This window comes from Girardinichthys multiradiatus, chromosome 23 (assembly GCF_021462225.1).
Source record: "Girardinichthys multiradiatus isolate DD_20200921_A chromosome 23, DD_fGirMul_XY1, whole genome shotgun sequence".
In the NCBI taxonomy this organism is placed as follows: Eukaryota; Metazoa; Chordata; class Actinopteri; order Cyprinodontiformes; family Goodeidae; genus Girardinichthys; species Girardinichthys multiradiatus.
In genome coordinates, this window is record NC_061815.1 from 27,471,737 (window position 1) to 27,739,422 (window position 267,686).

At 40.2% G+C, this 267,686-nt stretch overlaps 18 protein-coding genes and 3 long non-coding RNA genes across 46 annotated transcripts; 6 read left to right on the plus strand and 15 right to left on the minus strand.

Moving 5' to 3' along the window:
- The first annotated feature begins 5,756 nt into the window (after nt 1–5,756).
- On the plus strand, nt 5,757–19,994 carry wfs1b (Wolfram syndrome 1b (wolframin)). 2 transcript variants are annotated; one of them, XM_047354422.1, is made up of 10 exons: nt 5,757–5,906; nt 8,907–9,287; nt 12,438–12,514; nt 12,683–12,827; nt 12,949–13,122; nt 13,212–13,292; nt 13,420–13,577; nt 13,843–14,079; nt 14,228–14,346; nt 15,516–19,994. In XM_047354422.1, exons 2-10 carry the CDS (start codon nt 8,909–8,911, stop codon nt 17,059–17,061), a joined length of 2,916 nt encoding a protein of 971 aa, XP_047210378.1. In that variant the 5' UTR covers nt 5,757–5,906; nt 8,907–8,908; the 3' UTR covers nt 17,062–19,994. The 2 variants fall into 2 exon arrangements, with proteins under 2 accessions (XP_047210378.1, XP_047210379.1); XM_047354423.1 differs by lacking the exon at nt 5,757–5,906 and adding an exon at nt 8,762–8,821.
- A 2,177-nt stretch (nt 19,995–22,171) lies between these two features.
- Nucleotides 22,172–54,597, minus strand: LOC124860724 (serine/threonine-protein phosphatase 2A 55 kDa regulatory subunit B gamma isoform). Of its 10 annotated transcripts, none has more exons than XM_047354258.1 (11): nt 54,425–54,597; nt 53,747–54,076; nt 44,741–44,897; nt 37,759–37,856; nt 37,433–37,598; nt 34,577–34,689; nt 33,894–34,071; nt 33,067–33,231; nt 30,278–30,381; nt 25,157–25,248; nt 22,172–24,030 (listed from the first exon to the last, which is right to left on the minus strand). In XM_047354258.1, exons 3-11 carry the CDS (start codon nt 44,820–44,822, stop codon nt 23,736–23,738), a joined length of 1,293 nt encoding a protein of 430 aa, XP_047210214.1. In that variant the 5' UTR covers nt 44,823–44,897; nt 53,747–54,076; nt 54,425–54,597; the 3' UTR covers nt 22,172–23,735. The 10 variants fall into 10 exon arrangements, with proteins under 10 accessions (XP_047210214.1, XP_047210209.1, XP_047210207.1 ...); XM_047354253.1 differs by having other exon boundaries at nt 30,278–30,447; nt 53,747–54,013; nt 54,429–54,596; XM_047354251.1 differs by having other exon boundaries at nt 30,278–30,447; nt 54,429–54,596.
- Nucleotides 54,598–69,037: 14,440 nt separating this feature from the next.
- LOC124860673 (zinc finger protein with KRAB and SCAN domains 1-like) lies at nt 69,038–72,133 on the minus strand. 4 transcript variants are annotated; one of them, XM_047354171.1, is made up of 5 exons: nt 72,001–72,133; nt 71,409–71,719; nt 70,691–70,786; nt 70,301–70,404; nt 69,038–70,148 (listed from the first exon to the last, which is right to left on the minus strand). In XM_047354171.1, exons 2-5 carry the CDS (start codon nt 71,662–71,664, stop codon nt 69,213–69,215), a joined length of 1,392 nt encoding a protein of 463 aa, XP_047210127.1. In that variant the 5' UTR covers nt 71,665–71,719; nt 72,001–72,133; the 3' UTR covers nt 69,038–69,212. The 4 variants fall into 4 exon arrangements, with proteins under 4 accessions (XP_047210127.1, XP_047210128.1, XP_047210130.1 ...); XM_047354172.1 differs by having other exon boundaries at nt 70,301–70,401; nt 71,409–72,133; XM_047354174.1 differs by lacking the exon at nt 70,691–70,786 and having other exon boundaries at nt 70,301–70,401; nt 71,409–72,133.
- Nucleotides 72,134–72,246: 113 nt separating this feature from the next.
- Nucleotides 72,247–81,239, minus strand: LOC124860674 (zinc finger protein 37-like). Of its 3 annotated transcripts, none has more exons than XM_047354176.1 (5): nt 81,083–81,239; nt 78,997–79,363; nt 78,693–78,820; nt 74,676–74,733; nt 72,247–74,383 (listed from the first exon to the last, which is right to left on the minus strand). In XM_047354176.1, exons 2-5 carry the CDS (start codon nt 79,304–79,306, stop codon nt 73,545–73,547), a joined length of 1,335 nt encoding a protein of 444 aa, XP_047210132.1. In that variant the 5' UTR covers nt 79,307–79,363; nt 81,083–81,239; the 3' UTR covers nt 72,247–73,544. The 3 variants fall into 3 exon arrangements, with proteins under 3 accessions (XP_047210132.1, XP_047210133.1, XP_047210131.1); XM_047354177.1 differs by having other exon boundaries at nt 78,750–78,820; nt 78,997–79,367; XM_047354175.1 differs by having other exon boundaries at nt 78,997–79,367.
- Nucleotides 81,240–87,245: 6,006 nt separating this feature from the next.
- On the minus strand, nt 87,246–89,534 carry mif (macrophage migration inhibitory factor). Its single transcript, XM_047354189.1, has 3 exons — nt 89,360–89,534; nt 87,609–87,781; nt 87,246–87,524 (listed from the first exon to the last, which is right to left on the minus strand). Exons 1-3 carry the CDS (start codon nt 89,465–89,467, stop codon nt 87,458–87,460), a joined length of 348 nt encoding a protein of 115 aa, XP_047210145.1. The 5' UTR covers nt 89,468–89,534; the 3' UTR covers nt 87,246–87,457.
- A 1,176-nt stretch (nt 89,535–90,710) lies between these two features.
- Nucleotides 90,711–97,997, plus strand: si:dkeyp-121d2.7 (zinc finger protein 467). 2 transcript variants are annotated; one of them, XM_047354168.1, is made up of 5 exons: nt 90,711–91,020; nt 91,443–91,757; nt 92,680–92,948; nt 96,366–96,477; nt 96,603–97,997. In XM_047354168.1, exons 2-5 carry the CDS (start codon nt 91,457–91,459, stop codon nt 97,628–97,630), a joined length of 1,710 nt encoding a protein of 569 aa, XP_047210124.1. In that variant the 5' UTR covers nt 90,711–91,020; nt 91,443–91,456; the 3' UTR covers nt 97,631–97,997. The 2 variants fall into 2 exon arrangements, with proteins under 2 accessions (XP_047210124.1, XP_047210123.1); XM_047354167.1 differs by having other exon boundaries at nt 90,716–91,020; nt 91,435–91,757.
- Nucleotides 97,998–113,467: 15,470 nt separating this feature from the next.
- On the minus strand, nt 113,468–116,555 carry LOC124860679. The gene is made up of 7 exons (XM_047354181.1): nt 115,445–116,555; nt 115,108–115,338; nt 114,883–115,024; nt 114,640–114,786; nt 114,325–114,551; nt 114,100–114,227; nt 113,468–114,000 (listed from the first exon to the last, which is right to left on the minus strand). The coding sequence occupies exons 4-7, from the start codon at nt 114,691–114,693 to the stop codon at nt 113,576–113,578; spliced, it is 834 nt and encodes a 277-aa protein (XP_047210137.1). The 5' UTR covers nt 114,694–114,786; nt 114,883–115,024; nt 115,108–115,338; nt 115,445–116,555; the 3' UTR covers nt 113,468–113,575.
- A 4,278-nt stretch (nt 116,556–120,833) lies between these two features.
- Nucleotides 120,834–122,468, minus strand: LOC124860677 (endonuclease domain-containing 1 protein-like). The gene is made up of 2 exons (XM_047354179.1): nt 122,006–122,468; nt 120,834–121,462 (listed from the first exon to the last, which is right to left on the minus strand). Exons 1-2 carry the CDS (start codon nt 122,306–122,308, stop codon nt 120,854–120,856), a joined length of 912 nt encoding a protein of 303 aa, XP_047210135.1. The 5' UTR covers nt 122,309–122,468; the 3' UTR covers nt 120,834–120,853.
- Nucleotides 122,469–137,335: 14,867 nt separating this feature from the next.
- On the minus strand, nt 137,336–139,126 carry LOC124860678 (endonuclease domain-containing 1 protein-like). The gene is made up of 2 exons (XM_047354180.1): nt 138,599–139,126; nt 137,336–138,055 (listed from the first exon to the last, which is right to left on the minus strand). Exons 1-2 carry the CDS (start codon nt 138,899–138,901, stop codon nt 137,447–137,449), a joined length of 912 nt encoding a protein of 303 aa, XP_047210136.1. The 5' UTR covers nt 138,902–139,126; the 3' UTR covers nt 137,336–137,446.
- Nucleotides 139,127–141,768: 2,642 nt separating this feature from the next.
- Nucleotides 141,769–142,966, minus strand: LOC124860683 (endonuclease domain-containing 1 protein-like). Its single transcript, XM_047354188.1, has 2 exons — nt 142,908–142,966; nt 141,769–142,488 (listed from the first exon to the last, which is right to left on the minus strand). Exon 2 carries the CDS (start codon nt 142,459–142,461, stop codon nt 141,880–141,882), a length of 582 nt encoding a protein of 193 aa, XP_047210144.1. The 5' UTR covers nt 142,462–142,488; nt 142,908–142,966; the 3' UTR covers nt 141,769–141,879.
- Nucleotides 142,967–147,352: 4,386 nt separating this feature from the next.
- LOC124860672 (zinc-binding protein A33-like) lies at nt 147,353–156,502 on the plus strand. Its single transcript, XM_047354170.1, has 6 exons — nt 147,353–148,286; nt 148,712–148,807; nt 152,778–153,011; nt 153,164–153,186; nt 153,602–153,717; nt 154,452–156,502. The coding sequence occupies exons 1-6, from the start codon at nt 147,768–147,770 to the stop codon at nt 155,015–155,017; spliced, it is 1,554 nt and encodes a 517-aa protein (XP_047210126.1). The 5' UTR covers nt 147,353–147,767; the 3' UTR covers nt 155,018–156,502.
- Nucleotides 156,503–159,686: 3,184 nt separating this feature from the next.
- Nucleotides 159,687–163,952, plus strand: LOC124860687. The gene is made up of 2 exons (XR_007036414.1): nt 159,687–161,488; nt 162,519–163,952. It is a non-coding gene; the product is annotated as an uncharacterized LOC124860687 (long non-coding RNA).
- Nucleotides 163,953–165,435: 1,483 nt separating this feature from the next.
- Nucleotides 165,436–180,596, plus strand: cabp2b (calcium binding protein 2b). 3 transcript variants are annotated; one of them, XM_047354184.1, is made up of 8 exons: nt 165,436–165,965; nt 166,080–166,297; nt 167,024–167,305; nt 174,652–174,682; nt 174,771–174,905; nt 175,372–175,481; nt 180,044–180,191; nt 180,271–180,596. In XM_047354184.1, exons 2-8 carry the CDS (start codon nt 166,214–166,216, stop codon nt 180,294–180,296), a joined length of 816 nt encoding a protein of 271 aa, XP_047210140.1. In that variant the 5' UTR covers nt 165,436–165,965; nt 166,080–166,213; the 3' UTR covers nt 180,297–180,596. The 3 variants fall into 3 exon arrangements, with proteins under 3 accessions (XP_047210140.1, XP_047210139.1, XP_047210141.1); XM_047354183.1 differs by having other exon boundaries at nt 165,436–166,297; XM_047354185.1 differs by lacking the exons at nt 165,436–165,965; nt 166,080–166,297; nt 167,024–167,305 and adding an exon at nt 171,631–171,777.
- Nucleotides 180,597–183,795: 3,199 nt separating this feature from the next.
- Nucleotides 183,796–185,466, minus strand: crybb1l1 (crystallin, beta B1, like 1). The gene is made up of 6 exons (XM_047354186.1): nt 185,405–185,466; nt 185,209–185,306; nt 185,001–185,119; nt 184,781–184,913; nt 184,545–184,687; nt 183,796–184,457 (listed from the first exon to the last, which is right to left on the minus strand). Exons 2-6 carry the CDS (start codon nt 185,299–185,301, stop codon nt 184,286–184,288), a joined length of 660 nt encoding a protein of 219 aa, XP_047210142.1. The 5' UTR covers nt 185,302–185,306; nt 185,405–185,466; the 3' UTR covers nt 183,796–184,285.
- Nucleotides 185,467–196,976: 11,510 nt separating this feature from the next.
- On the plus strand, nt 196,977–199,178 carry cryba1l1 (crystallin, beta A1, like 1). Its single transcript, XM_047354187.1, has 6 exons — nt 196,977–197,054; nt 197,257–197,339; nt 197,469–197,587; nt 198,069–198,210; nt 198,306–198,448; nt 198,554–199,178. The coding sequence occupies exons 2-6, from the start codon at nt 197,265–197,267 to the stop codon at nt 198,699–198,701; spliced, it is 627 nt and encodes a 208-aa protein (XP_047210143.1). The 5' UTR covers nt 196,977–197,054; nt 197,257–197,264; the 3' UTR covers nt 198,702–199,178.
- A 373-nt stretch (nt 199,179–199,551) lies between these two features.
- Nucleotides 199,552–209,531, minus strand: LOC124860668. 2 transcript variants are annotated; one of them, XM_047354159.1, is made up of 7 exons: nt 209,350–209,531; nt 209,064–209,106; nt 208,446–208,559; nt 206,406–207,670; nt 204,283–205,119; nt 201,894–202,007; nt 199,552–200,989 (listed from the first exon to the last, which is right to left on the minus strand). In XM_047354159.1, exons 3-7 carry the CDS (start codon nt 208,546–208,548, stop codon nt 200,108–200,110), a joined length of 3,201 nt encoding a protein of 1,066 aa, XP_047210115.1. In that variant the 5' UTR covers nt 208,549–208,559; nt 209,064–209,106; nt 209,350–209,531; the 3' UTR covers nt 199,552–200,107. The 2 variants fall into 2 exon arrangements, with proteins under 2 accessions (XP_047210115.1, XP_047210114.1); XM_047354158.1 differs by lacking the exon at nt 209,064–209,106.
- A 1,441-nt stretch (nt 209,532–210,972) lies between these two features.
- On the minus strand, nt 210,973–214,717 carry LOC124860685. Its single transcript, XR_007036413.1, has 2 exons — nt 214,494–214,717; nt 210,973–214,391 (listed from the first exon to the last, which is right to left on the minus strand). It is a non-coding gene; the product is annotated as an uncharacterized LOC124860685 (long non-coding RNA).
- Nucleotides 214,718–220,214: 5,497 nt separating this feature from the next.
- Nucleotides 220,215–241,622, minus strand: LOC124860669 (catenin delta-1-like). 7 transcript variants are annotated; one of them, XM_047354162.1, is made up of 22 exons: nt 241,347–241,621; nt 235,651–235,799; nt 233,360–233,523; nt 231,077–231,145; nt 230,872–230,991; nt 230,538–230,785; nt 229,445–229,726; nt 229,104–229,344; nt 228,773–228,995; nt 228,118–228,310; nt 227,920–228,037; nt 227,649–227,802; nt 227,445–227,462; nt 227,077–227,145; nt 225,736–225,863; nt 225,470–225,620; nt 225,183–225,375; nt 223,839–224,041; nt 223,679–223,720; nt 223,515–223,582; nt 223,336–223,390; nt 220,215–221,711 (listed from the first exon to the last, which is right to left on the minus strand). In XM_047354162.1, exons 3-22 carry the CDS (start codon nt 233,516–233,518, stop codon nt 221,653–221,655), a joined length of 2,793 nt encoding a protein of 930 aa, XP_047210118.1. In that variant the 5' UTR covers nt 233,519–233,523; nt 235,651–235,799; nt 241,347–241,621; the 3' UTR covers nt 220,215–221,652. The 7 variants fall into 7 exon arrangements, with proteins under 7 accessions (XP_047210118.1, XP_047210119.1, XP_047210120.1 ...); XM_047354163.1 differs by having other exon boundaries at nt 223,287–223,390; XM_047354160.1 differs by lacking the exon at nt 220,215–221,711 and adding an exon at nt 221,745–223,219 and having other exon boundaries at nt 241,347–241,622.
- Nucleotides 241,623–243,339: 1,717 nt separating this feature from the next.
- LOC124860675 (oocyte zinc finger protein XlCOF8.4-like) lies at nt 243,340–248,687 on the minus strand. Its single transcript, XM_047354178.1, has 4 exons — nt 247,857–248,687; nt 246,062–246,162; nt 245,909–245,984; nt 243,340–245,292 (listed from the first exon to the last, which is right to left on the minus strand). The coding sequence occupies exons 1-4, from the start codon at nt 248,155–248,157 to the stop codon at nt 244,532–244,534; spliced, it is 1,239 nt and encodes a 412-aa protein (XP_047210134.1). The 5' UTR covers nt 248,158–248,687; the 3' UTR covers nt 243,340–244,531.
- Nucleotides 248,688–253,785: 5,098 nt separating this feature from the next.
- Nucleotides 253,786–257,311, minus strand: smtnl1 (smoothelin-like 1). Its single transcript, XM_047353903.1, has 5 exons — nt 257,090–257,311; nt 254,968–255,560; nt 254,764–254,878; nt 254,501–254,652; nt 253,786–254,350 (listed from the first exon to the last, which is right to left on the minus strand). The coding sequence occupies exons 1-5, from the start codon at nt 257,150–257,152 to the stop codon at nt 254,017–254,019; spliced, it is 1,257 nt and encodes a 418-aa protein (XP_047209859.1). The 5' UTR covers nt 257,153–257,311; the 3' UTR covers nt 253,786–254,016.
- Nucleotides 257,312–258,338: 1,027 nt separating this feature from the next.
- On the minus strand, nt 258,339–259,598 carry LOC124859766. Its single transcript, XR_007036179.1, has 4 exons — nt 259,542–259,598; nt 259,030–259,353; nt 258,463–258,958; nt 258,339–258,396 (listed from the first exon to the last, which is right to left on the minus strand). It is a non-coding gene; the product is annotated as an uncharacterized LOC124859766 (long non-coding RNA).
- Between the last annotated feature and the right edge of the window lie 8,088 nt (nt 259,599–267,686).

Genomic DNA, 267,686 nt, shown 5'->3' on the forward strand with positions numbered 1-267,686 from the left:
AATGTGTGGCCACACTTAAATATTGATGTGCACAGACACACTTCATCGTATCAGTCTTAGCTTAAGGATTTTAGCAAAGAGCAATTCAATTCAATTCAAAAATACTTTATTAATCCCAAAGGGAAATTAAATGTTGTTATAGCTCATATTATGTAGGTTTCTTCAAAGAGCCATTGTAGATGCTGATGGCTGTGGGCAGGAAGGATCTCCTGTAGCGCTCCGTCTTACAGCAGATCTGAAGAAGCCTCTGACTGAAGACACTCTGTTGTTGTAGGACAGTCTCATGAAGAGGATGCTCAGAGTTCTCCATAATGTTCTTCATTTTATGAAGAATCCGTCTTTCCACAATGATCTCCAGAGGTTCCAGAGGAGTCCCCAGAACAGAGCCAGCCTTCTTTATCAGCTTGTTGAGCTTTTTTAAGTCCCTGGCTCTGATGCTGCTTCCCCAGCAGATGATGGCAGAAGAGATCACACTTTCCACAACAGACTTATAGAAGATATGCAGCATCTTGCTGCAAACACCAAAGGACCTAAGCTTCCTCAATAAGTACAGTCTGCTCTGTCCCTTCTTGTAGATGGCTTCACAGTTGCATCTCCACTCTAGTCTGTTGTCCAGGTGAACACCGAGGTATTTATACTCCTCCACCACCTCCACTTCTTCTCCCATGATAGAAATAGTGTTTGACTTATTCCTGTTTCTCTTAAAATCTGCAATCATCTCCTTTGTTTAGTCACATTCAACATGAGATGATTGTTTCCACACCATGCCACAAAGCGGTCCACCACCATCCTGTACTCAGCTTCTTGTCCATCTCTGATCCACCCCACGACTGCAGAATCATCCGAGTATTTCTGCAGATGACAGGAGTCTGTCTTGTACTGGAAGTCTGAGGTGTACAGAGTGAAAAGGAATGGTGAGAGTACAGTCCCCTGTGGTGCTCCTGTGCTGCTGACTACCTGGTTAGACTCTCACTTTTTGAGACACACAGGTGGAAGGGGGAAGCAAAGGAAGCATCAGCATCTTCTGATATGGTTGATGGCAAACATGTAGAAGGGCTAGGTGGAAGATAAAAAATGTGAGGTGTTACTGGACAGCTGTGGGTCCTGTGGGTCAAAGGAGGGTGGGATGTCTGTTTGGCTGTGAGCTGGAGAGGAGGATGCTGAGCTTCTTTCTGAACTGAACCTATTGAAGAATACGTTCAGTTCATTGGCTCTGTCCAGACGTCCATCGGTCTGATCATCCTTCTGCTTGAAGCCTGTGATCTTCTTCATCCCTGTCCACACATCTCTGATATTGTTTTGCTGGAGCTTCCTCTCCAGCTTCTTCTTGTACACCTCCTTGCTGTCTCTTACCTTGACTTTAAGTTGCTTCTGTATAATCCTCAATAATTCTCTGTCTCCCTCTCTGAAGGCTCTTTTTTTCTTGTTAAGCAGGTCCTTCAGGTCACTGGTGATCCAAGGTTTGTTATTTGGGAAGCATCTCACAGTTCTGGTGGGGATGATATTATCCACACAGAAGTTTATATAGTCGGTTACACACTCAGTCATGGCATTGATGTCCTCTCCATGTGGCTGGCACAATGCGTCCCAGTCTGTAGCCTCAAAGCAACCTTGCAGAGCTTCTTCAGCTTCCTGTGACCATTTTCTCACAGTCCTCTTTTTAACAGGTTGCCTCTGAACAAGGGGCTTATATTTCGAGCAGAGAAAAACAAGATTGTGATCTGATTTGCCTAGCGGAGGTCTTGCTGTAGAGATATATGAGTCCTTGACATTTGCATAAAACAAATCCAATGTTTTGTTTTCTCTGGTAGAGCAGCTGACAAACTGTTGAAACGTTGGAAGTGTAGCAGAGAGTGAAGCATGGTTAAAATCACCAGAAATTGCCACAAAAGCATTGGGGTTTTGAGGAATGGACAAAAATACTGAGTCTCTAGATGTGCAGTGCTGCTTTAAATATATCCCAAAACACTTGTAGAGGCAACTGTGGTGGAAAATGAAGGCTCCTGAACAGCTATGCACATCACATTTTTCACATTTTCTTTCTTCTTTACCATAATGTGCTACTTTCTGTTGGTATATCACAAAAGGTTCCAATAAAATATGTTGAAGCTTGTGGCAGGAACATGACAAAATGTGAAAAACATTAAGAAATATCAAAATTTTTGCAAGGTACTGCAAATGTCAGCTCAGAGACCTCAAAAGTGCTACTAAAATTCACCCATACCACAAAACTCTTTATTATAATTTTTTTTTTCTTTATTGGCGCCACTAAGGCCCAGTAATAGCTATGGATCAATAAATGGAAATGTTGAAAGCTGTGAAAGAGAAATTGATCTCGAGATGGATGTGAAATTTCCCTTATGATAAATGTGTTGTAATTTGTATATAGTATAGTACAACAGAACTTTATACAACATATTTATTTACAAACAAAAGGCGCATTCTCTTAAGAGTTTGAGCCGGTAGGGATTACAACAATTGTACTTTATGAGTTGTACAATTGCTCTTTGTCAGACTTTGTTAAAACGTCTAATTTGGGTAACTAAAATTGCGGGCCAAATGACAACAAACTACGTCTTGAAATTTGATAATTTGATAAGAATAATTTCCTACAAGAGACAAATTCTGGACATAACCTCAGCATTCTGGATGAACTGTGTATGGTCTGCACCATTCATACAGAGGCCTGTTCAGTTCAAATCACTATCACTGGCTTTTATTGCATGATCCACGAATGGTTTAGTAAGAACTTGAAGTAATGACTATTTGGTAAAAACTGGCCATGGCTGTGTCAAACAGAAACTCTTTGGGGCTGACAAACCACCAAAGGGATTTGCATATTCAAAATATCGGGACCCATGATAAGCTCATTATAAATAATATGTGCTTGAGCTGTGAGTGTGTGCGTGTCAAAAGACTCATTGCCTAATTTATTTAAAGACTAAAAGTAGGCTGCTGCTTATCCTCTAAACTGGATTGTATTAATCTACTAATCACACTGTTTTTGTTAAACTGCTTCTCTGCAGCTGCACTGAGGCAACAAAGGCCCTAATTTCCTTTTATTTTGCCACAGCCAGATTTCTACTCTTGTTCTCATAGTTGAACTTTAATCTTAGTCCTTTCCCATGGGTCTTGTTGCCTTTAATGTCCTTTAATTGTTAATGATCTTTCCTGTTTTACCTCTTCTGGACACATGGTTAATCTCAATCTTTTCCTTCCTTCCCCGTTTTCTCATCCCATCTGGTCTCAGTATACAAAACTTCTACTGCAGACGTGACAGGAAGCCGTTCATGCCTCAAAACATCTCCTCCACATCCCATCCAGGAACAAATTTGACCCGTAAAACAACCAACCCCCTACCTTCAGATCCTCTGCCTGCACTAAAGATCTCCGAGGAAGATGTAAACAGGCTCTTTCAGCGCATGAAAACAAAGAAAGCTGGAGGACCTGATAACGTCTCTCCATCATGCCTGAAAGCCTGTAATAATCAACTCGCCCCGATCTTCACCTGGATCTTCAACAAGTCACTGGAGACGTGTGAGGTCCCCTCCTGCCTCAAACGATCCACCATCATCCCGGTGCCAAGAAACCCACCATCCTAGGATTAAATGACTACAGGCCTGTAGCCCTGATGTCTGTGGTCATGAAATCCTTTGAGCGGCTGGTGTTGAAGCACCTGAAAGACATCACAGGCTGGACCCCTTGCAGTTTCCTTACCAAGCAAACAGGTCGGCAGATGATGCTGTCAACTTAGGTCTACACTTCATCCTGCAACACCTCGACCACCCAGGGACGTACGCCAGGATCCTGTTTGTAGACTTCAGCTCGGCCTTCAACACCATCATACCAGACATCCTCCACCAGAAGCTCACCCAGCTCAACGTCCCAGCCTCCACCTGTCAGTGGATCAACAGCTTCCTGACGGACCGACAGCTGCAGGTGAGACTGGGGAGCATCTTCTCCCGATCCAGATCAATAAGTACTGGTGCCCCCCAGGGGTGTGTTCTATCCCCACTCCTCTTCTCTCTGTACACAAATGACCGCACCTCATCGGACTCGTCCGTGAAACTCCTTAAGTTTGTAGACGACACCACTGTCATTGAACTGATCCAGGACAGTGATGAGTCTGCTTACAGACAGCAGGTGGATCGGCTGGTACACTGGTGTAGTCAGAACTACCTTGAACTCAACCCACTCAAGACTGTGGAAATGGTGGTGGACTTTCGGAGAACACCACCCATATACACCCCCCTCACCATCCTCAACAACACCGTGTCGGCTGTGGACCACTTCAGGTTCATAGGAACCACCATCTCTGAGGACCTGAGATGGTCTTCACACATAGACACTGTTTGAAAGAAGGCCCAGCAGAGACTGTACTTCCTGAGGCAACTCAAGAAGTTCAACCTTCCACAGGAGCTGCTGGTCATCTTCTACACTGCCATCATTCAGTCTGTCCTGTCTTCATCCATCTCAGTGTGGTTTGGCTCATCCACAAAACAGGACAGGTCCAGACTGCAACGAATAATCAGGACTGCAGAGAGAATAATCAGGGCTGACCTTCCCTCCATCCAGGACTTATACAGGTCTAGGGTCAAGAAAAGAGCTGCAAAAATCTCTGCAGACCCCACACACCCTGCACATAAACTGTTTAGAGTTTTACCTTCAGGCCGCTGCTACACTAAAACCAGCCGCCACAGAGACAGTTTCTTCCCCCAGGTTGTTTCTCTGTTCAACATTTAATAGAATACCAAACAACAGCATACAGATGTTGCAAATGCACCATTTTATTTACATATGTGTATATTTCTATATTGTATATATGTATACTCTTTAATGCAAAAAACAAAAACCAGAGAGCAAAGTGTACCGGAGTCAAATTCCTTGTTGGTATGTACGAAATTGGCAATAAAGCTGATTCTAATTTTTTACCGTCTTAAACACTGAATCTTATTGTTGTTAGGTGTAAATCCCTTATACCTAATTACCCCTTTTGCCAGCTGTTACATAGGCTATTTCCCTCAAATATCAGCAAAATACATTCTCCTAAACACCTCCCAAAAGGTTGCTGAATGAAAGACAAACAATTCATTTATTAAAAAAGAACTTGTTTCCTTATAAAGAAGCTTCTTTAGTTTTATGGTATATGTTCGCTCAAAAGGGAAAACAGCAAAAATGATTTGGTATTGGTTTAAAAATTGTGTTTTCTTGTTTTTAATTTGCTGTTTATAAACAAGACAATGGAGTGTTGGGTGGATTTTAAAAGACAAAAACGTATTACCTAAAACAAGATGTAATGTGCTGCCATCTGCTGGTGTTAAACGGGTATAACTGGCAAATGAAAAGGAAATGAATATCGATGGAAAAACGAAGAAAGCAGCAACAAGCTAAATGTATATGTTTTTTGTTTGCTACAGCTGGGGCTCTGTGTTTTATGTCATTTGATTTAAAATGCAAAACTATGTTTTTCGAGGGTAGATAAGGCTCAGGTTGATGCATCTACTCCTTTACCAATCAGCCGATGAATGTTGTGGCTATTCACCAACAACTGTCTCTCTATAGACTGCTCGTAACATTGGAAACTCCGCGTTTCCGACCAGGTTCACCGCTCCTCTCGCCGGCTGCTAAATGAGGCGTGTTCCGGAAATTAATTTGCGTTTCCTCTCTATGTACCCAATCATCTTGCATTTAGTCATGCGAGTGCATTGTTTTACCCAATCAGAACCTGCGAAATAAAGTGTGGGCGTGAGCGCTAACTGTAGCTACTGACTGACTTTCCTGCGCAGTGTTGGTGTTTGGAGTTTGACCATTGTCAGAGAAAAGGACATGTCTGTTTCCCAGAATCTAATGACTTGAAACAACCAGTAACAAGAAAATAACCGGAAACATTTCAATAAGGCTGAGAGGTGAGCGGACAGCAGGAATTATTGTTAGCATTATTAGCCACGAAGGGCTAGGCTATCTTGCTCAACTGATCTGTTAAATGGAACATGAGTCTGTGTTATTGTTATATAACAATGGCGGTCCCCACAGCTGCAAACTCAGAAGCTTTCGAGTAGGTTCAAGAAGGTCACCTTCTCAGATTAGCCTCTCAGATCAGGGTGTCTGAAATAGACGGTTAGACCACATGACGAGGATCAAATACTGATAAAAGTATTTGCAAAGACAGCCTAAAATACCCATGCATCCATCCCAGACTTCTAGTTGAATGAATCTGTGCTTTGTGCTACAGAGCACAGGTTGTGTATGAAAAACTCTGCTGTAGCATATGATCAACTTTCTTCCTAAGGGTTAAATTAAAACACTTCAAAATCCTCCAGAATGCTAGATCTACAGCTGTCTGACGTGTTGTTACATAGATCGTTTTGTTAGCGGGTAACAGTGGCGTTAATGGATGTTTGTTTGCAAAGTAAAAGTGCTTTTGGAAAGGTGTCACTTTGTTTACATGACGTTTGGTTCTGTAAGAAGTCTGCACAAAACTGCATGTTTAGAGGCTTAAAACCTATACGGCGGCTGGACAAAGTAGGCACACTCTTTGACTCACTTGTTCACTTTTTCAGACTTCAATGTATTTTGGTGAAAGACCAACACAAAGTTGTAATTGTGAAGCAGAATGAAAAACATGATACGGCTGCAGTTCTTTTGGTTTATGTCTTTACCAGCTTAAACCATTTCAACGTGTCTCTGGCTGTATGTTTTTCAGCATTCTGTCTGCATGAAGGTGACGCTCTTCTCTAAGTTTGAACTTTTCTTCCAGGAATGTCCTGTGTTTAGAAGGATCCCCACAGCATCGTGCTGCTGCTATCGTGATGATGAGTTCAGGGTCATGTGCCGTATTAGTTTTCCCTCACATATAGCTTTATGCAAGTTGTTTAGCATTTGAAGAGATTCATCCACCTGAGTTGTCAATCACTGCTGCACATCTAGAGTAACGTCAGGCCTCTTGACCTCTTTGTTTAATGCTGCTTTTGCCCAGTAAAAGAGAAAAACTGCATAGGTACACATACTTTTGAACATGGTTGGTTGCACTGGATTTCATTTAGGGCTGCCAGGGTAAAGGGGGTTGGATAAACAAAATATAATTCAATTCAGTTTTATTTATATTGTGGCAATTCACAGCACGTGTCATCTCAAGGCATTTCACAAAGGGTTTGGAATGGTGTAGGGTTGTTGGGGAGGTTAGATTAAACTACTGAGAGTTAGTTTGGTCATTTTAGAATGGGTTATGTGTAGGGGTACTAAGTAAAAATAATAAACTGATAAAGTTTGTCCATGTAGAGTCCACTGGTGGCCATTGTTATACTAAAAACCACAAGGATATAGTTTATCATGGTCCACTGAGGTGAGGAATAGCTTTGCAGTGTAATCTTAAGACAGATCAGGCAAAGCCCCTGCATCACTCTAAAGGTAAATGACTAATTACTAATACATTTTGTGATATAATCAGAATCAGAAAAGCTTTATTGCCAAGTACGTTTTTGGACATACAAGGAATTTGTTTTGGCGTAGTCGGTGCAATACAGTACAAATTAAACAGTATAAACATATCTACAATATAATATAAATATATGTGCACAGTTTTAAGTGAGTGAGAGTAAATATAGAGCAGTATAAGATGCAAGAGCAATACAACAGTGCAGGTGATCATTGTGCAAGTATGGCAGTGCAAGTAAAGCAGGAGTCCAAGCTGAGCGTTAATGTAACGCATAGAGTTGCAGGTTACAGGTGTCCTGTCAGCAAAAAAAGGGGGGGTGTGGGGGGAAGGGAGAGTGTCAAGTGTGGTTTCCGGGCTTTGTTAACAAGGCTGGTGGCAGATGGGAAAAAACTGTTCTTGTGGCGTGAGGTTTTGGTCCGGATGGACCGCAGCCTCCTGCCAGAGGGGAGAGTTTCAAAGAGTCTGTGACCGGGGTGGGAGGGATCAGCCAGAATCTTCCCTGCCCGCTTCAGGGTCCTGGAGGTGTACAGTTCCTGGAGCGACAGTAGACTGCAGCCAATCACCTTCTCAGCAGACCGAATGACACGCTGCAGCCTGCCCTTATCCTTGGCTGTAGCAGCGGCGTACAAGATGGTGATGGAGGAGGTGAGGATGGACTCAATGATGGCTGTGTAGAAGTGCACCATCATAGTCTTTGGCAGGTTGAATTTCTTCAGCTGCCGCAGGAAGAACATCCTCTGCTGGGCTTTCTTAATGAGGGAGCTGATGTTTGGCTCCCACTTGAGATCCTGGGAGATGATGGTTCCCAGGAAGCCGAAAGATTCCACAGTGTCAATTGTGGAGTCACAGTGGGTGATGGGGGCAGGTGGTGCTGGGTTCTGCCTGAAGTCCACAACCATCTCCTCTGTCTTTAGAGCGTTGAGCTCAAGGTTGTTCTGGCTGCACCAGTCCAACAGATGGTCCACCTCCCATCTGTACGCGGACTCGTCACCATCAGAGATGAGTCCGATCAGGGTGGTGTCGTCCGCAAACTTCAGAAGCTTGACAGACTGGTGACTGGAGGTGCAGCTGTTGGTGTACAGGGAGAAGAGCAGAGGAGAGAGAACACAGCCTTGGGGGGAACCGGTGCTGATGGTCAGGGAGTCAGAGACGTGCTTCCCCAGCCTCACGCGCTGCTTCCTGTCAGACAGGAAGTCAGTGATCCACCTGCAGGTGGAGTCGGGCACACTCAGCTGGGAGAGCTTCTCCTGGAGCAGAGCTGGGATGATGGTGTTGAAGGCAGAGCTGAAATCCACAAACAGGATCCTGGCGTAGGTTCCTGTGGAGTCCAGGTGCCGGAGGATGAAGTGAAGGTCTAGGTTGACTGCATCATCTTGGATCATCTCTGTCAGTCACCTTGGTCTTCTTCTCATAGATATCACAATAAACTCTTCAAAATACAAAAATCTTAGCTTGTTTGTTCTTTTTTCAGCCATGGATCCTTTATCGAGAGGCAACCTTCCTACACCAAAGCTCAACCCGCCATCTCCAACCTCCATGAGGGCTGGAACTTCCTCCCTCGACTCATCTGCTAGCTCATCAACCTCTGAGTCGAAGGGGCAAAAGGTCACATTGCCGACTCCTCCGACCACTCCATCATCTCCTCCCTACACTGCCTCACCTCAGATACCTCCTAGTCTTCATTCTCGCTCTTCCTCCCTCTCTACACCGACAACGTCATCTCCCCGCCAACCCACCAGAAGTTTTTCGCAGCCCGGCAGATCACAGCTCAATGCAGCAGCATCAACAGGGTGTCTTCTTAATGGATCATCAGCTGCTACTGTGCCTCCATCACCCGCTTCTCCTGGACCAGGTAACATAGGCCTTTGGTGCTTGAGCACAAGTCTTCTAGCTTAGGTTTACTTTGCAGTACAGACATGCAAAGCAGCTGCTCCCTTTCTGCTGACCTACAAAGAAACACCAGAGTCTCACTGTAGATTGTTCCTGCTGTCTCTGTGTGTCATGTAACCATATAATGGGTGGAAATGTCCTATTTATGTTGCTAGTAGCCTATTTTATTAAGTCCTTGCAATGATAGCAACATATGTAACTTTGAAGTATTACTACAAAGTGTGAAAAGTTAGCTTTTATTTCCATGAACAAAATCATCTTACAATCATTGCAAGCTTGTCAAATTGATAGGAACAAGCCTTATAATGTAACTGAAGTCAGTACAAACTCACATTTTGAAATGCCATTTTAGTGTAATTTATGACCATATATTTCAACAACTGTTCATTTCAGTGGCATGAATTTACTTTTTAAAATATTGTATCAATGTTTCCTTTCCATAAATGTAATTGGATTTATCTTGAAAATTCGGTGTAACAGGCACTTTAAAGTGCCTCAAATTCATGCCACCGGAATGAACGGTTGTTCAGATATATGGTCATAAATTACACTAAAAAGACATTTCCAGACTACTCCTTTGCGATTTTATGATGTCAGAGGGGAACACCCGCATTTAAACTGACTGCTGGTACAATGACCAGCAACACAGACAGCAGCAAATAATCTGAAGTTTCTTTAGATATATTTCAGTCATTATCAGAGAGAGACGCAGCAGTCAGGAGAAGACAGTCAGCTTTCATCAGATGGAGGAGCACAAGTGCTGCGGCCTGCAGACGTCAGCCAGGGTCTATGTTTGCTGGATGCCAGAGCACGGCCAGAATCCACATGCATGAATCATAGCACCACCAGGAAACAGAACCAGCACAACATCCGGATTTTCAAAATAATTCACTAAAGACGGACTAGATCTCGCTATATTAATAAATACACACATAAATTAATATTTTCCCCTTCTGATAAATCCTGCAGGTTGTGGTTATTAGCAGTTGTTAACATTAGATCAATTAGATCAGTTACTGGGTTAACAAAGGTATTATAAACCGAGCAATTAAACATTAAATGCAACAAATTAAGCAACAAATGAACTCGGTGTACTCACCCATTGTAGAACAAAACGCATGAAAATATCTGGATGCATAAACTGAAACATGAAGCAGTTTAACTGGTATAACTTTCACAGGATGAGTTATTTTAGACTTGCTACCGCATTTATCACTGGCTTTTATTGCATGATGTGTGAATGGTTCTTGGAGCTCCTCTGGGCTACGCAGTGGACCGGACTGGACCAGAGCAGATACAGTGTAAACCCAGCAGCATGGAGCAGCAGCAGCAGACACAAGGGATGATTCAACATCTGAAGACACTGCCCGGTGTCATTTTTTTTAACTTTATGTTAAAGTCTTCTAAGAAACATTTATTTAAATATATCGTATGCGCCTATAATTTATCTTCTTTTAATAATAATTTAAAAAAAAATCTGATTATTAATAATAAAAATAATAATTTTGGATTTTTAATTATTAACAATAGCTGCCGATATCTAAATGTACTTTTGTGACAGGGAACTGTTCTTACCTGTTGAGCCTTGATCCATTTAGCAACAGCAGCAACGACCTTTTCTTTGGTGATCTTTTCCCATCAGATGTTCTGAACAGTGTGGCTATAGACCCTCCTTCAACATTCCCCTTCGACTGTCAGATATCCTGACCTCTGACATCATTTCTCTTGTGAATTCAGAGGTTGGGAGCAGTTTGCTGAGAAGTCCTCCGATCACAACTGGCTGAGCATGGTCTGACCAGCCCATCTGTCCCTCGTCAGTTTTCCAGCTCTGATCCAGGCAGCTCTGATCCTCTTCACTTCAGGAAACACAGCAGACTAACAGCTGCTGTTGTAGTATTGCTGCAACCACCAGCAATGCACCGTTTCACCATATTAACATTGTTTTTAACACAACTTGGCTTCTACCTGAACAGTGTATCATTGACCTCACAGAGTGAATGACCAAAGAATTCACCTCTGATGTCACTTCCTGGCGACTTTGGACGTGCAAAATTTATTTTGTCACACAGCTGTCTTTAATCACGTCTTTAATGCAAATATGATGTCAATTGCTGCCCAATTTCATAAATATTAAGATATTTCCTTTCAATATCTGCATTTGAGTAAAAAGCTTGTCACAGAGAGTTTGTATATTATGTCCACACTGATCCAACTTCCTTCAGCTTTTTTAACTTTTGTGACTTTAGAACCGCAGACTTCAGGGTATTTTTTTGGCATCAAGTGTGATTAAGCAACACAAAGTAGTATGTACTGTACTGTAAAACGATACATGGTCTTCAAACGTTTTTTAAAAATGATGCCGCTTCTCTGAGTAATTGTAGGACAGTCACAGCTGTAGGTCATACATCTCTCCCAGCTTTGCACATTTAAATTAGCTCATTCCTATGTGCAGCATAGCCCAAGCTCAGACTGGATGGAGATTCTAAGCTAGGTTTAGATCAGTTCACCGCTTTTAATCCTAACAAATGAATATGTTTCTGCAGCCAGGTTTAGATGGAGGGCCATGTCTTTGTGGATTTTCAGTTTTGCCATGTGCTTTCCATTTTCGAATAATGGATTGAACAGTGCTGTTTAAGATGCTCAAACCTTAAGATATTGTTTTATGCTGTAGCTCTGGTTGTGTGTTTGTGGTCACTGCCTTGATGTATGTGGATCTATTCACCTCTCCCTAAACTCTGACCGGCTTTGCAGTCCCTGCTGAAGAAAAGCATCACCATCATGTGATGCTTCCACCATCATCTTTCTCCGTAGGGATGGTGTTTTTAGGGTGATGTGGAGGGTTGGGTTTCCATAACACATGCTGTTTTGCATGTAAGCCAACAAGTTTGATTTTGGTGTCATCCAACCTGCTTCCACATGCTTGCTGTGTCTCCTACATGTCTTTTAGCAACCTTTAAACTACCTTTAAAGGTCTCTTGTTTTTCAGCTGCAATTATACCGAGGTTAAATTAGGTACAGAGAGGCCAATGGTGGACCAAATTCATGTTAAGAGCCATAAAACCTAAATGAAAACCTAAATTAATCAGGTTGCTTTTGTTGTTTGTTTTTCTAGAAGAGCCTGAGGAGGAGGTCCGTTTTGAGGATTTGGAGGAGAGGGCAAAGTCAGGTGATGCAAAAGCACAAACCAAGGTCAGTGAACATACTGCAGATATTGTCGACCATATGTTGAAAATGGAGCAGATCAGCTTAGTCATGATAAATGTTTAATTTAGCCCCGCTATGGATGGGTCGGTACGTCTCAGTGGTGCTTGTTTGGCAAATCTGAACGTGTGTTTGTTTGTCTGTATGTGTGTCCAGATGGGCCGTTACTTTTTGGCCTTGGCAGAAGAAAGCGATGAAGAGCTGAACAATTGCACAGCGGTCTCTTGGCTGGTCCAGGCTGCTAAACAGGGGCGCAAAGATGCTGTCAAACTGCTGCAGCAGTGCTTAAAGTCCAGGAAAGGTGACCAAAAATTCACATCTGTTCCCTCAAATGACTACTGTTTTCAGTGTGATGGCAGAACTTCTACTTTTTATTAATCCTAGCTTTATTCAGGCTGTGATTGCTCTCTTATGTTCCTCAGGAATCACTCTGGAGAACTTTGAGGAGGTAAAGAAGTTGTGCACAGAGACACGTTTCGAGAGGGGAGTCAGGAAAGCAGCTCTGCTCATGTACTTTAAGCTGAACCCAGAGAAGAAGAGGTCTGTGGCAGTTTCGGAGCTGCTAGAGAACGTGGAGCATGTTCACGCAGAACCAGGTGCAAAAAGAAAAGCTGTCATACTGGTTAAGCCATTTTCTCTGCCGTATTGTTGTTTTTCCATTTTTTACTTCTATCTTCTGTTTTAGGCAAACCCATCTGCTCAGGCCCACTCAACAGCTCTGCTAAGAAACAAAGGCGAGTCCTGGAGACTATGGTCTCCAGAGAAGGTATGTTTATTCTGATTTTTAATATTTTCCATTACAATTATTTACATGAAAGAAACATTTTTAAGTCTAAAGAAAGCTACGGTGAAGTTCAAAGTTGAGGTTTTCCTTTTTTTGCTTTGCTTTGCAGGCAGTTCTCATGTGGGTCTTGATGATTTCGTGGAGATGACAAAGAAATATGCTCAGGGTATTGCACCGTCACCCTTCATGGCTGCTGCGACAGATGATGATGATGACGATGATTATGTGGTAGTGAAAAATCCAGATGAACTGCCGCTCCATCAGAAGGTTAGACACTTGTATTTTTTTTTTTTAAAGCCAACAGTTTTAGCTTTATTCTTTGCGATTTACTATTTAGGTTCACACCTTTGTATGAGAGTTGTTGATGACTGGCTGCATATGCATCATACTCTTTATGGACTGACCAATTTGGGAATTTAAATATTTAGTTTGTTTTATGTAAAACACCATATTGGTCAGTTAGAGCACTTTATAAACTGAGAACATCTCTACTTCCTGCTGACTTCCTCTGTTTTTCCTGTGTTTCCCTCAGCTGCTGAAGTTCCCACTGTACGCTCTGCTGGAAATAAAAGAGCATCTCATCGACTGGGCGTCCCGGGCTGGCATGCAGTGGCTCAGCGCCCTCATCCCCACTCACCACGTTAACGCCCTCATCTTTTTCTTCATCATCTCCAACCTCACCATTGAGTTTTTCATCTTCCTCATTCCTCTCCTGGTCTTCTACCTTTCCTTCTTCTCCATGGTCATCTGCACACTGCGGGTATTTCAGGTTAGTTATGACTCGCTGACTTCTTTCTTTGTGTTAGTAAATTTGAAAACACTGAGTCTGGGTTTTATATTTGTCAAATATTAGTGGTAGCCGAGGAAGGAGATAGACTGATAAATTATTATTTAAGAAACGTGTTTATCTTTTCTAGAACTCAAAAGCGTGGGAAAATTTCCGAGCTCTCACAGACCTGCTCGCTCAGTTTGAGCCCGGTCTGGATCTGGAGCAGGCTGAGACCAACTTTGGATGGACACATTTAGAACCCTACCTGTAAGGACACCTCTGTTTACTCATTTGTTTTATCTTTTATTTGCTCTTCTTTGTATTTAGGCCGAGCTTCAAGTTTTAAGGTCCAATTCTTTTTCTTAATACACTCATCAAGGCCATTAATGTTGTATTATTTTGGGTCATTTAATAATTTTTCTAGATGTTCTTTTTATGGAGGGGACTGATAATACAACTTTGATTTCTAAAAATAATTTGGTGGACAAGTTTGATTGTAATTAATTAAGTTTCTTTAGCGACACAGGGATAATTTCACCCTGGGAACACCTTGGGCTTCCCACAGAGGAGTTGGAGGAAGTGTCTGGGCATCACTATGTAGACTGCTGTCCCAGTCCCAGAGAGAGAGAGAGAGAGAGAGATGGATGGATGGATGGATAGATTAATGAAGAAGAATTTGGAGGTGGTCCTACCTCTTCATTGATCCATTCAGTTTGTGCAAAGCGTCAGTAACACTGTCAGCTTAACACACCCCAGGGCTGCTTTTTTTATTTTTAACCTCTCAGTCCAGGTGGTGACAGTGGTGTTCCAGCAATTTCTGGATTGTTCCTCATCATGCTAACCGATATCCTGAAATCTGAGGGTGACAGCTTAGGTCAGGTGGTTGAAACTTAGACACAGTTGGGTTTTCCAGCCGAACATTCATCATAAAAGAAAATCAAAGGAAGGGTTTTGGAATACATCAAGCTTCCATAATGGCCTTCCCATTGCCCTAACCTTACTTTGTTGAACATTTGTAGTCTATGATTAAAAGCTGGGTCCTTCCCGAGGCACCAACAAGCTTATTGAATGATCTCTGCTAAATCTGCATGGAGAAGTTGTCAAATACGTAGTCTGAATTATGAGAGAAGCTCGTTGATGACTACAAGCAGTTTGTGGTCCAGATGCAACATGCCGAGGCACATTTAAGCAAATATAAGTTGGGGTGTATTTATATATTTGGGCCTTTATGTCTAATTTGACCCTGTTTGGATCAGTTCAGACTTGTGTTCCCAATTTATGTTTAAAGAATTGACTGAAGTTGTGTGATAGATTTTCACCCTGGAAAAATAACACTATAATGTGTCTTTAAAGGATTAAAAAAGGCATGCATTCCCTCAATGAGTGTAAAATTTTCATCAGAACAGTTTGAAAACCTTGTTTCTGTTTTCTTGCAGGTACTTCCTTCTCTCGGTTGTCTTTGTTGTGTTCTCCTTCCCTGTTGCCGATAAATCCTGGATCCCCTGCTCTGAGCTAGCCGCTGTGGCTCTCTTCTTCACCATCACGGCCTTCCTCAGCCTCCACGCCTCTGCTCAGCTCTTTGCTCGTAAAGCCCTTCTCACAGAGGTCCTCTCCGGAGCATGCTCCCTCACACAGCTCCTACCTGATTCCCTCTGGTTCCTCCGGATCTTTGGGATGACGTTCATCACAGTGCCTCTCGGAGATGCTGTGGCCATAAATGTGGGCATGCCGTGCCTTTTGTACGGACACCTCGTCTATCTTCTCTTTCGCATGGCCCAGCTGAGAGGCTTCAAGGGTACCTACCTGTGTCTGGTGCCCTACTTGGTTTGCTTCACCTGGTGTGAGCTTTGCTTGGTGTTCCTCAACAACGCCTCAGCCATAGGACTCATTCGGACTTGCGTGGGCTATTTCCTCTTTCTGTTTGCCCTCCCTATACTCTGTCTGGGTCTGGCTGCCATGATTATGATCCAGTTAGTGCAGTGGTTTCTCACCCTGGAGGTAACTAAGATGGTGGTCACTCTGATTGTCTGCTCTGTGCCCGTGGTGTTGAGGCTTTGGACCCGTTTCAGCCTCAACCCCATCGTGGTTTTGAGGTCTTTGTCGCGGAGCAGCATCGTCAAGCTCATCCTGGTGTGGCTGAGTGCAGTGGTGCTCTTCTGCTGGATGTACGTCTACAGGTCTGAAGGAATGAAGGTGTATAACTCGACCCTGACGTGGCCTGAATACAGCAACCTTTGCGGGCCATTGGCTTGGAAGGAGTCCAACATGGCCCAAACTCAGATTCTCTGCTCTCACCTGGAAGGACACAGAGTCACTTGGACGGGACGCTTCAAATATGTCCGTGTGACTGACATCGAGAACGGGCCGCATTCGGTTATCAACCTACTGCCTGTTTTTCTAGGAAACTGGATGCGTTGTCTGTACGGAGAACCCTATCCGGTCTGTGATGAGGGGAAAAAGAACGACGCCGCTGAGCCCCAACCGCTACCGGCTCCAGCTCCTCCTCCAGAAAATCCGCTCTGCAAACTGAAAATCCTGGCCAAGCATGAGTGCCACATCAAGCGCTTTGATCGCTACAAGTTTGAGGTTACCCTGGGCATGCCACTCGAGAGGAAGACGAAGGACGGGACAATCATAGAGGATGAAGATGCAACTAAGGACATAGTCTTACGGGCGAGTAATGAGTTCAAATCTGTGCTTTTACACTTGAACGCCGGTAGCCTGGTGGAGTTCAGCACCATCCTGGAGGGACGTTTGGGCTCCAAATGGCCCGTTTTTGAAATGAAGGCGATCCACTGCATGTCCTGTGGGGATGCCTGCGTTCTTAGCCGCAAACAGTACAAGATCGAGCATGACTGGAGGCGCACAGCTCAGAACGCCCTCCAGTTTGGATTTGACTTCTTCTTCAATCCCTTCCTGACCGCTCGGCTAGAGGAGCACACAGAAACTGAAACAGAGAGCGTGGCACTGGAGGACGGATAGAGGGAGGGCAACCTTTAAAGAGAAGATGCCTCATAATAATTAAACTATCAAAGAACGTTAATGATTGTACAATACTGTTCTTAACTGCATCATTGGTGATGAGAGAGACTGAACAGATCCTCAGGCATTTATTGTGTCTTCTAAAAGCTTCTGCACTCCTTGGACCTCTTCACATTGGTCACATTACAACCACAATATTCAGCGTATCTCACTGGGTGTCATTAGCTGAAGATCTGTCTGACTAACACAAACACTAGCTCTTATCTAAACCCTTCCATGTTTATGGTTGTTGAAAGGTAAACCTCTGCCACAGCCTCAAGTCTTTTAAAGACTCTAAAATGTTTTGTGATTGCTCTGTCTTTAGCTCCATTCATCTTCCTATTGACTAGTCCCCGCAGCATGATCCTGTTGTCTCCGTGTTTAACCATGGGGATGGTGCGTTCAGGGTGATGAGCTGCCTGAGTTTTTTTTTTTCACACATTTTTTGCACGGAGGTCAGGAAGTTCAGTTTTGGTCTCGTATGACTGGAGCACTTTTTTCCACGCATTTGCCGTGTCCCCTACATGCAATGTTGCAAAACGTCAGACACAACTCCTAAGAGCTTTCTTTCGCCCTCATATAGTTGATGGATTTTTCCATCTGAGGTGTGAATCACAGCAGCTCCTCCAGTGCCAGCACAGGTCTCTTTGTTGCTTCTCTGATTATGTCTCAGTAGGTTTGCCATTATGCCATAAACTTGGGGACATTGATGCTTAGATTGAATTAGACACATTTCTGAACGAAATTGGTTTCTCTGTATCAGAGTAAGAGAGGATGAACACCAACGTATTCAACACAAGTTAATCAAGAACCATGCACGATTTCTTTTCTTCCACTTCGTAATTAGGCCTTATTTTTTTGTTGGCCTATTGCATAAAATCCTATGGAAACAGATTGATGTTATAATGTGACAGACTGTGAAAGGTTTATCAGGGTGTGAGTACTTTTAGAAGACCACATCTACGAATATATGTTTGAGTTCTTAAAGCTTTTGAGCCAAAACAAACGCGACAAAAGACAGAGTAGAAATACAAAGTGGTCAGGATTTATTGCCTACTGCTACAATTTTGCTGTGAGTTATTTAGAAACATTTCATCCACTTTAAGTTGTGTGTGTGCTGATCTTAGAGTTAATTAAATAAAACAGTTTTTTGTTGCCTTTTAAACACAAGTTTCCCACAAAATCCCACACTTGGTGGCTAAAATCTTCAGTATTAACATTTTCCGGCTTCCACTGTGGACAACTCTATCTTTCTTGTTTATCTCAATTATTGTAGAGTAAATTGCTCGAAGGATATAGGTTTTTTTTTTTTCTTTAAATCAACACTAAATTATTTAACAGTGCTCGGTATACAGTGATTTCTGTTTTTAGTGAATAAATCTCAGATTGTGTACTTGAAATACAATTACAGCAGAGCTACAGTGGTGGGAAAAAGTGTTTGCCTCTTTAGAGATTTCTCCTGTTACTCCTTGCACAATTTAATATTTTAGATCATCAAACAAATTTTAATGTTGGATTATGATAATCTTAGAAAGTGCAAAAAGCAGTTTTCAAATGAAGATTGCAGTCATTAAGGATTAAAAAGCTCTCCAAACCAACTATTGCCCCCTTAACCTAATAACTAGATGTGCCACGTATCTTAGCAACAACAACTGACATCAAGAGTTTGTAATAACTGACAATGAGTCTTTAACATCACCACTGAGGAATTTTGCTCCACCTCCCACAAATGTATTTATTCAGCCACTTTGGAGGGTGTGTTTAAGGTCATACTAAAGTATCAGAAGTCCAGACTTTGGCTAGGCCACTCCAAAACTTCATTTTGGTATTTTAGAGGTGACCTTGCTACAGTGCTTTGAACCATGTTTGACTGTCAATATTTTTGATCTCTTTCTGAAATGCTGGGTTAGGTCAGATGTAACATGACCCACACCTTCCACAAAGGTCCACTTTTGTCTCATCAGTCCACAAACTATTTTTCCAGAAGTCTTTGGGATCATCAAGAAGTTTTTGGTAAATGTGAGACGGGTCTTTATGTTATTTGTTTCAGCAGTGGTGTTGACCTTGTTTTTCTCCCATGGAGGCTATTTTTGCTCAGTCTCTCTTTCTTTTGGTTAAATCTTGAGCTCTGATCTTAACTGAGGCCTGCAGAGTTTCAGATGTTGTTCTGGGTGGTTTTGTGACCTGCTGGCTGAATGATTGGAGTAATTCAGGTTGACTGGCCTCTCTTGGTTAATGTTCATCACTGCTGCATGTTTTATCCAGTTTTGGATTGTGGCTTTAACCTTGGTTCTCTGGATTCCTATAGTCTTATAAATAGCTAGGTAACCCTTTCCAGGCTGATTATTTAAATTTTTTTTCCAATGATGTGTTGCTTTTTGAAGTGTTTCAGCCATCAGAGAGGTTTTATTTAAATTATGTATTATATCTGCAGGTCAGGTAATAATCAGGTCTGCACTTGGCTTGTGAAATTGAGCTCAGCTGTCTAAAAAATGTTTAATCCCAGTTAATTCATAATTTATTAAGGAACAAATTACTTTTTCACATAGGGCCAGTTTGGTTTGGATAGCTTTTTTCCTTCTAATGAATGAACTCTTTATTTGGAAACTGTTTTTTGTATCCACTCAGGTTATCTTTATCCCATATTAAACATTGTTTGATGATCTGAAATATTTAAGTGTGACAAAAAAGCAAAAACTGAAGAAATCTGTAAGGGGTTACCACTGACGGTTGCCTCCTTCTCTGTTTATTATTTCATCTTTGTTTCCAGCAGTGTATCTCAGTCTCTGCTGTGCAGGGATTTAATATACTGAACATTTAGTCCCTGATTGCGGGTCTTTTTGGATGTCACTACTGTTTTCTGTACTGTGACCAATAAATATATTAAAATATTAGCTTTTGGTTGTTTTTATTAAAAACTGTTTCAGCCACCATTTCAGCGTACCTTATAGGTAATTTGCGTAAAACCTTTCGTTTTTACAGTTGTGTAGGTGAATTTAGAGGTTTTAGGTTCATTTTATTAATCATAATGGCTCACGGCCACACTTTATTTTTAATTTCATCACTGTCTGGATTTCTTGCCTTTAGCAGATAATTAATCCTGGAGCGACAGTAGACTGCAGCCAATCACCTTCTCAGCAGACCGAATGACACGCTGCAGCCTGCCCTTATCCTTGGCTGTAGCAGCGGCGTACCAGATGGTGATGGAGGAGGTGAGGATGGACTCAATGATGGCTGTGTAGAAGTGCACCATCATAGTCTTTGGCAGGTTGAATTTCTTCAGCTGCCGCAGGAAGAACATCCTCTGCTGGGGTTTCTTGATGAGGGAGCTGATGTTTGGCTCCCACTTGAGATCCTGGGAGATGATGGTTCCCAGGAAGCGCAAAGATTCCACAGTGTCAATTGTGGAGTCACAGAGGGTGATGGGGGCAGGTGGGGCTGGGTTCTGCCTGAAGTCCACAACCATCTCCACTGTCTTTAGAGCGTTGAGCTCAAGGTTGTTCTGGCTGCACCAGTCCAACAGATGGTCCACTTCCCATCTGTACGCGGACTCGTCACCATCAGAGATGAGTCCGATCAGGGTGGTGTCGTCCGCAAACTTCAGAAGCTTGACATTATTAACATAATGATTGTTTAGATGGATAATGTCAATTCTCAGGAAAATTCAGTTAGATTTACGTGTTATTTTGAGCTCAAACTTCACAGAACCCCATGGACTTAAGAGGTTAAAGCACCTCTTGATTTACTTTCAGCAATTAGTCTTTAGTAGTCTTTATTATATCTCGACTTGGCAATAGTTGCCCTCTCTTCTTTTGCAAAGCTTCCTCAAATCTATTAGATCAGGGGGCCGTCTTTTGTTCCTGGATATTCATTTCTAAATCTTTCATTTCCTCTGGTGAAGCCATTCTTTTGGTAGTTTAGATGTATGCTTGGAGTCTCGGTGATGCTGAAAAATTTGGAATGTGGCCAAAACTACTGGTATTTGGATGTATTTGTAGTTTTATTCACCTTGACTGAAAACCCAGTCCTCACTGAGGAAAGCTAACCCCACACAATGATTCTTTCACCACTGTGTTTCACTGTATTCATAGTGTTTTTAATGATATTTGAGGTTTGGGTTTTTTGTGCCAAGCATGCTGTATTAAAGGTAATACTTTATGTGCTGAAGGGCTTTTCTGTTAACTGCAGAGCAGCTGAGAAACCATGTGTGGATGCCGTATGTTAAAATGTTCTCAATAGAGCAGTGGTAGAAAGTTATCAGCATCTCCTGGGTCAGTCCGGTGCCACAGGCTCCCAAAAGTTGTGACCCAAACATTTGAGTAATGTTTCATCAGATTTTAGGTAGGCGCAAAGCAGAAGCTTCTCTGTTGCATCATTAGGCCTTACACAAGACATCTGGTGAAGGCAACAGATCGGAGTCACATGAAGAAGATAATCACTACTTGCCTGGATTGTTTACATCTTTGTGCTGACTGATACTTTTCTATATTTACATTACATTAACGTTTCTGCAAACTACAACTGTAGTTCATAACTGATGGCAGGTATGAACTCGAATGCTGAAACTGAATCAAAAAACTTTCAGGGTGTGGACACTTTTGCAGCCAGGTTATTGCACATTCTTTCAAGCTTATTTCACTTTTTCAGTTGATATTATAAAGAACAAATGTAAAATGTGAAAAATGTTTTTTTAAATAATCTTTGTCTAATTTTGTTTACATCACACAATTCTGCATTCAGCAGTGATGTGTTCACTTTTGAGATCGACTTCACAAATATGTTGTGTATACAAATAAATACATATAATATATATACATATACAATATATAAACAAACGATGTATCAGTAAGTTCGTATTATGTGAATTGTTTCAGTGATATCGATAAATCTCCCAGTAATGTTACAAGTTGTTTGCGGATTTGTGATTTCAATGACGCACGATTTCACATCCACATGTAATAACGATGTTCAACCACTAGGTGGCGCTGTAGTCTACATAAATGAACACAGGGTGCAACATTTCCAGCCCCGTTTATCTGAAAACAAAAATCACACATGTATCCTCGTTGGGTGCAATTTTGTTGAATCCTTTATTGAAAAAAAAAGGGAAAGAAACATATTAACATTATTTATAACTGTCCATTTGACAATTATGTCAACATGTATTTAGACAAAAATATGTGAATCAACTGTATTTGATAAAGACATGGAGTATGACCAACACATGTTCCGAATAAAGAAATGTCTGTCTTTTAAAAAATAAAAGCTTCTGCACATCCAAAAAGTAATCAGTGAGGAAGGCCGAAGAGATTAAAGTACCATCACTCCGCTGTAGCTTTAGAGGCAAGTCCGCGGTTGGTTGAGACAAAACAAATCCTCATACATGTCAGAAACAACTGTTATATACAGACACCACTGAGGCCGCTTTAAGTCTTTGTTATTATTTTAAGGTACAACAATCTGAAACATTTCCTATTTTTCTTGGTTCTCAGTTTTCACTGATTTGTGGACGGCTTCATTCAGAATGGATGTGTACAAACCGAACACCAGTAAACATGCTTCAGCATCCGAGGACACAAAGTCAGGAGGTCATCGGTCATCTATGGCGGCTCGTGCTGCTGCGAGGGGCCTCCTCCTGAGGCCCCCTGAAGCCTTTCTACAGCTAGGTCTAAACATTTTAAAGAAGGCAGCCAAGTCAGTCAGACAGATAATTTATAAAGTAAATCTGTTGGACATGCAGCATCTTTTTGCTTGATTGTTGCAAATGTTTATTCACTTTTTTTTTTTTTTACTTTTTTGCTTATCTGAGTGTAATGTAATCAGTGTTGAAGCAGCAGCACACACGACAGCCCTGGATCAGAAGCAGAAAACACAAACGGATACGTTTGGATGTGTTTCGGCAAAAAAGGAAAACAGTCATTGCTTAAACACACTCTTGGTTGTTACGGATTTTGTCTGTTAATGTCTGGTTTTACCTGCAGGACTGTGAATGTTTCACCCCTCTGAGGGTGGCATCCAGTGCAGTTGGGTAGAGGGGAGAGTCACGGGGTTCATCCTAGCATTTCGCACACATCGCTTCATTTTGATAAACCAGATCTACCTTTGTCATCAACATTTAACAAGAAGTTACAAAAACAGAGCGTCTTATCTGGAATGAAAAACACAGTTATATAAATGCCCCATTTTTACACAAAACAGTGGGCAAAGGGGATAAGAATAGGCTTTGCTTGAGCACACGTTTACAGAGAGGAGATGAAGAAAGCAAAAGTGCCTGAAGAGTTTTAAAAAAAAAGACAAAGAAATTGAAACGTCCTTCCACTCTGAGAGGAAATCTGATCCCACTCACAGGCTGATCTGTGATTACCCACAATCCACAGGATAACAATAAAAATAAACACAGTTTGGACAATTTTCAATTAATAACCCATTGCGTCATCCAGCCAGTTCCCTTTTTTAACCCCGACTGGACCCCATTCAGTTGTGGGAGGCTGAGGAGGTGTGTATGCATTCTGACTGTGTGCGTTAGGCATCTTCCTGGGTTCTGTGGGCCACTGTTTGAGTCTGTTAATGTACATTCTAGCATAGTTGCATGTTAGCTTGTAAACTTGTTTGGACCCGCTGCCGACACCCCTTCATCAGTGCATCTCGGAGTTGAGTTTGTCCTGGAAGATGTACAGGTTGTTGGTGGCGGCGATGGCGATGATGTTCTCGTTGGGGTGCCAAGCTGTGTGCAGGATCTTCTTGGTGAAATCCAGGCTGTCCACACTGATGTCATCTTTCCGTCGTTTCCCGCCGGCGGCACAGACCCTCCGCGGCTTCAGGACGGCCCTGGGTTTGCTGCTCTCCCTAGATGCCTCCAGGGTTACGTCGCGCTTGGTGTTGCGGTCGAACATTCGGAAGAAGTTGTTGTAGGCACCAGTCATGATCACACTGGACAAAAAAGGAAAACAGAAGACTTATTATTCTCTTTCCTGTTAAACTACTCTGCCACCCCTAAATAAAGGACTTTAGTGAACAAACAGCATCACTAAGACCAAGAAGCACCGCAGGTTAGGTTAGGTTAACAAAAACAATATCCTGGACTTTGAACATCTGATGGAGCTCCGTTACATTCCTCAACCAGAAAAAGGAAAGACTGTGTCTCAACAAAAAACCTCTGAAGACATGGCTGTCTACCTAAACCACAGGTGTCAAACTCTGGTCCTCGGGGGTCAGTGTCCTTCAACTATTAGATGTGTCCCTGTTCTAACGAATCTGAATCGAACAACTGAATTACCTCCTCAGCATGTTAATAAGTTCTACAGAGAGCTGCTAATGACCGAGTTATTTGATTTAGGTGTGTTGAAGAACACCTGGATTAAATAATTGATTCAGGTGTTCTTCAAAAATTGCAGGAAGCCAGCCCTCAAAGACTGGAGTTCGACACCCCTGAGCTAAACTGACAGAACAAGAAGGGCATTAATCAGAGACGCAGCCAAGAGGCTAATGGTAACTCTGGAGGAGCTGCAGAGATCCAAGCTCAGGTGATACAATCAGCTGACAAAACAACTATTAGTTGTGCTCTCTGCAAATGCACAAACCCACCAGGAAGGATGGTGGTGGCACCATCATGGTGTAGAGATGCTTTTCTTTAGTAGGGACAGTGAGCTACTTCAGGGCTCACTGTAATTGGAATGCCTCAGATGTAAGTATATTAATGTGTTACAATGGTCTAGTCAAAGTCAAGACCTATATCTACTAGAGTGGCTGTAACGTGACACTATATCTGCTTCCTGGAGCAAGACTGTCTCGTAATCCTTTCAACTAAAGAGTGTCTGGTTTCAAGAACATACATCTTACATATTTAAAATAACCTAGCAAAACAGGTTTCCAGACTTGGCTGTAATAAGTGATTTTACCTCCAACATTGTAGCCTTGTGTGTAGATAGGTAAGATATTCAATAAACCTATAACGTTTTTATATGAACATTTACAGTGAGTGAATATGAAAACCACCGGCATTGAACATCTAGAAACAACTTTTTGTTTTCGTTCTACAACACATTGCGTGAGTTACCTGTCCGAGCCGTTCCAGGCACACTCAAACTTATCGAAGATGCAGTCGTTCTCGTAAAGGGAGCACAACTTGCTGCGCAGGTAATCGTGTACCTGGAGGAAAACACAAACATACAATTAAATATTAGACTAGGACAAAGCTGCGTCACTCGGGGGCACTGATTCAGAGGAGACACAGACGGGAAAATCAGTCTGGTCAAGTTGTAACATAAACTCCCACACAACTCAAGTCATTAACATCCAAAGCTTTTTTCACAACTTCAGTCACACACACACACACACACACACACACACACACACATACACACACACACAAACACACACACACACACACACACTTGTTTTGCTATATGTAGTGAGGACCATGTGTTGACTCCCATTGACTTCCATTGATTTTCAGTCATTTTCAACCCTTTCTATGACCTAACCCTGACAACAACCCTAAACCTAACCATTACCAGTGCATGCCTAACCCTAACCTTAACCTAAACTCAATTCACATCTTAGTCCTAAACCTAACCGTTAGCAAAATAGGTCGTGAGGACCAGCAAAATGTCCTCACTTTGGTACAAACGGTCCTCAATTTGATGGTGAAATTGGGAAAATGGTTCTCACTGTGATGCCAAGACAGGAACACACACACACACACACACACACACACACACACACACACACACACACACACACACACACACACACACACAAGCTGTTTTCCCTCCATTTGACCTGTCCGGTCCAGTACTCTGTCTGTTGGTGATGCAAGTGTTTGAAATCTGTAGCCGCCGCGCTGTGCATCCCATCCACACCCTTTGCAATCTGCATAAAGTCAGCAGCCAGTCACCTTGCAATCAATAAACGGTCAAGCCGAGGTCGCTTTGTGCTTGTATATCACTTCCTGGGACATTTTGTTTCTCCCAATAGGCCTTTCTACAAAGGGCCAAAAGGGACAATGTCAGCTGGAGCTGGAGACTTTTTTCTTCCTTTTCTTCTTCCAGCTCTGAAATACTTTTGTATATATTTTTTGGCAATTTTTTGTTCTGTTTCATTATATTGACGTATGAGAGTCATGTAGAATGACTTGTTTATTTGTTTTCTCCTCTTATAAAATCTGACATAATGGCAGAAAAGTGCAAGCATTTTGTGCTTATAGCAAACATAAAATGCTTGCTATAAGCAAAAAATAAACATGTAAAGCTTCCTACTGGTGCTTTTCTTAGGTTATTGTGCTTCTTTTTCAGCTTAGGGTTTGGGTAATCAGACATTTACTTTGGATAATATGGTTTCTGTCCTAATCTTCAGCTGCTGATTTACCTCCTTGTCCTTGCTTATTATTCCACTGCCAACTTCTACTTGACTTTATCCATTTACAGTGAAAGCACCGTTTGCGATGTGTCTGCTTATGTGGGGAGAAAGGTTTTGAAGTCAGATGCGACAAAATAATTTTTGTGAAAAAACTGCTGACAAAATGTATTTTTTCAAATGTCAAAGGCTTAATCCTATACGTTATGTTTCTATGAGCATATTGCCAATAAAGATTTTAATAGACATGGCACTAATTTTCTAAGGAAGTTTTACAGTGCTTCTTAAAAGAGTAAGTCAAGGTCTCCTGATGACTTTGGTAAATAACTTAGATGTCTTCTTGATAGTAATGTCCTACGTTTTCCTGCTAAGCAAGCCTGTGTTTTTTTATAACCAGATCAGTTGTAGATTTGCATTTACCGATGTTTTCATCCCATGGGCCTCTATGCTGCAGCATCCCCAATGCACACATAATATTTCAGCTTTTACTAATACATACAGTGTTCCTACACATTTTTCACAGCAAATCTCCATAGTTTTACAGATTCTTGTTTTGCAGAGTTTTCATTCATTTTTAAACTATATTATAGATGTGTATGTATAAATTAAAAGGTTCAGTATGAATTTACTTTATATATTTTACAGTGGTCATGATTTAAATAAGGAAGCTGCAGCCACCACAGAATGTAAAGAGGAATAATAGAAAGACAGAAAGGCCAGTGGATGGATGCAACTTTTATATTTAGACCTGGGAAAGACATAAAACCAATTCCACCCTTTTCCAGACTGCATAGGAGCTCTGCAGAGCTTTTGTATAATCCATGGTAGATCAGATTTAAAACATGACTGCTGATTGCAGCTGTGCCTTTTTAATCCTCATACACTGAGGAAGATGAAATCAAAATGTTATTCTTTCAACATTACAACATAAAATATCCCAAATCAAGTTTCGGCTACAAGTGCTTGTCATATAAAGACAAATGTCTAATTTAGCAACATGGTAATCGGCAACATTCATCCTGTAATAAATTAACAAACGAGCTGAAACAAAAGTTATTACATTCCTCACATAGAGTACCTAACAAAAGTATTTTACACTAGAATTTTTCACAGCTCCTGTCTGTCATGGAACATGCTGAAAATGTTGGTAGCTTTTGGAAAACCCTTGGTAAAGATCTCTAAGAATATACAGGGAGAGTGTTTCAGTATCGCTATCCGTGCTTATCACAAACAAAAGATGCTACAACCATGTGAAAACATCAACTCAGATCTTTTAAAATAATAGTAAAACCCTGTTTACACTGGCTCCTTTGTCTCACAAAGAGCGTGACATCAATTCAACTTAATTAATGATCGTTGTTGTTATGAAGACTAGAAAAACATACTGTGAAATCTGTTCTTATGTCTTCTTACATCGTAGTTCTAATAGGAAATCAGAATCGGCTCAAATTAGCAGGTCACAGCTTTGCAAAAAGTGGAGATTCAAAATAAAACACAAAATTCTGATTGGTGCGTCTCTAGATATTTGTGATTTGTTGCTTCCCTGTAAATCCTGTAAATAAAGTAACTCTAACCCACATGCTGTTTGTTCCCGAGTTTGTCCATTATTGCACCTCCCAGCTATGTTTATAAGTAATTACAACAATACAGCTATCACTACACAATTTTCCCATCTTCTTGCTCCATCATCCTTTTCTTTACACTACCCGTTCTTCTCTTCACTCCATTACACCGTCCCCGGTCTGCCTCCCATCCCACACCCTGGTTCTCCCCCCTGTTCTCCCCCACTTCCCCCCTCTCTGTGCTGCATTGCAGATCTAGGTGTCAGCCACTGTGTAAGGTATCCCTCCTTCCCACTTTACTTTATGAGTGGAGGCTCTGCAGCCTATAAATAGCTATAGCGCGTCGTTGCCTCCCACTCGAGGCTGCTTCAGGGGCCCTCACACGTCAGGCCTACATGCAGACAGACATGTCCAGCTAAACACCTGCCACAGGAATACTAGGACACTCATCGGATGCTCATTATAGATAGACAAAAACTTGTGTGACCCTGTTTGTCAAGCAAACAGAAATGACACATACTGTATTTGTACTTTACTCTTGAAAGAAGAGATTATTTTCTCAACCTAGTATTTCAAAAGCAAGCAAAGCTGTTTTAATCATTGTCCCACATCCAGTGCTCTGCATTTGTCAAACGAGCTGACAACAGCAAGAAGCTTACTCCAGCCGGAATTCCGTTAATATTTCCCAGAAAGGAAAGATGTTATCATTAGCTAGGACTGTGGAAATGTGAGGAGAATTTTCTGCCTTATGATTGATTTCTCAAACTCTGCATATTATCTTGCATGGCAGCAACACAACATTAGTCAGCCAGCAGCAGAGCAAACAAGTTAGGGTGCATAAATCTTAGGAATAAACTTCTAAGGAAAACCTTATCATGAAGTTTAATCTTGGAGATGAGGTTTTGCAGCCTTTTTTCAGCTGTTTTAAAACACAATCAGACAACCTAAAAGTTTGCAGATATTTCTAAATAAGATGGTGAACATGAACCAGACTTTTTGGAGGCTTTCTATCAGTACAGCTTGTTTTTCAATACAGAATTTCTGTCCTTAGGGTTTAAGCCTTAAACCTTAAACTTTACAGGGACTGAGTGTGCACACTGCTGACATTTACTGCTTTGTAAAAGAATCTGGTTGCAAAATTAAATACTTATCCAGTAAACATAACTCTGTTTTATATTATATGTCCTGTCTCCCCTGAATTTCCCCTTTGTGCCAGTGTGAAATATTTCTAGTAACAAGACCAAATCTCGTATGAAGAATGCTCCTGCTGTCTATGATGATCAGACAGCAAGAGCAAATCACTTAGTATTTAGAAAGAAATCCTGCCACCAATCAATGTAAACTGATACCGGCTGGTCTAATGTCTAGTCTACTGACGGCGTATATTACAGGCTGTTTAAAACGCTAAACTCCACTGATGAAGAAAAACCATGTTGTGGCTTGTTTAAGGTTTGCAGGAGAACATTTAGACAAGCCAGTGAATTACAGGGAGGATATGTTCTGGTTAGATGAGATCAAAAAAAACTCTTTGAATGCCAATCAACACACCAAGTCTGGAGGAGGTCTGGTACTATACATCACCCCCAAGAAAACAATACCAAAGCTTGGAGACATTTTTTACCATATGATGCTGGAAAACTTTGTGTAATAATCCGCAAGATGAAAGAAGACGTTTACTGAGACTTTCTTCATATGATTCTGAAGATGAAACTAGGGTAAATTTTCAGCAAAACTGTAGACCCAAACACACAGCCAAGAAAACTCTCAATTAATTTTAGAGAAAAAATCAAGCTGCTAGAATGGCTCTGCCAATCAAGCAATTTGAAATGATTGAAGATCTTTTAAAAAACAACCCTGAAGGTCAAAGAGCAATGAGGAGGACCCAAAAACCTTCAGGATTTAAAGACAAGTTTCTTTGGCAGATATGACCAAAACTACATTTGAGCAATGCATGCAGCTAGTTTCTCCATGCAGGAGACATCTTATCAAAAAAAGGCTAAGTATTGAATACATGATATACATTGTATGCATGTTCATTCTGTTAATTCAATTTATGGATTACTTTGTTCTGATTTCTTTGTAATTGTGGATTACTTGGATTGTTACAGACACATGGTGTCACCTACATGTCGACAGTTCTTTTTGGAAATAACATTAAACAATTCAAGAAAACAAGTTGGCATGTTCAATCCTTATTTTCCCTGCTATGTATATACTGTATACTATCTCCCTGCCTGTCACACATCGTTGGTCACACACACCTGGTATGTCTCCAGGGGCTTGCTCTCCATGTTGAGGTCCCAAACTTTTGCAGTCAGGTAGTCTCTAGTGAGCAGGTAGCGACCGCTGTGGCTGAACTTCACATCTGACACAGAAGAGATAATCTCAGAGAAAAATGAGCGAGTGCTAGGATCCTCAGGCTCCTCAAACACTGCAGAAGGTGGGAGAGATACAGGAGTAAAAGTTGAATACTACAAGTATTTTACTTTAGTCTAGAGATAAAAGGGTTCCTCTCATGAGTTATGGTGAAAGGAATGCTTTCAAGGACATAATTTTGCCAATTAAAATAAAAGCTCTAGCTTCAAAATAAGCACGGTTTGTGCAGGAACTCTGCAGCACTGACTCATGGTCAGAGCTGTAAATCAAATGGCAAACATTTCAGCAGAAAGAAAAGGGGCAATAAAAATACAGCTTGGGTACCTTGGGGCCCTAAAAACTAAATCTACCATCAACTGATTTGTGTCCCTTTGTGGAGGCAGATTTATGAAATACTGTTTCATGTTACAAATAACCAACCTGCTATGTCAGATAAAGTACAGAGCACTTCCACACTGTCGGTAACATATTGGCAGATTTCCTATACTTTAAACTTAAATACATAGATCAACTAAATAGGCTTTCTTGCAGTCTATGCAATATGTACTACTGTAAACTGTAAAACTCCAGTAAAACTTCGATTTAAATAGGATCTGCTGCATTAGTTATTTTTATTTGCAGTTACTTAAGGGTAAAATACGTAAGACTACTGAGCTAAAAGCTAATATACCCATGTTTTGAAAGCTTAAGTGATTTCCGTCTTTCTTAGCAGTCTAGCATTAAGCAAAAAACTAAACACAAAGTAAACAAGGGATTGGAAAGAATAGTTACGTTACTCAAGGAAACTAATTTAATTCGATGTGGTTGCTGTATAGATTCCTTAAAAAATAATAGATGGATTTGCATCAAAGCGTTTATTGGTGTCACCTGGACACTTGTGTCAAATCATTTCTTATTTTACCACTCATTTTAAAAACACATTTTACCTGCATCTAAAGCGGAAGAAATTAGGTATTTTTTGTGAAACACCAAACCTGTTTTATCTATGACGCTTGTCTGTTGCTTTTGATGCATCCCTGTTTTGTATGCTTGGTGTGTACTGGGAAAAAGGGTGTAAAATTTACACTCTGCCATTACCACAAGACATGCACCACATAATTTTCGCCTTTAAGTCACCATCAAAAAAATTTTCCCGTGCCTAATAATCCCTTGTACATCTGGGGATAACATATCAATGCGGTATACTCTATGACCGTCCCCAGGTGGTTAAATAATTATTAGTTGAATTAATCAGAAAGTAGATCAGACTGCTGTCGTTTGGAGCCACTTCAAGTATTCAAAATGCTGAGGTGAGTGAGTCTTAATCACTGCACAGAGAGTATCTGCACAGCATAGCATGAGATTATGTGAGATTACTATTGAGTCATTACTGAGATATTTGTCTGACATTTATGTATATTTTGTAGCAGTGGGGTCTAAGTGCAATATATACGATAACTAAGTTGCAAAGCTCATGCACTGTCTTAGCAGCCTGGCTTAGTTAGAGAGCAAATAACATATGGCATGGTTGAAAGGCAATGCTGAAACTATTTACTCTTAGTTTGCTACCGGAACACAAGACCAATATGAAATAGTAGGACCAAAGTATAAGTGATTATAATGTTTATCTGTGGATCCAGGCCATTTTGATTTAGCCATTGTTAAAGTATTTTGCAATAAATAAAACGTAATTTTTAACCAACTGTAATTTAAACCTGTCGGTGGTGCTAGTTTTGATTAGATTGTTGTTTTGAGATGTTAAATCATGTTCATTTCTCTGCTCCAACAGTAATTGTTAATTTCACTGCCATTTATTCTAGTTTAGCCAAAAAAAGACATTAAAATAAAGTGTAGCTTTATTTGAAATGTTTTAAAACACTATACGTGAAATTGTTGACGTTGCCAATATGTCAAAATAAACTAAATTCATCCACAAAAACATCTAATGAAAAATCTGAATTGTAGACATCATCTCACGTGAAGTATTTTGAGCTTTATTGTTGTCAATTGTACAAAATCAAAATGTACCCACAGCTTAAAATTAAAAAACAACAATCAATTACATTAAATTCTGTCAGGCATCCCTCTATATAAACATTTGGACCTGTTAAAGTGCAAACCCAGTGATTATAGATATATTTTTGCACTGTTTTCTTGTTCATTGCCAACTATTATAAAGGAAACTGGTCTAAATATGGTACGTCCAATCTATGGTACGTCCAATCTAACAATCTAACAATGATTCATGAGTTTCTGTTAGGATTGCTCCTCCTTTTTAGAAAGCCTCTAAAAGTACCTAAGACTGGAACAGCCAGCGTTTTATGTGTTGTTTTCTACACTACTAAGCAATCCCAAAGGTTTTTCAGCAAGAAGGTCACTAGAACATTATGAGAATAATATTGATGCACCTTGAACAGTCAGAGAGATTATCAGTAGGTCCAAACCTTGGTCAGAGAACACGTTTGGACCGATAAAACATAAAGAGAGTGGTATTAATATATATATAAATATAAAAACTTCTTTTAGTTTTCTAGAAGTCTCAAGAAATCAACCACTGTAGAAATGTTGTCACTCAAAATCAAACTGAAACAAACACACTAAGAGCAAAAAAATGTAGCTTTAAAAACCATCGTGGTAAAGGAAAAGATGAATAACACATAGTAACATCTCAATGTGTCTCAGCAGGAATACTCACATTTGGAGTGCTTGTCGCACAGCGCTGCTTCTCTCATGTCACAGAGGCGTAAGGTTCCTTTGCTGCTGCTGTAAACAAACAGGTTACAGTGGTGGGGGTGAAACTCTGCAGCTGTGATCACCTCTGTCAGATCCTCCATGTTTACTGGTTTGATGTCCACAATGTCTGATAGAAAGAGGCGTTGCTCAGGGAAAAAGCAGAAAATCACTTTCATAAGATATGCGATTCATTTCCAAGACAACTTTATGCTTTATTTGGCAGAATTTACTTATTTTAAATATCCATTAATCTTCTTAGAAACTAGATTAAGTTATTTTATAATCCACAAGAAGGTCTAGCAAAACCTTAATGTAAACATAGCCAACACACGTCATATACTATAAAGCAGAATGTAGCAAGCTAATAAAAATATATCTTGAGGGGAGTTGCTGTTGTGGGAAATGTAATTCCATATTCAGATAAACTAATAATAAATCCTGTCTGGGTCTGGGATGTGACTATTCTGTGTTTTGACCTGGATTAGAACCCAGAAAGGGACTGGAATATTTATGCAGCTTCTAAATTATTCATTAGGATATAGTTTCACTCCTCAACAATAATACTCCCTTCCCCCCAAGTGTGTGGGTCTTTATGCAATAATCTATTAAACAAAGTGGGATTTGCACAGTGGAAGTTTTTATGTGTCTGTGTGTGGGGGTGGGGTTCATTATTAGAAATTTGTAAGCATGCAAGTATGAGTATATGCTTTATAATCTGTGTCTATGTGTGTGCCTGCGGGAGTCTGTATTGCCTTGATGCCTACAGTGTGTGAGTGCACTGAAGGATACTGAAGCTGCGGTCAGTGATGTCCAGATGCCAGAGGTTGATCCTCAGGTCGTCCGCGGACATGTAGGTCTCGTAGTCCGAATTGACCGATATTGAATTGATGTGGTACGTGTGGGCGTTGGCAAACACTCGCCGGGGGCTCACCTCCACCATCAGGTCCATGGGCTTCAAGACCGGCACCTGGAATCAGAAGGCGGAGCAGCGTTACGTCCCTTCTCTCTGCTTAAAAGCAGAAAAATTGCCAAGATATAGCAGATTCGTTTAATTGAAGAAAAAAAAAATACTATTACATATTAATATTTAATGTTTCAGTCAATTTAAATAAAACAATTATAGAATAAAAGCTTGCAGTCTGTACTAAAAATTGAAAATGCAATAATTTGTCTTTTTAGGCTGAATTTGTTTAACTTCTCTGCAAGTTTGCAGCTAATCTAAATCCTGATATGAAATCTAATGCTTTGAATAGTTTAGATTAAGAGCAAATGTTCAACTGAAGCAGCTGCTCATATTAAGGGATTCCACCTCCCCCATAAAGTCACTCTTACTCATGTACCTTGTGCTACTGACCCACTTTTGCACGTGCAAGCACAGCTAAATCTACTGACCTAGTTTCATTGCCCAACTATCCAACCAACAAGATAAGATAAGATAACATGAGATGAGATGAGATGAGATTAACTGATACCTGCAGAGAGGTGACTGTGGAGAGATCCTTTATGCGACCTTCCTCATCCTTCAGGTTGTAGCCTTCTGGTCGTTTATCTCTTTCACTCACCTTCCACAACTTAATGGTCTTATCTGGAAAACAGACCAGTTTGAATGGACAAATTATGCTGGGAATCTATAAAAAAAAAAGCCACATAAAATCTAATTTTTCTCACAATGATGTGTACAGACCCATACAGGTATGTTGGAGGTATTTTCTTAGTTTTCCTCCTATTATTTTGCATGGATCTTCTTGAGCTATGGAAATTTTTGCAGCATCATATCAGAGTAGAATTTTTTTTAAAGCCAATCGTTTTGTCAACATAAAAATCATTCTTGTGGAAATGTAATAATTGCATATGAAGCTTTTCATCGACAGCACATAAAAAATGGAGTGAGCACTTTTACCTTTCCCTAAGACCACGCATAGCAAAACAGTAAGAATGTGCACTGCACACCCACCTTAAACAGTGCTCTCTATCTGAATCACGTTTTACCACAGGATTATCAAACAAGTCTTGTGCAAAATATTTGCTTTAATGAAAGAAACAATACAAGATAAAATTATCTAGTAAAAGGCACCCTACAGTTTGTATCACGGTAGCGACATATAACTTTAGGGAAGAAAGCAACCTGACCTGAGGCAACAATGGGTGTCGGTTAAGAGCAAGTAGGAAGTATCTGAGGTAAGAAAATGTTTTTTAGTGTTTATGTGTTTATGTTCAAAGTATCTGATGACATCCGCAAATCGCTCACCAAACTCACCAAATGTCTTGCATTGTTTACCCAATGATTTGCTGCAGCAATAAAATTAAGAGTGTTTGACCTGTACTATAAGCTTAAGGTGAATTTTAACCACCAAACATTGTAAGATGTTTTTGTTCCATTGCACATGGTGTCTTCATAAGAGTGTTTTGATAACTACATAGCTATAAACCATCATAATGAAAAGTACTGACGGCATCTACATGTTGATATCTGCTAATTCAAAACTAAATATAATATAATAGTTTATAAATATTTTGATAAGCCCTGAAAAAACAAAAGACTCCACAGAAATAGAAAAGATGGTCATGTTTTTCAAATGCACTTGATACTAGTACACTGGAAAATATGACAGCAGGTTCAGCACTAATCTGCTGAAGCAGCTCCTACATTTTTCATATCCTCCATCATAAATAACACAGTACTAGAAGAAATCAATAATGTGGCTCTCAGGGTAAACCTATAGATCTTACCCTATAGCCGTAAACATGGCATATAGAATATAAATCCAGACCCCTCTGCCAAGCATCACAAGCTTTGGATGCTAATGCAATTTTAGATTTCTGAAGTCACTCATCATTTTTAGGGTAAAGAAAAATCTCCCTCTGACAGAAAAAACCTAAATAGAATATGTAAATAAATCCAACCTTTAACCTCAAACAAATACAAATACTGAAATTCAGCCAGTACAAACTCGCAGCTCTAAGAGAAAATAAACCACATTTATATATAATAAACTGGATAATTGAAAAACAAAATCTGTTTTTATTAGTTTTTCAAAATTAAAACCTCAGAGGTGTTGATCAAACAGAATCAAATGAGCCTCATCAGCTTTATTTGCCAGAGCTGTTAATGACCTTTTCGTTTAGCAATTACTTGACTTCTGTGAAACCAAGTGTGTTACATTTTTTCAAATGCTCATTCATGTTTAAAAGTGGGCGATGTGGCAAAAGCATCATGACACAATTATTTGTTTAGGTAAAATTATAATAATATTTTTAGCAGTATTTCCATAAAAACACGGCCCTTAAAGAGTATCACATAACAAAGCCTTTAATCCAAAGACAATGGCCTTTATTTTATAAGTAGTCCGACAGGCAATGGAGTGGAGACAGAGAGGGGCAGACATGCAGCAAAGGTCAACAGGCCGGGAATCAAACCGGCTGCATCGAGAACTTTAGCCTCCATACATGGGTCGCATACTCTACCCCTGCACCACTTAAGAAATTTTTGAACAGATTTTAAACAGATACGACAATTTTCCCTAACTTGTAGTTTAAAACATAAGATGTCCTTAAACTGTTTAGTCAGACTCAAAACCGAGATTATAATTAAAAAATGGAAACCACACTCAGGTATAACGCAACATTGCTCTGTAAAAGTAATTTAAAGAAGCTAAGGGAAAAGAAGAAAAAGAAAAGGCATTATTTGTATAAGCACATTGAACAACTATAAGATTTTCCTGACACAGGGCCCTATTAAATCCAATTCGCTTTTTTCCAAATTATTATCTTTTTATTTTCACAAATGTATTTTTCTCAATTCCATGTTTTAACAAGTAAAAACATCTTTTAACCTAAAACCACCAAATTACATGGTTAATGTACAAACTTTGAACAAATGACCTACACTTTTTTTAGATTAATTTAATTACTGTTTTTGTAGAGAAAACTAATTACCACTTATTATGAAAGTAACAACATAACCCCCTCAGATATTAAATTGAAATTATGTTGTAAAAAGCTTCCCTGAGCTTCCCCTAAAATACTTTCCTGAGTAAATAACTGAGCTGCAGCGGCCAACACACTCTCCCCTTTAGTGCTCACTTTGAGCATCGTCCAAAAGTGAAATCATAATGCTCTACCTATAGATGATGTCAGGATCTCTCCACTTTGGCAGAAGGTTGTTCTCCATTATAACCTAATATTAACATATTACATATAACATATTAAAGTTTTTAACCTAATATTGTTGCATCGCCCACCTCTAGTTAAAAATGAGCCCTGGCTTCTTTAATATGTGTCTGTTGTTTTGGGGGTGGGATGTGGAGTGGGTTGTTCTTTGTTCTCACCATTGGTGGAGAGGAGAAAGTGGGCGGCATTCTGCTGAGGCAGCCATCGGATCTTGTTGATCTTCTCCTCAATCTCCAGACTCTTAAGGTAGTCGAATTCGGGCTCATGGCTCTGAAAGGTGCTGTATACGTTGTATTCTCCCTGGGAAAATGGCTCACTCTTACTCTATGAAAAATAAAATGCAAAAAAATGACGGGGAAAAGACATGACTGAGGTGATCGCTGATTGTATCCTTGATATGAAGATACAGCAGCTGGAATAAAAGACGGTTACTGCTGTACCAAAGTCTTTTCTATCTGTTCAGACCATTAGTGCGTGCTCCTACCTCTGGTTCCCTCTGAAAGATGACCACACGGCCTCCTTTGTCCCCTGTGGCCAGGAGCTCTCCTGTGTGGTTGAACTCTACGGTGGAGATTATATCCGCTGGAACAAACAAAACAAGGAAACAAAGAAGAGATATAGTTTGAAAGAAAAATGGAAGAGAAAGAGACAGAGATGATAGGCATCAGATAACTGACTGACCACACACCATCACTCATCTGTGTAATGTTTATCGAAATCTAAACAATATGAGATTAATAAAAAAAAAAAGATTGCTTATACAATCAACACAAAACCAGCATGCAAACAAAGGTGTTCACAGTATGCAAAGGTGTTAGCTGCCATCCAGTGTGACACAGAGGCAGTGGCACACAGTACTGCCATGTCATATGGGTTCATCTTGTGCTCTAAATTGCCTCCGATGTTTAATCTTTGGACAGCAGTGTCACCAAGTGGCTCCTTGTAAGATTTCAGAGGATTGAGGAAAGAGGACTCTAAAGAAAGATTGAAAGAGTTGTTCAAGAGCCTAGGTGCACTCATAGAGAGCTTCAGAAAGACCTGGAAATAGGTGGTTCAGGTTTTCCCATGAAAACAATAAATAAAGCATTCAACCGCAGTGTTTTCTATGCAAACTCACTGCGCAAGACTCCACTGCTGAAGAAATAGCATGTTAAATTTTGTCAAACGTTTGCTGCGGAAAATCTGGACAAACTAGTGAAATACTGGGGGAATGTAATCTGGTCAGATGAAAGGATAGATAGAAAGGACCTCCAGAACAGTTTGTATGGAAGACTGGGTCACAATCACACCTAAACAATACATGTGACTAGTTTCTCTATATGGGAAAAGTCTTGAAGTTGTTATCATCATAAAGTATTTAATACATTACTGTCTGTTCAATACTCCCCATTTTCTGTCCATTCAGTATCCCCCTTTGTGGACTGATTTGCTTTGCATATTTGAATTACTTGGGACCTTGCTGGTGTCTGGTATGAATTTCATGCCTATAGTCCCATTAGAGATATTTAAACTGAGGAAAATGTTAACATGTTCATCACTTATTTTACCAGCTGGATCTTGGTGCACCTTCTAAAACAGTTCTTCAATATAGGGTAAACACATTAATAACCACTATTGTATTAACTCCATGTTTTACATGATCAATCTTGTCTAACATGACATGATAAGCAGAAAAAGAAAGATCTCAGTTTTTCCATTACATTTATTTAAAGTCAAATCTACTCTGAAAGAAAACAATGTCAATGGTTAAAGCTTTTCTAACAGGTAGAGGGAGAGATTATATATTTATGATTATAGACTCTTCAACAGAGCATCAACTTAGAAAAGACAATCAACATGATTCTAATCAGTTTATTCCTGTAGTTTTGCTTGTTTTTTCTTCCCACGATAATCTTACTGTGTAATCTTCAACCTAATTCTTTTTGCAAATCACAGATGAACAGATAATCACTCCTTTTACTAATGTCAGCTGAGCGATTAAGTGTGAAATTTGTCATCTGCGCACTTGCAAATACAAAATAATGTCAAGAATCACCAGGGTGATGACTGTTTACTCTCCATCATCATTGCAATCAAAAAAAAATGCACAGATGCCCTGCATTTTCATGGATTGTCTTTCCTTATGTCAATGCATTCACAGGATTCACTCCATATTAAAACTTAAATTTGCATTATTATTTGCTTATCTATGGTGGAGCAGTGACAAAACATTTTGGAAATGTCTAAAGCTGTACAGTTTTAAAGACATTACAATGCCTTCAATTATTATATATATCTGGTAATGTTTAATTGTTTTATTTTGTTTTTTATAGAGGATATAAGCTCATGATCAAATAGGTTTGGGGTTACTATTAAGCAAATTTTTTTTACTAGCAACATTATTCTCCCTACTTTCTGTCCCTTTGGTATTCCCCTGTGTGTAGTCAGATGTTTAGTAATTTATTTATTTTTTATCCAGCTCTTTTAAACTCATTTAATGGATCAAGACACACGCTCTGTTGTTGTAGTAAATACTGAAGGCATGAAAAACATTGTCATTAAAATGTACACTATTTTGTTAGTGGCGCAGCATTACAGTTCTATGTTGCTGGTCATAATTATTTATAACCCAATACGCAAACTGAACTCAAACCAAACTTACCCCCCGCTTTAATATTTGACAACAGCATCTTTACTGCCAATTAATATCTGTTAATGTAGCTTCTTGTATCTGTTTGCCACCAATATAGATGTTTGTCATGGAAAATGTTGGATTGCACCATTTTAAAGTTTTTACGACACACATTTAGTTCAAAACAGTCGCTCATTTTCTTAACAACATGCCTAATGTGCTTTTGGTTGCATGTTTCTTATCTTCCATACCCAAAAAACACCCCTAATATAAACTTTGCACAGAGAGTGCAGAAATGTGTGTTTGGTTGATTATTTCTTTGTTGTGATAGCTCTTTTTGGCAAATAATCTTGAACCATTGACAATCCTGTTTATTTCACTTTAACTTATTCTGCCATTGACTCTTTTTGAGTGTCATTTATTAGATTGGATGACTGAAGGTTGAAGACACAAGCCATGCTGCTCATTTAAATGTTTATTCATTTAACAAACAGGGTTCTCAGTGCTTTTTGGGACAACTGTACGCAGCCACAACAGCCTTGCACCTCCTCATGCTGGTCGTCAGGTTGGTCACATACTGCTTTAGGGTTGCATATAAGCATTGTATTGGTCACTTTGGAATGAACAACGGGCTAATGTTAATTGCACTTGTGATCAAGGGGATTGAGGCCGGGACAGCAGGCAGGCCATTCCTCCTTCTCCAAACATCGCTCTGTAGCAGTGAGCGTTAACATCTTGCAGGATGGAGCTCGGTCCCTAAGAGTGGAGATATGGGATTGCCCCTGCTTGCTGGATGTCATCTCAATATCTCTCCACATTAAGATTACCTCCAGTGATGACAAGGCGTGGTTTTTTCTACCCCATACCATCACTCTGCCTCCATTAAAAGCTGTTTGGCATTGACAAAGTTTTACAAAGGGATAACCAAACTAACTCAACTCTGCGGCTCAATCCACAAATACATTATTTTTAACAATTGTTGCAAAATTTCATGTCAAACAAACAGGCTTTCTAAGAGTTTAAGATTTATTATGAAAAATAATTGTCACAATGAATAATTAAACGACCAAACACAAATGTCCTTATGTTTTGTGAAAAATGTTGTGTGGTAATGAGTGTGCTTTTTTGTCAAATCTAATTTGAAGTTTTCAACAAGATGCCTAGAAATGTGTCTAGTGTACATTTGATGTCTTTGTTTTCTATGTCATTAGTTATTCTAAACTGTAAAAGTGAAAAAAAAAAAGTTATTGTTGTTGACCTGCTGCAACTCGCTTTGGAAATCCACAAAGGTTGGTTTTGATAGATAAGGACATGTCCTCACTGGCTTTGTCTACAATAAAAATAGAGTGTGGATAGTGTATTCATTCAGAGCCATAGCTGAAGCCTGTTTCGTCACGGCTTTGAGAGAGGAGAGGTGAGAGAGAGAGATTTTATGATGAGTGGAGGCAGGGACTCATCTTCCCTCTCTATGCCAACACAATATTACTCACGTTCATCTTAACACAGTGACCCTATAACTGGTTGCCTTTTTTGCTATGTTTTACAGTACTGTGTTACAATATTTCTGGATCTCATATTCCACACATTCTTTAGCAATCTCCAATTTTATACCCCCCAGATTTCACTTTTTGCCTCAAAAATCTCTCTCACTCTCTTCTTCTGTCTTCTCTCAACACCCCACCCCCCCACCCCCCCCACCCCCCCACAAGTAACCGGCAGCCTGAATGTACCGAAAGGGGGTACATGTTGGTGGTGATGCTGCGGGTGGAAGAATGGGACAGGTGGGAATGGCGGGTAGAAGTTAAAAAGGCATTAGGATGGAGGTGGTAGGAAAAAAAAAAAAAAAAACGGGGAAGAGGAGTCCTCCACTGGTAAGTATGGGTTGCCACGGTAACGAGCTGAGCAAACCAGTGGCTGCAGTACTCATAACGGTTTGCCGTATTTAGAAGTGTGGTGAAGGAGGAAGTGAGATTCATCACTCTAATTCTCGCAGGAGGACACAGCACGGTGACATAATTACACTGTTGCAGTGTTTGTCCACTATCCAAAATGCTGCTAAATTACCACCAAGGGATGGAGCATACACACAACAGTACGCATGCATGGACTGAATCTCACTGATAAGTGCAAGCCTGGTTACCTGAGTCCACTCTTGCAGGCAAAAAAGTGTGTTCTCGACGCTCTTTGTGCGAGAAAGATAACTAAGGGCTCAACTAAGCAAAACCACAGGAGGAGCAATGCAGCTAAATAAAATATGGAGCAGACACTGTGTCTGTTCTCAAACTCCACCCTCTTCATCTTTGTGATCCTCTGTTTACCTCTTCCGCACACACAAACCTCACACCCGTCTGTCTCTTTTGATCTCATCATTTGAAGAGAACCACAGAACAATTACGAATTAAAAACAATCATGCTGGTACTTGGTACACCATATTTGAACGTGCAAGGGGCCTGAGAGTGGGAATCATTTTTGTGCTGTAAGGTACAGAAGGTCAGCTATATTTGTATGCGAAAAAACAGTGTTTCAGCATTAGCAAGCTTGGCTGAAAAACTGTCAATCTGCAGAAGCTGACGGAACGCACCGTGACTGCAAGTGCATTAGCCCACACACTGCATATCAATACACACGACCCAGTCACACAGAAAAACACACAGATGCTCAAAAGAAAAGGAACGTGTTAAAGGGACAGCAGCTCAGTTATTTTATTATCTGTGTAAACACATGCATGTGGACATGTAGAAATTCTAAAGACATGTGTCAAGCTATTGGAAACAAAATGTTTCAATTTACAATTATTGTAACAATGGAATTGACAATAAACTCCCTAAAACTATTGTGTATTTTTTTTTTCTTTACATTTTCCTACAATCAAAGCTTGGTAAACTAACAGGAAAGCTTGGCTTAGATGGCTGCTGTCTGGATCAAAAGCCTTAAAACAGTCGCTGCTGCTGCTCAAAGGTAGCTACCGGTTCCAGTATGGCTCATTAAGAGTAAACCACAGTGCCTTGCAATCCTATTCATTCCTGTTTTGAGATAAACCAATGCGAAGAAGTGCATGGTTGTGAAGAGTGCTCATCCCCCTTTACTCTACTACTCCTGAATAAGTTAGATACTCAGACGAGACAAAAATGTAAGTTTTGGCTTACAGGCCAAACACTGTGTCACACATGTGGCAGAAAAGCAGCCAAACCTCCTCCATGATAAAACATAGTGGTGGCAGCATTATGCAGTGGGGGTTCTTTTTTGCCAGGGAAAGGGAAGCTGGTCACATGGAAAGATGAATGGAGCTAGTCAGTTGCATTGGATTTTATTTAAGGGTATCAGAGTAAAGAGGGGTGAATACAAATGCAAGCCACATTGTAACATTTTTATTGAGGTACATGAAAAAACGTGAAATTAGATATGTACAGAACAATCTTTAAAGCCACAATTTAAAAGTGATCACTTATTACCTACAGATCAATTGTTTTTTTTAAAACAGGAAACAAATAGAATTTAGGCAACAAGAAGGTAGACGTCTTTTGTTTCCTTTCCCTCTTTGGTTTTATACTGGGAGAGTAGAAGAGTACAAGAAGTCTGTGAGAGATGCTGGTGGTGGTGAAATGCCAAAGAGGGAAAATCCTTTCTTCTGAGCTTTCTAAGGTAGGGAGGGGGGACAGATATTCCAATTATAGAAATCTCAGCTCTGGGTAAACACGGACCATTAAAGCTGAGCCAAAAACACACACTTCTTAAAAGCGATGACAAGCCACAGCTCAGCAGGAGAGGTACGTGCATATGTGTTGGAAACGATGTTGGTGCATGCCATAGCTCAAGGACTCCACATTTTATGTGCATGCGCACAATTACCCAGCAGAGAAATAAACAGGATGGAGGGAGAGGAGGGGGAGAAAGAAGCACCGGAGGGAGATGTTAAATTGATCCCTGTCCTGCAGTTTGGCAGTTATCAAAAAAAAGGATTGAGCTTGTGTTTGTGTTAGAGGTGCACATGTGTGCAGAGGAGAGATTTAAACACCAGCACAGCAGGGATTCTGCTATTTCTCCAAACATGCATCAGCACAATGGAGCAGGGCTGGTGTGAGACTAATGGTTATAGACTCAAACAATTAGAATCATAAAACCAGGCCTGCTTCAGCCTCAGTATGTGTGGCATACACTTGTGATCCTGCTTTGACTTAGCTGCAAAAATATCTTTTAAACACAAGAATTTTAAGTTGTAAAGTGGGTCATTTACTTGCAAAAAAACTGCAGGTGCAGAAAAGCCAAAGTAGTTATTTAACAGATCATTTGATCGTGTCATAGTCCATCTATATATCAGTTCTTAAGCTGAAAATGTGGAAATATTGCATATGATACCATCTTATCTGAGTGGATTTCTAAATTTACTTTAAATGTGTCTCTGTGTTTTAAGCTCCTCCTCATTAGCATGTACATACATAAACAAATCTGTTTTTATTTTTAGCTGATATGAAAAAGAAGTCAAGGTAAGACATCTATGCTTTGAAGAAGGCAGCATGTCATCTGAGGTTAAACTATTTAAAGATATAAAAAAAGCATAGACGTAATTCACACAGAAGCAGCCCGACTGAGACAAAAATAAAGCTGCAGTTACAAGAATAAACACACCTATAAAGGATGAGGCAGACAGATGGAGACAAAGGGATGTTTGAGATATTTATAACAATCCGACTTGCATGAGAATCCACCTATCTCCTACACACGCTCTTAATGGTGCATTCTCACACACAAATGTACACACATACACAGAATCTATCATATGCCATTCTGGGGTCATGTGGCGCAAATGTGTGACACAGATAGGACCTTTGGGATAGAAGAGGATAGAGAACACACCTTCAGTGTAAGAGGCAAACGGCTCAGGCTCCAGAGAAAGGGTAGTGATGTCGGAGCACAGCACCTGGATAGGGCTCAACATCCTGGGGGAGGACTCCAGGGTGGAGAGGGGTGGACAGGATGGGCGGAGCTCTTCAGGCTATAGCCAGGAGCAGCCCTGTAAGAGGAGTAACGGTGGACGGCAGGGGAGGGAAGAGAGGGAGGCAGAGGGTGAGGAAGGGAGAAGGGCCGGGCAGGGTTAAGGGTAGGGACTGAGTTACTACATCACCACATTCGGGCATGAGTACTCGCTAAAAAAGAAAATCTACAGGGAGTGTTTTCATGATGACATTATGCCTATGCAACATGAAATACAGGCGGGGTTCGGCAGGAAGGTTACAAAGACATGGAGATGAACAGAAATAGATGCTACAGAGAGCCCTTCTTTGTCTTGTTTGGTATTATTAATGAGATTTAGCAGGTCTTAATTGTGTTTGGAGAAGGAGAGCAAACCAATTTCCTCCGTGACTAATAATCAGATTTTATTTTGATTTTCTACAGTAAACGTGTTATCAGAAGTAACAAAAAGATTTCAAGAGACACTTGGTCATTTTTTCCACATTTATGTTTAGGATGATACAAAATGTCATGTTTACTGTACAACAATCGACCATGGAAATGTGTCCACACAGCTAATGCTGGTCTCCCCTTTTGTTGCCCTAACCTGTTAAGACACAAGCTTCTTTCACAAAGCAGTTCAGTCATACAGTCACAAACAAAACACCCGTTTTTTAAATGTCTCTGGTCATCATGACTCGAGTCACCATTTGCCACATAGCCGTGAGTTTTCATAAACTAAGCTGGTTTTGTTGCATCAAAGAAAATGTGGAATGGGACTCAATATGGTCAATATTGAGCACTATGCAGAGATGCAAGATGTGTACCAGACTTTTCCCATTCCAAGTTGGTGAAACACTGTGAAATATACGGTACTGTACAAATGTTTTAAACAGGCGTGAATAAAATACTGTAAACAAAGAATGCTTTCAGAAATATAAATGATGATTGTTTATTTTTATCAATTTACAAAATGCTAAGTGAGTGAACCCAAACATACAGCCAAAGACATTAAGAACTATCTTCAGCGTAAAGAAGCCCAAGACATACTGGAAGTGATGGTATGACCCCCACAGAGCCCTGATCTCAACATCATGGAGTGTGTCTGGGATTACATGAAGAGACAGAAGGATGTGAGAAAGCCTACATCCACAGAAGATCTGTGGTTAGTTCTCCAAGATGTTTGGAACAACCTACCAGCTGAAAAACTGTGTGGAAGTGTATCTAGAAGAATTGATGCTGTTTTGAAAGTAAAGGGTGGTCACACCAAATGTTGATTTGATTTAGATTTCTCTTTTGTTCATTCACTGCATTTTGTTGCTTGATGAAAATAAATGATTACCGCTTCCATTTGTGAAAGCATTCTTTGTTTACTGCCTAAAATATTTGCACAGTACTGTATCTTGTTATTTATCACAACCCACACCAGAGTCATGTGGCCTGATGTACTTTACTAACTACTACTGAAGTCCAGGCAGCTGTTCTGTCTGAGCACACTTTAGGATTCCTGGTCCAATGCGTGTTAATAATGAGAAACAAACATCAAAAGACACACTGCTGTGTCTTGGTGTGTTTTTTCAAGACAGAATAGTGCAATATTTAGCTTTTAAAGTCACTTTACAGTTATAACAGAGAGTTTATTAGACCACAAATGCTTTACATGTTGCTTTATAAGTATGAGTTGCACACAGAAAGATCTTTGTTGGTTCACTGCCTCCTACTTCCATTCCCTGCATAAATAACCTTTAGCATCTCTGTGAATAAAACTTAAATACAAAAGTGACAAGACAATAGTTTAAAAGTTCAACTATTATGTATTTAAGATTGGAGTTGTTTTAGGATGATCTTGGTCCTACTATCCTTTACCTGCAGCCTCCAGGACAAACTAATCTGGATTTATACTGGATTGAAGACGCCAAAAAACAGTCTACCGTAGGCAGGATATTGACTCCAACATTTTAAGAAACCCTACTATAAAAACTGTTTTTAATATATCTGGTCCAATAGACAGTCTGTCATCGCTACATCCCATCCTCGAGCCACCATACCGGCTTGTCCTCGCATATCCTTACAGCAACTAAACATTTATGGGCCTGTCATTACCTTGCTTGGCTTCCTGCCTCGCTGGCGCCCTGGTCCATTCAAACATCACACAGAGACAGACAGAAGGTCCCCTGCTTAGGTTTTTTTGTGAACATGGTTATATTCTCCACAGAAACAGATTTCAGATCCTGTTATTCTAAGCTCTATGTATTTGAAATACGTTGACAAACACTGAATAAATCCAAATTTATTTGTCCCTAAAAACAGAACAAACAAGTAGATTGGTACTGTTTCAGTCAGTCATTTTCTACCACTTATTCCATAATGGGTCACGGGGGAGCTGGTGCCTATCTCCAGCAGTCTATGGGCAGGAGGCAGGGTACACCCTGGACAGGTTGCCAGTCCATCGCAGGGCAACACACAAACAACCATGCACACACTCATTCATTCATACACCTAAGGGCAATTCAGTTTAGAGTGATCAATTAACCTAACAGGCATGTCTTTGGACTGTGCTAGGAAGCCAGAGTACCCAGTGAGAACCCACGCATGTACAAGGAGAACATGTAAACTCCATGCAGAAAGAATTGGGAATTGAACCCAGGACCTTCTTGCTGGAAGGCAACAGTGCTACCAACTGCGCCACCATACAGCCCTGGTACTGTTTCATCTTTACATTTTAAGTCATACATTAAGACTGGCACAAAAAACTGATGTAATTTTAGGGCATCCGGTTCTGTAGGGGGAATATTTTAATCACTTCTCCTGGCACAGAACCTAGTTAGAATCGACTGTGTAAGGTTAACCCTCAGACATGGGATTCCCCTAAAGTGCTGGTTCACACCTGCTCCTATCAAATAGTGTTCCTGAGTGGATCCTCTGGTTCTTAAACCACTTTTTCATTTCATGTAGAGGGGCAAGCTGTTCTTCTAAATATAGACATCCAGGAATAAAATCCCCCTGCAGGGATACACTTGTTTAGCAACCATCCTTTGGTACGTGCTACACCAATGGCAGGACCTAGCGTTTCCCAGCAGAACATTGCTCAAAACATAGATTTTTTTCCCCTGTTGAAAGTCAATCCCTCTGCAAACAATGTACAATGACCAAACCAAAGAAGTATAGAGCCTGCATTAAGAAGTGGTTGCAAGCACTTTCAAAGGCTCAGAATCTGACTAAGAATGACAGATTCTCACTAGGGGTGTAACTTCTCCCTTGCCACAAGTTATTCAGGCCGGAGAGATTTTAAGGTGTATGCTTTAAGCTTGATGTTGTTTCTATGTCTGAGACTTTTATTTTGACATACAAAAGGAAGTAGTTCTTCAGTTGTCCTGTTGTGTAGACACAGTACATAACCTACATGGATGAAGCCCCCAGAACATTTAAAGCGCTTACGTGGCAGTATTTTGTGGCAGAAAAAAAGAGATTGTCACAGACAAGATTTAAATGAGGCACTGTGAGAACGCTGTGACAAGCTAACTGTTAGCTTCTGATGTTAAAATTACTATCTGCTTCAGAGCTTCCTGATAAACTAAAGGGTTATTTAAAAGTTTTTAAGCAACTTGGTCCACATCTCAACATCTCTAGATTAGAATCTAAAATACCTTGACTGGTCACACCTGAAGTGGATCATTCCAAACTGTATAGGGACTATTTAAAATACTGCTTTAGATTCATGAAACCTTAATTCTGAAAACACACAAAAAAGAAAAATGTTCAATGCTTTTTAGGCATCAGGACAACCATTAGACAACCACTGACGACCACAATAAATAAACTGGACAGACCTAGACTGAAATCTTCTATACAAGGTACAAATGCTTTAAAACACAGTTTATTTGTAAAAAGACAGCTAACATGGGGATTTTCAGTTTTCCCAAAAATACATATCAAGATCTCATTTTCCTCAACCCCGTCTCATATTTTGAGCTAAATGTACAATCACACTTTTGCTAAACCACATCAGCTTTTTCAGTAATCTAAGCAACCCTGGTTCATCTGTTATTTGACACAAAATAAGACAACTTTTGCGTCCTATGTGCGTCCTATTAGTAACCCTTGACCACCTTGTCGTCACCAGACCGATTTTTCTTCCTTCTTTGTTGCAAAGATTCTGTGTTGCTGCTGTCCTTGCATCTTAATTTTGGACTTTTGTCAAAGTTATTCCAAACCTTGCAGGTAATAACCATCCAACACCCTGGCACCAGTGCCATCAGCGGTCATATCAGCAAGGATGAGTTATGTATGAATTTAAGAACAGAAGCCCTTATGAGAAAAAACTAATGAAAGGCACCTTCTTGTCCAGAAAATGTACATTCAAATGAAAGTATCATCACTGAAAGTTCTAAGCAATAACCTCCAGCTGTTCTCAGCCCCAATAAAGACATATGTACTATTTCGTATTTCTTAAAGCAAGGGATGCAAAGAGGAATTGGCTGGAGACCAGTAAATTAATCTCATTCTTAATCAGCTGTGACCACTAACCAACTTCTCATTAATCCAAACGTTCAGTGAATCCACCATACCTAAGCATTATCAGGTAAGAATTATTCTGTTCAATTTAGATGCTAGCAATGAAGGATTATGACTCAAAATTGGATATTTTCAGTATCAGTGAGGTGTTTAAAATAAAGTCAGAGCAGCAGGTTTAAGAAGCTTTGTAAAAGGAAACAATGTTCTACAACAAGTCAGGACATGTTGGATTCAGCCAGGTTAGCAGGAAGGAGGCTGAACATATTACAGCAAAATGTGTTCAAACCATGTCTTGAAGATCGATGCTGGATTTGGAAATGTTGGTACCCCTAAAGTAAGGAGTTTCTCTCTGAGGAATACACATAGACACAACACTGTATTTTAGGTAATGCTAGCTGTGCCCCTGTGTTAATTGCTGATATAAGGTGGTAAAACCAGTTTAAAATGTCAACTTTATAATAATAGTAAAATAATAATAAAATAGTAAAATCCTGTTTTGCCTTTGGCCCCACTAACTGCAAACCGTTCACGATGATTAGAAAATAAATATTTCATATTGTAATTATTGAAGAGAAATCACAACTGGCTGGAAATTGGCCCAAGTTTTGTGATCGGTGCATCTCTGTTTCAAACAGCACAGACAAAGACCAACAAAAGGAAGCTGTTGTGGTTTGAATTCACTCTCAAAAGCTGTTGTGGGCTAACTGTAAAAAAAGCTGCGCAGTTATTTTAAATGCTAATGTGCATTTGATTTTTATCAAATGTAATCTGTTTGCACTGAAAAATTCTCATGCCACATACAAATCTGTCAATCATCAATCCCTCTTTAAATAAAATAATTAGCTTCTTTACTCAAGAGTATTAATGCTAGATACGTATGTATTTAAAAGAACTGTTATCAGAATGTGTGTCTTTTTCAACTAATTTCATCATTATTTTAACTTTTAGCAATCAGAAGCCTTTAAAAATAAGCATCTAAATGTGGATCTTTTGTTATTTCCTCCTTCGTTTTTGGGACACAATGCTTCTCCAACTGGAGGGGGAGGATGCAACTGAGAGATTTATTTTGGAAGCAGAAAAACATGCGAGGGGAGTAAATTAAGAGATGGCTGGAAGGGAAGAGCATAGGCAGAGTGAAGAAGAGGGATGCTAAACATCCGTCCCAGTAGGAGATAAAGGGGCGGTTGGAATACGTGTGTGTACGCATAAAGACACAATTGCAGACGCACAAACATCCATATAAACAAACCTGAGCAAACAAAAAGGTGCACATTTTCTGCTCAAATAATACATGAATGGATAATTCTATGGAAGCCAGGACTTATATTGACCAGCTACCCCCAAGCATAAAATCCCATCTTACTTTCTGAATTTACCACCCCGTTTTTCTCACTCACATCCGGAAGGACGTTGTGTGTTCCAGCAGCCTTCAGAGAGAGTACTGTTGGGTAATTATTTGGCAGACACACCACTTCAGTGCCGGACAATGCTGCTGGTTGCACTGGGGGAGTGATGGGGCAGAGGGGGTGGAAATAAGGAGGAGGACAGAGGTGAACCTGGATGAAAGGTGAAGGGGGATGGATCATTATGTAAGAAATTGGCAGCCTTTTTTCTCTTTAATTGGAAATAATTTGTCTTATAAGAGGACTATGAATGTGATTTATTTTTAGCGTACAATTTGTGCCACATAGTACATTATCTGCCACAACAACCCCTGGCGGTGTGTCTACCTTGGAGCGAGCTCATCAGCAATTCACCCTGAATAATGTCTGTGACTGTGCCTGAGATGTGTGGAATAATTAATACTGCCATTATTGGTGGGTGGAGATGGCCTGTCAGTCACATTGGTCAAGCATGAAAAGCAGCATGTTTATCACCGCTGACTGTTTCTATAGCGATCATAAATGGGTTGTGGGTAATAGGACTCACTTTTACTACAGAAATACCACAAATGTGCAGACATTGGAAACAAGAAGCTCATTCACACTCGCAGACAAACAAAGATACCTCCTTAATTCAGAGAGCACACACAACCCTTCACAACAATCAACAGGCAGACCTTCAGTATCTTAACTACATGTGGTAAATATGAGTGGACAGATCTTGGGCCTGATCAAGATATGCACACCTCTTGAATTTGTTGTAAATATTTTCATGTTACAACCAAAAAACTTTCACATATTTTATTTTGATTTTATGTGATAGACCAATACAAAATAGCGACTAATTGTGGAAGGAAAAATGTGAGTGGCTATTATATATAAAAAGCTAAAAAGTAATGTGCATATATGATTAGTGTCTCGAGTCAATACTGTGTAGAGCCACATTTCACTGCAATCACAGTTACAACCTTGGCACATCTAGAAAAACTTAAATATATACTCATTCTCCTTTGCAAAACAGTCCAAGCTCATTGATCTATTAGATGAAGCGCATGAAACAGCAGTTTTCAAGTTTTCCCACAGATTTAATCTGATTTAGGCCTGGACTGGGCCATTCTAGCACATGAATATAGTTTGATCTACACCATTGTATTTTAGCTCTGGCTGTATGTTCAGGTTCATTGTTGGCCCACGCCCCATTTTCAAGCCTTTTGACTCTAACCAGTTTTCTTCCAGGATTGCTCTGCATTCTCTTCCATACATAATCAATCTGACCTGTTTCCCTGTCCCTGCTGAAAAACATATTGCAAAAACAATATAGAAATGATGTGTTGAGGGTGGGGTGCAGTATTTTTCCTTGCTGTGTCCTTTAAACTGGACTTCATATTACTGTCATTCAACATTGGTTTCTTCAGAGCCACTCCTCCATAAAGGCCAGATTTGTCGACTGCACAACTATCAACCGATTCTCCTTCCTCCAGAGTTGGGCTGCTTCCCTGATTAATGCACTCCCTGCCTGGCCAGTCAGTTTAGCTTGATTGCCATGTCTTGATAGGTTTAGAGGTGAGTCATTCTCTGCATTTTCAGATAAGGGACTGAACAACTTCAAGAGATATTCAAAGCTTGAAATATTGTTTTATAACCAAATTCTTCTTTAAATATCTCCACAACTCTATCTCTAACCTGTCTGCTGGGATCCTTGGTCTTCATGATGCAGAGTTCTTCACTAATGTTCTCTAATAAAGCACTGAGGTCTTCACAGAACAGTTGTATTTATACTGAAATTAAATTACACATAGGTGCACTTCATATAGTAATTAGCTAACATCTAAATGCAATTAGTTAAACCAGATTTTGTTTAGGGGAAATTCAGTACAAGAGGCTGAATGCAAATGCACTGCACACCTTTCTGATTTTGATTTGTCATTTTTCTTCTATTTTACATTTATGCACCTCTTTTTTAGTTGATAAAATCCCAATGAAATACACTGACGTTTGTGGTTGTAATGTGACAACATGTAAAACGTTTTAAGGGATGTGTATACTTTTACCTAAATCACTTTCTACAGTGACAAGAAGAGGACAAATGAGCCTCTAACACTGCCATGACCCTTAAGTAATAATCTGGTCTGAGATGGGCAGTGAACAATGAGTAGTAAGAAGCAGACCAGCGAGGAAGGACATACAGGGGATCCAGTGTGATGGCAAGAAAGAGGGTTGTAAGGAACTTCAATGGGTGGTAAATGCCTCTGAATTTTTTAATAGTCCCTCGACACAGATCTGATATGGATTCAGTTTTGACACATGCACCTGTTTTAAATTCGAGCGGGGCAGCAACAGACTGTAAGAGGTGACATGGAGCTTAATGAATATTCAAAAATGTAGTCAAAGTTTCTGGCATGTTTTTCTGGGAAATTAAGATTCCCTCCTCTCTCTTCCCCTCTCCTTCGCTCTCGCTGTCTCTCTCAGACACATTATGAGTCAAACACACTTAGATTTAGTCCAGATCAATTGTTTTCTGTGATGTAACTAAAAGCTGTGTTGCACACAGTAGGTCAGCAGGCATGAAAGAACAAACAAAGCATGCAGGGTTCCTACACAACTCTCTGGTCCAGATCCTGTATTTGTCACATTTCCACAGTTCTCAGTCCATTTCAGACACATTTTAAAGTTTAAATACAAATGCTCACTGTGAGACCATATAGATACTTCGACAGCTGTCAGGACTAAAATATGGAACCACCAAAAACAAACGAAAGAAAGAAAGAAAGAAAGAAAAGGAAGGAAGGCACTTTAATCAAATTCCAGACTTTTCTAGAGTGTGTAGGAACCCTGAACCTTACTAATAAAACAGTGGATGAGTGAAGGGGGAGAAGAAAACATGGCTAACACTGTTTATGTTTTCAGCTCTGTCTGAACACAGCTTAACGAAGATTAGGAGTCCACCCTAATCTTGTTGTGTCCGACAGTGAAACAGAGTAAACACACCCAACCTCTTCTGTCTTCCTCTTACCTTCAGTCACATAGTTGTGGTCGGGGAGGAAGCCGTGGTGGTTGAGCGTCAGGGTGGCGTCAGTGTCTTCGCCCATCAGAGGGGATGGGGGGAGCGCCCGGTTTGGTTGGGCAGCGTGGTGGTGGTAGCAGTTTGGTGGTGGTGAAGGGGATGGTGGGGATGTCAGCCAGCACAGCGTCCATACTGCTGCCCGCCGACGCCTCCTCAGCACAGGGGCGCACAGCGGAGCATCTTAACCTGAAGAGATGATGGGTAGCTGGAAGGTCCCTTGAAAGAGATTGGGAAGCTTTAAAAAGTCCTCACAACTGCTTCTGACAGCCAGGTGTGAACCTGCAGAAGGAGGTTATTTGAAAACATCAGCAACACTCAGGCAGTGAGGAAAATCAACACATGTCCACCCTGCAGTGGCTGAGTCCAGGTGTGGCTGTTTCAAATATTCTCCGACAAACCCATTCACACATCACAGTCCTGACAGAAATGGGTAAAGTCAGTGCTTGCTGCTGGATTTTTCAAAAACAGAAGAGAGGATGAGGAAGAGGAAGAGGAGGAGAGAGGGGGATGGGACGGAGGGATGAGCAGAGCAGAGCACTTGGTCAAAGTATCTGCAGTGCTGCTGCTTCTGCAGTGAACCCACTCACATGGAGACACACAGATACAATGAAATAAAGACACTATTACCTACGCACTCAGCAGCTTGTCAGGTTCTCCTCCTCAGTCAATCCTCCCTGCAAGACTGCCGCAGCAGGTAAATGTCTCTGCCTTTCCAAAAATAAAAGGGAAAATCCTTGCTGGCTCTGCGCTCTGCTGCAGTCTGAGCTCTGGCGTATGTGTGAGAAGAAGACTGAGAGGTAAAGAGAGAGGGTGGAGGGAGAGGCGGAGAGGATGCGTCCTGCTGCGCTGGTACGTTTGGATGATGCATTGCTGGAGGCTCCACCTTCCATCAGGAGGAACCAATCATCACAGAAATGAGGATCTGCCCAACCACTGACTGTAGGTGATTAACTATGATGAAGAAGCAGAGAGGATTTAGAAGTGGGAGGTCGGAGGTGGTGACAGAGGATCTTATAAAGTTGTGATCAATGAGGGAACAGACAGAAAGGGGCATCAGACTGTTTCACTTGGTGCTGAAAACGAACCAGAGCACAGAAATTTGATTGTAGTCTCATCTAGATGATAACTGATTTAGATTTTACAAATAGAACTCTACTAAAGCCAACAAGGACAAGTACAAATCATGAGACAACCGCATTTGCATTCTACCTACATTTATTGTCTTCAAACAGCTTCTGAGAGTTGGAACCACAATGGTGTTGGAAACAGATTGATAACTACTACATGATCATAAAGCCCAATAAATAACAAAACAGGTTGTATTTTTTGTGACAGAGTGCATTACAGGAAGGAAAAAGGTTAACCATCAGAACGTTGAGCACAGAGAAACACATTTCCTCCATAAAACTCCTTGTTCAGTGTTTGTTAAGATCAAATAAACAACATATGATGTTTTAACAAGCTCTGGGTTCATCCATGTACACGAGAGACCCACAGCCCAAGCTTTTATAGGGGCCCTAAGTAGAATTTGATGAGTTAAGCCCATCAACCTCCAACACCACAGCACCAGTAATAAAGCATTGGAAATAAACATTGAACACACCTAAGCCTTTCCCAGTAGATATATTTATGATGGGCCTATTGACACCAAATTCACACCATATGTCTGTAATAACCCGAGTGAGCCACTCAAATAGTATCGAGAGGGCAATCCTTTCTCCCCATCACTGCAAATTAACATAATCTGGTCTGGTCCTAATTCATGACCTATGAAAAGGTTTCACATTACCAAGGTATCACCCCATAACCATCTCTTGATGGGTAAAAAAAACCCAAAGAGCTCTCTTAAGTCATGCAACTTTTAGTTGCAAAACGTACTGATGTATTAGCTAGAGAGGTATTTCTAAATGTCTGAGAACCATAATCCAGAAGTAGAAAGAGCATCATTTCATCATTCTCTCTGCTGAATTTCTAAAAGAAGAGACTTCATATAAAAGATGGCAGGATAAATGGAGAAATACAGGGGTAGGACAATGAAACTGAAACACCTGGTTTTAGACCACATTAATTTATTAGTATGGTGTAGAGCCTCCTTTTGCGGGCATGCAACAGTCTGGGTGGTACTCTTCTTTGGGGCTTCTCCACACCGTAACTCTCCCGGATGTAGGGAAAACAGTAAAGGTGGACTCATCAGAGAACAATACATGTTTCACATTGTCCACAGCCCAAGATTTGCGCTCCTTGCACCATTGAAACCAACGTTTGGCATTGGCATGAGTGACCAAAGTTTGGCCATAGCAGCCCGGCCGTGTATATTGACCCTGTGGAGCTCCCTACGGACAGTTCTGGTGGAAACAGGAGAGTTGAGGTGCACATTTAATTCTGCCGTGATTTGGGCAGCCGTGGTTTTATGTTTTTTGGATACAATCCAGAACATCCCTTTCAGACAGCTTCCTCTTGCGTCCACAGTTAATCCTGTTGGATGTGGTTCGTCCTTCTTGGTGGTATGCTGACATTACCCTGGATACCGTGGCTCTTGATACATCACAAAGACTTGCTGTCTTGGTCACAGATGCGCCAGCAAGACGTGCACCAACAATTTGTCCTCTTTTGAACTCTGGTATGTCACCCATAATGTTGTGTGCATTTCAATGTTTTGAGCAAAACTGTGCTCTTCAGAATCAGAATCAGAATCAGAAAAGCTTTATTGCCAAGTACGTTTTTGGACATACAAGGAATTTGTTTAGGCAATTGTGACCTCTTACCCTGCTAATTGAACCTTCACACTCTGCTCTTACTGGTGCAATGTGCAATCAATGAAGACTGGCTACCAGGCTGGTCCAATTTAGCCATGAAACCTCCCACACTAAAATGACAGGTGTTTCAGTTTCATTGTCCAACCCCTGTATATCGGTACATTCTTTAAGAATATGAAGATAAAACAGCAGTGGGGTTTTCAGCAAGACATTAATTACAGTTGTCTCTGTTGGTTTCAGAAAAAGAAAATACAACCACTTGAATTATTCAGTCAGTAACCGTCATATTATTTACTCATTTACATACATGGGTAGCTGTAAATGAATTGCGGTAGTGAGGATGTTTCTCTGACATACTCGTGTGGTCTGGCAATCATGTCTGGAGTACAAGATTTCAATGTAGACTCAGTCGTCTTACGTAGAGGAAGGGTTATGGCTGATAAGGAAAACTGCAGTTGATATTTGTTTGAATTTTACCACAGACACAAGATGCTGAAATAATTAAATCAGCAAAATTTAATTAACTGTTAATATGGCTGACAATCTCTGTATATATAACAAATAACAAATAGAGTAGGCAGTTCTTTTAAAGTCTACAAAGACTTAACCCTTCTAAAAGCCAAATCCATATTGATAAATTATAAATTTAAAGTTCTGACATCTGTTGTCTGTGTGAGAAGTCAAGCACTCTTGTGGGCCCTATGCTGGTCAGGGGGCCCTATGCTGGTCGGAGGGCCCTATGCTGGTCAGGGGGCCCTATGCTGGTCGGAGGGCCCTATGCTGGTCAGGGGGCCCTATGCTGGTCAGGGGGCCCTATGCTGGTCAGGGGGCCCTATGCTGGTCAGGGGGCCCTATGCTGAGTTTGCTTTGTCTTGAGCCGACTCTGAAGAGACCAGTTTAAAAGTAGCTTGATCTCAATATCTAACATTACGATATTCTAAAGTAAAGAGCAAAAATGAAATTATAATAAATTAAGAGATATACTTTCTTCTAATCTTCTAAAAATGTTAATACTAAATTACCCACTGATTAATAAGAAATAACAATGCTTTCTTTTCTTTCTTTTTTTTTTTGCTTGCACCATTGCAAATAGCTTCAGCTTCTGCCAAGTTATTTACACTTTCCACCTCATATTTATTATACTTTATCTATTTGTAAGCAGCAACAGACCTAAGGCCAAAACTCAGGTTTTAAATGTATGTCTGTGATAAATCATTCATTAATCTAGGAAATCACTTTTGATCCATACCAAGACCTATTTTCTCCATACTGCCCAGCTCTCTTTCATGGGATCATTATTAACCACTTACTGAAGGAAACACACACACTGGTGTGGCAGCAGAAAGTGTGGGCTGCCAGTGACAGTTGGTGCCATCATTGCTGCTGGCTGTCTGCCGCTAGGCTTTAACCCTCTTTCCTAGGGAACAGGCAGTGCTGTTTATCAGACCTACTCCAAGACTGTCAGCCTTAATCTCCCCCAGTGACTGCTTACCAATCATGAGCGACGTCCCACATGCTACAGCCCCACATCCAACTTTACAGCGCCGATCCACTAGCTGCAGGGTCCTCACAAAAATTAAAGCTCATTTGTTGCTATGTAGAGGTATATAAGGATCTCTATATTTTTTAAGACATTCTTGTTAAACTGTGTATTTGAAATACTGAGGGACAATGTTATGTCTTTTATTAGAAAATCTCAAGCTGATCTTGAGTTGACATTAAGATTCAGATAGCTGCAAAGAGGCTGAGGCAAAGAGATAGTATGATTTTGTTTAAGTTGTTTTGAAAAGCATAATTAATTAGGATATGAACATTAGCATTTCAGTTCTAAAACAAACAAGGCATCATGGACAACAACTGTTATAAAGCAATACATCTTATGTAAATTAAAATGCACTACTATTCTCATTTTAGATTGAAAGCCAGACTTTTTTGTAAAATATATTCCTAACTGTATTAGATGTAGTTTTTTTAACTTGTACAACATAATTTGATATCTTCCATTGTAAATTTGATGTTTATTTACAACAAAAAATTGTATCTTTCTGTTCACTTGTTTCTGAATGGTAAACCAAGTGCACATGGCTCTGGTGAGGTCAATCCAATTATTGTGTCCATTTGTCTGTATTTTTTTCCTTTTTATCTGATTTTTTTTTTTTTATTAAATTCACCCATATTTGGCATTTAATTCTATTCTGCAAAATTGCAGCAAAACATCTACAGGGTACATTAGAGCACTGCATGAAATTCTGGATAAGGTAGTCACAAATACAAGAAAAGTAGTTAGTGAAGAGCACCAGGGCAAACTATAAAGACCAGATTACATCATCAATAATCTGCAGTGATCATTGTTAAACAAAAGAAAAATCATCAATCAGTTCAAATCAATATTAATTTCAGTCAGCGAACAGAGATTAGCACCTAATCCAAACCTGCATGCATGCACTGCCACTGTACTAGCTTAATATGGTATTTATGAGTGGTAAACACACGGAACCAAATGAAATGGAAAAATTCAAAAAGGAATGTAAATAGAATTGAAGTTTGGAAGATATTCAGTATTTTTATCGCCGCTTGTCTTAGCTTTGCAATCCACAGCAGCATCCACTATGCGGTGGGGATCTTCAACAAGTCATACTGAATCCCCAGCCAATCAAACTCCTGCTCAGTCTTATTCTATTAATCTCAATTGTAATCCTCAGGTAGAAATTTTCTCAGACTCCAGTTTACATTTGAGCTGATTGACTCAATTCTTGCTGTTTAGTTTAATGACACCGACTCAAATCCCCATTATGAGAATTAGTAACTCTTTTGCATGTTTTAAAAGTTTTTTTTTTTCCAAATGCTTTTTCAAAATCCTTACTTCATTACACAGATGGGTTTTAAGAATCCTTATAGAGATGTTATTGAAAAGAAAATTTACCAATGGGAACCCCTGTTGCAATATAGCTTATTAGCTGGGACTCCTTTCGGTTTGTCATTCATGCATGCTTTACGTTAGCACACTAGCAAAACCTTAACTTTATGTCATTATGAAGGTATTTGTCTTAGCATTCAAGTATTATATTTTTACTGACCTTTTAACTCTGGTGTGTCATTAAGAAACTGCTGAGTGGGTAAAAAGCCGTTTTCTCATGTTAGTAAGAGAAATTAGTCCTAGTTCATTGATTTGAGACAGACCACAAGCTACTTCTCTTGCATTGAGGATTTAATGGAGGTTAGGATTTGGTTGTACAAGGACCCCCTCTCTGCTCAAGCCACTAACATGCTAAAGCATCTCAAAAAGAAAGCCATGGGCATAGAGTATATGTTTTATATAACGTGTGACAAAATGACAATGACTGGATTGAGAAAGGAGAGGTGGGCTCCCAGGAAGATGGGGAGTAATAAAGTGGAGCCCGTGGGTCAGATCTTAGACCCTCCTACATAGAGATGAAACATTGTTGCCCCAGGCTAATCTTGATCTCAGCTGGTTAGTCCGTGCTGTACTTTAGATAAATGTTGACATCAACAACCTTCTCATATGAGGCTCAGAACCTGATTGAACGCAAGCACCTATCAATTTGGGTCAACTTATGCCATGCACAAAAGAAGTTACAAAACCAACATTCATCTAACTGCAAGTCTTCACACCAAGTCTCCCCTTACAAGACAAATCTTTTTCTTCACCTTAACGGCCCGCATTGAGTACGGGGCCAGAGTGCATTCACTTTAACCAAAAACAATTACTATGCAACCAGAGAAGACAACACAATACAAAACGGCCAACAAAAAAGGCCAAACAAAGTGCTTCACAGCAGAGCCTTGAGTTTTAAAATTAGGTTACGTTGTTTTTTCATAGTTTTAACAAAAATTCCTCTTCTTCTTAAAAAGGAGCTACTATGGTTTTGAGGTTATCTCACTGAATAATTGTAGACTGACTTTCCTTCCTTCTTGACTAGCTAATAATTCCTATAAGGCTATAATCTCTATAATCGTCCATTCGTGTGGCAGCTTTGCTGTACAGTATATCCTTGTCAGCTTGCCCTTGTTAACCTGTCATGACCCTGACGGGCCTTCCTGTGTGGTTACAGTCTGTCACCTGCTGAGACCGAACCGTTCGGGCGTAAAGACTTGGCCACAGAGCATCCTGTTACCATGGTGACAGCGAGCGTGACCACCCACCACCCTATCCCCGACTTGGACCCTCAGCACTGCATCGCATCTGGCCTGTTTTTGTGTCCTCACACCTGCTTCTTCAGGACAGATGGTGGAAGGCTGTGGTGAAATTTAACAAGAATGCACAACACAAATCTGCATTTGAAGAGACAGACATGATTGTTTGTGTCATACTCTGATCATTCGTAGGAAACATACAACCTGGACTGACCAGACACCATTCATTTGCATCTTACATCAGAAAAACAAGCTCATAATAAAAATAAAATGGCTTGTTATATCTGCTGAAGCACAATGTAGCTATGGTGAATTCATAACGTACCTTTAAGTATCATACAGCTTAGTTCCACAGTCTTTATAGGTGTTATTGTTTTTTCTTTTATTATGCTTTAGACTAATGTTGAAGGTTTTATCAAAACAAAAAAACAACAACTAAAGTCCTCAGAAAACAGTCTAAACTGAAATTAAATGTGATTGTAAAGCTACTATTATTAGATGTCCAATACTTTCAGCAGACGTTAAAAAGTAGCAGTCTCTTAGAAATTAAACTTTAGAGGTAACTTTCACAGTGAAAATATTAGGTGGAAACATAGCTGTTCAAAATCATTTTTTTTTACCATTTAGGCAAAGAAACGAGCAAACCTTTTGCTAAAAAAATTAATTCTTGAAATTTATTAACGAAGGACAAGCAAGTATTAAAGTATTAAATATTATATTTAATGGGTTATATAATTCTATTGTATTTGATTTTATTAAGGTCTCTATGGATCGGAGTTTTAAATTTAGATGTAGTCGTTAATATTATTCTTTTGATTTTTTTTTTGTCAGTTTCTGTGATTTAGAAACTGACTTGTTCCAAAACCTCCGCATATAAACAAGTTAGTTAGTTGGTTAGTTAGTTCGTTAGTTTCTAACATCATATTTTGTTGTATTTAAACTTCTTTGTGGCTGAGTATTTTACATTTAATCCTTTATTTGTATTAGATTTTTTTTTACAACACTTCCATAGATGTGGTTACAAAATTATTCAACTATTTTAAGCAATTGTCTCTCACAAACCTTTACTTAAGCATGTTTTTACAGGTTTTAGTTAGTTAGTTAGTTAGTTAGTTAGTTAGTTAGTTAGTTAGTTAGTTAGTTCGTTCGTTGGTTCGTTCGTTCGTTCGTTCGTTCGTTCGTTCGTTCGTTCGTTCGTTCGTTCGTTCGTTCGTTCGTTCGTTCGTTCGTTCGTTAGTTAGTTACAGGTCCTTCTCAAAATATTAGCATATTGTGATGAAGTTCATTATTTTCCATAATGTAATGATGAAAATGTAACATTCATATATTTTAGATTCATTGCACACCAACTGAAATATTTCAGGTCTTTTATTGTCTTAATACGGATGATTTTGGCATACAGCTCATGAAAACCCAAAATTCCTATCTCACAAAATTAGCATATTTCATCCAACCAATAAAAGAAAAGTGTTTTTAATACAAAAAACGTCAACCTTCAAATAATCATGTACAGTTATGCACTCAATACTTGGTCGGGAATCCTTTTGCAGAAATGACTGCTTCAATGCGGCGTGGCATGGAGGCAATCAGCCTGTGGCACTGCTGAGGTCTTATGGAGGCCCAGGATGCTTCAATAGCGGCCTTTAGCTCATCCAGAGTGTTGGGTCTTGAGTCTCTCAACGTTCTCTTCACAATATCCCTCAGATTCTCTATGGGGTTCAGGTCAGGAGAGTTGGCAGGCCAATTGAGCACAGTGATACCATGGTCAGTAAACCATTTACCAGTGGTTTTGGTACTGTGAGCAGGTGCCAGGTCGTGCTGAAAAATGAAATCTTCATCTCCATAAAGCTTTTCAGCAGATGGAAGCATGAAGTGCTCCAAAATCTCCTGATAGCTAGCTGCATTGACCCTGCCCTTGATAAAACACAGTGGACCAACACCAGCAGCTGACACGGCACCCCAGACCATCACTGACTGTGGGTACTTGACACTGGACTTCTGGCATTTTGGCATTTCCTTCTCCCCAGTCTTCCTCCAGACTCTGGCACCTTGATTTCTGAATGACATGCAGAATTTGGTTTCATCCGAAAAAAGTCTTTGGACCACTGAGCAACAGTCCAGTGATGCTTCTCTGTAGCCCAAGTCAGGCGCTTCTGATGCTGTTTCTGATTCAATAGGGGCTTGACCTGGGGAATGCGGCACCTGTAGCCCATTTCCTGCACACGCCTGTGCATGGTGGCTCTGGATGTTTCTACTCCAGACTCAGTCCACTGCTTCCGCAGGTCCCCCAAGGTCTGGAATCGGCCCTTCTCCACAATCTTCCTCAGGGTCCGGTCACCTCTTCTCGTTGTGCAGCGTTTTCTGCCACACTTTTTCCTTCCCACAGACTTCCCACTGAGGTGCCTTGATACAGCACTCTGGGAACAGCCTATTTGTTCAGAAATGTCTTTCTGTGTCTTACCCTCTTGCTTGAGGGTGTCAATAGTGGCCTTCTGGACAGCAGTCAGGTCGGCAGTCTTACCCATGATTGGGGTTTTGAGTGATGAACCAGGCTGGGAGTTTTAAAGGCCCCAGGAATCTTTTGCAGGTGTTTAGAGTTAACTCGTTGATTCAGATGATTAGGTTCATAGCTTGTTTAGAGACCCTTTTAATAATATGCTAATTTTGTGAGATAGGAATTTTGGGTTTTCATGAGCTGTATGCCAAAATCATCCGTATTAAGACAATAAAAGACCTGAAATATTTCAGTTAGTGTGCAATGAATCTAAAATATATGAATGTTAAATTTTCATCATTACATTATGGAAAATAATGAACTTTATCACAATATGCTAATATTTTGAGAAGGACCTGTATATGAAACAAACTCCACATGACAAAGCGTCCTGTGATTTCAGGCACATAGCCCGAGTTGAAATGGCTTTCTCTGTGCCAAGTTTATATAGCTTGATTTCCAAATAGTTTTTCAAATATTTTTGTATAACCATGGAATGAAATTTGAGCAGCCTCACTTATAACCTTATGTATGGCGAGGTCAGTATTTATGGATCCCGTGGATTCAGCCATGTTTTATCAGTTCCCTTTTCTTCATCTTCACTATGTGTAACACAGACAGAATACCAGGCAGTCCCTGAACCATTTAAATTGACTTAACGCTCCATAAAGGGCGAAATGGCAGAACCCATCATGATTCAGGCCTACACCTCGTCAACATGATAATGATCACCCACATTTATCACAGGCAATAAGCTGCGTCCAATCAGACGCTTGTGTCTGCCTCTGTTGACCTGCTGCTTCTCTCCCATCCCACCCCCCACTTCACCGTGCAGACGCATGGTTTCTTAGCAACCCACAAGCAGCCTATGGAGAACACCAACTCCAACGTGCCATATCTCATGCACACACACATTTGAAAATCTGAGGGAGGAGGATAACATGTTTCCACTCTGCCCTCTGCCCCAGCCTGTTGGCCAATAAATTACACAACCAGTAGACGCAACTGAATCTACCTGCACACATAAAGGCAAGAGTCCCTGCTATCAGCTGTACATCCGCTCAACATAAGCTGCATAAATGAACCTCTATTATCACACTTAATCATTCATAGTTTTTGACTGATCACCACTATTTAAAGCTGTGCGACCATAAAATCTGCATTTTCCAAAAGGCTGAAAGCATTATGAGATGAAAGTTAAAAGCTCTGCAGCCTCCATGCTGTTTTACACTATTAGCACATTAAGGGATAGCTTAAATACAGTCAGCAGACGATGGATCAACCAGTGCCCTGAGCAGGAGACAGGACCATAATTCCCCTAAGGGGGTGGGGTGTGGGGGGGAGTCTTCAGTACTTTAATGGCAACTTGCATGAAACCACAGCCCCTGGAGAGTGGTGGGACTGGGTGGATAATGAACAACCTTCAGGCAGCTCTAAATGCCATACAGCTTTAACACACATACACATATGTCTGCAAACACTATACATTTTATGCAGTGTCTCTAGTGTCAAGGAAAAAAATCAACAACTATGTTACATGTACATTAAATGTTTAGAGAGGGTTCACCGGGTGTCGGGGGGATCGTTTTAGTCAGATTATGATAGGGTGATTGACTGAGTACTTTGACTGAAAAGAGGGAAATGGAAGAAGGTTTAATGTGTTATTCTCTTCAAGAAAGTTACAGTAAAACTGCAGCCTGCAGAACATCATTCAGGCATACAGCATCTTGTAAATTATTCATTCCCCAATTAAAACCACAATCTTTAGTGTATTTGATTAACATTTTTAAATGACAAGCACACCAAGTAGTGCATAATTGTGATGTGGAAGGAGAAATGGTCCCTTTATTGTTTTGCATATAAAAGCTGAAAAGTGTGGTGTGCTTTTGTATAAAACAGCGCAACCAACTGCCTTCTGTCAGCTAATTCACAAATAGTCCAGATGTGTGTAATTTAATCTCACGGTTCCAGTTGTCCTGTGAAGAACACATTAAGGTTTGTGGTTCTAAAGTGACAAAATGTGAAATTGTTCAAAGGGTATACTTTTTCAAGGCATTGCAGATCACTTGCATTACTGGTAGAATATCCTGAAGAGCCTCTTCATTTTTATATGGTTTCACAAAGCAAAAAAAGGTGCAAACGTAAAACACCTCACATTGTGCCTTTTTTGCAAAGCTTTTAAAGCAAAGCAATCCATCGGCTGTCACTCCAGCTTGGCCCACGATTATTTGTTGCTCTTTTCCTCTTTAGCTAAAGCTGCTTTGAATAGATTCTAAGATTACACACAACTAAGTATATCAACAAAATAAATACAGCATGGAACGGGTGCTGCCTGAATAAAAACACAAACCATACTGAGACTCAAATCCGTGTACAGATTAATGACCCTATCTGACTTCAAGCTTTTAATAGCACATAAATACAGTATTGAAAGTGTGTGCACTTTAAAGATCTGTAAGAACCTCCAGCTTTACCCAGCGAGGATTCAGCTTAACGGCAGACAGTAAACCTTTATCCGAGTTAGATTTATAAATGTATAAACTCTTTTAAGTGAAGAACGCATCGCTTTGTCATGTTGCACAGCTTCTTCTGGCTTTGCATTCTTAATAAATGTCCAGATTTATAACCAAGGCAGGGAGAGACACAAACACAGGTGACCTTTAAGGGGGAGGGGAGGTCACTGCATGTTGTGTGTGAGCTGTCCATGGACTCAGCAGCTTGAGGAGTATCAGTCTATCAGGAAAAAAATACATATGAATGTTTATTGGTCAGTTTTAGAAAATGTTAGGTTTATAACAGAGTACATAAGTGGAGTGATAGCAACAAGGAGCTAAAAGTACATAAAAGGTAGGTTCCAACATACCCTAGCCAACATAACTAAATCCCTTTTCTTTTCCCATTTTTGCACAAAACTGTATTTTTTATGCAACTACAACCAAGATAAAAATAAATTTTTATGGAAATTCTAAAATGAGGAGACACTTAAACACTTTTTAAAACAAAATGTTTATTGGATTTCTCTTGTGTGCGAAGGGTTTAAAATAAAAAAAATAAAAAAATACAGAGCACCCTTACGAATGAATACAAGAAAGAGAATGGAATTTAGTAATTTTACATATTTTTATATAAAATTAAACAATGGCAAAAAAATGCTAAAATGTATTAGGTTTTGTGCAGGTAAATAAAAAAAAACTCCCATTTTGATTTTGCCAAACACAGATTCAGATGAAGTCTTGCAGGACAGACACCTTGATGACACAAGTGCATGCATCAGGGAAAAAAGATGCGACAAATGTAGGACACAACAAGGTAAAACATGCTGAGAGCAACACTTGTATCAAAAATCTGTCTGCAGACATTTCTGTAAGCATCTCTTGTATTAGCAACGCCCCCTGGTGTCCGGCAAAACACAGTGCAACAAAACATATTTATTATTTCTTTGCAATGAAACCCCAGGATGGAAAATTAAATTTAAACAAGGAAAGAAACAGTCCTCTTTAATTATGTCTGCAACAATAAAGCATTTCTCAGTGGAGTCAAAATATAAATAAACTTGACAAGACGTGCATACACTTAGCTTCAAAGAGACAGTGCAAATGTTTGGTACAGCATTTCTATATAAAACAATGTCAAATTTAAATCTGAATAAAAATATTTTTCTTAAGCAGCTAAACAATCTGTTTGGGAAAACCTGGCTCTAAAAATAAAAACAACAATAAAAACATTTAACATCCTGCACAATTCTGACTATGCTAATAAGCCTGCTGACAAAAAACGAGTGCGGTCTAAATGTTGATGCAAATAGAAGAAAACAGGCAAGAACTAAAGTAATAGACCTGGAAAGTAAAGATGCAGTTACTGAAACATAAAAAACAGGAGTCAAATTTTCTGACCATAAACTGAAGGCAAAATACATTTTTATGGAGAAAAAATGTTAGATTTTAGACAGTATTAACCACTAAACAGAAGAAAAGCAAGTCTGCCATCGATCCAAGGTGACAAAGAGCAATTACAATTACAGAGCCACTGGTTGTTGAAGGTGCCCTGTGACATATAACTGGAGCAAACGTGGGATAAGAAAACATTTTTTTTCACTTTTAAAGTCTAATAGTTTAAATATTAAGTTATCGGCTGTGGCTCAGGTTGTAGGACTTCTTCTGTAATCAGTGGGTTGCTGGTTCGAACCCTGCTCTGTCCGTTTCAGTCATTGTGTCCTTGGGCAAGACGCTTCACCCAACTTGCCTGCTGATGGTGGTCAGAGGGTTCGGTGGCACCTGTGTATGGCAGCCTTCCTTCTGTCAGTCTGCCCCAGGGTAGCTGTGGCTACATAGCAGCTAACCACTGTCGGTGGATGAATGATTGTGGTGTAAAGCGCTCTGGTGACTTGATAAAGATCTATACAAGTTCAGGTAAGTTACCAAATAAAATAGTCATTAAAGACAGCGATCAGTTGTATTGGTCATACTGGTTCAACTACTTGAAATATAAAAAAAAAATCATAATTTGATCCCTTTTTGTCAGTTATTAGTTTAAGAGGACGTTCACCTGCCAAAAAGCGTTGTGCTGTATCTGTTTTAACTATAAAACTTTAATCTGGCAGTTATTTTCTACCGCTCATTCCATAGTGGGTCACGGGGGAGTTGGTGCCTATCTCCAGCAGTCTATAAGCGAGAGGCAGGGTACACCCTGGACAGGTCGCCAATCCATTGCAGGGCAACACACATACAACCACACTCATTCATACACCTAAGGGCAATTTAGAGTGACCAATTAACCTAACAGACATGTCTTTGGACTGTGGGAGGAAGCCGGAGTACCCGGTGAGAACCCACGCATGCACGGGGAGAACATGCAAACTCCATGCAGAAAGACCCCAGGCTGGGACTCAAACCCAGGACCTTCTTGCTGGAAGGCAACAGTGCTACCAACTGCGCCACTGTGCAGCCCATGGTGGTGCAGTTTAATCTGCTGAACAAATAACCTTTACTACACCGCACAGGCACATCTGAATAAATTAAAATGTCAAAGCTATTTTTACTTCCATAACTAAATATTCAAGTTTTCACTCAGGCCCATTTGCAGGCCAATCAAGCCCAGTAATACCATGGTCAATAGAGCAGGTATTTATAATCTTAGCAGTGGAGGCATTGGCCAGGTCCTGCTACAAAAGGAAATCAGCATCTCCTAAGCGGAGCCAAGCATGAAGTGCTCTAAAATGTCCCAATAGACAGCTACTCTGACTTTGGTGTTGATAAAATTTAAAGGACCAACACCAGCAGAAGACATGGCTCCTCAAATCATCACTGACTGTGGAAACAGTTGTAGCCCGTTTCCTGGATAAGGCTTTACTTCACAGTCACCTCAAAGATGTGGTTATTCCTGTAGCTTGTGCACATTTGTCCTTCCACCAATGTGCTTGGACGTTACTGGGTTTTATTGATCTCCTATAATAATTTAATTTTCTGAGGAACTGAATTTTTCATAAGCTGTAAACCCCAATCATCTATGCTAACAGAAATACATGCTTGAAATACATATCTCTTTCTGTAATGACTCTATATAACATTTGAATTTCTCTTTTTCAACAGAATTTGTGAAATTAATTATTTTTCAAGGATATTCAGATTTTTCCATGCAACTGTACTACCGGTCAGATTATTCAAAAACATTAACTTATAGTTTCGTCACTTCAAATAATTAAGAATTTGTTCAGGTGTTGAGTAACTTTAAAAAGGAAGAAAAATCCTAGTAATATTAGTCAGCATATTTTTGTAACAGCTAATTATGTTTACAGATAACTATAACCATTCATTCACATTACAGTAAACACACAACTATTTGACCTACATTTATTGACTGGCTCAAAACTAGACATTAAAAAAGGAAATACTATATACAATACTATATTTAACAGCACAAATAAGACCTAAAAGCTTCCATAGTTTCAAACTGCTGCAAAGGTGCTGTTTAATAACTTAAATTTTAGGAATTCTTCCCACTTCCTTCGTTTCTAAACAGTATTCTGGTTTATGTCAGGCTCCGGCTGACCATCAGTGTAGTAGGGATCCCCTTGATGGACTCTGTGATTGTGCACCCTTAGGTTTCCTCTGTGGGCAAATCTCTTTCCACACTCTACACAAGCAAAGGGCCTCTTCCCCATGTGAACGTCCCGCTGGTGGGCTCTTAGGTTGCCGCTGCGGGCGAAGCGTTTACCGCACTGAGTGCAGCCGAAAGGGCGCTCCCCCGTATGCGTGCGAGTGTGCACTGTGAGCTCTGACGGAGTGAGGAAGCTCTTGTCGCAGAACTGACAGGGATGCAGTCTGACTCCGGTGTGCCGTAGAAGGTGTCTGCGCTGATGGGAAGGGTAGGTGAAACACTTTGTGCAGTACGGACAGGAGTAAGGTCGCCCGTTGCCTCCACTGGAAGCTGTGGGATGACTGAGAGCGTTTGTCTGTCGTGCGGCGAGCAGTTGGGAGTTTGACTGCAGCCGCAGAGGGTCTCTGGTGGCAAACTGAGTGATCCGCCGCGTGTGATTGATGCCTCCTCTGTCATCTCTCGTTCGCCATGCCGTCTCACCAGAGGTGGCTGGTGTAAGATCTGCCTGAGCCTCCTTTTCTCCTGCACCCTGTTCCGAGTTCTGGTTCTCAGACTCCTGGTCCAGAAAAGCGAACGAGGTGTCGTCACCTTCATTGCTGGTCTCGTCTGATCCGAAACCACGTTGGAAGCATGACGAGTCGTTGCCGATGCTGCCGCTAGCTGTAGCAGAGCCATCAGTTCCATCTGGCTGCAGGTTCTCCAGACCTGAACCACCTCGAGTGGGGTTCACTCCAGGTAACCACTCTCCTGCTTGAAGTAGACTGGAATCAGGCTTAGGAGAGCAATGGCCAGTGTGGGAGACAACATTTCTATCTGTGGCTTGGACCATAACAGTCCGAGATCTAACACGCTGTTAATAAAAGAAAAACATACGGTGAAAAACAGCTGAAGGAAGTTAAATACTTAACAAGAAAAGATATGAATGAGTATATTCTAAGACTCATTTACTCAAAAAAGCTGCACGGCCTATGAGGTTGATGGAGAAGTAGCAAGACATTTCACCTCATGTTTAATAGAGGCTCCTTCCTGCCCTGTGACCTCTTCTTTCAGCATGCAGACTATTTCCTCTGGCTCTGAGTGAGATGGATTCTTTCCAACATTCACTACTATGCAAAGAGAGAAGATAATTAGTGAAAATTCTGGTTTTAATTATATAGCAGTTTTACTGTTTTTACAAATAATAATAAAAAATAAAAACATTTGATAACATACAACAGAAAAACAATAATCATCTCTACTGGGGTTAAAATACTTGAATATACCGAGAACTACAGTCCTTAAAATGTTATCGATAAACAAAAACGTAGTTTTTTGTGTGATACAAAGGTTTCAATAAAAACTTTCCAAAAAATTGTAGCAGTTTTTAAATGCTAACTGTGTAGAATATCATACCTTTCGTCATTCGGCTCTTTACACCAGTCCAGGGGTGTCCATCTCCAGTCCTCAAGAGCCAAAGTCCTGCATGCTTTAGATGTGTCCCTGCTCCAACTGTTAAAATAATTACACCCTCAGCTTGTCATGAAGTTCTGCAGAGGCTCGGTAATGAACCATTTATTTGATTTGATGTGTGCTGAACCAGGGGAATGTCAACACACACAGGACTGCAGCTCTTGAGGCGTAGAGTTAGGACACGGCTGGACTAGTCCACCTAACGGATACATGCTGGTTCCTTAGTCTGGGAACTAGCATGTATCAGTCAGTAGTTTGCCAGCTGTAATTTTAAAACACTGGTTGAGGGTATAATGGCTTTAAAACCTCTTTATATCTTAATACAGGTAACCAACCCATGCCTACTACATAATCGTGATACATTAGGCCTTAGTGATGATCATAATTGTCATGTTAATCTCAATAGGAGACAATATAGCAATCACAAAGAAGTGCCTGGATACAATATTTGATTGGCTATAACTTTTTATTCAGACTGCCTGCCAATAATATATTTAGCTGGGTTGTTCCTGCCATTTATGGCCACAGCTGATCTGATATACATTTTAGAGATCAAGATTAAATTAGGCTACTTTGATAAAATATTTACTTAAAATTAAGCATTCAAAACCGTCCTACACTTAAATGAGGTCTAGAGAGCCACATAAAGAATGTGTAATACCAGATCCTATCGGGGTCTGTTGTCTCAGGCTGCCCTCTCCCTCGTCGGTGCATCCACCCTTAGCTTCGTGCCTCCTCTCCACCTTCTCCAGCCTGCAGCGGAGCCTGGAGATCTCCTCGGCTTTCTGCGCCAGCTCCGCCTGCTGCTCGCACAGGCTGCCCTCGAAGATCTTGGCGATCTCGCACACGGCGGCAGCAAGCAGAGAGTCCATGACGGTGGCCAGCTGAGCGTGGAAAGCACTCCTCACAGACTCCATGCTCCTCTTGTTTCAATTAAAACGGTTTTAATGTCCGACACTGACCGACACACCGCTGGTAGCCCCCAGAAAATAACACATGCTGATTGAGACAATGTCGGGCTACAATTTGGAGTTAATGACAACAGCCGTCTTTAATCGTTGGACTCGAGTGGATATTTCATAAATTAGATTTTTTTTAAGGTCAAAATACACAAGAAAACCCCAGTCTTGCGGTCACGTTTATCCCTGATCAATATGTAAACAAGGACCAAACAAACCTCGCACTAGCTTCTTTTAGCTAGCACTTGCGTTGACTGTGTAAATACGACATAAACAACGGAAAAACAGACTGACCTATATAGCGGTTCCAATTTACTGGCCAAAAACCATCTACTGTTTAAGATACGACTAATGTAACAGCCTCATCATCCAGCAAAACGCACGTTTCAAGCAGCGGGTCGGCACCTGTGAAGTGATGGCAGCAAATCTCGCGATAACAGACGAGGAAATCGGTCTGCATATGTGCAGGTCGGATATGCGCCTGTAACGCTCATCTCTGTTCATATTTCACCATTTCAAGATTTATCATTTAGACTCTAATAGATTTTAAATATAAATTTATTTCATATCAACTCTAGGGAGCTGAACAAGCAATCGTTTGAGAAAAACTGTACAAAACCTCCCCTTCTTGAATCAGCACTTCAAATAAATGACTATCAGAAATAATGTACAGCGTTGTGAGCCTCCATTTCAAAATAAAAAAATGTTGCCGTCATGAAATTCTAAAGGATTTTTAAAAAAGACAAGAATTTTTCGAACATATTGTACAATTATTCTCGTTTTAACTGTTTAAAAGATGTCCCATACAAAATCTATTTGGTGTGTTTTAAGACGAATGTAGTTACCATTAAAATGGGGTTTATAATCAAATGGGTTCAACTTTAAACACACACGCACAAGAACTGTGATCCAACAGACAAAGCAAGTTCAAAACTGACCAAAACAAAAAATTATCCTAGGTAATAAACTTAACAAAAATAAAATCAAAAATTGCTTAAAAGAGAAAGCAAACCCGCTGTAAAGTAATACCTTAAATTTAACCAATACAGCTGACAGCAGAGAGCTCTGTCCAAAGATCCGCAGTTCAGGAACATTAAATGATGCAGTTGTTTAAACCAATAAACAATGTACTAAACTGTGTAAAATGCAAACCACAAGCAAATAATTGCAGAGATTGGACCTTTATATTAAGAAAATAAAATAAAAAAAATAAAACAGAAAAGTTAATCTGACAAATCAACAACATAAAAACGGCAATTTTGTCCTTTAGTGAGTTATAGTCTTGGATCATTTTTACGACAAGGTGATGAAGCACTTTGACTTACCTACATCGGTCTAATTTTAGTCACAGAAAACAAGTACCGCACAAAGACCTGAGACAAGTATGAAACGTAATGCTGACTACTTGCTTGAAAACTAAAAGCTGATTCAATTAGCTCTAATTCAAGAAACAAAGATATCTTGCAATCTTACCGTTTTTACTGAAATGGCTTAAAAAAATATTTAATGTTGTCCTTTCAGGTTCTGAAATAATACAAAGAAAATACAGTGGATGTTAGTAACTTTCAGAGCAATAACGTCCAAACACAGCAGTCTTTGTGTTTCCTGAGGCGTCTTCTGGCACAGTGTTGCAGCCTTAAGGGTGGAGAATAAACGACATGTTTGCATGTCACTTATCACACCTGAGGAGCCACTCTCCTGTGTGGATGTTCCTTCACATGATTCATTGTTCACAGCATCTTCTCACACACACTGCAAAGGCAAAACTTCGGTACTCTCTGTTCACTCGGATTATTTGAGTCGTTGTTTTGGTGAGGTTGCCTTTTTGATTTGTGCGTTTACTGGCCGTGTTGAATTCCTCCGCCTTTATCGGCATTTTCCAAGGGCTTAGTCCATCCAAGCTTTCCATTTTTGTTGGCGAGGGGCGTGCAAACTCCGTGTTTTTTTGTAATGTGCACCTTGAGTGCCATTTCCTGATCAAACTTCCTTGGACATATGCTGCAAGTTAGCAGCTCATCACTATGTGTTAACATGTGCTTTTTAAGGTTTCTGATTATATTAGTCTTGAAGCTGCAGTGTCTGCAGGACAATGTTTGGCTGGAGGTTTTCTTGTTGTCGACAGAAGACTGCGTGCTTCCCTTTTTTATGATCACCTTCGCTTTGCTGGAACTGAGTGCATTTCCTTCATCAGGCTTCGTCTTTGCAGGGTGTCTGCATCTTTTATTCATCAATGCCTTGTTCTTTTCACAGACTTCCAAATGGTACTTTGCAGCACCTCGGAAGCAGAAGACCATCTTGCAGCCTTTGCACTTCCGCTGGGAACGCACATGAACACCGAGGCCAGGTTTTGTGCCAAACACCCTGTAGCAAGTCCCACAGGAGTATTTATTTCTGCTCTCAATTTCCAATTCCTGTGGTCCAGCTGCCTTGGATTCATTTGCATTGTGTATCCCCTGCTTATTTTTGTGCTTTGATGAATCTTCTTTATCTGTAAAAGTTCCATCACTCATCTTTCTTTTCCGAAGGCGGTCCAAACCTCTGAGGTTGCAGTAGTCCTGGTTCAGGCCTTTGAGTAATTTGCCGAGGTCACCACTTGTTTTTGGGTGCCAATTGGCTTTATCACACACTGGTAGCAATTTGTCTTGGGTCGGCTTCGGGTTTTCATTCTTGGTAGAAACTGGGAAGAAAAGACAAATGCAGAATATCATTTGAGGGTATGATATGAGTCCAATGAACCGATGTGTGATTAGGCCAGTAAATCAAAAGGTAGGATCATGGGGACCATATGTTTATCATACTGTGAAAAGCATTACAGGAAATCAAAATTTTTGTCTGTGATGGGGAATAAAGTCTTTAATATTTGATAGAAACCCTGCTCATTCATATTAAAGTACATATAAAAAGCTAAAATACATAAACCTCCCTAAATGCATCACAGAATGGACTAAATGGTTCATAATACAACTTACTTCTCTTGGATCTCCTTTCAACTGGTGACCTCTGGAGGTTTATGCAACAGTTGTCCACCTAAAAAAAATATGACGAGTGGTTATTTGTCTACAAAAATTATTATAAAGATCTCAAAGAAAAAAAGAGGGGAAAAATGACGGCTTTATAAGAATCCAATAAGATTAACTCTGTATATTCAGATCTGGCACCAACATCCTGGGTCCTGACTCTGCAGTCAAATCCATACTTAGCATCCAAAGGGCTTTAAAAGGACAGATACCCCAAAAAGCTAGGTTTATACTTGATGACACAATCGCGCCAAATTTGTGTAACTTGGCGCTCTATTCAGAATGAACGAAGGTGAAAGTGCAAACATTTCAGAAACAGAAAGAAGAGTAACAGAAAAGAGAAATGTGAGTTAAAAAGTTAGATTGTATGCATTAACAAGCCTTTCTATTGTTAAGACTCTGACATTGTATCTACGTTGAGTTTTAGATCCTTTACAAAGAGGTCAAAAAGCGTTCTCCTTTTCATCGTTTTACTTTTTTAATCTGAAACTGAATCATGTTCATAAGAAATGTAGCAGATAGTGCGCAAAGACATTTTTAGTGTTACGTGAAGCGTTTCTGCTCTCTTTTACTACTTTTCCACTGGTTATCTAGCATACTGCCCCCTGTGTTTTGGAAAAATACTGCAGCAACATCAGCGTCAAGTATAAACGCCTACAGCACTTGTTCTGGCCCTCAGCGGAGTCCTGTGCAAGAACTCGAAGCACGATATCTATAACTGAACCTGAACACGTTCAGTGGTGGCCCGGGACACTGGGAACTAACAGGCTTGTGTTCAGTAGTTTTTATTTCCATGTGACGTCTGTATTTTAGCCCGAGTTCAGATGTCTGAAAAGAATCTGTCCTGGGTCAAACTGAAAGACCAGCGACTGACTTGACGGGACTCCCTTAAACCATGGCTGTTGGATCATTTAAAGGAATAGGATTGGTTAGTTTTAATTATACTCTTTGTTTAAATTCTCAATGACAAAAAACATTGTGGGACTTTATTGATCTGTGGATATCAGGACACAGGACTGGAGAGTGAGTTTTCCCTGAAGTATGTTTATTTTGATTGTTCTGGAGCTCATAATATCTGCTAAGCAATTACTATTGTTAAGTCTCCCATCCCAATTATAAACTCTCTACAGCAGTTTGTTACTTTCATGCTGTACTGTGAATATAATAAAGGTGTCTACTTTAGTGCTGTCTTAGGGCATAAACTCCGCTGATGCTAAGCTTTGTAAAGTCCTAGATTATTTATTCTCCACCCTTTTGGGTGTGTTAAGCTACATAATTAGGCTCATCAATTGTTTGTAGCCAAAATAACTTAAAAAACACGTCCAAGGTTAATCTCTGTGGTGTTTTATTCTGTTTAGTTTAAGTTACTGTTGTTTCTATTTGTTGCCCCAGTTGTCAAGTCCACTGTGAGACGTGGCTCCATCATAATAATAAAGCAGGTAACAGATCTGATCGCTCAGGACGTAATTTAATGTCAGGTGTAAATGATCAGGGCTGACACGTACATTTATCTGACTGAACTTGGGCTTGTGTCAATGCCAGGTCTGAGCAGGATCTGTGTCACATTAGGAGTTACTATCCAGAAATTATTGCAGACATTTCTGGGTGGATTCACGCACTGTTCTTTGCACGTATCATGAATTAAGTAGCAGGCTCCTTGGACTTATCCCATTTCATCACTACATTTAGCAGAAGAGGAAACACTGCACATGCTTTGCTGGTTAGAAACTGAGTGAATCTGACCGTTGTTTTATTGTTATAGATCAGGATTGTCCGAAGTGCTGGCCCTGGGGCCATTTGTCACCCTTGGAATGATTTTGTGCAGCCCCTGGACCACATCTCAAGAATGGCACAAATTTGGTTAATTGGCCCAGGAGGTTGATGTTAAAAAACCAAAAAAAAAAAAAAAACATTTTGTGTGATATTTTTATTGATGCAGCACCTTTCAAAATAGATGCAGAATCATTTAAATCTACTTAAAAAGGAATATTGTGTGGTACAACTATTCATATTTTATTAAGCAAGAGTTTTCGAATGATGAGTCAATGTTCTTATGAGAATACACAAAAGATATTTTCAAAAAACATAATAGAAAACCATCAAGCCCAAAATTTATGGGCACTGTATCTACTTATTTTTTGGCCTATTTAACAGAAATCTGAGTACCGTATTTTCCACACTATAAGGCGCACCGGATTATAAGGCGCATAGAATAGAAGCTACTGCAGTCAAACGTTTGACTGGGGTTGCGTTATGCATCCACTAGATGGAGCTGTGCTAAAGAGAATGTCAACAAAACAGTCAGATAAGTCAGTCAGTCCAACTTTATTAATACACTACAAACCAGCGTTCTGATAACTCCATTCACTCTCATGGTAAGGTCTCCTCTACATAGAAATCTATTGAATAGAGCCAACCGCACGTTAGGAATGCATTGGAGTCTATGAAGTTGAAGTTGAAATCAAACGTTAGTTAAAACGTGAAAGGGAACTTTTCCCTGATTCAATAAACACGTAAAAGAAACAGTTTGATGCACTAAATCAAACGTTAGTACTGTTAACCTTTCCTGTTTCTGTCCCCTGACCGTAGTCTGATGACACAGGGGAGACGCTTTCTCCAGGGCCGAAGTTACTAGTTTCCTCGGGGTTAACTCCCTCACTCATACGTTGCTGAGTTGAGCATGAAGAAACAGCATCAAAACACCGAGTTGTTGACGAGATTCGGGGTTCTTTTTAATGACTTTGCATCACGTAAAAACACAGGGCTTACAGACTCATACACCGCTGCTCCGGTCGCCGTCTCTACCCACCCCACACACACAATAATACCGACGTCACTCCTTCACTCTTGATTCTCAGCTACGGCAGCACACAGCGCCACCTCTGTCCGGAGGAGTAATGTCAACATCTTCCTTACACACACACGAAACATACACCCCACACACTGAGCTTCTAATCACATATAGTTCAGGCAATTCCTGCAACAGTACATTCAAACGTTATACACACACAAGTGGTGTTGGACTAGGAGTAAGCACAGTACAGGTGTTAACCGCTATTCCTTCGGCGACGCCCCTGACTACGGTAGCCGTAATGCTGCAAGCGGTGCGGCTTTGTAGTTTACCAGTCGTACTGAAACATTTTGACAGAGCGCCGTGTACAACCAGTATGGATCAACCAATTAACCAATTGATCCATATATAAGGCGCTCCGGATTACAAGGCACACTGTCATTTTTTGAGAAAATTAAAGGTTTTTAAGTGCGCCTTATAGTGCGGAAAATACGGTACTTTGTTTTATTAAAATATAGTGGGTTTATTGTTAACCAGGTGAAAACAAATATTACTATATTAAACATGCTTTTTCAGAAATAAAATCATGTTTTAGTGGCCCGTGAGTATTTTTAATTGGTTTTGGCCCCCGTGGCATAAGGTTTGGACACCACTGTCACAGATGACTGGCACCACGTGTTACATGCTCTAATTGCTAAGAAAAATCAACTTAGAAACCACTCGCGTGTCACAATCATGCATTCAAAAATCGACACATGATTAACTTAAGTGGCAGCCTGTATTATTCATTTCGAGGGGATTTATCGGCAACACAGCTCAAGCGAAGTGATTCAGCTCGCAGCTACAGCAAAAAATAAAATGACAGCTGACAAAAACTAGGAAGATCATTTTTTTATTTCAATGTCTGTTATTGAAATAAAAACTTGACGTTAACGTTAAGTTTATATCAGTGCGTCATAAGGTCCTTTCCGATTACATCTTATCCTGCGTTAAAGCAAAAAAAAAAAAAAAAACTTTATAAAGTTGCTTAGAAATCAGCTAACTTCTTTGAACCAACCAAACCCAAAATGTAAATCATGAAGATAAGCCTAGCAGATGCCAATTAACATCACCCCAGTGGTTTGTGTTATTGTACAACCATACACCATCACCAGAGGGTTCCCCAGTCATCTACACACCTCGTGCTTAACAAGTGGAACAGGGTACAGACGAATGGAAAATTGGCGCAGCCTTACGCTGGGACAAAAACCATCCTCTTGCTTGGTCACTGTGTCGTAGCCAAGTGGAGCGCACCAGTCATCAGGCACTGCGCAAAAACAGACACAGCAAACATATTTAAACCCATTACAGCCATTATCTGGATTATTAAATTACATTAAAATTGTGCATGGACATAATTATATACACATTGTTTTTTTTACAATGACAGCTGTCTAAAACAGCAACATATTACTTTAGGTACAATAATAAAAACCACTATACCTTCAACATCAATCTCAGGAACTGTGGTAGACTGTCCCAGGGCATCTGGGACATCTTCTGACTCTGTTTGGGTTTTATTTATCTCTGCTCCTCTTGGATTCCTCAACTCGAAGTCTTTAAGCTTTAGCTCTGCAGTTTGTAGTTTTACTGTAAGCTGAGCAATCTCTTCTCCCTTCTGCGCCATCTCCATTTTATGGTTATATAGTGCGCTTTCAAAAATCCTCATGACTTCAAACACGGCCGTCCTCAAGACTGAGTCCATTGTTGTGGTCAGCTGGACTCTGACGCCTCGCATCAGATGGTCGGACATGATGGAAGATGACCGACAGCAGCCTTCAGATTTTGTCAAATGTAGTGGAGGTCCCTACTGGCTAAACACAAACATACATGATCAGATTAGTTAACACAAAAAAAATAATATTTTACATGGTTTAAATGGTTGAAACAGACCTGTTCAGAGCACACAATCATGCAATATAACAGAATCAACCTCCTATAAATACATAATTTAGATAACTCATGGATAACTTCTCATTAGTCTGCCTCATTTCAAATTTAGTGGCGTTTCAAACACCTCCAGGACAAAAAGTGGCCGAACCGCAGGCATTGGTTACAATTTTGTGGAGGAATGTGATTTTCCTCACCTTCACAGTGAAGCACCACAGTGATGAGTACCTGTGCAACTTACAAGGTGTGTTTCATACGAATGCGAATGCTAGTGATGAACTCGCTAGATAAAGTCAAGAATAAGCAATGTTCCTCGTTTCCTTCCAGCGGCTTATTTAACTGATGGATTGTGGCACTTTTGCTCTTTAATAAACAAACACTCCTGTCTATCAAAATCCCTTCACAACATCCCCAATTAACTTAGGGCCATCTCTTGCAGGCTGCCTAATTCTACACAACCTGAAGACCACGTCCTGAAAAGCATTGGAATGTAATTAAGATCAGGAAAGTGTACTATTTGTTGATTCTGTACACTGTTGTACTTTTCTCTTCATGCACCAGGATTAAGTATCGGATGATGACATGCAGTTTTTACATAACGGTTATTTATCATAAAGCAATTTCAAATTTTACACGCAATACTGAAACCACATATTTAGTTTGAAAGAGGGTTTTTTTTTTTGCAAATTAGGTTAGGAATTATATTCATGAGGTTAAATATTCAATTACTTTTCAAAAAAACAACCTAAACGTTAACATTGCTGTCTTTCATGAGTCGCTTTATTATCTTTGTTTTTAACATAATGAGAAACATCCTAATTTCTGAAGCTTTGAATGTTCACTTAAACAGGTGAGATTTTCCTATGTCTGGATATGTGCTTTTTTATATTTTATTTTATTTGTGACTAACAACAGACCAATGAGTCTGTACAGTTAAAGGCTTTAAAGACAAAAGCCACGGTAGGCATCAGATGAAGCCAACATTACAGTTTTGATCAATAATTAGAGATCAGACATCCTTTGCCTCAGACGACGTGGTTTACAACATCAGCAGCAATAAAACACCTGAAGAATCACCGGTTGCCTCCAGTTTCTTTGCCAAACGAGGCTGAAGTCGGCATCCGATTCGGGAAACAGTTTAAGGTCCGTTTCTCCTCATTTTTCAGTACTTTAAGCATCTTTAATCTGCTGCAATTTAAAAACTACAGTACGTACGGTCTTGAAACTAGGACTAGATTATTCAACACTAATAAAAGAATCGTATAAACCTAGTTTAGGATATGTGGAAGCTTTATTTGATTTGTTAGAGTTCCATAAAGGGCCATATTTGTGCTTTTTCTGCATCTGGAGCAGCTTAGAACCCTAACCCAAGCTAAACGAGGAAGATACACGTCCGCCATTTTTCCCTCACTGGCCCCAACAAGAAGGTAAACGGACAGCGTTTCGTGACAAAGTCTTTCCTCGACTTGTAAACGCCTCGGATCAGAATCCCTGCATTGCTGCAACATAGATTCTACGTACAACCACAATCTGACGCTCCTTAGCGACACGGCCTAGGGAACAGGTAACCTAGCACTAGCATAACAATGCCCGCACAGTGATCGCCAAAGCAACCCAACAAGCACTCAAGAATCCATACCTGGAGACCAGCTGCTTCAGAGGTCAGGCTTGGCTCGCCTAGCAGATGGTTTTTTGTATTTTGCAGCGAAAACAGAGCAAGCACGTGGAACGTAAGGGGACCACAGCCCAAATGGACTTTTCCCGCCGACTACCGCAGTGACGTCGTAGGCTCTAGTTCTTCTTCTTCTTCTTCTTGGTGTTATTGGCGGTTGGCAACAAACTTTTAGTAGCATTACCGCCACTTACTGGTATGGAGTGTGGTTCGTGTCGGTCTATCTATTTATATATATATATATATTTAATTCTACAAATTAAATAAATAAATATATCTTACCTATATGTATATATACAAATAGACATACTTACACATTAAATTGTATTCTACCCTTCTATATCCTCCATACTTTCACAATTTTATCTACTATAATCAAATTCTATGAAATTATTTTGTTTTCTTTAATAAACGAATCACTATTTGTATATGTTTACTCCCTAAATTCTTCCTCAAAATATCTAATAAATTAACCTTTTCCTTAATACCTTCAAACTCTCTTCTCATATATCTTCTTTCTCTTTCATATTTATGACATTCTAATATAACATGTTCTATTGTTTCATATCCACAGTAATCACATTTACCAGTATCATGCTTTTGAATTTTAAAAAGTGTATAATTAAGTCCTGTATGCCCAAATCTCAACCTTGTTATCACTCTTTCCTCCTTTCTATTTCGTCTTCCATTTCTTCTTTCTCCTACTATCTTCTGAATTTTATAAAACCATCTTCCTGTTTTTCCTTCATCCCACCTTTTATGCCATTTTTCCATCCAGAGCTTGAATCTGAGCAAATGACTGTTTTTAATGGTTTTATATCTTCTACCCATTGTAAAGCTAATAATATAGCCAATATTTCTCCTGTGTATACTGATAAGCCGTCTGTAATTCGTTTTCCTATTTTTAGATTGAATTCTGGTACTACAAAAGCTATTCCTACTTTTCCATTTATTTTTGATGCATCTGTATATATTTGAATATATCTATAATAATTATTTAAATGTATCTGTACTGAATAACTATCTACGATGTAAGATCTTGCTTCTTTTCCATTATTGACATATCTACTGTTGCTTCTGGTAGAATCCATGGTGGTATAATTGATATTGGTGATGTTTGACTAATTTCTAAATCAATCATTTTAAATTCTTTTACTTTATTTTCAATTGTCCATCCAAAACTCTTCATTTCTTTCTTTTCTTTTTCCCAACATGGATTTAAAATTTCCCAAATTGGATGATCCAAGTTATTACCTTGTAAATTTAACCAATAATTTTTTTCTAGTTTTATTCTTCTTAACTCTAATGGCATTTCTCCCATTTCTATTTCTATTGCTGCTGTTGGTGTAGTTTTAAATGCTCCAGTACATAATCTTAATGCCTGATGTTGGATAATGTCTAATTTAACCAGATGTGTTTTAGCTGCTGAACCGTAAACTATACAACCAAAGTCTATGTTAGATCTTATCATTCCTGTGTAAATCTGGTTTAGTGATTTCCTATCTGCTCCCCAGTCCCTGCCAGCCAAGCATTTCATAATATTTAAAATTTTCTTACATTTATCAACAACTTTTTGAATATGTATATTCCATTTTAGTTTTTCATCAAACCATAATCCTAAAAAACTTATATACTTTACTTACTCTAATTCTTGGTTATATAATTTTAATTTTATTTCCTTGTTTATTTTTTTCTGATTAAATATCATTACTTTGGTTTTTTCAACTGAAAACTTAAATCCCCATTGTAACGCCCATTTCTCTATTTCAATAATAACCTCTTGTAATTTCTTTACAATGAAATCTACATTTTTTCCTCTTTTCCAAACAGCTCCATCGTCTGCAAAAAGTGAACATCCCATTACTTTTCCAATATCTTTAAATACATCATTTATCATAATTGAAAACAATAACGGACTTATAATACTCCACTGTGGAGTTCCATTTTCTACTATATATTTTCCTGAGATCACTTCCCCAATTCTAACTTGTATTTTCCTATTTGTTAAAAAGTCTTTGATCCATTTAAATATTTTCCCTTTAATGCCCAGTATTTGTAATTTAATTAATAATCCTTCCACCCACATCATATCATATGCTTTTTCTATATCAAAAAATACTGCCACTACACTTTCTTTATTTACCTGTGCTCTTCTAATTTCATGCTCTAAACATAGCATTGGGTCATTAGTACTCCTCCCTTTTCTAAAACCACTTTGATATTTTGACATATATCCTTTATTATTTAAATAATATACTAGTCTACTATTAATCATTTTTTCCATTATTTTACATAGATTTGATGTTAAGGCTATTGGTCTATAATTTCCTGGATTTGATTGATCTTTTCCTGGTTTAGCTATTGGTACTATAACTGATTCCTTCCAGCTCAGTGGTAATTTTCCCTCCTCCCATATTTTATTATATAATTGTAATATTATATCTTTCGATTTTCCACCAAGTTGCCTTATCATTCTGTACCAAATTTGATCTTTTATGCTCTAGTTCTCTAGGACGCAGCTATCCCATTTAAGCGGAAATGTGCTTTACTGTGATTGGTTGACGTGTTATCACACGACCTGTTACGCTGCAGTTGCGTCCGCTGCTGCATTCGATGTACATCGTAATTAACATTTTCGAACCCCTGAAAACCGTTCATGGCACATATTAGAAGTACAAAAATCCCGGGTAAAATACACATTGATTTCAAGAAAAGATCTAAAAGGTGACAAAAGTGGTCCTATGTTTAACCAGATTAACAAAAAATGAAAAAAAAAAAACTGCCAAATGTGAGATGCATCTAACATAACAAATGCGGGAAATTAAGCTGCGAGTTTAACATATAACAGAAGAATTAAATATATTTTTTTACAACTTCTTTCAATTTTGCTACTTGTAAACCTGAGCATTCTAAGTTTCTAAACTAAAACATATACTCTTCCCTGCTATTCAAAGGTCAGAAATACGAAGGTGTACTGAAAGAAACCCCGGTTTATTGGTGAACATCAGACATAGCGGCGAATGAATGCAATATACAACGGATGTTGACATTTTAACATTGCGAATATTCCCATTTGTTAGCCATCTCATGTTAGCCATCTCATTTTTACTTAGGAAGAAGTAAAAAGTAGTCATCCAAAAAATATATTCGAGTATAAAAGCTACTCAAGTAACTGATAACATCAGATTCAGTTCGTGAAAACGATGTAATCAGGCGGACAAAAATATAAAGTGTTATAGTAAAAATAAAAACACAAAGACTGCGCAGTCAAGTTTTTTCTGGCCGGCCAGGGAGAAACGCTGCAGCCACGTTGCTGCTCACCACAAACGCTTCTGGTCTCCTCTCCAGCTTCAGCTGTTTTTATTCAAAAGCAAGGCGTGTACATGCAAAGAAAATACATACACTTTATCAGATGTCAGTTGAACTGTCTGATATATCTTCACTGTTGCCGGGCAAATTTTATCTAAGTCAAACACACGCAGAGGCCTGTTAGCAGGCCACTAAGTTACACAATGCATTTTATTTCACACATTATTAAACATAACTTGAGCATAGCAATTCAGACCCTACTAAGTATTTTAAATGTTTCCAACAAAAGTTATTTAAAAGGACAAAAATATCACCAGTCCTGTTCATAACTTTTATGGACAGGATTTCTAGGCGCAGCCAAGGGCCGGAGGGGATCTGGTTTGGGGACCACCAGTGGATTTCTTCTCTTTATTTTGCAGATGACGTGGTGCAGCTGGCCCCCTCTAGCCAAGACCTACAGCATGCACTGGGGCGGTTCGCAGCCGAGTGTGAAGCGGCTGGGATGAAGATCAGCTCCTCCAAGGCCGAGGCCATGGTATTACTCAAATAGAAGTAACAATTATAGTGGAGCAAAAGTTCTCCTAGAAGTACATTTTATTCTAAAAGTTATTTAAAGTAAATGTAACTATTTACCACCCACGTCTTCTGAAGAATGCAAACCATATGAAACATTTTTTCCTCTTAAGCAGCCATTCTGACCCGATCCCAATCTTTGGAATCACTATTCCAACACTTGTTTTTACTGACAAACACACGTGTCCTGATGGTCAAGTTTGAAAGATTGTTTCCGTGCCTTCTTAGACAATGGAAATCCAAACAGGTTTGCTGGATATCTGTAACGGCCAGTTATACAGTTTTTAAATCCTGCCACATGACAACTAAAGACAGTTTGTTAACTGTAGTAAAAGCATTGATGCCAACTCCAGTTTCAGAGTCTTAATTTCACATATACTGCCTCACTTTCTCACTACTGTTGTCTAAGGGCACATTGAACAAGAAACAACCAGAGGTAACCTGCAATTGACTTTGCAATGAAAAGGCCTTTGATTAGCAATCGTACAACTGCTTGACCCCTTAGCGATGTTTTTGCAACTGCTTTCAATTTAATTAAGTCATATTACTTGACGGTTACATAAACTGGACTTCCCAATGTTTCATACTAGACAGTAAATTTTTCATTCAATATATGGGAGTTCAAATCATGGAACAGTTCTATTGAAACTGCCCTCCAATCTCTCTTAAACATTTTAAAGATGGAAAATACCTTTTGAGAAAATATAGCTAGATCGATATCATCTAACTTATTTATACACTGGTCAAAAAAATAAAGGGAACACTTAAACAACACAATATTACTCCAAGTAAATCAAACTTCTGTGAAATCAAACTGTCCACTTAGGAAGCAGCACTGATTGACAATCAATTTCACAGCTGTTGTGCAAATGAAATAGACAACAGGGGGAAATCTTTGGTGATTAGCAAGACACACTCAATAAAGGAGTGGTTCTGCAGGTGGGGACCACAGACCACTTCTCAGTACCTAAGCTTTCTGGCTGATGTTTTGGTCATTTTTGAATGTTGGTGGTGCTTTCACACTCGTGGTAGCATGAGACGGACTCTACAACCCACACAAGTGGCTCAGGTAGTGCAGCTCATCCAGGATGGCACATCAATGCGAGCTGTGGCAAGAAGGTTTGCTGTGTCTGTCAGCGTAGTGTCCAGAGCCTGGAGGTGCTACCAGGAGACAGGCCAGTACACCAGGAGACGTGGAGGAGGCCGTAGTAGGGCAACAACCCAGCAGCAGGACCGCTACCTCCGCCTTTATGGAAGGAGTAACAGGAGGAGCACTGCCAGAGCCCTGCAAAATGACCTCCAGCAGGACACAAATGTGCATGTGTCTGCACAAAAGGTTAGAAACCGACTCCATGAGGATGGTATGAGGGCCCGACGTCCACAAATGGGGGTTGTGCTCACAGCCCAACACCGTGCAGGACGCTTGGTATTTGCCAGAGAACACCAGGATTGGCAAATTCACCACTGGCACCCTGTGCTCTTCACAGATGAAAGCAGATTCACACTGAGCACATGTGACAGACGTGACAGAGTCTGGAGACACTGTGTAGAGCGATCTGCTGCCTGCAACATCCTTCAGCATGACCGGTTTGGCAGTGGGTCAGTAATGGTGTGGGGTGACATTTCTTTGGAGGGCTGCATGGCCCTCCATGTGCTCACCAGAGGTAGCCTGACTGACATTAGGTACCGAGATGAGATCCTCAGACCCCTCAGACATTACATCAAAGTCGGATCAGACTGTAGTGTGTTTTTCCACTTTAATTTTGTGTGTGACTCCAAATCCAGGCCTCCGTTGGTTAATAAATTTGATTTCCATTGATTTTTGTGTGATTTTGTTGTCAGCACATTCAACTTTTTACAGAACAAAGTATTCAATGAGAACATTTCATTCATTCAGATCTAGGATGTGTTATTTGAGTGTTCCCTTTATTTTTTTTTTAGCAGTTTATATACTTAACTATATTTAGAATTATTTTAGATAGTTGCATTTTATTCTCTGTGGTTTTGTCCTTTTTGTATATATATATATATTTTAGTAGGTTTACATATTTTCTCCTGGAAGAAAAAAGCCATTATATTTTTTTTTATCTCACCAGTAACTTGTGTTTGTTTTCCTTCTGGATTTGTTGTGGTTCTACAGTGTATGTGCTGTGTAAAATAAAAAAATAAAAACTAGTTCAAACACTCAGGCTTTGTGACACATTAACTTTTTACAAGTGTGGAGACAACCAAAGAAAACACAGATTCATTCATGATCTACAGAGGTTGCTTTATTTGAATGGGAAGGGATTCAGTGCAAAGCAAAAGGGTCCATTTAAGTGCTTCTTACACAAGCGCTACAGTATTCTGACCGTTCTAATGTTAATTTCTGAATGTCTTTGTTAATTTCATTACTTTTTATTATGTCTGTAAAGTAGGAAAATGCTGGAATGGTCTTCTGTGTCAGTTTTGACCTCCATCTCAGCCAAACGTACTGTTGTTCCAGGCCACATTGGCTGCATCCATGTCCACAAAGTTAATGTAAATCCTGAAACAGACACCATAATTAACAGGTTAATGGGAGCTGGCCTCGTCGTTACACCTCATAAAGTGGCCGTGGTGCATTTGTTACCTGTCAGGAGAGACGCCCAAGTGTTTGTTGAGCAGTCCACACAGGAGTTTCGAATAGTGCTTGTTGTGAGCGCCGCTGATCTTGCCGATGCTGTGGAGGGAGCAGAGTGCGCAGGGGTCTCCCTTTCCTCCAAACATCATCATTTGGTCTGGGTTGATGTGCACAGCAATGTACTGGTGTATGCAAGACAGATGCAGAAAAATAGAGTCACATAGAAATGGGGGGGATTGGTTTTAGAAAGGAACACAGATGACAGGTGGGGATGCAGGTCCTATTTAGTATAGACACTTATCGAATTTTGTATAATTATCAATTTAAGACTGACTGTATTTTTGTACATTTTCACAAAAATTACATTTAACTGTATGACCCTACAGCTGCTTTCTTTTTTATTTTCTCATTTATATTTCTTATTTTGTGTCTTTTGTTATTATTTCAGATACAGCTGCACAATATATGAAAATGCAATAGTCTTTACCATATCAGTATGTGCAAAATGGCAGTTTGGGAAGTTGATTTCAAGTTAAATGCTTTGACAAACAATAAGCTGATAAAATGTTTGGCCAGTTTGCCGGTCACTCATGCACACCTGATATCGATTGTAATGATCAATATGCTAAAACTTACAGGAATTGGTCAAAGCAATGCATTGTTGAAAAAAAAAAAAAAAAAAGACCATTAGGGAAAACAGCCTCAAACTAAGTATTAGAATGTGATTTTACTGTAATGCTACTGTGTTTCAAGGCTTTTATGTGCCTTTTAACAGAAACAGAGCACTCCGTGTCCCTAAAACATTTTATGTGCCATTGATTCCGATGCAAAACGCATATTTTAAAGAGTAGCTAAACCCCAAATCAACTTTTTTTTGTATATAAACTATAAAAATTGGGCCTTAAGGGTGCTATCTTTATGTTACTGTGCTAATTGTGACATTCCATTCTGGTTTAGTCCCACCTTGTTCAATATCCTTCAAATTTCATGGTTTACAGATTTATAATACCTAAAGACATTTCTCCATGCACAAACACCTTTGTGCAAAGAAATTAAATAAAAATTGATCTAAGTCAATATTGCCGCCAAGTTTTTGGCATTACCAAGCTTAGATGAAGCCCCCCTTCCCTCCAAAAATAAAAACCTAGAGGCTCCATCTGCTAAATGTGACATTTTAAGGGATAACAATTGTGAAAATTAATTAATATTTTTAAATATAGTGATGACTGATGTTAAAACTGGCATTTATAAAAAATGTCATATATAATATTCCTGTGACCCCTTTAAATAATATTTTTTCCCTTCAAGGAGCATTGGTGGAATATGAAACATTTTTATTACAAAAAAAAGTAAATTTGTTAAATATGTAACCGCATATCTATTTTGGCCCTGCTTACTTGTATTTCTATCCTCCGAGCATGTGCAGCAGCCTTTAATAGTTTCGTCTAGGTTAATTTTTCGGGAAGATCTATGCAGATCAAAGCTATTAAGCATAGACTTTAATTTAATATTATTAGTTTTGCTTCAAATAGGTTGCCCCCATTTGGTTAATCATTCATCAACGCTCAGTCCAGGCCATGTTTGCAGAGTTTCACAAGGATCTGTTCACATAGCACATGAAACTGTCTCTGTATTTGAGTAGATATGAAACATGAGACATTACATAACAGCAAAAACTTAATTTGATCCATGTGAAACAATAAGGGCATATATGATGAGGTCCACACTGATCCTGCAGCATCGAGCGACCCCAGGCCTACCTGCGCGGGTTTGCCCATGGCTTTGGCCAGCTCCTCTGTGGCCTCGGACAGCAGAGCCGCGGGGACGTCGCTTTTAGCCACGTTGGTGTTCACCACGAACATCGGCATGGTTAACGCTGTATTTGCCTCCACTGGTCGAGCAGCTGCGGATGCTTTCTTCTTCTCCTGTTCTCGAACGGAAGAAGACGCGAGAATTTCCTCTTCCTCTTTTTCAGTTCCGGAAACAAAGTACCAAATTGATCACAGCGCCCCCTTTCATCCTGGAAGACAAATGCTTGAGCTCCTCAGGGTGCGCTTATGCGTATTTTTGACACATTCTGGTGTTAGTTGATCTATTTAATATTGTCATTCGGGTATAAATTTATTTCAACATTCAAAAAGGATTTGTATGGCATAATAGGCAAAAGAAGTGCTATAAAATCATTGGAATATTATTAAACGGGGCTCTGAAAATAGTCTACCAGTCAACTAACCAAACAATCCATTCTCTATACACAATACACAGTGAATAATCTAATAATTACCTAAATAAATTGTTTAATTATTTCTACATTGTAGTTCTATTCTAATTTATTTGGCTGTTTTGCATACCGATAACAGAGCTAACACAGTCACAACGAGAAGAGCTTTCTCAAGTCCTTATTTAGGCTGCATTAGTTTCTCAAGATATGGTGACTTCCCATCTGAAAAACAAGTTAGTCTACATGTCACTTCCTGCATCTTAAATTTTGTTTCACAATTACATATCCCTAAATGTACCCCTGAAATGATGCAATTTTGTTGTTTAATTCAGTCACTTCAGATTTTTATTTTGATTCTTTTTTGTCACCTACCGGGGTTGATTTTGCCTTTATAGACGATCAAGACCAAGAACACCCTAACTTAGCTTGGGGTGGTTTCAGTGTGCTTCTTATCTATTCCAGGCAATCTGCCCAGGTATAATCCAATAAATATTGCGTTAGGATCAATTTGAGACACCTTCATCCCTGAGATAAGGCCATATGTATGATTCAATTCAATTCAATTCAAAAATACTTTATTAATCCCAAAGGGAAATTAAATGTTGTTATAGCTCATATTATGTAGGTTTCTTCAAAGAGCCGTTGTAGATGCTGATGGCTGTGGGCAGGAAGGATTTCCTGTAGCGCTCCGTCTTACAGCAGATCTGAAGAAGCCTCTGACTGAAGACACTCTGTTGTTGTAGGACAGTCTCATGAAGAGGATGCTCAGGGTTCTCCATAATGTTCTTCATTTTATGAAGAATCCGTCTTTCCACAATGATCTCCAGAGGTTCCAAAGGAGTCCCCAGAACAGAGCCAGCCTTCTTTATCAGCTTGTTGAGCTTTATTAGAGCCCCAATAGGGACTGATCTGTCCCCAGTAGTCCCACCGGGACAAGCATTACAGTAAAAGTATTTTTTACGTTGCGCTGAAAGTCGTAGTAGTACAGTTACGGTAGTGGGCAAGCACCATGAGCAGAGCTGAAGGAGCCGAGGAGGAAAACAGTGGCAGCGGCAGCAGAAGGCAGACGGAGCGGGCTGAAGTTGGACTGCGCTTCCTTGTCGCCGCTTCCCACGGCGTACTCACTGCTAAAACCCAGCGTAATAGTGTGTTTTTATTTTACGTCTGATAAGTTAATACGTTGGGAAGCATCAGCAAAAGGTGCGTATGAAGAGCTAAATTAGCCTTGCTGCTAGCTCTGGAGACCCTGCTGCGTTCCACTTCAAACATACTTATATGTTACAGAGTTTACAAAATTGACGGAGATTTTGCGCCTGATATTTATTAAACTAGCATATGATCGAGGCTACGGTTCAAACGGTTAAAGGGAAGGTTTCCGATGTAATTAAATTGTTACAGGTGTGGTAAGTGCATATTTACAGAGTCCTCTTGAGATTAACAGTTGATTACAAGACAGTAGCAGCTAGCTTATTTAAAGTAACGGACACTTGCGAGGTCGGTGGTTTTCTATTTCCCTAATCGATCCGATATGATCAACTTTCAGCATCCAGTTTCGTACATTTTCGTTAATGCGTTAATGCAGTAATCAGTACAATAATGTGGAGTGTTGGTCAGGTCCTCAGCTCTCCGAGTCGAGATGATGGAGGAGTCGGTGAGCGCTTTTGAGACGCATCTGACGGCCGTTATGGACAGCCTGATCCGCGCCTCGGTGTGCGAGATCAGCAAGCTCTTCCAGGAGACCGTGAACGACTACCTGGTGGAGCTGTCCCTGAACAGGAAGGAGAACGAGGCTCTCAAGCTGCGGCTCAAGCTCACCGAGAGCAAGCTGAGGACGGAGCGCAAGTACGGAATGGGCTGGGCGGCCAGCCGCCGCAACGCCGGGCTGGCTGCAGGGGAGGAGGTCGGAGGGCGGCCGAAACGGAAAGTTGACATCGCCCGTAAGTATTTTAGGGTAGTGTGCTTGAAGATGTTACCACAGCCTTTCTATAACTTACATTTCTATCAGTTTCAACACGTCTGTATGTGTGTTTCAGTTGAAAGAAGCTTTAATCTTACTGTGCAGACACTGACACACTTGTTTTGTTGGAAACCATCTGGGAAGAGCTGATCTCTCTCCCTCCCTCCTCCCTTCCTCGTCCTCCGCCTCCTCCTCTTCATGATCTCTCCCTCTATCCTTCACCTCCCCCTCTTCTCTCTTTCCACTACATTCTGTTCCTCCCTCTCCTCTCTGCTTTTGCTCCCTCCCTTCCTGCCTTGCTCCTCTCCTTCTGTCTCCCTCCTCCCCTTCCTGCTCCTCCTTCCGCTTTCCTTCCCATCTCCTCCTCCTGCTCTGTTTCACTCCTTGATCATGTTGCACACACACACATTCACTCCCCCGCCTCCTTTTCTCTCCTGCTTCTCTCTCCACCCTCCATAATTACACACAACTTCTCTCTTCTTTTTTCCACTTCTTCATGGTCTCCTTCAACATGTCATCCCATTTCTCCTTCTTCTCAACAACTCCACTTCTTCCTCTCCTCTGTCATTTCTGTCACATATTTTTTTCCTCCTTCCCGCTCTCCTATGTGTCCTTCTATGCCCCCTCTCCTCACTTGTTCATTATGCTTACTCCTCCCCCTGGTTGATGTCTTCTCTCCTTCACCCCAACCTCTGTTCCACTTATTTTCCAATCTGCCTCTCCAATCTCCCCCATGTTCCTCTTCCACGTTTCCTACCTCACGCCCCTCTCCTCTCCTTCATCCTTCACTCTTTGCCTTCCAATCATCTCTCTCCCCCTCATATTTCATCTTCTGTCTCCCTGTGCCCTCTGTCTCCACACCTCCCTCCTGTCCTTCCTTCACCACCCTCCCCTCTCTACAGGAGGCAAGCTGAAAAAGGTCCCAGCAACAGCCCATGGCAAAGGATGGCCAGGAGGTGTGTGGGAGGAAGGAGGAGGTGGCGGGGGAGGAGGAACTGGAGCATCAGGCATAGAAACGGGACGAGGAGGAAGAGGGGGGAAGGAGCCCAGGGAGGCGTACCTTGTCCAGTTCCCCCGGGATGAGGAAGACGAGGGAGAGATGGTGGATGACGAGGACGGGGAGGGCAGCCTCGGCGGCAAGGGGGAGGAGAACGGCAACATCAAAGAGGAGGTGAGGGAGACAGACTTTCTCGGAGGAGGAGTAGGAGGAGAAAGTGGCGCAGCATCACCGCGTTGCTCGGCAGCTTCATGTACACTGAGTAGGAATGTTGACAGAGAGATAATGAGCAGAGGTAACGAGAGTTTCACTTATATTTTCCACCAGCAAATCACAGCAGAGAAGCTAACCATAAAGAGAAGGCTGCTGATTTGATTTTTAGCTTCAAGAGTTCCCTTTGAGTGGAAATCTTCAACTCTCAAGTACAACAACCTTTTATAATTAATCCAGGCAGAGATGAGAAGCTTTTTGCTGTGCAGCCACATGACCAAGTGCCATGTGTACCTTCCAGCTAAGTCTTACAAGGTTTGGTGAACAAATACAATGAAGAGATACAAATCTGGAACACTGACACCTGAAAAAGTTGGTACACAATAAAGATAACACGTTTACATTACAAACGTTTTAAGGAATGTATTTACAGTACCTCGTAAAATTATTCACAACAACCACAAGCTGCAGTGTATCTTATTGTATAGTGAGGTTGAAGGAAAAAGATTGAGGGCTCTCAAAATCTAAATCTGAAAAGTGTGGCGTGCATTTTTATTTAGCTCTCTTTACTCCATGACCCCTAAATAAAACCAGTGCAACTGATTGCCTTCAGAAGTCACCTGATTAGTAAATTAGAGTCCATCCTTGTGTAATTTAATTTCAGTATAACTTTATCTCTTCTAGTCCGTCTGTGGTGGTGTATGATATGAGGGACTCGGGTTCGGATCCCGCTTGCGTCAGGAATGGCATCCACTGTAAAACCTCTGCCAAGTCTGTGTGCAAGTTGTAAGGACTTGCTGTGGCGATCTCTGAATGAGGGAGCAGCCGAAAATGTCTTACTATAACTATATCTATGGAAAACAAAGCAGACAGGTCACTACCGGTCAAAAGTTTTAGATAGACTTAATGGGTCTCTTTATTTTTATGACTATTTCAATTGTAGATTCTCACCAAAGGCTACAAAACTATGAATGAAAACACATGAAATTACACAGTAAACAAAAAGTGTGAAAAAACTCTAAAATTGTTTACATTTTAGATTCTTCCAAAAAGCCACCCTTTGCTTGGATTATTGCTTTACGGTCTTAGCATTTTCTCCATGAGCTTCATGAGGTGGTCATCTGAAATGGTTTTCCAAAGAGTCTTGAAAAAACTTCCCAGAGGTTCATTGAAAGACAGCCAAAGATTAATATTTCAGTCATCACAGCAAAGGGCGGCTACTTTAAGGAATCTAAAATATAACATATTTAAAGTTTTTTTACAATTTTTTGTTTGGTACATTATTGCATACAGTTGAGACAACAAGTATTTGATACACGGCCAATTTTGCAGGTTTCCCACTTGCAAAGCATGTAGATATATTTAATATAATATATAACATATATATATCAGGGCTGAAACAACTAATCGGATTAGTAAAATAAATAGCTAATTTAGTAATCGAATAGTTGTTAACTGACTCTAAAATATGTCATTTGCTGAACTTTGTAAATAAATAAAAAATCTATTAGGCACCTTTTGCTATTTGCTTATTAATCGATTAACTGAAAACATTGCCATTATAATATATTATATTATATTATTGATTAGTGAAGCTTTTGAGAGGCCCATGGTAACTCTGGAGGAGCTGCAGGGAACCACAGCTCAGGTCTGTTTCTTCAGCAGCGACAGGAATGCTGATCAGTGTTGGTAGGAAGATGGATGGATGGAGCTAACTATTATTTAAAAGAAGAAAACCTGTTTATATTTAAAAGTCTTGTGACTGGGACAAAGATTCATCTTCCAGCAGGACAGTAACCCAAAACATAAAGAGCTACGGCTGAATGGTTTAGATCAAAACATATTCATGTGTTTGAATAGTCCAGGCAAAGATGAGAGATAAATCCAACAGAGAATCTGTGCTAAGATTTAAAAATTAATATTCAGAGATGCTCTCCATCCAGTCTGACTGAGCTTGAGCTCATTTGGAAAAAAAAATAAGCAAATATTTCAGCCTTTAGTTGTGGAAAGCTGGGAGAGACAAACCCCAAAAGACTTGGAACTTAATTACAACAACAGGTGGTTCTACAAAACATTCACTCAGAAGGGCTGAAGACAAATCCACACTTTACTTTTTAGATTTTCATGTGTAGAAAAATTAAACCATTGTATCCTATTGCTTTATCTTCACAATTATGTAACTTAAGGGTATTATTCCTTTTGGCAGGCTTTTATGAGTAGAGCAACACTGGTGCATCCCTTGAGTTTAGGAGCCTGAATATTTTATGTCACTGTGTGTTTCTGTCAAGAACCATTTACAAATAGACTTCATCACTATAACAATGCCATACGTAAATGCTTACTGTGATGGTTTAGACACTTCTTCTTTTCCCGAGGATTTACAAATCTTTGGGTCAATTGCTAGGTCTACTTTTAGCTTTAAAGTAGTTTTGAATTTTGAGGCATATTAAGCATCGTTATTGCTCGCCAGAAACCATCTACCTCTTAAATGTGGTTTTTTCACAGATTGAATGACACAAAAAAATTGATTATCTGTCTAATGCTTCCAGTGTCCCTGACTGAAACACAAGGCCAAAGATGACTCACCCACCACCGTGCATCGCAGTTGACAATAACAGCAAGTGTTTCATTTAATAAAGTTCTTTACTGATGATACTAGCCATACTTTACCAATCGACAGCACATTTACAATATGCTTATTGCTAGTTTTGATGTTTATTTGCAGACTTCGGAAAATAAATCATGTTCCAATGCGAATTCAAGTAAAGAGCAGTCATGCCTTGGCTTTCATTTTTACTTTTAAGACACATATCACCCACATCAACAGTGGTTGTTTAACTATGTTTGAATCTGAAGAAATGGCTTCATGTAAATGTGTTTTTCTACCCACTCCCAGCCCTCTACAGTTATATACGCTTCAATTATTTTAGTTTTAGACGTGCTAGGAAGTCATTTACAGATGTCTTTGACAGCTGGTTTTTAGGATAAGGTGTGGTGACTTTCCTTTTACTATTTACAAAAATGTCAAACTTATCAATTGACCATGTGAATCCTACACAGACCTAACAATTCAATTAATGTCTAAGAGCTTGGAAAAAAATATATATAGTTTATTATAGTATATAATGTCTGCTATTAGCAAAACCTTTTTGTTGTCCTGATTATCTTTTTAGTAAAAAACTGAAATCAGATGTTGCATTCTGGTTTTATTGAAATCAGTTCCTCTACTTAACTACAAACAGTATCACAATATTTGATATTGAATATTTGAGCATAATGACTGTTAAATCTGAATAAAACAAATTGTTTTAACTTATTTACAGACAAACCTCCTTCCTTTGTCTCAGCTGTTTGGTCTCTCGTCCTCTGGTTTCTGTGCAGTTTTCTCAAACTGAGGGCTATCTGCCTGCTTCTCTGACGCTCATAAAGGAGGCTCTGAAGATGAATCCGCCCAACCAGAACCTCCACACTGGCTCAAAACCCCAGGTTGAAGGTAATGAGCTCAGGACACTTGGACTAAGGGAGGGCAAGTTAGAAATTGTTAGAGACAAGCAGTTTTAAAGAAAGTGGAAATTATTCCTCACACAACTCTTTCCTCCTTCTGTGTCCGCCCTGCAGACCTCCCAGATCGCCCCCCAACTCTTCATCAGAAAGGAGAGGAAGACTGGGCTCTGAACCGTTCCGAACCATCAGATGGGGGCATGACGATGGATGAGCTTCGAGGTCTGGAATCTGCACTGCGAGCTGAGAGAGGCCGTGAGCAGGCTTCCAGGACAACATTGCAGCGTGATGCAGAGGTGGTGCAAGGAAACGAGATGAGTGTGGCTCCGAAGTACATTGGACTGGATGGACTGGAGCAGGAAGGAGAGGTGGATCCTCAGCATCCCTCTCTGCTGAGGGAGGACCATGTAGTGCAAGCTGGTGTGAAGGATGCTGTGAGGGCTGGAGGTGTTGATGGAGCGGAGCTGAAGCTAGGCTGGTCAAAGAAGCTGAGAGAGGTTGACTGTACTACTGTAAAACCTGTAGAGCGCGCTGTAGAACAGGCGGAGTCGGAGCTGCTGCCCCAACTGTCTGCTCCTGGAAGCGTTGAGGAGAGCGGAGAAGAAGAGGGCGGAGGAGATCTGCTCCACTTCTGTCCACAGTGTGGAGGAGGCTTCACTTCAGAGGCTGAGCTAGATGAGCATCCATGTCCACTAGGTGGCGCCCATTTACAGGGCAGCGGAGCAGAGGGCGGCCTCTTCCCCTGTGCCCACTGTGGCAACACTTTCAGCCATGCCTGGGCCCTCAAGAACCACGAGTGTGCCTGCGCCGCTGAGCGACCGCACTGCTGCGAGATCTGTGGGAAACGCTTCACACACTCACGTTCACTGGAACGCCATCATCTGGTGCACACGGGCGAGCGGCCGCACCGCTGCCCGCAGTGTGGGCGCTGCTTCAGTCGGCTAGGCAACCTGGAGCGGCACCAGCGGATCCACACGGGGGAACGTCCGTATGGGTGCGAGGCCTGCGGGAAACGCTTCAGTCGTGTGGAGTACTTGAAGAGACACCAGCTCATACACAACACTGAGAAGGCAACACTGCAGTGCTCCAACTGCGGCAGGGGCTTCTTTGAAATTGAGCAGCTGAAGAACCATCAGTGTTTCTAGAGCTGCCTCCTGAAAACCTCTGGAGAAAGTTGAAGTTGATGAATGTGATTGGTGCACTGTGTTACTCTCTGTGATCATCTTTGAGCTTAAAAGCACACATGTGGGTGATTTTTGCTGGCAAGAAATCAACTCTATAACTCATTTCATTGCAGGAAAATAAAGTCTGACATTTTTTGTGGAAACATGTAAAACCTGAACTTATTTATGAGGAAGATTACATTGTAAATTTGTATTATTTTATCAATAATTCACTTGTATTAAGGTCCTATTCCTTTCCTGCCAAAATAACAGTTTTGTAAGCTTTGTATTTTGTATCTTTGGGTTTTGGTCTCTGTTACAAAAATAAACACTTCGATTCATCCTAAAACTTTGCGCACTTTTTTTGATTTTAAGGTCAACGATGACCTCATGTTTCATACACAGTACTGTTACTGTTTCAAGCCTCTCCAAAGACAGCTTTACTCTGATATTGTGGGGGCCAGAGAGGTATCCTTTTGTACGGTTGGCCCTACCCTGTCCTTTTAGAAGACTTCCCTATAATTTTCCCACATTGTAGAGTAAAATAGGCTGAACAGCAATGCAGCGGTTAACAAAGGCATCTCCAGAAGGTTTTTAAAATGGTGCAGATAGGTGGAAAACAGGTGCTCCACTGTTTTTCAGATTTAAATCCCAAACTCAAAACAACAAATGTACACAGTCAGCCTATAGAAGTGTAGGACTCAGGAAAAGGTAACAAAAGTCATATTTAGGGTTATTGGCAGGATACAAACCTACTGTTTAACACGTTGCACTTAAATAACTTCTGATGTTCTGTGGAACAAATGCTGATCAATTACAAGTAAAATTGTATTGTGCTTGACAAACAATAACATGTGCCCCTCTGGTTTTAAGTGTCAGGATTAAAGAGGACATCTTATTCCTGTATTTATTTATTTTTTTTACTTTTTGCTCTCATTGGCTCCATGTCCCAGAGTTACGTTAATGAACCTAGGACTGACTGAGGCAGGCAAGTTAGTAAAAGTCTGTCAGGAGGATGGATCAGTCTTAAAACTGCCCAGATATTGGTGCCCAATCACAGAACCATCAGACGTTTTGTTGCAAATAGTTACCAGGGTTGCAAGAAACCTGTTGAGAAAAAAAAGATGAACAAAAACTGCTAAAGATGTGAGAAGAATCAAACATGAAGCATCCAGGAACCCATTCTCCTCCAGTCTAGTCTAGTCTGGATCCTCAGTCATCTACTCTGCATATGGAGGACAATGCTGTGAGGGTTTAGGTGTTGGTTAGGTGGAGCCAAAGTTAAGTGGTCGGAAAAGCTGAGAGAGGGTGATTTAGTTGCTAGAGGCCCTGTAGAGGGCGCTGCAGAACAGCCAGAGTCAGAGCAGCTGCCCCATCAGTAGGAGCCACTTCTGTCCACAATAGAAGATCCTTCAGTTAGATGAGCACGTCTGTCCATTAGGTGGCACCAGTTTATGGGGCTGCTTTTCCCCTGTGCTCACTGTGGCAACATTTTTAGTTGAGATGGTGCGGTGTGCACCTGATGGCCAACCGAAGGACACCCAGTTCGCACATCTGAGTAATATGCATGTTTTTATTGTTGTTGCCTCTGTTAAATTGTGCTGCATTCTACTGTCGCCACTTTATAGCCCTGCTGCTTTGTTTAAGTGGAGGGGAGCCAAATAAAAATGAAATATAACCCAATTATTACAGTAAAAGATAACTCAGTCATTGTCTTTATGATTCAAAAAACCTCTAACATGTTGCTTTTTTTGGTAAAAGTTCTGATTTTAACAATTTAATATTCCACAAACTCCACAGAGCATATACAAATGAACCTCATCAATTTGGGCGGTCTCTTTAGACATTAATTGGCCTAAACGTCTATGTGTTCAAGATTACTGTCACTAAAGTATCCCATCTCAAAAATGTCCATGCTTCAAAGGCAACAGAGGGGTAGACTGCACCGTTTCATGAGACTGTTTTGGCCCTGGCCTTACTTGTAAGGGTGCAAGGTGGACAATCCTCTAAATAAAAGACACATCAGCTCCCAGCTGATCTGCAGTGCTCCAAGTGTGTGAGGGGCTTTGAGGAGGGGCGCAGCTGAAGAACCTTTAATGGTTTTAGAGCCTCTGTCTTGCAGTATAAGCAAGAGCTGTAATAACTAAAATTCCCTTTACAAACGTGACTGGTACATTGTGTTATTCTCATTACACTTTGTTGGAATAGTAGAAATAAAACATTGGAGGGTTTGACCTGGAAAGAAATTAACTTCCTACTAGTAGCAATAAGTGTGTGGGCTTTTGCTTAAAACTTGAAATTCTTTTCAACTCCATCTTGCATTTTAATAGCATTTCATGTCGCCATATAAATGAGAATTTTGTATGTTTGTGTTTTTGAGAGCTAAAATAAGCATTTCAGTCCATTGCAATGTGGGTTCGACTTTATTGGAGATTTCAAAAATACATGACAAAAAACAATTTATCAAAGATCATATTCATATTTTCATATTTTAGACAATCATCCATTTCCACTTATAAATATGCTCCACATAAACATTTATTCAGAGATAACTTTTGCTATACTTTGAATGAATGCAGGTTAGTAAAGAACCATAGTTAGTTAGCTTTACAGTCATTGTAAAACAAGGTTATATTTTTTGATGATGACTGTATATTCAACCTTTTTCTCAGAATAGCCTCCAGGTCATTTAAGGACATCTTCTTAACATCATACCCTAATGTTTTATCTTTCACATTGGGATTTTTCGGCACAATGTCGTCCATACTGTTAGGATCATTTCTTCCCACAGCGGCATATGTGAGGAAAACATCACCATCCATTTTCTTAAAATTAGTACAGCAGTAAGCAGACCACATGTACTCAGGTGCATACACCTTATCATTGAATATGTTTCATTGTAAGACTCAAAGGGAATTGTTCCAGTAATCACGTACATTTCTCCAGTGCAGGATTTTTTTATCTTCTGTATTTCTTGTTCCAGATCGCTCCATGTGCCGGCATTTGAGCCAGTTTGTCGTCTTCTGTCCCCTGGTGCTGTTTTGGTGCTAGATGTCCCTTGGTGTAGATGCTTCCTTCGTAGTCTTGAAGTGATGCCTGTTTATCAAATGTATCCTTCAATTGTAAGGGCTGCATCTCTGCGTCGTTGCCTTCACCATTTAACTGTTTGACATTGAGGAAAAAACTTGAAGTTAGGTTTTAGACTTTCAATACAGCATCATAAGTGGTACAGCATAAACAATAAGTTCTCTGAAATACTTCAAAACGACTTTTGTTTGAGTTTAATTTTGTATTTAGTTGTCCTACCTATGGCTCAAACATCCATTCTTCATCAACAGGTTTATTTAACAAACTGACTATGTATGCAGAATACAGTGCTACCATATGTTTACGGTGATACAGTGTGGCAAAGCGGTAGTCGCCTTTGAATTTCTGGCATATTGGCTGATACTCTTGGCCCGTTATTCCTTGTGGTGGAATGCCATGATAGAAGAACCCTTTGCATTCACTAAAATTGCTGCTGAGGAAGCCGGAGACCGTACCAAGAAAACAGGACAGAAGAAACAGGACAGGTGCAGCTGAGACCTGATCCATCTTCCTCGATGTGATAAACCTAAAACCTAATTAGCTGGCTTTAGAGTGACGATGCCTGTTTAAAGCCCGTTAAGGACAAGTCTAACAAGTGAGAGGTTTTCAAGAGTATTAATCATGTATGAAGTTGTGACTAGTGTTAAAAAGGGCTCTTGGTTACGCCCCTGGGATATCTCGGGCACCACCCATCATTTTTCATTAGCTCAAGCTGACGCGATGTTCTTCCTTTCTTGCATCCTTTTCCGATGTCCAGACCTTTTGCAAGACTATTGTCCGGGCTACCGCACCCTGTTGGCGATCAGACGACCGCGGTGAAGTTAGTTTGAAGTTGGATATTGGATATTCAAGCTCCGCGGAGTTAGCGGCATCTAGCTCACGGTTGATCCGATTCAGGCACTCAGATTTCGGCCAGCTGCTTTCTGTTGCTCCGGTGGTTCACTTAGAGACCGTCAATAAGTTTCTGAACCAAACAATCGTGGAAAATAAAAATAAATAAATGCCTTGTCTTGTGACCAGTTGAAACAAAAACAATGGTAAATCATGCTACTAGATTACATCAATGAGGCACACTCATTTTTATTCCATTTTAAGCCTTTTTACATTTTTAAGGAATTTTGTTTTGTCCAAAATTAGCATTTTCCTTCAATAGCTTCCAGGTCATTTGACCCACTGACACAAAATCTATCTGAAATTGTTCTACTAGACTGGATTGATGAGTCACCATTTTTTATTCCAATTTAAGTCTTTTTACATTTTTTAGGAATTTTGTTGGTCAAAATTTGTGATTTTTCTTCAATAGCTTCCAGGTCATGTGACCAATTCACACAAAATATGTATGAAATTGTTCTAAAGTTTTAATAGTCATGTGACCCAGGGCTACAGAACTACTGTTAAATAATTCTATTATACTGAATAAATGAGACACATTTCTTTTTATCTGATTTAATTGCATTTCTATTTTTTGTCAATAGCTTTGAGGTAACATGCCTTTCACAAAACTAATGTTAAATCATTCTACTAAACATGACAGATGAGACACAGTCTTAAAGCAATCTAGCAGATCTACAGTTTTATTTCCAACATTATTTATTTCTAACATTATTGGACAAACTTCACACTTTGCACCTTAATTGCATGATGGACATTTCCATCCTTTCTTTGTATTGTCATTTTCTATGCTGTTTGTGTTGAGGCACTGGACATGGAGCCATCTATCAGTCATCACACTGGATCTGTATTTATCGTAGATGCTGATGTTTGTGGGCAGGAAGTATCTCCTGTAGCGGTCTGTCTTACAGCAGATCTGAAGAAGCCTCTGACTGAAGACACTGTTGTTGTACAACAGTCTCATGAAGAGTATGCTCAGTGTTCTCCATAATGTTCTTCATTTTATGAAGAATCCGTCTTTGCACAATGATCTTCAGAGGTTCCAGAGAAGAGCCAGCCTTCTTTATCAGCTTGTTGAGCTTCTTTAAGTCCCTGGCTCTGATGCTGCTTCCCCAGCAGATGATGGAGAAGGGTTCACACTCTCCACAACAGGCTTATAGATCTGCACCATCTTGCTGCAAACACTGAAGGTCCTAGGCCTCCTCAACAAGTACAGTCTGCTCTGTCCATTCTTGTAGAGGGCTTCACAGTTACATCTCCACTCCAATCTGATGACCAGGTGAACACCAAGGTATTTATACTCCACCAACTCCACCTCTTCTCCCATGATGGAAATAATGTCTGACTTATTCTTGTTTCACTTAAAATCTGCAATCATCTCCTTTGTTTTATTCACGTTCAAGATGAGGTGATTTCATTCCACATCATACCACAAATTGGTCCACCACCTTCCTGTACTCAGCTTCTTGTCCATCTCTGATCCACCCCATGACTGCAGAATCATCCGAGTATTTCTGCAGATGACAGGAGTCTGTCTTGTACTGGAAGTCTGAGGTGTACAGAGTGAAAAGGAATGGTGAGAGTACAGTCCCCTGTGGTGCTCCTGTGCTGCTGACTACCTGGTTAGACTCACAACCCTTAAGTCTCACAAACTGTGGTCTGTTTGTCAGGTAGTCTTTGATCCAGGAGATTGTTGAGGCCTCCACCTGAGTCTTCTGGAGTTTCTAACAAAGTAAATCCGGTTGAATTGTGTTAAATGTTCTGGAGAAATCAATGAATATGATCCTCACAGTGCTGCTGGCTTTGTCCAGATGACAGTGGGTTTGTTGAAGCAGGTGTATGATGGTATCTTCAACTCCAACTACACAGCGATAAGCAAACTGAAGGGGGTCCTGATAGTTTATTGTTTGCTTACTCAGGTGGGCCAACAGGAATCTCTCTAGGACCTTCATGATGTGAGATGTCAGGGCAACAGGTCTATAGTCATTGAGGACTGATGGGTGAGTTTTCTTTGGTACCAGAATAAGACAGGAGGTCTTCCACAACACTGGAAACTTCCAGGCTAAGATGGAAGAGGTGCTGCAGAATCCCACAGAGCTGCTCTGCACAGGCCTTCAGGACTCTAGGGCTGACACAATCTGGACCTGCAGCCTTATTCTGGTTCAGTCTTTCCAGTTGTTTTTTTTTACCTGACTTCTTGAGACACACAGGTGGAAGGGGGAGACAAAGGGAGCTTCAGCATCTTCTGATTTGGTTGAAGAGAATCATGTAGAAGCACAAGAGTCCATGGCTGAGGTAGAAGATAAAACATTTGAGGTGTGACCGGAAAGCCTTGGGTCAAAGGAGGGTGGGATGTGTGTTTGGCTGTGAGCAGGAGAGGAGGATGCTCAGCTTGTTTCTGAACTGAACTTATTGAAGAATGTGTTCAGTTCATTGGTTCTGTCCAGACATCCATCAGTCCGATCTTTGTTCTGCTTGAAGCCTGTGATCTTTTTCATCCCTGATCACACATCTCTGATATTGTTCTTCTTCTTGTACACCTCTTTGCTGTATCTTAGCCTGACTTTAAATTGCTTCTGTATACTTCTCAATAATTCCCTGTCTTCCTCTCTGAAGGCTCTTTTTTTCTTGTTAAGCAGGTCCTTCAGGTCATTGGTGATCCAGGGTTTATATCAAACCATATTCATGTTTTAGAAAGGACAAGTCGTTTTTTGAACAATCCATACGATTTGTTTGAGCCATTATTACATCCTCAAAACTGAAAGAAACATATTGACAAAACATTTGCAGCCGTAAAGGACCCAGTGGTTCTATTAGTGTTGACTGGTGGGAGCTAAACACATATGCAGGCCACACTTTTCAGGTTTTGTTTAGTTTAACTGCAGCAAACAACGTGTTCTTATCGTTGTACTTTGTTTTGGTCATCACATAAAACTCCACTAAAATGCATTGTAATTTGTGGTTTCACAGCATTAAAGCAGATAAACATGTAATAAATATGAATAGTTTTTCAGTGTAAGTTGTGTTGCTTAATTAAGAGAAAATGAATTGAAATATGTGGTTTACCAGTGTTTTAAGAATGACAACTAAAAAGTGTGGTGACACATTCTTAAAATATGTTTTCAAACCACTTTAGAGGTTTCCACATTTTAAAGATGTGTCACCACAATTAGCAACCTCCATCATTAGTAAATGGGAGAAGTTTGAAACCACTGGAACTCTTCTTAGAACTGGACGGTTATCTAAACTGAGCTATTAGTCAGGAAGGTGACCAAGAACCCCATGGTCACTCTGTCAAAGATCCAGCATTCCTCTGTGGAGAGAGGAAAACCTTCCAGAAGAACAACCATCTCTGCAGCAACCCACCAATCAGGCCTGTATTGTAGAGCAGCCAGATGAAAGCTACTCCTTAATAATAGGCACATGGCAGCCTGTCTGGAGGTTGTCAAAAGGCACCTGAAGGACTCTCAGACCATGAGAAACAAAATTCTCTGGTCTGATTAGATAAAGATTCATCATGTTTGGAGGAGACCAGGCACTGCTTATCACAGGCCAATATCATCCCTACAGTAAAGCATGGTGGTGGCAACATCATTCTATGGGGATGTTTTTCAAAGCAGAAACTGGCAGACTAGTCAGGATAGAGGGAAAGATGAATGCAGCAATGTACAGAGACATCCTGGATGAAAACCTTCTCCAGAGCATTTCTGACCTCAGACTGGAGCAACGGTTCATTTTTCAGCAGGACAACGACCCGAAGCCCACAACCAAGATCTCAAAACCACCCTGTAAATGTCCTGGAATGGCCCAGCCAGAGTCCAGACTTGAATCTGATGGAACATCCGGAGAGATCTGAAAATAGCTGTGCACACACCTCTCTCATCCAACCTGATGGAGCTTGAGATGTTCTGCAAAGAAGAATGGGCCAAACTGGTGAGCTGAGCTTTTGGTGTCATATTCAAAAGGCTTGAGGCTGTAACTGCTGCCAAAGGTGGATCAACAAAGTGTTAAGCAAAGGCTGTGAATACTTACAGAAATATGATTTATTTTCTATTTTTAATACATTTGAAACAAACTCAAAGAAACTTCTTCCAAATTGTCATAATAGGTGTTGTGTGTAGAATTTTGATGAAAGAGATTAAATTGATACCATTTAAAATAAGGCTGTAACATAATTAAATGTGGAAAAAGTGCTGCGAATACTTTGTGGATGCACTGCATGTCATTTATTTTAGTGACAAGTACACCTTCTAAAAGAGAGATATTATTAAAACTCTTCACTAATGGATTATTGGTTTATATTGCAGATTTGTTGATTTCCAGTCATGTTTAACTCAGTGGCTGATGTGTGAGCGTTCTACTGTGGAGCTAAATTGGGGCCATAAAGTTTGTTCAAACGAAAAAAATTTGAACCTGAAAAATAAGTTTGTTCAAACAAAAAAAAATTATACCTGAAAAATAAAAGTTTGTTCAAAAGAAAACAATTTGAACCTAAAAAATAAAAGTTTGTTCAAAAGAAAAAAATTTGAACCTGAAAAATAAAAGTTTGTTTAAAAGAAAAACATTTGAACCTGAAAAATTATTTTGAACCTCCCCGTAAAAAATTTGAAAACTGGAAAAAAGTTTTGCAACTGAGAAAAAATAGATGTGAAACTGGAAAAAAATAAGTTCAAAACTACTTTTCAGATTCAAGTTTTTTTTCGAACTTGCAGATTTTTTTTCAGCTTCCAAACTTTTGGCGTGGGGGGCGGGGCCTCAGATCACGGGGGCGCAGAATCATGACTGACAGCTCAACACAGCGGCTGAAGAACATAGAGGAGAAAATATGATCTGGACAGATTTGCACAGCATTTTAAGTCCGTGTTGGAGATTTCCCATGCTCTCAACATCAAGCAAAAGAACCGCCAGACTAAGCGGCGGGAATGTAACCAGATGTAAAACGAGCCACTATTTTTCGAATATCCTTGCATAATTAAGCCTGGACTTGTTTTCACATGGACTGGACTCGGGTTTCAGTTTCTGGTGCATTTTTGATTAAAACGTGTTTGGTCTCCATTTAGTGAAGTGACTCACAGCCAGGGGCAAACTGGCATACGGGTCAACCGTGGAAATCCCCGGTGGACCGCTGGCTTAGGCATTTCTTATTTTGTGAATGTTTAGTTTTTAATAACCACCTTTCACAGACGCAGGGCGCTGGGCCGGTGGTTCACTTCAGCCCGTGAACCACCGGCCCACGAGCTGAATCACCGGCCCACCGCGACATCAAGTACGCAAGAGGCGACAGTTTCTGGGGCGCTGATATTTTTATATATCAACCTGTTAAGGATAACCTTTATTTATATGACTCATAGAAGTTTTTCCCATTTATACCATATTGATATGAAGCATAAGTTCTATTGTTTCTTTTTGTTAGAATAAGACAAGAATGCTCATCGACACACATTACAAGGATAAATGGCCCAAGGTTTGTCATAAATGACCTGTGGCTGGGGCACTGGGTTTGATGGTGGAGCAGGCTGTAACTGGTTTGATTAGAATGCAGCAGCACACTTAGATTAAGGATGGACAGCCGCTACTACACAACCTACCAGATAGACACCACAATGGTGACACTAGTCTACTGATAAACACTGACGGAGGGAACATCCATTGCATCAGAGTGCCAGATATAAAACTACATGTGACCTTCTATTGGGGCTCGTCCTCATCCTTTCACAGACGCGGCAGTCCGAGACGAGCCAGCCAGGGGCAAAGTAGCCTGGTTTTTTTTTCCTGATCTTCATTGTCAGCTCAGCTGGCCGACCTGCAGCGCATGTTCATGTGTTACAGATCAGCTGTTCGCCAGTGTGCAGCAGAGCTGATCTGCCTGACTGGAGCAGAGGAGAGGTTTGTCCGAGCTACCGCACCCTGTTGGCGGTCAGACCTCTCGGAGTTTCTCCAGTACTTGGTCCCCAGAAGCGATCACACTCTATCTAACACTGACTCTTAAAGGAATGATTCTCAGCCATGATTACAGAGATCAGCGCCGAGGCTCGTCTCGGACCGTCGCGTCTGTGAAAGGATGAGGAAGAGCCCCAATAGAAGGTCACATGTAGTTGTATATCTGGCACTCTGATGCAATGGATGTTCCCTCCCTCAGTGTTTATCAGTAGACTATATCATTATGGTATAAATGGGAAAAACTTCTATGAGTCATATAAATAAAGGTTATCCTTAACAGGTTGATATATAAAAATATCAGCGCCCCAGAAACTGTCGCCTCTTGCGTACTTGAAGTCGCGCTCGCCCTGCGTCTGTGCAGGGCGGTGGGCCGGTGATTCAGCTCGTGGGCCGGTGGTTCACGGGCTGAAGTGAACCACCGGCCCAGTGCCCTGCGTCTGTGAAAGGTGGTTATTAAAAACTAAACATTCACAAAATAAGAAATGCCTAAGCCAGCGGTCCACCGGGGATTTCCACGGTTGACCCGTATGCCAGTTTGCCCCTGGCTGTGAGTCACTTCACTATCTATCTATCTATCTATCTATCTATCTATCTATCTATCTATCTATCTATCTATCTATCTATCTATCTATCTATCTATCTATCTATCTATCTATCTATCTATCTATCTATCTATCTATCTATCTATCTATCTATCTATCTATCTATCTATCTATCTATCTATCTATCTATCTATCTATCTATCTATCTATCTATCTAGATATCTATCTATCTATCTATCTATCTATCTATCTATCTATCTATCTATCTATCTATCTATCTATCTATCTATCTATCTATCTATCTATCTATCTATCTATCTATCTATCTATCTATCTATCTATCTATCTATCTATCTAGATATCTATCTATCTATCTATCTATCTATCTATCTATCTATCTATCTATCTATCTATCTATCTATCTATCTATCTATGATGAGAGCACAGTTGCAAGAAAGTGGGACAACTTCGCCGAAAAACACGTTGTTTGAGCTTTCACGGTGTCCGTAGATCTCCTGCGGCGGAAGCACGGCGCGCAGGTTATGAGCGCTGAACAAACACGGGCCTTTTTTGTCGCGTATGCGGCGAGGAGACGCTGGGGAAACTGTATCTGATGGGAAAACGCGAATCGACGTATCACCTGTATCTGTCCTTAGCAACGGTACCTGCTGGCCAATGAGATGAATCAAAATATTCTGTCAGCTCATTGGTCACAGAGCAGGATATGGCTGGTAATGAATTTACTGTAATGTTAAATATCAAGCACCCCATCATTTATTGATTCTATTGACATTTTAGTGAAGATTTTTGATCCACCTAATAATACGGGACTACGTGCGTCCCGTTTCAGCTCAATACGGGACGCGTACTTTTTATTCTAAATATGGGACAATTCCGTTTTTCAAGGGACGGTTGGCAACTCTAACCACTCCTGATGCATGGACAGCCACATTAAACAGGCTTGCAATATTCTCCATAAACAACATTATAATTTATAAATATTTAAAGTGGTTAAACTGTCTTTGCCAGTAAATCTGAACAATTGTTGATATCAGTTTTAAAATGATGAAGTAAATGTTGACAAATAAGTGAAACATGACCTTAAAAAATACAATCACACACATACCTCTCCTGTCAACTGCTGATGCGGACAAAAGGAGCATAGCTCTGAATGATGGACGAACGCTTTGACCCTTGATTTGAGAAGGGACAACGTCTGTGCCCCTCTTTTTCCAAAGTAAGGTTAAGTCACAATCAGATATACCAAGAAACTTGTTCATGCATTGAAGATGTATACAGTAAAGCTGGACAGTTTCAAAAAAGCAGGTGTGATCTGCTAAAATGAATGTTTTACATTTGACTGTAGCTTGTAAGCTTTCAGAATTACCTTGCAACTGATCACAGTATGTATTATAATCCTATGTTTAATCAAAATGATCAATTGTGATTACAAAAATTCTTGAAAAAGAAGTGTGTCTCATCTATTCCGTGTAGTAGAAAGATTTCACAATAATTTTTTATCATTGGGTCATTTGACCTAAAAGCTATTGAAAAAACCATGATTTGTTATGAAAGAAATTTATAAAAAATAGAAAATGCATTAAAATCAGATAAAAAAAAGGGTGTGCCTCATCTATCCAATCTAGCAGAACAATTTCATACATATTTTGTGTGAATTGGTCACATGACCTGGAAGCTATTGAAGAAAAATGCAAATTTATGACCCAAAAATTTCCTAAAACATTTTAAAAGACTTAAATTGGAATAAAAAAGGGTGTGACTAATCTATCCAGTGTAGTACAACAATTTCAAATAGATTTTGTGTGAATTGGTCACATGACCTGGAAGCTATTGAAGAACAATCACAAATTTTGACCAAACAAAATACTAAAAAATATAAAAATGCTTAAAATGGAATAAAAAAGGGTGTGCCTCATCTATCCAGATTAGTAGAACAATTTCAGACAGATTTTGTGTCAGTGGGTCTCATGAAATGGAACTATTGAAGAAAAATCAAAATTTCTGACAAAACAAATTCCTAAAAATACAGAGAAGACTTGAAATGGAATAAAAAAGGGTGTGACACATCTATCCAGTGTAGCAGAACAATTTCAGATAGATTTTGTGAGAATTGGTCAGATGACCTAGAAACTATTGAAGAAAAATGCTAATTTTGAAATAAAAATAATCCTAAAAAATGTAAAAAGACTTAAAAGGTAATAAAAAAGGGTGCGTGCCTCATCTATTCAGTGTAGTAGAACAATTTCATACATATTTTTTGTGAATTGGTCACATGACCTGGAAGCTATTGAAGAAAAACAGTGAATTTTAATATAGAAAATTCATTAAAAAAAAAGGAAAAAGGAAATCCATCTAAATGAGAAAATAATGGGTGTGCCTCCTTCTCCCAGTCTAGTAGGATGATTTAAGAGTGATTTTGTGTGAATTGGTCACATAATCTCAAAGCTATTGAAGAAAAATTGCGAATTGTAATATTAAAAATTAATAAAAAATAGAAAATGCACTTAAATTCAAAATAATTTAGTGTGCCACATCTTTCTCGTCTAATATGATTTGACATGAATTTTGTGTCACTGGGTTACAAGACATGAAAGTTATTAATTTTTGTTTCTCCCGAGTGTTTGGCTCGGACATTTATCGACGGTCCCTAAACGAACCACCGCATGTAGGAGGAGCGAGACAGCAGAGAGCAGTTGCCCGGAATCTGCCTGCTTTTGCCGGCCGAAACAGAAGGCTGACGCCGCTGAATCCGCGGAACTAGAATATCCATTATCCAACTTCAAACTAACTTCACCGCGGTGTCAGACGCCTCGGAGCTCCTCCGGTCCTTGGTCCCCATGAAGCGATCACACACTCTATCTAAAGACTCTTAAAGGAACGACTCTCAGCCAGTTTCTAACTTTTAGCTCTTTTAATCTAAATTTAGGCACAGGAATGATTACAGAAATCAGCGCTGAGGCTCCCGTCTCGGACCGTTGCTGTCTGTTAGAGGATAACGAAGAGCCTCGATAGAAGGTCATATACAATTTTTTATATCTGGCACTCCAATGCAATGGATGTTCCCTCCCTCAGTGTTTATCAGTAGACTATGTGTCACCATTGTGGTGTCTATCTGTTAGGTTGTGTAGTAGCAGGTGTCCGTCCTTAATCTAAGTGTGCTGTGTCTTTCTAATCAAACTAGTTATAACAGTTGCTCCACTATCAACCCCAGTGCCGCAGCCACAGGTCATTTATGACAAACCTTGGGCCATTTATCTTTGTACTGTATGTTTATGAGCATTCTTATCCTATTGTAACAAAAGGGAAACATTAGAACTTATACTTTATTTCACTATGGTAAAAATGGGAAAAAACCCCAGCTATGAGTCATATTAATAAAGGTTATTCCAAACAACCCCCCTGATGAGATGTCATTTAAAGGCAGCTCACTAATTTAGATCAGTTAACCCCTGTCCGAGCTACCGCACCCTGTTGGCGGTCAGACGCCTCGGAGCCCCTCCGATCCTTGGACCCCTGAAACGATCACACATTCTATCTAAAGACTCTTAAATGAACGACTATCATACAGTTTCTAACTTTTAGCACTTTTAATCTAAATTTAGGCAAAGGAATGATTACAGAGATCAGCGCTGAGGCTCCCGTCTCGGACCGTCGCAGTCTGTAAAGGATGACGAAGAGCCCCAATAGAAGGTCACATATAGTTTTTATATCTGGCACTCCAGTACAATGTATGTGCCCTCCCTCAGTGATTATCAGTAGACTATGGGTGTATTCACACCAGGAAAGTCCTTTGGTCCGCTTGTTTGTTCCGGACCAAAAGCAAACTTTCCTTTCACATTGTACTATTTGCAAGTGAACTATTACTTGGAAACAAAGCCACGCGGGTGACGATCATTGTTCCCATTGGACAGAAATGACGGGGGCGGGACAGAGCACAGACCCGGAAATTTAGGAAAACAGCTTGAGACATGCTGCGTGCAGCACCTCTGTTCTGCATATTTGTGCCGTTATTACAGCTGCAATATTATTGTGAGAGTCAAGAGCAGCTCATTCAACACAGACTTTGAGACGTTCCATTTATAATTTTGGAACCCCTTCGGAGAATGCGTGCTGAACGCCGACGTTCTCTACGTGCCTTGTCCCACAACAAGCCAGTAGTGTTGCTAAGCAACACACAGCTTTGCTACCCGCTACGGTGGCTTTTTATGTCCAAAGAGACGTACGCTTTTTGTAGTTGGTTCGGATCGGGGCCGGTTTGTATTCAGACCATAAGCGAACCGCACCAGAGTCCGTTTGGAAGCGGACCGAGACCACCTCAAAAAGCGGGTTTCGGTCCGGTTGTTTGGTCCAGATCAGGGTTCGCTTGAGTGTATTCACACCTGCACAAAAGGTCCGGACCAAGGGGGGAAACAAACTCTGGTCCGTTTAAAGCGGACCAAAAGTGGCAAGTGTGAATACACCCTAAGTGTGCTGTGTCTTTCTAATCAAACTAGTTATAACGGTTGCTCCACTATCAACCCCAGTGCCGCAGCCTCAGGTCATTTATGACAAACCTTGGGCCATTTATCCTTGTACTGTATGTTTATGAGCATTCTTATCCTATTGTAACAAAAGGGAAACATTAGAACCTATACTTTATTTCACTATGGTATAAATGGGAAAAACAGCTATTAGCATATTAATAAAGGTTATTCCTAACAACCCCCTGATGAGGTGTCATTTAAAGGCACCTCATCACCTTTTGTTTTGGGTCGACCCTGTGGTGTTGTAGAACGACGTCCGCCTCGTAGTCAATTAATTATCCTTTAGTTAGTGCCAAATCCGGGTCACGGCACCAAACCGTCGAGGTAGGAAAACTTTACTGGCCGTCAGTTAACTCTTACATTACTCCTCACCTCTCATCGATTCTTTTTATTTGGCACCCCAAAGGACAATCCTCAGTCAGAGATCAGTTGTACGTTTCCACAAGTTTATTAAAACCAATCTGAATTCAGTCAGGGAGACATCACACTTACACGGGTACCTGGAAACGTCTGTGTGTTGTCTCACTGGGGGCTGCGTTACATTACATTGTATACCCCACGCTGCTATGCAGTACCATACCTGTCAAGTTTTGGATTTGAAAATAAGGGAAATTTTCTGGGGACCGCTGTGAGCCATCCCACTACCCCGACCAAGCTCCAGTATCCCTTGCATTTTAGCACAGGTGTACAAGATATCTAAAATAACCACTTGTCAACCACTAACAGACTACAATAAGCCTACCTTTGTTGACACTGAATGCTGTGGACATTCCTATGTTATAACAGAGCCTAAATGAAACACAAAAGGGGTTCAAGCACATTTATTTATTTAACACATTTTCAGTTTATATATACATTGCTTGTTTATAGGTTAAACATTTACATTTTGTCTTCATTACACATTTTATTTAAATTTCTCATGTTCACTCAGGTGGCTCTCTGGCATTCACTAAAGACTTATTATACAGATTTGTTGCAGCCTTTGCATCCTTTAAGACTCGTTTGGATGGAGTGTATTTGTGGCCTGGGCCAGAGTGGTTGATTTTACATGACAGTAAAGCACAAACCGTGCTGTTGTCTAATGACATCCTATTCTCTGTAACAATCTTTCTTACCATACTGAACACTCTTTCAGAACTGGCAGTGCTGTGGAGAATGCATAGTAAAGCCTTCATTAATCTTGGCAGCTCACTGAACCTCACATCTTTCCCTACCAGTCCCCAGAATCTGTCAGTTTTGTCTTCATGTGGGAGATGCTTGCTATCTGTCACCTGGTAGTCAATGAGTTCCTCTCTCAGCCTATCCTCACTCAAGCTCAACTGAGGGAAAAGGGCCCCTAGCCTTGCCACTGTAATGTAAAACAAGTGTTTGACTGAACATTGCAGATCTAAACCATGCAATATTCATTTATTCATTCTATCAATGAGGAACTGACTCTAACATCTACCTGTCCCTGGAGTAATGTCAAGGCGAGCAGCAGGGTCCAGCACTTTCATGTCCTTCAGGAGTGGATGGTCAAGAGGAAAGGAGGAGAACATCTTCTGAAGCACTGCTTCATAGAATCTTCTCACAGATCTACAACAGCAAAAGAGTAAACAAAAAACACTACAGCCTATAATCTCATACTGTGAAAAGATTATATAATTAAATAACTGCTGGGTAATATACTCACTGAAAGATTTTCTTCTCCGCTGACACAGGGAGCTCTTTCCTTGCCATGAATGCCTTTGTTTCTGCTCCTATAAAGAGCTCTTCGTCAGCCAACTGATGTCCTTCTCCATACTCCACCTCCTTGAGAGGTACACCCATGATGGCCCTGGCTGGTATGAGGAACACCAGGTTCCTCTTGATCAGCCTACACATCTCCCCTTCAAGTCTGTGAATCTGCACGGCCTCTGACTGAAGAAAATATAATTGGTCACACTGTAATAAAAAGGCTACAATAAGTACAACCATATTTAATTCATCCAATATGATTGACACCCACCTGGAAGACAATATTAAATTCATATAAAGGCTTAAGGGCAGCACTCAGGAACATGAAGTAAGCCTTCACGATTGGATCACGCAGATGGCTTGCTAGATCGCGCACTTTGGCACTCCTCTCCACCTCCTCATGACTGTTAAAGTAGGCCTACAGTACATATGGACACAGGGTGGCAATTCATGGTTAAAATGGAAATCTAGCATAGTTAACTGTGTATATATCTGCTGGAGTTACCATCCTTACCTGCAGTGCATCCCACTGGTTCAACACTCTCTGGATGCAGGTTAGCAGACTCAGCCATCTGGTGCTGCAGTACCCGAGGAGCTTCAGGTGGTCTTAATCAGTGAAATCTACAAACCCTTTGTACAGTTCACATCTTTTTGCACTGAAAGATAGAAAAATGTTTATAAGAATATTAACTGCAGACCTAGAACAAATAGAAGTCCTATTTAATTTATTTGCATCTACCTTTTATCAAAGTGGGTGTATATCCCCACCAGGATGTCTTCCACCGGTACCTGGGCTGCTCTGATGCAACAGCCAGTGGCCAGCTGCGCCAGGTGGCAGATGCAGCCGAGGTCCTGGACGTGGGGCTGGCTCTGTTTCAGTCTGCTGATAACAGAGTTGTGTCTGCCTTTCATGACGCTCGCATTATCAGAGTTAAAGGCTATCAGGTTCTCCCATGGGATGCCCCTTTTTCTATGGATAACAGAAAGAAATGCCATAAAACGACTTAGACAAAACGTATGGTTATAATTACAAGCAAACTATTACACACGTCAACAACACAGTGGAGTTCCCTTACCTTAGTGCTTCACTCAGTTTTTCATACAGATTTTCTGCATTTCCCACGTTGCATACAGACATCTCCATGAATCTTGTAACGACCTGCAGAGTGGCCTCATCGTAGAGTCTAGTTAGGATGACAAATTCTTTATTTCCTTTTCTGTTGTTCGATTCGTCGCACATCACAGAAAATGGCTGAGATCGGCATGTTTTGGCCAACTCGTCATCTAGCTCTGTTGCTATGGCACCTGTTGAGAGAGCCCAGTAATTAAAATTACCTAATCATTACCCTACAAATATGCATAAGGGACATTATTAAGTAGGCATATGCATACACAATACTCATACTTAATTTGACTCAGCTTACCTTTGATGAGTTGGGTAGCCTTGGTTTTTTCCGCCGAGAATTTCCGTGCGATAGCAGAGTCCGGGAACATTTCAGCTACACACTTATTGAAGTCATCACAGAAGTTGAAAGCAACATTGTTTTTGGCACACAGCATTGCCATTTTAACCTCTGCATTTATGACCTGGTCTGCCTCGGTGGTATTTCTAGTCACAAATGTTGACATCGCCTGGGCATGTTTCTGTGCCTCTAGCCAGCGCTTGTGCTTGGTCGATTTTTCATGCTGACTGATGTCGTTCCTTCCCCCGTGGGAGACACTAAAATCGCAGTTACAAATCTTACAGAACGCGTGACTGTGCCCCATCCTGCTCTTCTTTAGAAAAGAAAATTCGCTGTCCCATTTTTCAAGATATTTGCACGATGTCTTTCTTTTTCTGGCCGGAATGCCTTCTCTTTCGTCACATCTATCCATTTCTCTCCTTTGTTGTTCCAGGTTTGTTCCCGCCGTCGGCACTAATATTGCGACAACTGCCACCCAGGCTACTGCAGGTGGCAGTTCTCGCGAGGCTAGTGACAGAATTCAGAGAAAGAAGCAGAGGAATGTTTTGTTATTATTATATAGTAATACGGGAGATTTACGGGAGAATACTAATACGGGAGGACGGCGGGAAAGAGGTTAAAATACGGTAGTTTCCCGGCCAAAACGGGAGACTTGACAGCTATGTGCAGTACACATACACAATCATTCTGTCTGTGGATGTCTCCCCAGCAACAGTATCAAAGAAACAGAGATACATTTCATAATTTAGTTAAAGAATTATTTCCCACACGTCTTCAGGAATCTTCAGGGAGAAGAGTACCATGCCTCCCTAATATACTGCCGGCTTCTCACGATACAGACAGAAAACACCTGCAAGCTTTAACCTTGAATAATAAACACTCATTGTGTGACCACACTAGAAGCTACTGTTTAAGGATTTTTCTAACTCTCAAAAGCATAACTAAAAACTCCTAATAATAATCAATTTATAAGCAGCAAATCCCAAATATATCTTAGCTTTAGCTACTAATGATAAGGCATTTATATTTCCACACATCCCACTGCTGGTAAATTGACTCCCACTCCCATCCCGCTCCCATTTAGAACGACTCCCACTCCTGTGCCACTCCCATTTTTGTTTTCTTCATTTAGTCTTTTGGCAATTTCTTTGTTTGAAGGACCAGTTAGGTCCCTGTTTTTAGTTGTAGTAAAGGCCAGTTAATGTAAAAATAATAATAATGAAGAAATAACAAAATATCAAACAAGGAAACAGACCATGCCTATCTCAGTTGAATAAACAAAATGTACAGTTGTATTTTACTCATTTATTAAGTGATTGTTTCCTTTGAACAATGACATTACTTTTATGTTTCAAATTGCTGAAACGAAAGAAAAATGCACCTAGCAAGAGAAAGGTACTTGGTGAACAAAAGGGCAAAAAGGCATTACCTTCACAATTTAGAAACTGTACTTTAATGGTTCACAGCCCTGGTCCTCAGGGACCGATTCCCTGCAAGTTTTAGATGTGTGTCTGCTCCAGCTCACGTGATTCAAATTCTGACATGACCTCCTGTACAGGCATCAAGAATGGAGGGTCAAATTTAATACAATAAAATCATCATTAAATAAATAAATGTTGTTAATGTCCCATAAGTGAAGTAAATGTAACATGAAAGAAATGTAATATTAAATGTGCCATTAAATTAAAGGTACCATTTATTTAATACATCATTAGAAACAATAAATGTACCATTATATCATGAAATGGACTATTATGCAATTAAATGTGCCACTGAATAATTAAGTATAATTTTAAAGACGACATGACGTAATGATTGGTACACTTAATATTTAATGATGTATTAAATAAATTGTACATTTAATGGTACATTCAAATAGTTGCTAATCAAATGTGTGAGCATTTACACAGCAATGACCTGTTTGAAGAGTTTCAGTCAGGCTTCAGAGCTCATCATAGCACTGAAACAGCTCTGCTGAAAGTCACTAATGATATTCTCATGGCCTCAGATAATGGACTTGTGTCTGTACTGGTTCTGTTAGATCTTAGTGCTGCATTTGATACAGTCAACCATTATATTATCTTAAAAAAGCTGGAATATGCTGTAGGGATCAGGGGAACAGCGCTAGGCTGGTTTAAATCTTATCTGTCTGACAGATTCCAGTTTGTTCATGTAAATGATAAATCATCTTTAAACTCCAGGGTTAATTGTGGAGTACCACAGGGTTCAGTACTTGGGTCAATTCTCTTTACTATATATATGCTTCCAATAGGTAAAATTATCAGGCAGCATAGAATCAATTTTCACTGTTACGCTGATGACATTCAGCTTTACTTATCCATGAATCCTGATGAGCCCAACCACTTAGACAGACTTCAAGCATGTCTTGAAGACATAAAAACTTGGATGACTTTAAATTTTCTGCTTCTAAATTCAGACAAGACAGAAGTTGTCGTCTTTGGACCGGAGTCTTTAAAAAAGAAACTGCTTAGTCAATCACTTAACCTGGATGGCATTAAATTGACCTCCAGTAATAAAGTAAAAAACCTTGGTGTTATTTTTGACCAGGACATGTCATTTAAATCCCATATCAAACAGGTTTCTAGGGTTTCCTTCTTTCATCTCCGGAACATTGCTAAAATTAGAAATATCCTATCCAGGAGGGACGCTGAAAAACTAGTCCATGCATTTGTTACTTCAAGGCTGGACTATTGTAATTCTTTACTATCAGGATGTCCACAAAATGCAGTTAAAAGCCTTCAGCTGATTCAAAATGCTGCAGCAAGAGTTCTGATGAAAATTAAAAAGTGAGATCATATTTCTCCTACTTTAGATTCCCTTCATTGGCTCCCTGTTAAATCCAGAATAGAATTAAAAATTCTCCTCCTCACATATAAAGCCCTTAATGATCTAGCTCCATCATACATCAGAGATCTGATTGTTACATATGTTCCTAACAGAGCACTTCGTTCTCAGACTGCAGGTTTACTGGTGGTTCCTAGAGTCTCTAGAAGTAGAATGGGAGGCAAATCCTTTAGTTATCAGGCTCCTCTTCTGTGGAACCAGCTCCCAGTTTTAGTCCATGAGGCAGACACCCTGTCTACTTTTAGGGCTAGGCTTAAAACTTTCCTTTTTGATAAAGCTTATAGTTGGAGTGGCTTCGGTTATCCTGAGCTATCTTCCTTATTTTCTACCTCCACCTTCTTCCCTCCCTGTTGGATGGAGTAAGGGGGAGTCAGGTTTAGCCTAAACCGGCCCAGTTATGGTTGAGGTGCAAACACACCCTCCATTTCTGCTACTTGTATGACCCCTTCTCTTTTCCAATGGTTATGGTCAATCTGACAGAGAAAGGTATCCCAATTGTTGTGGTTTTTAGTATAACAATGGCCATCAGTGGGCTCTAGATGGACAAACTGTCTACTTTTAAGGCTAGGCTTAAAACTTTCCTTTTTGATGAAGCTTATTGTTGGGACCCACAGCCATGGATTTCAACATTAAACTCCGGTACGAACTCTTCAGGAACTTTTCAAAATAAAGTGCATTAACCTTCTTCCGGCACAGCCAGGAAACGGGATTACTGCAGACTTCCTGTGACGTCCCTACCCAAATTAAATCACAGCTGTTGCTACATCCGCCCTCTTTCCACACGGCCTCTAGTGGGACTGGTCAGGGGAGGCCCAGCGCGCTGATGTCTCTTTGCTGGCAAACAGACATGATCTCTTCAAACTGGATCCAAGAGTGTCATACGATCATCGATCATATGCAAAGATAAGTACGAATGAAATACTGTCTGTGTATCCGGTATTTTCATTCATGAACGGGGGTAATTAAGGTACAAGCATTGCTGACTGTCTCTCCGAGCCCTGTAGGAGCAGACAGGACGGGCCGCCCAGCTACAGCTCCGGAGCTAACACTTTTGTTCAGAGCGAATGCACCTTCAACCCCCCGCAAAGCTACCGAGCTAACTGCTTGTTGACTGTGGATACTTTCTTCAAACTTCGTCCTTGGACAATGTTTCCTCACCACGGTTCATGAGATTAAGTGTTTTGGGCAGAGACAGATTTAGAATGAAATGATCTAAACGTTTTTCATTTTATGAAGTTTCGTTTGTGTTGAACTCAGCTATCTTGGTGCTAGCAGGTTATCTGCAGCACACTTGTTCAGGTTGTGTTCTTTGTGTGTTTTTAAAGTTAAGACAAACTTTATTTAAAGGGTGATTTTTAACAGAAGATTGATCATAACGCGCCGTCCGCGCTTATGCATTGTAACCCTTATATTAACCCTGGTATTTTAAAGGTGTGTGTTTGATTCTGGTGCTAAGCTATAAGCTTCTTTTGTTAGCTCTACGGCTAACTGGTAAGAACACGTGCTTTCTACTAAAGAGTATTTAACAGAAAGGTTGTTGGTTTTCAAGCTAGTGAATAATAGTCCCTGAACATCATTTACTAGATTTGATAACTAAATAAACGCCATTAAGCCCATTTCTCCAGAAAGATTTAGGCTCGTTTCCAAAATACTCCCTTAATAATATTTCTTCAAAGATAATTTAAATAAATAAAGGCAGCTAATTAGACACTGTTGAGAATTAGTCATCCAGAAGGTTGGTTTTATTCAGCAGATCATTCTTTAAAATATTATTTAATTAAAATAATATTTTATCTGATCTTGCATTGTGAAGGGTTGTCTAAATGTTGCTGATTATTGTCTAAGTTGGTTCCAAGACTAACTTAACTTAATTTCCAGATTCTTCAAGATAATCCTTGGTACTCAAACATAAACATTGTATAGTAATGTTGCATCACTCTTTTGGTCATAATTTCCAATCATCTTAAATCAACTTGTTTATATTGTAAATAGTCCATTAGTCTTCGTTATTGCTTAATTCTGCTTGGTAGTTTAGTTGGATTGTTTTAGCATAGTAAAGAGTTTGTTGATTGACATATGTTTGACTTTAAGTTGACTTATTTTTGTTAATATTTTTGTTAAATAATAAAACCAGCTCTTTTATTAAGGCAACTTCCTTTATTTCTTACAGTTGCCATCAAACAGACGGACTGATGCTTTCAGCCTCTTGGCCAGGATACCCTCCAAGGTCTCCAAGGGCATCTGCCTCACATCATAGCCTCCCACTAATGGCTTCGCTTTGGCATTAACAGGCACAATCTCCTGTCCACTGCTGGGATCATTTCTTCCCACGGCAGCATATGTAGGAAAGAACGGTTCCATATCCTCAGGAAGGTTAGATACGTATGAGGGGCAGCAGTAAGCAGACCACATGTACTCAGGAACAGACACTCTGTTATTGATCCAGTGTGTCTCGGACTCGTAAGGCATGACACCAGTGATTACGTACATTGGCCCTTTGCAGAAGGCCTTGAATCTTTCCAACACCTCATTCTCCAGTTTGCACCAGGGGCCACAGTTGGATCCAACCTGCTGAGGGACGATGTTTGTCAGAGTAAAGGTGGCTTCTCTGTCTTCCTTCGTGCTCTGGTGAGAACTAGGATTGAGGTGTCCTTTGGAGAAGCTTGAGCCCCTGTAGTCCTGGAGGACTGCTTGGCTTTCAATCACATTCTGATCAACAGTATCACTAAAAAGCTTCATTTCTCGACTGGCAGTGGAACTAGCCAGCTGAAAAAAGAACGCCAACGAATGAATTATTAAATCAATCAATCAACTGATTCATTTTACAAGCTACAACAAATTATGCAATACTCTCTTAGACTACAGAGATAATTGTATATTTGCACCTTAAATTGTTCAAAGGGTTCATACAGAATCCTTGGATACATTAATTAATTATATTTTAATTAAAAGCTGAGGATGAATCATCTAACATGTAAAATACTGTCGTAAATGTATTCTGTGTATGAGGCATTTGGGTGTAGAAGCAGAGGTGGGTAGAGAAGCCAAAAATTGTTCTCAAGTAGGACTAGGACTACTTCAACATGTTTTTACTCAAGGAGAAGTCAAATGTTGTCATCAAAAAATTACTCATGTAATTGTAAAACATTATTTGGTATAGAGGATACCAATGTACTGAGTACTTGAGTAGTACTTTTTTCTCTTTTTAATTATAAAATAGAAATAATATTTTAAGAAGCAATTAGCTCAGTACTGCTGTTCTGAAAGAGATAGGTGTGTGTTGACCACTGTCTGACTTATTTTACCTACCTGTGGTTCATACATCCACTTTGCTTCAGGCCGCTTTCCGTCTGCAAGACTCAGAATGTAGGCGGAGAACAAAGGGCTCCGATTCTGACCGTGGTACAGGGTGGCAAAACGATATCTGTTCTTGTAGAGCTGGCATATATGCTTGTGCCCCTCTGAGATACCTGTCGGAGGGGTTTTATTGTAAAAGAAGACAAGGCAATTGGAGAAATCATTGCTGACCTCTCCGTCGACCAGACCACCAAACCAGGCCAGGAAGAAGAGCAGGGCTGCTGAGGAGAACAGTAGAGGGTTCCTGTGAGACATCCTGTGGAATAAATTGGTTCAATGAGAGGAATCTGCTGAAGAGAGATGGAAGATCTACTGATAAGTTTCTTCTCAAAAAGTTCAGCTTTAAAATAATCGTTTGTTGTTTTTGCCTCAGACAGAGGCTTTATATACTGACAGCTGAAACCTTGCAAGTGACGTTTTGAACAACACCCTCTTTTTGCACAACTTCCCCTAACTAAACGGCAGAGCTCATGGAAAGTCCTATGTTTATATTTTTTGCTCAGTTTTCGAAACGTGTGATCATAGTAGCAGAAACTGATGTTAATTTCCTTGTAGCCATTAGATAATTTCTTGGTATAACCTAAGAAAATGTTTTGTCTGGTCATGTCGGTCTGCAGAAACAGCACAAACTAACAATCTTGAGATCAAAATTAAATAAAATTATTGTTAAAGCTATAGGAACTGATTGATTTCTTTCTGACTTCTAAAGAGGTTGTTGTCTTGTTTTAGTCCATTTTACATGAAGGTTGTAATAGCTGTAATATTCAGAGCTTTCAATTTATATATCTATAGAGAGAATCGCACTAGACATCAGAATATCTGTGTGTGCAATATCACAATCACAAAGGACTGCTTGATTGCCATATTTGGTAGTATGTAATATATCTAAAGTGCCGTGCATTCACGATCTGCATGTCTATAAGATATGCAGCCAATTGGATGGTCTGTAATGACTCTTAAAGCCTACATCTGGTGTATTTCCTTATCGGCTGAGATGGTAAAGCTAACAGAGTGGTGGGGACTTCGTGTAAGAGTAAAGAAAGAAAACTACTTGTAGAATGAGGATTAGTCATACCCGACGAGTCTTTATCACAGTTTTCAGTCATGGTATTACAATTAAATACTGTCCTGAAATCATTCAGCTCTACTTGAGAAATTTCAAAAAGGTAACGGGTTGCAAACTGTCGCTTTGATTACGAACTTCTCTAAAGTCTTTGTGGAAATCTACACATGGGTTTGTTGATAGGAATTTATTAAAGAGGGTTTGATAATTGTGGCAATGCTATAAAACGTTCACACGTTATGATCCTGCTGCAGTTCTTTGGTCACTAACTCTTTCTACATTCTTTCTGCTACTTGAACCGTTATTTTTTTCTTAATATTCTTCTCATTCAGTTTAAGGTATTAACGTTTATACATTTTTATATACTTAACTTTTTCTAAAAAAATATTTTTCTTGTAGGAAATGAATAACAAAAGCTTTCCCTGTTTTCCAACAACTCTTGAAACATCACTGGATTCACATACTTTCAGCTAGAAAAATCCTTCAAAGGTTAAACAGGCAGAAAATATTTTGCTGTTATTAAAAAATTCAGTTTTTTTTTCCCTTAAACTGGTTTTATAGAATCTCAGATTAAGGTTTATATAGTGTTGTGTCAAATATTATTTTTTTAATGTAACACTGACACAGAATAAAAAAACAGCTAATTTATTTTAACTGCAACATTTTTGAAGTTCACTGCTTCAATGATCAGATTTTCAAGAAAAAACTGCTAAGTTTATAAAGTTTATTACTAAAACTCCAAATGATTACAAAGTGGTGTGAATATGAACTGACTCAACAGTAAATGATAAAACCATCTATTTTATTAAGGCAACTTCCTTTATTTCTTACAGTTGCCATCGCGCCTCTCGGCCAGGATACCCTCCAAGGTCTCCAAGGGCATCTGCCTCACATCATAGCCTCGCATTAACAGGCACAATCTCCTCTCCACTGCTGGGATCATTTCTTCCCACGGCAGCATATGTAGGAAAGAACGGTTTCATAGCCTTAGGGAGGTCCAGTGTGTCTTGGAGTCGTAAGGTTTTGTGTAGTGTTTATTGAATTCAAGCAGCAAGTTGATTCCCATGTTAGTTTTTCTTGGACATACCCTAAATCCCAGAGTCCAGGTAAGGATCCAAGGACTGTGTGTAAATTTGTGTGCATATTTTTCGGTTTTGGTTTTGCATATTGCTGTGCTGGTTATGTGATGGACTGGTAGCATGTGGAGGATGTACCCTGCCTACACCCGCTGCCCATTGGAGACAACCATCTAGCTTGTCACTGATTCCTTGTATTATTTGATACAGCCACCATGACCACCACCACAAAAACATCCATAATAACTAATCCACAGGTGTTAAACTGGTTTATAACAGCTTAAAATAGACATCCTGATTTAAATTAAAACTCTGGTTGTTTATTTTTTATGTTTGTTTTTTATCTTTTATTTTGTAAAACAACTAAACAGAAAAATTGTAAGCTCATACATAACCAGCATTATTAACAGTCTTCTGAATTTAAATGGAAAACCACATTTTAAAGCAATGCTGAGTGAAACAAATAAACACAGTATTTTATTTGCGGAAATGCATCTATTTGGTGTTCAAACAAAAAGAACAAAACAGATACATAAACAATTAATTAGATGGGATACATGACATTTGACTATGGCACAATTACATATTTAAATAAATAATACACTCCTAATGAAATATACTCCTAAGTAAATATACACGAAAATCTTGGAGATTGATTAACACGATTCTTTGGTGCATAGTTTTTTTTTTGGCTTACAGATGATAAAACAGATGGAGGTTTTTGTGCATAAAGGTTATAATGCAAAGAAAAAAAACCCAGTTGCATTTAGGATTATTTACAGGGAAACGTTTAAATACATATACTATACGGACTAAATAGTTTGCCTGTCGAAGCATCCTTGAAAAACTGATTGACATTTTATAAATCTAATTTATTTCTTTATATTTTTTTCTGCAGTCCAAATACAAGGCTTGCATATTTAGAGACGCAAATGTCTGAAGCAACATCATGAGGTTTTAAAAGTGTCAATTCATTTCCCAGTTACTTCCATGTGACCAGATTTTGCATTTTTCTTATCTCTCAGCTTTTTCGGTATTTCTTCAGAGACACAGATCAAGAGTTGGAAGATTAACCCTTGAGGTACCTTTATATTGAACCTACACTTTTTACGCTTACATCCCAAAACGGTACCTCTTATAAAAGTGTAATAACAACTTAATATTTTTTCTTTCACTTACACTGCATGAAATCTTTTCAACAACTTCAGACCTATCCATAGATATAAAGATTTTCATATCGTTTTTAATTCTTTTCTGTATTTTATGCCCTTTTTGTCCAACAAAACCCTGATTTCTTGAAGGGGAAAAACAGTAAATATATTATATTTTCCAAAAATAAACATTAAAATGGAATATTTTGGAAGTGGCTGTTATAGCCTTGACTTGTTAAAAAACTGGTAATAATATTGATTTTGAGGCATTACTATTTTTGCAGCAATGAGAGTTTAATGCAAGAACTTACACTGTTTATAAATTTACAATTTCATATAAAAAAAAATTTTCACTTTCACCGCATCAAATCTTTTATATTCTTTTTTTTTTGTCCAAAAACCCTAATATTTGAAGGCAATAAACACAAAATATGTAATATTTTCCAGAAAATAAACACTAAAGTGGAATATTTTGGATGTGTGTGTTACAGTTTTGACTGGGTTGAAAAATTAATAACAATATTGATTGTTATGCATTATTATTTATGGAGCAATGGCCATATAATATAAAAACGTACACTTCTTGGGTTTTGATTCTTCAAATAACACACATTAACCGAAAAGAATTTTCTAAACCACTTTCACACCACTTCTTTATATCATTCCCAACACACCAAGACTATTTTTGGATGTATTTTCGTGTTAAATATTTATTTTGCCATGCATTTTGAAAGGTTAGAGAACCATGTCCCCCACTGAAAATAGAAGCAATGGTGCCTGTGGTAATTTAAGGGGGGTCGTCACACCTAAAAATTGTTTTCCCTGTATTTTGAAGATAAATGCTTAGATGATTTTGGTGCTCATGGGAAAAGTATTCTAAATGCCAGGATTACAGTGCATCAAAAATATCTGGTTATAATGGGAATCAATGGGACAAATCGGTAGTGAAGGTAAAGAGTGGATGCAAACTGCATAGCTCTTATTCCACATACCTTGCAATCAAAAGGATAAAGAAATTTTAAAAATAAAAAGCAAATCTTGGCAAAGTTTAAGCTGACTGAGATATTGAGAGTAAAAAAAAAAACAAATAAGCAGAAAGTGCATGGTTGATACCCCAAGGTGCCTCGAGGTTAAATGTTAAAATGTGTTGCCTATGCTCCATGTCTGTGGTTGAAAAACATTGTATAAGGACACTAGTTTTGCAACTGTGACACTTGGGTTTTAGTAAAACGTGGCAATTTTACCAGCTGAGGACATTTGAATGACACTAGTTAAGACATTGAAGTTGTCATCATTTTGCATGGAAACCAACCCCACTGAGCTCTTGCCAAACATTTTAAGATTACTACCACATGCTTTTGGCTTTTAATTCAAGGCCATTGCATTTAGCTTTGTAATAACTATCTGATTTCTAATTGCTAATGTTATGTGAGTTTTTATTACAAATACAAAGAGCAGGACAAATTACTCTGACCAATGAAATCACAGAACATCTCCTCACCTCAAAGTTGCGTGCGTGCCCCACAAAATGACCACTGATCAAATATGTGAAATCAATAGAATTTCACAGCATCACAGCACAGCAATACCAAGCAATGTGACTATAAACCCCTGTTTACTCTATTAAATAAAAATGGACTTAAACACAAGTTTACTTTAAAGACTTACTCTATACACTAAATGACCTAATCAGCAATTCATTTAAAAAGATTCATGTCCATAAATTCTCAATGTGTTCCAGTCAAACTATTCACACACTTTCAAGGTAACAGGAGGGTAGACTGCACCTTTTTATGAGACTGTCTAAAGCAGGGGTATTGAGCTCTAGTCCTGAAGAGCTACTATCCTGCAACTTTTAGATGCAGCCCTTCTCTAACACACCTGAATCAAAATAATTGGTCATTATCAAGCCTCTGAGGAACTTCATGAAATGGTAAAGGGGTCATTCAGTCATTTAATTCGGTTGTGGTGGAGCAGGGATGCATCTTAGAGTTGCAGGACAGTGGCTCTCCTGGACTGGAGTTGGAGACCTCTGGTCTAAAGAGAAAAGCTGGCAGCTCATATTCTGCAATGAGAAAGTGAATGTCCAAAAGAGCTTTGACAGCATCTAAGTATAATTACAGTCACTACTCTACTTCATATTCAGATGAATTCAGATGCGTCATCAGCCCCAGACAACTTAATAGAAAGTCAGTAGGAAGCATAATGACTTACTTAAAAGTCAAGCTAAACAAAATGTTATAAGAAGTGTTTTCAGGTTATTTAATTATAAAATATAAACTAAAGAAATTCAGTTATGTTTACAACTGAGTTCATGTAACATAAAATGTTTCTAATTAATGTATGATGGAAGATTTTGTTTCACTAAAACTGTTTTTAATGTTCTGAAAGAAAACACGGAAAAAGTTAATCTATCCATCCATCCATCCATCGCTGTCATTGGGCAAGAGGCATGGTACACCCTGGACAGGTCCCCAGTCCATAAAAGAACTTTATTTATTGTCTTATGCGAACACACGAGTCTGAAGCAACAATATGTGGGTTTACAACTGCTGATTCATCTTCCTTTTGGCCTGAGTTGCATTTTTTAATCTGTCAGATTCTTCTGTTTTCTTGGTAATCTTTGCATCAGATGATTTCTTCAGACTTGAAAGATAACATGATGAAATATGTGCCTTTTCTACATGGAGCACACAGCACAGTAAGTTCTTGAAAGACAACATATAGGGAAACCAGCTTTGCACAAAATCATTAAAAAAATGCACAGGTTTGACATAATAAAATATTTATTATTTGTGACTTTAGTTCATTGTTATAAGTTGGCAAACTCTGGATCAGGTTTTTCTATGTGAGTGGAGCTGAGTTTTGCAGTAGATGCAGTCATGAATTCTGTTTTGTATATTCAACAGATAAGGAAATTGCTGTGTTTTCCCATGATTCTGTCGGCAATTTCCGATCCTTCCTCAGATTACATTTGATGGACGCTGACCCCTGCAGACCAGATAAACCCTACAAAGCTGCAGTGTCCCTGAGTTTAAAGTGTCAGAAACTAAACATCTCATTCCTGCATAACTTTTTGCACTCACTGGCTCTAAATGCCAGTGTTAAAGGTGATGAGTAAGGCTCGTTTAGTAAAATGTACAGATATCAGTAATTTCGAGCTCACAGAGGTTGTGAGCAGGCTGCCAGAACAACTTTGCAGCTGGACTCAGAGGAGGTGCAAGGAAACAAGATCAGCAGGGGCTCCAAAGTGCACTGGTCTGGATGGACTGGAGCAGGAATGACAGTGTTACATCCAATAAATGCATGGACAATGACTGTGCTCACTGTCTTTTTAATTTGCTAGCTCTCTGCTCAGCTCAATACACACACAGGATCACACACAGGTGTGGTATCACCACACTGCTGACCGCATCAGCTGTATACTACATTTATCCCTGGGGACCCAAGGAACATAGATAACCCTAATGCATAAGACAACAGAGCTGTGTAAAAGGCCAAACTTAGCCAACCTGACTAAATAAACTGGGTTTACCTGCGTACCCATGTCGGTTATTCTGCCACTGGACAGGCTACGCCCTAAAGTTTCAAAAGTCTATAACATAGTCCATAACACGCGGGTGTCTGGCGGGCCCTAGCAGAGTAAGGTTCAGGTTGCAATGGTATTGTTGAAGGGGTTCAGTTTACGGCAGCGTTGGCACCTCTGTCCCAGGGCTGGGAAAGCTGGAACGCCTTTGGAACAGGAGGTAGAACCGCAGTTACCACACAGTCAAGGTGTTGTGGCCCCTTGACGTCCAGCCGCATTTACCTTGGGGCCTCAAGGGGAAAAGGAGGTTCAAGAAGCTATGCCACCAGAGCAACAGTATGTGCAGATGCAGAGAAATATAATGGGACTGGCTCTGGGGCCGCTAGCTGCGATGTTAGCACAGCAGTCTTTATACTATAAGGCCATGTCCCCCGTCTTCGACAACTGCAGATTGTCTGGCAACATAAGTAGTTTCTCCTGCAGCCTGGGATTGGCTGGTGGCTCGCCAGGCAGAGCGAAGAATGGAGGCAGAGGTGAGAAGGAGAGCTCCATCTTTGTCGCACTGCTGGACCGTTAATGTACTGTTAATTATACAGTATTATACAGTATTTTGGAGAGAATTGTTGTGAATTTAATTCTTATGTATTATTGTTCAATAACGCCAGTACTCAAATGACTCTTTCATCTATTGTCCTAATACCACCGCTATATTGGGCTGGTATTCCCAGGACAATACTAGACAGACCAAATGGCCAATTAATTAAATATTAAATAGATAGAAGCATCCTAATTGCACAAAAAATCTACAACCATTCCATGCGGTGAGCATTGATTGAACAGCTTATACTATCCACATATGAGAATAAATAAACCACAATTGCACATTATTGATGCATCGTGTAAGGACTTTAACATCAGATGTCATTGCATATACAGTGTATATATGAGAATAATATAACTTGTGACATTTGTGGAGTCCACAATTTTAGACTTTGGCCAAAGTTAAAAACTAATAGTATCTCGTTGCTAGAAATAATTAACTCTGCTACATAAGCAAATATTGAGAAGCTTTAACTCAATCTGGTTTCTTTGGTGTAAGCAGTAGCTTGAGACTTGACTTCACTTTACAGTTAATTTCACTGTTCAACCAAATTTCACTGCACATCTGTAGCCAGATGCTGTGTTTTGTGTAAGACCACAATTTGAAACCTGAATAAACTTTGCAGTTAATCTTAGTACCCAACCTAAAATTTTGATGTATATATCTATTCAGAAACGTTATGGGTTTATTTGATGTTTTGTAAAAAACAAGATTATCAGACTTAACTACTAGTTTATTCTAATCCACCCTGCCGAAAGAAGGGTGAGTCATGAAGCTACAATTAGTAAATATTACCCTGAGGAAGGTATAGAAATTTTCTTTTACATTTAAAAGCATAACCCACTACTGTAAGGAGGTAATGAATACTGCTAAATAACAAAATCTGCTTACAGAAAGGTGAATTATGTAGTGCCTAAATCATTAATTCTTCCCAAAGAAAGGTGTAGCATCTTTACACTTAAAGCAGTGATATCATAGGTTTGCTCAGCCTGTGTGGGAAACACGTGTTGTTCAGACAGAGGAGGAAAAGGCAAAGTTAGACTGTGTCCCGCATCCCATTCTTCAATGGGGGATGTTGTGCCCCTTAGGACTGAACTGAACACAATCAAAGAGGCTGGTAGGAAACTCTGCATCTTTGATTACACTCAGGAATCACAGTATCGCACAAGATACTTAGCCCCCATAAAGGCTACTTTATGCAGCCACCAAAGTTTCTTTGTTCTTGCCCACCACATGGCCAGACCGGCCCGACTTCGCTACCCAAACCAAAGCCCTTTTTACTTTCAGTCCTTTTCTTCAGAACAGTTCATGTAAGATGTGATGTTTGGGCAGAGAAAGTTTGTTTTGGATGAAACATTTTGAATATAGTTTTTTTCATAATGTTTTTGCTGTGCGAATGGTTTTAAAGATTTAACTATTTTGAGTGGCGCTAATGTGAACAGTCCTTTAAGCATTAAGGCTAGTTACTTGTTCTAAGTGGTGTTTTAAAGGCAAAACAAATTTTAATGGATGGGTTTTTAAACATAGAACGGCCATAACGCACCACCAGTGCTCATGTGCACACATTGTATGTGTAAGTTGTTTTCGTTAATTTCTCAGCTTCTTCTGTTTTTTTTTTTATAATCTTTGCATCAACTTCAGATGATTTCTTCAGAGTTGGGAGATCACATGACAAAATATGTGCCTGTTGGAAGTTATGATTATTGATTAATTAATCTTGATCAATAATTATAATTAAAAATCATAATTTGACAAAATCAATTTCTTAACCAAAATCTTCATTTATGAATCGAGACCAGAGATGTTTCTGGTGTTGTAATTGTGGCTCAACGCCTCTGACAATTACAACCGTTAAATACTCTGTAATAATTAATAACTATTACCAGAGATGTCACTAGAGAATTTAAGTACACCCTTTCATCAAACTTTTTGACAGGTGGGCGGGACTTCCGGTGAGGGTGGGATTTGGTCAAGCAGGTGGTGTGTCCAAGGGGGCGTAACCGTGGATGCTGATTGGTTGTCGTCATTAGGGGCGATACCTTAAATGAGTCAATTAAAACACAGGGGTGTGTTTCAGGGTGTTACGGGGAAGGCCTTAAATGAGCCAATTAAAACACACAGGGGTGTGTTTAAGGGTGTTATTAATAATCTGTATGTTTTTTCAGGCGTTAATACATCTAAAAAACAAAAAAAGACATGCATCCTTTTATATTTTAAAGGTATAATCAACTTAATGTTGACCTATCACATGAAATCCTAATAAATGAACCGTGTAACCTGACAGAATTGTAAGTTCATTTTGCTTTACAGCAGGACCTATTTGTTGAATATATGAGCCAGTCTAAATCAGTTCAAAATAGAAAAGACCTAAAAAGTAAATTAAAAGATTGTGCTACATCGATGGAACGAGAAAAACCTTCAGCTTCTGCGTCAACATACTGGAAAAGCAGCTGAAAGAGGTAAGACGAATATGAGATTAACAGAAAAAAAAAAGATCTTCAGTATACTGTTTCCAAGTTACAAATTGACTAGCAATGATGTGTTTGTTTTTGAATCATGAGAGACTCCATTTTAGAAAAAAGGAATGATAATTTTAGTTACCTGTAGCTTTTCTAAAACATTTACTTTTTCATCTTAGAGCTGTCTTTATCTTTGAAAAGCGACCTTCTGGTGGGCGGATTCAATGTGGCATCTTTGGATGTATCTGTAAACAGGTTTATATGACATTTTATTGAACTATGCTTAAAATACATATGTTTTTATTTAATTTTTATTTATTTTTTCTACCCTGCTGCTGCTGCTGCTTGACAGCTGTGTCTTCCACAGAGCTCTCAGTCGAATCTGTAAACAGTTTTTATCTGAGGTTTAAAATACATTCACTCTCAAAGAAAAAATAGCTGGTTTTTAGGACTTACTTACTTTCATCAAACTTTTTGACAGGTGCCGGTAACTTATCCGGTGTGTCTTCAGGGGAAATGATGATAATTGGCGGAGGAGTATTCAAAGAATCAGTTTTAATTTCTGTGTTAGAAGAAAGTTCAGATGTTGTTGGGGGTTTTTCTTGTTTGGAAATAATTCGCCTTCTCAATTTTGACTGTCGATTCCAGCCACTGAACCCTCCAACTTGATCATTCGGGTTTACCTCTCTCATCAAATCTATAAATTGAAACATTGTCAAGGGTTAACTATAATATATATATATATATATATATATATATTTTATTGCATTTAACATTTACTTACCATAATCTGATTGTGTCAAGATGAAATCATCAAGGTCATCAGCGGGGGATTCTATGACAAAGAAACAAATATATATATATATAAACAATATATATAAACAAAATTAGAGAACATTCACATGCATTTAATGATTTCTTAAAAATGAATACTTACTTACTTACGTTTAAAGATGTCATTGTGCTTTTGTGAATTATCAGAAGTAGAAGCCACAATTTCCAGGTTTCCTGAAATATTTACCGACATTTTTTCTTGTCAGTACTGGTATTTTCAATGTAACAAGTGTTATGGTTCAAAGACATTCGGCATTTGAAGACCCTGACACTGAGGTTAGCCAATGAAACAGCCCCCGAACAACATTTTACACACAGTATTTATACCAGAACATGACAGTGTTATCTCAACTGCAAAGACTATGTTTTTAAGACCAAAACCTTTCTTGAGTTCAAAGGTGATATGGTTATCTAAGGAACAGACCTAACTGCCCCTAACAGATGGATATAGTATAACTGTAACTCCCCTGAAAAACCTTTTACTCTAAGATGAAAAAGTAAATGTTTTAGAAAAGCTACAGGTAACTAAAATTATCATTCCTTTTTTCTAAAATGGAGTCTCTCATGATTCAAAAACAAACACATCATTGCTAGTCAATTTGTAACTTGGAAACAGTATACTGAAGTTCTTTTTTTTTTTTCTGTTAATCTCATATTCGTCTTACCTCTTTCAGCTGCTTTTCCAGTATGTTGACGCAGAAGCTGAAGGTTTTTCTCGTTCCATCGATGTAGCACAATCTTTTAATTTACTTTTTAGGTCTTTTCTATTTTGAACTGATTTAGACTGGCTCATATATTCAACAAATAGGTCCTGCTGTAAAGCAAAATGAACTTACAATTCTGTCAGGTTACACAGTTCATTTATTAGGATTTCATGTGATAGGTCAACATTAAGTTGATTATACCTTTAAAATATAAAAGGATGCATGTCTTTTTTTGTTTTTTAGATGTATTAACGCCTGAAAAAACATACAGATTATTAATAACACCCTTAAACACACCCCTGTGTTTTAATTGACTCATTTAAGGTATCGCCCCTAATGACGACAACCAATCAGCATCCACGGTTACGCCCCCTTGGACACACCACCTGCTTGACCACTGACCTCCTGCCCACATGGCAATCACATCGCGCCAACCGGAAATCCCGCCCTCACCGGAAGTCCCGCCCACCTGTCAAAACGTTTGATGAAAGGGTGTTTTTAAATTCTGTGTCACTGTTTAATCGACCGTTTTTGCCGAAATGTGGGGAACTTTTAACCTTATCTTGACTGACAAATCACGTTTGCACGCAATGAACACAAAACGCTTTCTCTTTATCTATGTGAATATTTATTAATCTTCACCTACTCAACATGCAAAGTTCTACATAACAAGGGTAACACATCTAACTAAGCAAAATAAAGCAAACAGCAGTGGTGTGTATTGAATCAACCAGCATTTATGGCAAAAAGAAGGAATGAGAATATGACGAAGGGGTGTGGTGGTGAGTGGAGGTGGGTTCACTCCGACTGTAACTCAGTTATGCTCAATCATAAAACACCCAACTCCTTAGCACACAAAGAGTTATAAAACCTTTGGCGGCAAGCTAGTGAAACAGTGAGGTTGGAGACAAAGGAAAATGGGGATTTCACCATGAGGTTATTTTAACAGTCCAGTCTTACCGCGCACTTCTCAGGTGTTCACTACTTCACAAAACACGCACAGAGCTAGGAGCGCAGCCGCTTCAGACATCAGCACAGCACATCAAAGTTCCAATAAGCAAGGTTACATGCACATATCATTCAGAACACATTAGATTCTAACTAGCAATTCTCATCGCTCTACAACCTCTGACCCTGCCCAGGCCATCTAATAAAGAAATAAAAGTGAAGGATAGGCTTTACTTTAAAGTCGTCTTCGTTCTTAGCGGGGGTGGGGGGGGGGGGGTCGAGCGAGGAAAGGTGGAAAGGGGTTAATTGTGCGTCCACAATTAACTTCAGGAAAAGAGGTCAGTCTTCGTCTTCTGGCCTTCTTGGCGAAAAGGAAAAATATGATCTGACCATCAAAGTCGACTTGGGATGAAGCACGGGAGCGGTTCAACTCCTCGAGACTCCGTGTTCTTAGTTACGTGTTAAGCTCACGTCTTCGATCGGCAAAGTGAAATTTCTGGCCTTCTTAGTCCAGAAACCTCAGTTAGGAATTGTTCGTTATTCAACGAGAGATAATAACTGAAGGGACCCTTCTGCAGAAGTGATGCGCTTCAATTGCTGATCCGGTCTCCAGCTGAAGGCGGGGTGTTCAAAACGGAGGTCTTCCTATAAAGCGTCTTCCGACGTCAGACTCAGGACGCCCCGTCATATCAGTCGCAATGCTCGATGGGATATGTAGGAGCGGGCTGTCCTGGATACAAAATGGCCGATGCCATTGGAGAGGCACAGTGTCGTCCAACAACGTGCAGATAGTCCAATGCTTAGCAACAAGTGGTCCAACATGCCTGTTCTACATGTCTAAAAGGAGCTCACAGTAAGTTCTTAAAATTTAACGTATGGGAAAACCAGCATTGCACAAAATCATAAAAAAAATCAACAGGTTTGAAACAATAAGACGTTCATCATTTGTATTGTGCATTTTATCATTTTGATGCATATTAAAAGGAACTGATATATTCACATCAAAAAGCCAAAGAAGAAGAAAATAAAAAAAATTCCTGTGCTATCTCTATGTATACACTGATTAGGCATAACATTTGGACCAGGGACGAGTAAGAATATTTAGTAAAATATACAGGTAAGTAGTTTTGAGCTCATAGAGGTTTTGAGCTGCCTGGACAACTTTGCAGCTTGACTCAGTGTGACTTAGCTGCTATAAAGCCTGCAGAGGGCGCTGCCGAAGACGTAGCGTCAGACCAGCTGCCCCATCAGTCAGAGCCACTTCTGTCCACAATAGATGAGTCTTCATATCAGAAGATGACCAGGATGAGGCCCTTGGTCCACTAGGTGGTGCCAGCTGATAGGGCTGCCTTTTCCCTTGTGACCACTGTGGCAATCCTTTCAAATAAAACTATTTCAGTCCATCCATCTAAGCAATATTTCTGTGTTCCTCTGAATCGGATTTACACGTTTTTTCTTGCAGTGGTTAAACTGTGCTGTAATCTAATGCCACCACTTGATGGCACTGCTGGACTGTTAATGTAGAGGTGCCTGGTAAGGTAGACTGGGCTTGATAGTCCTACTTTCCACTCCACTGATTGTTTGCTATTCAAACATGCTAACCATTCCTCAATGAAATCAAAGCTAAAGCCTTAAAATTGGTACCCTGTTCATTTTTGTAATTAATCATATCAAATAGTAATTATACCCATCAAAGACACTGACACTTTGTGACAAAGAAAGAAAGAAAGAAAGAAAAGTTACTGCAATTTAGAAAGGATAAACATTTATTCATAGTTTGCACTATGTAGCTTAATTTGCCACTTAGTAAGATACTGAAATTGCAAAATGACCAGCTATTTCATGTGTTCCTGATTGGTATTAATATTTGTTGTACTTTGAAGTAGTGCTCTTTCACAGCTAATTACTTCCAGATACTTTCAGCTAGAAACTCCATTCAAAGTTTAAACGAGTCACAAGACATTAAGCTATCTTCAAATCATTCAGTTTTTTGATATTTCTCATGGTTTTTCTAAAATGGCGATTTAAGTTTTATGCAACTTTTCACAAGATTTAAATTTTACAAAGTAATCCAATGTCAGAATTCTCCAATTGTCACAGTGTGACTCAGTTGTTTAAAATTCACTGATTTTTCACATACAAATTGCTGTTGTTCTTCCAAATTTCACTCTACAGAAATAATTTATGCATCAAAATGTAGCTCTATCTTTCTGCTTTCAGGAAATATAAGTGTCATTGTCATAGGTTTTATGGTTTTCTTTAAAACACTCCCTGAACGCAGGCATGTTACACCTCCTGACCCATTGGGATCAATACAAAATATAAGAAAGGGAGGACAGCGAATTTCAGTGAAAAGGGTCGTTTTCTAGTCGGCCAATCTCCTAAATGGCAGTATGTAGAGACATGAGCCTTGTCAGTTTTTTACTTCAATGGGTTCTCTCACTCACTGTTCAAGAATTATTTTGGATACTAGATATTGCTAAATGTCTCATTCTGTCTTTCTGCCTGTCTTCTCTCTATCTGTGCCTCTCTGTCTTTTTGCTTCCTCTATATGTATTTTTATGTTGGCCATCAACTGTTCAACTGTTCACTGCCCTTAATCTTTCCCCATAAATGCGGACGTCTTTAAAACAAGGATTTTGAGACATTTCCATTTGTCAAAAATGACCTGAACCAGACTTATGTAAATAAAACATCTTAAAGTCTTCCAGAAAAGTTGTCAAAAAATTCCAAGTCATCCAATTATTACAACAAAATGTCTCAAAATCTAATTTTACTCTATTTTCCGTTCTCTTTTCATGCTAATTCCCTTCCTAATTATTTTTAATGTAACACTGACACAAAAAAACAGCTAATTTATTTTGACTGCAACATTTTTGAAGTTCACTGCTTCAATGATCAGATTTTCAAGAAAATACTGCTAGGTTTATAAAGTTTATTACTAAAACTCCAAATGATTACAAAGTGGTGTGAATATGAACTGACTCAACAGTAAATAATAAAACCAGCTCTTTTATTAAGGCAACTTCCTTTATTTCTTACAGTTGCCATCAAACAGACGGACTGACGCTTTCAGCCTCTTGGCCAGGATACCCTCCAAGGTCTCCAAGGGCATCTGCCTCACATCATAGCCTCCCACTAATGGCTTCGCTTTGGCATTAACAGGCACAATCTCCTGTCCACTGCTGGGATCATTTCTTCCCACGGCAGCATATGTAGGAAAGAACGGTTCCATATCCTCAGGAAGGTTAGATATGTATGAGGGGCAGCAGTAAGCAGACCACATGTACTCAGGAACAGACACTCTGTTATTGATCCAGTGTGTCTTGGACTCGTAAGGCATGACACCAGTGATTACGTACATTGACCCTTTGCAGAAGGCCTTGAATCTTTCCAACACCTCATTCTCCAGTTTGCACCAGGGGCCACAGTTGGATCCAACCTGCTGAGGGACGATGTTTGTCAGAGTAAAGGTGGCTTCTCTGTCTTCCTTCGTGCTCTGGTGAGAACTAGGATTGAGATGTCCTTTGGAGAAGCTTGAGCCCCTGTAGTCCTGGAGGACTGCTTGGCTTTCAATCACATTTTGATCAACAGTATCACTAAAAAGCTTCATTTCTCGACTGGCAGTGGAACTAGCCAGCTGAAAAAAGAACGCCAACGAATTAATTATTAAATCAATCAATCAACTGATTCATTTTACAAGCTACAACAAATTATGCAATACTCTCTTAGACTACAGAGATAATTGTATATTTGCACCTTAAATTGTTCAAAGGGTTCATACAGAATCCTTGGATACATTAATTAATTATATTTTAATTAAAAGCTGAGGATGAATCATCTAACATGTAAAATACTGTCGTAAATGTATTCTGTGTATGAGGCATTTGGGTGTAGAAGCAGAGGTGGGTAGAGAAGCCAAAAATTGTTCTCAAGTAGGACTAGGACTACTTCAACATGTTTTTACTCAAGGAGAAGTAAAATGTTGTCATCAAAAAATTACTCATGTAATTGTAAAACATTATTTGGTATAGAGGATACCAATGTACTGAGTACTTGAGTAGTACTTTTTTCTCTTTTTAATCATAAAATAGAAATAATATTTTAAGAAGCAATTAGCTCAGTACTGCTGTTCTGAAAGAGATAGGTGTGTGTTGACCACTGTCTGACTTATTTTACCTACCTGTGGTTCATACATCCACTTTGCTTCAGGCCGCTTTCCGTCTGCAAGACTCAGAATGTAGGCGGAGAACAAAGGGCTCCGATTCTGACCGTGGTACAGGGTGGCAAAACGATATCTGTTCTTGTAGAGCTGGCATATATGCTTGTGCCCCTCTGAGATACCTGTCGGAGTGGTTTTATTGTAAAAGAAGACAAGGCAATTGGAGAAATCATTGCTGACCTCTCCGTCGACCAGACCACCAAACCAGGCCAGGAAGAAGAGCAGGGCTGCTGAGGAGAACAGTAGAGGGTTCCTGTGAGACATCCTGTGGAATAAATTGGTTCAATGAGAGGAATCTGCTGAAGAGAGATGGAAGATCTACTGATAAGTTTCTTCTCAAAAAGTTCAGCTTTAAAATAATCGTTTGTTGTTTTTGCCTCAGACAGAGGCTTTATATACTGACAGCTGAAACCTTGCAAGTGACGTTTTGAACAACACCCTCTTTTTGCACAACTTCCCCTAACTAAACGGCAGAGCTCATGGAAAGTCCTATGTTTATATTTTTTGCTCAGTTTTCGAAACGTGTGATCATAGTAGCAGAAACTGATGTTAATTTCCTTGTAGCCATTAGATAATTTCTTGGTATAACCTAAGAAAGTGTTTTGTCTGGTCATGTCGGTCTGCAGAAACAGCACAAACTAACAATCTTGAGATCAAAATTAAATAAAATTATTGTTAAAGCTATAGGAACTGATTGATTTCTTTCTGACTTCTAAAGAGGTTGTTGTCTTGTTTTAGTCCATTTTACATGAAGGTTGTAATAGCTGTAATATTCAGAGCTTTCAATTTATATATATAGAGAGAGAACCGCACTAGACATCAGAATATCTGTGTGTGCAATATCACAATCACAAATGACTGCTTGATTGCCATATTTGGTAGTATGTAATATATCTAAAGTGCCGTGCATTCACGATCTGCATGTCTATAAGATATGCAGCCAATTGGATGGTCTGTAATGACTCTTAAAGCCTACATCTGGTGTATTTCCTTATCGGCTGAGATGGTAAAGCTAACAGAGGGGTGGGGACTTCGTGTAAGAGTAAAGAAAGAAAACTACCTGTAGAATGAGGATTAGTCATACCCGACGAGTCTTTATCACAGTTTTCAGTCATGGTATTACAATTAAATACTGTCCTGAAATCATTCAGCTCTACTTGAGAAATTTCAAAAAGGTAACGGGTTGCAAACTGTCGCTTTGATTACGAACTTCTCTAAAGTCTTTGTGGAAATCTACACATGGGTTTGTTGGTAGGAATTTATTAAAGAGGGTTTGATAATTGTGGCAATGCTATAAAACGTTCACACGTTATGATCCTGCTGCAGATCTTTGGTCACAAACTCTTTCTACATTCTTTCTGCTACTTGAACCGTTATTTTTTTCTTAATATTCTTCTCATTCAGTTTCAGGTATTAACGTTTATACATTTTTATATACTTAATGTTTTCTAAAAAATATTTTTCTTGTAGGAAATTAATAACAAAAGCTTTCCCCATTTTCCAACAACTTATTCTCTTGAAACATCACTGGATCCACATACTTTCAGCTAGAAAAATCCTTCAAAGGTCAAACGGGTAGAAAAACATTTTGCTGTTATTAAAAATTTCTGGTTTTTTGCCTTAAACTGGTTTCATAGAATCCCAGATTAAGGTTTATATAGCGTTGTGTTAAATATTGTTTTTAACTGCCTAATGTTCATCTGAACACCTAAAATCCCCGTTTTTTTCTGCCAGACAAATTCCTCTGGCTGCCACACCTTTGACAATAAATGGCTTTGGTTTTCAAATGGCTTTAGTTTTTAAATGTTTCTGCTATTTCATTACATTTCAGCAAATTGTCTGCAATTTAACTTCTTTCACTCAGTTTTCAGCTGAAGAATTCAGCTTACACCATTCACACTGCATTTTCACAGGAAATGCTAGATTTTCTAGTTTTAACTGTTAATTCCTGTTATTTGTTGTGTGAACAGTGTGAATCGCTGCTTAACTCTTCTTTTATGTTGGAAGATTTGTACAGAAATTATGATTGTTTAGTTTAAGAAGGCTCTTTATTCTTATGATTTATCAGTAAAAGACATTTTCATTTATTTAGTTTGGTGAACTTTCATAGTAGTGGTTTGAATACCTTTCACATTTATCTTGAGTTTTTTATAAACTATTAACAGAATTGTCATCTTACCTTAAAGTTGCATTTGGGTGGTTCCTATGCAGACTGAGCAGGAACTAGTGTGCATGCCGGGGTGTTCTAGGAAGAGGGCTGTTCGCACCCCAGCCAATCTTCGCGTCTTTGAGTGCCAGATGTGGACATGTGTGCTGTATCAGTATCTGAATAGAACCAGTTTTAATCAGTAGAACTTGTATTTGTGAAACTCTGCGTGGTCACACTCACAATGCTGTAACATGAGTGTTTTTTTTCCCCTTTCTTTAATAAAAGGCTGTGCAAACAGGGCAGCGCCTCTGAGTAAGAAGGAAGTCAATGTGTAGTGGCGAACTGTCTCTCCCTGGCCAGCCAAAGATAACTTTGACTCACTTGTGTCTTCATTGCGTACCATCTCTGAGTTTATCAGTGTGTCTAACTCTTAAATTTTACATTCAAATTAGTTGAATTTTCATTGAGTATATAAGCCTAATTCACAACAAATGCTGTCTCAAGGCACTTTACAAAAAAAGTCAATTCAATGCTGTCATACAAACTGATTCTAAGTTCATTACATACTAAATCAATCCTACATGTGGGTGGGTGGTTGAGAGCAAGTGGAAAAACCTTAGCTAACTTTAATTGGGTCAGTACATGGAGTCTTCAATTGTGTGCCCATCTTGTCAACTATAATGGCAAAAAGGCCAACATGCTAAAGTGGTATAGTTGTTAAAACAAAGAACTATTAATTTATTGAAGAAAAAGATTGATATTTAAGCCCAGTTGCCATAAACATGCCAAGTCATCCAATTATTACAACAAAATGTCTCAAAATCTAATTTTTGCTCTATTTTCCATTCTCTTTTCATGCTAATTCCCTTCCTAATTATTTTTAATGTAACACTGACACAGAATAAAAAAACAGTTAATTTATTTTGACTGCAACATTTTTGAAGTTCACTGCTTCAATGATCAGATTTTCAAGAAAAAACTGCTAGGTTTATAAAGTTTATTACTAAAACTCCAAATGATTACAAAGTGGTGTGAATATGAACTGACTCAACAGTAAATAATAAAACCAGCTCTTTTATTAAGGCAACTTCCTTTATTTCTTACAGTTGCCATCAAACAGACTGACTGACGCTTTCAGCCTCTTGGCCAGGATACCCTCCAAGGTCTCCAAGGGCATCTGCCTCACATCATAGCCTCGCACTGATGGCTTCACTTTGGCATTAACAGGCACAATCTCCTGTCCACTGCTGGGATCATTTCTTCCCACGGCAGCATATGTAGGAAAGATCGGTTTCATATCCTTATGAAGCTTAGATACGTATGAGGGGCAGCAGTAAGCAGACCACATGTACTCAGGAACAGACACTCTGTTATTGATCCAGTGTGTCTCGGACTCGTAAGGCATGACACCAGTGATTACGTACATTGGCCCTTTGCAGAAGGTCTTGAATCTTTTCAACACCTCATTCTCCAGTTCGCTCCAGGGGCCACAGTTGGATCCATCCCGCTGAGGGACGATGTTTGTCAGAGTAAAGGTGGCTTCTCTGTCTTCCTTCGTGCTCTGGTGAGAACTAGGATTGAGGTGTCCTTTGGAGAAGCTTGAGTCCTTGTAGTCCTGAAGAACCGCTTGGCTTTCAATCACATTCTGATCAACAGGATCACTAAAAAGTTTCATTTCGCGACTGGCAGTGGAACTAGCCAGCTGAAAAAAGAACGCCAACAAATGAATTATTAAATCAATCACTCAACTGATTCATTTTACAAGCTACAACAAATTATGCAATACTCTCTTAGACTACAGAGATAATTGTATATTTGCACCTTAAATTGTTCAAAGGGTTCATACAGAATCCTTGGATACATTAATTAATTATATTTTAATTAAAAGCTGAGGATGAATTATCTAACAAGATGGCGCCGCAGATGGTCGCCTCGGCGTGTTGGTGCACATTGTTTTGTTTTGTTTTTTGCTTTAAAACGGTCTTCTGTGATGGTACCCGGAGCTCTCTCACCAGAGAAGAACTCATGAACATCAGGGCTACTACACCAGAGGAGTTATTTCCAACATTTCTACCTACTGCTCTGGAATATTTGGACATTCTGGTCAAAGGTTCCGCTCACCTTTGTTCACGCGGTGAAACGCCGGAAGAGAGGGAAACGGGCTGGGGTGCTGGTACGACTTCGCCAGCGTGGACTACGAACACCGTTACCTGGAATATTTCTCTCTAACGTGCGCTCACTTCCCAACAAAATGGAGGAACTACAACTGTTGTTGGGGAAAAACAGGAACTTTTATTCATCGACAGTTTTGTGCTTCACGGAAACGTGGCTGTGTGGATTAATACCGGACTCTGCGCTGCAGCTGGCAGGATTCCAGCTCTACAGAGCGGACAGAGAGTAAAGAAAGAAAATTACCTGTAGAATGAGGATTAATCATACCCGACGAGTCTTAAAAAAGGTAACAGGTTGCAAACTGTCGCTTTGATTACGAACTTCTCTAAAGTCTTTGTGGAAATCTACACATGGGTTTGTTGGTAGGAATTTATTAAAGAGGGTTTGATAATTGTGGCAATGCTATAAAACGTTCACACGTTATGATCCTGCTGCAGATCTTTGGTCACAAACTCTTTCTACATTCTTTCTGCTACTTGAACCATTATTTTTTTCTTAATATTCTTCTCATTCAGTTTCAGGTATTAACGTTTATACATTTTTATATATTTAACTTTTTCTAAAAAATATTTTTCTTGTAGGAAATTAATAACAAAAGCTTTCCATGTTTTCCAACAACTTGTTTTGAACTTTTTCAGCAGGTTTAGGATGATTTTAACCATTCAATGCTTGTTCTCGTTTTTACAATGAAATCTGGATTTCTGCTTCATTGTAGTTTTTTTTAGCTGATCTGATCTCATCGGTTCTTCACAGGAAATGCAATTTTTGTTGTTATCAATGGTTTCATCATGAGTCATGACACAATGACACATTTCATTGGCTGTTTTTGTTTCTCTTTCTGTATTTCACTGGTTTCTGTGTAATTATGAACCTTCTTTCACAGAAACTAAGTCGGTTTAGTTAACCAGAAAACTGTCACGATGTGGTTTTGGATCGGACCAAAGTACAGACAAGAGCTCGGCAGGATCATCTTTGTAATTCAAAGATTTATTTACAAGGTCAAAAAAACGTAGCAAAAACACTGCAGGAAACAAACCAGAGCCTAGATACAAAGCTTACAAAAATCACTGCAGGTTTCCCAAGGCAAGGCAAGGTAATGCAAGAAACAAAGCATAATCATGGACGAGAACGAGGTGTGACGAACACAAGGAACCAGCAACAAACAATGGCACAAAACCAACTAATATACTGAGGGATAACAAAGGGCAGGTAATCAGAGAAAACAGGGAACAGGTGTGACAAGGAGGCAGGAACAGGTGAAACACATACAAAGGCTGAGGATGGGCAAAGTAACTAATAAACAATAAACAGAAACACAGACCAAGAAAACCTATAGACAAAGATAAATAATCAAATGGGGAATAAGAAAACTAGAATAATAACGACTAAAGTAAACAGAGAAACTAGAGGGAACATAGGAACAATAATAACAACCTGAGAACAAACAAAGAACCCATAAAGAAAACCTGAATACAAAAGTAAATAAACCTAACCACACTGACTGAATTAACTGGAAAGGAAACAGAAAAATAAACTAGTAAACAAGAAGAGGGCAAAAGGAACAAATAATAAAACACAATTAAACATAAAGATACTAAAGAGAAATAAAACTACAGAATCCAGGGAAGACCAAGAACTATAATAATTACAATAATAATAATAATAATAATAATCCATACCAAGTAATAAGAAAACAACCATAAAAGAACTTAAGAAGTAAACACTAGGAGGCAGAAGAGGGAGAAAAGAAAACATGATACAAAAACCAAAATAGAAAAATCTAAGCAAAAGGTAAACAAACACAAAGCCACAAACAAAGTCCAAAAATGTCACTCCGTGACAAAAACGTTTGCGTTTACAGATTTCAGTTAAGCGGCTGTGGCAACATTTACTTTGAATCTGTGAGAAGGTGAACCCTAAATTTATATTTGCTTTAATTTGTCACAGACTTAGCTTTAGGGCAGCGGTAGTCAGTTGGAAGAGCACAGTTTGGGTTAAGGTTATATTAGAATAGTTTAAAGTTGTTGATTCAATTCCAGGTCCCTAAAGCACATGTCAAAGAGGTTTTGGGCAAGACACTGAACGCCAGGTTACCAACCAACCTACATTTTAGTGTATAAATGCGTGAGCAGAAAGATGAAAATTTCTAATAGTGTAAATGTGCTTTGATTGGTCAGTGTGATGAGAAAAGAGTTGTATAGCTTTAAACAATCTGCCAAAAAGGAAAAGGTATATTATATTTTTAGATTGCAAACAAATCTACACATGTATTATGTACACATATCTTTAAGATAAATTTGTAACTATGATGTTCATTTCTAATAGTCCTGTTTAAACTAACTTGTTTGAAAAACATGAAATTGAATTTAGGAGCATATTGGGTACATAATACTGCATTTATGTGAATACCGCATCTCTGATATTCATGTTGTTATAAATTAGATCTTTTTAGCTTGATCTTTTTCATTATTTTCTTATTTATTAGGCAGCAAGTGTGTCTTTGATTTGAAGCGTGGCATTTGTATTTAGTTTGCACTGTTCATAATTTAGCTATTATATTCAAAACCTCGCCACTTTCCAGTCTATATTTCGCCATTATAGTTTACAAAATAAAAACATAAAAAGCCGTTTTACCTTACATCAGAAAACATTAATTGTGCAATTATGTTTTTGCATTAATTTGATGCTTTTGCTTTCAAAATTGGACAACTGTTCACTGTTTTAGAAAAAAATGTCACATTTTTACAATCCATTATCTCTAAATAAAAATATACTTTTTATTTCTGCCTTAAACTGCTAAATGTATACCGAAATGTGAAACTTTTGTTTGATGGTTTAATAATTTTTCCATAACATCCCTGAATCACCAGCCGTCATTGAAAAGTTCTGCATTGATTTCTTTTTCTGGTCATTTTTTATATGACAAGTTCTTATATTTGTTTCTTCTCTACTCCTCTATATCAGATCTTCTGGTCTGTTACTGGGTCGTTTTCATTCAATATGTATGTAAGATCTAACCTATACATTATTTACGGGGTCTTGAAACGTCTTTAAAAAACTTTACCAGTTTTTAGCATTATGAAATCCTCTGGGAACATTGTTTTGGGTTTGTTTTCTATGCTTACAGAACCTAATAACACCTTATCTCGTTTTTAATAATGTAATCTACCCAGTTTGAAACATTTATTTGAAGTGTTGTATTCTATAACATTTGGCTGATGTTTGCAGCAAATTGGATTAATTATTGTATGATGGCTCAAACGGGGCTCTCTTGAAAATAAAAACTTGTCTGTCAACGGGGCTGACCCGTATTAATAAAGGTTATGAATGAATGAATAAAATGAATCAACACTTTCCGTTACTGTTTACAAAAATGTTTTAACCTAATTTATCCTTTTGAAAAGGATAAGGACATTTGAAGTATTGCAACTATTATAGCCTTTTAGGTCCAGCGTTGACATTCTGTTCAGATTATTAATTGCGACGCAAGACAAAAACCAAAACCGTTTGGAAAAAATAAAGAGCTGGTTGTAGGGTGCATCATCGCCATCTAGTGGGTTATCCGTGGAAACACACTTAACACCATTACGATGCAGTAACAGGATCAAGGTTCAAGGATCAAGTCATTATGTTTTACCTAGTCATAAATGATGATATAGAAATGGTAAATAGATTTGACAGAGTTTTTAACATAGATGAAATAAACCAACCTCTTACAGGCTTACAGCTACTTTCCTCCATCTTCTTCACTTTACAGTATTGGTCATCCTGACTCAGGGGCTTTTCACAGCTCAGGTCGGAAATCTGTGAAAGGGACAGCTATCTGTTTTGGGCTAGACAAATCTAGCCTTTATGGAAGAGTGGTAGAAGAAGGCCATTACAGGAAGAAAATTCATTTTAAAACCAGCTTGAAGTTTGACACTATCGGGGACATAGTGAACCTGTGGAGGAAGGTGATCTGGTCAGATGAGAATGTTTTTTTTACTTTTGGCCGATATGCAAAACATGTAAAAGACATGAGATTGGGGCTTAGGTTATTCTTCCAGCAGGAAAATAACCCCAAATATACACCAGCGCTACAGCATATTCATGAATAGGAATGGTCCAGTCAAAGTCCAAACCTAAACCAAATAAAAATTATGTTGCAAGACTTGAAAACAGATGTTCACTGACGCTCCACATCGATGTGAATGAGCCCGAGTTTTTTTTTTTTTCTTTTCTTTTTTTGAAAAAAAGAAAGTACTAAGATTTCAGTGTCTAGATGTAAGAAGCTGGTAGAGGGATACTGCAAATCGCAGAGAAACCTGGTTCTACACCGCGTTGACTCGGGTGGGGCTTAATACGAACTCACGTCACTCTGTATCTATATTCTTTCCACGTCATAAGTTGGTCAATCACACAAATCAGCTGAAACCTGTTTAAAATACTTTTAAGTTTGTGATGGTTGTGATGCAAAAAAATATTTAAAAAAAAAGTTAAAGGACTGAGAATACCTTTACAAAGCACTGTATACCACTAGCTTTTAATTTTTGTCTGTCTCTTTGTATTTGTTCTTTTTTTTATTCTTAGAAATCTTCTCAAAGCGCTGGGGGCTAAAGTCGTGCGCCTCTTGGTTGATCCTCTCCATTGCGCAGCAGTTCTGAGCCTGTTGCAGCACGCCTTCCGTCCTCCTTCTGAAAACATTGGCTCTGCCTTCAGCTTCAGGCCACTCCTTTTCTCAGCATAAACGGAAGAGTAGTCTAGTCTTCACTTGCCACACTGTTGCCATCGGACTGTTTCTCTCCGGGAAAATTATGAGCGTCGCGGAGAATGGCGGAGTCCAGCGCGCTTGAAGAGCTGCAGTCGGAGCTCACCTGCCCGGTGTGTCTGGAGCTGTTCCGCGATCCGGTGATCCTCGAGTGCGGGCACCACTTCTGCCAGGTGTGCATCATCCAGTGCTGGGAAGCGAAGGCGGACGAGCTTTCCAGCTGTCCAAAGTGTAGGAAATCGTGCGCCCGCAAAGTTCGCCCTAACTCGCTGCTGTGCAACGTAGTGGACAGTGTGCGCAGAGCCCGCAACGTGGACGCGGCCGCGGGAACGCCTGGGTGGGACCCCGAGGGCCCCCTGGAAATGTTCGAGGAACGAGAGCTCGGCTCCAGCATGAGCAGCGTGGCCTCCTCCATCGGGCAATGGCCTCACCTCGTTGTGGACATGTGTGAGGAGCATGAGGAGAAGCTGAAGCTGTACTGTGAAGACGACCAGCTGCCTATCTGCCTGGTGTGCGGGATGTCCCGGGACCACAAGACCCACAATGTCATCCCGATCACAGAGGCCTTTGAAAACTACAGGGTAGGTCTTTTGTATTCTTTTCTGCATGAAGACCCGCTTCTTCTCCAGATTAAACCATTTCTTATAAACTCTCATAAAATGGCACCCTGGGGCTTTTTGAGCTTCAGACAGGAAGTACTTTACTGGCAGGCTCTGTGCAAGCAGGGTTTTCACAGAGCAATCATGGCATGCCAGCGTTGTTTTGAAAGCACACTCCCTATTTGCCCCGGCAGCCTTTTGCTACTTTATCTTTTCCTGGAATTTAACAGACCTCTGGGAACTTTTCCAACTCGCCTACAATCATTTTTGGGTTTTGGGAGCCATCATATGACTCTGATTCAAGTTTGGATGCTGTCTGAGCAAAGCACAGATTAGAATAACTGTAAATAATCCAGTTTGCCATCCTGGCTTCTTAACAATACTTCTTTTTATTTCTGTCCAAACAGGACAAGCTGGCTGTGGCTTTGGAGAGAGTTCAGCTGCAAACAGAGATGGCCACACTCTTCCAGAAACAGACCAATGAGAAGATCCTCCTCATTAAGGTACTAAAGCTGTTCTCTTGTATTAACCTTACATCCAGATTTCCTGGTCAAAGCTTATTCTAGGGAGCTTGGGAAGGTCCACCTGCTTTCCTGCACCTTCAGCTGTCAGACAGACAAGACTGAGGGATGACTAATGATGACGGGTGGTGGCACAACAGGTTATTACTTGGCTTTGTTTGAACGTGATGATTGTCATGCAGAGGTTCAACCTTTAATTCGGCAACTGGAATACAGCTTGTCCTGTTTATGTTCCTCACACCCACTCTGTTATGTGTTTTAAACTGAGATATGACAGCAGTGTGTTTTGCTGCATGGGGTCGTTTCTGCAGCAGCAGATATTTTCACATGTAGGCTACTACAAACAGCGTTTCCCCCCCTGCATCTGCTGTCTGTTTGGTCCACTTTATGTGCACATTCACAGATTTTCACTTCTTCGTTTCTGTCACTAGGGCAGGATGTAGATGAGCAAACTGGAGCGGAAGTTAGTGGTTATTTCTGCCTCGTGCTGCATGTTTCTCTTTCTGTGTGTTTTTTTTGGAAAGTGAGAGACAGTGACAGACTCACTGGAATGATAAAAAATTAATGTAATGTTTGGGTTTCACAGAGTTTAGCTGTTAGCTTTAACAACCTGTTATTTTTAATCATCCTATGTTTGTACAGCAGGTCTAGTGGGAGAAGCCTGAACTAGACTATCATATTGGCTATATTAGCTACAGATTTTATGGAAAAGAAGTTTTAGTTTTATACATTTTAGACAAACATCTGCTGGACCAGCATGTAACCTTTCGAAAAACATCTGTTCACCTGCAACCACTGCTGGGGTTGCTATGAATAAAACTATGTTAAGATAAATCATTGATCTCAATACTAAAGAGAACTGAACCCAGTATAGTGCCCTGTGGGACACCAGGTGATAAATATAGGATATACAATTTTCAAATTAACATTTTAACAACTTACGACTTAAGTAAAAGATAAGTCTGCATAAATGTTTTTGAAAAACGGAAGGTAAGTCATTTGTTTAGGATCATTATTGTTGATTGGGTCAAATGCTCTCTGCAGGTCAAGGAACACAGGCCTGAAAATCCCACCTTTATCCATAGAAACTTAGATTGCAGGAATAAGTTTATATAATCATTTTTAACAGTCTGGTTTTAGTGTGGTTGGATACAACTCTACTTGCTTTTTAGGCTTTTCTATTAGTAATGGTTAAGTGGAACTGTTAATATTTTTAGTACCGGCTTGCTTGCGGTTCCAACCGTGCCAAGTTGTGCTGAAAAACCAACATAAGAAGATTTTCAATCACTGATTGATTAGGGGAAGGTGTCACCAGTCACAGCATACATATTATAATAACTAACTAATAACCTCAATCAAATAATTTTATGCTGGGCTTATGACCATTATAGCAAGCTAGCATTAGGTAGCGTTAGCTTATCTTCAAACGTCCTTTAGCTTGTACTGCTCCATGGCTTACTTCTCTCTCCTGTACTTATCCAGAGTTTCGTCTTGCTGTCCACAGCCTGTTCTGGTTCTTGTTTCACTCTGAGCCTGACAAAAGCAATAGACCAAGTAGCAAGTCCTCCATTGTTGTGTTTGTGTCAGTACAAATCACATCACGTTACTTTATTGGACTGTAGGGCCGCCTTGCTATTGACTCGATTGTAATGGAAAACAAACCAAACCGTGTAGAGTAGAACTGACCTGAAACGAGCCACGCTGAGTAGGTACTAATAGAAAAGGGACGTATGTTTACAATAATTCAGGTCCTATTAGTCAAACAACTGAGCAAGCAGAATTTGATGCCTAGATTTAGTCTTGTTTGCTGTGACATTGTGTTTTTTTTCCTCTTTGGTCACATGAAAACATCTTTAGTTTGCCAACAATTTATTTCTGTAACTTAGCTAAAAATTAACTGCTTTACTATTTTTAATCCAGATCGCATACAGGTTTTAAGATTCAGTTATCTGTTTTAATCATTTATAACTTTGTTAAAATGCTACACTGGTTGTTGGTTCTGTTCTTAGTATGTACTTGTTTAAAAGCTTATTTGGAATTATTGTTCCTGAAACGTTTAAAAACTACCACTTTAAAACTAACAAATTGAAACAAGAGAATCCATTCTGCTTGATCATAAAAACTTAGCTTATTTGCTAAACTTTAGCAGAAGCTTGAAGGACTTGGACCCATTTGACTGGAATGTTTAACTAGTGCCGTGGTTTGCTTCTACTTGGGTGTGTTTGTAGGCCTTGGACATTGCCCGCATCTGAACAACAACTAATCTGGTGCTCTTTTAATAGGAATGCAGATGTGAGTTAGTTCCAGATGGATGATAAGTTGTCTTTGTGAAAACGTGTCTTTGTTTTTTTTTGGGGGTTTTTTTTATTTTCAGATGCATGAAGCAATATTTATGACTGTCCAGTAAAATAAGGTCAAGTGTCACATTTAGACCAAAAGCCTTAAAACTCAATACATGAAGAAAGTTTTACTACATTCTTAAAGCTAATGTTTAGGTTTTTGGCAGAAACTGACAAACGTAGAATAACACTGAACCTTTGCTTCCAAAAACCCAACTATTTTCTGCTGGTGAAAACTAAAACTGAGATAATGATGAGGAAATGCAGCTTTCCAGAATGTGCATGTTTACCACTTGTTCATAAAGGCCCGGCTAAATAAAGTGTAATGATACATGCTTTGCTGGCAGTGTGATAATAAATGTCTTACTAGCATATTTCTTTAGATAAATTAAAACAGGTGGTGTATTATTTTTGAGAAATACTGGCTAATTGTAAGTTATTACCAACACACCTACACAGTCTTGAAAAGTTTGGAATTTGTTTTTTGTTATTTCCAAATCTTGATAAGTCTAGAAGAAAAAAAAAATGAGAATGGACAAAAAAAGTTTCCAGGCATTAGTTTTTTGCCATTATCTAAATGATAAAAGCCTAAATACATTTGTTGAAAAATATTTATTTACATTGATATTTAGATGATTCCTTTTATTTTAGTTTGCCGCATCAGTGCCCGAGTTTCTGTACAACCCTTTGTTCGTGTTGATCTTTGCGTTTGTAACAAATAAGCACAGCTCATTTAAAATCCAAAAAGGGGTATTTCAATGTTTTTTGGTCCCTAGATCATTTTATTTCTGGATTTTTATAAAGGCAAATAATATATTTGACCAGTTAAATGGTCTCTGCTATAACTGCCCACACCAGATGTTCATTTTTGGTGGTGGAGATGCTAAAAATCATGGAAATTGTAATGATGGAAAGGGAAGAAAAGAGTCAGGGAAATGTGGGTTAATCCTAATCAATATTGTTCTAACAATATTCTGCAATGTTATTGGAATTACAAATTTTCCTGATATACAGTGAAATGAAAGTATTACTGATTACAAATCAGAATTTAAGGAATTTGTGTTTAATCCAGGATAATCCAGCCCAGATGTTTTGGAATACAAAACTAATCTAAGTTTATCCAGGCTTCAAAAAACTGTGAAACTGCCCTTTATTTAATTGAAAAATTGAAAACCAGCTTCAACTCTGTTGTTCTATGATTGTTTGTTTTTTAAAAAGGATACCAAAACCCAAGTAGGTAAATGCTTTCAATTTAGTTGTCAATATCAGGATGAATGATTTAAGTTAATTAAGTCTGTATTTTGAAATGGACAATTGGTAGGAAGCCTACATTTTCTAAATGCCTACACCAACAACATTTAACACAAAGTTTGAGTCTTATTTTTACAGCACAATCCACACAAAACAGCTTTTCTTTGAGGGTAAAAATAGTGTTTTCTTGATCTTTCTGGACAGTTCTGGCTTAAGCAAAATGCTTTTTGCTTTTGTTTAACCCAAAAGTGTATCACAACATTGTGATAAATGAGTTGTTCGTTGGTCCAGAAACCCTATTGGTTTTCCCTGTGGACATTAAGTCCTTGCTCCCAGTGATGGCAGTCTTTAATGTGGTTTAGGGGCAAGCAGGAGACCTGGAGGAGCTGGTTACTACCGAGTTTGGCCGTCTGAGGGAGTTCCTGCTCGAAGAAGAGGAGAGCATCAAGGAGAGGCTGCAAAAGGAGAAAGAAGAGAAGCTCAATCAGCTGGAGGAGGCTCTCACCAAGGCCACAGAGCAAATCAGCCAACTGGAAAGCACAGTGGAAAAACTTCGCCTTAAGCTCAAAGAGGAGGGAAACCCAGAACAACTCAAGGTGAGCAGATGCAGGACAGAAGAGAAGAGGAAAGTCAGATACTGATGAATACCGAAGAACATAGACAAGTTTAATTAAGTTGAGTGTCAGAGATTGTATCTGTCTTCAGGTTTCAACAGTGTTTTGTAACAACTGGTTCTGCTCTATTTCAGGGAATCAAAGATTTCATCGGAGGGTAGGTATTCTTCCGTCCTAATTGAGACATTTCGACATCTCAAATTTCTGACATTACAGGTCATATCTTCTTTACCTCCATGTGACCGTTCTCCTGATGAATGTCACAAGCTGAAGGCGTAATGTTTTGTAATCACTCGTAAGTTAAGCTGTAACAGGATGTTGGGGCATGATTGTGTTTTTGTGAGTCATCACTGTCACAGATGAGTAGCCAGCAGGCAAAGGAAGCTAATTTAAGGATCTTTACAAACATTTGTTGAGTCTAGGATGCATTTAAATCATTAATTTTACAGTTTTTTAAATTTCTTAAAGATTTCTTAGCAACAAACTAGAAGTCAACGATGTTTCTTTTTTTTTTTTTTTACTAAAACGCAACTATACTAACCCTTTATTACTATTTCCCTTTTCCCCTCTAGGGCTGAGAGTTTGTTTGAGCGCCCCCCTGAGGTCAGTGTGGATCTGAAGTCAGGAGAATTTCTGGGGCCCCTGCAGTACAGAACCTTAAGGAAAATAAGCTCAATTTTACATCCAGGTATGAGCTCCATGTCTTCCCACAAGCAGGAGATTGGGATCAACATGAAAATTTAGTGGAGAATCTAATTTGAAATCAATTTATTTTTGTCTCTTTATTGTGCTCTGGAAACATATTCATACCTCCTGAATTATTTCAAATTTCAATCTTAAATCTCATGTGTTGTATTGGGATTTTATGTGATAGACCAGCAGAAGGGTTAATAGTGTTGTAAAGTTGAAGAAAAAGGAAACAAGGTAAAAAGAAATTCCCAGAAAACAACTCTGCGAATTGTGTTGTGTAAATGTATTCTGTCCATAGTGATCTATAATCCGAACTTTAAACATCTTGCAGAGCTGTTCAACCCATCATCCAAAAATGAAAAGAGTATGGGTCAACTCCAAAACATTCTACCAGAATGGCCCAGACAAAGTCGAGCTGTAGCAAGAAAATTATGTTTTTGTTCAGCTTTATTCCAGAGCATGTTGCTGGAGCTCTTCATCCAGCTCAGTCCATGGTGTGGTTACAAGTGGACTCAACTGAGTCATTGGCAGTTCATTGAAAATATTTCTGCTTAAGTCATAATTCTTCTCTATGCGGTGTCAGAAATGATGTTGCATATCATGTTTTTTTTTGTTTTTTTTAACATTACTGATTTTAAGATTTTTTTATGGTAATAACTGGCTCTGAGTTTCTTCCTGGAATAAATTTGTATTCATATTGATCCTTTTCAAAATTTCCCTTTGTCCTCCCAGCTGTCTCAGTGGTGACTCTTGACCCAAACACAGCCTACCCCTGCCTATGGGTGTCTCCCTGTCACACCAGCGTCAAGGTGGGAAAAATCCAAGACAACCTTCCCAACAATCCAGAGCGCTTCACACGCTACAACATCGTGCTTGGCTCTGAAGCATATTTCTCAGGCAGACATTACTGGGAGGTGCAGGTGGGCTGCAAGAAAGCCTGGGGTCTGGGCATAGCCAGAGCCTCCGTCAATAGGAAGGAGGAGATCAGCCTTTGCCCGGATGATGGATTCTGGACTCTGGTGCGGAGGTACAAAAGCGACGGCACCAGCGAATACGAAGCATGCACTGATGCAGACGACACCTTAATATATCCGTCCAAACCCCCCAAGAGGGTGGGGGTCTATCTGGACTATGGACGTGGGGAGGTGTCGTTTTATGATGCTACAGAGATGAGCCACCTCTTCACCTTCTACAATGCAAACTTTAAGGAACCTGTGTTCCCTTACTTTAATCCCTGGCCAATCATCAATGGACAGAACCGAGAGCCACTTACCATCGTAACACCACACTGGGGATAGATGCCTCTTTGTTTTTGCTCCATCTATACATTAAACTACAACAGGAGATTCCAGCTATAGACTGTTATGGAATCATCTCCTGACCATTCATGTCTGCCTGACAAAGACCTCCTGTCTGAGTAACACAGAGCGTATTGATGAGAAACTTAACTCCTGAATGACTGAAGACGAAACAAGAAATGAACATCATAAATGGCACTTTACAACCTAACAGACTCAATGCAAAGATCTAACCTAGTCATTGAGGTGTTTGTCTAAGAAATATGATCTGTGTAGCTAAAACCTGATCTGTCCTATTCCTGTATTCTACAGATTCATGGTTGTTTGACTATTTTAGCATAGCATCAGTTTAGACGGGGTAAAACATCAGCTGATATTAGCAACTCTTAATGCAAACCTACATTAGCAGATAGTTTGACATACAAAATGGAGATATCCAATTCAGGGCACATCTTGTAAGTTCTTTTTAGCCTGCCCGTCTTTGCTGCCTTTTCTACATGCTTTTTTTGTAACAAACCAGCACCCAAGTTCATGCTGTTTCTGACTTTGTTATTACAATATCTGGTGTGTGTAATGTACATTTTTCCTGTTTAGGATCCCACGTGGGTCCTGCCTCACGTGGAAAAACACTCAGGTGTCCAATAACAGAGTGGAATCATAAACTTCACCTACACATGCAAATTAATGAAACACACAGCTGATACAATTTATTTATTTAAATAAATCCCCTAAGTCAATCCCTAACAGGATTGACTTACTTATTTTGAGTCGGTTTTACATAACTGGGTCATCATGGCTGAAAAATGCCCCAAAACAAATACACTGCCCCCTCTATTTAGAATAAAGTTTAATAAAATCTGCAACTTCTTTTTTATAGATTCAGTTATTGGATTAAATTAGTCGTTCTGTTCATTTACAGACTGTAGAAAACGTGGACTAATTTTATTCATTCAGATTTTGCAAATGTATCGTATTTGTAGGCAAAAAATATATATTTCTTTTGTAAATCATTTTTTAAGATTTTATTATTGCCTTAAAATTCACTGTGCATTTCTAACACCCAAATATATAATATTTAGCAATATTTTGTTAATAAAATCCTGCTATTTTTATAAAAAGTGAAAGTTTTTTGTTTATTATGAAATATGCATGACATCAGTGAGACATTATGTTGCACAATTTTCACCACTTCACATTTGACCCACATTTCTCCCCGGATTAAGGTAAAAAAAAATGTAGGCTCTACATTATGATCCCAGATAAACTCTGCGTGTTTAATCGGTGTGAGTTCTATTAAACTTATATTTGAGCTTGTTGTTATTACTTATTCCACTAGAGGGCATTCAAAATTAACTCCATTTGTTGCAGCATTCTATTAAAATGAGATTTTTGTATTTGAGCTTTATTGACCAAAGAAAGCTTTTAGAATATACTTTATATCCTGATATGATGACATTATTCAATAAAAATGTCATTCAAGTGTGATTTATGTATAAAATAAGCTGCATTTTCTTCTACTACTTTTCTCCATAACAAATGTTAAAAGATATTACCACTTAGAAACTTAGCACTGTTTTTATCAGTGTTCATGAAGAACAGTGGTGGTAGTTTCATGGTTTTGCTGCTTTTGGAATAGATTGTTATGGAATGGAATCTATTAGTAATAATTTCTGAGTCTATTCTGAAGAAAGCACATTTGTGTAAGTTATATCCTAATAGAGACTTCAAGTTATGTCAAAACAATGACCCTGAACACATGAATCATCTCTGCCCTGACGGTATAATGATGATCTAAGTTTCTGTTTTAGACCTTAATCCAACAGGAAGGACCTGAAGCCAGTAGTTCAAAAGAGGAAACCCACCAAAATTGCATTAGCGACAGTATGATTCAGAACAATGGACCAAAGTTCCCCCCTGTTGACATGACACCCCCATCAACTAACATTTAGCTGTACTTGTTGAGGAAGATGCAGATAGCAAATGTTTGAGTTTCTCAAGAATAAGGTACACTTTAATATTTGGAGCTTTCTTCCCTTTAATTTTATGATGGGCATGAAATGAAAAACATACCATGCTTTGTAACGGTTTAATCAGAAAGATGATTAAATTCTAAAGTGCTTTGTATGCTGGGGCAGAACTTAATTGGAGAAAACCGAGGTGAGTCCTCTTGACTGTGCAGACCAGAATCCCAAAGAGCAGGTAAGAAAAGGTTCCCAGAACAAATAAAGAACCAAGAGCAGAACACACAAGTTCCAAAAATAATTAATAGTATGATGACAACAAAAAGGCTTACATGAAAGTGTTTACATCATAGAGCTAAACCACTGAAAAGACACAGAGAAAAGGACATGCAGTTTGTAAGAAGCTGAACATCAGACTAATCATTTGATTAGCTGTCCTGGCTGTGTCAGAGTTTGGTGTTAACCTGTCACAGACACCCAAGTGTTCCTTTGCCACTGGGTTAATGAGTCTCTTTGTGCCAACAGAGAAATTCAATAATCTGGGACTACTGTTACCAAGAAATAAGTAATGAGAATTAGACTGACACAAACAAATGTCTGTTTGCTGCTTAGAACCTTTTATTACAACCAAACATCAGTGAAACCTAGGACTTCAAACCCAGTGTTGAAGTTCACCTGACCTTACCTGCTTCCTGTCTTTTAAATCGTTGAAATGTAAATATTTAAGGTTTGAGTAGTTGCTTAATGATGCAAATTATCTATCCTGACGACTCCAGTAACAGGCTTCAATCCTGTGTGGTTTGATGCTTCCTTGTTTAATCACCCTGTTTACACCAAATGCTTAACCTAAAAAAGCCAAAAAACAAACAACAGAAGGAAATGAAATATCCTGCAACTTTTAGATGTGCCTCTAGTCCAACACATCCAAATCAGATGCCTGAGCTACTTCCTCAGCATACACAGATGCAGCATATGAGGTTCTATAAGTACTACTAATGGCCTCATAATCTGATTCAGGATTTCTTGAAGCAGAGCTGGTGCTGATGTGAGAAAAGTTGCAGCAGATTTAGGCTTGAGAGAGGAATGTTGGATGTTGAACCCAGGTATATGGAGGGGTGGTGATTGAAGCCAGCTGTGCCTTGGTCCAGCCTAACAGCTGCTTCTGCAGTCAGGGTTGAGACAGCCTAGAGTCAAGGCCCTTGACAGTCATCCCTTCAGGACAAATATAGGTCACAAGCTCTGCTCATGTCTCAATAAAACTACAACATCAAGAACTAGAAAGTTGAATTAGGATTATTGTGGGGGTATTTGTGTTGCTATCCTGCTGATTTTTGTAATATTGAGCTATGCTTCTAAGCTGAAACCCAGAGTCCTAAAGTACTAGGCTGAGTAGAGTTGAGAGATTTTTACTTGGACAGAAATGTGCTTTAATACGTTTTGTGCAAAATTTGCCAATTGGTTATTTTTTAACTTAAATATGCACTCTCCAGTTTGCTTTTAGTTTTTTTTATTATCTCAAATAGGAAAAACGTTTTAGTTTTTTTGGCAACATAAAAATAAAAACTATAGAAGTCATAAAAACACCAGTCCTAAAATGTTGTGTAATCCTAGGAATATTTTAATATTTTAACCATCATATCAAACATGGAAAAAGGAATTTCAGATTAATTGTGCTGATAATAATTTGATTAGCTGGCCTGATTGTGTCTGACTTTGGTTCTTACCTGTCACAGACACCAAAGTGTTTGTTTGCCTCGGTCCATTTAAGCAAGGTTAATGAGTGCTTGTGTCAGCTTAGAAACTCAGTAATCAGTAATCCTTCCTTTTAGTATAGAGTTAGTATTAGTACTACTACTATTATTAGTATTTAGTATTAGAGTTTTCATGTTTTGTTTTTGCCTGCTGCTAACACTTATTCACCACTAGATGCCGCCAAGATCCCCTGGTGCTGAGGGTAGCAGGTGTTCCTCATTCTCATCAGCCTGAAGGAGTATAAGAAGGTGGAGCTGTCAGCACTCTAGTGCCTGAGTGTTAGCCTTTATGGTAATGTCATCGGGCCAAGCTTTATGTTCTGTGTTCTTGCCGAAGTTCATAGTTATTTACCTCTTCGTGTGCTCCTTCCTAGGTGACTTTCAAGTCCAAGCCTCAAAGCTCCTGCAACCTTCAGCCCTGGCTAGTGATGTTGCCTCTAACACCGAGGCTTCAAAGCATGCTTAAAAACTCGACAAGGTAGTTATGGTGAAGCAGTGGGCCGGAGCTTCCTTCATGTGACGTCCCTGATGACGTGTGAACCACTTCACTGCTTCATTCAGACCAAGTCAGCTAACTGCTTTGCGTTGACTGGCGGCATTTTAAACATTTGGCGGGATTCAGTGTATTTAAGATGGCTCAAGCCCCTGTTCACATCCCCGCTCTACACGTATTATACATCACGAACAGCTCTCGTTTTTGGATATTTAGAATTTTGGTGGATTATTCTATCATGGAGCAACCATCTAGGATGCGTCCCCAAGTGTGGGAATATTTTGATTTGGTGCCACCTAATAAGGTAATGTACATTCAAAGTGTTTATTAGAAAGCCTATACTATGCAGTAGTGTTATAGCCATGGTATCATGTAATGCAAGAGGTGCTGTAAAGGGTTGTTATCTTGGTTTTACAGGTGCTGTTTGCTTTGCCCGCAGCTGCTGACTTATAATAATACGTCATCAATGCTGAGGCATTATAGAGCCGAACACTCAGCCTCGTGCCATCAATCAAGGTCAGCATAACATAGATATACATGCAGAATTAGAAAGAATGACAGTTAAATTGAAGTTTTCTTTATTTATTGTAGGATCCAGGAAGGAAGAGCTTGATGAACCTCTTGTGGACTTCATAGTGAAGGACTCCCAGCCTTTCAGTGTGTTGGATGATCCTGGATTCAGGGCATTTGTGGCAAAACTAGATCCTACATACACCATTCCAAGCAGGAATACAGTTAAGACCATGGTGGAGAAGAGGTATGTGGAGGAAAAGGCAAAGGATGAGTTGCTGACCAGCGTCAGTCTCACAGCAGATATGTGGACATTAACATGGATGCATATCTAGCTGTTACCTGCCATTTGTTGGTGCTAATGAACAGTTGGCTATAACTCTGCTGGGACTCCATCCTTTCCCCAGTAGCCACACAGCTGAAAATATTGCAGCTGTTGTGCAGGAGCTGATAGAGGAATGGGGAATTGGTGGAAAGGTGAGATGCTTGGTGATGGCTGTAGCCTAAAACATGATAGCCACTGCCAGAATACTAAAAGTTGGGCATGCTATCTGCATAGCCCATGCACTCAACCTGATGGTGAAAAAATCCATTGCTGCGACTCCTGGGCTCGATGACATCTGCTCAAGAGTGCAGCGGATTGTCACATATTTTAAAAGCAGCACCACATCCAAGGAGCGCCTTCAGCAGGTGAAAATGGGCCGCCCTGTAATGAAATTGATGCAGGAAATGGAAACTAGGTGGAATAGGACTTTTGAAATGCTACAGCACATTTATGATCCGAGCGAAGCAGCAGTTCTGGCTACAGATTTGGCTCCTTTAACCGCCAATGAATATGAGGCAACGGCTCAGTGCATCACTATGTTCTCACAGTTTCAGGCAGTGACTGTGGAGCTCTCCCAAGAGTGAAGAGTATCAGGCTCCAAAGTAGTTCCACTAATGCGTATGTTGAAGCACACACTGAATCAATTGCTAAGCGGAGCTACAAGTGATATGCCCAAACAACTGGGACAAAATTTAAACAGAATAATGATGGAGAAGCTATCTGATGTAGAGATGACAAGTCTCAACTCCATGGCTACATTGCTGGATTTGAGATTTAAAACCCTTGGATTTCAGTCCCAACAATTGTGACACTGCGGTGAAACGCCTAAAAGGGGAATGTGCGGCCTTAATGAAAGAAACGGCACCAGAACCATCTACATCCATAGCCAGCACCTGCTGAAGCTTCCACAGGTAAAGCACAATGTCATGCCACATTGATGTCATTGAAAATATAATATGTAATGTGCTTTTTCTCTTCCCACATTTGTGGGGCTTCCTTTGGTGCAACAATTGCTACTACCAGTAGATTTCACCCAAGGGAATTGAATGAAGCTTCAGGTAGTGAACCACTTTATGACACAATGGTTCAAAATGATTCTATGCTTGTAAAAGCCTCATTTTGACATCACTAGCTCTGGCTCAAGTTCTCAGCTCTGGATTCTGCCTTAGTCTGAGCTTCCAAACCTCCAAAGAAACCTACCTGGCTCAAGTACCAGCTGACGGTTCAAAGCCTTCCTCCATTACCTCCACATACAGCTTCCAGAAACCTCACCAGGTAAAACGCATAAGAATCAAACTGCAAAGACCTCACCTGAATTTTCTCCAGAGAACTCACCACCTCCTTGGACTGAATCGTAGACTCAGCAGCTGCATTAACTGTTCTCCCAGGCTCCACATTATTCTCCCTTGACTGAACTCAACTCCATCTCCAGTAAGCATAACTAACATCATTCAACTACTGTTTCTCATTCGTTCCTCTGAGTAAACGTACCCCTTCATCTCTCCCGTACGGTTTGGTGTCACCAGTCCCGGTTCCATTACTCATCTCTGTAAAAAAGTGCCTTGATACATGTGTTGTGAAATGACATTTTATAAAACTGAAATAAAGAGAGGGGGAAGACATGCAGCACAGGTGGCTGGAGTCAGCTCAAAGCAGAGGCTGTTTATGAGTTAACAAGCATATACCCTGACAGACATAAGTATGTGGCTCCTGGCCAAATATAGAGCATCAGGCCCGAACCTATAAAACCGGCGTGAGACTTTTTTTTTTTTTTCACAACAGCCCGAAACTGGTGCTGAGTCTGGATTGCAGATTCTGAAACAGATGAGGGAGGTGGGCAATGCTACAAAGCTACTTCATTTGGACCAGGTGTGGCACAGATCCAGCATTCTTATTTAATTAGGTTTATTGGCCCAGACCTGGCCCAGTACAGTAACTAGAGTCACACAATGTGGCCACCTGTTCACGTTCATAATATAGCTTTAAATATTAGTATATAATATAAATATAGCACACATAAAAATTGTTGCTTAAGAAAATTTTATTTCAATGTAAAACAAATTCTACAATTGTTAAAAAAAAAAAAAAAAAAAATCAAAAACTTACAATGATAAACATTACATAAGACCCAATATCAACAACCACTATACCCCTTTTATTAGGGGCACAACCACCTACTTTCTGAGGGGTATACTACAGGCCCCCCAAAGCCAGACTTTGTTTTTTTGTTTACGTGTATAAATCTTATGGACTTACAATATACAAGACTATTAAAGATTTTTATTTTATGTTACGTATCATAGGAATTAATCAACTCAATCAAAAATAAGTAATACCATGTAACAGCAGCGGCACCCAGTGCTCAATACATTCTCTGTAGTGAAAATATGACATCTGAACAACAGCTTGTACTTGTAAAAGAATGTTAAAACTAAATTCTTACATGTCGTGCCTTTTGCAGTCGCCCATTTGTCAAGAATGGCATCAAATAACATAGACCGTTCCACACCGCTTTCAATAAAGATCACTGTTAACTGGTTTCAGCGATCATTGTTCATACTGGAACGAAGGTATGTTTTCATTAACTTCAGTTTATTAAGTTACCCTCTGTAGAAACAACCCTCAGAGGCATGGTAGAAATACTTGCCAATGTTCTTCTCTGCTAAGTAATGTGGTCTAACAAGCATTATTTAATAGCTTTAATTAAAATCACAAGTCTTTCTATATAAATAATATTAAAAAATTAATCACTTGGTATTAAGTGGCTGTTCTTAAACTTCCACCAAATAGTAAACCAACCTGTCGCCTTTTCCTGTCTGTCCTCATTGTTTCTCTCTTCTCTTCTTCCTGACAGCTAAATTACATGAAAAATACTGTAGTCAAACCACACTCAAAAATTGAATTTTTTTATTTTAAATGGTTGGATATCCATTACTGATTGGACGCTGCATCTGAGCAGACTTGTCAGATACATCACAGCAGCACCTTAGTCTTATATCTCAGTGCAGACATTTAAACTCAAGTATATCACTCCCAGGTCCTATGATTTATCTGTTTTATGATTCAACATCCATTAAAACAAATGATTACTGTCTAAGCAACTAAATAACCACAAACAAGTTCCTTTATTTTTCTTGTCATGATCTGTTAAATTGTAAGGTACAGAGTTGCCAAACATCAGTAACTTGTCATTTTACTAGCACTAGTTTTAGCTAACCTGAACTGACCTACTGTCTTTCAACCACTTTGAAAAGCTTTTTCTTTCATCCCTAAGTCTTTATCCCTCTTACTCCTCCGTTTTCTGTTTTGTGCCCCCAAGATCTTTCTTTTCTGCCTCTCCATCTTTAGCTCCCTGTCATCAGATGACAAGATGCTGTCTGGGCACACACATAACACATTGCCCTTTCACAATTGCGGTTATGTGCGGTGCACATAACACGTTAGTAACCATTGTCTCATTTTTTCCCTTTCACAGGAAACCAGCCATTTTTATTTTTATTTAATTTTAAATTAAGATAGGACATTTTTCAAAGTTAAAGTTTTTGTCTTTTTAACTTAACTCAGAGTCTGACCTCTTCTGCAGCAGAAGAAAATGAGAGAGAAATTGCACCATGCTCCACAAAGTCCTTCTGTAGTTGCTGCCTTTAATGATCTTGGCTCTATGAACTGTGTACTTTGTAAAAGTACATGTAGGGTTTGAGGTGCGCAGGTTACAAGCGTGCAAAATTGGAGAATTGGGACAGTAGGGGTTACGTCATCAACTTGCAACTCTGCACCCTCAGCTGCAATATCAAAAATGTCGGAACCCGACAATATATTTTGTCAGCTTGCTGTCTGAACTTTAAGCAGTTCTTATTATTTTGATTTGATGGTTGTGATTGGTAGTATTTGATTGTCCACTCTGTGTATTCTGCCCCCTTTACACCTCTAAGTAAAATTTTGTGTAATCAAAATGTGCCTGTCATCTAATTAAAAGATAATTCTCATCTTTGTTTAATTAACCAAGGTGTTCGACTTTGGCGACTTACAATCAGAAGGTTGTGAGTTTGATTCCAGCTTCCTCCTGCCATATGTCGATGTGCCCCTGAGCAAGGTACTTAACCTAAAGTTGCCTACCAATCTGCGTATTGGTGTATGAATGTGTGAGCATTAGTGAGTGTGATTGGGTGAATGGGGCGCTAGTGTACAGCGCTTTGAGTGGTCTGTATGACTGGAAAGGCACTATATAAGTTCAGTCCATTGTGAGAAGACCTCAAAGGTTTGTTGGAGAACCTTAGTGAACAAACAGCCATATTTTGTTGTAGAAACGTTTAAAGCAATGTTAGGTGATAAAACAACACCCCGAGCTTTAAACATCTCATGCAGCACTGTTCAATCCACCATCTGAAAGTAAAAAAAATATGGCACAACTGGCTGTGTCCTGGCTGTATTCTGGCTGTGGCCAGGCTGTGTTGCTGTTTACTTGTCACAGATACCAACTTGTTCCATTTTTACCATCTACTTAAGCAAGGTTAATCAGTGTGTTTGTGCCAGATGAGAAAATCAGGTATCTGTGACTACTGTTACAGAGAAATAAGTAATGAGAATGAGAGTCTGACGTAAATAAAACTTATCTGTGCCATCGGCCTATACATTAACCATAGTGCCCTGATGTGCAACAAGATATTATAATAGGCAGAAACACAACCCTTCACCTCTAAATTACTGCCTAGCTGCTGGTCCACTTTCATTTTGTCTGAGAGCAGTTTTGTTGCAGATTCAGATGAACAAAGGCTAAAAATAGGAAGAAAAAAAAAACAAAAAACAAAAAGCCATTTCACTTTTTCTCCACTGATCTGCTCCTAAAATACAACCCACTATTTAAAGCCTCAGTCAGGAAATAGATCTCTTTTCGTTGGATTTTGTCTCTGACCCTTTTATCAATAACCAATGAGGAAGGGGGCTGAGAAGGGACAAGGAGTCAGTTGAAAGATCCATGGAAACCTCATCAGGAACTGGAGAGCAATACATTATCAGTGTTTAGTGCAGGTTAACAAAAAGTGATGTCTGAGGGTAAAATGGGGACAAAAAGTTAGATCTGAGCTGTGGAACAAACACCAACGAGGATGGAGAAATTAATGGGACATTTTATTTATAGAAACCTGATGCTTTTAGGGGAATTAGTTCCTTTTGGACAAACAATACAAAGCTATTCACAGCTCTCCAGGAGGCTCCAAAAAGCACAATAATATGTTTACATGGCTGTGTGAGCGCTTGGCTAAAAATAGAGGTCATTCCTGACATGTCTACCTGTGTGTGCGTGTGAGCTCAGCCATGCTCGATGGATGGGATTATACATGCAGGAGCAATGCAGAGGTGATGCGTTTCATCTAAAAGCAAGCTTTTCATCATTGCACAGCAGCTGAGGTTGTTGTATCCCTTTATTCCTTCTGTCACCGAATGAATGGGCAAAAATAAAAACAAGAATCCCATTTGTATTACAACAGAAAGGACTTGGAAGGAGTGGCGTGGAGAGGATTACAGGAAGTGATCAGAACAGATAAAGATGTAAAAGAAGGCGAAAAGGACAGAAGCATCTACTCTGATGGCAGGATAAGAGTGCTGCTTACCTCTGATGAAGGAGAAAATGTGGAAAAAAGGAAAAGGAAGGGAAGGAGAGACAGAGGTTGACATGTTAGACGTAGATAACACAAGGAAGGTAAAGTTCAGGAGGTATAGAGTGTCACCTAAAGGATCAGGAGATAGCCATCAGGGGCAAAGGTGTAGGAACTCAATCCCAGAGCAAGACAACTGATGATAATAAAACCTCCTCACCTGAGCACTCCAGAAGGCAGATATGAACAGAAGCATCAGGGAAACAGGCAGGGGAACCACAAGGAGTTGACCACAGAAGAAAGGAAGAATTGAGGTCTATTTTTTTGTCTGGTTTTATTTATGCTTCAATTGTTATCTGCTTTGAAGGTAGAAAATGCTGGAACATTTTATTAAACCACACTCTGACCAGTCCAGTATCTTTTAGCAGAAATTTTGGGATTTGTTTTTAAAGCGAACTGAAGTAAAATCAAGCAGAAGTAGTGTAGAAGAGAGGAGTGAAGGGAAGAGAGAAGGCGAGGGAGGGGGAGGAAAGAGAGAGGTGTCTGAGCCTGTCACAGCGAGATGTTCATGCTCATTCGAGAGCCGTCCGCCGGAGGAGGCGGTGCTGGAGCGATGAGCACACCACCGGAGAGGAGCGCAAAGCAGGTCTGTATGGAGGGATCGGCTTTTTATATAAACTAGATAACAGATTTACATAAAGCAGACAATGCCTTCTCATTTATTAGCTCTGTGTGATTTTATGATGGTTTTTCTTCCTTAAAGAGATTCTGAATTCAGTGAACCTTTAAGTTAATTTAGTGGAAAGATGAACATTTTTGCAGAGTAAATGTTAAGTAATGTATTGAGCTTGAAATTGTTGCAGGTTTGACATAAACTTAATTTGAATGAGGACACTTTTAAAGTGTTAGCCTGGAAATAAACCCCTTGAAGAGCCGATAACTGCCACAGGGTTTCAAATATTATTTTGCTTTGTGTTTTTTAGGTGCATGTTTTGATATGATTTAATTTGTGCCTTCTTCTCTGTTTAAGTTTTGCCTTTTCATAGTTATTCTCTTTCCTATTTCTTTCACTGATGCTATTTATATTCTTGTTACTTAGTGCAGTCAAACTCTTTATGTTCAGCCAAGCTTTTATTGTTTGTGTAAATCTAGTTCAGATTAATGTTCTTTATCTGTCAGCTTGAAGGACACATATTTCAGTTTGAGTTTTTTCTGAAGAATAATCTATCTCTGAAACAATCCTGCAAAACATCAACAAAATGATCTGCTTTAAGCCAGCTACTTTCCTGTGAATTGAATGAAAATATCACCTTGAGTTTGCAACCAGAGAAAATAAAATGTTTGAACATATTGTTTGCTTAACCCCACTCAGGTGCAGGCTGCTATCAAGAGGAAGATGGAGAGGCAGAAAAGGAGAAGCATCGAGCAGGGAATGCTTGTTGCGGAGGGTCAGGGTATGACCCATCTGCCTCCGCAGAGTCAGAAGTCCAGACAGCTACCCCGCACGATGGCGGCAGAGGCAGCTGAGGACAGCGAGGCCCTGGAGGAACAGCTGGAGGATATGTTGGAGGGACCTCACAGGGGTAACAAGGAGAAAGAGGCAGAGGAAGAGCCTGCAGACCTGTTGCCCATAGTAAACTCTGTGTTTGGACAGGTAGGGCTGGAAACCATCAGTGTGTGTTTCTGTGAAGTTGTGATTGCTTAAGTGTGGTTCTGTGTGTATTGTATTGTGTCACTCCTGCATCAAGGTCTTCAGCTTATCTAATGTCTAGTCTTTAACTTGATTGAAACCCAACACCTCCAGTTAAAGTTTTAAACCCAACACTACCCAAGTTTGGTTCTGACCTCTGATCCCACCACGCAGATGTTTTCAAAGCCACAACAAAACAAACGTCTTATTTAACCCCAAAGACTCATGTAGAAATGTTGGGATGCACTAACAAGCAGAACTGAAGCAAAGGATGCTGACAGAGATAATTTAAGCTCCCTAACGTTGGGGACCATTAGAAAAGTGTAATCTGTAACAGATACAGCTATTTTGAGATCTGATGAGCTCATTGTCTCTGGTGTCGTCTTAAGCTCAGTATCACATCACATCCCATTACTCAGATGGTCAAAGGTGCAACAGGAGACGCAGGAATACGGCAGGCATCTGTCAGCGCTTGGTCAAACCACTAAAGTGAGGGAAAGTGTGTGCAAATAAACCAAGCTGAAGTCAAACTCTTCCTCTGCCGCTGCCCTGAGCTCACCGTCCTTAGTCATTTATCCTCATCCGTGAAGATGGAGTCACATGCACCTGATCGTGTCAGAAAAACTCTGAGGGCTGACGATGAGGTTAGCAGCAGGAAGTTGGTGTATTAGGCAAGTAAATATGTGATGTGAGTGGTGATGTAAGTGATCCAAAAAAAGAAAAAAATCTGCTGAGCGAGTGGGAGAGAGAAGTCTGGAGAGAAGAGAACAGAGCGAAGCCGAAGATTGGATCAGTCAGCACGTTATCACATGAAAGCTTAGGTTCAGCAACCACAGACCCTCGGCCCCCACATAATGAAACGAAGGGAAGCAGATGGCTGGTGCAAACTCATCTTCTTTTTAAAGAGAGATATCTCAATAAAAACAGGTTTTACATTACTCCATTAATTTAAACCATTTGAAAGGCTTTAAAACGTCAGAATAGGGATATGTTGGAGGAACTATAAGACTGTCTTAGAGAGGGATTTTGTGTTGATTTGAATAGTGACATTTTTGGAAGTTATCCTTAGTTGAGAGCCACCTAAAACTATTTAATCCACTTGTACAAGTAGGTAGGAGAGTATAGGAAAAGATTCCACCTAGGTAGGACTGTAAGAGCAGGAGAAGCACCAGGAGGCATGGAACGATGATCTGTGTTTGGTGGTTGCCTGCAGTGGATTTTCAAAGTGTATTTGCATACAGACCTTCCCTCCTTCCTTTCTTCCTTCTTTTTTTTAAATGTTTTTTCTCCTTGTTGGCTGACCTTGCTTGAAATTAGCTGAGGTACATCCAATACCAGATCAGGTGTTAGATGTATCCCCCCGAACACACACACACACACACACACACACACACACACACACACACACACACACACACACTTGTTTTGCTATATGTAGTGAGGACCATGTGTTGACTCCCATTGACTTCCATTGATTTTCAGTCATTTTCAACCCTTTCTATGCCTTAACTCTGACAATAACCCTAAACCTAACTATTACCAGTGCATGCCTAACCCTAACCTTAACCTAAAGTCAATTCACACCTTAGTCCTAAACCTAACCGTTAGCAAAATAGGTCGTGAGGACCAGCAAAATGTCCTCACTTTGGTACAAACGGTCCTCAATTTGATGGTGAAATTGGGAAAATGGTTCTCACTGTGATGCCAAGACAGGAACACACACACACACACAGAAACACACACACACACAGCGGTATATTTAGGACAAAACAAAGGACAGAGTTGTGTTACTTCAGAGCACATGATACCTTGTCAAACTATCGTTCTGGGACCCAGCTGCTGCTGACGTGACCATCAGAGCTAATGCGCTGAATCAAGCACCCGAAGTGTAATCAACACACAAAGCCAGAGACATAAATAAACACACCTACAGAGAGGTTCGGGTAGACTGATTAATGAAACCAGGAGGAGAGAAACCAGTGTGGTAATTAATCTGGCTAGAGGTGCTGTGGATCTTCATTTGGAGCTGTTGGTGTTGTATTCTGTCTGGAATAATTTACATGTACTTAAGAAAAATCCAATGTGCTGTATAGACAAGCAGGATTGGTGGGCGAAAAAATGCTTTGTGGAACAACAGTTCCCTTATTACCAATTGTACAACAACAAGATGAAAAACTGAATACAGAGTATTTTCTATTGCTGTTATAAAACATGGAGAATTAATTTGAATGTGTTCTGTCTAAAAAAGCAAGATTTAGTAAAGGAACTCTTTTAGATGATAGTGTTCAGAACCCACTCACATGGTTCAACATTAATAGTGTCTTTACAGACATGCACGTTTACACACATAACTAAACCACAGGTATTTACTTTATGTGACAAAGTAGTGTGAATATGTGAAATGGAAGAAAAATGAGAAATGGTTGAAAAGACCCAAATCCTTTGGTGCAGATTTGTATTCAGCCCCCTTTACTCTAACACCCCCCAATAAATTTCAGTGCAACCAACTGCTTTGTCATCTAATTAGGGAAAATGGTCTTCCTGTGTGTAATTTAATTTATATCTAGCTGTTATAGAAAAGCTTCAGAGGTGTGTTTGAGAAAATTAGTGGACAAACAGCACTATGAAGACCCAGGAACACAGCAGACAGACCAGGTTAAAGGTTTAAACCAGGGTTAAGTTATAAAACAATATTAAAACCTTTTAACATTTTGTGGAGTACTGTTCAATCCATCATCTGAAAACAGAATATATAAACCTACCAAGACTAGTCTGTCCACCTAGAGTGAAAGGATTGGCAAGTGGAGCTTTAATTATGGGAGTAACCAAGAGGCCAATGGTAACTCTGGAGGAGCTGCAGACATCCACAGCTCAGATAGAAGAATATGTTGACAGGATAACTCGTCTTGCACTCCAGAAGTTAGGCCTTCGTGAAAGAGAGTCAAGAAGAAAACAGTTGTGCCACAGTCCATACAGGTAACAAAGCAAACATGTGAAAGAAGTAGACCAGATCACCCAAACTAAACTAAAACTAAATTTAACTAACACTGTACACCACCCTGAACACAGCATCTTCACACTGACACACAGTGCTGGCAGGATCATGCTGTGGGGAGGATTTTCTTCGGTAGGAACAGGGAATCGGTCAGAGTAAATAGGTAAGATATTAAGAGCTAAATACTGAGGTTGAACTACTTTGCAAAGAAGAACTGGCAACAATTTCAGTCTCCAGAAAACCCAAAGAATACAGCTAGGACTGCAGTAAATGTTTGTTTTGCAAATTATTGATCCAGGAAGCTAACTACAAATACATGCTACACTTTTTGATTTTCACAATGACAAACTTTAAGGTTTGAAATTGCAATGTGTTAAAATGTGTAAAGGTTCAAGGCATATAATTACAGGCTCTTTGTTTACTATATTCAAAGTGTTTTGTATTACTTCTGTCAGTAGGTTCAGACCAATTTATTTATTTTACCTTCTCAAATATTCTCTTTAACAGCTGCAGTGACATCTACTGGTTTCTGTTACTTATTGCACTAACTAGTTTATTCTCCCAGTCATATTTTTAGGTTTTAAATTGTTTCAACCAACTCACTGTGGTTGGGTAAAGATCGTTTGTTTTACTTTTGTTAATTTTTTCAATGGCAGCTGACATTTGTTCAGGTTCTTAATGTGAGTGAGACATTTTCTATGCAAACTCGCTCAATATATAAATAATATAATAAACGTACTTTACTTTTTAACAAATTTCCACTGCCCCACTACATTACCTCCATAAATGTACTAATTTAAAAGAAGAAAGCTGAGTTTTCATGCTACATGTCTTCACATGATTTCGGTTCCTTCTCAATAACCTTTACATACCTTTAAATCATATTTCATTATAGTTCAAGTCAAATCAAGCAAAGTTTGTTTAAACTCAACTTAACAAGCTTGCCTTATACAAGCACATGGTGCACATAATTTCAAAAGCATGACATCTGTACAGCTCTGCCTCTTTTTTTCCTTGTTCTCCGTTCCCTTTTCCTTGCCGTTTTAATCAGACATGGAGATTAACGCCTGTCCGATTGTAGCTTCTTAATTCTTCCTCTTAAACTGTTCTCACTTAAGTCATTTGAATCATGGTGCAGCATGTGAATGATGAAGCGATAGAGAAAGGAAAAAAGAGAAGGGATGGTTTGATGGGTGGATTAAAAGCCTTGTGGGAGGAGGAAGAGAGGGATGCTGCATCTGCAGAGACAACTGCAGTCAGTGTAAGGCTTGTTTAACTGGGTTAGTTTTTTATTGTCTGACGGGGTGGCTCATGCATGTATTTTATCTGTGCAAATAAATGAGAAAAATAACAAAGGAGAGAAAGGGGAACGTTTTTAATCTGAAGAGTTTTGGTGATGGGAAACTGCACAAAACCGTCTATGAAAGTCAAACTGAGGATGGTAGGAAACTTTGTTCACTTTCGATACAGATTTTTTAAATAGTGTTCTTTTTAGTTGCAAAATTTAAATGTATTTATTTTCAATCATTTTTTTTTTTTTATTTGTGCAGTGCTTTAGGAAACATGGTCTGCTTCAAAGAGGAAATAAAATCATATCTCCAGACTTTTTCTGCTTTTCTGTCAGGGAGGAAACTGTAAATTGGAGATGTAACACAGAACTACACAATTTAACACTTTTAAAATTTAATGTAACATTCCAGAAAGTATAATTAATAAAATTGTTGTATTTATTTATATGATATGGATTGGTTCTTGTAACCATGAGTAAAAAAATAAAACAGTTGCATTGTTGTGCTTCTTCTGGTCTTTGAAAACCGGATTAGCACATTTCTCATATTAGAATTGAATAGTAAGAAAGGATGCTGATACTTTCTTTCTCTTCAAATGTGTCTTTCCATATTGAGACTTACATCATATTGTTTTTTTTTCTTTTTTTCAAATAAGTTTTAAGACATCTCTTTACATTTGAAGACATTTAAATTCGACATATTTACATTTGGGGTTTCTTACAAGACGTTAAAACACATTGTGTTAAATTTACCATTTTGAGATAAAAACATGATTATGTGCACACTGTGCTCACACTGTTTCCAGCTGGTTTTTCCTCTTGCTGGATCCTTGTTTCCTTGAAAAGCATCTTCAAGGCCTGCAAGTGTGTTGTTATCTGCAAAATCCCTTGCATATTTGAAGTTGCATGGATTGTTTAAAGTTGTTGGGTTGTTTCTGTTTAAATCAAAAGCAGTTTTTGAAGCAGAAACATTAAAAGCCATTAAAAGAAAACCCTTTGTTCCATATTATTCATTTTTGAGGATGATATCCTGTTTTTGTTTTTAGTATCCACATCAGTCTGCAGCACAAATAGTTTAAAATTACCTAAAAATAATTGTTTCCTCTTATGGTTGTCATGATGAAATTCCTAAGGTTTTAAAAAGTTGTTGTCTACATGTGACAAAAAAATCAAAAAGCACTTTTTTGTCACAGTACTGTGGACGAAGACAGAGTTATTGGCTAGCAGAATTTCTGCAGAATGACACTGCAGCACGACGGAGACAAAAAGACAGGTTGAGCTGGTCTTTGACAGAATTCACAGAATAAAGCCTGGTGTAGGTGTGAGTGAGGCTTTCTGTCAAATAATAAGGATCTTATGTAATTCAGGCTTAAAGTCCCCTTTGGGCTAATGTCTGCATGTTATGAAACATGAGTTCAAATTGTGGTCATTTTGAAGAGATAAATCAGGTTCATGTGACAGTGAGAGCTGTGATCTAACAGTCCGGTGTGTCTTTATAAGAAAGCCATGCATGGGACCCTGCAGGGTAGGCCGAGGGGCCACCAGGGTGTGCACCAGGAGGCAGAAGAGGAAGAGGAGAATCAGGATAAGACATTCAAGGATTCCTTCAGGGCGCTGATGAAGAACTACAAAGTGCTGCACAACATTGTTGGCCCAGCCTGCATCTTCCTTAAAGAGGGCTTTGTTCAGACACTTGTATGTAACAGACAGCTCTGTGTCCTCCTCACTAAACCTTTCCACTTGGGCCAGTTGGTTTTTATCCCCACATCTGGGCCATCCATCACCCTCTTCCCTTCATCACACATCCCTGGGTCAGACAATCAGAACCCCCAGCACAGCACGTGCTCAGAGGGATTGATTACTGGCTTCAATGGAAAATTATCGACTGGCTTTGTCCTTTAAAACCTGGCACAGGAAATGTGTCAGTTTCCAACTGAGACAAGTGGGCGATAAAACAAATTAGGTCTGAGTGAGAGAGCAAAAACTTTCTAAATGATCTGGATATAAACCTAGCAATAAACTGATCCATCCATCCGTTTTCTGTCCTTGTTGGGTCGTGATGGGGGGTGGGGGTGGCTGTTGTTCTACCTCCAGTGGTCTTTGGATTAGAGGTGCCAGTGCATCATAGGGCAACATAGAGACACACAGGACAAACTACTATCTATGCACACTCACACCTCAGGGCAATTTAGAGAGACCATATAACCTGACAGTCATGTTTGTGGACTTTTAAAGTGAAATTGGAGACCCTAGAGAAAACCTGTGCATGCATGGGGACAACATGCAAACTACGTGAAGTAAGTCCTTGATCAGGATTGGAGACAAAGACCTTCTTTCCCTAAGGACCAGCACTGCTAAAAACTGTGTCGAAGTGCATCCCAAAACCATATATGGTTTTAAAATTTTGTTACAAATAAAACGATGAAAAGAGTAGCATGTGACTGTATTCAGCAAGCTTTGCTCTAATGACCGTGATTAAAATTCAGTGCAACCAACTGATTTCAGAAGATACCTAATTTGTAATCACCCTGAACACACTATCTCCTTAGTAAAACATGGTAGTGGCAGCATCATGCTTTTGGGACAACCCCAAACATACCGAATGGTCAAGTCAAAGTCCAGACCTAAATCCAATAGGTAATCTGAGGCGGACTTGACACTGACCACCAAAAAAGATTGAGTGTGAGTTATTTTGTAAAGAAAATTGGGGCAAAAGTTTAGTCTCTAGAATATACAAAGACTCACTGCTGTATTTACAACGAAAGGTATTCATTCTAGAGTCGCAGGAGTCAGTGAAGTCACAGATATCATTTTTGCAAATTATATCTGTGAATTTTCCAATCATAATACATAAAAGCATATTTTGTTGTGTTAAATTTCATTTCATCTCTGTTTAGTGTGCCCTTATGGTCTGAGATTTAGATTTTGTGTGTGAACGTTTAAAAGATGTGGTTTTCTCTCTGTGCTTCACCAAATAAACTTTCAGTGCAGAAATGAATCAGTTCCTGAATCTCTGTTTTCCAACAGGACAGAGAGCTGAGACCAGAGGAGCTTGAAGGTAAGACAATAGCAAATCATGCTGAACCTCTACCCATTTAAATTTTTACAAGTTATAAGATTTGTTTTCCTTTTTTTTTTTTTATCAGAGCTGCGTGTGGCATTTGTGGAGTTTGACAAGAAAAAGAAGGGCTACATCAGTCACAGAGATCTAGGGGAGTGCATGAGGACTATGGGATACATGCCCACAGAGATGGAGCTCATTGAACTGAGCCAGCAGATCTGTGAGTAAAGTCGTGGCCTAAAAACGTAATTCTGATCAGAGAAAAATGAAATAAATATCAGACCAAATGTGGGTTTTGACACGAGTCACAGGGCAGCATTAGAAAGGAGAGAAGACCAGCACAAAATAAAAAAAATAACTTATCAGTCAGATGTACAATGAACAAGATTTTTACAGTTTTTTTGTGTATATGCAGAAAGAATTCGATGTCTTCATGTGCTGCGTAGCCATCCCCTGCATGCTGCTCAGAATAAGGAGACTAGCTTACATGCGTTGTGTGGGGACTGCACTGCAATTTATTATTTTAATTAGTGGCAGGCAGAAGGGCACCTTTCATTAGATAACCATCATTGTGGGAAAAAACATGTTATAGTTTATTCAGTGGATTCTTCTGTAACAGTGAGGATGTGAACAGAACTGACTGTCACTGTGTGGTTTTTATATGTCTGTGTGTTTGTGTGTTTTAGGTGGAGGCAAAGTGGACTTTGAGGATTTTGTGGAGTTGATGGGACCAAAGTTGCTGGAGGAGACAGCAGACATGATAGGAGTCAAAGAGCTACGAGACGCATTCAGAGAGGTTGACATAGATATAATATTATTGTTATATTCAAAACATAAATAAATAAAGCCACAACAATGACTTGCAATAGAATTCACCCCCCTTGGTGTTCTTCATGTTTTGTTGCCTTATAACCTGGAATTAACATTGCTGCAACTTTAAAGATGCATTTGTTTATTGTAAAGCAAGCAACAAATATGAAAAAATAACAGAAGACTTTGGCATCATAACTCTTCACCCCCTTAAAGTCACCTTTTGCAGCAAGTACAGCTGCAAGTCGCTTTGGATAAGTCTTTATGAGCTTGCCACATCTTTCCACTGGGGTTTTTATCCATTACTCATGGCAAAACTGCTCCAGCTTCATCATGTTGGATGGTTTTTGCTTGTGAACAGCAATCTTCTAGTCTAACCACAGATTCTAATTGGATTGAGGTATGAACATTCGAACACATTTAATTGTTTCCCCTTAAACCACTCCAGTGTTGCCTTAGCAGTATGCTTCAGGTCATTGTCCTGCTGGAAAGCGAACCTCTGTCCCAGTCTCAAATCACAGGCATACTGACACAGGTTTTGCTTAAGAAAATCCCTGTTATTAGTACCATCCATCTTTCCCTTGACTCGGACCAGATTCCCAGTCCCTGCTGCTAAAAAACATCCCACAGCATGATGCTGCCTCCACCATGTTTTGCTGTAGGGGTGGTGTTCTTTGCTTGATCGGATGTGTTGGGTTGGTGCCAGACTTAACATTTTCCTTGGTGGATGAAAAGGCCACCATGACAATTTTAGTCTCTTCTGACCAGAGCACCGTCCTCCATACATTTGGGGTGTTGCCCTCATGCCTTTTGGCAAACTCAAAGCGTGCCTTCTTATTTTTAACCCTAAGTAATGTTTTTTTCTGGTCACTCTTCCATAAAGCCCAGCTCTATGGAGTGTATGACTTATTGTGGTCCTACAGAGAGAAACTCCAGTCTCTGCTGTGGAACTCTGCAGCTCCTTCAGGGTTACCTTTGGTCTCTGTGCTACCTCTCTGGGCAGGTCTGTTGTGGTACCATGTGCTTTCCATTTGAAGATGATGGATTTGATGGTGATATGATGCTCTGGGGGAACATCAAAATTTTGGATATTTTTTACAACCACATCCTGACTTGTTTGGAGAGTTCCTTGGTCTTATACTGTGATACCTAAGCCGCTGGGGTATTTCAGAAAAGGTGTGGGTAAACTGACAGGCCCAGTTATACCTGATGAATGAAACATTAGACTGTTAGAATGTAGGAACCTCTTTCACTTGAGCGGGATTGTTTAGCCTGAGGCCTTGTTCATTATGGATGACAGTTTAGCAAACATCCTCCTCTCCGCCACCTCTATTGTACAGTCCAGTGGACAGGCCACAACTGAACTGGCCCTCCTGAGCAGCTTCTCCAGTCTACTACTGACCCGCGCTGTGCAGCCACTCCCTAAGGCAGACCACAGCGTAGAACACTGCAGAAGCGACCAAAGTGTGATAGAACATCATGAGCAGAGCCCTACACACATTAAAGGACCTTAGTCTCCTCAATAGGTGTGTGCGACTCCCACCCTTCTTGTACAGGGCGTTAGTGTCAGTGGCCCAGTCCAGTTTATTATTGAGGTGAACACCCAGGTACTTATATTGCGCTGTAGTCTCAATGTTCCAGCCCTGGATCTTCACCGGTGAGGTGGCAGTGGCCTTCCTGCAGAAGACAGTCACCATTTCTTTAGTCTTGTTGATGTGCAAATGGTTCCGTCAACAATGTCCGTGATGACCTCCCTTTTCTTCAGATCGTTCCCTTCAAGGACACACGATGGCCATGTTGTCAGAGAAGAAAGGCAAAAGGACAGTTCTCTCAGGAGTCCCTGAGCTGTGACCACATCTGACATACAGCTGCGAAGCTTCACTGACTGTGGTCTATCTTTGAGGTAGTCAGTGGTCCATGCAGCAAGACAACTGTCCACACCCGCATCCTACAGCTTCTCCCACAGTAGTGAAGGCTAAATTGGTGTTTAAAAGCACTGGAGAAGTCAAAAACATGGCTCTCACAGTGCTCCCAGGATGCGCCAGGTGTTTAATGGTGGTCGAACCACGTGGATGGCACTGTCCTCATTGTTTCTTAAATAATATGGCCCAACATTTTTGCATCCCAATTTGCACCTGCATTTCCAATGCACTAAATATAGACGCATAAACAGTCCCCTGCAATCCATTTCAGGTATAATAAATCACATTGCAGGTGGTAAAGGACTACATTTGCATATCCTCCTCCCATAAATTTGCGCGTTTGGGTCATTATTTTATGTTTTACATATTCATGAAGGCAAACACGCTAAAAGGTTTGCGCCCACTGTTCAGTGGATTTTACACCTGGTTTGTAGATCAACTTTGTCCACGCAAAGAAGTTTGCACGTGGTTTCGCACACAGAAACCTATTGAAAATCAGGGCCTTTGTCTTTGTAGATCATGCGCAATACTCCTACTTATTGCACATGCAATTTATTTTTTTTGCACAAACAAATTAGCGCTGCTTATTTGGAATGTTGAAGATCAGGCCCTTTGTGTACAGGTCCTTCTCAAAATATTAGCATATTGTGATAAAGTTCATTATTTTCCATAATGTCATGATGAAAATGTAGCATTCATATATTTTAGATTCATTGCACACTAACTGAAATATTTCAGGTCTTTTATTGTCTTAATATGGATGATTTTGGCATACAGCTCATGAAAACCCAAAATTCCTATCTCACAAAATTAGCATATTTCATCCGACCAATAAAAGAAAAGTGTTTTTAATACAAAAAACGTCAACCTTCAAATAATCATGTACAGTTATGCACTCAATACTTGGTCGGGAATCCTTTTGCAGAAATGACTGCTTCAATGCGGCGTGGCATGGAGGCAATCAGCCTGTGGCACTGCTGAGGTCTTATGGAGGCCCAGAATGCTACGATAGCGGCCTTTAGCTCATCCAGAGTGTTGGGTCTTGAGTCTCTCAACGTTCTCTTCACAATATCCCACAGATTATCTATGGGGTTCAGGTCAGGAGAGTTGGCAGGCCAATTGAGCACAGTGATACCATGGTCAGTAAACCATTTACCAGTGGTTTTGGCACTGTGAGCAGGTGCCAGGTTGTGCTGAAAAATGAAATCTTCATCTCCATAAAGCTTTTCAACAGATGGAAGCATGAAGTGCTCCAAAATCTCCTGATAGCTAGCTGCATTGACCCTGCCCTTGATAAAACACAGTGGACCAACACCAGCAGCTGACACGGCACCCCAGACCATCACTGACTGTGGGTACTTGACACTGGACTTCTGACATTTTGGCATTTCCTTCTCCCCAGTCTTCCTCCAGACTCTGGCACCTTGATTTCCGAATGACATGCAGAATTTGCTTTCATCCGAAAAAAGTACTTTGGACCACTGAGCAACAGTCCAGTGCTGCTTCTCTGTAGCCCAGGTCAGGCGCTTCAGCCGCTGTTTCTGGTTCAAAAGTGGCTTGACCTGGGGAATGCGGCACCTTTAGCCCATTTCCTGCACACGCCTGTGCACGGTGGCTCTGGATGTTTCTACTCCAGACTCAGTCCACTGCTTCCGCAGGTCCCCCAAGGTCTGGAATCGGCCCTTCTCCACAATCTTCGTCAGGGTCCGGTCACCTCTTCTCGTTGTGCAGCGTTTTCTGCCACACTTTTTCCTTCCCACAGACTTCCCACTGAGGTGCCTTGATACAGCACTCTGGGAACAGCCTATTCATTCAGAAATTTATTTCTGTGTCTTACCCTCTTGCTAGAGGGTGTCAATAGTGGCCTTCTGGACAGCAGTCAGGTCGGCAGTCTTACCCATGATTGGGGTTTTGAGTGATGAACCAGGCTGGGAGTTTTAAAGGCCTCAGGAATCTTTTGCAGGTGTTTAGAGTTAACTCGTTGATTCAGATGATTAGGTTCATAGCTCGTTTAGAGACCCTTTTAATGATATGCTAATTTTGTGAGATAGGAATTTTGGGTTTTCATGAGCTGTATGACAATATCATCCGTATTAAGACAATAAAAGACCTGAAATATTTCAGTTAGTGTGCAATGAATCTAAAATATATAAATGTTAAATTTTCATCATGACATTATGGAAAATAATGAACTTTATCACAATATGCTAATATTTTGAGAAGGACCTGTATATTTATGAAATTTCACTCTCTAATGCTGACAATGCAAAGAATAGGATAATAAGTATGACTAATCGTTTTATCCTTTTTTGTACAAAATCAAAACATTTATCTACAAACTGAGGTCATTGCAGTTGTTATTTATTTCAGTTTCCTTTCCAAATGTTTGGCATGATTATTAGTCAGGACATAAAACGTTTAAAATTATAGATGTGATGCCAGCAAAGTCTTTTGAAAACCATTAAACGGGCATCATTATAGTTTACTTCACTGCTGGCTAGAATACGATGAATAATGCTGTGGAAAACAGAAAATCCAGTAGCCATGAATGCAAACTAGTACATGTTTACTCTTTTCCCCAGTATATTTAGTTTATTGTCACATTTGTCTCCTTGTCTGTGATCAGTTTGACTCCAATGGTGACGGTCAGATCAGTTTGACAGAGCTGCGTGAGGCCATGAAGAAGTTAATGGGAGAACAAGTGACCAACAAAGAGATTAACGAGATCATAAAGGATGTCGACCTCAATGGAGACGGCCTGGTGGACTTCGAGGGTAAGAGAACTTCAACTTGGTTTCTTCAGCCCTTGTGTTAATTTTCCTTCTTCTCATTTCAGTGTTTTTGGCTTCACAGAGTTTGTTCGGATGATGTCTCGCTGATCAGCCCAGGTGTCCTACAGACGACGCATAACACAGGAAAAGGGAACACAATACTGCAATGATTTTTACTTTTAATCTTTTAAATATATATATATTTTTCTATTAAATATTAAAGCAGGAAAATATATGACAGATGTGAAGCAAGCATATAAACAGCAGTATGATACATATCAGCTATATAAAAGAAAAATGTATAATTTCCTGTTTTTAACATATTTTTATATGTGAGTGATTCTTTTTTGAGTGTGATGTTTGTAAAAATGCATATTTTAATAATCAATAAAAATACATAGAAATTGATGAAGAGGAGCCATTGATTTACCATAAAGTCAAACATACAATATTCACCTTTATTTCTGTTTATAGTGACTCATTGGAACAGAAGCATTATAAAGTACATTGTGTTTATTGCCACACACCTGGTTGCGATAAAACAATGGTTCAAACTGTGTTCATTTTGCATTTGTGGATTGACTAAAACTGTTTTTCTTTGTGTTTGAACACACTGTAATTTACCTACTCTTTTTAGAGGAAGATATAAAACACAAAGCTTTCAAATTCTGCCCCATCACAGAAAGACAAGAAAATAAAGAAAACAAATAAAGAAAAATAACTAAGACTGTTTTGGACACTTGGGTGAAGAGAGGGGCTGAGCTGTCCACTGATCACCACCTGGCGGAGAGTTGGATCCGCTGGAAGTGGAGAAAGCCGGACAGACTTGGCAGGCCCAAGAGTATGGTGAGGGTCTGCTGGGAACGTCTGGCGTAGCCCTCCGCCAGGGATGTATTCAACTCCCACCTCCAGGAGTGCTTTGGGTTAAAGGGTGTACTTCGAGGATCTCCTCAATCCTGCCATCACGCATTCCCTGGTGGAAGCAGAGGCTCGGGACTTGGGGTTGGACTCTCATCACCCAGGCTGAAGTCACTGAGGTGGTTAAAAACCTCCACGGTGGCAGGGCATCGGGGGTGGATGAGATCTGCCCTGAGTACCTCAAGTCTCTGGTGTTGCAGGGCTGTCATGGTTGACACGCCTCTTCAACATTGCGTGCGGTCAGGGACAGTGCCTCTGGACTGGCAGACTGGGGTGGTGACTGAGCACTGAGGGTGCCTTCCAACAATAGGGGATCACACTCCTCAGCCTCCCGGGTAAGGCCTACGCCTCTATCTTACTCGGCCATCCGGGAGAGGCTCAGAGTAGAGCCGCTGCTCCTCCATATCGAGAGGAGCCAGTTAAGGTGGCTTGGGCATTTATACCGGATGCCTCCCCGGAGGTGCTCCAGGCACGTCCCACTGGGAGGAGGACCAGGACACGCTGGAGGGACTATGTCTTTCTGCTGGCCTAGGAACACCTTGGGTTCCCCCCGGAGAACGTGGAGGAGGGGTCTGGGGAGAGGAAAGTCTGGGTGTCTCTACTGAGTCTGCGGTCTCCGCGACCTGGTCCCGTATGAAATGGAAGACGACCAGTACGACAAACAAATTTTATGAGGAAATATACCATATTCCAAAACTATTAACTCACCCAACTCAAAGCATTTAATTCAGGTGTTGCAATCACTTCCATGGTCACACAAAACCCAGTACAGAGGCATGCAGACTGCTACAAACATTTGTGCAAGAGTTGGTCACTCTCAAGAGCTCAGTGGCACCATGATGGGATGCCACCTGTGCTGTAAGTCTAACCATAAAATATCACTACTAAATATGTAATATCTCTCTAAAGAACCCAGAGGGGACACAGCACGAGGGTTTAAAAGGTTTAAGAGGAGGTTGAGCTGGACCAGCAACATCAGGAAACACAGACAGATGAGGTCCAATGTAAAAATGGTGAATCTCAAAAACACTAATAGTGTAATGGTTACCAGCAGGAGGTATGGAGGCAGGAAGTTTCTTAATGGTTGCTACCGCAGTACTCAGCTGCTCACCAAGAAGATTCCCCAAAAATCCAGGTCATGTCCAATATCCAAACTTCCAAAAATCAGTTTGCGTAAACAGTCCAAAGTCCAGAACCAGAAGGGCAGAAAGAAAACCAACAAGTCCAAGGAGGAGCAGGCAGGGGCACAATCAGAAGACAGAACATTTGGTTAAATCCACAGGCAGAAGGACTGAGAAAAATGGAGGCAGGTACAGGTAATTAGCAGAATGAGGTGAGAGGAAGGATGCATTCATTGCATGTTGTGAAAATACAGAGCAGACTCAAACTGTGACAAAATATTCCACAATACACTTTTTGGGGTATCATAGCAAAGTAAAAGAGATTGGGAATGACAGCAACTCAGCCATCAAGTAGTAGGCCACTTAAAATCACAGAGTGGGGTCCTTGGATGCCAAGATCACCAACCTTCTGCAGAGTTGAAAGCTCTAGACCTCCAAAGTTCATATGCACTTTAGATTAGCTCAAGAACAATGTGCAGAGAGCTTCACGGTATGGATTTTCATGACTGAAAACCTTCAGCCAAACCTTAAACCAACAAGTGCATTACAAAGCATTATACACATGATGTAAAGCAGGCCATCACTGGAGTACAGAGCAGTGGAGATTGTTCTTTATAGGGAGGAATCATGCCTCCCTCTGGTAATTAAACAACCTGGTCTGGGTCAAACAGTGGCAAGGAGAGCATGTTCCTGACTGCATTGTGTCAAAGGTAAAGCATGGTGCAGAGGGGATCACGGTGTGAGGCTGTTTGTCAGGTGTTGAACTCAGCCCCTTAGTTTCAGTGAAAGCAACTCAATTTAGACAATTTCGTGCTCCTGACTCTGTGGGAACCGTTACAGGATGGTCCCTTCCTGTTCTAACATGACAAAGCAGGGTCTGTAAAGACAAGGATGAGCATTGGATGAGGAAGAACTTAACAAACTTTATTTATTCATTTTTTATTCATTTTAAATGATAAAAATAACCTCTACGGATATAAAAGTGTCAATTCAATAAATAAAGCACTGTTTCACAGAAAAATCCACATATTAAAATATATGTATAAACAACTTTCTGCCCATTTATGCCTTCATCTTTAGTGTGTTATTTAATTTTTAGTAATAGTAATAGAAGTAGAAGTAGTATTTTACTACTGCGGCTTGGAACTACAAAAATAACGTTAAAAAGGGTGTCAGATGTGGTTTTGATGTATTTTTTTCATTCATTGCAATTATCTGTTTGAGATTTTACTTTTTTATGACACTTTTGCACAACTTGAAAACAACTGTATGTGATCTGCCCAAGCCTGTGATTCCATTAGGTGCTACACCATTATCCCACATGGACAGCAGCAGCTGGGTGAGACTGTCCTGTTCTGGCCTTTTTCCTCTGTTTCTCCATAGGCTGCAGTTGTTTCTACAGAACATTGTGTGACTGGGAGGTTCTGCTTAAAGGCTGACTCTGCAAACCATCATTCAAACCCCACACAGCTTGTCTATAATAGCGTCAACAGAGGTATACACTAGCTGAAGTATTGTCTGGTTTTTTTTAAAAATGTTTTTTAATAATAAATAACAGATGCAAAATCTTTGAAATCAAGGTTTTTCTTTTTATTGAAAACTTGGCCAAGATTCTGTACAGCTGAGAGGGTTGGTAAAGCACAGGGGCAAGAGGAGGCCGGGGGTGCTCCAGGGGGAGCTGAGAATCATGTGTGTAAAACAGCAAGAGATACTGAGTTTCCTCTTTGGTGTCTCAGAGGACTGTGGAGGGGGGTTGAACTGAGAGTTTTTAAAAAAGGAAGAAAAAGGGGGGAAACAAAGTGCAGCCCAGAGGGGAGAAAGAGAAAAGTAGAGACAGAGAGGGATGGAGGGTGGATCTGGTGGTTTTACTGGTCCAGCTGGTCGTTCCACAGAGGTCTCATCTCTGATCAGGGAAATAGACCTTCTCCTTTTACTCCATTAAGTCACAGACCCTCTAAAGCCACTGAGATGAAGACCTTAGACATCTCTCCCCCGTTCCCTCTTTCTCCGCCCCTCTCCCTCACTTCCGCTCTTTCTCTTTCTCTCCTTTCCTGAGCCTCACTTGCTGGTCATGGTGTAGCAGCCGTGTGGGTGCCACTGCATGTCACGGATACGCCTCACGGACTGGAACTGGGGGTGGCGGGCACCATACTCGTTGAAGTGCCTGTAGTCGCCCTTCTCCAGCAGGAACTGGCTGCCGCGGTATCCAGGGAACTGGTATCCCACCCATCTGGGAAAAGGAACAGGAAGGGGAAATGGGTCATAAAAGCAGTGATTTTCATTATCTGGATCTCCTCTTCGGTAGTTTGGTACTCACGTTCCACAGCTGACCATGATGCTGCCCACTCTGTCTGTGAAGCCATAGGAGAACAGGCTGGGAACATCATCATCCATGATCTCCATCTTGCGGCCCTTGAACTCCCCCACCTCATACAGGCAGATCTTGTGCTTCTCAGGGTCCTGAGGGTGAGAACGTTGAGAAAATTCAAGACTTAAAATCTAAACAGAAAGAAAAATATCAAAATAAGATCAGAATGAAGTATTTTTTTTTACCATTCTGACAGGCCTGAAGGACAGCAGATAGTCATTCCTCTGGCAGTTGCTCCAGGAGTCCCAGCGGGGATACTCACCCTTCTCCAGGATGTACATCTCACCACAGAAGTTCATCTGCTCAAATCCAACAAAACTGCAGGAAATAGAAAGTTAGGAGACATCCCATGTAACAATTTCGCCTAAAACATAGAAGAAAAATTGCACATTGGCTGAAACATACGGTCCACACTCAACGCGCAGGGAACGCACGCGGTCCATGCCCATCTCACAAAGGTTCATGCACTCATTGACGATCTCGATCATGCGACCCTGGAAGTTCTCCTGGTCAAACACGTACATCTGCCGGGAGCAAAACCACACAGAAACCCAGACATTATGTGATCATTAGTTTATGTGAGAACATATTCAGTTCAGTGAGGGTTACAAACCTTGTAGGACATCATTCCCATCTCAGACTTCTTGCTCTGAGCAGCCTTGCCGTCAGTCTGGGAAGAAGTCTTGGCCTTATCTCCAGTGGACATGATTGCTGAATGAAAAAACAAGGAGGTTCATGGCATTTTTATTACAAGTAATAAAAAGATAAAATAAAATGGACTGGACTTCGATGTGTGCAATGTACCTTACCTGTCTTTGTGTGTGCTGCCTGTGCCGAGCCTCACTCAGTGTGTGTGGCTCGGAGAGCGCCCCTCGTTTTTATACGCTGGCGCCCACAGGAGGAGGATTATGCAGAGAAAAACAAACCTGCTGAGGTCAGAGGAGGGTGACAAAAGAAACCCCTCATCATCAGAGGGGGACGGGCAGAGAGGATGGACAGAAGCAGGGGAACAGGAGACAAATTTAATGTAGCTGGTATGACTTAAAGTATCTTGTTTGTAATTTTAGACAGTTTATTCTCCCGTTTTTATCAGCATTTCCCAGACAGTATATGCTGCTAGTTTGACTGTAATTGACTTTGAATAATGGAAATGAAATGTGTCCAAAAACTCCCAAACTAAAGGGAAAAGACAGAGGGGCATAATGTATAAGAAAAGAGGAAATTATTTATTTTTAAAGTTCAGTTTGAGGATGCAGGAAAAAACACAAAATTTATTTTTAATAATCACTAGACCTTCTTCTCCAGTGGATCCTGTACTTTTTAGCTACCTGCCTTAAATGTCACAGTGGCAGAGACCTGATATCCCAACTAGGCTATAGCTGGCTCAAGTCAGGGATGTCTGTGGGTAGAGGAAAAAAAACGGGAGGAGAAAATTTTTTTAGTGCTTGTTTGAGTAGCACAGTGATGCTGCTTTACCATTTTATAGACTTGCCTGTTCTAAGATCAGTGGCACCAGGACAATGACACCTACGGTAATTATGTGTGAATAGGGTTTTATTGACTTTTTGCAAAAGCTTGCTGTGCTACAGTGCGAACAATGGGTTTTACCAAAACAGAGGATTTCAGCTGTGCTATTTTTATTTCTGTCTTCTATAACAGTGATTCCCAAAGTTGGAGTAGAGACCCCTATTGTGGTCAAAAATCAACAACTGTGGGGTCCTGAGACACTCTAAAGAAATTAAACCTAATTACAAAATGGATTATTGTACAGCATATTTATGCTATAAATATGGGACGAGGTAAAAAACAGCACTTAAAAAACAATAATTCTCTTTTTATGTTGTTTGGGTTATCACAGTTTAATTCATGGTGAAGACATACTTGTACAGGTCCTTCTCAAAATATTAGCATATTGCGATAAAGTTCATTATTTTCCATAATGTCATGATGAAAATTTAACATTCATATATTTTAGATTCATTGCACACTAACTGAAATATGTCAGGTCTTTTATTGTCTTAATACGGATGATTTTAGCATACAGCTCATGAAAACCCAAAATTCCTATCTCACAAAATTAGCATATCATTAAAAGGGTCTCTAAACGAGCTATGAACCTAATCATCTGAATCAACGAGTTAACTCTAAACACCTGCAAAAGATTCCTGAGGTCTTTAAAACTCCCATGCTAATTTTGTGAGATAGGAATTTTGGGTTTTCATGAGCTGTATGCCACAATCATTCGTATTAAGACAATAAAAGACCTGAAATATTTCAGTTAGTGTGCAATGAATCTAAAATATATGAATGTTAAATTTTCATCATGACATTATGGAAAATAATGAACTTTATCACAATATGCTAATATTTTGAGAAGGACCTGTATACTCAACTAAAGTTTGTGGGTCGACAGCAGAAAAGTTTGGGAACAGCTATTCTTATAACACCGGTACAGCTGACATCATTTAATTCTCCATTTTAGATGATGAAAATTTACAATGTTGTTTCTGTTACGGTTTACTTGATATTGGACCCCAAAATGCAGACGAGCAGGCAGCATGATGGTAAGTGAAAAAAGGTTTAATAACAAAAACTCACTCTCAACAGGAGGCAGGAACAAAACAAACGGGCCGGCAAGACAGGCATGGCATGATAAAAAAAAACAAGACTTGGTTAGAGAACAAGACATGAGCATGATAAATGTTTTCGCGATGACTAACTGAACAGGTGTGTATAAATGGAGCATGGTACAGGTGGAAAACAAAACTGATTAACATGGTCCAGGTGAACCGAATAAACTTAATTGACAGACAGAACAAAACGTGGCTGCGGCAAAAACAGAGACTTTAATATACAAACAAAACTTGACAAAACATGAACAAGACTAAAACATGACCAGAAAAATAATAAACAACAGCATGATTCAAAACTTGAGCAGTGAGAAACATATAAGGAAAAAACCTGAAACCAAAAAACCCCAAATCATAACAAAACCCTCCCCTTAAGGGCGGATACCAGACACCCACAAGAGTCCAAAATCAACCCAAACAGGGTGGGCGGAGGGGGCCTTGGCAGGAGGGCTAGAAACAAGAACAGAGTTCAGGCGGGCGACCAGGAGGTCGTCCCCAGCAGGCACAGAGTTCAGGCGGGCGACCAGGAGGTCGTCCCCAGCAGGCACAGAGTTCAGGCGGGCGACCCGACCTGCACCAAAGACGTGGAGGCCGACAGAAGCGTAAAGACCGTGGCGGCCTGCGACGTGTCCAGGAGCTGAGGCGTCGGCCGGACCCTCAGTGACGTGAGCAGGAGCTGAGGCGTTGGCCGGACCCTCAGTGACGTGAGCAGGAGCTGAGGCGTCGGCAGGACCCTCAGTGACGTGAGCAGGAGCTGAGGCGTCGGCCGGACCCTCAGTGACGTGAGCAGAGGCTGAGTTAGGGTCAGGCGTCATGTCAGGCTGTGGTGTGTCTGTCTGGCCTGGAGTCAGGCTGCTCTACAGCAGCGCTCTGGAGACCTGATGTGGGCTGCTCTGCAGCAGCACTCATGTGGCTTGGTGTGGGTGAAGGAGGATGGCAGTAAAACAACCTTACTGCCGTTTCATAATCCATCTCTATCTTCCTTATCCTCTCCATCAGCTCAGGAGAGGAATACAGGAAACTAGTCGTCCTGAGGCTCTTTATTTGGCGTGCATAGAACCTCAAGCGCTGCTCCAGCTCGTCAGGTGTTGCCTCAGAACACCGGGCTGGAGCGAGCGCAGACGGCATGGGTGGAGGTGCAGCGAGCCTGGGAGACAGTGCTGTGGCAGACGAAGATGCGGGCTTACTTGCCGCAGCCCTCACGTAGGCTGGCTGGGAAACCACTTCCTCACCAGCCGAACCACAGGAAGACACTCCACGCCGGCGTTTCTTTCGGCGGGAGGAGGGCGAGGGCTTCACTGCCGGGCCAAAATGCGCAGCCAGGGGAGCATGCGGAGAACGGCGACGAAGGGGACCTGTCCCCGGACAATGGAATCGCCAACCTGGATCCATCATAAGCCGACTGCGGCACTGACAGCCCTGCAGAACGGTGTAGTGACTTCTCCGCCTCCCGAGACAGGAAAGTAAAGAGGTCCATGGAGCTAGCCTGATGCTCATCCGCGAGGTCCATTGTTGGCGGAAACGTTCTATTATGGTTTACTTGATATTGGACCCCAAAATGCAGACAAGCAGGCAGCGTGATGGTAAGTGAAAAAAGGTTTAATAACAAAAACTCACTCTCAACAGGAGGCAGGAACAAAACAAACGGGCCGGCAAGACAGGCATGGCATGATAAAAAAAAACAAGACTTGGTTAGAGAACAAGACATGAGCATGAGAAATGTTTTCGCGATGACTAACTGAACAGGTGTGTATAAATGGAGCATGGTACAGGTGGAAAACAAAACTGATTAACATGGTCCAGGTGAACCGTATAAACTTAATTGACAGACAGAACAAAACGTGGCTGCGGCAAAAACAGAGACTTTAATATACAAACAAAACTTGACAAAACATGAACAAGACTAAAACATGACCAGAAAAATAATAAACAAAAGCATGATTCAAAACTTGAGCAGTGAGAAACATATAAGGAAAAAACCTGAAACCAAAAAACCCCAAATCATAACAGTTTCCTGGTGATTGTGTAGATCTACTGCTTATGTTTAATTAATGGTCTCCACATGCTATCCATAGGGGGCAGTGTTTCATTCTGTAAATTCAAAATGTTTTGCAAAGTTGTGATGCACGCCTCAAAAAGAAAGAGCAGCGGGGCAGAGTCATAAAATATGTTCATTTTCCCAAGCATGTGCACAGACGAATACAAACAGAGAAGGAATATTCATTGCAAATATTAAATAAACATAAGACCCCCAAGTACATTTATATGTCGGAGTTCTGGGATTATCTTTCTGTTCACCTGCTTTACCTGCTACTATCCCCATCCAACCTCTAGATGGCACCAGACGCACGGTAGGAGCTGAGTCCACAGGTGTTCTCCATCAGCCTCATCAGGAGAGGAGCTTAAGTACCCAACGTTGCCAACACTCCGGCCCCTGAGTGTTAACCTGCAATGGTAACTCTAGCTGGCCAAGACAAGTCTCCTTGTGATTATTTTCTGAGTACTTACCTTCTCGTGTCCTCCTTCCCGGGTTACCTCCAGTTCCGAGCTTCTTATCCAGTCTGCGTATGCAGAAGATCCAGACTCTCTCTCCGCAAGAGAACTTCACAAATTATCTTCTCAGTTGGCTGCATTTGGGTTTCAAGTCTCCTCAGGCTTACTGTGAACGAACCTGGCTCACCCTCCACCGTTTACCTGGACCTTTCACTTACCCGACATTCTCCCGGAGTTTTCCATCATCTCACTTCTCCTCCCCCCTGGCGGATCTCAAAATTACCCCCTCTAAGCAAAAATATATCAAGAAACTCACTTCGATCCCTACTGGAACAACAACGCCACACAAACCAACAGATTGAACAGATGTCCTCTTTACTCCAGCATGCTCTGAACAGTCTAAACCCCGCTGCACCAGAGGGCGCCGCTGAGTCCGCCGTCTCACAGCAACTTCCTCATTCCCATGTTGTCATTTCCCCCAATCCGGAGGAGTATTCCGGTGAGGATGGTAGTTGTGGAGGTTTCCTCCTACAGTGCTCCCTAGTGTTTAATCGCTCTCCACAATCTTTTCCCCATGATGACATTAAAATCTCTTTTATTTTGGGACTTTCTGGAAAGGCACTAAGATGGGCTGAGGCTCGCTTTACCGACCATAACCCCTTCGGCTGCACTTATAATGATTTTATAAGTGAATTCAAGCAGATTTTTGACACCAAATTAGATCAGACCAATACAGCCCGCCATCTGTGGGCGTTAAAACAAAGAAACAAACCAATTTCAGAGTTTTCTATAGAGTTTCGTACACTAGCAGCTGCTTCAGGTTGGGATACCTGCACTCTTAAACCCGCTTTTATCCAGTCCCTTGAAGAATCTTTGGAGGATGAGTTAGTTTTGTTAGATGAACCCAAGACTCTTAATGAATTTATAGCTGTAGCTACTGGAGTTGTTAATAGATTGAGAGATAGAATAAAGTCACATTTTGAAAGGTTTGCGGTGAGATCACAGGCACCTCTGAGCTCAGCTGCAGCACCTTGCCCTGAACCATTTACACCTTCTCTAGAACCCATGCAGATTGGTCGGATTCAGCTCTCCCCAGAGGAACGTCAACGAAGAATGGAATCCAAGCAGTGTTTATACTGTGGGACACATGGACACTTCATCGCCTCATGCCCAGTGTGACCAAAAGAGAGGGTCCACCAGTTGTGAAGGAGAACCTGACGGACCACCATTTTACCCCTACCAATAACAGATTCACCATACCAGCTACCATCTTGTTTTCCCAAGACTCACTCCATTTATCTGCTCTCATTGACTCAGGAAGTGAGCAAAATTTAATCGACCAACGCTTGGTGGAGCAGGCTCAGATCGACACAGAACTCCTTCCTATCCCTCACCTGGTTTCTGCCATTAACAGTGAGAACCTTCAACACATCACACACAAGACCAAGCCTTTAGAATTAATAATCTCTGGAAATCATCGTGAACTGATATCGTTCTTCGTGTTTCCTGTTTCTCAGAATCCCCTAGTGTTAGGTTTTCCCTGGCTCCAGAAACACAATCCACTCCTTAATTGGTCAAACTGTCAAATAAGTTCCTGGTCCACTAACTGCCTCTCATCCTGTTCACATTCAGCCGTTCTACCCAAACAACCAGAACCTGATCCTGGGACAGCAGAGTATCCTGACTTAACTTCAGTTCCCGAGGAGTACATGGATCTAAAACAGGTCTTCAGTAAAACTAAGGCTCTGTCCTTACCCCCTCACAGGCCATATGACTGCGCCATTCTCTCTGGGTCACTTCTGCCCTCCAGTAGACTCTATAATGTTTCACGCCCTGAACAACAGACCCTCAAAAGATATATCACTGAGTCCCTAGCTGCAGGCATCATTCGTCCCTCATCGTCTCCACTAGGGGCGAGGTTTTTCTTTGTGGGGAAAAGACATGGATCCCTTCGTAAACGCATTTACTACAGGGGACTAAATCTTATCACAATCAAGAACAAATATCCTCTTCCACTCATCTCTTCCGCATTCGAACCTGTACAAGATGCAACCATATTTTCCAAACTCGACCTCCGTAATGCTTACCATCTCATTCGAATCCGCCAGGGGGACGAATGGAAAACAGCTTTTAAGACCCCTTTAGGACATTTTGAGTATCTGGTTAGGCCTTTCGGCCTCTGTAATGGCCCGGCCGTATTTCAGGCCCTAGTGAATGATGTCCTGAGGGACTTCATCAATCGTTTCGTTTTTGTGTATTTAGATGACATCCTCATTTACTCAAGAAACCTCTCAGAGCATCAACAACACGTCCGCTTGGTCCTTCAATGCCTCCTAGAGAACCGTCTATATGTAAAAGCTGAAAAGTGTGAGTTTCACAAGACCTCTGTTACCTTCTCGGATTCATCCTAGAGGGTGGGCAGGTTTGTTCAGATCCAGACAAGATTAATGCTGTACTCGAATGGCCCACTCCTGACTCACGTAAACAGCTTCAATGGTTTTTGGGCTTTGTCAATTTTTATAGAAGATTCATCAGAAACTAAAGTCAAACTGCAGCCCCATTAACCACTCTGACTTCCACAAAACACCCTTTTGGGTGGACTCCAAAGGCAGATGCTGCTTTTCATAAGCTCAAGGACAGTTTCTCTCAAGCCCCCATTCTCATTCATCCAAACCCGTCAAAACAATTCACACTAGAAGTTGATGCATCTGATATTGGAGCAGGGGCTGTGCTATCCCAAGTTTCTGACTCTGATGACAAACTTCACCCTTGTGCCTTTTTCTACCACAGATTCAATCCAGCCAAGAGAAATTATGATGAGGGAGACAGAGAACTCCTGGCAATAAAACTGGCCCTGGAGGAGTGGCGTCACTGGCTGGAGGGTGCTGAACACCCAGTTGTGGTATGGACAGATCATAAAAATCTAGCCTACCTTCAAGCAGCCAAACACATTAACCCTCGCCAGTCTCGTTGGTCCCTTTTCTTTTCACATTTTAACCTCTCGCTCTCATACAGACCTGGTTCCAAGAATATCAAGCCCGACGCCTTCTCTTGACAGTTCTCCCCGGACGACTCTGACAAGGAGCCTGCTCCCATCCTACCGCAAAGTTGTGTTGTTGGGATGTGGTGAATTTGGTATCCCAGGCCCTCAGAAATGAACCAGATCCCGGAACTGGACCCCAAATCGGACTTACGTCCCATCAACTGTCCGGTCCCGCCTGATCCACTGGTTCCATTCATTCAAGTTCTCAGCCCATCCTGGCTCTAGTCGAACCATCGCCCTCATCTCCAGAAGGTTTTGGTGGCCTTCCCTTCATAGGGACGTCAAAGAGTATGTACAAGCCTGTACTATTTGTGCTAGAAATAAGTCCTCTAACCAACCACCCGCAGGACTATTGCAACCCCTTTATGTTCCTAAGTGGCCCTGGTCACATATAGCCCTCGACTTTGTCACTGGACTTCCCACTTCAAGAGGTATGACCACCACACTCACTATTATCGACCGTTTCTCTAAGACCTGTCATCTCATTCCCCTCAGAAAACTACCCTGTGCCCTTCAGACAGCTCAACTTCTGGTAAAGCATGTTTTCAGACTTGATGGTATACCTCTGGAGATCCTCTCCGACCGCGGACCTCAGTTCACAGCTAAGGTTTGGAAACAATTTTGCTTAGCATTGGGAGCTAAAGTATCTCTGACCTCAGGATATCGCACTCAGTCTAATGGTCAAACGGAGAGGATGAATCAAGAGCTGGAATCCATCCTCCATTGTTTAACATCAACCAACCTCACAGACTGGAGCCAATTCCTGCCATGGGTTGAGTACCCTCATAAGTCTCACACTTCTGCTGCCACAGGTTTCACCCCTTTCGAAGCTTCTCTGGGCTACCAACCACCATTGTTTTCCACTGACGAGAAAGAGATCTCAGTCACTTCTGTACATCATCACATCCGTAGATGCAAACACATCTGGACAGCCACCACACAAGCCCTTCAACGCACCGCTGAGCAGAACAAAAGGTATGCAAACAGGAAAAGGGTTCCAGCCCTGGTCAGAAGGTTTGGCTCTCGTCACGTGACATCCCTCTAAATCAATGTCCAAGAAACTTGCCCTCAGGTTCATTGGCCCGTATGAGATTGAGGCAGTTATCAGTCCTTCAGCTGTCCGCCTGAAGCTTCCTTCGAGTCTCCGCATTCTTCCAACGTTCCACATCTCCCAGATCAAACCCGTCATCACAAGTCCTTCTTGCCCTCCGGCCAAACCCCCTCCACCCAACCAGGATGCATTGGGGTACCCAGTCTATGCGGTCCGACGGATTGTGGACTCCCATCGGCGGGGTGGCGGTTGGCAGTATCTCGTCGACTGGGAAGGTTATGGTCCTGAGGACCGCACCTGGGTGCCCTGGTCTTTTATCTGCAACCCGTCTCTCATCTCTGACTACCTCTTCTCCCTTCCTTCCACTTGTTCTGGGCCGCCAGGCGGCGGCCGTTGAGGGGGGAGTACTGTCGGAGTTCTGGGAGTTTCTTTCTGTTCACCTGTTTTACATGCTACTATCCCCATCCAACCTCTAGATGGCACCAGACGCACGGTAGGAGCTGAGTCCACAGATGTTCTCCATCAGCCTCATCAGGAGAGGAGCTTAAGTACCCAACGTTGCCAACACTCCGGCGCCTGAGTGTTAACCTGCAGTGGTAACTCTAGTTGGCCAAGACAAGTCTCCTTGTGATTATTTTCTGAGTACTTACCTTCTCGTGTCCTCCTTCCCAGGTTACCTCCAGTTCTGAGCTTCTTATCCAGTCTGCGTATGCAGAAGATCCAGACTCTCTCTCCGCAAGAGAACTTCACAAATTATCTTCTCAGTTGGCTGCATTCGGGTTTCAAATCTCCTCAGGCTTCCTGTGAACGAACCTGGCTCACCCTCCACCGTGCTCCAAGATCATCCACCTGGTGCCACCTCTACCTCAAGTGCAAGTAAAACAGAATTACCTGGACCTTTCACTTACCCGACACACTCCCGGAGTTTTCCATCATCTCACTTCTCCTCCCCCCTGGCGGATCTCCAAATCGCCCTCTGTAAGCAAAAATATATCAAGATCAACAACCCAGAATATTACCTGTCACTTACCATTGATCCCTTCTCCATACAGCGGCGAGTTCCTGTTTCTCCAGCAAACAAAATATTTCTTAATAAACTTGTTAAAACCTTTCCTGTTTTCCTGAGTGTATTTCTGCATGTGGGTCAAAGCAGCAAGAAAAAAGATGACATTATAAGATCAAACTGCATTGTTAGTTGGACAAGAGGAATGAACTTTCTCTAGATTCTTCTTCTGCTATCACTTGTTGAATACAGACAGATATTTTCTGTAGCAACGTGTGCAGTTCATGTTGATGCTGGAAAGGACCTGTGGCAGCGATGTCCAAAGTGTGACCCAGGGGCTATTTGTGGCCCTTGGAATGATTTTGTGTGGCCCCTAAATGCAGTTCAAGAATGGTACAGATTTCACCCGCCAGCAAATGCAGCTGGACACTTTTTGTGATTTTATAGAACAAGATTTTTACAGATCAATTCATCTTTGAAACTGAAATGGAAAGGGTGGGGTACAACACACAGTATTTTTTTATTAGCCATGGTAGTTTGCTTTAAGTTTTAATTTCATAATAAGTAGGGGTACAAATACAAAATGACCTTTACACAAAAATCAGAGTACTTTGTTTTACTATTCATGATTTTTTGCTTAACCTGTTGATAAGCAGGTAAAAATTTAAGAATTCTCAATAAAATTATTTGGCATTTTTAAATGACAGGAAGAAACCTCCAGCAGAACCTGGTTTGGTGTGAGCCGCCAGCTGCCACGATTGATTGGGGGTTTGAGAAAACAGAACATGCACACAAATAACAAAACGAAACACAAAAGCACTGATCCAGGAGTACTTTCTATGTTAAAGAAGAAGTAAATCGTTAATGGCAGCAGTATCTCCTTTAGAGACTTCATCTAGGAGAGAGACAAAGCTAAACAGACAGACAAGCACTAAGCCAGTAGTAAAATCTGTGCCATGTAAAAATGTCAAAGAGTACGTAACAGAGTTGGTTGAAACTCCTCCAGCTGCTTTGACTGGGAGAGAGACAGGGTTTAATACAGAAAGACAGGATCAAGTGGATCATCTACAGAAGGAGAAATGCAGGAAGGTGTCAAAGCTTCACAGCAATCTCAGGCCAGATGTAACCTGGGCAGGCATTTCTGGTGAGAAGTAAGAGTAGGAGGCACAGAGCGAGGATATATGTTCAGTATGTCTTCCAGCAGCCTGAGCCTATAGCTGCATCACTACAGAAATAGGAGAGGATAACCTAAGCCAGTCTAACTAAAAGCTTTATCAAAGAGGAACGTTTTTTAGCCTTTTAGTCTGAGAGCGAAGTGCTCTGTTAGAAACGTGTGGAACAATAAGATCTCTGATGTATGATGGAGCTTGATTATTAAGTGATATAACAACAACCAATATAGTATTTTATTTCTTTATATGATTATTCAATTAATAAATCAATCTTTTTTTTATGTAGCCCATTACAATAGGTATTTAGATCAAAGTGCTTCACACAACCAAGCTTCAACAAAAATAAAATGATTGGATGCAAAAAATATGCTGATACTTAAAATTAAGAAGTTCTGATAAATTCTGATCAAACTATTCTATTAAGAAACAACTTTGCTTTATGTTGTTTACTTGAGATCATCCCAGAGCCCTCTAATTGGTATTTAGCGTCCAGTTGTGGGGCCCAGACCCCAAATTTGGAAACCACTGTGCTATGAAGCACAATGATTTTGCTACACCTGTGCGCCTCCACCCATAAGGCGCAGCAGCACCTGCGGAAGGTAGGATCTGTACACGTGGATAAGAAAATATGAATTTTACCTTCTCTTTAACATTTCTATACATTAGTTCAGACCCCTAACAGATCTCTTTCTGTATGCCACCTTAATCCCCTGCATTCCCCTCCCCGATCCCGGCCCTTTGTGCCGGGCCGGGCGCTGGACTGCTGACCGGGGTCCGAACATGCCGGAGCGCCTTTTGTTCTCCAGCCTCGGGAGAACTATGGGATCTGCTGAGCTGGTCGATGTAGCTGGAAAACAACATGCAGCAGGGTCGCCGGGGTGCGCGCCTCGCCGCTTCTGCCACGCCAATAGGACGACCCAGAGAGAGACGCGGGCGCGCATCGGCGAGCGCGCCTCCCACCGACCCGTCGGTATAAAACTGAAGCGCCAGGTTCTCTCAAAGCTCTACGCGAGGCAGGTGGTAGGCGCTTATCACTCCCAAGCTCTTCCAATAAAGTGCCAGTCTAGGTAAGGCAATCTCTGCTCTCACTCAGCTCAGGGTCGCTCTCACTCGCAAATCCAGAAGCACTTTTATGGCAATCACAGACCTCCCAGACCTCCAAATTCATAAATGAGCACCACCATATTTTACTCAAAGAACAGTTCATCTAAAATTGAAATGCTTATGCGTACTTATATTGTTTTGCATTATTTCCCTGTTCTTAATCAGGAGTCAAGATGTACAGAACTACAAGGTCCCCAATGATGCAGCCTTTGGTCAACACAGGGATGGGCATGGCTCCTTTCTTCAAGGTAATCACTCGCTCCTCTGTGCACAAATAGGAAGCATAAAGTAGATTTGAGATAACTTTCTGTGGTCTGTGAATTTCTGCTCAGTTTGAAGGAGATGTAACACTATGAGAACTTGCTCCATCTCCTCAGGTGACTGTGTTCGAGCAGGAGCATTTCCAAGGAAAGTGCCTGGAGTTCACCTCTGAATGCTGTAATATCCAGGAGTGCGGACTGGACAACATCCGCTCCATCAGGGTGGAGAGCGGAGCGTAAGTCTCTCAAGGCTCAGATAAAACCATTTCACTGACAGTAACTGCAGAAGTTAATTTAGACAAAACATTACCAATGTGTAAAGCTGCACAATATATTGAATCGCAACCATCATTGCAGCTGCATTGTATGCAAAATTACAATCGTAATAGACTGCTTGGATGCAATATTTGGTAGACTATTATATTTTAGGGGCTATGCATTTAAACTCTGCTTGACTATAACACATTTGGCCAGTCGGATGGACTTTCATTGCTGTTTATGGCCACAGCTAACATAGATCTTAGTGATCCAGATCAAGGAGAGCAGTGGGGACTGATAATGGAAAATAAAAAGAAGTGAGGAAAATCTAGGCACTCGCAATCGATATCTTCAATTTCATGTTTTTCTAATGTTGTGCATTCCTGGCAATATACTTTATCAACAGTGCAACAAGGAGTCTGTCTGTGAACTGGTCTGTTTCTGTGTCTTTGTGTAAAGCTGGGTGGGTTTCGAGCACCACGACTTCCAGGGCCAGCAGTTCATCCTGGAGAGGGGAGAGTACCCCCACTGGGATGCTTACAGTGGCAACATCTCCTACCACGTGGAGCGTCTCATGTCTTTCCGCCCCATCTACTGCGCCGTGAGTACATCCTCGTGATCCTCGTCCCACAGAGTCCAACTGCTCACCAAACTGAGAACGTGAAGGAGTAAATCGACCTTTGTGTTCTTGTTCAGTCCCACCAGAGCAGCCGTATGATCATTTTCGAGAGGGAGAACTTCATGGGCCGCAGCGTGGAGATCTGCGACGACTACCCCTCTCTGCAGGGCATGGGCTGGATGATGCCTGAGGTTGGCTCCATGCACGTGCAGTGTGGCGCGTAAGTTGTAACTCTAAATGCTCTTCATGATCTACACAGATCGTCTCAGCATAAAGTGGCACTCTGTCAATCCCTTTGACTCTTTAATGTCATGTCCCCTTACAGCTTCGTGTGTTACCAGTTCCCTGGCTACAGGGGCCAGCAATACATCATGGAGTGTGAGAGACACAGTGGAGACTACCAGCACTGGAGGAACTGGGGCTCTCACTGCCAGACCCCTCAGATCCAGTCCATCAGACGCATCCAGCACTGAGAGGAGAATGGGCTGAGATTGAGGCCAAGCAGCTCTTCTCCCCCATACCTATAACCCCCCCCCCCCCCCCCCCCCCCCCCCCCTTCCTTCCTCCCCTCATTTCTCTTCTTCCTCTTGACTTGAGCCGCCCCAACCTGACACTGCAACGATCCAGAGGCAGAGTGTGATAAGAGACAATATCGCACTGCTAAAGCACAGGGAATTACACACTTCACACACACATACGCTGACATTAATGACGCTCAGAGTGTCTTTTTATTTGGTTTAAAGGCTCCTCCACGCAGCAGGCACACACCTGAGCTGTACTCCAACCCGAGCTCTGTGGTGAGGAGAGGAAATCGGTCAGATGGGTGTAAAACCTGGAGGTCCAGGGAATCATCCTGTATGCTGAATGAAGCTGAGGTGCAGCTCAGATGTGTTATTTGTGTGAATGAGACCAGTCCACAGGCTGAATACTAATAAAGTCATTTTACTTCATGTGTTTTCATTTCAATTACTGAGTCTGTATGTATGTTTCTTTACAGCATGAAAATGTATAACTGGGTTCCTTCCCTCCCTCCTCTTTCTGGTACATCATTTTCAAATGACATGGGAACTATTTAATTATTTTAGGTGACAGAACAACACAAAGTAGTGCATCATTTTGAACAAAAAGAATATATATTTTTTCTTTTTTACAAACTAAAATTTTAAGTGTTTTTGTGCATGTAGACCCCTGACTGTGGTGGTTCTTGCATGGAGAGTGCAATCTATCTATCTATCTATCTATCTATCTATCTATCTATCTATCTATCTATCTATCTATCTATCTATCTATCTATCTATCAACACAAGAACAATCCATTCCATGTCCTGTGAAAACAACATTTTTATTGTCAAAATCAGATACTAGAAAAGTGGCACAGTGTACGCTGCCAAACAACGATAAAACATGGTCCACGAATGTTGTCCTGAAACATTTAACAAATCATAGCAGAGCTGAAATGATCAGTTCTATTTACAACCAATATAACAATCCTAGTTTCTTCAGGCACTAAAAGACCTGTTTCTTTTGGCTTCAAAACTCTCCCAACTGATCTTTACAGCTAAAACAAACCTTGTTGAACAGTCTACTGAACAGTCACAAATTAGCTGTGAAAACTTAAAAAACCCTGTTCCTTGACTAAAACAGATTAAATGGTATACTGCTGTTTTCCAGTTTGCTTTATAAAGCATATATTTAACTTTCCTTTTTATGTTGCCAGAGTTTGGATCACAACAAAAATCCCTGATAATACTGTAGCATTTAAAACAACAGCAACACATTTTAAACGTATTCATTGAACCAATACTTTTTGTTACGTCTCTTTCATGTTTGGCTAAATTTAGACCGATCCTGAACACAAAATTAGTGAAGTGGATGTGGGTCAATAAGAGAGCACCTCAGTCTGGCTGATCTCCATTTGACCCACAGCAGAGAGCGTCACAGAAGTGCCATCCATCTTTTCTCCAACAACATCGACTTCCTCGTCTTCTCTGCCTTCCTCCTCACCTTCTGAGGACTCTGTCCAGCTAATGATCACAGGATCTGGGGCTGGACTCGAACCCCCAATGACATCGATATCCTCAATCTCGGTATCTTTATCACATTTTCCCGTCCATTCCAGACCGAACTCTTTGTCAGAATGTGACGGTGAAACAGAGCACCTCTCCTGGGGTGAATGATCCTCTTTGTACCAAATAGTCTCAGCAGAGTCTTCTTGGTCTCCGTCCACATCGATAATCTCATCAGGACTCTGTGTGTCTTCACCTGATAAACTTCCCTCAGCTTTGCTGATTGGTTCTTCCACTTGTTTTGCTTCCTGTAAACAACCTGTTGAGCTGCTCAGTGAAACAGTTTCTACGTCAATTACCTCCTCTTGCTCTAAAGTTGCTGCTGCAGAGAGAAAGTCTGCAGACTGAGAGCTCGGTGCGAACGTTTCCCTGGTAGTTGTCTGATCTAAGCAAATTCTCTTGTCTAGAAGGACATGATCACCGGTCTCCTTCATAGATTCTACTCCTCGTTTTATTCCTCTTTCCGTGGGTCCTTTCACCTCTTTTATCAAGTCTTCTTTATGACCCTCTGGCTTTTTGTCCGTTTGGTCATTTGTGCAACAGAAACCCATAGACTGTGGTTGAACTAGAGTTGGTGAACTCTCAATATGAGATGAACTAAGAAGATTTTCATTTTTCTTTGGCCCGCCCCTCCTGCATCTTCTCGGCTTGTCTGCTTTCTTTTCAAGTTTCTGTTCTAGAAAAGGCATAAACTCCTGAAAAACAATTAAACATTGTTAACTTTCTCAATGATTTATCTTGACGTTGTTTGGCAGTGGATTCATTTATCCTTCATTAACAATGAAGGATAAATGACAATTAGGACAACTAGGTACACAAGTTTGAAAAGATTGTGGGTTTTGTCTAATCCATACATACAGGCTCAAATACACAGAGAGATCGCACCAGTGACTGGAAGATCTTTCGCACCTTGCAGACCAACAACACTTTTTGAGGCCATGAACAATGTCCCGGTGTCATTCTGGATGCATATTTGGCCACTCTTCCAGCCAGAACTGGTGGAGTTCATGAAACAATAACTTAGCTTTTAAGCATAACCCACAAATTTCAACATGATTAAGGTTGGAACCATTTCAAATGTCCATTCCAGTTTAGTGATACCCATCCAAAACCAGTTCTGAAGTGTGTTTGGGATCATTGTACTATTGGAACACCCAGGCATGCTCAAATTTTAGGTCAGTCCAGTACCGCTGACAATGAGACCGACCCTCAGGATGATGCTGCCACCACCATGGAGAGTTGGTATAGTGTTCCTGTGAATTGCTGCGGATTACAGTAATGCTTGGTGGTGTCTCGTTTTGAACAGAGGCTTCTTTCTTGAACATATCTTCTCCCACTCAGACGTTCCAGCAGTATTTTGTTCATGATAGGCTTCGACCTTGTTGGTTCCTGAGTTTTTCTTGAGCGTCCTTTCCATGTTCTTTTCATCGGAGGCGACAGATGGTTGAAATATGGACAAAGCTGGGGTCAACAGTCACAACGGCACCTCAAAACTGGTTTTGAAACGGATACAGCAGTCTGACATTGAACTTCTGCAATGGCTCTGAACTTAACTCTTTGGAAAATGTAATTTGACTTACCATGAAGGTTCATGCTCACCTTGATTTGTACTTCTTTAAGTCTGCTCCTGATTGGGTAGGACTTTGTGACCCATTTCTTTCCAAAATGGCCCCAAAGGGAGCATTTCACTGAGGTCTGTGCTTCTGATGGACTCTAAAGGAAATATTAGAGGAAAATCATTTTCTGTAAATGCTGTAGTTGTCACATTCAGCTTCATCCACATAAACCAACTCCTTTTTCTAAAAGGTTGATATTGTAGAGCGTAATAATTTCAACAATCAGTCATTTTAAACTCTAAACACCTTTAGCAGTTATTACAGGATCATGCCTACAGCTGTGTCACCAACTGATCAAAGCAATATCTCCGCTTATTGCTTGACTTAAGAATGCCGAAACATGGTTCACACTTTGCATTAAACAGGAATCTCTTATTCTTACGTAATGTTCAGTTTTTTTTTAGAGAAACTGCTCTGATCTTGTACAAGATGTGATTTAATAAACGTGATTTCATCACAACAGTGCTTGATTAAGCTAATTTTTCCACGACAGTCATAATCATTAGCAGAAAGAAATCCCTGAAATATATCACTGTGTAATGAATCTGGGCTTTTTGGGCTGAGTTATTGAGATATAATACATTTTTGATGATGTTCCAGTCCACATACAGGTCCTTCTCAAAATATTAGCATGTTGTGATAAAGTTCATTATTTTCCATAATGTCATGATGAAAATTTAACATTCATATATTTTAGATTCATTGCACACTAACTGAAATATTTCAGGTCTTTTATTGTCTTAATACGGATGATTTTGGCATACAGCTCATGAAAACCCAAAATTCCTATCTCACAAAATTAGCATATCATTAAAAGGGTCTCTAAACGAGCTATGAACCTAATCATCTGAATCAATGAGTTAACTCTAAACACCTGCAAAAGATTCCTGAGGCCTTTAAAACTCCCAGCCTGGTTCATCACTCAAAATCCCAATCATGGGTAAGACTGCCGACCTGACTGCTGTCCAGAAGGCCACTATTGACACCCTCAAGCAAGAGGGTAAGACACAGAAAGACATTTCTGAACGAATAGGCTGTTCCCAGAGTGCTGTATCAAGGCACCTCAGTGGGAAGTTTGTGGGAAGGAAAAGGTGTGGCAGAAAACGCTGCACAACGAGAAGAGGTGACCGGACCCTGAGGAAGATTGTGGAGAAGGGCCGATTCCAGACCTTGGGGGACCTGCGGAAGCAGTGGACTGAGTCTGGAGTAGAAACATCCAGAGCCACCGTGCACAGGCGTGTGCAGGAAATGGGCTACAGGTGCCGCATTCCCCAGGTCAAGCCACTTTTGAACCAGAAACAGCGGCAGAAGCGCCTGACCTGGGCTACAGAGAAGCAGCACTGGACTGTTGCTCAGTGGTCCAAAGTACTTTTTTCGGATGAAAGCAAATTCTGCATGTCATTCGGAAATGAAGGTGCCAGAGTCTGGAGGAAGACTGGGGAGAAGGAAATGCCAAAATGCCAGAAGTCCAGTGTCAAGTACCCACAGTCAGTGATGGTCTGGGGTGCCGTGTCAGCTGCTGGTGTTGGTCCACTGTGTTTTATCAAGGGCAGGGTCAATGCAGCTAGCTATCAGGAGATTTTGGAGCACTTCATGCTTCCATCTGCTGAAAAGCTTTATGGAGATGAAGATTTCATTTTTCAGCACAACCTGGCACCTGCTCACAGTGCCAAAACCACTGGTAAATGGTTTACTGACCATGGTATCACTGTGCTCAATTGGCCTGCCAACTCTCCTGACCTGAACCCCATAGAGAATCTGTGGGATATTGTGAAGAGAACGTTGAGAGACTCAAGACCCAACACTCTGGATGAGCTAAAGGCCGCTATCGAAGCATCCTGGGCCTCCATAAGACCTCAGCAGTGCCACAGGCTGATTGCCTCCATGCCACGCCGCATTGAAGCAGTCATTTCTGCAAAAGGATTCCCGACCAAGTATTGAGTGCATAACTGTACATGATTATTTGAAGGTTGACGTTTTTTGTATTAAAAACACTTTTCTTTTATTGGTCGGATGAAATATGCTAATTTTGTGAGATAGGAATTTTGGGTTTTCATGAGCTGTATGCCAAAATCATCCGTATTAAGACAATAAAAGACCTGAAATATTTCAGTTAGTGTGCAAGGAATCTAAAATATATGAATGTTAAATTTTCATCATTACATTATGGAAAATAATGAACTTTATCACAATATGCTAATATTTTGAGAAGGACCTGTAGATGATCCAGTTTTGCCTACTCACATACTTTTCAGTTGGACAGAACATCATGGGGGTTTAGCTGCCATTTTCGCTCTACTAATGAGATTTTTATGCCTTACGAAAAGCTGAGAATATAGGAAACTTAAGCAGATTTCGGAGAGTTTAGTCACCTTTTCCTCGGGGCTCTGACAGAGCACCGATCTGACTGACAGCAAGCTGTTCCTCTCCAGTCTCACCACCGGGATCTGCTGCAGCTGCAGCTCTGTCTGATCCTGAACTGATGTGGCCTTTGAATCCTGTGATGATGGCTTCTTCTTCTCTAATGAGAACAGGTTTGTCATTCTTTTCTTTGGTTTCTTTGTTAGTGGGATGGTTTTCTCTTCAGAGTTTTCAGAGAAAACGGCCGAACACGGCGACGCTTCTTGCGTCTGCAGGTGGTTGTTTGATAGATCGGCATCATCCCTTTGTACTCCAGGTGTCTGAGAGTGATTGACTTGAGGCTGTAGACGAGGTGTTTCCCCATGACCCTTGACTCTTGTGTCTTTTCTCAGGACAGCGAGTGGCTGACTGGCCTCTGAAGAACTCTTATCTTGTGTTTCGTCCTCTTTCCTGGTGTTACTGCTTTCATCATGCTGCTCAAATAATTGAAGGAGGTTTTCCAGCATGTCATTTAGCTCCCCCTCGCATTGCTGCTGCAGCACTGGCACCCCAGAGCGGATAATCTGGGTCTGTTGTTTGTTTTGGACAGCAGAGCTGCCAGAGGAGCTAACGGTGTTGCTGCTTGTTGGAAGGGGAAACTGTGAATGGGTAGCTTTGTTATTCGGTAAAATATCCAGGCCCATCATGACTTCTTCCAGTAGACGATCGATTTGTTCAGGCTGGTCCTCATGAGGCGGAGGAGCTGGAGGAGGCACCTGGGGGGTGTGGTGCAGGGACAATGCTGGGGAAACATACGGCGCGGGAGGTGAAAGCATCGGGGGTAGGGAGGGATTGCAGAAAAGACTGGCCTAGAATGAAAGAGAGAAAAAAGTAGATTATGAAGCAAAAGATACCAAACTATGTGTCTGGTTACAGGAAACTCAGGCCTCTAAGTTAAACCAGAGAAACCCTGGAGAAAAAGGTTAAAAAAGCAAACATATTTCTATTTATTGAGAGCTTTCTTGTGGTAATAAAAATAAATTTTAAGCCCTAATTATAAATAAAAAAAAACATTTGTTGCAAAATAAGAATCTTGCATGTGAAAGAGCAACACAAGGTAGAGCAGCCATTAAGTCCATGACAACTCTGGAGGAGTTGCAGAGATGCACACTTCACTTTGGAGAATCTTATCACAAGATTACCAATAGTTTTGCATTCCACAAATCTAGCCTTTATAAATAACTATGAAAACGAACAGTGCACATGACCCTGAACACACCATCCCTACAGTGAAACATGGTATTGGCAGCATCATGCTTTTCTTTAGCAAAGACAGAGAAGCTGCTTAGAATGGATGGGAGGGTGGATAGAGATAAAGACAAGGAAATGCTGGAAGAAGCTGCACAAGGTCTGAGAATGGGAAGGAGGTTCATCTTCTAGCAGGAGCCTAAACCTACAGCCTGAGCTACGATGGAGCGGATCTGATCAAAGCATATTGATCTGTTAGAATGGTCTAGTCAAAGCCCAGGTCTAAATCCAACTGAGAATCTGTGGTAAGACTTAGAAGTTGATGTTCACAGACGTTTTCCATCCAATCAGACTGAATGTTTTTTTGTGCAACAACTTTAGTCTGTAGATGTGTAGAGCTGGTAGCGATGTACCTCAAGAGACTTGTAACTGCACCAAAACGTGGTTCTAAACTGTGCTGACTCTGGGATTGGATCCAAATACACGTCACAATGTTTAGGTTTTGATTTGTAAAGAAAATAAAAAACAATGCAGCTTTTCCTTCCATTAAGGACTTCAGTCAAGTACTGCTTTGTGTTGAAGTATCATATAAAATGTCAATAAAATAAACTGAAGTTTGAGGTTATTACATGATAAAATCAACTGGCATTCAGTGATCTGAACTGATGGATTCAGGGCACATTTTAAGTATTTCCATTTTAGATTTGTCATTTTTTTACTGGACACAAAAAAACAATGTAGTATTGGTTGAATATGCTTGGCATTTTTTATTTATATAGACCACAACTATTGGTTGAAAATGATTTAACCTTTATTGTGTTGATGTTGTAGATATATTTTCCCAGGATCTTAATGGAAAATTAAATCATTCCCAACTGTAAGGCTGTTTGTGATTATATTCACTCACCTTGGTAAGCTGCTGTGTTGTGTTCCTCCGGCCCCGCTGGGTGTGTGTTACCCCTCCATCACAGCCCTGCTGCACGTCCCGACTCTGGTCCACCTCAAACACTTTTCCACGTGCTCTCCTTCTCTGATATTTCTGGGCTGGCTCCAGCTCCTCTCTGGGCTTTTGGTACAATTTTCTGCCCACTGTGCCTCCACCCTGACCTGTTCTGGGCGTTATCACCACCCACCTGTGCAGAAACACCTTCTGCAGCTTGCCCACCCCAATCTCCTGCACATCCACCAACTGAGTGAATCTGCCCCGTCCCCTCCCTGCTGTCCTCCCTTTGGGTCTCCTGGTTCTCTGCTGTCCTATCCTGGCTCCCCTGGCACCTCTTGGCCTCCTCCCTCCCCTTCCCCTGCCCCTGCTGGAGTTCTCACTGCTCTCGGGGTTCAAGAAGTAGTTGATGAATCCCGCGATGTTTCCCTCAAACTGCTCCAACCTTTCGCCTTCCCACTCCTTAGGGTTAGGGTCAGCCCCACAGCTCTGAGTGTCAGCCACACAAGAGGCTGCCTGGGTGGAAAAATGAGGGAGAGGAGGACACACAGGTGTGCGTTGTGGTGCTACAATGGCTACAGATGTGCTTCCAGATGTTATGGATTCTTGCAGACATTTTGAAGAAGTAGAGGAACATTGTACCACTTGGTTTTCATCTAGCGGATAGACCAATGTGACAGGGACAAACTGTTGAGCATCTGTCTGCACTAAACTCTGGAGAGCACTGATATCGATGGTCTCATAGGTCACGGCTGGGGGAGCAGGAGTGCATGAGTTTACGAGCTGCTCCTCTGTTTGAGTCCCCATGTCTCTTCCTCTGTCTGAAAGCATCTCTTTCCACAGATAAGTGAACCCATCCCTCACTTCTCTTCTCCACCCGACCGTTCTCCCTTCATCTTCCTCCATCCTCAGGGGCTCCGTTTGGACTCCCACCTCTGTGTACTGCTTCATCCCTCCGCCAAGCCTTCCCCTGCTTTTCGTCACCTCCACCAACCCGTTGATGCCAAGCTGGGCTGCAGCATAGATGGCCTCCTGCTTTTCGCTTTCCCCCTCCCCGGCCATCTCTCCAGAGTAAAGGAGCCTGATGATGTGCAGCAGGGTGCAGGCTCTCAGTGGCTGAAACTCCAGGAGACGGCTCTGTCCAGAAGGGGGCGTCGGTATGGACGACAGAGCAGAGGAGACGTGAGGGCTAATGGCTGACAGAATGCAACTGTGTGCTGGCACTGATACACCTGATAATAAAAGCTTAGTGTTAAAAACCTTGTAAACTGACACAACCACACTGTGCACCTCTAACACAGGAGCCAGACTTCCTCATAACCTTTTAAAGTGTGTCTTCATTTTAAGTCAAAGTTTCTGCATCCTGGATGAATGGATGATACAAAGATGGATGGATGGATTTTTGATGGATGGATGACATACGTTGAAAGACTGCGTACGGACTGAGAACCGTTCTTAATGGTTTCTTAATGTCTTTCAACGTTTTTCTATGGACTTTAGCTGCTTTTTTAATCACTTTCTGTCCAGGCCTTGTCACTGATCATGAAAGCATATTGAGCTGTGTGTGTTTAAAAAACAGAAAAAGGAAAAACTAAAAGAAAACACCAGTGGGGCAAGGCTGAACCAATGTTGTGAAGACACAAGACTTAAATGTATGAGACTGCTTATGCCTGAATGATTCATTGGTCACAGTGGAACACAACAAAGGCATTCCTTGGAAATTAATCAGGTGGTGCAGTCATAATGAAGAATAAAGATGCTGAAGACCGAAGAAAAGCTTCCAAAAACATTTTGGAAAGCCTGGATAACTACTGATAAGGACCAATTTACAACAGCTTTCAAGACTTTCTGGTTCCTAAGATGCAAAGCCTAAATAAAATATAGATAAATCAAGGCCTTTGCACAGTCCTATATGGAAATATTTTATCTACAAGCAATTATCAACAGCAACCTCATGAATATTACTCATTAAAAAAAGGATTTATACTAATTTGCGAGTGTTTATACCTCCGGCTTTGAGCAAAGTGTCACAGAACTGGCTGCACTGTTGTTGCCTCTGCAGCTCAGTGAGAAGGAGGGCTTCAAACCCTGGTTTTTGGTAGCACCACATTTCTCCATCCACTTCAAAGGAAAAGACAAGAGGCATAGAGTGAAGACGAATCAGATTATTAGGCAATCTAAGCATGCTTTCAGCATTTTTATGGCAAGACTCGATTATGTGATTCTTTTCATTTTCATAAAAATCCACCTTAACATTATATAAAATAAATGCATCACAGCATTTGTTTGAATTGCAAAAAAAAAAAAGTTAATGGACAATAAAAGTCCATTAATTTGTAAATAAATCAGTGTCTTGCTTCTAAAGACTGCATGCAAAAACTAAAAACTAAAGTCACTGAAATATAGGTGACTTTTATTTTATATTAAGCTGTAAACATGTAACTGATTGACGTGCATATGAAATGGTATTATAAACATAACTAACCTATTTATTCCAACCTATTTATAACCTTCTCAGCTTTCTTTAGCAAAAACTTGCACATTAAAATGACTTTATGACTTCCTCTTTAACTAACTGAATTCATTATATTATTTATATATATATACATAAGTTAAAATCATCACCTTAGACGTATGTGAACTGGGATCCATGTGCAAAGGCAAGTCGCTGGGATCAAAGCACACCCGAGTTTAGCATCACGGACGGCAGGCTAACTATTAGACTAAACTGTCCAAAATAAGCCTTTTAAAATCAGTCATGACACACCCGCTGTTAGTTAACATGTCACACACATCACAAAATACAGTCTAAAACTTCTACCGACATTTACCGCTAAAACTAAAATGTTTCTGCTAGCTAAATAAGGCTCCAGTAAAACAGACGCAGGTGTACGACGCCGCCTTTACTTACCGCCTTAAAGGGCCCTGTTCAAATTTATTCTGACGTCCAAAACATTTTTTGCTATTTTATTTTATTTTTTTTAGCAGGACGAAAGAATGAATTGTATTTGCTTCTCTTTTTTTAATTTCCGTCTGATTAGGAGAGGTCAGCCACTGGTCAGTTTGGTGGTCAACAGCAAATCGCGATGGGAAACATTGTAGTTTGCCGCTAGGCCACAAGGTGGCGACAGTCTACAATCACCAAAGCCAAACTCAGACGGTCAGGATGCCAAAGACTAATAAAATCAAGAGAGTTTCTGTACTTCCGTCTTCGTTTAAATATCAAAACAAAGCTAATGTCAAAAACGGCATCAAATTTTAATTGGATTTTGCCAATTTTGTTGACTTGAAATCAAAATAACATTGAATCTGTGGTCTACTTTTACATAATATAAGAAAGAAAGATTGGAATATATAATATACATATCATACCAGATCACCACAACTACGATATTATAAGGGCACTATCTTTGATTCTGGGGTTTGAATTAGGATTCAAGGGTTTTTATTGTCATAACAGTTCATATTTACATGTTAAGGTACGAAATTCGTAACCTAATACTTAAGTAAAAAGAAAACTAAGTATAACATACAAAGCTAAATCTATCAATGAATTGCAATCAGTAAAAATATGTGCAGCAAAAAAACAAAAACAAAAGAAATATACACAGTTAAATGGTGAAGCTGCAATTAACTCCGCAAAGTATTAAATACACATGTAAAGCATGGAGTAGTCCTTAATATTGCACCTATAAGTGAGTAAATTATTGCACCTTGGGTGGGTGAAGTGTCTAGTGCAGGTCAGTGTGTAGTGAGAGAGTCTACAGAGTGTGGCTCATGTTCAGAAATCTGACAGCTTCAGGGAAGAAGCTGTTTCTGAGCCTGGTGGGCTTGCTCTGAATGCTCCTCAGCGGCTTGCCTGAGGGAAGGAGCTGAAACAGCCTGTGTGTGAGATGGGTGGAGTCCTTCATGATGCGGAGGGACCCCCACTGCATCGTGCTGTGTAGAGGTCCAAGGTGGTGAGAGGACTGCCCCCCACAGTCCTCTGTGCAGCCTTTACCACCCGCTGCAGAGCCTTCCTCTCAGCAGCAGTGCAGCTGCCGTGCCATACAGTGATTCAGGTGCAGAAGACGCTCTCCACCGCACAGTGGTAGAAGATTCTCAGGACTGAGCTCCCAAGTCCAGCATTCCTGTTTCCTGAGGAAGTAGAGATGCTGGTGAGCCTTCCTGACCAGAAGGAAAGTGTTGGCACTCCAGATGAGGTCATTGGATATGTGCACACCCAGGTACCTGAAGCTGGGGACCACTTCCACAGCTGCTCCTCCGATGTGCAGGGGAGGAACAGGGTGCTTGTCCATTCTGAAATCCACTACCATTTCCTTAGTCTTCTTCACATTGATGCAGAGGTTGTTTTCTCTGAACCACTGCACCAGGTGTTCCACCTCCTCTCTCTATTTGGACTCATCATTATTTGTGATTCATTCAACTATTCAATAATAACTCAACAAGAACAAAATAATAATAATAGTAAATATTATTATTATTAGCAGCAGTAGTAATATCTTTATTATTCAAGGAAGTTATGGCGAAGATGTTGGCATATATCTGACATTTTATTTCATATTAGAATTAAGCTGACCCTTTGAAAATATGCAGAAACAGAGGTGTGTGAAACCTGATGATATTTCAAAGAATATCCCAAAGATGGAGAGCAAAAAAAGGCAGTTACCAAATTTTTTTTTCGCTCTGAGAGTAACTTTTAGCACTATTTTTGAATTTAACCAGATATTATGAATACTTTGATGACCCGATAAACAGTTTGAAATAAAAGTAAGTAGAGAGGTGTGAAAACGTTTGTCCACCCACAGATTTTTTATGTTTTCTCTGTCTTTCCCACAGGTCACCAATACAAAAAGCCATTTCAAAAGATGATTTCATTTTTTCAGGAAAAAAAAAACAAAAAGCAACACATTAAAAGCAACACATTATGCCCTGATTTAACAAAATTCAACAACAGTTGAGAAACAAAGTCATTCACATCTGCCAGGCTGAAAATGCTTGAAAAACCATTTAAAAGTCTTTGGGATTCCAGTGAACCCCAGTGAGAGCCATTATTTACAAATGGAGAAAATGTGGAAAAGTGATTCACCTTCCCAGTCTGACTTACCAAAATCATTATCCAGGAGGACACAAACGAAACCGGAAAACATCTAAAGCTTAGCAGGCCTCACTTGCTCCAGTTAAGGTAAATGTTCACAATTTAGCATGATTTCAGACAGAGAAACTGGGCAAAATGCCATCCCTGGGAGAGTTCTAGGGCTAAAATCAATGCAAACCAAAAAGAACACAAAGGTCCGTCTCATTCTCAGTAAATGTCTCTATGATAAAAGACTTAGGAAAATATTCTGTGGACTAACGAGAAAAAAGTTGAACTTTTTGAAAGTTGTGTGTCCCGTTACATCTCGTGTACAACTAATAAGGCATTGCAGAAAAAGATGATCATACCAACAGTCAAACATGGTGGGAGTAGTGTCATGCTGTGGGGTTGCTTTGCTGCTTCAGGACCTGGTTTACTTGCTTTAGATTGATGAAACTCAAAATGACTGGGATTATGCAGTAGATCAGTCTTCCAAAGCATGCTAGGATGTCCATCTCCGAAGCACTAAAAAAGTAAAGCTTTTGGAGTGGCCTATTTAAAGTTTTCACTTAAATCTGATTGATATGTTTTAGCATAACCATAAAGAGGCAATTTATTGAATGAAACCCTTCAATGTTGATTAATTAAAACAACCATGCAATGAAGACTGGACATAAATTCCTCCACTAAGATGTAAAGACACATTGTCATCGCTTGACGGCATCTGTTTCCACTGAGGGTAACAGAACCAGATAACAGGTTTAGAGGTAAATTGTTTCTTCACACAGGGCCAGATAGGTTGGGATAGCTTTTTTGAATGCAACTTATATTCAGTCTTGTTATCTTTTTCTGATATTAAAATTTGTTCAACAGAAAAGTAAAAACACAAGACACCTTTAAGGGAACAAAAAATAAATTCACAGCACTGTAAATTACCCAACAAGGCTTGTATAATAAACAGTAAAATGGGCATTTTTCTCTCCTCTGTTTAATCTTAAAAATCTGTATAAGGTGCAATTGTGAGAGTCTGTATTTGTAATAATATGCTAAGTCCATTCTTTTCAAGAAAGGCTCGATGACATACATACATAACGTGATCTGTATGGATCACAACATTTATGAGATTCAGTTTTTTGTCTTCTGTTAACAGAATCAGGACAATTTGCTTAAACTTTAGTGTCATTGTTAGCTAGTGATAATGGTACCAGTAAAAGCCAAAGACATGTAATTATGTGAAATTCACAGGATCTCTGTGTTTAGACAGTAAGGAATAAAACTGCTCTTAAAACAAAGGAGAAAAACATGCCAGCACTTGTCTGCTTGTGATGAATGGTGAGTCTTTTCCACATGTTATGGTAGTTCCAGCAAAGGATTACCTCTCTCTGGTCAGTTACTTAAATGTATGTTTTTTAGCCATGTAACCCATTCATGTGCACATTAAACCAGTTCCTAAGTAAACAGATTTAAAAAAGACTGTAAGGCCCCAGCAGTCATCACATCGATAAGTACGATGTTTGCGTGCCGAGCCAACTCAATGGCTCGGCACGCCAACAGGCATTTGGTACTAAAACAACAACAGTGTTCAAATATTGCTGGTCTTACCCAGCTTAGATTTCTAATGAGCTTTAACAACGTTCAGACTAAAAAACAGGCATGCATTTCTAAAAATGTGTATTTTAAAGCTTTACATGGCAAAATATTACAAAAACAGTTCAAACAAATTCATATATTCATGTGATAATAAGCATTCAGACAGTGAAGTGATTTCAGAAATGCTCGACAGAAGAAAACTATTATAACTGATTTAGCTCCATTTAAAAACTGAAGCTGTTTTGTTTCTCTGTGAAAGCATGGTTTAGTTTGGTCTCTGATTTAGTGGTACTTTCTGTTTAAAAATACTTTTATTTTTATAAGCCATATAATATACATTTTTCACCCTTATATGCAAAAAGTGAGGCCTAAAACAATCACATTTTGAAAATAGTGAGAAAAACATGTTCAGCAATAACTATGCTTAATCATTTAGAGCCTGAAGAAAACACCCCCGTATGATGTAACCGTTACTGGTAAGATCATGCTTTCTTCAGATTTATTCTGGGATCCTTTTGCTCAACGTGGACAGGAGTTGTTGATGAGTCCTGCTCATCTAATTGGGAGAATTTTAGTCATTTCCTCTTTTATATATTAACCTACAGCTCTTTACACAAACGTCATTGCTACTAGATCAACAGCTTTGCTTGTTTTAATTCATTGACAGATGTTCTGAAACTTTCCGTTACATATTGCTCATACATCTCAGAATTTGTTGCTCTGTGACTGTACACCACCCTGACCCAGAGGCATCGAAAGAGGCCCAAACCATCATACTACTGTTTAATAATTCACCTAAGTGACTTGTCCAGTGAACTTTTTGCAGAGGCTGGGATGATTGTGCTCTTCTTGTGAGACTTTCATGTCAAAGATTAGTCTGTCCTCTGTGTGTGGACAAGATGTTCACAGGAGATAGGTCGTTTCTCCAGTTTATGAGGTATTGTTGAGTCTGAGCACCCCATTAAGGACTTGGACAACTGATGGAGAGGGGACCGTAGTGAAAACCTTTGCAGGGGACTCCTGCCGAGGAGTCGGTCGTGGCCATCGCTCATAAAACTTGACAAAGAAGAGTGGGTCTTTGAAAGGCCCCCCGTAGATGATGGCCAGCATCAGATAGACAAGGCCCACAATCATGAAGCTGATGAGGAAGAAAGGGAGGAAGGGCCTCAGCTGGTGCCAGGCAACACCGACTCCATAGCTGAGGCTGCTGAGCCCACTCGCGTTGCCATCATGGGTTGTGTGGCGGGAGGAATCCGGGGCCGAAGGGCAATCCAAAGACTCCTCAGCTGAATGTAAAAAGGACGCAGAGGGGCCCCCGGATGAATCCATGGGTTGTACAGCAATAAAAATCCTTTCTTTGCACCCAAACTGATACTGTAGGTACTCACATTACTACCCAGAAACAAGTCAGCCGGTGAGATCATGAAGAAGTAAGGATGAAGCCAAACTTATTCTCCCTGTGCTGTGGTTCGTCTGACGTGGATTCGCTCTGCTGCGATGATTAATCCACAGATAAATCCCTCACAAAATCAGTCCTCTCAGTTACAGTACCCCCTCAGATGTACTGCACACTGAAATTAAATGTTGCTACTTCTCTTTGAGCTTTGGACAGGCCGAGAGAAATCAACGAGCAGTAGGGGAGCCTTAAATAGATTTGACACCCAATGACAGGACACATGTAAGGAGGGGTGCTGCTACATTTGGAGATCTCAGTTTTGAGGGCTGTGTGTGTGTGTGCCAGCAGAACAGGTTAAAATATTATACACACACACAGAGAGGGTGACTAACAGAAACATGCACACACATGCATGTCAGAAATGTGCTTGCAGCAGTGAGAGGACATTCATCTTTCTGACTTGTTTATTACAGTTCTAATAATACAAATGTGACTAAGGAGTTTTTACTTTAAGACAGGGGCAGTTGTAAGATTTTACAGCTCATTAAAGTTTAGATCGTGTCAAAGCTCTGTGGAAATTCTATCATTTACACATTTGGTTTATTTTAAACCCAGCGGTTAAAAATATAGTTTATCTCAGGAGCATCTCAGCATGATGGATTATTAACCCCGGCAACATAGAAACCCCTTGAAACCTTTTCACATTTTATCATGTTACAACTGCAAACATTAATGTACACCATTGGGGGGAGTAATGGAAAGTAGTGCATAATTGTGAAAAAATAAAATGTGAAAAAGTGTGGTGTTTATTTGTATTAGCTCCCCTCGAACAGTGGCGGATCTAGACCAAATTTTCAAGGGGGGCCACCAGGACTGTAGTTAGACCTGGGCTTCTGGGTTGGAAGCCCCGGATGTTTTCTAAATAGCCCCGGACTTCTTGATAGAAGAAATTTAGAAGTATTAAAAAGATGGAGCCACAAAATGGTATTGGGCTTCACATTTTTATTTAAAAACAAGAATATTTCAATTGTGTTCCATATAATCACGTCCCGCTCCACCAAACCTCGCAATTAGTTAAAAGGAGAAAAAAAAAAAAAAGCTATTTGCGCACTCGCAGCACCGCAAATGCGCAACTATGCACACAGCCAGAGACGGACTCCATTCTGGAAAAGTCCAGAACAGCAGTTTACTCCAGGTCGACCTGCCTCCTTCATTACCTGAAAAGTTACACTGAACGCCTCATTTCAGAGCAACCGCAGAGCCAACCGGAGAGTGGGAGCCTGGTGTGTGTGTGTGTGTGTGTGTGTGTGTTCAGGAACAGGTGGACGCTGAGCGTTATAACCCAGACGAAGATAGTGGTAAAACCTGAATGCTGACTCAGGATGGGCTGATTGTAAGTTACAGCTAATCACTGATTCACCCAGCAAGACATGAGGTGGAGGTTCACTAAAATGAGCAGCTTTAGGGTCATGATGAGGAACTTTCACCTCAGCTACAGGTGAAGTTAAATGTGGCTGTGATAGAAAACAGCAGCAACCTTTTCTGTGAGCTTCTAGCGGGATTTGCATCATAATGTGAAAATATCTGGTCCTTTACTTCAGTCAAAATAAAAGCATTTAATCCTAACGTAGCTGAACACATTAAAAGTCCTTCAGATCAACACATTGATCTCATGGCTGCAGCCAGTCTTATAGTCTAGTTCTACATGTAGACAGAAAAAAAGTGTTGCTCAATAAACCAGGAAAATATCTCCTGGTTCCAGTAAGACGTAGTAGAAAGAGCAAAAGTAAACCTCCCTCTTCTCTTTCATATCTTCTGTGCTGATTCTAAATCTATGCTATATTTTAAACACCACAACTTAACACACGTTCCTCTCAAAGTGTTTATTAGTAAGAACTGCACTGATGTCTCACATGCTCAGTGCAGAACAAAAGACTGTGTTGAAAAATGTTTCTTTTATTATTTTTGGCAGGCCAAATTTCTTCAGAAGTGGAATGAAGGCCTGAAAAGATGGCGATAAAGAAGAACAGGTTCATAAAAGAAGGAACAATTTTAATAAAATGTTTCGAAAGCTCTTGGCATAATAAAATAAATGTCTGACTAAGATTCAGGAAAATCAACTTTATATCACTTTCCTTTTTTGAAATATAAGAATAAAGACAATGGAGCCTCAAGAGTGGAACACTTTAATGAGAATGTAACATTTAAAAAAGGTAATTTATGTAGATGACAAAAGAAGCACATTCATCTGGCCCATTGTAAACATCTCTGAGTTTAGGAAAAACGTTTTGTCAGCAAAAATTCAGATTAAGTTCTTTTCTAAATACCTCAAAATGTATTTGCTTCAGCAAAATGGTTTTTCATCAGGCCTAAACTGTTTCTCCTTGTCCTTCATTCATTCATAAAATTATTGCAAACCTTTTTTGTTTGATTCACAATAATTTACTTTCAGTCTAAAACCAGCCGAGACAGAGAACTGGTACAATATGTCATATATTATTTTAATTTTAAATTACCTATAAATTGCCTTATTGCAATCTAAATATTTTGGATAAAGCACCCAATGTTTTGAAACCCAAAAAATGCCCCTGGGGGCCACTGTTTGTTCATGGGGTCACAGAGCAAAATAATATTTAAAAAAAGGCATATATGAAGTGAGCCACAATGCCACTCGTGGCTCTGGAGCTGCAGGTTGCAGACCCCTGATCTAGCAGATGAAAACTGTGATCCTTTCTCAATACGGCTGAAGCCATAAGTGCATCACGTTAATTTTAAATTCATTGTTAAAGTAAAACTGTAAAGAGAAAAAACTAAATTGATCCCAGGGACCAATCAGTTACAGTCTCTGCACCAGCACATATCATAAGTAACTGATTAAGTATTATGTCTTCAGTACAGGGGCCCTTTTAGAACCGCCCATGCCCCCAAGTCAATGACCTCTTATTATTATTACAGCTGAGGGTTTTTGCTGATCTCTAGAGGCATTTTTCTCCTATGTTGTTTACAAAATAGTTTAAGTTCAGTCAGGCTGGATGGAGAGTGTCTGTAAACAGCAAATATTATGTATTTAGCCATTTTAACCCAAGAATATGCTCTGATCTAAAGCAATCCAGTGTGGCTCTGGCTGCATGTTTAGAGAAATTGTCCTGGTGGAAGGTGAATCTCCACCTCTAATCTCAAGTCTAGTGCACCCTTTGACAGGTTTTCTTCCAGGATTACCCTGTGTATGGGCTTTCCATCCAGCCATCATATGGTGTTTTAAATGTGGGGCGAAAGGTTCAATTTTAGTCTAATCTGACCAGAGCGCCTCCACATATGTGGCAAACTGGAGTTGGGACTTCTAGGGCTTTCTTCTTGCCACTCTTTCAAAAAGGCCACAGTTACCCTGGATCTCCTGGCTTCTTCTCTGATTTAAAGATTTGTCTTTGATCAACCTCATTCACAGGTTGATGACCATGTCTCAGCACGTTTGCGTTTAATCCACACCCTTTAAAATTTCAGATGTTGGATTGGACAGTGCTTCACGAGATGTTTCTGGGTCTTCATGATGCTGTTTGATCACTAATGTTCTCTAACAAACCTCCACAGCCAAGTTATATTTTTGCAGAGTTTAATTTACACATAGATGAACTCCATTTACTTATTTGGTGCCTTTTGAAAGTAATTTTATTTACAGGTGTTGAATACAGATGCATACCACACTTTTTGGATCATTAGTAAATAAAAATCTGAACGATGTATCCTATTCCTTCCACTGCATAACTGCACATTTTTTGTTAGTCTATCAATTGAAATCCAATTAAAGCACATTGTTTGTGGTTGTAAAGAGAGAAAATGTTGAAAATATATAATTTACAACTTTAAAATAAAATCTTCAGAGGAGCTGAGAAATAACATGTGCTCCTATAAGGCCTATCATCTTCTATGCTGGACTAGTTTTAAAACACTCAGTTGCAGTAAAATGATTCAAATTTCTCTTTTCGAGCATGGGAAACTTTGAGCCTGAAGATTTAAACTCTGTGTTGCGAAAAGACACAGCAAGCAATCTGATATTTGGCTCTCTGACATCATAGCCTATAAAATTAAATTAAATTTGTCTCACTGGCTGACACACGACAAATCTTACGGCCTGACTAACACTAAAACCATTTACTGTCAGATATGCGCTTCCAAAGCACCCTCGTGATCCAGCAGCTGCCTTTCTAATGTGCCACATACTGAAAGCAACAAGACAACTTAGGGCGCAACCTTAAAGCACGACACTGTACCATGTCAATATGTAACAGGAGACAACAGCAAAGCTGAGAATGTCAGCACGCCAGTCTTCTACTGCGTTGTAGTTAACATCATGTCCATGAGTTTGACAGAGGAGGTGTGTGGGCATAAACACGACCATTAAATTAGGTTTACCAGAGTTAGAGAGAGCAAAACATTTACTCGTAGAAAGTTTTGATAATTAGTAAATCCAAAAAGTAAGCTTCACAGAGCAAACCGATGTTAAGAAGAGAAGATCAGACGGGGTCAAGTTTGAGTGTTTGCCACTTGCCCCAACTAGTGCCAGAGGATGAAATTACTAAGACAGAGTGGCTCTTTAATTAGAAATGTTTAGTGACAGATGTCGCAGCTTCTCTTGTGTAGGGAAATGATAACCTGCGATAAATATTTTGGTACCAAAAAAGTCTTATGCTTCTAAGAAAACCCAAATCTGAATGCTCAATTGTCCATCAGGGAGGCATCTATTTGCATTTTATGAAAGTAACATCTTGTTTCCAATAGCAAATGAGGCAAAAATCTCTCAAATAATAAAAATAAATGTAAATGGAGCAAACATATAAAAATGACTTGTTTTTAATTTATATTTTAATTAAAAATCATATGTTAAAGAATATTTATAGTCTTCTTAATAACGAATGGAGAAATCTTTATTACCACAATCCAGTGCTTCCTATAACTGCTGACCACGTTGTTGCACGTTTCCACTGGAATGTGATGATTTCTCTTTGGTGGTGAGCTCCAGGTCATTGAGGTTGGACAACGTCCATGCCATTACCCTGATCTTTACCCCCGTCCACAGAGCCAAGTCAGGACTCCAAAACGTTAAATGACCTTCAGTCCAAAAAAACAAAAACATTGAAACTAATTTCTAAACTTGAAGAGAAACTTACAAGAACTGAGTATCATTAACTTATTAAAAGGTCTAGCTTCACCAGAGGTTCTGACATCGTATCGTTCGGTTTCTTAGACAACTGAAAGAAGTTACCCATTGTGAGGTCATCAGGCGCTGATCCTACTAGAGACATTTAAGAAAGCACTTATCACATCACAGGTGGGCATAAAAAAATATATATGTATATATATAGACTCATCTTGTTTTAAAGAAGAGACTCATTAGAACAGCAGATAAAACCTACAACATGCTGCAGCTGCTCATGTTAATCTCTTAGTGTTTAAAGTTTCAGGACTCTTAAGAAAACTAGTCATGAATTAATTAGATAATTTTTCTCAGCTAGCTGAATAGGACCTCCCTCTAAATAGACCAGGTTTTTAAATGAAGCCCCTGAGTTTGGACACAGTAATTGTGTCACAAATATCGGCGGGACAAAAAGTTCTTCTGGTTCAGTCTAATGTCATGATGTGGTGTCGTCAGAGGAGTGAAAGGTGCAAGCCGTCTCATGTCACTAAACCCACATTAAATGACACAGGCTGCATAAACTTGTCTAAGAAAAAAATCTTTATTTATAAAAAACAACAGTATTACAGTTACATACTTCACTGAAAAAGAGCCAAGGCAGGTGTGAATGGTACGTCATAATTTTACATGGATAGGCAACAGTACAAATATACTATGTGTGTGAAGAGATTAAGAAACAAAAACTAAAAGATTGGTCTCATTTGCTTTCAAAAACATAGCAGTAAAAGTTGAATCAAAAAGAAAATAAATTGCATAATGCTCTCACCAACATACAAACTCCCAAAAAATAAAATACAAACCGGACCTAAAGAGGGTCAGACCCAGATTTAAATTAAGAAGCATTTATCCCAAATCTGTATGAAAACTCGAGTCTCCTCTGAGTAACAAAAGCCTCCAAATTTCACATTTCAGACAAAACGGATTTAGAGATTCAGGTACAAATGGCAACAGACTCTTACTTGAAAAGTTAAGAGAACATTGACCTGATTTTTTTTTTTTTTCCTTTTCTTAGAGTTGAGACAAGAATGGTTTGGTTAGTGGTTTTCATGTAGTAGTGTTTGCTCACAGCTTTACATCCCAGTACCAGGTTTGACACGTAGTACTGGACGAGTCTGCTAAATCCAAAAGGACTAAAAGTGAAAAAGCAGCTGAAAATATTTTTCTCTACATGGGGGTAACAGAAAACTGAAGTTAAACCATAACAAAAAACAGGAAAAAAGAGGCAGCAGGATCGTAAGACAATATAAAAAAATAAGTCAAACGAACAAACGTGTAAGCAAAGACATTGCTCAAAATAATAATAATAAAAAAAGGTCCATACTCATTTTGACACAACACACACACAACACACACACACACACACACAGGTTTAGCTTTTGACAGAAAATACACACATTCCTTTTCAGGTCTGTGCTCATCCCAACAGAGAGAAAATAACTCTAGACAGGAAAATAACTCATTTATAAACATTCTCCATCTACAGGGCAGCCTGTGGGTGCATCCAGCCTCCCAACATTCCCAGGAAAAGGGATAATTTATATTAAATGAGCCAAAACTAATGCAGTCATCCTGTTTCACTTTTATATATAGTATATAGCCTACATAGTCTAAATACAGCTCCGTCATTAGGATGCAGGGGTTGGTAGCAACATATTGACCATGAATATTTGTTTACTTAGTAGCAAGAAAAAATGGAATGGAAAAAGCAGGATGATGGCTGCAGAATAAAATGATTGTCAACAAAGGTGATTGCCTTTACAGAAGACAACTATAATTTATAAACTGAATATATTTCTGCTGCTACAATTGAATGAAATAGGTGTGCGTGTGCTGTTTGTAATTGTTTGCCCGCAACGCGACCGCTTTCTTTGGATGCTGATCCTCATCTTTTGATCCCAGCTGTGCGGCGATAGAGGGGAGGTTAAAGAGGAGGAAGAGACCGTGTCCGCCTCCTCTCTCCTCAGTAACAGTGGTAGGGCAGGGACGGCCCAGTCTGGGTGATGCACACTATGAGTTTGTCTGGAGAAACAAAAACAGCAAAGCACAGCGATTAATAATCTGAGTGAAAATAAAGGGTATTTAACAACACAATCAACAACAAAGAGTGTGCCAGCTGCACACTGGTGCTGTCACAAATACCAAACTTTAAAAACAGAACAAGTTAAATTAACACTGATAAACCTTCAGCTAGCGAGAAGGCAACTGATTTTAATAAGAGTTTCTGCATATTTTATTAAGTTAAAATGAACTAACTTATATTTACACGTAATAACCTGAGCAGGTTAAATACAGCTTTGTCAGCCTAAATTAGCGTGTGCTAGCTGTTTGACGTGACTTCAGGTTAAATACTTGGATGTCTTCGTACGGTATATGGAGCCGAAGTGGAGAACATGACAGTAATTGTTTTAGTTCATTTCTCTAAAGCCTAATCAAGCCTCGTTTAACACTTCCTTTGGGCAGACTGAGCACCGAGTGATAAATTCCTCCCAACATGGCCGTCTGCTGGCTTAGATGTTAAATTTTCCCTCATCAGCCCTGGTCTGAGTACAAAACATTTACCTTATTGAGGCCAATTTTGCTGACTGCAATCCACCACCATGTTATTTATCCATTTGTTAACTTGGATAAGTTTTAACACAAACAGCAACAATTATTTTTTAATTTAGAAAAGAAAAGCACTACATGATTTGGGAAATGTAGACAACAGAACAAGCAGTAACGCCTGGAAACATCTTATTCAGACTACATACTACACTCCAGAGTAAAAAAAAAAAAAGATGGAAGTAATGAATGAACAAATGTACAATATCTTCAATTTAATACTTAATATGAAAAACGTAGTGCTACCCAAAACTTTTTAGTGCCTAAATTAAGACTTTAAAACACATTTTTCAGGATCCTGCATAAACCCTGATTAGGAAGCATCCTAAAACGTCTGTGATGGTTTATTCCTAAAGAGGGGGTTTCTTGTAGTTTCTGGTTCACCCACAAGAGTGTGCCCCTAGACACAGCAAAGTAAAACAAAACATTGTGAAGAATCCATTAGAGATGCATGGATGGGCATAATGGAAAGGGCCCCTCTGACCTCATAAAATATCCTAAGGTATGCAGCCTTTTACTTCCTGCTGGAGTGTAGATTTTCAGACAGATTTAAAATCAGGACATTCAAGCTACAGTATTTGGATTTGTATAATTTAGGGAAATACATTTTTAGATGATTTCAGCAGATGTTGCTCTAAGAAAGCAGAAATCATTTTAAGATAAAGATGCCAAAATTCAAAACATGATATTGTGACAACACCACTGCACACTTATTCTAAGCTTTAAACCTGCATTATCAATTGTTAGAAACCTAAATTGACACTGCATGAAAAAAAAAAAAAAAAAAACAAGGCACAAGGACCACCTCAGAAGCATACTACAGTAGAACACAACATCAGGGTATCACAGATCTAAACATGTCCACAATAAACCTCCACCTCTGTTCCAGCACACCACCGTGGATTTAGACCAGTTTATTCGAGGGTCTGGAGTAATAAAAGACAAAAGAAGCTCAGAGTACATCATGCAGGATTAGAGGTCAGTTAGACATACCATGCTGTTACATGCAGAAGGGGGGTAGAGGGGAAGGGGTAGGGCTAACCATCGTAGGAGTCCAGCAGAGGCAGGGAGCCCTTTCTGCTCCCATACACCCCTCGCTGAGTGACAGAAGAAGAGAGAGAAAGAAGGTGGACAGGAAGTGAATGTGAAAGAAGTGTCAGTTAATGTGTAGAAGGTTAAGGATTAGGTCCAGGCAAGGCAGGAGCAGTGATTTCAAAGTACCGGTAAAGTGTCTGTGGTTTCTTCCAGAGTGTGTCTTCTCTCCTTCTGGTCCAGTGTAGAGTAGGCATCTGAGAAAAGATCAAATGCAAACAAAATCAGCGTCTTTATAGAGCCGGTTTAATACCATTGCATAAAAACAGAGAAGCAGATATAAATTTACTAACCAGGGCCAATATCATTCAAGGGAATTACATCCCTCTTCTCTCCTGAAAATAAGCAGACATGAAAAATAACTTTAAAAATACATTACAGCAAGTAGGTTTACAGAATCCAACTTCAAAAGACTTCTATATTTGGCGTCAAAGACGGAAATAATTTCCGTACCTTTGTCCAGTAAGGGTGTGGTACTGTCCTCGTAGGTGCCGTTAGCTCTGGTGCTCGGCCCGTTGATGGTTGTGGTACTCGGGTTCACCATGAAGTCCGACTTCTTCCAGCCATCTTTCTCGAGTGGCCGGCGCAGCTCTTTGTGAGCCCAGATGAGCTGGAGCACCTGACCCGTTCCTCGCACCTCACGATCAGAACGGTTGCTGCAAGAAACCCACAGATAAATCCATTAGTTGCTTGTCTTAGACTGTCAAGAGACAGTTGAACCTTTTTTGACTTGCAATTTTAATATTAAAAACAGTGTTAGAAAACCTTGTTGCATATTACTGCATCCAATACAGTTCGGTTTGATGCCTAATCTTCCAACAGAAACAATTATTAGCTCATTTTTTAGCTAGGATAAAGCACTTCTTGACCTACAGAGAGAATCACAAAACCAAATTTACTTTGTTAGATTTATTTTTATAATAGTTTTCTATGTGTATTAACTAGTGTCTGACTGGGGTGCTTCGTTAATTTTCATTTAGTATGTATAATTATAATTTACCCTCCATTTGTGGACAATGTGATATTCTAATGTATGCAAATGATAAAGTTATTTCTACTCATGCCCAAACTACAGAAAGTCACAGGCCGGTTGAGGGATTGCATGTTAAAAGTTACATCTTGGCTCGGCTCATGTTGCTTACAGATAAATATCAAAAATAGATTGAATATTCTTGTCTAGAAGCCATGGTGCAGATTTCCATTTTGATGATTTTATCTCAGGAGACAGACCGGTTGTTATCTTACAAAACAAACATTTTCATTTCACTTGCTGTTAAATTTTAAGCATGGCTCTGTGTCAGTTTGTTTAATTCATACCATCCGATTACCATTTCATTCCTTTTTTCCTTCATTCTGTACCCATCTAGCTACTTCAACCATCGCATATCATGTCATTTCTTTTTGTACTCATCATAAAAATACTCAATTCCAGCTATCAACTTAAAATGCATACTTTCTGAACGTTGTGTTATACTTTATTTGCATTAGTTTTGATTCGTATCCCTTTATGGAATGGCAGATTATGACCCCTTATCATAAAAAAAAAAAAAAAGAAAAAACAAGACATGGCAGACATGTTTGGCTATGAAACAAACAAAAGTATAAAAGTAAAACGGGACAAAATGGCCCCCATCCCTTTACTTTACAACCCACAGCCTGGGAAATATTTGATTAATCAAAGATCCACTTTCAAGCAGGGCAACAAAGACCCAGTTTTTCCAGTGATTCTCATATTTCTGGATTGTTTTTTAAAATCTGAAATCCTACAAAAAAAAAAAAAAAAAAAAAAGCACTTACCCATCCTTACTGATGAGCACCAGCCTCTCAATGCCAGCTGAGGCTCTAAGCTTCTTTGCTGCCTCCAGGTTATTGCCCAGCACCTCAGCGAGTGTGCTCAATACGGACACTATCGTTTCCTCAGACAGATTACGCCTAGATTGGCTCTGCCCTTCAGGCAAGACAGCCACGAGGTTAGGCAGAGCATGCACACCTACAGGAGAAAACCAGAGTCAGCATTCTTTTATTTTCGCAGCGCAGGTAAGCATTAAGGCACGTTTCTCAGCAAGCAACAAACATCTTCTCACCCAAGAGATCACGGTTGCGGCTGTCGATAGCGAGGTTCCTCAGGGCTCCAGACATCGCCCGAACAACACGATCGTTATTATGAGCAAGTAGCTCCGTCACTATGGGGAGACCCTTTTCCAGACGCACCATGGCCCTAATATAACGAGCAAACTGAACAAACGCACATACAGAAGCAGGGGTGTGCATTAGTTTTTGCAAAAATAAAGCTTTCCTTTGCCATTATAGCAGGATCAACATGAAATGAATTCAAGTAACAGATACTTACAGTCCATCGACCGGCACACAAGTTCTGGAGGGCCCCGGCAGCAGCCTCAAGCACTGAGGGATTCTTGCTCTCTTTGAGCAGAGATGTGTAAACAAGGACCACCTCTGGCTGGAACAGCAGCTCGTAACCTGACAACAATGATGTATAGAGTTTAGCTAAAAACATGTTTTACTTTAATTTGCTCAGACGGCCTTCTGGGTCAAACAGAGTTCTGGTGGGCCTGTGGCCTAATTGTTCAGTTGCCAAGTTTGGTTTGAATGGTTCAGGAGGAGGAGGTTTATCCAAGCTGATGGTGAGAAATTTTGGACTGTGAAAGAAACCGCAGACCATTTAACAGTTTTTGTTCGTGTTAAGTCAAGTCAGGTTCCTCTAGTTACTGTAGGAACGGTCAGGCAAACCCAAACACAACAAAACTATTTTATTATGACAAAAAAAAAAAAGCAGTGGTTGAAAGCAGCAATTCTGAAAGTCCAGCCTCCCATTTGTACCTGGACTGAACGACAGGACAATCCACACCTTACTATTAGTGATTTCCACAATGCTGTAAATGTGGACAGAATCACAGAACTGGACATACCAAACAAATGGAACCAACTGTAAAACACAGAACATGTTAGAATTTGTGGGTCTGAACCATCAAATCTGGGGTTTTCCAGAACGCTTGCTGAAAATTTTATGGCAGAGCGTCCCAAGTCATGAAGTCCTTTAGAAATAAATGGTAAAGTAACGGTTGTTATAAAAAAAATATTTACAGTAGCTTTCTAAAACCCTGTTGAGTCCATGTTGGTGAAGATGGTCCAGATCATCATCACTGGTGATCAGCCAAGGTAGAACAAAGGTCAGAATGCTGCTGCAGATCATAGAAAACTGGTGAAAATTTTGAGTTTTAGAAAATAATTTCTGGGTTATGGTCACTAATAACTGTAGTGATGAAGTGTAAATTAGTTTACTTAGAAACTGAAATCAGGTTTAAATCACCTGAATTTGGATCATCACAAAAATTTTCAGACCTTTGACCTCAGCTATAATTGAGATAATTTGGCTAACCTTTGAACATGAGGTTTGAGCCCCTGTGTTTTAAAAGTTATTACTGGTTCTTACATGCCATATAATAAAACACCAACATAAAGAGAAAACAACATGCCCTGAAATCAGTTTGAGGTGAAATGCAGACAAAACAAAAACATCCATCTTGACTTCAACTCTTTAGCCTGATTTCAAACAGCAAATAGATTTTCAACATCAAAAATTTAAATATTTCTTTTTGAATCTCGGTCTACAGCCCAGTTTGCAGCAGGGACGCATCTAAATAAACTGTGTGTCCAAAAACTAGAGTCTTACCTTTCGCAGGTGTTGTCCTCTTTGGAAAATCATAAGCGTCTGCACTTCCATCATCTCCATCCTTCTTTCCTGCAAGTCATTAAAAAAAAAAAAAAAAAGCTTAAATAAAAAATTAAAAGCAGGCAATTGATAGAATAAATATCCCATGCAAGTGAAATTACTTTTCTGCCTTCTACTTTAGTAATTTGCTTCTAGAAATGTGGACATGTAACCAGTGATGCAAGCACCATCAGCATGCAGCGTCGTTTCAGTGACGAATGTTCATGAAAGTCTTTGTTGTTTGTTGTCTTTGTTTCTTTAGCGTTAGTAAAATGGGTGATGGCAGCAGTCTTTAAGCATTCACGACAACACCAAGAGGAAAATCTTACCTTTGGAAAACCACTCATCTAAACACAGCAGAGAGATAGGAAGACATAAAGGAACAGGGGGAGGGAGGAGGGAAACAGTGGCAAAGTGTGAAAAACAGCGACAGGTGCTTCCGCCACCAGCAAGCTCAAACCAGCCAGCAACTGCCTGTCTTTCAAACAGGAGATGTCTCAGACACAGAGGACTTCAACATGCCGGAGACTGACCTTTCCCCTTTCGTGAACCAAAGCAGCCTCCCTTGTTGGCTGACGTCGGGCCCTGGTTAACAGGAGCCGCCTCTATGTAACGTTCGCAGCCGGGGACTTCACGGTGAACCTGATATGAAAGGTTCCTCAGAAGACAGACGCAATTCTCCACCAACTACAGGAAGAAAAGACAGGGGGAGAGGAAAGTTTAAGATTACAATAAGTACAGAAGCTAGGGTTTAAAAAAAAAAATACAGAGTGGAAAAGGGAATCATTTCCAGTGAAAACTTACCTTATTATCCACATCTTTGCGGTTGATTTGTGACTGGACAATGTACATAAGAGAATCCACCAACCCCGAGCATTCTCTCAGCTTTCGTCTTGCCTCGCTCCGTTCTGAACTCACATTCCTGTTGAAGGAGGTGGAAAAGTTAAGCACATAATTTCCCGTTTTCTTCATGGTTCTCTCCGCTTGTCATCCATCCAATACCTGAGGCAGCCAGCCGTGTTGGTCAAGGAGGTTTCCCACTCCAAATGTCGTGGTTTGCAGCTCTCTTCTCCACCGCTGCCGCCTCTTTCCCAGCCCGAATGAGGAACGATCACCTCGTTGGCTAGAGCGTTCAGACCGTGGTCCACAATCTCCATCTTCACGGAATCATGGGAGGAGAGGTTCCACAAGGTGCCTAAGACAAAATTAGAGCATTGACATAATCAATGCAAATTTGGACAATAAACAAAAATCTAACCAATCAATGAATTGTGCTGCTGCTCCTTCTCATCTTGCCCTCTTTGCTGGCATAAAAGTATGTTATGTGGGTCTAAATGTGAGAAAATTAAGCAGTTTTTGTTGAACATCCAGTCCTCTCACATCTTTGAAGTATGCATTACCTTTGATATGCCCCTGTTTTGTGCAGTGCGTGTTTGAATAGGGATGAAATGTGTGGAATTCACTGTTTCACTGCTGCAGGACATGGTACGTTACTTTAATAATCAACTAAGCTTTTGAGAGTGACAGTTTAGTAGTCCATCTCTGTTCATCTGCTCTGTAGTTATTCAGACAGTTTGTACACCTGGTGCAATCCCCCGAAAAAACCGTGATCTAATAACGGTGTTATTTAAAACAAGACTGTTGTGAGAGGTCATACCTGTGATCGTGTCAGTAAGGTCTTGGTCACGGGTTTTCCTCAACAACTTGACAAGCGCAGGTACTCCATCACAGTTCTTGATGGCGATCTTGTTGTCTGCGTCTCGTCCATATGAAATGTTCTTCAGCGCGCCACAGGCTGAATGATGAACCTCTTTAATGGGATGGTCCAGCATCGACACCAATGCTGGAATGCCCCTCAGACGGCGCACTTCTGACTTCACCTAAAAGTAGTTAGAAAGCTCATGTAAAAGACCTGCAAATTAAATCAGCAAAGCACATAATGCATCATGAATTGTTCTTTTTTTTCTTGCAAATGAGGATTATTCTACCATATCATTTTTGAATGTGAGATGCTGAAGGAAGGCAGCAGCATTTGTCTTGACGGGATCCAGTCGGTAATTCAGCATAGCTATCACCTCTGGTAGTTCTGGCTGCCTCCATGATTTGGGAGCGGCCTTTCTCAGCGTGCTATCCAGTGAAGCCATGCTACCCCTCTCCAATGTCATGGGAATCCCCCATGCATAGGGGTCAACTCCCCCCACATCACTGTCCAAAGTGTCTTCGCAGCTCCTGCAGGTATCAGTAGGACACAGAGGAATATTCGTTAAGAGCATCCCAAAGTAGGGACTAAATATGTTGTCTAACCAGAGCAGGATTGTACTGTTTTTACCTGAGTCTGCGTCTGTCTATACCACCCGGGCCTAGCCCGAGGCGAGGCATTGTACCGTAGCCTCCAGGGTGCATAGGTGGGGGCCCCATGCCATATTCATCGTATCCCATGCTGCGCTGATCATCTTCTAGACCGTAGTGGCCGTGGCCATACCTCATCTCCAGCGCTGAGCCCAATGCTCTCATTCCCCGACTCACTTGTGGCTGAGCAGCATAAGGGTCCAGCTGCTGACGGCTGGGTGCCCTGTAGCCAGAGTCCAGGGTTCTGTAGGTATCAACTGGCCTGAGAAAGGAAATTAAAAAAGGGAATCTTGAAAATCAAAAACTGAGAAATGCATGCCTCTGACCCAAACACTGCAGAATGAGTGCTGTTACAGGGACAGTTCAGGGTTTTTGAATAAAGGCTACGTTAACAGGTTAAAGGCAGTTAATATTTCACCAAAACTTTCTTGCCATCTTCATTTAGTATAAACCAAGATAAGATGGACTCAGATATATCATTAAGAGCAAGTGAGGAGCCAGTAGTAAAGCAGATTTTAACCGCCTTGAAACAACCTAACTGTGAAAACATCAAAGTGGTTTATGTGAAAGCTATTTTCTGAACCCTTAAACCATCTTCACATTTGCTTCAGGTGATCGTTTACACAGAAATTGACCATTTAGGGGGAAAATGGAGGTATAAGGTGGTGCACCACCATAGAGCTTCCTGTGTGAAACATACTGGGAACGGATCATGTCAAGCGTTCAACCTTGCTGCGTTCTCACTTCTCAGGCCCGACTCGGATGCTTTTGGCTGATTATTAACACTGTTTACAGTAAGAAAGGAAGTAACCATGGAACCTGTTAAATGTTAAAAGTAGTTTAATTACTACTTGAAACTACTACGGTAAACATTAAAATAAATCAGCAGTCACGCAGGTCAGTTTATTAGTGGTAACCACCAGTTGTGTTGCATTCGTCTTGAAATTTAAATGTCTGCAAAATGTTTTATTCCAATAAAGTGTAAAGTTTTTTGTAATGAATCTGATACAAGAAACAGAACAGAGAAGAAGTTCTGTGTTTGCACTTCCTCAGACCTGCCTGCGTTTTTGTACCTGTAGCGCTCATCCATGCGTGAGCCCCGGCTCAGGCTGGCGTACGCCTCTGATGGTGGACCCCCCCGGTAGTCTTCATATCCGCCCATAGGACCATAGTGATAATTTCGGGGTACCGTTGCAGTGGGGTAGTCCCCGACTGCAGAGGGTCTGTAAAGTGTGGCGCCGTAGACCCCCATACCAGACGACAGCATCCCATCGATGGACGAGTGAGAGGGCGGGACTGTGCGCGAGACTGGTTTCTTCATCTGCCACACAGAGAAGCCCCGACAAATGTCTAAAACGCGTTTATAAAAATTCTCCAAATTTATTAAAGCATGCAATATCACTGTACCCCATTATCTGCTCTCCGAGTGGTTCCTTCCTCAGAAAAGACTGAGTGTACTTCCTGGGATTCATCCTCAGGTGTGTAGCTCCCATCAAGAGCTCCGTGTGCAGGGTCCACCATTCTGTACTGTAATTGGAACAGCAAATACATTAACAGCAAAAAACACAGAGAGAGATCAGGCACAAACATTAAGAAATAAATGAAAGCATACCTGTGTGCCGTTAATGTACGAGTCCGTCAGCTTCAGACGTTCTATGTCTGCATCCCCTAAACACCCGTTCTAGGACAGAAAAGAAAAAGTACTGAGAACATCATATTAAACATATTTTCAGTTTGCTTTATTGACAATTATTTCTCAGTAGTCAATACTATGTGTTTCAAAAACAGTTATTTTAACTGCTGTTAAAGCCTTGTCAGAGCCGACCAACCCATCCCTGCATGCTAATGGCTCTGAATCAGCGCCAGACAAAAAAGGAAGAACACGGAACGCAGACAGCCGATCTTACACCGTTCCTCCTCCTGCTCTGCACTCCTACATTATCAGCGGAGTTTAGCTGTGACCCAACATTCATTGTGAAGTTAGATAAACTGCCGGAAATAACAGTCACATCATGTCACACAGTATCACTAGGTTGATTTGGAAATCTTTTCCAGCCATCATTCTTCCACCCACAGTTACTATCAGTTTCTCTATTACAGCAATGGTGACTAAGAGGACCTTTTCTAATCAAACACTGACTCACGTATCATTTTTTATTGCATCACACGGGTTAGATGTTATGTCTAGCAAAGAGGAAGGCCATTTATTTTAAAACAACGGGAAGTGAAGCCAGTGTTTTTATATCCAAAAAGGGGCACACTTCTTCTGCAGGTCGTCACTTCTAGTCGACCCTGACAAACTTTGTCCTGGTAGAGAAACAACTTTAAATAATGTTTGTTCTTGAAAAATAAAAAGTAAAATGTGTCCCTGGTTGATCAGATGTTGCCACCTCAACATGCAATCAGTTTCTGCTGAGTCCTACTAATGACCCAGTTACTTGAATCAGATGTACTGAAGCACAAACATCTAAAAAAAAAAAAAAAAGGACAGGAAACCAGGCCTGGAGGACTGGAGCTCTAGACCCCTGATCTGGAGGCTAAAAAAAAAACAAAAACAAAACAAAGCTGTGAAATGGCACTTTAAATACCTGCAAGTGAGAATGTTCATCTGTTTGTAACCAACTCCAGCAATGGTGAATGAGTTGGATAAAAAGACTTTATATGGCAAAGGTTTCCATCTAAATGAATGAATTTCTCTCTAGCAGGATAAATGTGCAAATTAATTTTCTTTTCTCCCTTCTGGAATGTATACTACGACACGGGTTCAGTCAAGGGAAAAAAATCTCTGATGGTAAAAACCTTGAAAAATAAAATAATACAGAACACATTTAATCTTTGCAACTTCAAAAAAAAAACAAAAAACAGTGCTCTATAATCAAACCACAGGCAAGGTAAGGTTTGCTTATCTCGTTTACCCAAGTCTACGCAAAAATAACGTTTATGAAGAGATACTAGAAGGAAGTCAAGATTACGATGCATTAAATGCAGTAGAAATCTGCTAGAAAACAAATACTAAATAATCTTCATAGTTCAAATTCTGTTTCGTAAGTAGAGGAAAAAGGTTCATTTAGAAAACAATAAGTTGTGAATATCTAGAGTTTATAAAAAAGGATGAATAGCAAAAAACATTGTTTAGGCTGACATTTTGTTTCTGGCTTCTTGTTTCCAGAAATAAAAAGCAAATCTAATTCTGACAGCTTCTTTTGTTTTGCTTGGTCAATGATATAATTGGTTTTTATTTTACACTCTGCCAGACATAGAAAGCCATTTAAATATTTCAACAGTCTCCAGAAAATAAGGATGGAGATTATTCTACCATTTAAAATTAATCAGAATACAAATTACCTGAGGACTACATACATAACGCCACATTAAATCATATTAAGAGAAAATTGATGAGTATAGAGCTGGAATTATAGAATCAAGTAAAGCGCTTACATCTAGAAAAAGTGAAAACAAGTCTACTATTCTTTGTTTACAAGACTGATGCATGCACAACCAACAGGCCCATTTCATCATGCTGCAGGAAGTGGGAAACATTTCTGAAATTCCAAAACAGGCAACAAAAGATCTACATCAGTGTTAAAAGGAAACATCTGGTGAGTGACAGAATATTGAAGGGGTGATGATCATCTCAAGCACGTGGAAGTATGAAGGCATGCACAGATATCTGAAAGGAGGGCTTGATGAGATGGACTCACAGCACATAAAAGGCACAAGTTTGCAGAGTTTTGGTGGAGAGGAGGTGGAGTCGAGGAGAGAAAGCAAAAATGACTGATGGACGTCGTTAAAAACAAAACTGAAATTAATCGGAGGATCCATGATGTAGGAGATGGGGAAGCAAAGGTTGGGAGAAACTAGAGGTGGGGATGTTTTGGATTCTTCGGGGCGTTACCTGTGTGTGAGGGAAGGGGTGACCCAGGGCCGTGGGGCTGGTGGCAGGGAGGCCAACTTTCCTCCTCTCCTCCTCCAGAGCCCGGGTCAGCTGTTCAAACTGCACCTCCTGCTCCCTGACTGACTCCAGCAGAGCCGCTGCGTTCTCACACTGCTCCATACACACTGAACAGCCCCGAGGGAGGAGAGGGGGGCATTAAACACAACTGTTCAGATGCTAACACAGCAGCACACAGAGAAGGGATCTAAAAAGAAAACTGGCACTCCAAGACAACATGGCGCTGAATCTGATCACCCAGGATTTGGGGGGTTGATGCTAAAAACAAAGGGTTACTCTATTTTCCATCTACTTTTTCAGCTAAAAAAAGATCTCTAGTGACTGAGAATTAGAAGTCATCTTAGAGCTCTGCTGGTATCCAGATTGCACAAGTGCTGGTCTTGCTTTTACCTCAACAATGAAAGCACATTAGTCACAATTGCTAAGACATGATATCTGACTCTTATATGAAAAAAATCACCCCAGACTACAGTGGATTATTGTACTAGTCCTTTGAAAAGGCCAGATCCGAGTTCCAGGGTATTTCCCGCTGCTATACATCACGTTCAACTAATGTGTGAAAGTAAAATAATGAAACTCCAGGCTTTTATGCAGCAGGATTAGTAGGAATTGTTTAGATTCAATGCCGTACCAGCAACAATGGCAGCAAGCCATGTTAAATAACACTGATTACTTAGAAAATCAGCTGAAAATAAAACTACTAAACATTTACAAACAAGTCAATAAGATTCTTGAAATAAATGTGATTTAAAAAAATATATCAAAAAGCACAGAACTTTATGCAACGTCACCTTTTTAAAAAGACATTTTGGACTGTTGCATCACAATAAAAATCCTCTTTTGGTTTCTCAGAAAACAGCTGCAAAGTAAAAATATATTCTATAAAAAAATTAAAAAAAATTTGTGGTTCAGTATTTGAAGAAACAAGCGTGTGTATGCAAACACTGACCAATAAAAAAAAAACCTTGCGTTGACTATTAAAGATAAATGCAGCCTCTTGTACAACCAGGGCAAAAAAATGCAAGTTGTTAATACATTCATCTTCCATATTTTAACACATAAATGATACAACAGCTTTGAGGCTAGGGTTTTGCTTCCTGTGATCTCTTCATTCTCCAGGCCTTTCTAAGCAGCACGGTCGGCATTTTTATCACCACGAGCCAACATGCCCTGTGACCCACCAAATCGTTTCAATTCTGATATTTTAAAAGCTCCAGTTTTGATGCAACAGTAAAAACACATCAGAACTAAGTAGCTGCAATGATTTACTGTCTATTTGCAACAGCAGACACAGGGTCATCTTTGCGATATAAATGTTTCCAATATCCCAACTGCAAAGCGCTGCTTGGGTGCAATTTTTGGCAGGAAACTAAAGAAAAGCTATGCATAATTCTTATTAATGCAGCATGGTTTTAAAACTACATTTGGAAAGCCATTTCCAGTGTATAGCAGTAGACTTGCTAGCCTGACTAACTTACCCAATCTAATTCCAAGTGTACTTATTTAGTCTGGATTTTTCTTTAGTCTGTGTGTCAGAAATGAAATATAACCAATGACATGCATTTTAGCAGCAATAGGAATAATTGTAGCTTTTCTGTTTTAAATAAAAGCAATTAGAAAACGTCGTACATTTTTCTGTAACTATCTTTTCAACAAAAAATTTATTTTAAAACCAAAGGTTATCATACTGTCAGTATATCAAACTGGGCCGAGCAGCGATAAGAGCAAGTCAGATACTTTCCAGTTAATGCACCCATTATAAATAATACAGTAGGTTGATTTGTCAGTGTCACGGTTTGCTTTTTGCACTTAGATCAATAAACAAGCTTCATGCACAAATTGAGGAGTCAATTTAGGCTTTTGACTGCCTCGAGTTGCCACATCAGAAGTCTACTTATGGGAAACTACTTGAGAGAAACTGTTTATACTGATGTTAAACTGATGTTACTTGATGTCATTTAAGCAACATTAGATAGAATAATCATCACTTTTCTTCATAGCCGTGTCATCCCACCCTCAATTTAAACCCCACTTAAAATTAGTCTGATAAAGATAAACAGGATACAAACTACAGCAGGAAGTTAAACATAAAAACGCCGTAAAGCAAAAGGAGAAGTAGTCATTTCTTGGTATGGATTAAACACCAAATACAACAAGAAGTGCAAATTTCTCACCGTGGTTTAAACAAACAAAACATCTAAAACCTCAGCAAAAAAAAAATCCGGTATACACACCTTCACCTGTGGGCGTGGTTTGGTAGAAGAGGTGAGAAATCACGCTGCGCTCAGAGATGGGGCTCTAGTTGAACATGTGTAGAAGGCCTCCTCACCATCCAAGTAAAAACAAGGTGGGGTAGGAGGGGGGGGGGGGGGGGGGGGTTGAACTACAGAGAAGGACAGAGAGGAGGAGGGGACAGAATAACAGATAGTGAGGGAGAAATGTTTTCGGTGAAAGTTCCTGAGTTGAAAAAACAGTAACATGGTGAGAAAACCGTACATAAATGTCAACGAGGCTGTTTGCAATGTGAGCAGAAAAAGCAGAGACAGATGCACAGTAGTCCCAGCCTTTAGACACACCCTGTATTTACTCAACACTTGGCCTGCGTACGGCAGCTAGCTGCGGGAAGCTGACCGACCTGCAGCTCTTTCTTACCACAGAACATTTCACCGTCAGCAGAAAACATGTTTTAGAGATCAAAATAGCCACAAAGAATCAAGTTTAATCTTTTTTTTCACGTTATTCTAACTTTAAAAACAAACTTTCTTAAAAAAAAAAAAGAAATCAGCCTGATAATTTGATTTTCTCAACTAAACTACCCTTTATCCATCGTCCAACCTCCCATGTTATCTCAGAGAAAGACACTGCTGTCTCAGAGCTAAACAAGTGGACAACGGAGACTCTGATGCTCTTATCTGTTGATCGGCGCTTTGCTGCAGCAGGCTGGCTTCAGAGAGGTGAATCAACCAGGCATTGCCACACACACACCTGCATGACCGGTTAGACGAGACAGAGGAGGGGCAGCGGCTTGATTCTGTTATTCGTCTCTCTCTGCGTCTGGTCAACAAGCACAGGCATACACCTGAGTGTCAGGGGTTTGGGCAAAAAACAGAGGCCCGCATTTACATTTCAAGCAGCAGGTGCTCCTGGGTCTGACAGGTAGAGCGTTAACAAGTGCAAATGGAGAGACAAGCAGGGGCATAATGAGAGCAAGAGATGGTGACGAGTGACTCACAGTTTCACCTCCATCAGATTGTGCAAGTCACTAAAGACTCTGTGATGCCCCTATGGAGAGCCTATCACAACATAGTAATAATTTTACCTGGAAGGCGCCGTGTGTTCAGGTGCATCTTTCAAAATACAATTAAATGACAATATTCCCATCCTGGGGTGTGGCGAGCATAGTGATTTAAAAAAGAAAAAAAAAAAAAAGGGAGGAAAGGAGGACGGTCTAATAAGAAGAGGAGCAGCCTCAGTGAAATTTCCCAAGGGAAAAAAAAAAAAAACTGTAACAACCTGGAGCTGGATTTACATGTGGGATAGGAGCGACTGACAGGAAGACATGAGGTCACAAACCCAACACTCTGAGTCATAACCTCCTACCTGAACGAATAAACTGCTGCTCTCCTTCACACATGACCATATTTGGTCAGAGCCAGGAAAGGACAGATTTTATCCACGGACAGACAGGGCAGTGTAGAACAGAAACAAGCATAAAAACACATTCTCAGGTAGGAAAACAAAGAGAATGTGAGAGTAAACATGAGGATAAAAAAGGGTGGTAGAGATAATTGAGATAAGGTTGGGCTTGTTGAATAAAGGATAATGGCTAATCTTGCATTCCTGCCATTGTCTTGGGTCAATTCAACTTAGCAGCCCACCCACCCCTTCATGGAAAAGCAGAGAAACAGCTAAGGACAGCGGCTAATCATCTATCAGTGTTTACTTCTGTGGCATTTCAAGGCAAGTTATACGGTAACTGCGACATAAGGGGAAGATAACGCCAACTAAATATCTTATCAGCCTCTATTTTCCCCTGCCTTGCAACCATCTATAAGCATCAATTTTAAACGCAAAGAGAAATCAGTTTTCAGGAGAAGAATTATAAACCACGATTGTCATTTCTTGGCATGCGTAGGAGGGAGTGTGATTTTGTAAGAGCAACAGTGTGTGAGTGAGTAGAGTTCAACCACAGGCAGGAGGGAATTTGCAGCTGTCTGTCTGGGAAGTTGGTGGGAACAATGTGAAGTTTGTGCAACTAATGGGACAGACACAAATGTGAAAAGAGCAGAGATAACATCAGCGGACACATGTCAGTAAGGCTGTATTTGACCATCTGAGATGGTTAAATCTGGTTTCTCTGTGGATAAAAACAACTTCTGTCCTCTCCCCACGTCTCTCGCAGCTGTTACTTTTGGCCTTGAAAGTTAGAAGCGTGTTTCGCCAAACAATGAAAACAATCAATGTCGTCCCATAGCCGCTCCAGCCCCCTTCCCCTCTCACCAGCTTCCTGAGAAACAGGATGTTGTGGATTCGACATCAGAGATGAATCTCTTGCTCTCTGAAAAAACAAATTCCACGACAGAACCGCTACCTATGGGGCGCTCACAAAACAAGGCAACGGTGGCCGTCTTTCAGCATCAGTCTGCATTATTTGCCCCATGACCACTGCAACAATCATGCAACCACAACCCACTTCCTGTTCCCGGTTTTCCAAGTTTCTGGGATAGAAATAACAGGAGTAAAAAAAAAAACTAAAAAAAAACACATCAAAACCTGATTTTTATTCATTCTATCTGTTTATAAAGTGTTCTTGCATACTTGCCAATGAATTAATTGGTTTTACCGTGCTTTTTCTTAGCTTGAAAAGACGAGAGAAAGGACTGATTCTTAGACATTTTACATCATTACAGTTAGAAAAACAAAACATTTGTTCAGCTAAACATACATTTCTCAAATTTTGACAACCTATCCTTTTACTTCAAAAGTGGTGTTTCTGTAAGTAACTTCAGTAAAGTAATTTTTAAGACCATCATTAATAAAAGGACCTATATGAATCACAAAAAACCATATCAGCTTAATTAATTATACTTAACTTTATACCTTAAAACAATTATAAACAAGCAAAAATTAACTTCTCTTAACACACCCGTCAAGCTTTCCTATGTTTACCCAGCTTCTGTGCTTACAATATACAGAAAAACTTCATTATGTAAACTATTGAAATCCCACTTTCAAACCAAACCTCCTTAATTATATAGTTTCTTTATGAGCTATGAGTGAATACTATATTTTTATTACAACTGCCTGAATATATAAATCAAGTTTTAGTGGAAACTGGCCTATTGTTAAAAGTATATATATTTCATAAAAAAACAAATGTCTGTCAACTCCAATCACTTTTATACAAGCAATAATTAGTTCGATTCACTTACATAACAAAACTGGATGAAACTAACTGATGTAAATTTTGACAGAACTAGTCACATGTTGTCCCCAAAAGTCCTGACAGAGCGTTCTAAATTTTTGAGGGAACAAGAGTGTGCAGAGGAAGGGTCACGCCCGCTCGTCCAAAGCATGACAGTAACAAAAGTTCACAACGACAAGCACGCTGCCTCCGAGGTCAACAACATCTGATTGAACCCTGACACACCACGAGTTGGATATTACCATCTGATTCTGCAGCCATCAGTCAGCATGACTCACTTAACCCTGTCAGAAGACATCTGTGATGGTATGCATGCGTAACCGTCAATGAGCTCTTTGTCGACGTTATTATACTTATTGAAATGAGAGCCCACACCTGCCAAAACAAGAGATTCACTGACAGAAACGCACATCTGGCCGTGCCATTTTAGGCAGACAGACAATGTGATTCGATGGCAAGTCAGTGCGATGCTAAAGCTGAGCAAGACTTGTAATGGGATTGAAGCTTTACCCCTCTAGTCCACTTACCTCTTAACACATATACATGTGAAGTTAACATGTAAACACATGCAGACACCCACCGCTATGGCTCTTAATGGATTAACCCAGAGTCCTTAAAAGAGCAGACACAATCGCAGGCTATGTTCAGAGCATGTGTCAGCAATCAAACAGTGGCTTGGAGACAAGTCGCCAGGAAAGCCAGGCGTGTGATGTTATTAGTGGCGGCACCTGCAGATCAACAACAGATCCGAGTGCGTTACACCTATAGTTCAAACAGTCGCTACATAAACATCTACCAGGACAGACCTAAAGCTTAAATGGAAGTCTATACACCACAGTGAAGTATACGTCGGCATGAAACCAGTGTTTACAAAGAGGAAAAGGGCTAGTTTAATTTACACTCATGCTGACGGTTATCCCCACCCATGCTTTTTTCCCCCAACAAAACAAGCTCACACAAGACCCGCCCAACAGGTTTGCTAATAATCTCTGGTTTTGTGACAGACCACCACTTGTACAGTGGAAATGATTTCGCAAAACTCATCCTTGAATATAAACACAACCATGCCTTAAACCTTTACCTTCACGTTTAGTCAACAACAAAGGCAGACGGGGTGATGAAATCTTCATATATTCCTAAAGCCACTTTCCACACTTTTCCATATGGGTTTATCACCTATGGGAAATGCAATAGTCATTTTCTTTTATTTGTTTTGGTATTTAGTTAACTGCTAAGATAAAACAAATTTACTCTCCCCAACCTAATCTTTCATGTGCACATACCTCTGGAGATGTCGCACAAGACAAATGATCATAGTTCATTATTAGTGTGTGAAAATTTTTTTTTTTTCACTGGTTTTTAATTAAATCCTTCCTTGTAATGGAGGCATTTGTTTTCCTGTGTGCATACAGGAAAACATTTGAGCCGTTTTATAGCAATTTGACAACACATACAAGCGGTTTGTAAGGCTGACTAACATGCTTCAGAATCCATGTTGATTTCTGTGAAAAGTGGCTAGTCTAGTTTAGTGTTTGCTAATCCCAGCCAACCATCTCGATCCTTTTGCCTCTTGTGATGTCATCAACCCCAAATACACACAATGAAGAATTAAAATGTTCTCTTTTTTTTTTTTATTACTTTGTATTCTGTAAATTCCTGCAGGGAACCCCAGTATCTCACAGTCCAATTGTGTTTGTACTGTCTGTGTACATTAGTTCATGAAAAAAAAAAAAAAAAAACACCCATAGGATAGCATCTTTAAACAGGTGAACGTAATAGCAACAATCAATTACTGTTAAAATGAATTAGCTCCGGAGGCAAATAGGCCAGAAATGTTTAAGTCATATAAGATGGAGCTAAATTGAGATCCATCTCAAGTTACGATTAGTTACCATTCCCGTAATTTAGAGAAATCCCACAGATTATTTGCTAATGTGGGTCAGGCGCGACGAACGGGAAGTCATCAAACTGCAAATAAAAACGAGAAATAAATTAAGACGTATGCGTTTTACTCACGTCGGAGGTTGTGTAAACGCCACCGCCCTGCTAAATAAGATTTAAAAAAAATCAGCTCAGCTGAGACAGATGCTCGCATAGCAGTAAAATGACCTGGATTGGCTGTCTTGCAACGTTAGCATCACAAAAACCCATACAGCCATCCGAGAGCGGAGCTAACGCTAGCATAGCAAACACATTGCCCGCTAAATAATTTAAATGTAAAGGCCAAGCTGAGTTTACAGCTAGCCTACCTCAGCATTTTCAGTTATATTCGGGGCTATTAAACTGTCTTTTGAGACGCAGAATGCATTGTGAGATTAATCTGTTAGAACTTTTATATTAGCATCATTAGCTAACGTTAGCCGCCGAGAGTCGTGCTCATCTGTCGAATAAAAAGGGACCACTCCTTGCCAACGCTGCAGTGCACCTAAAATGTGCGAGCGAAGGAGGGGAATGAAAAGCCCAAATTACAACCAAGCATCTGGGAATAATTACGGATCCACTCACCTGCTCAGGGAATACCAGCCCCGACCCCTTCCAGACTACTCCGTTCTTAGTGCTTTCTGCCCTCTCTCCCCCTCCTGTGGGTCAGCCTAGTAAAAAACGAAGCGACATCACAGTTTTCTATCAAATGGAGGGCGGGATTTAAAAAAAAAAAGCTTTACGGTAAACGCGGCGCACTCTGAATAAATGGTACAGGTGTGTTTACTCCCCGCAAACAGTTTATCAGACAACGATTAAACCGTTTCTGTCCAGGTCAAACACGCACATCCTTATGAGGCCAGGTCGGTTGTTGCAAATGTAAAACTGGGGATTTAAATTCAGGTTGCGATGCCGCCCCCTGTCTCCTCCCATGTATCTCAGCCTGTGAACACACACTGATGTCATTTCATTGATTGCCCAAGAACAATGGTCACGGAGGAAGTTTAGTCCACTCCGTGGGGGAAGTAGCAGCAATCCACACTAACACGAGAAAATGGTTGGCACCATCCTCACAGTTAATGATTATATACTATTTAGACATAGCCTGAGTTTCTTCAAGGAAAGCTGTTCCTTTCTTTCTTTTTTTAAGATATTTTATTCCAAACTTTAAAGTTTATGCACAGGTTTTGTTTTATAAATAGAAATCTGAAAAGTGTGGCATGCATTTATATTCAGCCCCCTAAATAAAAAAAATACTATAACAGTTGCCTTCAGAAGTTATCTGATTAGTAAATAGGGTCCTGTATGTAATTCAAGCTCAGTATAAACACAGCTGATACCCAGATCAGCAAGCATCTAAAGGTTAAGTGCCTTGCAAGGAGACTGGAATCAAACCTAGAACCTTCGAATTGCCAATGAGTCACAGCCACCTAGAGAACATTACTGAACAAACAGCAACATGGTGGCTGAAGAACACACCAGATGGGCCAAGGGTAAAGCTGTGACGAAGTTTGAAGTTAGGTTACAAAAAAATATACCAAGGTTTACCAATCCAAACTTAGCAAGACATCCACAAAAAACGACAGACCAGGCAAGGAGAGTATTAATCCGAAAAGCTGCCAAGAGGCCCATGGTGACTCTGGAGGAGCGGCAGAGATTCACATAGTTGATGGGATATTGTGTTGACAGTACAACTTTTACAACTTGACCCTAAGGTGAAAGTTCATCTTCCAGCAGGATGACCCTAGACATATAACCTGAGCTAATGGAATGGTTGAAATCTAAGCATATTCTTGTGTTAGAATGGCCCAGTCAAAGTCCAGACCTAAATCTTGTAAAGTATCTGTGGCAAGACTTGAGAATTGATGCTCGCAGATGCTCTCCATCAAAACTAAGCTCAAACTATTTTGTGAAGAATAGCCTAAAATTTCACACTTTAGATACGGTCATATTCAATGAATTAAATGGGTTCCAACGAGGCTCATTGTCAGATTAAAAGCACCTTTTGAAAATAACCATTAAGCAGGTATTAAACATATTCTTCATTAAACCTATATTTCTGTATGGTATTATATAATATCTTATCTTAAACATCATATTTTAGACTTGAAAACATGTCTGTGTGTAATTAATCTATACAATGTGTTTCATTTAGTGATGGAGTTACTGTAATAAATTAATATTCTTATTTATTGAATATGACTGTTAATAAAGCTGGTATAGACATACCCTAAATATTTACAGCTGTATTTGGACTAAAAGATGGTTCTACAAACTGATGACTCAGGGTGTCTGTATGCATATGCACAGCACATTTTTCAAATTTCTAATTGAGATTTGTTTTTCAAAAGATTGTTTCACTTAAAAATAAAACTGCTAAATAATTATCCCTAGTCCAACCAAAACATTATGTACCTAAATAGAATACAGTCCTGTAGTAATCCAAAATCTTTACAGTCATGATTCACATAGTGGAAAGAGGAACAATGCAAGGAATTTCCCCCAGTTTTCTTGAACTCCCCCCCATCCTCATTTTGTTTCAGAATGTTTGGACAAATAGTGCTGCCCTCTGGCCGTGCAAAGTGGAACATTTTTAATTCGTGATGGAATAAAGAGACATTCTAACAAAAGGTAATCTAAAAAAAGTCTGAAAATATCTGGAAGATACAAAACCTGGGAAATTAAGCAACAACAGTGGAGCTGTTTATAAATGAAAATAACATTTTTTCATAAACAATAGAACATTTCCTGGCAATACTGCCTTCTTCCTCTGTCTATTTTTACTATCAATTATGCAATGTAAGAAAACTGCTTAATACATGTTGAAGGATCCTATTTGACTCACCTAACCCTCCCATGTTTTAAAGGCCAATAACCAGAACAGTTATCCTTTTTAAAGGCTAGTACTGTTTCATGTTCTACTCTTGATTAAATAAATTCTGAAAAGAAAAACAAATGTCTCCAAACTACACTATATTGCCAAAAGTATTTGTCTGTCTACTTGTACATGAACTTTATTGACATCCTATTCTTAACCTATAAGGTCTTGTTTGTTGATGGACCCATAGTTGCAAACAATAACAACTTTAACTGTTCTGTAAACATCTTCCACAAGGATTAGGAGTGTGTTTATAATTAGATAAGAAAACAAGAATTCTAATTCATCCCAAAGGTGTTCAAAAAGGTTGAGGTCAGGACTCTTTGCAGGCCAGTCAATTTTCTCCACACCAAACTTTATACACCTGCAGCCATGGAAGTGATTGTAACATCCCAATTTATTGATTGGCTGGATGTGGCCCAATACTTTTGGCAATATAGTGTATGTTGAAAAGTTCCAAATAGTCAGTTTAAATGTACATAAAATACTAAACTGTTTTTTAGTGTTCATTTTACAGACTTTCCTGAATCAAAATGAATAACAATGCTCTCACATTAAAAAAAAAAAAAAAAAAGGCAGATAAATATTTCTGGTAGGGTACATCCTTCAGTTTTCCTATTTCACCAATAAATGCTCCTTGACAAGATGTTTTTGAGAATGTAGAATAATCTTGTCCTGACCTGAAATATATTCAGGTCACACATCAAACATGGAAATGGTACTTTCTGACACAACACTGCTGTGCGTTTCCAGGAAGTTGTAAAAGAAAACAAAATTCTACATCCTGATAAATACATTTCCATAAAAACGTACATTTCAGAAAGAAGCAACAGCACCACACTGAAAGGTGTAAATGCTGTGTTAACCCAGTTAGTCTTGTATTTAATTAGGATTAGAGCCCTTCATGTATATTGTGCGTGATCATGTGTCTGCGCAGGTTGCTGGGATTGTTGAAGTTGGCTGTGCACTGATTGCATGAGTATGGCTTTTCTCCAGAATGGGTCCTCAGGTGGATCTTCAGGCTGCCATTTTGCGTGAAGCGTTTTCCACACTGCGAGCAGGCGTACGGCTTCTCGCCGGTGTGAATTCGCATGTGGATGGCCAGCGTGGTCTTGTTCGCGAAAGTCTTGCTGCACAAGGAGCAAGGCATAGGCGACTCGCCGGTGTGACCGGCACGGTGAACAATGAGGTCCTCGCGACTGTGGAATCGCTCGCCGCAGAAGCCACAGTCCAGGGGTTTGTTGATCGGGCTGGGGAGGACATTCTGCTGTTGGGAGAACTGGCTGATGTGGTTGGGCTGTCCGTTTGCCCCAGCTCCAGGGGACTTAAATGCTTGGTGCCCTGCTGTTAAAGCCCTCTGAGTGGAAGGATCCCTTTCAAGTTGGACATTTCTCACCACTTCAGTATTGTTCTCCTGCATCACTCCTATTGATGCTCGGGCATCCGAGCTGTGGTCAGACAGAGAGCTCAAAACCTGAAGTTCAGAGGCAGAGAAGAGGATGTCACTGCCCTCCTGCAGAGGCGCTTCTCCTCCGCTGTGAACACTCACGATTCTCAGCTCCTTGTTATTATCCATCATGCAGGAGGAGCCAGATGAGTCTAAGTGCCGATTTCCTGCAACCTGCATGCAATCATCTCCGGAGTTATCCTCACCTGAAAAAGAAACAAATCGTAGAATATTCAACTAAAACACACTGACAGGAGGGGGAAGACTTTCACCATGAGCAATGGGTTATGTTTAGGGATGCATGGTATGTCAGCAATAACATCGGTATCAGATGATGTTAGTCTTTTTTTTATATTGGATTCGGTACAGATACTATAAGTAAAACTGGGCTGATATTAATAACCCAAATTTATTACTATATTGTTGCTGTTTGTGTATGTGTTTCTGAAGGGGGAGGGTCGGGTCGGGGTTGGGCCATTTGGTTTTTGTTAGGGCATGTGACAGTTTATAGGGATGCAGTCAAGGACTATAGGGCGTTTATCTGAAGCAGACAAGCAATGTCAGCGGTGTGGTCACTTTTTCACAGTGTTGAAAGGGTAGTGAGATATATATGATATATAATTTCGGTAAATATCGGTTATCGGCCATAACAGCGATATTAAGATCGGATATCGATATCTGCCCCAATTTTGGTATCGGTGCATCCCTAGTCATGTTGAAAATTAATAAACTAATTTGGACAACAATGTTTATTAGCTTCACTTTTATCGTTATGTTGCCCACAAAACAGAAGAGGAAACAATGCCGGTGAAGCTGACTCACCAATGACTGACCCAGATCCTATAACATCGTCCTCATCTTTAATCAGAATGACCTCTGGACTGTCCACATCAGCACACTGAAAAACAAGGATGCACAAGCCTGAGCGAATCAAAACTTCAAACAGACTGACAAGAATTTAAAAACTAAATTCACCTGCAATTGGATAGTGGAGAATGAAGTCTTGCCTTGGGATTGAGCAGAGGTGGAAGCAGCTTCAACAACATCTTTTTCAGTGCCTGCTGGCTTTATGAACACTGAAGAGAACAAGTATACAGACAGATAAATGGCACTGATACCAAGAATAGCTCTAAATGCTTTCTGCAAACAATGCATTACTACAGAAAATAAAAATATTTATCAAATATAAGAAAAATAGGTCAGAATATTTTTTAGGTCCTAATTAGGGCTGCACCATATATTCCAAATTTACCAACACTGTGTGCAATACCACTATTACAAAGTACTGCTGGGGCTGCAGTAAATATTTGTTAACAATTTAAGTACCAAGCATTCACACTTTCTAGGGTAGTGATATATAGTTTATAAAGCTTAATGTTTAATGCAGCATAAAATGCTTTTGAAGTTAAAGTGGTGGTTAGGTGGTAAGGTTATTAAGACACTACCTGATATATTGTATTTATATTTGTTATTTGCAATGAACCCAAGGCAGAAATACATTGAAAATGTTTAGTATTTGATTATTTATCACAGGTCATATTCCCATTTGTGACATTCACCAACACGGTTTCCTAATATCGTGCAGCCATAGTCATGATAAAGCTGTGGAGGCATAAAGTTCAAAATTAAAAGTTCAGTTAGAGCCAGGCATGAGCTTGTATGAAGCTATTTCAAGGTACTAAAAAGCTTTGAAACAGACAAATTTTGTCATCTATATATATATATAGATCTATATATATATATATAGATCTATATATATATATATATATAGTTATATATGTAGATATATATAGATAGTACAGTTCTTGGTCCTTGTCTTTATGCTGAAATCGTTATTATACTGAGCGATATCGTACAGCAATATCATGCTGGCCAGTCTCTAGTCACAAATAATTTAGTTTTTCAGGTAAATAAATTATGGAATTAATCACAAAATAAATGTCACAAATTGTGCACAGATCCTTTAACATACCTATAAAATGTGGAAATTGTTGTGCCCTATTGGACAATATTTTACTTAAACCATGAGGGTAAATAGCAGATAAAATGCATCTCTTCACATAAATGAGTAATTTATGAAACTAGGTATGTGAAATAAAATATCAGTTATCAAGCCTGGACATACACTGTATTCCATTAATCTCGGAAGTCGGAACTGGGAAGTCAAGAGTTTTCGTCATCCCCGAGTTGTAGCATTCTAGTATGCTGTTTGTTTTTGTTCGTATTGCTAGCAACTGTAACAGCAGACTTAAAACAATAACAATGAGAAAAACACTGTTCTACACAGTATTTCCTGCATATTAACAGCGTTGAAACATCTCGTCTTATAAACAATGAAAAGTAGCATGTGTACGACTGACGAAATGCTTCATAAATAATAAGGAACTGCTAAAAACAGCCAAAGTAAGAACGTTTTACTGCTATTGATGCGAGTAGCAACCATCTTGAATGCGGAAGTCGAGAATAGTTTTGTTGCCCTGACTTTCGGACTCGTAATTCCAACTTTCTGGGGCATGCCAGTTGAAATGTCCTACTTGCAGCCAGAAAGTACGTCAGAGTACTTTCAAGTACGAATAGAACTCATCAATAGATAGCAGGGGGGGATGTTAGGCCTGGTCTTGGACTGCAATTGGGCCCCCCAAATCAGATTCTGATTGAGGCCCCATACAATCTTTGGCCGGCCCTGCTGGTACCAAGTATTGCTCGCCACGAGGGGCGCCTGTTTTCCGGTACGCGAGTAAAAGCAGCGCTTATGAAATTGGGTCGTTACCCTGCGGTTTTGGCCGAGGTTTGGTTATATTCCCCCTAAAGGCGGAGAAGCGGCTCGCCGGTCGGTTCGTCCTGATTTGGAGCTTCAGGGAGAACAGCTCACTTCTCATCACCTTCATCCTCGTCCTCAGGTTTTCGTTTTCATTCTGGCTCTGGCTCAGATGCAGCTGCAGAGACTCGGAGTTCTCCGAGAAGAGCTGGACGATCTCCGCTACAGCAGCTTTCACCAACACGTTCATGATGGACAGAAGCTGCGACTCCATGTTCCGGCACCCGAGCGCCGCTGGCATGTCTAAGGACATGTTTTAATGGGAAATGCGTTGGAAAACAACACTACACGGTCGGTAGCTGTGCGTCTTAGCCCTGAAAACGAGACTACACAATGGTCGTCCTTCCTGGTAGTAAGAGGGCGATTACCGTAACTCAGAGAGCAGAAGCACCTCATTATTGTAAACCTCATGGATCAGTGAAAACTCTGAAAAACGTTGTCCGACCTGCATACAGAAATTATGCTGAGTGTGCACAGTAGCGGTTCTTGGATGAATGGGGCCCGGTGTATATGGAGGACCGATCCTGACAAAATTCAAAATAAAAGCAGAAATATATATATTTTGTATTTCCTTTTCCTTACACATGCCTTTGTTCTTTTTACGTTTCCTCATCTCTCTTTTTTGTTTACTGTATGCATTTCTGCATCATTATGCAAATCAGGAGGGCTGCCTTCTTCTCTCCAGCTCCTCTCCTATTGGTCAATATACAGGAAGGAGGAGGAGCCATATGCAGGCCGAGGGTGTGTCCCAATTCAGGTGCTGGATCCTTCCAAGTCCGTACTTGTGGGCCAATTACGTCACAGCGCGGTGCGGAAGGTCTGTCAAGTGCGGCCGACAAATGTGTCCTTTTGCCCAATTTGAAGGATGAGTTGTGAGTATCCTTCGCGGTCCATCTTTTCCCATGATTCATTGCGGGTCGAAGCGGTTTGGTCAAACGGGCAGCCATGGCGGACCACAGTGGCAAAGCTGTGAGTAAACTGAAAAATTACACTTTCTGTGACACAAATGAACATTTACAATGTTTTTAGTGCGGGAATATAACTGTAGACGTGAAAAATCTGCTTGATTCATCAAGACATCGCTTAATTTCAAAAAGTGCTCCGACGTGTTCGGAGTTTTCCGCTCCCACCGTAGTAACTCTTTGCAGGCCCCCAAAAAAGTGGGACAATATGAAAAGGAAATATAACTTCTCATGTCACACACAAATAAAAAATATTTCTAAAAGTCTTATTGGTTTCTCTGTTTAGTCAACTTTTTTTATTCCCTCTAATTTTAGGATTGTAAGTATCCAGGGTCAGGAGAGGGAGTCAGTGAAAAGCCCACTGCTGCTACTTGGCCCTGGTTTGTCCTTATGGATGAGGTATTGGGACAAAGGTCTTCCACAACACCTCCTGTCCTAATTGCCTTCATCCCTGAGGACACCCCAGGGCCAAGCGGAGCGGTGGGCAACCAGATGGAGAAGGAAGACAGTGAGCCAGCAGGAAGGGGTCAGAAAAGAAAGAGGGACAGAGATGATGGAGTTGATCAGGGAGGACATGAGGGCACAGAGAATGGACAGACTGTTTTCCAAAGAATGGCACCAAAATAAGGTGCTACATAAGAAATAAATAAATACGTTTTGTTCAGATAGTTTCTTAAAGTTTTAAACTGTTCTAATAAATTTCAAAATTGTTTTTGTCACCAATGTGTTTTATTTCCATTTGACCTAACAATACATCAACTTCATTTAAATTTCTAAACACAAAGTTTATTTCGAAAATTACAAATTGCATTTTAAACAGAATATGGAAAAACACAACATTCAAACAGATCAAGATTACAAGACAAAAGGTATAAAATAAAACTATGTACAAGTATTTACAATGGCGACAGCAGGATCAACTTGAGTGACCGGTTCCTGAAACACCTCTTCAACAGAACAAAAAGGCTTTCTGAACAGAAAGTCTGGCGGTGTTGCTAAATCTCTCGCAAGGTCAGAGACATGGATGGGATGCTGCAACTGAGACCTGTGGTTTGTCTTTCTGGATGGTGAGTGAAGCATCACACAGGTGGTCTGCAGATGTTTGTGATGCCTCTTTCCGCTGTCCACGTCATCAAGTTTAAAGGCCTGGCTGGACCACATCACTTACATGTAATCAGAAATATGCAGAATTAGAAGATGGTGCTCACATAATATTCAAATGGGGGTTGTGCTCACAGCCCAACACCGTGCAGGACGCTTGGCATTTGCCAGACAACACCAGGATTGGCAAATTGGCCACTGGCGCCCTGTGCTCTTCACTGATGAAAGCAGGTTCACACTGAGCACATGTGACAGAGTCTGGAGACACCGTGGAGAGCGATCTGCTGCCTGCAACATCCTTCAGCATGACTGGTTTGGCAGTGGGTCAGTAATGGTGTGGGGTGGCCTTTCTTTGGAGGGCCGCATGGCCCTCCATGTGCTCGCCAGAGGTAGCCTGACTGCCATTAGGTACCGAGATGAGATCCTCAGACACCTTGTGAGACCATATGCTGGTGCGGTTGGTCCTGGGTTCCTCCTAATGGAGGACAATGCTAGACCTCATGTGGCTGGAGTGTTTCAGCGGTTCATGCAAGATGAAGATATTGAAGCTATGGACTGGCCCGTCCGTTCCCCAGAGCTGAATCCGATTGAGCACATCTGGGACATCATGTCTCTGGATGCTTTAGTCCAGGTCTGGGAGGAGATCCCTCAGGAGAACATCCGCCATCTCATCAGGAGCCCAGGCATTGTAGGGAGGTCATACAGACACATGGAGGCCACACACAATACTGAGCCTCATTTTGACTTGTTTTAAGGACATTACATCAAAGTTGGATCAGCCTGTAGTGTGTTTTTCCACTTTAATTTTGTGTGTGACTCCAAATCCAGGCCTTCATTGGTTAATAAATTTGATTTCCATTGATGATTTTTGTTTCAACTTTGTACAGAACTAAGTATTCAATGAGAATATTTCTTTCAGATCTAGGACGTGTTATTTGAGTGTTCCCTTTATTTTTTTGAGCAGTGTACAGGTCCTTCTCAAAATATTAGCATATTGTGATAAAGTTCATTATTTTCCATAATGTCATGATGAAAATTTAACATTCATATATTTTAGATTCATTGCACACTAACTGAAATATTTCAGGTCTTTTATTGTCTTAATACGGATGATTGTGGCATACAGCTCATGAAAACCCAAAATTCCCATCTCACAAAATTAGCATATCATTAAAAGGGTCTCTAAACGAGCTATGAACCTAATCATCTGAATCAACAAGTTAACTCTAAACACCTGCAAAAGATTCCTGAGGCCTTTAAAACTCCCAGCCTGGTTCATCACTCAAAACCCCAATCATGGGTAAGACTGCCGACCTGACTGCTGTCCAGAAGGCCACTATTGACACCCTCAAGCAAGAGGGTAAGACACAGAAAGAAATTTCTGAACGAATAGGCTGTTCCCAGAGTGCTGTATCAAGGCACCTCAGTGGGAAGTCTGTGGGAAGGAAAAAGTGTGGCAGAAAACGCTGCACAATGAGAAGAGGTGACCGGACCCTGAGGAAGATTGTGGAGAAGGGCCGATTCCAGATCTTGGGGGACCTGCAGAAGCAGTGGACTGAGTCTGGAGTAGAAACATCCAGAGCCACCGTGCACAGGCGTGTGCAGGAAATGGGCTACAGGGGCCGCATTCCCCAGGTCAAGCCACTTTTGAACCAGAAACAGCGGCAGAAGCACCTGACCTGGGCTACAGAGAAGCAGCACTGGACTGTTGCTCAGTGGTCCAAAGTACTTTTTTTGGATGAAAGCAAATTCTGCATGTCATTCGGAAATCAAGGTGCCAGAGTCTGGAGGAAGACTGGGGAGAAGGAAATGCCAAAATGCCAGAAGTCCAGTGTCAAGTACCCACAGTCAGTGATGGTCTGGGGTGCCGTGTCAGCTGCTGGTGTTGGTCCACTGTGTTTTATCAAGGGCAGGGTCAATGCAGCTGGCTATCAGGAGATTTTGGAGCACTTCATGCTTCCATCTGCTGAAAAGCTTTATGGAGATGAAGATTTCATTTTTCAGCACGACCTGGCACCTGCTCACAGTACCAAAACCACTGGTAAATGGTTTACTGACCATGGTATCACTGTGCTCAATTGGCCTGCCAACTCTCCTGACCTGAACCCCATAGAGAATCTGTGGGATATTGTGAAGAGAACGTTGAGAGACTCAAGACCCAACACTCTGGATGAGCTAAAGGCCGCTATCGAAGCATCCTGGGCCTCCATAAGACCTCAGCAGTGCCACAGGCTGATTGCCTCCATGCCACGCCGCATTGAAGCAGTCATTTCTGCAAAAGGATTCCCGACCAAGTATTGAGTGCATAACTGTACATGATTATTTGAAGGTTGACGTTTTTTGTATTAAAAACACTTTTCTTTTATTGGTCGTATGAAATATGCTAATTTTGTGAGATAGGAATTTTGGGTTTTCATGAGCTGTATGCCAAAATCATCCGTATTATGACAATAAAAGACCTGAAATATTTCAGTTAGTGTGCAATGAATCTAAAATATATGAATGTTAATTTTTCATCATGACATTATGGAAAATAATGAACTTTATCACAATATGCTAATATTTTGAGAAGGACCTGTATATACACTTCACAGGGCACACCTGGGAAGTGTATATAGATTTCATACCATTTCAGGTGACTACCTCTTGAAGCTCAACAGAATTTCAAGAGTGTGTGGAGCAGTAATCAAAGCAAAAGGTGGCTACTTTGAAGAACCTGGAATATAAGACATATTTTCAGTTGTTTCACACTTTTTTGTTCAGTATATAATTCCACATGTATTAATTCATAGTTTTGATGCCTTCAGTGTGAAGCTACAATATCCATAGTCATGAAAATAAAGAAAACTCTTTGAATGAGAAGGTGTGTCCAAACCTTTGGTCTGTACTGTACATTTCTTGATGAATGTCTAAGGAAAAGGAAAAACAAAATATATGTATTTCTGCTTTTATTTTTAATTTGGTCAGGATCGGTCCTCCAAAGGTGCAAGCCCTTTCTCATGCTCTCCTTTTTGTTTTCATAAATGGGTTTCAGCGATCACATTTTTTAATTATCAGCCTATATTTAGTGTAAATGAAATTAGTCCAGATATGACCAATCTATAAACTGTGTTAATGTTTGATTTTAAGCCTTAAACTCAATTAGGACCCCCTTCCTAATGGCTTGCGTTCTGTGTGGAGTTTGTTTGCTGTTGGGTAACAGATGCTGTCCTATCCTTCATTGTGGTGAACGCCAGCTTGCTGTTTTCCTCCTGTGTGTGTTTGTGGTCCTGGTTCATTTGGAGAGTTGTGAATGTGTAAAGCAAACTGATTCACAAAAAAACAACAACAAAGGTCTCATTCTGTTTCAAGTGACCCAAAACAGACTGCAATGCAGTGCAGGTAAACGGCACCAAAACAAATACACGTGTAGGCATAGTCTAGTAAGATAGCTGGGAGAGAGGATTTGTTGTCAGACATGGAGAAAGGGAGAGGTAAAATCTCATAGAAATATGGGCAGTTAAAAATATATCAATGAAGTTGAACTGATTAGCACAGAATATGAGGCTCCTTAATATGAAGAATAGGTGTCATTGTTGGCATTCTCAGTGCCAAATGCAGTAGAGGAGAGAAATACATAATTCATAGTCTAACTTGTTTGGTTGTTGGTTCATAAACAGCATGAGTTTGTATATGCTGAAAAAGCCTTTATGTTACAGTTATAGTGTATTTGTTTGCTTAGTTTAAAAAAAAAATAAAAACATTTTTTTTTTTTAAATAGTTTGTTCACATTATGAAATCGACCATTATATCTGTTCCACACAATGATTTCTCTTTTGTGTAATACTTTCCTTTTACTATTTATTTTTATTTATTGACACACATTTATGTGAAGAATTTATCTTCTGCTTTTGGAGTGTGCTCAAAACAAAAAGTGATAAATACAGCACTGAGTGAAAATAACAAAAACAAATCTCCTTATATTTAGAACATTAAGCAACACTAAACTAAGTTGCCATCAACAATAATTTTTGGTCTTTTCAGTCTTTTGTGTTGTCTGCAGACTTGTTCTAGGTCTCTACCTCAGCTAAAACTCCCTCAGCATCTTCATCCTGACACTTCATTGAACAATCTTCTTCATTTCCGTTTGTTTCTTTGCCCTCTTCTTGTTTCTCCTCTTGGTTCTCCATCTTCTCACAGTCAGCACATGATTCCTCTCCCGCTGCATCATTGCCTTCCTCTTTCTGGCTTTCAGTCTTCTCTTTGTCCTTCCTTTCTTTCTCTATTTTGGAGAGGCTGTGGCAGAGGGACTGCACGTATGTGAACACACACATCGGGTCTGGGTGGTTGCCCATCATGATCATGTCAGCCACTTCCAGCAGAGGGCAGCAGTCAGCCAGCGACCTGGAGGATGGGGGCAAAAGAGAGAGATCTGATGAGACACAAAGGTCAGTAAAGCATTGTTGTTTCAACAGATTTTCATGGCAACACAAATGCTTCGAATTAAATGTGGCATTTAATTGTTGATATGTTTGATATAAAACAAGTCTTTACTCTGCTATTTGGAAGGCCAAAGTGAAGTTTTCCTCCCTCTTCTCTGGCTTCAGTGAGCTGTAGTCAAAAGCATCAGGAAAGAAGCGATGGATAAGAGCACAGAACGCCAGCCCATCACTCCAGGACGACGAGAAGTTTTCAATGTTTACACCCTACAGGAATCAAAGAACAGTACCGGTCATGTCTTCTTTTCTACATTTCTTGGCAGTGAGAATAAAAATTGAATCTGGAAGTTTTTAATAGGTTGAACATGATGAAATTGCCTCATATTTGCGTGTCTTGTTGTGGCACCACTGAAGAATCTTCTGTTTGATCGAAGCTCCAGTTGCAGCAGCCGTAGAAGACTTCTGAATTTTGAAATTGCGAGCTATCGGTGTCCTACAAACAAGAAAAGAACACAGTTTCCCTAACCTTTGTGAAGTCATATTTTAATGTAAAGGTTTATTCATCTTTAGGTTTTTACTCACTCTGGTGCACCTTGTTGAAACTTGGCAATAATATCATTTCTATTGGACGCTCTAATTGAGCGCGCAGAGGGTCTTGGTCGGGAGATAGAGGAAGAGGGAAGGCCACCCTTTCTTTTAGCCTTCACTTGTTTTTCTGTATCCTTTACCTTTCCTTTGTCAATTACCTCTTTATTCACCTTGTTTGCATGTTTGTCCTGCTCAGTTTCTTTTGGTTCATTGTTTTTCACATCTTCTCCTTGATTATCTGTCTTTCCCCCCTCCCCTTCCTTGTCCTTGATCTCCTCCTGGACGGTCCCATTTTCTGGATTCTGTATCTCATCCACCTGCTCTTTTTTCTTGACTCCGTCTTCCACATCTTCTTTCTTATCTTGTTTCTCTGCTGTCATTACAGTGTCCTTCACATCATCAACAGCTGATTCTGTCTCTTTATCTGGTTCAGCCTCTTCAACAGGCTTTTGCATCTTGTTTGTATCTTCAGCTTTATCTTTATCTTGTGCTTTTTCTGCCTGCTCGCTCTCTGTGACATCAGTTACCCTCTGACATTCTGGTGTGTCCACTGAGTCTTTACACTCATCCAGCCCTGGCTCATCTGGCTGGACAACCACAGAAACAATAGTAAACTATACGTGAGTGAATGTCATTAATGAATCTCTAAGGTCATAAAAAATACAATTTGATTTAAACAATAGAGGCTGCAGAACTTTAAATTTATGGTGAATTTGGTGAATCCAGAAAAGGTCAGAATTATGCATGTAGATTCAAATATATACATACAACCCTAAAATATTTGGAGAAATTAACGATTTTATGTTGCTGAGAATCCACACACTTTATACTCATCAAGTTTCTGACTGAATATTTGAGCACTTGTCTTGGTGGAATTGGTAGAACCCATCTTAATGGGGTTTTATCTGGCACCATCCCAGTTTTAAGCATAGCCCACAAATTTTCAGTATGGTTATTGGTCTGCTGATTTTCTTCTAAAAAACAGTCCAGATGTGTGTTTGGGATCATTCTTCTGTTTGACACCCAACTGGATCAATGTTTTAATGTTAATTTTAGATAAATTTGAAGAATCTGGTAGTAGTCCTTCCTATTCATTACTATTTACTTTGTGCAGTGACAAAGTATCACAGGCACTGGGTAGCCACATATTTCAGCTGATCTTGATGGGTTCTATTTTGGAGAAGGTGCTTCTTTCCTAGCTGGCACCCTGGTGTTTTTCAGCTTGCTTGACCAGTTAGGTTCCTACTTCTTTTTGAATATCATAACCAAATGTATTTCCTCTGAGGGTTGCATTATGGGTCAGATGTATGAAACTCTGACACTCTTTCTACTTTATCTGTCAAATTGTGTTATCTTTGGTATTTTTCATGGATCTAGTAAAAGAAATTAAATCAAACTGTGTTACGACAGGCTGAAAGTAAAGTTTTCAAAAGTTCCATGTAAAATTATGTTTGATATATAGTTGTTTATTGCTTAACTTTAGGAGCCTTTTTCAAAGAATAAAAAAAGGATAAGACAAGCCTTTTGCAAACAACTGTGCACAAAGAGATTTAACACTTTATACAATTGAAATGCAGAAAAACTCATACTTTCACTAGATTCAAACATAAAATAGGGTTACATTTTTGTTGAATAATCTTTTATAGTATATAATCACTCTATGCAGCACTCTGGTCTTTGCGAGACACTGAAATGGTTTTAGAAGACTTTATAATATACACCTATATTGCTCTAAATAAAAGTACACATTTAGCCGCGGTCATGATTTTAGAACCTAAAAAATTCATCACAAGTTGTATTTTACTGTTCTTTTCCCTGTGTTATTCCTTGTTAATGACCTCCGGCAGTAACAGCCACCCCGGGTCAGTTATCTCAGGACTGAGTCATCAGCAGGAATAGGAAGCTCCAAGGAGTGAGCATGCTCACTGTGCATCACTCTGTATAACGTATGAGTCATTTTTCAGTTAGAAGTAAGAACAGGTGTAACATATGTAGCCAAAATAACGGATCCACAACACCCGCTAAGGCCACAAATGTACAGGGTCTATAATGATAATCACTGAGTTTGTATTATGTAGACCGTTAAGATACAATTTACAAGTGAAAAATAACAGACCTGGTTGTTGGTGTCTGACTGGCAGCTTATTTCTGTCCCCTGGTTTGGTGATTCGCCATCCATGATGTCCAAATTAAGAGTTTGATTGATGTTCTTTTCCTCTAATTTAATTGTAAAAGTTTAAATCTTCAGGACTTCTTTCACATCTCAGTTTTTGCCTCTTACCCTCACAGGAACACTGCTCAATTGAACATGCGTTCCTGTGTTTGTGGTTATCCACCTTCACCCCCCCCCCCCCCCCCCAGCTTTGTGAGGATTCCTATGCTTCTTTATCTGACCTTTTGAACATGTGTTCCCAAAAATAGAGCTGTAGTGGCATAGGCCCAGTGCTACAGGCCTGACAGCTGCCTCTGCTGTGGAAACCACAAATGTACACACCGATCCAAGTGGCAGCCTAAGATCCATTTAATGCACAAGTTTTCTTTAATAAATGTGCTGCCTTGGTGCTTTTAGTTCTGTATTGACAGTGTGTAAATTTGTCCCATTAAAGTATACTTCAACATTAGTTGACAAACATGTCAAGGTTGGCACATTGCAAATTAACCTATAAGGAATCAGAAATCCTTAGATACATTTTGTTCAGTCAGCAAAACACTGAAATGCCTGTGACATTTGGAAGGTCTGCTTTTTGAGCTGAACTTTCTAAAGCATCAAATCTTTAGCATAGAAACTAATTGAAGTGTTTAATTACTGCTTTGTCAGGTCTTGCATACATGGTTTCCATTGAAGCTTTGACTCCATTAGCACCTTAACCGTTGATACTTTTCATGTTGCCAATGCAGAATGAATGGGCCAAGTCAACTAAATGCCAATTGAGTGTAGAAAAGTTTGAGAAAAAGGCTGCCAGAATTAGAGTTTGAGAGAAGTGCAATGAACTGGCCAGCCATTGACCTACTTTAATCCTCATTTGACCTTGTTTGATTTGCAGTAGACATCAAGTCTTTGAAACAAACCTTTCTAAATGTACCATATACACTGGACCTTTTAGATCTGAAAACATTGTGAGGGTTGTTGCAGAAAATGGCAATTTGTGAGCAGACAAGCATACCACCCCTTTTAGTAAAGGGTCACAGCAGCATGCAGCAAGCCAGGAAAGTTCATCTTTTGGCAGCACCATTTAGTTTTTCACCTCTGGTTTAAGTGCTCGTCTTCAAGCCCAGCTTGCCACCTTAAACCAGCTAAGAGATGCCTTTATTCAGGTGGCATTTAAACAACATGTACAACTTTGCAATCCAAATGATGCAACATATTAAGATGTCTTGGGAAAGGTTTATTAAAAGACTGGGATATCCTCAAGAATTCTCCATCTAAAAAGAAAAGAGAATTCATTCAAGGTCAAGATGAAATAATTTTAAGTGAAAGTCCTTACCCACCTTTGTCATATTCAGATTTAGGACTTCTTATGGGCATGTGGGAAGATTTTCTGCTGTCCAGTTCCAGGGTTCTGGAGTGTGTCAGGAGCATCAGAACCATGTTCTTTCAGATGGTGGATGGTCTGGTAGTAGTCTTTGCCCTTCTCGTGTTATTTGCTGAAGGTAGTGTAGGTGCCAGGAGGGTACAGGCCATACAGAAGCCTGTTGTCAAAATCAGGGTAAGGGAAGGGGAAAGGGTAAGGAAGGGGGTAGCCCCACACACCAGGACTTAGAACTACAGGTCAAAAACCCTGAGCAGGCCCCATAGCTGGATAACCAAACTCCTCTGTCTGCTGATGGAAGTTCCCAAGTTCAGCTTCCTTCACATTAGAAGTCTCCCCAGACTGGAGGGCAGGTGCAGGGGGTGGGAGAGGAGGGCCAAAGGCACTAGAACTCTGGCTTTGGGTGTCAGTTGATGCTTCCTCAAAGGCTTGAGGAGCAATTTTTCACTTTGCATCTGGAGGGGGTGGAAATATGTTAAATTCTCTTCATACATTTCAAAGTTGACTGAACCATTTTTGAGGCTACCTGGGAGGGAAGACTGAGCTGCTCCAGTCTGTTGAGAGCCACCATCATATCCTGGCATAAAGGAACCAGCACTATAATATCCTGCTGGCATAGGAACAGTACCAGTAGAGTAACCAGCTTCAGGCATGGAGCTCACACCAACAACCACTGGTCCTGTATGCACAAACTGGGGGGGACTGCGTTCTTGCTTGAAAACACCAGTAGGAGCCCTATAGGACACAGGGGCAGTCTGGCCAGCAGCTACTCTTCTGTGAGAGGCGACATTATCCCCTGTATTGGTGCCACTTGTGCTCTGGTGTGGGGATTTTGAACCTAGGAGAACAACTAGTTAAGTAAAGAGATTTTAGTTAAGCATGTCATTTTAAAGTAGACACCATACCCTTGACAGAAACACCATGAGCATCCAGAACCAGCAAGGTAAAGAGGAAACCCCTGAACATATATTTTAAAAACATTTATATCAACAATTGATATTTAACAGCCAAAACATCATAAAAATAAACATGCCATACCCCAGAAGGACCTGAAAAGTTATCATGTTGAAGACCAGCAGTGGAGAAGTGCACCATTGATGGTTATAAATCTTGCCAGAGACCAGCTCTGACCAATCCGAGCTTAACAAGATAACACACAGCTGGTGAAGAGTGGCACTCTTTTTGGCTTTGGAAAAGTATGATGTTGTCAAAGTTCCTATATAGACTCTTCAAATTTAACAAAGTAGAAAAATCTGTTGAGTGCAGATAAAGTGTTGATAAAAAGGTTGCTGTTCCTTTCATACAGCATCAGACCTTAAAACAACCTCTCACTGACATGACTTAGAAATTTGTTCAGAAATCCCTATCACAATGTATGCATATTTTCATAGTTAGATTTTTGATACATCCAATAGATATGGTGTACAAATTACATGGTCCATATTTTAATAATCATCTTTATTGGTCATTGCACATGTACATTACAACAAAAGTTGTCCTCTACATTTAACCCATCCCTTATAGGGAGCAGTGGGCTGCCATTGTGTGGCACCCATGAAGCATTCTGGGGCTAAGGATCTGGCCCAGGGACCCAGAGTGGCAATCTGTGGGATACGAGCCTGGCCCCTTATGTCCCCTCCAGAACACCAACCTCCTGTTCTAACCACTAGGCCATTGATGTGCACAGTGGCGAAGTTGTTAATGCTGTTGTTTTGCACCAAGAGGGTTCTGCATTTAAATCCAAGCCTGGGGTATTTCTGCATGGGGTTTGCATGCATGTGTGTGTTCTCTCCAGGTACTACAGGTCCTTCTCAAAAAATTAGCATATTGTGATAAAGTTCATTATTTTCTATAATGTAATGATGAAAATTTAACATTCATATATTTTAGATTCATTGCACACTAACTGAAATATTTCAGGTCTTTTATTGTCTTAATACGGATGATTTTGGCATACAGCTCATGAAAACCCAAAATTCCTATCTCACAAAATTAGCATATTTCATCCGACCAATAAAAGAAAAGTGTTTTTAATACAAAAAACGTCAACCTTCAAATAATCATGTACAGTTATGCACTCAATACTTGGTCGGGAATCCTTTTGCAGAAATGACTGCTTCAATGCAGCGTGGCATGGAGGCAATCAGCCTGTGGCACTGCTGAGGTCTTATGGAGGCCCAGGATGCTTCGATAGCGGCCTTTAGCTCATCCAGAGTGTTGGGTCTTGAGTCTCTCAACGTTCTCTTCACAATATCCCACAGATTCTCTATGGGGTTCAGGTCAGGAGAGTTGGCAGGCCAATTGAGCACAGTGATACCATGGTCAGTAAACCATTTACCAGTGGTTTTGGCACTGTGAGCAGGTGCCAGGTCGTGCTGAAAAACGAAATCTTCATCTCCATAAAGCTTTTCAGCAGATGGAAGCATGAAGTGCTCCAAAATCTCCTGATAGCTAGCTGCATTGACCCTGCCCTTGATAAAACACAGTGGACCAACACCAGCAGCTGACACGGCACCCCAGACCATCACTGACTGTGGGTACTTGACACTGGACTTCTGGCATTTTGGCATTTCCTTCTCCCCAGTCTTCCTCCAGACTCTGGCACATTGATTTCTGAATGACATGCAGAATTTGCTTTCATCCGAAAAAAGTACTTTGGACCACTGAGCAACAGTCCAGTGCTGCTTCTCTGTAGCCCAGGTCTGGGGAATGCGGCACCTGTAGCCCATTTCCTGCACACGCCTGTGCACGGTGGCTCTGGATGTTTCTACTCCAGACTCAGTCCACTGCTTCCGCAGGTCCCCCAAGGTCTGGAATCGGCCCTTCTCCACAATCTTCCTCAGGGTCCGGTCACCTCTTCTCGTTGTGCAGCGTTTTCTGCCACACTTTTTCCTTCCCACAGACTTCCCACTGAAGTGCCTTGATACAGCACTCTGGGAACAGCCTATTCGTTCACAAATTTCTTTCTGTGTCTTACCCTCTTGCTTGAGGGTGTCAATAGTGGCCTTCTGGACAGCAGTCAGGTCGGCAGTCTTACCCATGATTGGGGTTTTGAGTGATGAACCAGGCTGGGAGTTTTAAAGGCCTCAGGAATCTTTTGCAGGTGTTTAGAGTTAACTCGTTGATTCAGATGATTAGGTTCATAGCTCGTTTAGAGACCCTTTTAATGATATGCTAATTTTGTGAGATAGGAATTTTGGGTTTTCATGAGCTGTATGCCACAATCATCTGTATTAAGACAATAAAAGACCTGAAATATTTCAGTTAGTGTGCAATGAATCTAAAATATATGAATGTTAAATTTTCATCATGACATTATAGAAAATAATGAACTTTATCACAATATGCTAATTTTTTGAGAAGGACCTGTATGTCCTCCTCCTGCAGTTCAAAAATAGGCATGATGGGTTTATTAATCTCTCTAAATTGCCCTTGGGGTTAAGAAGGAGACAAACTACCTGACTTTCAGAGTCATCACAGAACAAAGACAACCGTGTTTTTTGTTTCACGACTGCAAGCCTGGGGATCATATAATTAACTCTGCTGCTGAGTGATCACAGACTCCAGGGTTTTTTAGACAAACTAAATCCAACTGAGCCCATCAATGCCTCATGAAAACTCAGGCTAGGATGACAATTTAAAGAGGAAACAAACATAACAGTTGTTGCTATTACACTAAATTGTTACTTGCCAAATGCCACAAACCAAGAAGACGACACTGAGAAAAAACAAAGAAACATGGACAGCAATCAGTTTATTGCCGCTTTTGTTTGCACAGTTTTAAAAAAGCAAGGGGAAAAAAACTGATTTTGGTGAATTCATGGAAGGGCCAATATTTGTATTCTGTAAGCTAGAGACTGCAGAAAAAGTTCAAGATAAGTCAATGAAATGTCAGAAGGAAACATTACTGTACCTTTGCCTGGGCTAACAGATATTCTGATTTACAATAACATCAATGTAACAGATTATGGTTTAGATAAAAATGAACAGTTTGATTAACATACACATGTTGTGATTATAAATCTGAGAATATCAGTTAATATTTAATATTAATATTTTATCAAATAATATTTCGGTCTGTTAAGGGTTGTCCTGTGAATACCAGCCCAGTAAGGCGATGGTATTAGGACAAAATAGAAAGGTGTGAGACGAGCTCTGACATTATTGAACAGCATAAACTCTCCACACACATGGAATGAATTCACACAATTTCTTAAAATACAAGAATTTATTAACAAAAATAAGTCAACTCAAAGTCAAACATATTTCAATCAACAAACACTTTACTATGCTAAAACAATCCAACTAAACTACCAAGCATAATTAAAGAATAACGAAGACTAATGGACTATGTAAAATATAAACAAGTGGATTAAAGATGATTGAAAATCATGACAAAAAGAGTGATGCAACATTACCATGAAATGTTTATGTTTGAGAACCAAGGATTATCTTGAAGAATCTGGAGGTGAAGTTAAGTTAGTCTTGGAACCAACTTAGACAATAATCAGCAAACATTTAGACAACCATTCACAATGCAAGATCAGATAAAATATAATTTTAATCACATAATATTTTAAAGAATGATCTTCTGAATAAAACCAACCTTCTGGATGACCATTTCTCAACGATGTCTCATTAGCTGCCTTTATTTATTGAAATAATATTTAAAGACATATTTTTAAAGGAAATGGTAAAATGTTTAAGGGAATATTTTGGAAAAGAGCCAAATCTTTCTGGGGAAATAGGGCTTAATGGTGTTTACTTAGTTATCAGATTTAGTAAAATGATGTTAGGGACACATTATTTACTGGATTGAAAACTAAACCTTTCTGGGTAAATATTATTTGGCAGCAAGCACATGTCCTTAGCTGTTAGCAGTTGAAGCTAACAAAGGAGGCTAATAGCTTAGCACCAGAATCAAACACACACCTTTAAAAATATTGTCAATAAAATGGTTAAAATACATGAGCGTGGACGGCGCGTTATGAACAATCTTCTGTTTAAAATCACCCTTCAAGTAAAGTTTGTCTTAACTTTAAAAACATACAAACAAAGAACACAAAACTGAACATGTGTGCTGCAGATAAGTCTGCTAGCACCAAGATAGCTGAGCTCAACCCAAATAAAACCAAATTTCATAAAATGAAAAACGTTTAGATCATTTCAATCTAAATCCTTCTCTATTATTCTGCCAAAACCTAACCTCTTATGAACGTGTTGAGGAGTTGTCCAGCGACGATGAAGTTTGAAGAAACGTCCACAGTCAACAAACGGTTAGCTTCCATCTAACCTCCGGAGCAGTGGGTGAAAGACGGCTCGTTCTGTCCGCTGACCAACTGCACATTACCGTAACCACGGTGATGCGGGGCCGTTGTCCTTCCTTCAGACTCGGCTTGTAGAGACCGCATCTCTGCAGGAAACTCTGGAACACGGTTTGCTTCTGCAGGCCTCAGAGAAAAAGTAAATGTTTAGTTGGTCCGTTAAGAAGCAAGAAAATGGTGCCACATCATATACAAGTCAAGTCAAGTTTATTTATATAGCGCTTTTCAGCAACAAGGCACTCAACATGAGGAAAAACATTACAATGATACAGAAAATCAAATTCAATTCAGTTTTATTTATATAGCGCCAATTCACAACACATGTTGTCTCAAGGCACTTCACAACAGTCAGGTACATACATTCTAATTAATCCTAACCATTGAACAGTGCAGTCAAAGTTAGTTATTTATTCAAATTGGATAAAAAGTTTTTCTGTCTAAGGAAACCCAGCAGATTGCATCGAGTCAGAGACTTGTAGCATTCACTCCTCCTGGATGAGCATGTAGAGACAGTGGACAGTCACTGGCGTTGACTTTGCAGCAATCCCTCATACTGAGCATGCATGTAGCGACAGTGGAGAGGAAAAACTCCCTTTTAACAGGAAGAAACCTCCAGCCAAACCAGGCTCAGTGTGAGCGGCCATCTGCCACGACCGACTGGGAGTTTGAGAGAACAGAGCAGAGACACAAAGAAAACACAGAAGCACTGATCCAGGAGTACTTTCTATGGGAAGGAAAAGTAAATGTTAATGGATGTAGCTCCTTTAGTCGTTTCACCTAGAAAGAAAGAACAGATAAACTCTGAGCCAGTTTTCAAGGTTAAAGTCTGAAAGAGAGCACATACAGTTAGTCACAGTAAAAGTTCAGTCAATTCCCATGTGTAGGAGAGAAAAAGGGTTAAACACTAAAAGACAGGGCCATGTGGATCATCGGTAGAGGAGAGAATTAAGTTGTTGCCAGCAGATGCTCGGACGATGCACCTCTCCAGAAAGGTGTCACAGGTAGACACAGAGTCAGGCCAGGTGTAGCTTCTAGGAAGAGAAAAGAGAGAACAAGGTTAAAAGCTTAAATAACAGCAAATAATGCAAAATTGGAGAGTAGTGTGAGAATGTAGTGAAGAGGGTGAAAGTGGTCATTATGTACTCCAGCAGCCTAAGCGTATAGCAGCATAACTACACAGATAGTTTCAGTTCAGATTATTTAGTTAAACGGTGCTTATTTACAACAATGTCGCCTCAAGGAACCCCACAAAGGGTCCCACTGATGGTCATTGTTATACTAAAAACCACAATGATTGGGATACCTCCCTCTGTCAGACTGATTATAACCATTGGAAAAGAGAAGGGGTCATACAGGTAGCAGAAATGGAAGGTGTGTTTGCACCTCAACCATAACTGAGCCGGTTTAGGCTAAACCTGACTCCCCCTTACTCCAACCAACAGGGAGGGAAGAAGACGGAGGTAAAAAATAAGGAAGATAGGTCAGGATAACCTAAGCCACTCTAACTATAAGCTTTATCAAAAAGGAAAGTTTTAAGCCTAGCCTTAAAAGTAGACAGGGTGTCTGCCTCATGGACTAAAACTGGGAGCTGGTTCCACAGGAGAGGAGCCTGATAACTAAAGGATCTGCCTCCCATTCTACTTCTAGAGACTCTAGGAACCACCAGTAAACCTGCAGTCTTGAGAACGAAGTGCCCTGTTAGGAACATATGGAACAATCAGATCTCTGATGTATGATGGAGCTAGATCATTAAGGGCTTTATATGTGAGGAGGATCATTTTAAATTCTATTCTGGATTTAACAGGGAGCCAATGAAGGGAGGCTAAAATAGGAGAAATATGATCTCTCTTTTTAATTTTCATCAGAACTCTTGCTGCAGCATTCTGAATCAGCTGAAGGCTTTTAACTGCATTTTGTGGACATCCTGATAGTAAAAAATTACAATAGTCCAGCCTTGAAGTAACAAATGCATGGACTAGTTTTTCAGTGTCACTCCTGGATAGGATATTTCTAATTTTGTCAATGTTCCGGGGGTGAAAGAAGGAAATCCTAGAAACCTGTTTAATATGGGATTTAAATGATATGTCCTGGTCAAAAATAACACCAAGGTTTTTTACTTTATTACTGGAGGTCAATTTAGTGCCATCCAGGTTAAGTGATTGACTAAGTAGTTTCTTTTTTAAAGACTCCGGTCCTAAGATGACAACTTCTGTCTTGTCTGAATTTAGAAGCAAAAAATTTAAAGTCATCCAAGTTTTTATATCTTCAAGACATGCTTGTAGTCTATCTAACTGGTTGGGTTCATCAGGATTTATGGATAAGTAAAGCTGAGTATCATCAGCGTAACAGTGAAAATTTATCCTATGCTGCCTGATAATTTGACCTATTGGAAGCATATATATAGTAAAGAGAATTGGCCCAAGTACTGAACCCTGTGGTACTCCACAATTAACCCCGGAGTTTAAAAGTGATTTATCATTTACATGAACAAACTGGAATCTGTCAGACAGATAATATTTAAACCAGCCTAGCGGTGTTCCCCTGATCCCTACAGCATATTCCAGCCTTTTTAAGAGAATATTATGGTCGACTGTATCAACTGCAGCACTGAGATCTAACAGAACCAGAACAGACACAAGTCCATTATCTGAGGCCATAAGAATATCAGTAGTGACTTTCAGCAGAGCTATTTCAGTGCTATGATGAGCTCTGAAACCTGACTGAAACTCTTCAAACAGGTCATTGCTGTGTAAATGCTCACACATTTGATTAGCAACTATTTTCTCAAGAATTTTAGATAAGAATGGAAGATTGGATATGGGTCTGTAATTTTTCAAGTCATTTCGATCAAGCGAAGGTTTCTTAAGTAAAGGTTTAATTACAGCTACCTTATAAGCCTGTGGTACATATCCATTTACTAAGGATAGATTAATCATATCTAAAATGGGGCTGGTAATGAGGGAACACTTCCTTAAATAATTTGGTTGGGATTGGGTCTAACATACAAGTTGAAGGTTTAGATGAAGCTAAAATTTCTGATAACTCAGGAAGCTTCACAGGATCAAAAGAGTCCAAACACAGATCAGGTTCTGCAGTTATTTCCAATGTTGTCTCACTTGCTGAGGATGAAGTAATCATCTTCGGGAGTATGTCAAAGATTTAGTTTTTAATAGAATCAATTTTATTTAAGAAGAATCCCATAAAGTCATGACTGCTAAGAGCTAAGGGAATGGATGGCTCAACAGAGCTATGACTCTGTGTAAAATCAAACACAGAAAAACAAATCTAATGGCATTAATAATTCTTGGGAGTTTACTGGTATGAGGCAGATGTGGTCCCATCATTCAAATAAGCTGGGTCACTGGTATAAAACAGTTTTAGTCCAAACTTTTTAAATACTCATAATGTTTGGCTGTCACTGGTATGATATAATTGTAATACAATCCTTTTAAGAAATCTAAAATTCTCTGGTCATTGGTGTAACAATAGCTTTAGTTAAAATTTTCAAATACTAATAATATTTGGCTTTCGCTGGTAATCCTTCTGAGAAATCTGAAAATCTATGAAAAGTAATGAAATCACACATTTAGGTAGATGAGAAAAGAGACAACATTAGGTAAGAAGAGGGAAAAAAATCATTTCACACTTTATCCTTAGCAGGATACAGTATGAGATAGCAAAAAAACTACAGCACAAAGAAGCAACATATATACGAAACGACATTATGCAGGGGGATGCGGTGAAGGCGGTGTGAAGGGGTGCATATGTTTATCTTGAGCATGTGTGTGTGTGCATGTGAGTGTGTGCAAAGTAAGTCCGTGAAGCACTGTCACAAAGGGCATTGTCCTTGATGATACGA

Excerpts from the sequence above, each read along its gene's own strand:
- wfs1b (XM_047354422.1), top strand. The coding sequence starts at position 8,909 with ATGGATCCTTTATCGAGAGGCAACCTTCCTACACCAAAGCTCAACCCG. Across the intron at positions 13,123-13,211 it reads GCATGTTCACGCAGAACCAG|GCAAACCCATCTGCTCAGGC; the intron begins GTGCAAAAAGAA and ends CTTCTGTTTTAG. Across the intron at positions 13,578-13,842 it reads AACTGCCGCTCCATCAGAAG|CTGCTGAAGTTCCCACTGTA; the intron begins GTTAGACACTTG and ends TGTTTCCCTCAG.
- LOC124860724 (XM_047354253.1), bottom strand. The coding sequence starts at position 44,822 with ATGTTGAGCCCTATCCAGGTGCTGTGCTCCGACATCACTACCCTTTCT. Across the intron at positions 30,448-33,066 it reads GTGCGACAAGCACTCCAAAT|TGTTTGAGGAGCCTGAGGAT; the intron begins GTGAGTATTCCT and ends CACCTTCTGCAG. Across the intron at positions 24,031-25,156 it reads GCCTGGAACGGCTCGGACAG|TGTGATCATGACTGGTGCCT; the intron begins GTAACTCACGCA and ends TTTTTTGTCCAG.
- LOC124860673 (XM_047354171.1), bottom strand. The coding sequence starts at position 71,664 with ATGGAGTCTGTGAGGAGTGCTTTCCACGCTCAGCTGGCCACCGTCATG. Across the intron at positions 70,787-71,408 it reads ACAGACCCCGATAGGATCTG|TTGGAGCAGGGACACATCTA; the intron begins GTATTACACATT and ends TTATTTTAACAG. Across the intron at positions 70,149-70,300 it reads GAGCCTCTATTAAACATGAG|CGTGTTAGATCTCGGACTGT; the intron begins GTGAAATGTCTT and ends TTTTATTAACAG.
- LOC124860674 (XM_047354176.1), bottom strand. The coding sequence starts at position 79,306 with ATGTCCGACCATCTGATGCGAGGCGTCAGAGTCCAGCTGACCACAACA. Across the intron at positions 78,821-78,996 it reads TCCTGAGATTGATGTTGAAG|TGCCTGATGACTGGTGCGCT; the intron begins GTATAGTGGTTT and ends GTTTTTGCGCAG. Across the intron at positions 74,384-74,675 it reads TGAAAGGAGATCCAAGAGAA|TTTCTACCAAGAATGAAAAC; the intron begins GTAAGTTGTATT and ends TTTTCTTCCCAG.
- mif (XM_047354189.1), bottom strand. The coding sequence starts at position 89,467 with ATGCCGATGTTCGTGGTGAACACCAACGTGGCTAAAAGCGACGTCCCC. Across the intron at positions 87,782-89,359 it reads CCATGGGCAAACCCGCGCAG|TACATTGCTGTGCACATCAA; the intron begins GTAGGCCTGGGG and ends TGCATACACCAG. Across the intron at positions 87,525-87,608 it reads TTGGGCGTCTCTCCTGACAG|GATTTACATTAACTTTGTGG; the intron begins GTAACAAATGCA and ends TGTCTGTTTCAG.
- si:dkeyp-121d2.7 (XM_047354168.1), top strand. The coding sequence starts at position 91,457 with ATGATGGAGGAGTCGGTGAGCGCTTTTGAGACGCATCTGACGGCCGTT. Across the intron at positions 91,758-92,679 it reads ACGGAAAGTTGACATCGCCC|GAGGCAAGCTGAAAAAGGTC; the intron begins GTAAGTATTTTA and ends CCCTCTCTACAG. Across the intron at positions 92,949-96,365 it reads ACGGCAACATCAAAGAGGAG|TTTTCTCAAACTGAGGGCTA; the intron begins GTGAGGGAGACA and ends GTTTCTGTGCAG.
- LOC124860679 (XM_047354181.1), bottom strand. The coding sequence starts at position 114,693 with ATGTTCCTGAGTGCTGCCCTTAAGCCTTTATATGAATTTAATATTGTC. Across the intron at positions 114,552-114,639 it reads AATTTAATATTGTCTTCCAG|TCAGAGGCCGTGCAGATTCA; the intron begins GTGGGTGTCAAT and ends TATTTTCTTCAG. Across the intron at positions 114,228-114,324 it reads GCGGAGAAGAAAATCTTTCA|ATCTGTGAGAAGATTCTATG; the intron begins GTGAGTATATTA and ends TTGCTGTTGTAG.
- LOC124860677 (XM_047354179.1), bottom strand. The coding sequence starts at position 122,308 with ATGTCTCACAGGAACCCTCTACTGTTCTCCTCAGCAGCCCTGCTCTTC. Across the intron at positions 121,463-122,005 it reads AGTGGATGTATGAACCACAG|CTGGCTAGTTCCACTGCCAG; the intron begins GTAGGTAAAATA and ends TTCTTTTTTCAG.
- LOC124860678 (XM_047354180.1), bottom strand. The coding sequence starts at position 138,901 with ATGTCTCACAGGAACCCTCTACTGTTCTCCTCAGCAGCCCTGCTCTTC. Across the intron at positions 138,056-138,598 it reads AGTGGATGTATGAACCACAG|CTGGCTAGTTCCACTGCCAG; the intron begins GTAGGTAAAATA and ends TTCTTTTTTCAG.
- LOC124860683 (XM_047354188.1), bottom strand. The coding sequence starts at position 142,461 with ATGAAACTTTTTAGTGATCCTGTTGATCAGAATGTGATTGAAAGCCAA.
- LOC124860672 (XM_047354170.1), top strand. The coding sequence starts at position 147,768 with ATGGCGGAGTCCAGCGCGCTTGAAGAGCTGCAGTCGGAGCTCACCTGC. Across the intron at positions 153,012-153,163 it reads GAAACCCAGAACAACTCAAG|GGAATCAAAGATTTCATCGG; the intron begins GTGAGCAGATGC and ends GCTCTATTTCAG. Across the intron at positions 153,187-153,601 it reads ATCAAAGATTTCATCGGAGG|GGCTGAGAGTTTGTTTGAGC; the intron begins GTAGGTATTCTT and ends TTTCCCCTCTAG.
- cabp2b (XM_047354183.1), top strand. The coding sequence starts at position 166,214 with ATGTTCATGCTCATTCGAGAGCCGTCCGCCGGAGGAGGCGGTGCTGGA. Across the intron at positions 166,298-167,023 it reads CGGAGAGGAGCGCAAAGCAG|GTGCAGGCTGCTATCAAGAG; the intron begins GTCTGTATGGAG and ends AACCCCACTCAG. Across the intron at positions 174,906-175,371 it reads TGAACTGAGCCAGCAGATCT|GTGGAGGCAAAGTGGACTTT; the intron begins GTGAGTAAAGTC and ends TGTGTGTTTTAG.
- crybb1l1 (XM_047354186.1), bottom strand. The coding sequence starts at position 185,301 with ATGTCCACTGGAGATAAGGCCAAGACTTCTTCCCAGACTGACGGCAAG. Across the intron at positions 184,914-185,000 it reads CTGCGCGTTGAGTGTGGACC|TTTTGTTGGATTTGAGCAGA; the intron begins GTATGTTTCAGC and ends TATTTCCTGCAG. Across the intron at positions 184,688-184,780 it reads CCTTCAGGCCTGTCAGAATG|GACCCTGAGAAGCACAAGAT; the intron begins GTAAAAAAAAAT and ends TCTCACCCTCAG.
- cryba1l1 (XM_047354187.1), top strand. The coding sequence starts at position 197,265 with ATGTACAGAACTACAAGGTCCCCAATGATGCAGCCTTTGGTCAACACA. Across the intron at positions 198,211-198,305 it reads TCCGCCCCATCTACTGCGCC|TCCCACCAGAGCAGCCGTAT; the intron begins GTGAGTACATCC and ends GTTCTTGTTCAG. Across the intron at positions 198,449-198,553 it reads ATGCACGTGCAGTGTGGCGC|CTTCGTGTGTTACCAGTTCC; the intron begins GTAAGTTGTAAC and ends GTCCCCTTACAG.
- LOC124860668 (XM_047354158.1), bottom strand. The coding sequence starts at position 208,548 with ATGTGGTGCTACCAAAAACCAGGGTTTGAAGCCCTCCTTCTCACTGAG. Across the intron at positions 207,671-208,445 it reads CACTTTGCTCAAAGCCGGAG|GTGTATCAGTGCCAGCACAC; the intron begins GTATAAACACTC and ends TTTTATTATCAG. Across the intron at positions 200,990-201,893 it reads TTAAAGAAGTACAAATCAAG|GAGTTTATGCCTTTTCTAGA; the intron begins GTGAGCATGAAC and ends ATTGTTTTTCAG.
- LOC124860669 (XM_047354160.1), bottom strand. The coding sequence starts at position 233,518 with ATGGAGCAGTGTGAGAACGCAGCGGCTCTGCTGGAGTCAGTCAGGGAG. Across the intron at positions 227,803-227,919 it reads GCAAAGATGTGGATAATAAG|TTGGTGGAGAATTGCGTCTG; the intron begins GTAAGTTTTCAC and ends TTCTTCCTGTAG. Across the intron at positions 225,621-225,735 it reads TGTGTGCCGGTCGATGGACT|TTTGCTCGTTATATTAGGGC; the intron begins GTAAGTATCTGT and ends GCGTTTGTTCAG.
- LOC124860675 (XM_047354178.1), bottom strand. The coding sequence starts at position 248,157 with ATGTCCTTAGACATGCCAGCGGCGCTCGGGTGCCGGAACATGGAGTCG. Across the intron at positions 246,163-247,856 it reads ACCTCGGCCAAAACCGCAGG|TGTTCATAAAGCCAGCAGGC; the intron begins GTAACGACCCAA and ends TGTTCTCTTCAG. Across the intron at positions 245,985-246,061 it reads TCTCCACTATCCAATTGCAG|TGTGCTGATGTGGACAGTCC; the intron begins GTGAATTTAGTT and ends CTTGTTTTTCAG.
- smtnl1 (XM_047353903.1), bottom strand. The coding sequence starts at position 257,152 with ATGGATGGCGAATCACCAAACCAGGGGACAGAAATAAGCTGCCAGTCA. Across the intron at positions 254,879-254,967 it reads TTTCAACAAGGTGCACCAGA|GACACCGATAGCTCGCAATT; the intron begins GTGAGTAAAAAC and ends TCTTGTTTGTAG. Across the intron at positions 254,653-254,763 it reads ACAAGACACGCAAATATGAG|GGTGTAAACATTGAAAACTT; the intron begins GCAATTTCATCA and ends TGATTCCTGTAG.